Source organism: Bos taurus, chromosome 16 (genome assembly GCF_002263795.3).
Source record: "Bos taurus isolate L1 Dominette 01449 registration number 42190680 breed Hereford chromosome 16, ARS-UCD2.0, whole genome shotgun sequence".
In the NCBI taxonomy this organism is placed as follows: Eukaryota; Metazoa; Chordata; class Mammalia; order Artiodactyla; family Bovidae; genus Bos; species Bos taurus.
In genome coordinates this window covers 61,792,229-62,027,302 of record NC_037343.1, presented here as the reverse complement: position 1 = coordinate 62,027,302, position 235,074 = coordinate 61,792,229, and the positions used below count along the sequence as shown (strand labels likewise).

Here is a 235,074-nt window from a genome sequence, read left to right as displayed (position 1 = left end):
ATTTAGTAAAAGAGTTAAAAAATGTTCACCCGTGAAGTCTGTTTGCCCTAAACTCTTAACAAGTTAGTAGTCCTAAGAGGAATCATATTCAGGATCCAAGAAACCCAGAGAGAAAAACACACAGTCACACAAACCATTCACCAGTGACAAAGGAGGCAGTAAACTGTTGGAAAACAGTGAAGGCTTGTAATAATGAAAAAAGAACAGTTTTTTTTTAACCAATCACTTATTTTCTTTTAAAAACACATAACCACATTAACTTTTTGCTTTATACAACCATCAAGAAACTATAAAACAGTACCACATTGTGCATTAAACCTACTTTCAAGAAGGGAACGCCACACTTCATAAGAATTCTACCCATGTAAGAAGGAAGAAGGAGACAGTTAACAGCATAGTCACAGATACAACATGAGTCCAAGCAAGCATCAATTCTTCGACATCACCTTTTCCATTTACCAGAGTGGAGGGAGGAAGAAAGAAAGCAAGGGAGAAGAAGCAGGGGAAGAAGCACCCACAGAGGACTAATCACATTCCATGGTTACTTTCGACAACTATAGCTCAGTTTCATAGAATAGTATCACCTGACCAACACAGTGTGGTGGGGTGGGGTGGGGTGAAGGAAACATGAGTAAGAGGGAGAGGGTTCAAAGACAGGTACATTTTACACCCTATTGCCCTCCTAAATACTCTTCACTGATACAAGCTTCTGTGCTAATCTGGAAAACAGTAAGATATTAATCTTCACAATGTGATAAAGCTTAAGAGTTCTGCTCTTTCTGCAAGTGTGAGTGGCTCACAATTTTATAGTTCAAAAGAATAACAATGTCACAATCAGTTACTCCTTCGGGATTCCCCACAATCTTTCTCACTTCCACCATGCTGGTGTTGCAGCATGGACCATCAGGGAATTGTAGGGAGGGACTTCAGAGATAATGATAAAAGGAGAGTGAGATGAAATCCTTGCTCTTTCTTAGAAGTTCACATCTTTCTGGTAGTTAAGTCTTCCCTCTGTTTTGTGGTGGCACAGAGGAAAGGGCATAGGAAGAACTAAGGTGATATGGTGGACGTTTACTCAAGTAACGGGTCTGAAGGTATATAAGATGAGATGGTGTAATTAGCAGACACACTGAATCCAAGGCCAACAGTTGGTTATTTGATTGTCCTCCTTAGGTTGATGGCATAAAACAAAACAAACAAACAAACTGAAGGTGGCTTTGCTTTAGTAATAAAATAAAGGTCTGCTATAAGGAAGCATACTTTAGATGAAAAGCAGTATAATCATTTGCTTCTCTTCAGGGAAACTCATCTTGTCCCTCTGACTTCCTCTTCTGTAGTAAGTGTGTTCAAAGTGTTAGGCCAATGTGATAACCACTATACTCCATAGTAAGCAAGCAAATACATTCCGGAAGGTTGTTTTTAAAGGGGCAACTCAATATCACAGTTTTGCCAATTCATATTAGAAAGGCATGATGAACCATTCCAATCAGCAGGCTCCTCTCAATTCCCAGGCAAACTTCTCATATCATTTAAATTAAGCTCCGAACTTCTTTGAAGTCTTCATATTTGGTGAGTGGTGTGGCTTAACACTGGGTAATACTGGTTTATAGCGTTTATCAGCACAAATTTCTTACCATCTAATATAATAAACTCTAGACCACATTATGACTGTGCTGACATTGCATAGACTGAAAATATAATGCAGAAAGTTAGCTTTTAAGATTTGCTATCAAGATTGATACCTGAAATGCAGAAACATATGTGTGTTTAAGCAATTTGTAAAATCTCTTTAACCTTTCCTTGCTTCAGCTAATCATCAAAAGCAAGAAATAAGCCAGATGCATCATAAAAAGGAATGAATTAAGTTCAAAAATTTGATTTCTCTTAACTTTTCCTGAAGTTCTACTAGAACTTTTACTGTCTTAACTTAGTGACATAGATCATATCTATTATTGGCTTTTAAAATTAGATGTGTTAAAAGTTCGGTGATTTTGTAGTTGAGAAAGCCTTAGATTCAATGTAAGTTTTTTCAATCTGAGAAGCCACCTTAATTTTTAAAATTTCAATATGCTGTACAGCTCCTATTTCTTAATAACTAAAAGATTTCATGCAAACTATTACAGAAAATAATCTGAAATTCATTTACCAAATAAAGTGCAATCACATCAGAGAATCCTAAATATTTGAATAAAATAACACCATGGATAGTTATTTTCTAAATTACTTTCCTTAGACTAAAATTTTTTTTCTAGACATTGCTAATAAAATTGCTTTTGGGCATAAAGAACTATTTCCCGAGTAAAGGAAAGTAGTGGAGAAAGAGGGTAGCAAAACAGGCAGGTGTCTACCAGCAGTATAACCACCCAAAGGATGTGGTCAAGCTCACCTACTTTCCTCACTGCCCGGCTTCTGCTGCCAAGGTCCAACTTCCTCTTGCTCTTCTCTGCTACCTCCACAATTACCTTATTTCTCTTCAACTAAATGTCTGTTAATGCCTGTACACTCAATAGACTATTTTCTCCTATTCTTAACTTGCCTTAGTTAAGAAAGCATAAATTGCTTTCTCTAGTTATCATGAATATACTTTGGTCAAACCATGGTAGAAGGATATCATATACCAACAAGTTACTTCTAGCAAAATCTCAAGTTAAAATCTTCAAACTCTCCTGTTGGAATACTGGGATGTCACAGATCTGAGGGGCTGGGCTCTGTTTTCCTTCTCTAAGGGTTCACACATGCTACTGCTGGGGTGATTGGCATTCTCCTCCCACAGCACTGCTTCTGTATCTGAAATGAAGCAGCTTTTTTTAAGGAGAAAAAGGGCTGATGCTGAAAAAGAAAGTTGCACATAGGTTTCCGACCTCTTTCCAATCTTAAAAATAACTATTATAACCTAATTAATGACAATTTGTGATCATTTTAATGTCTCTCTGTATAGTATGAAATCCTTAATTAATCCATTTTAAAGGTATAGGCAGCCTTAATTAGAGGTGCACATTTGTGCATGGAAAATAAGCCGCTTTTGTCTTTTACTTTCTCTACACACATCAATGCTTTCCATATTATCACAAAATGAAAAAGAAATTTTATCCTTTTTAAAAAATACTTTTTTCTTTCATTTGGGGGTATTTTAACTGATACCATCAATTGAGTGATTCTCAAATAAAATAAAACTAGACTTCCTAAACCTAAAATCAGATGACGTTTTTCCTTTGGTTAGTGCTGCTCCTTTAAAATAACTCTGTGATATTCATTTCCTAGGAGTTCTATTGAGAGTTTCAGTGTACAAGACGCTCCAGTAAAATTTTAGGTAGGACACAGCATTCACAACTAGAGCATATAAAAGTTAGGTGAGAAAAATGCACATTGCCTTTTCTGGAGGAAAAAATTATATATTCTGTCTTCCAAACTGTTTCCTCTTGATGAGGAAAAGCCTTCTTTTCTCTTTAGAGCTTCAGGAGGAACATAAAGCTGTTGTGTTTAAAAACATGTTTAAGCATCTGTCAAAGTAAGCTGAAAGTTACCTAAGCCCTACCATTCCTGAACAAACTATTCTGATAGGACCAACAGCAGAAAAAGAATATATTCAAACAATGCATTATCTATGAAAAAGTAATACTGATCAGGGTCAAGAATCGTAATAGTTGAAAAACGACCAAACTGGTCATAGGATACACTAAAGTAAAAACACTGGGGAATTAAAATACCAGAAGTCAACTGTAAGATTTTAAGTGTGTCATTATATAGGTTTACTAACAGAGAATGAAGTTGACAAGTCAAATTGCTCTGGATACACATTAGTACCATCAGTTTTATTTGTACAAGAAATGACTGGTCCACTGGACTTTTCTATATAACTCAGTAATAATGACTGCTCCTTCTGGACAGACCAGTGATATTTCCCCCATAGTTTTAACGTACAAAACCAGAGTAGTTAGAAAAAAAATCCCAAGTATAAATAATGCAACCTTTAATCTATTAAGGGTCACTAAATTGTTACCACTGATTATTAGAAATTATCCATTTTATTTAAACAAACAAAAAAAAATTAAATTTCTCTTCTTCAGTTTTGGGCCAAGGAATATGCTTGGCAAAACAAAAAAAGCTGTAAAGGCCACAGAGCTTAGTGATTTTTCAGGGGAAAAAAGTCTCAATTCAGGAAGGGACCAAATTTTGGAAGCTTGACAGAACAAAGACGAAAAAAACTCCTTTAAAAAGAAAATGTTAGTTAATTGGTAGAATTTTGGTAGTAATAGGAATTTTAATTAATCTCCTGGAATTATGACAGGGATGAGTGAAGACTTGTGATGCATGGAATAAGAGCTAATAACAAAAGGATATACTAAGGGGCAGTAATCATATGCTTTTATTACTAAGTAAATGATAATGCTAAATTTAATGCCAATCACATTCAAGGGAGAAAAATCCTTTAGGGTTTTTGGGCTTATCTGATGACTTGGGAAATAGGAAAGGAATTAGACAAAAGTGAAAATGAGCATTGTGTACAGACCATTATAGTCTGAAATTTCTAAGAAATACGCTTTTTGTGTATAACCAAGTTTAGGCCCCCCCCGATTTTGGCAGTTTTTCTGTCATAGGAGGGCATGAAATCTAATGTTCATCCTTTAAAACTGCTGGGAGACATGGCTGCCAATCTGTTTCATCACTGTCAAGTGAGAGAGGAAGGGCAACTTGTTCTATGCTCTCAAAAGCATGGTTTCCCCAAGACAGACTTTTAATTTGATCGACTTCTGGCTAAAGTAAGTGGGCCCAGAAGAAAGACTATCCAATGAGGGTGTAGAGAGTCTATGAAATAGCTGTGCCTTCTAATCCCAAGTTGGTAAAGGCTGTACTTCAATTACCCTACATGTTGAAGCTTAATAAGGCGTAACTTCAGTTACGGCTGGAATATGGGCAAATGTATTCCACATCTGTTCCTTAAAAAAATGTATCAGGCCTCTTCAATAAATTTCAGCTGGTTGTATGGGCGTGTTGTGAAGGCTTTGTTGCAGGAGACACGCTCAGGATTCTGAAGCAGCAGCAACTCAAAACATCAGTAATAAAACTTTGGCTTAAAATTAAAAAGAAAGGAAGAAAAAGTCAAACAGGTGCAAGTCGTCTCATGAAAGAGGTATTGTGGACTAAACCCTCAAATGCTGTTCAACATTAGTTTCCCCTGTCTTCACTGTTACCACCTTCATTGTACAGGAGTTATATCATTCTTTTATGGTTAAGTTTCATAAATAATGAGAAAACCATATGTAACAAATACATCATATTTCCCACCCACCCAGCAACCCTCCCCAAAATAAGAAAAGTTACATCAAATTAAAAAGTAGCTTCGTGAATGAAGGTACTGCTCTAAGTTGCACTTTCCCTGCAAGTGCGGCCAGTGCTTTTGCGCTGGGTATGAAGGAAAGGAAAAAATTCTCCACATAAACTGACAAAAAATTTAAAAATCAATGTCCGGTTTCAACCAGTCAAAACCGGGCCAAGCGGAAGCCGAGGTATCTCGGTACCGTCCCATCAGAGGGTCCTTGCAATGCCTGTTCTTCATCCTGGTAGGTATCTGTGTCCTTGTGATTGTAAACAATCCAGAAGACACTGTGTTTTTGTTCCTTAAAATGTCCTCTGATTGGCAAAATGAAGTAAATATTTGTTTTAAAAATAGAAAATGAAAATTAAACGAGAAGAAAAGAAAAGAAACACAGTGAGCTTGTTTGGAGTCCATAGGATCCGATCTGGAAGAGCTCGGAAAACGTGTTATATGTCTTCTGTTTTCGGCTGGAAAGGTACTAGAGGTTGCGTTGGTCGAGGAAAGAATTGTAGAGTAGGAAAACCAAGGATGTTAATCTAGACTTCAGAGGATTCAAGTGTTAGCTTCATCATCTGTGTCTTCTATCAATACCTTAGTGTCACGAGCCTTGGATCTAGTGGTAATGAACGGAAGAAAAAATACTTAGTCCATTACTAAAATACAAACACATCCAAAGTATTAGGTACATTTTCAATCTTACTACCGTTAAAAATACATAATAACCAGTCATGGACACTATGTACTACACCAGATAGACTGCTCCTAGAGCTTTGTATTCAATTTCAGATATTACTGGAAAAACACTAAGAAACTAGGTTGTAACCAGAGGAAGGAAGCAACAATGGTAGGTCATGTGTAATGTGCAATGGAGGGGTTTGGATTTTATGATGTATTTTTTTAACCTCTCCAAGATACCAATTTTCATCTCTGTAAAGCAGGAATAATGATACCTTTTTACATAATACTGCTTTCACTTCATGGAGACAGTATGAATATCAAGTGAGAGAACAGATATAAAAAGCATCAGTAAAGCATTAAACATTAATGCTTTACTGTTAAACGAAGAATTAAGATGAGGATGACAGAAAAATCATTTGAGGAACACATGAAAAACTAGGAGAGTTGGCCAGCAGATTACGACTAAAGGAGAGACATGACAGTTGTCTTCAAACAGTTGATGAAGTATACACAGAAGAGGGGATTCCCTGGTGGCTCAGACGGTAAAGAATCTGCCTGCAATGCGGGAGACCTGGGTTCAATCCCTGGGTTGGGAAGATCCACTGGAAGAGGGCATGGCAACTCACTCTAGTATTCTTGCTTGGAGAATCCCCATGGACAGAGGAGCCTGGTGGGCTACAGTCTATGGGGTCACAAAGAGTCGGACATGACTGAGTGACTATGCACAGCACACATAAGAGAGAATACTAAGTCATGTTAGAAAGCCCAACCAGGATCAACTGGTTGAAGTTATACTGAAGCATATTTCAACAAAAGCTATCTACCACAGTAACTAGCCAACAATAAAACCAGGTGCCTTGTATGGTTATAAACTTCACTGTCACTGATGACTGTCAATCAAAATAAGATAATCAACTATTCAGGATTCCATAAAAGAGATTCTTGCACAGGATGAAAAATGGAGTATTAGATAACATCAAAATATTCTGCAACTCATGAGCTCCATGAGGTAAAGTAGGTATTATTATTACTCAACAGAGGTAGAAATAGACATTAAAAATGTTAAGGATGTGTTATATGGTTGCAAGAGTCTCAAAGTTAGCATTCAGTCTCAGATCTTATTTTAGATTCGCTGCTCTCTTCCTTTGCACAAAAGCTGCTCCATTGTTCTAAATGTCTTCCCCTGGAGGCAGTCTAATAAACTGGTGTTTTTCCACTGAACATCTGAAGCTGAACATAAAGATCTACTGCTTCCTTGTTTTTGAAGCAGAAAGAGTGTATGTCTGGATTGCCCTCTGCTGGTGACTGGCGAGGATTCGACTTTCAAATTTAGGAGCTCAGTGGGATGACCACCCATTGCACTGTCTTCCAGTCCTTTGTGGACCTCACCTTGCTAACTCTACCAGCCTCCACATGCCCTCCTCTTGCTTCTTCAAACTCTGCTTCCTGCTCTATGTAACAGCATCCTGCTTTGTTTTGACGTTCTTCCTACTGACCTCCCTGACCATTCCTTTCCTACCCCGTTTGTTTGTTCTTTTTTTTTTCTCTTGCTTGTGCTTGTTCTCCAAGACAGTTCCTTGCTCTGCTTTTCTCTACAATCTCTTCTTCAGAGAACTTACAAATTCTATCTGAAGCTCAGGCAATTTCTCCTCTGCTCCCTGTGGGTTATTACCATCTCTAATTTTTTTTTTTAAACTTCCTTTAAAATGTTTCCTTGTTTTCTTTTTTGGCCTACTGTAAGCGCCCTAGTCCAAGTCTTTAACATTCCATACTTAAGAATACTGCAATGGTCTTTCAGTTGATCCGGCCTTCAGTTTTCCCTTTCCCAATATATGTTGCACAGTGCCACTGAAAGTTATGAATGTATTACTTTCATAACATTCTATGAAAAAATTCTCTGTGACTTCCTCCTGCCTACAAGATAAAGCTTTCAGCCTTTTACAATCATACTTCATTCAGCTAAATTTTGTTACTATTTGTTACAAGCTCTAGTCACATGGCTTTTCTTTCCATTCCTCATTTCCACCTTTATGTCTTTACTATGCCTCTAGCTTATCCAAACACTCCCTTATCCTTCAGAAAACTGCCCTGTCCCCTCTTTTATTCCAATCCTTTGTGATATCTACTGTTTCTAAATTTCAAATGTGGCCACATAAACCCTACACTTAGAGGGTACAGCTATCCTCCAAACAACTTTTAGGAATATACAAAGTCAATGACCGATAAAAATATTGCTGTAGGTATTTACTAAGAAAGTAAAAATAATAATAGTTTATACTTATTGAGCTCTTTCTGTGAGGAAACTGGTGTAAATTCCAAGTCATAACAAACAATCTACCTAGCCACCCTCTGAACAGGGACCATACTAATCCCAATTTCGAGATGAGCAATAATATAGAGAAACTAAGTGATTTGGCCAAGATGACACAGATGTCAAGTGGCAGAACCAGGGTTCTTAAAATTTACAACTTGAAAATGATTTTTATACAAGATATACTTAAGAGTCAAATAAAATATTCTCCAATAAGTTTTTCCCAGTGTACTTTTAATGCCAAATCAGTAGGTATTAATTAATACATTAATTAACATACTAATAATATTTTACACTATGTGTCCATTAAGACATTCTATACATAGGTTGTGAAAAATGGCTGAACACCAGCAATTTCATCAGGTTCAACATGACTGTTTCTTAACTTAAATGTTGTTGTTTAGTCGCTAAGTCAGGTGCAGACTCTTTTGTGACCCCATGGACTGTAGCTTGCCAGGCTCCTCTGTCCATCAGATTTCTCAAGGCAACAATACTATTTTCTCCTCCAAACTTAGACCTGAAGGGAATTCATCTCACAGAAGTGGCAGCCATACGTACTGAGAAGCGAGGCGAGGCCGGCGCAGGGATATGCTCTGGCTGTACTTCCACGGCCGATTCTTCTGGCGGTTCCGTACCCCATCTTCCTGGTCCATCATCTGCTCTAGGAGCGTCTGATCATCGGCATTCAGAGGGGCCACAGAGATGTCCCGCACAGCACGGAATTCACCACAGTTATTCAGATGTTCGTTCTCCAGGCGGAAGAAGTTCCACACAAATCGCCTTAGCAAAACGGGGTAGGAGTAGGTGAGTTACTTATAAAAGGCGAATATACTACTGCTATCACCTGTAGACCTCCAAGTACATCAACTTTCCACTCATGGAAATAAACACACACACACAAAAGAATTAAGGACTAGAATATTAGAATAGAAAAAGGTGGTGTGTGTGTTGAGGGGAAGGGGACAAAAATGGAATAGGAAAAGGAAAGGGACTCATGGAACACAGGTTCAGAGTGCTCATTCTTTCACTTTATTGAACAAATATTTATTGAATACCTACAGTATGACAGGAAAAGCCACAGTATGACAGAGACAAAGCCTATGCCTGTATAATTTCTAATAACAGAGACAGATATTAAGCAAATAAACAATTAGTTAACAGTATGTGCTCTGAAGAAAATAAAGCAGGGCAAGGGTACAGAACATGCTTCTTTGAGGAGATGATATCTAGCAATCTGAGTGATGTAAGGAAGCAAGTCAGGTAAAATTCTAAAGAAAAGGGTCCAAGGCAGAGGAAACAGCAAGTACAAAAGGTCCCACGCTGGAGAGGACTTTGGTGTGTTAAAACAACAGCAATGTCAGTGGGGCTGGAATGGAACAGGAAGGTAAAAAGGGCAGGAGATGAAAATAGAGAGGTAGAAAAGGGCCTGATCCACAGCCTTAAAATCTACAGTATAGAGTTTAGACTTACAGTGTGTCAGAAAACAAGGAGTTCTGAGCTGGAGAATAATGTGATTTAAGATCAATCTGCTGCACTGTGAAGAGATCAAAGACAGCTGAAGGGAGATCAATTAGAGATGACAGAGACTTAGATTCAGGTGGGGATAACAGAGGTGATGAGAAGCAGACTGATAGGATTTATTTACGAAGATGAGGCTTATTGGACATGGGATGTGGGTGGTCTCAGGTTTTTGTTTTCAGTGAATGGTGAGACCATTTACTAGAGATCTGAGTTATTTCTATTGCCATTAGGTACCCAAGAGGAAAATTCAGTAGCTAGATGGATATGAGTTTGCAGTTCAAGGGAGAGACTAGGACTATAGACAGCATAAGAACAGAATTTCAAGTCATGGGCTTAGGAATAAGTGGAGGAGAAGAGTAAAGAGGATCAAACCCTAGAGCACACCAACATTTACAATTTGGGAAGAGGAAAAAGAACCAGTAAACAAATCGAGATGGAACAGACCGTGAGACAGAAGAGAGTAGTTTCTGAGAAATCAAATGAAAAGCTTTGCTGAGAGGTAAAGTCAGATAAAAGAACCACTGGATTTAGACAGAGGATAAAGAGGCAATATGATCTAAGAGCACAGATTCTGGGAGACTGTCTAGATTCAGATTAGGGATCTGCTACTTACTAAGTGTAACAGCCTTGGATGATTTACTTAACTTATGCTTCATCAGTAAATGAGATAGTAACAGTACTTACCTGACAAGATTGTTGTAAGGATTCACTAAGTTAGTACATGTAAAGTGCTTGGAACAGTGCCAGGTATGTACAGGATAACACATTAGTGTTTGCTGCTGTTATTAATTTTTAACAAAAGCAATTTAGTTTGAGTACTGGGGAAAAGGACGAGATGAATTAAAGGGAGAATGGGGAAGGAGTCAGAGAGCAGAGATAGCAAGTAAAGTTATCTCTTGAAGAGTTTTGCTGTAAAAGAGAGCACAAAAATGGGTAGTAGTTGCAGAAGAAAAAAGATTCAAAGGATATTTTTTGCTTCTGCTTTAAATGGGTGATATAACATCTGATTCTATTAACCAAATAATTTTTTAAAAAGAAAAACTCAAGAATAAAAAAGTAATTGAGCTACCTCTTTTTTTTTTTTTTTTACTAGAAAAAAAATTAAAGCAGCATACATGAAAGAGAAAAAAGAGAATGGGGGGAGGTGGTGGTGATGGAGAATTTCAATGACATTTCTATTCAGAATTATTTTAAAATCTCCATTGCAATTTCAACTTCAACCCATGGATTATTTATATATATGCTGCTAAATTTCTAAATGTTTGTGAATTTTCAGGTATCTTTTTGTGATTTTATTCTAACACTTGTTAAGACTTCCTTTATACAGCCCAACACATGGTTAATTTTGGTAAATGTTACATGTGCATTTAAAAGCATTTGTATTTAGTAGCTAGGTTGTACGCAATGCTCTACATAGGTCATTTAGGTAAAGTTGGTTAATTGATCACTTGTTTTCTTAAAATTTTATTTATTTTTGTCTGTGCTGGGTCTTCATGTCTGTGTGGGCTTTTCTCTAGTTGTGGTGAGCAGGGGCTACTCTCTAGTTTCGGCGTGCAGACTTCTTGTTGCTGTGGCTTTTCCTGTTGCAGAGCACGGGCTCTAAGGTTCAGAGGCTTCAGTAATTGTGGCATGTGGGCTCAGTAGTTGTGGTCTTCAGGCTCTAGAGCACAGGCTCAATAGTTGTAGGGCACAAGTTTAATTGCTTCGTGGCATATGGCATCTCCCTGGATCAGGGATCGAACTCGTGTCTCCTGCTGCTGCTAAGTCACTTCAATCGTGTCCGACTCTGTGCGACCTCATAGACGGCAGCCCACCAGGCTCCCCCGTCCCTGGGATTCTCCAGGCAAGAACACTGGAGTAGGTTGCCATTTCCGTCTCCAAAGCATCAAAGTGAAAAGTGAAAGTGAAGACGCTCGGTCATGTCTGACTCTTAGCAACCCCATGGATTGCAGCCCACCAGGCTCCTCCGTCCATGGGATTTTCCAGGCAAGAGTACTGGAGTGGGGTGCCATTGCCTTCTCCCCTGCATTGGCAGGTGGAGTCTATACCAACTGAGGCACCAGGGAAGTTGTTACTTGATTACTTGTTTACACTGAGAAAAGTATGCTAACATTTTCCTCTAAAATTATAAATTTATCTACTTTTACTTTCTAGCAATGTCAACTTTCATTTTACTATTTTCAAGCTATGTATTAGGTGCATACAAATTTGAATTGGCTATCACAGATGAATCTCAAAGTCTTTTGGTTTGGCAAATTTCTTAAGTGCAAAATCAGCTTTAGTGTTCTGCTTATCATGGGGTACCTATCTTCACTTAAGAGTTTGGGCTATCATGTCAGATCATTGATGCTTTTAGGAAGATTAAAAAAACATTTTATCTGGCATTTTTATTGTTTCCACTGAGAAGGTGGGCTAAATAACCCAGGTTGCTAAATTGCAAAATATGATTCTCAAAAGATTTTAATTCTAATCTCTGTTCTAAGACTTTTTACCTCCCTGTTTCTACTCACAACCTTTCCATTGGAGCTCAATTATTTTTTTTAATTTAAAAACTTATTAAGTGTAACACACGCTCAGAGAAGTGAACAAGTATGATGGACACAGCATAATGAATTTTAGCAAATTGAACCCCCATTGTGTAATCAGCACACATTTCAAGAAACAGAACATTATTGCACCTTACTCCCCACTCAGGAGAAGGCAATGGCACCCCACTCCAGTACTCTTGCCTGGAAAATCCCATGGACGGAGGAGCCTGATAGGCTGCAGTCCATGGGGTCTCGAAGAGTCCGACACGACTGAGCAACTTCACTTTCACTTTTTACTTTCCTGCACTGAGGAAGGAAATGGCAACCCACTCCAGTGTTCTTGCCTGGAGAATCCCAGGGATGGGGGAGCCTGGTGGGCTGCCGTCTATGGGGTCACACAGAGTCGGACACAACTGAAGCGATTTAGCACTCCCCACTCAAGGAGGTTCTCTTGGTGCCACTTCCACTCACTGTCCCACAAGGGCAAATACTATTTTGACTTCTAATACCATAGATAAATTTAGCCTGCTTTTGAACTTCATAAATTTGAACTCATACAGGGACATACTCTTTTGTGGCTAACTTCTTTTGCTCAATACTTTGCCTTGTGAGATTCATTCATGTTTTTGTATTTAGTCTTTTGCTCATTACTGAATAGATTTGCATGTGTGTAAATATCACAATTTATCTATATGCTCTAGTATTGCTAAGCCCTTGTGTAGTCTCCACTTTGGTCTGCTGCAAATACTATTATTGTGAACATTCTTGTATGTGGATCTTGGTGGCCTTAAGTCAGTATTTCTGTTTGCTATATACCCAAGAGTTCATGCACAGCTTTGGTAGATACTGACAAAGAGTTTTCCAGAGTGTCTATTATACTGGTTTCCTCCTACTTGCAGTGTTTGTAAATTCCAATTGTTCTATATCCTTATCAATACTTGGTGTGTCTGTAGTTTTCATTTTAGCATTTACAGGTGAGCAGCTGTATCTCAAAAGTAGGTTTAAGTTGCATTTCCCTGGTGACTAATCATGTAAAGAACATTTCCATATGTTCATTAGTCATTTGGATATTCAAATGGAGTCCAATTCTTAAAAAAAGCTTCTAAAAAAGTCATCATCAGCATAACTTTGTAAGAATTAATCTCTTAGTCCTTCAGTCAGAATTTTCCAACACTGAGGCAGATAAGAAGTCTGAGAAAAGTTGGAAATTTTAAGCTTTTCAGGTATAAGTTTTTAATAAAATCTAATTTATAAGTACTGAGTAACATTTTAGGTAAAAAAAAAATATCTGATAAACTTTACAGTAGTCTGCTTACCGGAAAACCTCAAGGGGAGCAAAGACAGTAGCAATGATGTCCCCAGAATGAGGCAATGAAGTCATGGAGGTAATTGAGATCTGGATAGTCCAAGCAAAGCGCAGGATCACATCCTCTATGATGGCACTGTAATAGTAGGCCTGAGGGATAATAAGCAATGTGTTTCTTACAAATAAGCATACCTAGCACAGTAAACAAGAGTCACATATCATACTGACAGGCGTGAGTAAAAGAAATAAAGAGTTCCATATTTTAAAAGACTTCACCAATTTAGTTTTTTTTCATATATAGGACAATATTCAAAATGAAGTTTTACTGAATTTCAGTGATCCTTTAACAAACATATTAATACTTCATTCCCATACTGTATACTAGGCTCTCTTCTAGACCCCAGAAATACAAACCAGATGAGATTCTCGAGCTGACTGAGATGACATTCTAAAATGTATGTGATATACCAATAGCTCAATAGTTCAAATTAGAAAATATGAGATTTACTAACTCTGTTATTTGCACTTTTATTCTCAAATTGCCTTACCCTACATTTGAAAAAAGTTTTTCCTTCTTTTTTGATGTCAGAAAATAACACGAAGCTTGGATTTCACTAACAATTAAATTTAAGGGATGTCCCATTTCCACATGGGGAAGACAAGCACTCAACTAATTCTTTCAGTTTTAGCTACACAGTCTTAAGCACACAAACTGCCAACTGACTGGAACTATAATTCACGGATTTTCTATTCATCTCAAGATATCCAGCTCTTTAAAATATGTATTTAAAGGCTACAACATCTTATGGGAACTAGAACTGCTATGTATTAAATCATAGCATTTATTTTATTAAAAGAATGTCAGCAAAGGAACATCAGTCATGTTAGAAGGCTACTAAACAAAAGAAACAGCAGTCCTCTTCTTGTCCTATTCTTTAGGGGCAAACATCTTCAAATCTTGAGCATTATCTTCCACATTTCTAAATAATGTGTGTATATTGCTATATCTTGATTAATCAATTTTAGACATTATTCATTGCTTACTATGATTAATTTTATGAAGATTTTTAAAAACACATTAACTATCTCTCTGTCCCTTCCCCCAGCCATTCAATACATCAATAATGTAATTTTTGGATAAATCCACATGCAGTGAAATCATTATTAGGTGTTTTGATGAAAAGCTGCAATTTTGTATGTCTTTAAGAGCCAATCAAGCCGATCCACAGTTGACTGATGTGGGAGCTGATGTTACCAAAAATTAAAAGTCTTTTGGGAGGAATACACTTAACTTGAGGTCAAGAGATACAAAAAAGTTAAATTTTAATATGGAGATAACATAAATGCTTCCTGGACCTGGGTATGGTGCTCAACAGTATGCACTGTTAATGCCAAGGAACTTAGTTTAAGGTTCATATAGCTGTGTTCTTAATTTTTAAATGAACACCCACTGAACTGCACATATAGCTTCTTCCCTTTTTTAGCACAACAAATTTAACTCCAGTATTTGCCCTTTTAAAGCTGAGAGGGGTATGGTGATCTTCTAGGACATTTTTCTTATATATTTGTAAAGCCTAATGTACAAAAGCATACTATGACCCTAAAAATGGGTCATAAAAATATGTAATAACAAAGCAAGTGGAAGATTCTATTAACTAATTTTATTACATAGAAATAAAAAAGTACTTAAAGGATGAACAGGTTAACATTTATGTAAAGATATAAATAGTTCATCAAAGCAATCATCATAATAAGATAGAAATGCATTACATCTCTCAGTAAGGCAAGAACAGTACAAGGAGCAAAATGCATTTGGTGAACAAAAGGCCATCTTTTCTTGAACACATGTCTGCTATCTGACTTGTGCTTAATATTACTTTTTAAAATTTTCTTTTCAAATGAGACTTAAAAATCACTGTCAATGAATATCTCCTTTTCTGCCTTCATTTGTTTATATGAAGTTACCCTAACATATCATTCATCATATTCAGTCTATCATTTATTTTCAATCCTCACACTTGAAAACAGCCTTCCCTAAGCACCAGTTACATATTACACAGTCACACACTTTTCGAAGTTCAGTTCTGAAGTATTGATGACATTTTGACATAGTATAAAATATCAGTGGCCCAATTTATACTCTCCTCTGCATACAGAATTTTAGGATTGGGAAAGGATCAAGAGATAATCTAGTGTAACATCCTACCTTACGGAATACACTGCAGTCTGGTTGTCTAAAGTTATGTAGCTCATTAGTGAGAGAGCTGGGGTTAGAATTCACTTATAAGGATTCCCAATTCATTGTTTAGTTTCTTTCAATATCTGAGTAAAGATACTTTTGGTCTACTGACTTTTTAATTCAGTCCTTCTCATCCTTTCATTCATAATTTAGATAAGGTGCTCAAATGATTCTCAAGTAATTATCCATGTATTTTTGGATCAAATCGAAACTTTAAGAAAACTGATTGAAACAAATGACAGGAAAAGCCTTCTTGATGTACCCAGCAAAGTCAGGCACACCTCTTTCCTTTGTGCTTTCACAGCACTGCTCATTCAGTCAAGTATTTACTTATTTATTTATTTATTCATTCATTCATTCCACAAACATTGTCTACTGTATGCCTGGGACTATGCTGGATAGTAAGGGATACAGATACCTAAACAGGTAATTAAAATGCAATGTGATAACTGCCATAATTGGAAGTTTGTATCGTGTAAAATGGGACTAGGACGATTGGCTAATTATGCTTGGAGAGAAAGGAACAAACTGACTTTTAAAAAGAAGGAACAAGGGATTTCCATGGCAGTCCAATGATTAAGACTTTGAGCTTCTACTACAGGGGACATGGGTTTGATCTCTGGCCGGAGAACTAAGATCCCACATGCTATGTAGTGTGACCAAAAATAAATAAACAAATTTTAAAAATAAATAAGCAGCTTGATGTAGAATGCTAAAAAAATAAAATAAAAATAAAAAGAAGGAACAAGAATTTGCAAGGTAAACTAAGAGGAAACGGCATGTGAGACCTAAGGTAGGGCATAGTCGCTGAGTCGTGCCTGACTCTTTCACAACCCCATGCACTGCAGCCAACTCCATGGACTGCAGCCCACCCGGCTTCTCCCTAAGTCTCATGAGACACAGGGAACTGCATGTTAAAAAACAAATCATAAAAGATATTTAATTATTTATTCCTCTATTCTAGTCTTTATTACATTGTATTGCAATCTGTTTACTTATCTGTTTAGAACATAGATTATAGCGTCCTTGAGAACCAGAATTTTACTTTGTTTTATTTCCTACAGCACCCAGAATATAGTTAACATCTGGTACATTTTTACTGACTGAATGGATTAGCATTTTTTGGTAATTATTTTAAGTGGGCTGGTGTTGGGTATATACTGTAATATACCTGAGTGTTCTGTTTTTGTGTTTTTTCTTTTTTAAAAATAAATACAAGCACTCTTTGTACATACTTTTTGGGGGTATACAATCTCTTCCCGGAGGAAGGTGTTTTCTCCTGCATTCTTATCAAAAAGACCCCAGTCCATCTTCAGATCCCAGATGAGGGTATAACAGGAACTGATGATACAAAAGACGATCCACAGATAAAAGAACACCATGGTGTCTGAGTGACGTTGTTCTGAAGAAAGAAAAGGGAAAGAGAAAATTACTACATTCGAGTAAAATTCTTCATTAAGTAAAACTAATTAAAAAACAGATTCTTCCTCCAGCTCCATAAATAGATTTTAAGTAAATCTCCTTAGTAGGATCCCCATCTAAAAAAAGTTAAGTAATAAATCTGATTTATCTGAAATTCAAAATAATTATCAAACATTCAACAAATATACAAAACTTATACAAAAGTGCATTTAGAATTTAGGGGCTCAATGCTGAAAACATAATATTTCAAGTAATTGTGATGGAGGTTTAGAATATTACAAAAGTTGTCATTTTAATTTTTGCCATCAGGTGGCAGCTTTGGGTCAAAGATTTTTAAAAAATGTATGAAACACCATTAACAAGGGATGTGCTGCATTCACTTTGAGAAATTCTTGGATCGTTTTTACTTTAGAACAACATTTCCTTCCCATACTTAGATCTTATCAATATTTATTGTGAAAACAGGTAATTTTAATTCTAGATAAAATGCTACAAAGCGACAACTGATAAGGAATGTATCCTTAAGAACATATATGAAAGCAAATTTCTCTCAAACCACAAAGCAAAGCATGGTATTTTTGCTCCTTTTGGATTTTATTTAATGATGAAGTAAAAGTCGCTCAGTCATGTCTGATTCGTCACAACTCCATGGACTATACAGTTCCGTGGAATTCTCCAGGCCAGAATACTGGAGTGGGTAGCCTTTCTCTTCTCCAGAGGATCTTCCCAAACCAGGGATTGAATCCAGATCTCCCACATTGCAGGCAGATTCTTTACCAGCTGAGCCAAGGAAGCCCAAGAATACTAAAGTGGGTAGCCTATCCCTTCTCCAGGGGATCTTCGAACCGGTGTCTCCTGCATTGCAGGTAGATTCTTTACCAACTGAGCTATGAGGGTTTTAAGCTGACAGACAACATTATAAAGTGCACTAAATCAGAATAATACACAACTTTTATCTTTTTCACTCTTAAGTGCTTTGTATATTCTCCAATGAAACTCTTCTTTGATAAGTCTGAAAGTTATCATGATGTTATATCTGTTTTCTGGCTATAAGGCATAGGTATATAATTACTACTAAATGGTCCTCAATCATCAGGAAAAAAAAAAAAAAGGTGTCATCTAATTCAAAAAAAGTTTAGATTTCAATCAGTTTCCCAAAGGATCAGAAAGTAAAGGCTGTATCATGCATTATCCATAATCCTTCCTAGTAAAATAAACAAGTGCTGGAAATTCCCTGGTGGTCTAGTGATTAGGACTTGGTGCTTTCATTGCCAGGGCCTGGGTTCAGTCTCTGGTTAGGGAACCAAGATCCCACAAGGATCACAGTACGGCCAAGCAAGCAAACAAATAAAAAGTTCTTATTAATCATTTTATACATTAAGGTGTTAAGTACAGTATTATTCAAAGGTGCCTTTTAAACATCTATAATCTATTTAGTTGAAACGGCCATTTGTTATTGATGATAATTGGAGCTCAAAATAAAATAAGCAAAGTACTATGAGAACATCAAGGAGAATGGGACTGTTTCCAAAAGTATGAAATAAGAGGAAGCAGCATTTGAGTTATTTCTAGAAGGATAAATAAATAGTGTTGCAAAAGTCAGGCAGATGAGGCAAGGCTATTCAAGGCTAAAAGAAACTAATGAAAAGGCATGAGGGTGGGAAAGTGCAAGGCATGTTTTGAGAAGCTTCAAGTAATCTAAGTCTAGTGTGGGTGAAACAGAAGATGTGGGGGAGTGGGTATGCTTTGAAATGAGGCTAGAAGACATTCTGGGTCTGACTGTGGAATGCTTTCTTGTGACTTAGGATCAGATCCATATTTCAGAAAAATACCTGATTGGCAGGTTGTTTTCGTCAGAACTATTTAGTTGGTTAAACAAAGATACAGATATCTCTGAGCTCCAGTGTGTTGTTAGCAACAGTTTGTACCAGCTTTATGAGCTGATTAATAAATTTTCAAAACTTTGCAAACTGGTTGTTAAACACAGTCATTTTAAGTTAAATTACATAAACTTTATAATCTGCTATATTAAAAACAAAGGCAATGAAAACTCAGATTCATCACTTCCTAATTATTTTACTAAAATTTGATATTATTTGTTCTTTTAGGTTATATATGTTTATTGTATCTATATAATGGAAATACTATACATCATCTCCCAACATTCCACATGAATCATCTTAGTAGCTTGAAATTGGCTACGGTGGCAGTCTGTATTTACACCATGGAAATCAGCAAACACTGCAAATCAGTGCCCCATCCCCATTCCCGGATGAGAGCTACTATTTAAACATGCCAGGACACCACATTCTTCTCCTGGAAAGTCAGTGGTAGGGAACAGAAATACAAATTTTTAAAATGGCCCATAGCTGATTCTAATGAACAGTTAAGCTTGGATATAAACACATTTTAAGATTTAAACTATTTCCACAAAACTTTCCTCCATCAAAAGCAAACTGAGTTAATATTTGTACTATAACACGGTGCTATACAAAATATCAATTTACAAGATTTAACATAATATTTACTTACTACATAGGTTTAGTCAGGTATGTTCTGACATACCTGTTCACTTCATTCTATATACAGACATAGAGTCTAGCTGAGTAATATTTTCAATAATTAGCATCATGGTTGCATTAAAAAAAAATCTGTAACTCATCTACTAAGGTTTGTAAAGAATAAAGCAAATTTAGCAATGTAATACAATTCATTCATCATACATTCAAAATAAGAACAACAGAGAAAAAGACAGAAAAATGAATTAATAATGAAACTAAAAATAATGTGCTAATTTTCTGTTATTTCTTCTAGCTTTTAAATACAAGTTCTGTCTTTAGAATATGGGCTTCACTGGTGGCTCAGACAGTAAACAATCTTCCTGCAACATGGGAGACCTGGGTTTGAGATCTGGGTTTGATCCCTGGGTCGGGAAGAACCCCTGAAGAAGGAAATGGCTACCCACTCCAGAATTCCTGCCTGGAAAATTAAATGGACAGTGGAACCTAGCAGGCTACAGTCCATGGGCTTGCAAAGAGTCAGACACGACTAAGTGACTAACATTTTCATTTTTCACTTTTCCATCTTTAGAATATAATTCTTAAAATGGGACAATGGGCTGAATTGCCTTCCTTTAATCCCATATTATTTCTATGAAGTTTCTATGAAACATACATAAGGACTCACTGACTTCAAAATATTTTAATACAGTATTTTAGAATAAGTAATTTGTATCTTATGAACTTCTTCAAACAATGATTAACAGGCACCTGGTCTACAAATGCTGTATTTTTGGTCTCTTTTTAATTATCACCCTTACTTGATCTTTCCCATCTCCTAAATGAGGAGTGCGTCTCCCTGAAATTATCTGCCTTCATTGGTATTCAGGGATTGTATCAGGAAGATATTATCACTTTAGGCAAGCAATTACATCTAATTCTCTGTTGGCTAACTCTGGTAGCCCACTTTAGTAATGTTCAGAATCACAGAAAATCAAGTCATTGGTATTCTACCCTAAGCTTCTATTACACACCTGCCATATTAGAAGCATAATTAATACCAGACATATGGATGGTAATGGTATCCACTGAATCTAAAACGAATAAGCTTCTTAGAGTTTTGTACCTATTAGGCTTCATAGGAAGAATTAAGCAAAAGAGTATGTTAGGAAAACTGCTAAGAGAGAAAACAGAAAAAATCACATATGGACATCATCCTGAGCAATATTTCATGAAGGATATATTAAATAAGGCTTCCCTCATGGCTCAGACGGTAAAGATCTGCAATAAGACATGGGTTCAATCCCTGGCTGGGAACATCCCCTGGAGAAGGGAATGGATACCCATTCCAGCATTCTTGCCTGGAGAATTCCGTGGACAGAGAGCCTGGCGGGCTACAGTCCATGAGGTCTAAAGAGTCAGGCAGCATGTTAAATATGAAAAAAGTGGCAATGTATGTAAAGTGAACAGTGTTCTTTCAACCAAAACCTTTCTACTCTGGTAATAGCTTACTAGTTTTTAATCTGAAATTAAACAAGGAAACAAAACAGACTGGGGACACTGTTTTCAAAGCCCAAGCCTATATAGGTAAGCTGAGTTATGAATGAGTTTGGCATCTAGCAAATTCCTAGTTCTATTCCTATAACCTAAAAGCATCAAAGCACTGAATTATGAGACTAACATGGTTCTCTGAAAATTAATGGATCAAAAACTTCTGTGATCTTTAAATACATTTCAGTTAATATCTGTGTTATTACACATCTGTGTCACATGTGTTATACCTCCTTAGGTGGTTATTAATTTATCCTAGAACAGGCAAGAGAGACATTATATTCCCATTTTAAAGTTAAGAAAGCTGAAGTTCAGCGAGACAGTCAGTAGGTGGAAAGATAGGTGGGTTTGATGTTAGAAGAAATGGGTTTGAATCTAGACTCTACCTCTTTTCAACTCTGTGATTATAGAAAATTCATAATCTTAAAATGACAGACAAAAATGATAATCACTAGGCCTAAGGATAAATAAGGAAGCTAGTAATAGGAATCCTAATCAAAGGAAGTTTTTTTACTAGACAGCACCATTTCTCTAAGACCATCTCAACTCAAAAAAATAGCTCCATAAACTATTAAGAAATATTAAAAATATTTCCAAGGTATCTGGAAAGCAGAATTTAAAAACTACACACATATTACCATTTCATACTGTATATAACATTATGTTAATAGAAAAAGACAGAGGTAGCTATCCCTGATGAAGAAAGTAAGATTATTAAGGGGACTCATTTTTAACTTTATTTATGTATTATTTGAATTTTGTTTTTTACAGTGATATATACATATCCATGTTTTACTTGTATAATTAAACTAAAAGAAAAAGGAAGAAAGTGGGCTAAAGTGTATACCTGTGGCAGATTCATGTTGATATATGGCAAAACCAATACAATAAAGTTAAAAAATAAATATAAAATAAAACAACAACAAGAAAACAGTTACTAATAGGGTGATGATATTTTATAAATGATTTAAAGAAGTGTTTAATGTTGTTATATTGTTTTTATAAAGGACACAGGAATTCATCTACTCATTCAACAAATGTTTACTGAGTGTCTACTACTATAAGCTGTGTTTTATATACATATGTTAGATCAGCTGCAAAGAAAAATCTGTTGTCTATTGGGTAACCAGGTGTATTTTAGAGAACAGAAGTACACTGAAGAATTATTAAGGGTTAAGTGTGAAAGAGGATGTAAAATGAACAAAGGCACAGTGTGTAAGTGTATCTGCAGAACTGTGTACAGAGAGGGAATCAACAGGTTAAGACTTTCAGAAGCCAGGAAAGGCTTCCTGGAGGAAGTGCTACTTGAGTTGAGTCTTGAAAGTCAAGTCTTGAGTTAATCAGGTTTGTGAGGCAGAGAGAGCCATATCAAAGAGTAGAGATCATTCAGTCAACAAATGAACACCTACTTACTAAATGCGAGATATTATTCTAGACACCATGTACACAGTTATGAATCTAATTCACCAGTGGACAAACTTCCTACCCTAATGAAGTTTACTACTTACTTGGGGTAGACAATTATCAGATACACAAATAAACAAGATGATTTCGGATAGTGAAAAGTGCCATGAACAGAACATGGTGACATGAGTGATTGTGGTGGAATTCCTTTAAATAGATAGTGTAAATGCAGAGAAGATCTCCAAGAATATCTGGGTAGTGAAAAGGAGCCAGCTACATGAAAAGCTGGAGGAAGAGTTACATACATAATATTACATCTTCTAGTAACCATATTTTAAAAGCTAAAAAGAAACAGGTAAAAATAATTTTAATAATATATTTAATATACCTAAAATGTTATTTTAATGTATGACCAATAATAATATAATGTATACAATTCTTAGGGAGACCTTTTACACTCTTTTCCATACCAAGTCTACAAAATTCAGGTTGTATTTCACATATAAAACATACACCAATTTTGACTAGGCACATCTCAAGTGTTCAATAGCTCCATGTAGCTAGTAGCTACATTAGTGAATAATGCAGTGCTAGATACTATAAAGGAGATGACTATGAGGAGTGAAGACTGGAAGTGGTGTATTAATGAAAAGGCTCTTGTGGTAGCTCAGTGAGAAAAGATAAGGACTAGAATTGAGAGCAAATAGAAGGTATAGAGAGGTCAGGCAAAAACTGAGAAATATTTAGGAACCAAAATTGTCAGAATTTGGTGAAGTGTGAAGATGAGAAGGGTAGAGTCAAGGATGACTCCTAGCTACTGCTGTTGTTTTTTCCCTCTTTTTTTGCCCATGCTGCAAGGCATGTGGGATCTTGGTTCCCCAATCAGGGATCAAATTTGTGGCCCCTGCAGTGGAAGAGCAGTGTCTTAACCACTGGACCACAAGGAAGACCCAAAGGAGGACTCCTAGTTTTTAACCTGGCTGACTGGGTGGGACAGTGCCAAGAACTGAGGTAAAAAACACTGGTGAGTGTGGTGCTAAAGAAACCTTAGGGAATAAAAATGGTTAGCTTTGGAATACTGACTTTGAGATACCTATGAGACATCAAGGTGGAAGATGGCCAGAAAACAACTGGAAATAAAAATAAACAAACTTGAGATACATACTGGGGAGTCATATACATGTAGCCAGTGATTGAAACCATTTCGGAAGCACCAAAATAATACAAGCCTCTTCTGTGAAAAGGGCAATGACATAATCAGAAATAGAAGTCTTCTATCTGTACTGCATTTGGCTAAACTTGGTTGAGTTTATTCTCCCTGTGTTTCTTTATACCAAAGATCTGAAGAGATGAGAGCTCTTTCAAATGTTACAGACCTTCTCCTAGCTCTTTCAAAATAAATTTTAATTCTGTATTTGTAAACATTTCAAGGTTCATAAATATGTTTAAGTTATTATATAAAGTCATTATGACTATCAGAATAGAGACAATAAGGAAAGGCAGAGTACTGTTTTCAGAGGTAGGAATGAGAAAAGGAAACAGACTAGACCAGATGGCTTACTGAGATAAGGAAAGTCTTTTTAGGGTGAGAGACTGTTGAGCATATATATAGGTTGAAGGAAAAGAGCCAATGATGATGAAAAGATTGAAGACTTAGGAAAGAAAACGGGTGAGTGCTGGAGCAAGATCCTGAAAGAGATATGAGGAAATAAGGTCAGAGCACTAAGGTGGGAAACCTTGTTCCCCAGTCTGGGAAAAATATGATGAGAATAGGTTTTGATTAAAAAATTATGTATATAGGTAGAAGACAGCTGAAGGAAAATGACCTGATAGGTTCAATTTTTTCAGGGTAGCAGGAGACAAAGGTAATCTGTGAAAGTAAACGGAAAGACTGGGTTGGAGGTTTTGAGAAAAGGAATGAGCTAAATACTTTGTGCTTACATTGTCTTCTATTACTACATAAACATATTTTGGGGGCTTTCCCGGTGGCTCAGCGGTGAAGAATCTGGCTGCAGTGCAGGAGCCGCAGGAGACACCGGTTTGATCCCTGGGTCGGGAAGATCTCTTGGAGGAGGGCCTGGCAACCCACTCCAGTCTTGCCTGGAGAATCCCATGGACAGAGGAACCTGGCAGGCTAGAGTCCATAGGGTTGCAAACAGCTGGACACAACTGAAGTGACTTAGCATGCACACACGCAAACGTAGTTTTTCTCTCTTTCCTACAAGACTATACCCTATCTACTATTTTTAAAAGAATTTAACTTTAAAATGCAGTGAATTGCATATGTATATTCCATTAAATTGTAATGTCTTTTAGGGAAAGATCTCATGTCAGCATTTTTTCAGGGCCTATGTACTCCACTTCACACAGCAGGAACTCAACATTTGCCAAGTTGAATTGAGGGCAAGCACTGTGTTTTAATTACTCATTTTTAAACTTTCTGCACAATGCCTTACATTCCAACAAATATTTGGGGAAGGCAAATGGTTCCTGGCAGCCTACACATACAATGTGTCTCTAAAAACTTGTATATGCTGAATATGAAAAAGTCAAGTAACAGATGTACATCTTGTATGAGGATTTAGTTTCCTAAGAACTAAAAATAAAAAATAAAACCCTTTATTGTATCTTGTCTTTTAGACATACTATTTTATGACATCATTTCCAGCATCTTTGGAAAAGGCAATGGCACCCCACTCCAGTACTCTTGCCTGGCAAATCCCATGGACAGAAGAGCTTGGAAGGCTGCAGTCCATGGGGTCGCTAAGAGTCGGACACGACTGAGAGACTTCACTTTCACTTTTCACTTTCATGCATTGGAGAAGGAAATGGCAACCCACTCCAGTGTTCTTGCCTGGAGAATCCCAGGGACGGTGGAGCCTGGTGGGCTGCCGTCTATGGGGTCGCACAGAGTCGGACACGACTGAAGCGACTTAGCAGCAGCAGCAGCCAGCATCTTACAGACATTTTTCATTTTTACGCTTTATTAGAGAACCCAGATAATCTCTTTAAAACCAACGTGTTAGCACTGACACTTAAAAGTTGCTGCTTTCAGCATGCCTAATGATTTCCATCTTTGCTTTAGTTATATTAAATGAGACATTTCCTTTTTAATAAGGAAGTATACCATCATATATAATTTCTATTCATTTTAATAAAAATACATAAAATATCCAGCTTTCAATTGAAAATCACTAGTCATACCAAGAACAAGGAAGATAACAAATTGAAGGAAAAAAGTGTATCAGTAGATGCCAAAAATGAGATGATATGCTGGAATTACTTAATGAAAATGCTTTAATGAACAATTAAATAAATATTTGAAACAATAAAAAAATTAAAAGCCTCACCAAGGAAATACCTAGTCTCAGAAAACAGAAGACATAACAGCAGAGTAGAGAAGACAGAGGAAAGAGTCTGCAAACTGGAAAACAGAAGAATAGAAACTACCCATCTTAAACACTGGAAAGAAAATAAGATTTAAAAAAAGAAGAAAAGAGAAGAGGTTCAGTGCCGGGGTCCAGCCCCGGCTGATCCAGGGTATTCGAAGGAGAGACGGTGTCGGCGATTTATTTAAATATTAATTAGAGATATAAAGAGTAATAGAATGAGGATAGCTCAGTAGGAAAATTCAGTGGAGAAAAGAGGCTGAGTAGCTTGGTTTACGCGGAAAATCAATATAACCTGTGACACCAGGTTAGCTCTGACCACAGAGGCCGCAGGCACCCTCTCGAATAGCGGAAGGTGCCCCACCTTAGACACCTTCTCGAGTGGGTCTTAGAAGCCCAGGCAAATAAATGGTCGCAGAGGACCTCCGCGCTCCAGATGGAGACTCAGCCGGAATGTGAAAAGGAAGAATGACATGGGGAGACCAAGCTTAGGTGAGCAAGGCCCGTAGCTTTATTTTCAACAGGGTCTTTTATACCCTAAGTTACACATAGAGGATAATAGGGGATGTGAAATCATGCAAAGTGAGCAGTCTTTGATCCTTATCATAAACTAGGGTTTCTTTCCTGCAAATTTATCGTATACAAATGGTTTAGGTGATTTACATCATCTTCTGGCCAGAAGGCCTATTAACATTTTATGACTCTTGACAAAGGTTTGTCAACCGTTAAGACTTATTTTCTCTAAGAGTAATTATTTTAAGGTTTGGCACCATCTTCCGAAGGTGTTAGATAAAGTTGCATTCCTATAGGGCAGAGGTGTATTGGGTTTACAACAAAGGAAAGAATTTATTACCTTAAGGATCTAAAGTGGCTAATACCAAGGCCACTACTTATTTTTTCTACATACCAGCTATATTAATGAATACATATTCAAGGATACAATACAGGGGATGTGGAAACTTGGCAGCAAGCATTGGCTCATCAATGAAATCTTTTACTAGTTTTATTCTGACAGTTTCTAACTCTCTGAGAGGCTCTAAGCTATTCGAATATCTTAAGCTTCCCATGCCTCTTGAGGCTGAGAGACTGTAAACAATCGTATGCATAGCTGTAGGAGTCCGGGTAAACTTGTCAGGCGAGTTAGAGAGCTATCTGAGGGGTTTAGATTCAAACACTCCTAATGCCCAGGAACTTTATTAATTGGAGCTGTAAGTTAACTCTTTGTCAGAGGGAGCGAGATGGTGGTGGGGGACAGCCCCCACTAAAGTCAGAGGTGAGAGCACAAAGCAATAAAGTAGGCAGACTCTGGTTTTTTGGGGGTAGATGTTCCAGAATATTCAGGGAGCCTCCTGAGGCTCGATCCCGCCTTTGCCTATGCCGAGCCTCCTTCCTCATGATCTTTGCCATGAGTGGAGTGTCTCTCGCCGGCTCCCGGCAGTTCAGGACCCATGGAAACGTAAAAAATGATCTAGCATTTGTGTCATCAGAGCCCAGAAGGAAAGAATAGAGAGGGGCTGAAGAAACACTTAAAGAAATAATGGCTGATAACTCCTCAAACTTTTGGTAAGAGACTCAAAGCTACAGATTCAAGAAGTTGAGCAAACCTCAAATAAAATAAACCTAAAGCCAAGATACATTATAATTAAACTTCTCAAAACTAAAAGCAAAGTAATGATGACCACAAGAAGGCTATCAAATAAAGCAGATTTCAGACCAAAGAAAATTAGTGGAAACAGACAGGGCCATTATATAAGCATAACAGAATAAAGGCACAAAGAAGATGCAGCAAGCCTCATTGATTATGTCTACACCAACCAACCAGAATAGCAAAATGTGTGAAGCAAAAATGGACAGAATTGAATGGGAAAAAAAAGATAAATCTACAATTAGTTAGAGATTTCAACTCTCCTCATCAACAACTAATGGAACAAGCAGACAGAAAGTAAGTAAGGATACAGAACTCAACAACATCATTTGTTAATAGGATCTAATAAACATTCCAACCTACAACAGCAGAACAGAGATTCTTTTCAAGTGCCCAATGAACATACAGCAAGACCTGCCACAAAAGTCAATAGTAAAAAAAAAAAAAAAGCAATTTAAATACTCGGAAACTAAACAACACACTACTAAATAATTCATGGATCAAAGACAAAGTCTCAATGGATATTTAAAGAATACACTGAACTAAATGAAAATATATCAAAATTTGGGAGATGTGGCTAAAGCAGTGCTGAGGGGAAAATGCATGGCATCATACATATAATTATACATACTACTACATACATTAGAAAACAGAAAAAAATAACAAATCAATAATCTAAGAACCCACCTCAAGAACCTAGAAAAAGAAAAGCAAAATAAATCCAAAGCAAGTAGAAGGAAGGAAATAATAAACACAGAAATCAATGAAATTGATGAGGAAAATAATCAATGAAAAAGGTGATTCCTTGAAAAGATCAATTAATAGCTGACAAAGTGAGTAGACACAAATTACCAACATCAGAAATAAAACAGGGGATTATCATTACCAACTCTGAAGACATCAAAAAGATAAGGGAATATTATATTTAACTCTACCCCCACAAATTTCAACAACTTAGATGACATAGACCAAATTCTTTAAAAGACAAAGAAACTGAATTTCTAATTTAAAAACTGCCCCAAAATACAACTCCAGGTCCAGACAGTTTCACTGGAGAATTCTACCAAACTATTAAAGAAGAAACCTTCCACAAATTAGAAGAAACAAAACCTCTCAATTTATGAAATTAGTTTTACACCTATGCCCAAATCAAAGACAGCACACAAAAAGAAAAATACAGACCAATATCCCTTGTGAACACAGATACAAAAATCTCTAACAAGATATTAGCAAACAGAATTTAGCAACATGTAAGAAAAATTATATACCATGACCAAGTAGGGTTTATCCCAGAGATGCTATGCTGTTTCAGTATTCAAAAATTAATATAATTCACCATTTTAATTGGTTAAAACTTAGAAGAAAAATGACAGGATCATATCAAAAGATCTAGGCAAAGCATTTGAAAAAAAATCCAACACCTATTCATGATTAAAAAAAATCTCACAGAAAAAGAGGAATAGAGAGGAACTTCCTCACCTTGATAAAGCTTCCTCAATAAAACCCTACAGCATTAGCTGAGGAAATTTTATTTATTGTATTTAATGGTAACAAACTAAATGCTTTCCCCTAAGATTAGAAACTCTGAGAAGGCAATGGCACCCCACTCCAGTACTCTCGTCTGGAAAATCCCATGGACGGAGGAGCCTGGAAGGCTGCAGTCCATGGGGTCGCTGAGGGTCGGACATGACTGAGCGACTTCACTTTCACTTTTCACTTTCATGCACTGGAGAAGGAAATGGCAACCCACTTCAGTGTTCTAGCCTGGAGAATCCCAGGGACAGAGGAGCCTGGTGGGCTGCCGTCTATATGGGGTCACACAGAGTCGGACACGACTGAAGTGACTTAGCAGCAGCAGCAGATTAGAAACATGGCAAGGATATCTGCTCTTACCATTCTTATTCAACAGTATTGGAAGTTCAAGTCTGTGCAATAAGGTGGGGGGGGGGTGGATAAAAAAGAAGCAAAAAGCATAGAGATTGGAAAGAAAGTAATAAAACTGTCCCTTATTGCAGCTGACATTATTGCCTATGTGGATAATCCCAAGGAATGTACACTGGGATTATCCAGTGCTGTATACCTGGAACACTGGAACACTGTACATCAACTATACTTCAATTTAAAAAAATTAGTAAAAAAAGATATGTTATGTTCATCTATGCATGCCAGGCATCCAGCACAGCCTGACATACAATAGGTATTTTATAAATGTTTGCTGAATAAAATAGATGTGACAGATGTAAGGAAAAAAAAATTCAATTATTAAATTGTACTTAATGCAATTTATCATCTGTATAGATCCTTATTTACTGACTCTTTCATAACAAAATGATCTCTTCAGTGATTTTATTAAAGATTGACTTCTACATTTTCTCATTCCTTTAGTAATATAACAAAATAATATTTCTAGAATGTATAAAATTGTGTTTTCATCTTCTCTCCTGCAGAGAGAAAACAGTTTCATTTCTTGAACTAAATGGAATGCTACTGACCATAATTACTCTACAATATAAGGATCCCATAAGTTTTTGATACTCTCTCAAATGCTTACTTTATAAAGCTGTAAAATACCTTCAGGTACTACACTCATATGGGTAGGAACTTTTTTCTTAGTTAAACTGAAAAATATTAAGCAACAAACACATGTTAAAATTATAGACAACTAAAACTGGAAACAAGATTGTATAAGATTTAAGTAGTCATAATATCAGTAGTATACAGTAATAAGACGAGTAAAAATATAAAAATAAAATATAGATGTTAGAAAAATGACAATACTATACATTATGATTAACAGATCTAAGAAGGAGGTGAAAGGATATATAACAGGAGGTATGCACAGAGAAAGATGGTATGCTAAAATCTCTCCCACCATTTTCCACACAACTTGCCAATCAATATTCTAAACTTGTATAACATATCAGATCTAAAAGAGCCATGTGAAATAACTCAATCTCAGAGTCTAAGACTGTGATGCCTTTTTATAAAAACCTTCATTTGATGCCTTTTCTTTCAAATTGGGTATTAGAAATAAGAGTACAACCTGCACTATCCCAAACTTTACCAGTACTTCTGAAACATCTATTCAAATATTTAATCCAGAATCATCTCATCAATTACAGTATCAATTCACTTTGAAAGTGAAAAGTGAAAGTGTTAGTCACTCAGTCGTGTCCAACTCTTTATGACCCCATGGACTATAGCCCACCAGGCTCTTCTGTCCATAGAATTCTCTAGGCAAGAATACTGGAGTGGGTTGCCATTTCCTTCTCCAGGGCATCCTCCCGACCCAGGGACTGAACCTGGGTCTGCATTGCAGGCAGACTCTACCGAATGAGCCACCAGGGAAGACACAACTCACTTTGAGATTTAATTAAAAATTAAAAGTTTAAGCAATCTCTATCTCTAATGACTTTAAGCAAAAAAAAAAAAAAGTTGATAGGGAAACAAAATCTTTTGGTCAGTAAAGAACCCTTGGTACTTTGGGTTTTTTTTTTTGTATTTGTGCTGCAGCTTCCATTAGAGTTAACACTTCTAGTCTGTCTCTGCCCTTGCTCTCTCATTCCTCACTAAGGAACTTATTAACACATACTCTCTTAAAGCTTTCTTATGAAGTGGGAACTTTGTTATCAGGTAACATGCCCAAGGTGTATTTGATCCAAAGCCTATACTCTCATTCAGTATATTCTACTGGTTCTCTACTATTCACTGCTTGACTACTATCTAAGACTTTACAAATAGTACAGTGAGAGGAAGCAGTATGCAAACCAAGTTGTTTTCATATTTGCTTACTACTTTTCAGACCACCTGACCTGCCTCTTGAGAAATCTATATGCAGATCAGGAAGCAACAGTTAGGACTGGACATGGAACAACAGACTGGTTCCAATTAGGAAAAGGAGTACGTCAAGGCTGTATATTGTCACCCTGCTTATTTAACTTATATGCAGAGTACATCATGAGAAATGCTGGGCTGGAAGAAGCACAGGCTGGAATCAAGATTGCTGGGAGAAATATCACTAACTTCAGACACGCAGATGACACCACCATTATGCAGAAAGTGAAGAGGAACTAAAAAGTCTCTTGATGAAAGTGAAAGAGGAGAGTGAAAAAGTTGGCTTAAAGCTCAACATTCAGAAAACGAAGATCATGGCATCTGGTCCCATCACTTCATAGGAAATAGATGGGGAAACAGTGGAAACAGTGTCAGACTTTATTTTTTTGGGCTCCAAAATCACTGCAGATGGTGACTGCAGCCATGAAATTAAAAGACACTTACTCCTTGGAAGGAAAGTTATGACCAACCTAGACAGCATATTGAAAAGCAGAGATATTACTTTGCCAACAAAGGTCCGGCTAGTCAAGGCTATGGTTTTTCCAATGGTCATGTATGGATGTGAGAGTTAGACTGTGAAGAAAGCTGAGTGCCGAAGAATTGATGCTTTTGAAGTGTGGTGTTGGAGAAGACTCTTAAGAGTCCCTTGGACTGCAAGGAGATCCAACCAGTCCATCCTAAAGGAGATCAGTCCTGGGTGTTCACTGGAGGGACTGATGCTGAAGCTGAAACTCCAATACTTTGGCCACCTCATGCGAAGAGTTGACTCACTGGAAAAGACCCTGATGCTGGGAGGGATTGGGGGCAGGAGGAGAAGGGGACAACAGAGGATGAGATGGCTGGATAGCATCACCGACTTGATGGACATGAGTCTGAGTGAACTCTGGGAGTTGGTGATGGACAGGGAGGCCTGGCGTGCTGTGATTCATGGGGTCGCAGAGAGTCGGACACGACTGAGCAACTGAACTGAACTGAATGTTTACTTAAGTGTGGTCAATGAATCACCTTTAACAGAATTACCATGAGGTACAGGTTAAAAATGTAAATTTCTGGATCATCACCCTAATCTTATGAATTAGACTACAGGTGGGCCCAACATTATGCATTTTTAAGTAATAATCCATGGTGAGTCACACATATACCAAAGTTTTAGAATCCCAGCATTACATCATGCTACCTTGTTGGAAATACTTTTTTAGAGTAGAAAAGGGAATGGATTCAGAGGCTGAGAATTATGGTTTTGCTACTTACTGCCATGTGACCCAGGGCAGGCCATTTAATCTTGCTGATATATGAAAACAATAACAACCACTACTTTCTCTCAGGGTTAATATCAGGTTCAAAATAAAATAATCTATGCCAAGATACTACATAATGGCAAATAGCTCTATGAGAATAATAGAATATAAAGAGCCAAAGGATCCTGTCTTAGATAGTCTAGGACAACTCTCTTAATTTTTTTAATGAAAATAACTACTTTCCTGTTTATAAAAGAATCATACACTTACAATAAAAAATTCATGAAAGGACAATGTGAGAGCACTGGACAGCCATATTACCCATAAATGTTATTTTATTCATCTGTTAAAAGTTTTAATATTCTTACTTTCTTTTCATTTTCTTATATAATAATTATAATCAGAAGAATGTTAAATAATAGTCATGACTGCAGATATCCTCATGTTAGTCGAGATTTTAGTGAGAAATGTCTTGAATACTTCACCTTTAAGTCATGATTCTAACTGTTGTCTGATTGACAGATTCTGTGTGTGCGCATGCGCGTGCATGCTGTATTTAAGACGGATCCTTATGTATATTTTTAATTAGTGAATGTCTCCGGCGTCTATCTAGATGATCAATCTCATGGCTTTTCTTCCTCAGTCTTCAGTAAAATATTCCTAAATTATCTTAGTCATGGTTACTCCAAAGCTCATGTTCTTTCTCTCAACATGAAATAGTGCTTTTCATTAAGATGATGCTTTTAAAATTCTTCCTGGCAGAGGATTTGATTAAATTGAGCAGAGAGAGGGATTTGGCTTTCTAAGGAGAGGACATTCCACTTTCTGCAACAGAAGGTTAAATGAAGGGTAAATTTTAAACACTGGTTTCAAATATCAAAGTTGTTTCAGTTGAGGAAAGAAATACAGTTGGTCATATATTCATAACTGAGAAGGAGGAAGAAGATTATACAACAGACCCTAGACTTTCAGCTTGTCCTTCTTCAGTGCCCTGGTCTTTTCTACGCCAGCTATGAAATGTTATTAAGCCTCAATATTCCATTTTGGTAGATGTTCATTTCTTTTGAGTAGACTTCCTGGTGAGATTAAAATAGTTGCAAGTAGTACAATTCTGCTTTTAAAAGAAATACACTCTTAAAAAAAATCAATTAAAAAAACAGAGATGCTCCAGGGTATTATTATTCATAGGCAAACAAAAGTATTTACAGAGAGCCCTGAGAATCCCACATGAGGAACAAAGAAACGCAACACATCAATGTGATATTTAAGCAGTAGGTAGATGCTTTATTTTCCCTCCTATTAAGCAGAAGCACTATTTTAATATGCGAAGAAAATACTACTTTTAACATAAGAAAAAATTCTTTTACTCTAAACATTTCAATTAAAACTCAATCTTGTACCTCATTCAAAATACCACCAAAGAGGGATCTCCCTGGTGGTGGTGAAGAGCCTGCACTTGCTAAGCAGAGGGCACAGGTTCAATCCCTGGTCAGGGAATTAAGATCCCACATGCTGCATAACATGGCCAAAAAAAAAAACTACCAATGAAACCGAGTATTAGTCACTGGTCTCTCTTTCCATATTTTGCTTGCTACATTCTAGGAAGCATCCTGGAATGTTTATTAACAATACGTATTAAGGATTTAGCCAGGCAGCTTTAACAAATACTTAATTATCTCTGGTATTTTTTTAAAGTGAATTTCAGGACCCTAACAAAAAATAAAACTCTAAGCAAATTGTTCATGTCAAACCATTCTCCCATCACTTGAAAGAACATTAATATGTTAGTTAGTTCTTCAATTCAAGAATGACTTTCAATTTTCTGGCAGAGAGAAATTATTTATATAGTTGGGCTGACTCCATAATGCTCTTATTAATAAAAGCATATGACTGTTAATGTGATATAGCCAGTTCCTGGTAATGTCTCTGGTTTTCCATGAATGTGGCCATTAGTACAAAAGGATCACAAAGAGGCCTTCTGACGTGGCCTATCCATGTAAAAGTACAGTTTAAATTACTCTCCCCCAATGTACCTCTGTTGGAGAAGGAAATGGCAGCCCACTCCAGTGTTCTTGCCTGGAGAATCCCAGGGACGGGGGAGCCTGGTGGGCTGCCGTCTATGGGGTCGCACAGAATTGGACACGACTGAAGCAACTTAGCAGCAGCAGCAATGTACCTCTGTGATTTCCCAAACACAAATTTATTTGGCACTGGCATAGGGACAGCACACTACCCTATCTGATCTTCCTATGTTTACCACAAGTTTAACATTTTACCTGTGAGATGAGCTCAGGTCATTCTGTAACATTAGAAGGGAGTTTAGAGTAGAGTATAAATAATCACAAGACCTGGGTGTGAATTCTAACTTTGTCACCTACTTGCTACTTGACTTTGGAGCTATATTGTTTGTATTCAGATTCATAACCTAGGTTCTTTCATTTCATAACTGTAGGACTTTGGCAAGTCCTTAACCTGTTTTCAATTTCTTCACCTAAAAATGACGATCAAGTGATTACTTCTATCAAAGACTCTTCTGTTTATTTCTTTGGTACACACAGAATTTATTCAGGCAAAGAGAAGCAGCCATATTCTCATGTTAGAGATACTTGAAGTTGCAGTTCTAGAGGTAACACAGGTGTCCAGCCAGGATCAGTAATGTTGCGCATATAAGCTGTGATATCTTCACTGTCTGTTGGGGATTCTGTAAGCTACCCAACATCCTCAAAATAAACCTTCCTTATTAAAATACGCAGAGGATTTCTGTTGGTTGTCATATGAATCTTGGGTATAGAGGGTTATTGGAAGGCAAAACCCCCAGAGTTTTGGAAATCTATCTTGAAGACTGAGGACTCAGAGTCTCTCTCTTTTCTGAAAGTGCCACTTGGTACATGTGTACTTCCAGAGCAAATGCATAATGGAGAGTGATAATGTCGAGACCCACAGTGTGGTGGCCATTCTCTAAAATGGCATCCGATGTTCCTTGCCCCTAGGTATTCACATCTGCAGGTAATTCCCTCCCACATTATTCCAGGGTTGGTCGGTAGCACATAGCGTAAGTGATAGAGGGACAAAAACTCTCCTTGATATAACTCTAGTCAGGCTCCTCTAAGTTCTCTACATCTAAAATTTGGTGTCCATCCTTGTCAAGCATGCATCTCCCAGTTGTAGCAAGAATCTTGCTAAGTCAGTTTAGAAAGAATCCTTTACCCTCAATATCTGATCACCCTCGAAATCTCATCAAATTCCTCATCCTCTACCCTTGGCATCTGATCACCCTGGTCTAATTTCAGCAAAAATCCTGTCAAGTCAGTTTAGCCAGAATTCTCCCTTACCATTGGTGTTTCCTTTTAGCAATTTCCACTCAGTGACCACCACCCTGCTCCTTGGCTATAAATCCCCACTTGTCCATTCTATATTCAGAATTGAGCCCAGTTCTATACTGAGATCTCTTTTCCTCTACTGTAACAGTTCCTGAATAAAATTTACTTTTGCCACGTTACCGTTCAGCTCTGATTCTAACGCCTCAAAATGTTAATGCTATGAAGATTAAATAAGTCAACACATGTTAAATGCTTAAAATTGCTTAAAAGGATGTTAGTGCATAGAAGTATTCAGTAATTATTATCTTTAAATAATATCATTATTCTTCATTTTCAAGAACTGTGGGTCACTTTTTACAAGTCACCATATATATAATAATAAATATATATAATTTAATCACTATAATTAAATTATTCTCCTACTGCTGGACATTTATTAGACTACTTTCATTTTTTACTATGAAAATGTTTACAATGCTGTGAACATACATTCATATTCACCCATTTCTATAATCACTTCCTTAGAAAAAAGTTATGGAAAGGAACTTACTAGGTCAAAAGGTATGAATGATTTTAATACTCTTGACAGAATTACCAAATTGCTTACCAATTTACATTCAATCAACAGAATGAGTGTCTATCTCTCTACATACCTGCCAGCAAAGGGCATCATCACTTCTTTGATTAAATATGATTTCAATTAGCATTTCTTCTGCTATAAGTGAAGTAGAACATTTTTCATATGTTTATTAGTCACATTTATTTATTCTGAAAAATTATGTTTATATCCTTTCCAATTAAAAAAAGTCAGTTAAAATTGATTTCTGTTTTGTGGTGATTAGATTACATATTAAAAATTTCCACTCCCTTCTTCTGTGACTCTTACTGATGTTGCATTTAATAATTTGCTTTGGCTGTTAAGGATGGGCAGACTCCTTTAAGCTCAGCTATACAACTTGCTTTGACCAATGGGAGGCTAGCAGATGAGAGGAAAGCAAAGACTTAAAATGTGTTTGTTTGTGCAACAGAACTGTTTCTGTTAGTACCACTTGAAGAGATTTTCCTTGGATAATTGCTGTCCCCTTGGCTGGGGCCCCAAAATGAACAAACATGTAGCCAACTCAAACCCAACTTTCAGGGAAGCACCAAAACGCCAATGAAAACAGTGGTATGAAGCCGTGCAATCCAGCTGAGTCCAATCTAGTTCCAATTCAGCTGACCCACAGATAAAAAGGAGAATAACTATCTACACATACATAAAGAATAAATTACTGTTGTTTTAAGTTGCTGAAGTTTGGGGTGGTTTAACACACAGCAATATCTGATTAGTACACTTACGGTATTATACTATGAAACTCTGAAAGAAAGAGATCATATATAATCTACTACTTATATATACTGAGCAGGAACTTCAAGCCTTGTAACTCATTTGGTTCCTCACTTTTTCCTTTTCTTTCTGCTGAAAATACCTAAGAACAGTAACTTTTCTCGATGTTCATACTTTTTACTAATAATAGTCTCATATAAAATTATATATAACATAAATAATCTATAAATTAAAGTTAAAAATTTTATTTGCAAGTAATTGTCTTTAAATTCCTTTTAATTAGACAAATTGCTCCAGAAACTGAATTCATAGATAATTTTGACTTCTCTTTTAAACATCACAGATCCTCCACTAGTATCTAAACAATAACAGATACTGTTTTTAAACTTTAAATTTTTGTGCATGAGTGTTTCAAAGCAACACAATTTACACAGAAGTGCTAACAAATTACATTTATCAGTTAAAAGAGCAATCAAGAAAACAAAAATTAGAGAAAAGACAACAAAATGGCATCAAGGTGTAAGTGTTTTTCTAAAAAGCTTTTTCTTTTAAATGACAAAGATGATACAAAAATATAATCTATTCAAATCTATAATATTTTAAAAATAATTTAAGGTAAAAAGAGATTGTTAGTATAATATTTATAAAACCATTTAAAATCAGCACAAAGCCAAGTAGATGAAAGTTACTCAAGAAACTTTAAAGTCAATTTAATATTCTTAAAGTCAATTTAATAATCAGAAACAAACAATATCTCATATTTGATTTTATAGCATCCAGCAAGATTTAAGCCAATGCTGACAAATGGTGAATTCTAAAATAATCTGTCTCTTGTCAGCATTATTAGTTAGGCTAGAAAAACTACAGCAAAATGTATCCAATTTCAAAAGGGTTAAAGATTTGAGATACTTTCAACATTAAGTCCAAAATGAAAGCATTTTATTCAAATGAGATTTTTTTTAAAGTTTGTTTATGTCTTTAAAAAGTTAATGAAACAAAAGTTTCCCCAGAGATTAAAAACAATAACAACACTAAACTGTGTTTCTATTATAATGTAACAAGACTAAAATTTGGAAATTCTGGCATAGAAGTCTATTATTCACGGTAGAAACAGGGTAACCAACAGGCCATCCCCGGACAGAGGAAGCACTTCAGGACTATGTGTGCTCACCCAAAACAATGAAATGACTATTTGCACTGAAGGCACTGAACTACTGCTGAGGAATCCTCATTAGGGGCCACAGCACGCCTTACAGAATGTTAAAGACGACGAGATCTAGAAGATATGAGAGATCTGGGCACTGGAAAACAACAGAGCAAACAAATACAAATGAACTCAGCTTTTAAGTGAGTAGAGAATCTCTCTTTTCCAAGTATTTTAAAATGTCTTATAGTAAATGCTAACAAATGCTAACAAAAATGTCTGAAGTAAAATATGAAATATTTTTAAAAGAACTTTTTTTTAATCCTTCTATGTATTCAGAGAACAGCAAAGAGTAAAATCTACTAAGAATTTATAAATATTTTAGAATGTTAGAAACTGTAAATGAAAAACAGAAAATCTAATGAAGTACTCTCGCTGCATCAATGGATTAGAAATAACAACATAATGGCTTTTTCTATTATTGTACCTCCCACTGGCTTTTCCTAGCTAAGGCCAAGAAACCTCAAGAATACACAAAAACCATTTACAACACTTTGCTGTCTCCTCTACTACCAATTCCAACAAAAAAACTTGTAGGAATGGCTTTTAATTTAGGCTTGTAATGAAAAGTGGATTCTTAAAATAAGATTGGCTTTGAGCGTTTCTAAAATCAGTGATGGAAAATAAAATATATTGAAATATTTAAAGTGTGTTTCCTTCTTACTACAAGGGAGGGCTAGCTGCAGTATTATCATACTTACTCCCCTCACTTGAAAAAAATGGCTTTAAGTATAGAGTTAATTCTTGTGCATCCATTTTTACAAACCATGCAGCATAGGCCATAACCTTTGGAACAATCTTGAAAATGCCCCCAATAATGCTGTTACTATGGTAACTCTTTTAGGCTAGTTCTCTGAAAGGACTCAGAATCCTGAGTCTGAACAAGGTTACCTCACCATTTTCTACACTTTCCCCTTCAAAAAATGCGTCCTTTGCAATAATACATACACATTCAATAGAAAAAGATCTACATCATTAACCATACAGAATCTGTTCTTTTAGATCAATCATCATTTCTAAAGTCTATGTTTTCTGATATCTTTTCTCTTGGAATACTGTCCAAGGAAACAAGAAAAATCAGATTCTACTTCTGATCATCATTAAATGTCAAATTTTCTGTCAAGGGTTACTTCCAATTGTCTGTTTGGTAAAAAGAAAAATTAGTGATAAAAACATTTAATATGTAGGAACTATAATGTTTTTTTTAATAGCAACTATAAAAAGTGTTCGGTACTGTTTTTTTAATTTAAGGGATATGGTTAGGCTATACAACCAATGTTCTCTCTAAAAAATGCTTGTGTGTTTAAAAATTTGTCTGTGGGCACATGAATCAAATTCAGTCAGTAAACAGCTGTTACTTGAACAAAAGACCAAACACATTCATAATTGATACCTGGTAAATACTCCCACCATACACATGCAAGGTGATCCTAAGTGTATCTTTTAAAAAATTTCCATAAAGGAAGACACATATAAACCAGCTCTAGGCAGTGAAAGTAAAAGTGTTATTCGCTCAGTTGCAACCCCATGAACTGCAGCCCGCCAGGCTCCTCTGTCCATGGAATTCTCCAGGCAAGAATACTGGAGTGAGTAGCCATTCCCTGTTTCAGGGGATCTTCCTGACCGAGGGATAGAACCCAGGTCTCCTGCATTGCAGGCAGATTCTTTACCATCTCAGCCACCAGGGAAGCCCCAATAAAACATACCTGCAAAGCACAATAAGTTGATGCACAACAACAACAAAAAGTTTTGACTGAAGTTAACATACTTATGTATACCCCTGTGTAAATACCTCACTTTTTAGTTTTAGTTCTGAATTAGGGCTTCCCTGGTAGCTCAGCTGGTAAAGAATCCGCCTGAAATGCAGAAGACCTGGGTTCGATACCTGGGTTGGGAAGATCCCCTGGAGGAGGCCATGGCAACCCACTCCAGTATTCTTGCCTGGAGAATCCCCATGGACAGAGGACTCTGGTGGGTTGCAAAGAGACAGACATGACTGAGCGACTAAGCACAGCACAGCACAGGTAAGAATTAGTAAATCCCTATTAACAGAGGAGCCTGGAGGGTTATAGTCTATGGGGTCGCAAAGAGTCAGACATGACTGAGAGACTAAGCATGCAAAATAAGGGTTAACATACAAAATACACAAATAACTCATACACCTCACCATCCAGAAAAACACACCTATTTAAAAAATGGGCAGAGGTCCTGAACAAATGTTTTTCCAAAGAAGACATCCAGGTGGATGTCAAGCACAAGAAAAGATGTTCAACATCACTAATCATCATGGAAATGCAATTCAAAAACCACAATGATTTATCACCTCACATTTTTCAGAATGACTATTACCCAAAAGACAACAAATAGCAAGTGCTGGAGAGGATGTGGAGAAAAGGGCATCCTTGAGCACTGTAAGTGGAACTTTAAATTGGTATAGCCACTATGGAAAACAGTATGGAGTTTCCTTAAAAAATTAAAAATAGGACTACCACACAACCCAGCAAGTTCATTTCTGGGAATTTTTCTGAGGAAAACAAAAGCACTAATTTGAAAAAACATATGCACCACTGTGTTCACTGCCTCAGTAGTAATAGCCAAGGTATGAAAGCAATCTAAGCATCCATCAATAGATGAATGGATAAAGATGTGGTATATGCGCAGAACGGAATATTATTCAGTCATAAAAAAGAATGAAATCTTGCCATTTCTCATGACACGAATGGTTGTAGAGGGTATTATGCTAAGTGAAATAAGTCAGATAGAGATAGGTAAATATTGTATGATTTCACTTATAAGTGGAACCTAAAAAAAAAAAAAAAAGAACAAATATAACAAAACAGAAGTAGACATATATACAGAGAACAAACTGGTGGTTGTTAAAGGGGAGGTAGGTTACGGGATGAATGAAATAGGTGTGGGAGACTAAGAGGTATAAACTTCCAGTTATAAAATAAGTCACAAGGATCTAATGTACAGCATAGGGAATACAGTCAGTAATATTATAACTTTATATGGTGATGGACAGTAACTGGACTTATTATGACCACTTTGTATAAAAATACTGAACCACTACAATATATACCTGAAACGAATATAATATTAAGTCAAGTAAAAAAAAAAGAATAACTATTAGAACATACTGGGAAGCCACCAAAAGCAGGCAAAAAGCCTGAGCTTACTTTGGAAAGACACTGGCAATAAAGAGTAAAACTTCTGAGTTTGTGGCTTTTTGCCTAAGGGTGCTCCCAATACCCCTTCTACTCCAATAACAGAAATATCAGTCTTACTGCCTACAGGACAGAGTCAGGGTTGATGGAATGGCTGGAAATTTACAAGAGTAATCCTTGAAGGAAGAGACCTTCACAAAGGCTAAAATACACAATTTGAATACACAATGTTAAGTATCCCAGGCCAACAAGTAAGCATGTACAATGGAGAGCCTGAGGAGCTAGCCAAACAGTAAGTACACATAAGAGAGGAGTTATAAAAGAAAAAAATTAAGGGAGCTTTAGGATGTGATTCCTTCACTAAGGTATTTAGTTAAATTATATCATTTAACAAGAGTGCTTCCTTAGTGGTAGAATTACTGGCTACATTATCAATGTTACTGCAATCGCAGAATCTACTGCAAAAAGTGGAAGTATCAATAAGGTGTTCTATTGGACCAAATCTCAAGCTTTTCAAAAGAAAAAAATCACCCTAATCTTTCAAGACCATCAGACACACAGCAGCACTAGGTAAGGCTCCTAAATACAGCATCTCAATTAAAAATCACCAGAAAAAATTTTATCAAGCTATCTAAAAATAACTGTAATAATTTCAACTGGTAACATTTCTTTAGATGAGAGTGCAGCTTCTAAGGTGTAGGCTGACACTGATTTAAACAAAGAAGGAAGGCATTTTAGTAAAAGCAAGTGAGATCTTTGATTGACAGTTCTTAGAAGAAGGTTAAAAATTCAAAAGGAGCGACTGCATGTGGCTCAGAACCTAAAAGCCTTTTTCTCCTCCCAACAGAAGAACAGTCTCAAGTAATAACTAGTTGCCATGGAGATAAGAAACTAGAGAGATCAGAGAACTCAATTTGCAGTTAAATAGGCTGGAAACAAACGTTACTACTTGGTGAAGGGAAACGATTAAAAATATACATGACTGCCAGAGGGAATCTTTTTCACCTAGCATTTCCCAACCTCATTAATGAACAAGAAGTCTAAAAAACCAAATGAAAACCCAAAGTGTCTTGGACTGAACCCCTTAAATAAACATAATTCAGGATTTCAAACATTATCACAAATCCTTCCTATTCTGTATGACTTTGATTCTTTTCAATGTGTTAGTAAATTCTGGAATGAGGCTAAAATTGTGTTCAAGGACAAACTACTTACTATAACTGAGGGGGCTGGAAATTCAATGGGGAAAAAAAGCACGACAAATGGATAGGTAACCAGATTAAGAAACAGATTCACGTGGTAAAAATCAGGATTTTGAAAAATCTTTTCACATCCATTGAATACCTTTGTGAGTGCTGTAAAGGGCTGCAAATGTCACCGTGAAGAAAGTCGTGGAGTATTTCCCAGCATTAATTAAATGAGGAAAGGCTCTTTTTGTGTCTCGGTATCGGCGCAGGCACTGGATAAAGCGAAGCCAAGCAGGAATGCACTGAACAACAGCCCGCACACCATATGAATATTTGTGGCAAATTTCTGGTTCTGTGAAGATTTCAAAGAAGAAAAGATTACAATTAAAAAAAAAAAAAAACACTTGTTCACATCATTTAGTCATATACTGTAACCATTAGGAAGTCTTTAAGAGCAACGAACCTGCTTTTCAGAATCATTTTTTTCTTTGCAACTATTATATTAAACTTTTTAGTGATCAGAAGGCCGAGAGAGAAGGTGAAATACACAGTGGGAACTTATAAAAACCTACCCACTCAGATTTACAGTTTTGTAATCTATGCCTTTGTGTGCGTGGTCAGTCGTGTCCGACTCTTTGTGACCACAGACTGTAGCCTGGCCAGCTCCTCTGTCCATGGGATTGTCCAGGCAAAAATACTGGAGTGGGTCGCCATTTCCTTCTCCAGAGGGTCTTCCCAGCCCACGGACTGAACCCAGGTCTCCTGCATTGGCAGGGGGATTCTTTACTGTTGGAGCCACTTGGGAAGGCCCCTTTGTAATCAGTTTTGTGTAGTTTTACTACACTCCTTCTCTGGAGGAGTGTAGTAAAACTATAAGACAATTAGAGGTTGAGTACATTAATCAAAGAGGAAAAAAATTAGTGAGCTCTGTAACCTGAAACATCTGGAAAACCTAAAAATATCACTGTTGATGACAGTTTTATGAACTCCAAACCCCTACAACATATCCATTATAGGTTGTTCACATTCTTGTTCTTTGAAACAAAAGAAACAAACAACAACAGCAACAATAACAAAAAAACAAAGGGCAGAGTTTACATTTTTAAAATAAGAAGAACAGAGTTGGTAAATCAATTTTCTTCAAACTCTGGAAATGTATCATGGTGGCTCAACATATAACAGAATTGTGATTTGCTGGAAGTTAATGAAAATCTGTGTTGGCGCTGGCATCATTAACTTTCGTTAGTCACATGTTACATAATCTGTCTAAATTTGGTCTTCATCATTAAGGCAAAATTCCCTAATAACTAGAATACCTGGCATAAGCTATAGTAAGAGTGACAAAAAGAGCCAAAAGAAAAACAAGGTCTCCAATAAGAACTAAAAAATCTCTAATGATTTGCTCAAAGCATGTGATCTAATTTCTAAATAATCAGTATTTTTGATCATCATAAAGCAATACTGTGATGGCAATTGTTGACAATAGAGCATCTGTGATATAATTACCAACCTACTAGAAGTTTTTTAGTTTTAGAATTCTTTAAATATAAGTTGTATATCTCCTGGCAAATGAGTGGCTAAAATTATAATATATAATTTAAGAGCCAAATTATATCAGATAAAGATATTGCTAAAACAGAGCCAAGTACATTTAATTAAGTTTGTAATATTATTGGATGAGCTTAAATTTCTCAGTTATCACTCCCAATATTTCTTGGTTTACACTGGCAGTTCAGTAGTGTGGATGCACATTCATACCCTACCTTGTGAATCTTTTGGCAACAGGCCCTCACTGTCCTCCCATTTGAGCTCAAAGCTGTAGAAGCAGATCATATATTCCAGGTCCATCAGTATCACTGACAGGCTGTTCAGCTGATCGGCCAGCCAGAAATCAGCAAAGCCTACCTTATGGAAGGGGGCTGTAAATACTCGAAACTAGGAGAAAGAAAAAAATCAGAAAACACAGAAACAAGAAAATTCATATTAAATTTATCTAATTTGTTTCTTACTCTACAGCATGATTTAGTTGATAAAATGGAAACCAATGAACCAATCACAAACACAGGGACTGGCAACAATAGTTAGGTTCAAAATTAATAATGAAAAGAATGAGTTGAATAGATCACTAAGAAAGAAATTAAAAGGGTGGGGCATGGGGAAGGCAGGAAGAGCAAGAGTTAAAAAACAGAAAGCAGAGAGGTGGGAAGAGCTGAAGTTGAAAGCAGAGAGAATGGCAGAAATGCACTGAGAGGACATTTACCATTAAGGTCTAAGATAAATTTACTGGAGACCCATGTGCTATGATTATTTCTGGAATATTCTCCCATCTTAGCTAAGTGAATACAAAGCTCTTCTTTGCCTACAAAAGGTAGGAAGGGAAGGATAGTACCTTGGCTGAAGTATGTCTCATTCCCTAACCAATGTCACTTTCATTTCGCTAGTGCCATGGCAATGATCATATCTGTGAAATTATGTCAAAAAAATCAGCCCACACCCCACTATTATGAAAACAATGATAAATAAAATTCAGGTTATATGTCTTGAACACTAATCCATGCTGCATATTTTTCTCATGATGCATTTCTTATAATCCATTAACTATAACAAATTCTATGTGCTAGGTGTTATCCATATCCCCATTTACAGAAGATAACGCCTTCTAACCTTATTTTGCGGAAGCCTGTTTACCACTGCAAAGGAAAATCCTGGCATTGCAGAGGGAGGAGTCAGATACTTATCACCAGAAAGAGGCTCAAACTGTACCAACTTGCCTTGAAAGGCCTTGAGTGAAGTGAAGATGGGATGAAGGCAGCTTTCCTTCTTACCCTGTTAGACCCTTTCTATCTCACATAGGTGAAAATGAACTCCTAAAACAAGGAATTCTAAGCAATTGTTTTGAGAAAATGAGTCTACAGCTCCCCTGCCATCAAGGTATTTACGGTTCTTTCTATCCTTTCTCTAAATAATTTCTTTGATTATTTCAGGGAAACAACAAACGGTTTTGTTACAACTCAATCCTGGGCGACAGCTATGCTGGAGCTTTAAAAATTAGAGCAGGGGTCTGCAGGACACAATATAGGCTTTAAAACGTAACTTTCCGAGCTGACATATTTTGAGTCCATGGTTCAATCTTTTGATCACTTGCTTACTTTTTCAGGAAGCCAGAAACTATATTATCATCTGCAACCACAAGCTCCAGATACAGCAAACTTTTTTTTTTTTTTGGAGGGAAGGGTCAGATAGGAGGTGTTAGGGATTGCGATGTTAATCATTTATGCACAAAGAGGCTCTGGCACCAGTTTGTATAATATTTTAAGAAACTCTAGGTATAGAATGGATTTAAAGGATTCCAAGAGAGAGAAACAAGAGAACAAGTTATGACATAACAGCAAAGGATCAGGAAGTCTAACTCAGTCTCTAGTCATGGACTTTTGTGAAACTTCGTAGACTTCTGTGAAACTGGTAGCCTAGAGCAAATTTCTCATTTCTCACTGACATGAGACTACCATTACTGTCACAACCTGCCAAACCAAGCCTTATAACCTGGCTATTAGAGAAAACCTCTGTAAGAGCAAAAGAGTAGGAGAGTGTATTAAATAAGAAACAAAGAAACAGAGGGATGGACTAGAAAAGGAAAGGAGTAACATAAAATAGAAACTGAGAGGAAGGGAAAATTTACAGAAGGGAGAAGACGAAAAAATAAAGGAGGGAGTGGTTAATGTTTGTATAAGAGAACCAATGAACTTAATCATAGTCATTCATGCATTTAACAAAGATTCATTAAGTATTTATTATGAATTATTTATTATTTATTTACTCATTAAGTATTTATTATGTCAGGCATTGTGAAGATACTGAATAAATAAAACATGGCCTGTACCACCCACAATCCCTTTGGGCAAATAAACACCAAAAGAAATATTGACAGCACCATGTAGTAACTGCTATTACAGACAAGCAAACGAAATATCCCGGAAATATTTAAAAAGAAGTGAGCAAGTAGTTTGGTCAGAGGTGTAGGAGGAGAGATGAAGATAAAAATAAATAGAACATACTTAATTCCCTGATAAGTCAGGCCTTAACACATGGTCAAATTCATCTTAGATTTACCCGAATTCTCCCTTTTAAGTGAGAATTCTCCTTCCTTTCTGGCTAAGGTCTTTCAACTTCTACTTTGCTTTGATTTTAATTAAAATAACTGAGAAACTGTATTAAGAAAGCTAGAAACAATCTGGATATCTGATGTTTTACCCACATACACAAAAAGGCCACTAATTAGTTACTATAAAGAATATATGTTAACATCATCTTCTAATTAATGTAGACAAACAGTTAAGGAGATAAAGTCTTAATTTCTACTTATTGATAACCACATTCTTTCAAATCTGATTTTAAGATTCCATTAGTTGATCCAATAATCAAAGTTAAACATCTTACATAAAATGACTACCTTTAAAGGTCTGTTAAATGGTAGTGTTTAAAAACACAGGTTATGGAGCCAGAATGCCTGAGCTTACATCCCATCTCCATTACATCCTGGCTGCATGACCTTATTTAAGTTCTTTGAACTTTAGGTTTCCTCATTATAAAATGTGGATTAATAGTAGTTCCAGTCTCATGGTTTATTAAAAGGAATAAAATAATTGATGAGGAGGGCATGGCAACCCACTCCAGTACTCCTGCCTGGAGAATCCCATGGACAGAGGAACCTGACGGGCTACAGTCCATGGGGTCGCAAAGAGTCAGACACTACTGAGCGACTAACACACACAAAATAATTGATACACATAAAAATGCCCAGACAATGCATTATTAAATGAGAACATTTCTGCACTTATACCAGAGATATGTGTAAAAATTTGATTATACAACTAAAGAAAATATTAGAAAAACCAATTCCAAAATAATATAGAAAAATACTCTAACTTAGGAATTTTATGCAGCCCTCTATAAGAATAAGTTGATATTTTTGTTTAGTAAATCTGAGGCATTTTTTTATGCTTCCTAATTGGATTACAATGAGGACAAATACAGATCTGGATAGAGGATAAATGAACTGATGAATGCAAAGAAACTGTATCAGTTTGACATAAATACTAATATCAAAACAAATCAATTTCTTAAAAACTTTCTTCTAGCATCTATTGGGGAGAGAAATAACATATCAATTCAAATTAAAATATGAATATAAATGGTGCCCAGTGCCTACCACTATGGCCAGGTGACATGTTCTTTTTCCATGAAAAATTGAAGAAAAAGAAAGGGAAATGTAGTTCACTTTAGGATGAAGCTTTCAAAAGAGCTGTATCAGGGAAATTTAACTACAGTAGAAACATTCTTGTTAATTCACTAGAAATAAATCTAAGGGCAAATTTTTTCAGTGAGATTTGAATTAAAAATAAGTCAATAGGTCAATTAATATTAAAATACTCTATAAATAATTTTTTTTACTATTTACAATTATTACAAATACAACAAACCATAATGCTTACTGTATGTCACTGCTTCTGACAGTATATTTTACCGTTCTCTTATTTCTTCTCTTAATATTACTGCCAACCTATTCCATCAACAAGTTCTCATTTATTAACACAACAGATGCACAGATAAATATCGACTCAATGGGGAATCATTCTGCTAATAAGAATAATTGGTCATGCATGAATCATAGCAGCTTTCTATTTAAACAAAGAAGGATGCACTTGGGAAATGCTCACTTAGCACATAATGTACACAACTGTACTATTTTGTTATTGTAATGATGCAATCATATTAACACCTGAATTTTCTAAGTCTTCCAAATCTCATCTGAAATAACTTTATAGAGGTTTCATAGTAATTTAGGGCGGAAAAATAGGTGTTTATAATTTTGAAGTTATTTCCTTGTAATCAGAAGAATATTACATTTTATGAAAATAACACAAAATCCAGAAATAAAATGACAACCTCAAAATAAGAAAGGTAATGTAATATTGTAGTAACTGGAAATGATTTATTTTTAGTACAAATTTCAAAAGAGAAAAAAAAAATGGCCCAAATTTTTATCTTAAAAAAAATTCTCTAAAAAGCATGTTTTTCTAGATGATGACAAAACACATTAAAGGTGATGATGATATGACTTCTTACACACCTCAGCAGCTAAGTCCCACACTCAGAATACAAACTTGAAATTAGGCCCAGTGGTATACTTACAGGGAATGATTTGCTATTTAGTTATTTATATTCAATAAAGTTTGCGGAAAAGAGGTAGACTCTTAATTTGTGATATACAAATAAATACAGATAAATGAACAATCAACTGGGGAGAAGGGAAATCAAGATCTGGGCCATTTTCTTTTCCATATTGCTATATATATTGGAACATAGGTTGCTTTTAATTTGTTTAGTGCTTACTATGTTTTTTTAAGAGAAAGGTCATATTTTGTATCTTTAGATTTTATTAAAACATTCTTAACTGATTTTCAAAACAGAGATGGTTAAATTTGAGAGTAAGCAGGAGTTCCTTCCCAGGGCAATCTTTACAATATCCCAAAATGTACAATATAGCTACCATTTTTGCAGGAAATTTCATGTCCTAATGCTAAGACTGCTTGATTTTGAGAGTAAGAAATAGGTAAAATGGAATTTAAAAAGTTAATTTCTCAAACTAAACTTGGAGATCTAACAAGATAATCCTACTGCTTTTAGAGACCCAGTACTTCACAAAATAAAAATATTTGACTATTTATGGTAACTTAACAGGTATATAATAGTTTAACCACCTTAAAAAAAGGAAACAAAGTTCTACATGTTATCACAGTTGATTAAATAATCTGTATAGTAATTAATTATGAATTATTATCATTTTCCAAAATCACTGTAATATCTCGACACTACTCCATTATGAAGGAAAAAAAAATGCATGAGTGCTTTTCTTGGGGCCAGTGTACTCCATAACATCAAGTGTACCAGTTACACTGTGTTCTTTGCTCCTGGAGCTGGGGTACCACTCATTTAAACTACAATGTGAACATGACTTCTGAAGTGGGGCAATACAGGAGTTTTGTTTTCATTCTAGAGAAAGCCAATGATCAATATATCACTCTACAAATGATACAAAATTTCTGGACTTACCAGCAGTTTAAGCAGCCAAAACCGGGATTTATAATAGAAAGTTTTGGTGGGGTTGATGAGAAAGAAAACCATAAATCCATAAAGGGCAAGTGGGTACACATATGTGGGGATGACACTAATTGGAGCAAAGAAGCATGCCAGAAGGCTCAGGCACCACAATATCCCAAGGAATCCAGCAATCTGATAAAGGATGGGAAAGACAAAAACAAAGAAAATTATTTTTATTTTTACCATTACATAGAAAATCTTTAATAAAACAAAGATAAGAAAAATGGTTTAATTATTATCAACAATCCCCTTCAAGTAGAAAATAGAGTCTAGTACCCACTAAACCAGCCACATAGCTAATGAAAACTGTATTCATAGGATATTATATCTGGTTTGATTACCTCAAAGAGATGCTGATGAGACAAATTGCTTCTTGGATTAAGTTCAAAGATGAGCACATGATTTACTCCAGCCTGTCTCCAACCATACGTGTTGATGCCCAGTAGAAAAAGGAATTCAATCAGAAGAAAGCCACCCCGATAGATTCTTATCAAGGGCCATATATTTCTACCTGCTTCAAGTTTAAATATAGCTGAAAGAATATCAATTAACTGGTTAGTCAGGAAATCTGCAACATGTCCTTTAACTGTCTTTTCTCTTCTCAATGATATAGCCCTGGCAGAGGAATTTTTAATATTCAAAATGCGATCCTAGGTTATTTCAAGAGCCTGATAAACTTGCTTCAAGGTTCTTCTCTTCATTTCACTCTGCAAAATTCTACCAGAATAATTTTCCGGAAAATTTGACTTTCAGCCTACTTGTCCATAGTGAAATAGCTTAGAACCATCAGCTCAGCTGAGAATTTCTGGCATGACAAAACTTCTTTGGCTTTGATTTGGCCGTCACTGAGCTGGATATAGTAATGTCTACCTCAGAATTACTATGGAAATTATAAGAAACACTATACAAGAAAGCAATGTGAAAGTTGAAATGTCACATAAATGACAACAATATTTATATAATGTTTATGTACTACATCCTAAGGATTGTATCTTTACATATAACAATTTATCTAATCTTCACAATGGCTCTGTGAGTTAAAAACTATTATCTCCATTTGACTGACAAGGAAACTACAGCACAGAGACGTTAAACACTTTGCTCAGGGTTACCAAGCTAGTATACGGCAGTGCCAGGATTTTAACTCAGTTTGCTTCAAAGCCCAAACTCTTAAATTACTACATTCAACTGCCCATATGCCCATACAAATGTTCAGTTATCACTACTATCCTATAGCTCTCCAATAATTATCATGTTCAAACATGTGAGCCTCACGATTCAAGTTCCTCACAATCTGATCTCCAACTCACTTCTCCCAAACTTATCCCATAATGCCCCTAAATTAATTCTTATCGCCTGATAAATTTTATTTTGTTTGAACAAATTCACTTTTCATATCTACTTAAGTTGCTCCCTGTACTTGAATGGCCTTGTTCCTTCTTTTGACCAATTCTATTTCTACATTATTTAAAAGTCAGATTCTCATCTGTTCATAAATTGACTGAATCAGTATGTTTCATTTTGAGCCTATGTGCCAAAAATTTCAGTTTGGCAACTAATTTCTCAATTTTCCAAATAACTATATAATTTAGGGTTAGTACTCACTTGAAATTTTATACTTGGAGTCAAATACTATAGACCAGATTTCAAGTCCTAAATTTACTAGGGCATATTTAATTTTTCTAACTCTTAGTTTCCTTGTTGGTCAATGGGGGAGAGTATCTATTCTCATCAGTTTAAGAAGATTAAATCTGAACAACAAAAATGGCTAAAACAATGTTTGGCCCATTATGAGTACTCAGTATGTATCAGTTTCTTTTTCTTTTTACTTGATGAAAATTCATGTTTTCATTAATTTGACAAATGTTTATGGGGTGCCATTATGTATGGCATAATTCTAAAACCTGGAGATTCAATAATGAGCAACAGACAAAATAACTGTCTTCAGGAAAGTTCTATTCTATATAGTATCAGATAAGAATTTTGAAGAAAAAAGTAAAGGCATAGAGACTGTTAGGTGTATTTCAGGTAGGGTAGTTAGAAGATGATATTTGCAGGAATCTTAAGGAAATAGAGACTGGCTTGTGTGAAGGAAATAGAGACTGACTCATGTGAAGGAAATAAAGACTAACTTGTATGAGTATTTGGAGGAACGGAGGCTCCAAGTAGAGGGAAGGACAAAGAACCCTAAGATATGTATAAGCCTCATTTAGTCCAGGAATAGGAAGAAGACCAGGGCCACTATGACTGGAATGAATGAGAGGTAAAGTGGCAAAAAGTTATCTAAAGGCATATGAGGAAGGATTTGCTGTACTTTGTCAAGATTTAAGCTTTTACTCAGATGTTATGAAGCCAATGAAAGGTTCTGCATATAAGTGATACAACCAGACTAATAATTTTAAAGGGCTACTCTGTCATGTGAAGAACAGACTGCAAAAGAATAAGTATGGTAACAAGATTAGTTAGGTGGTTAAAAAATTTTTTTTTAATGTGTATATAGTTTTATATACTGATTCCCAAGCTAAGAACACATATACATTACAATAGTCAGGAAACAAAAATAAGTACAAATCCCAAAGAATACACAGTTAAACTACTAGAATTAATAAATGCAGTAAAATTGCAGTCTACAAGATCAACACACAAAATTCAGTTGCCCTTACATATACCAGCAATGAACAATCAAATGAAATTAAGAAAATAATTTCAATTACAAGAGCAAACAAAAGAATAAAACATCAAGGAATAAATCGAACCAAGGAGGTGAAAGACTTGGACACTGAAAACTACAAAACACTACTGAAAGAAATCCCATATTCATGGATTGGAAGACACGAGACTGTTCAAATGGCAGTGTTACAGATTCCATACAATCTGTATCAAAATTCTAATGGCTCTTTTTTTCTTTTGGCAGAAATGAAAAATTGATACTCAAATTCATAAGGAATTATAAGAGGTCCCCAGATAACAGCCAAAACAATACTGAATAAAAAAGGTGGAGGACTCACAATTCACGATTTCAAATTTTCCTCCCAAATAGTACTGGTGTAAACACAGACATACAGACAAATGAAATACAGTGAGAGCTCAGAAAAAAAATTTATGCATCTATGGTTGATTGATTTTCAATAAGAGAGCCAAGACTGTTCAATGAAAAAGAATATTCTCTTCAACAAATAGTACAGAGACAATTGGTTATTCACCAACTGGTTATTCACATGCAAAAGAATGAAGCTGACCCCATTCTTCACAGCATGTACAAAAATTAGTTCAAAATGGATGAATGAGCTAAATATAAGAGCTAAAACTATAGAACTCTTAGAAGAAAATATATGGGTAAACTTGTAGAACTTTGGTTGGATTCAGCAATGGCTTCTTAGATATGACATCAAAAGCATGAGTAACACAACATCAAAAACAGATAAATTGGACTTCATCAAAATTAAAAAATTTGTATATCAAAGGACATTATCAAGAAAAGAAAAAGATAATCTAAAAAATGGGAGAAAATACTTGCAAATTATGTATCTGATAAGGGTCTAGTATCCAGAATATATAAAGAACTGTAGCAAATTAGCAATAAGAAGACAACTCAATTAAAAAATGGACAAAGGACTTGGACAGATTTTTTTTTCAAAGAAAATATACAAACAGCCAATAAGCACATGAAAAGATGTTCAATATCATTAGTCATTGAAAGTGAAAGAAACAGTCAGCTGCTCAGTTGTATCTGACTCTTTATGACCCCATGGACTGTAGCCTACCAGGCTCTTCTGTCCATGGAATCCTCCAGGCAAGAATACTGGAGTGGGTAGCCACTTCCTTCTCCAGGGGCTCTTTCTGACTCAGGGAATCAAACTTGGGTCTCCTGCATTGCAATCAGACTCTTTATTGTCTGAGCCACCAAAATGACTTGAACAGACATTTTTCCAAAGAAAATACATAAACAGTCAATAAACACATGAAAAGATGATTTATATCATTAGTCATTAGAAAAATGCAAATCAAAACCATGTAAGTATACTACTTCAAACCCACTAGGATGGCTATAATTAAAAAAAAACAAACAGGAAATTCCCAAGTATTGATGAGAATGTGTAGAAAACAGAATCCTCATAAATCGCTGGTGGAAACAGAAAATGGTGGAGCCTCTGTAGAAAATAATTTGGTGGCAACTAAGAAGGTTAAAAAGCATTATCATATAATTAAGCAATTCCACTCCTAGATATATATTGAAAAAATTGAAAACTGGTACCCAAACAAATCCATGTATACACATGTTCAAAGCAGCAAAATTCACATTAGCCAAAAGGGAGAAAGAACCCAGTATAGCATATATTCAGTTTTGGTAGATACTGCCAAGCAGTTCTCCAAAGTACTCTACCCATTTCCATTCATTCACTTTAATATCTTCATGGTATTCCACTGTATAGGAATAATGTCATATATTTTTTTTAAACAGTTCCTGATAGATATCTGAGACACTCTTAGAATTTTGCTGTTATAAACAAAACGGCAGTGAATACCCTCCTTTCATACATGTCTTTGCACTCAGGTACAAGTATGTTTATAAGATAAACTTATAGGAATAATATGTTTAATCAAACTGACTGTATTATAAATTTTTTTATACATACTGCCATATTTCTAAAGAGACGGCATCAATACTCTTACCACTAGTATGCAAGTGCTTGCTATTTCACACTCATATGCACTTAAAACATTTTTTTTATTGGAGCATAGTTGACACAAAATGTTGTGTTACTTTCTGCTATACAGCAAAGTGAATCAGTCATACGTATATTCATTCTTTTTTAGATTCTTTTCTCATATAGGTTACTAGACAGTATTGAAGAGTTCCTTGTGCTATACAGTACGTCTTTATCAGTTATCTATTTTATATATAGTAGTATATATATGTCAATCTCAATTTCCCAATTTATCCTTGTCTCCCATCCCCTCCAGTAACCATAAGATTGTTTACATGTATAACTTTTTGTTTCATAAATAACTTTGTTTATACAATTTTTTTAGATTCCACATATAAGTGGTATCATATGATATTTGTCCTTCTTTGTCTGACTTACTTCACTCAGTATGACAATTTCTAGGTCCTTCCCTGTTGCTGCAAATGGCATTACTTCATTCTTTTTATGGCTGAGTACTATTCCATTGTATATATGTACCACATCTTTTTACCCATTCCTCTGTCAATGAACATTTAGGTTGCTTCCACGTCTTGGCTATTGTAAACAGTGCTGCAACGAACACTGAGGTACATGTACCTTTTTGAATTATGGTTTTCTCCAGGTTTATGCCCAGGAGTGGGACTGCTAGGTCATATGGTAGCTCTGTTTTTAGTTTTTAACCAACTTCCATACTGTTCTCCATAGTGGCTATACCAATTTACATTCCCACCAACAGTGTAGAAGGTTTCCCTCACGCACTTTTAATGGTCAAACTTAATTCTGTTCAACCAAAAAGTGAAATGTGACATATTATTATTATATCAATTAAGTATAGGTTACTAGCAAACTATAAGGAAGTTTTAAAAAAATCTGAGCAGGTAACTTTTCATCTTCATAACACTAACTATCTGGAATATGTGAGTTTCAGATAAATTATTAAATATTAGGTCATGTCCCCTTGAGGAACAGCAGCAATTATGCACGCTATTTTTTTATGTCAATGTTTGAAAAAAGAATCATGCTTGTACATGCATTACTACTGCTGAGTTTCTCTCTCAATTCTCAACTCTGTTATCTTTCAAGCAACCGCTGGGAGATAAATAAGGACAGACAGCTGGCTTTAACTGTATATATCTCACAGACACACAAAGATTAAACAAAGAAGGGTTCTGAGGGGAGAGAACATAAATGTACAATACTAAATGCATAAAGCACACATTAGAAAACAAATCGGACTGTCTCACAAGAACACAGGCTACATATATGAAAGAAAACAAACCCCCAAAATGTCCCTGAATTTAAGAAAACAACATAAACACATAAAAAGAATGAAGTTTATTTATCTATTCTTATGTCTTATTTAATGATGATAATAATGGTAACACCATGCTCATCTTGGAAAGGAAAGAAAAAATTTCACACACAGATGAGTAAAGCTTTTTCCTATAGAAAGAACAACTTACATCTCATATGACATACTTCATGTTGATATAGTACTTCACACCTATAAATGCTTTCTTATACCTCTTAGCTGATGTCTATGAACTGGTTTCAAGGTATCTTTTCATTTGTATCATCTAATACTCTTCTTCACCTTAGGTGAATTTACCACTTCTCTCCTTCAAAACTTATTCCCTCCTCTTATGCTTCACCCTCTAGAATGGCCAACTAAATCTCTGCTCATCTGTCTCTTTCTCTTGGAATGCCTTTTATTCCATCAATGCCCAGGATAAATACCATTTCTTTCATAAAGTCTTCCCTGAAGCTCTCATTTGAAAGTAATCACTTGTTCCCTTGACCTGTTTACAAAATACTTTCTATTTTGTAGTGTATTATTATTGTTTTAATATGTCTCAAGCTCTCTTATGTAACAATAAGCTTCATGAGGAAAGTAATTCTCTTATTTAAGACTCAGGTAGCAAGCCTAATCATAGATACATAAAATTTATTTGTTGAATGAATTCTAATACAACGCTGTAAATTTAAGGTATTAAACTCATTTAACAAGTTAGGAAATTGCTTCAGAGAAAAGTGATGTCCTTAAAGCCAATTAACAAATTAATAATTAACAAATAGTTGAGCTGGGACTGCAATCCAGGCAAGGCCTTTTGAAAATAAGTCTGTGTGTTTCCCATAACAGTTAGCTTGATAATCAATCTAGGACTAAGTTCTTTTTTATTGTAGCATTTCCATACATTCTATGTAAGTAAACTGCTGCTGCTGCTGCTGCTGCTAAGTCGCTTCAGTCGTGTCCGACTCTGTGCGACCCCAGAGACGGAAGCCCACCAGGCTCCCCCGTCCCTGGGATTCTCCAGGCAAGAACACTGGAGTGGGTTGCCATCTCCTTCTCCATTCATCCCTAAAGACAGAGAACTAGATTTCACCTGCATTGAAAAAAAAAAAAAGCCACAAAAAGACACTGGTAACTATAAGGAGGCAAGAGTGGTTGCATAGAGACAAGTTCAGAAGGTTGCTGCAGTGTACTAAACAAATGGTTGTTTAGACAAGGATGGCACTGGTGGGGGTGGACAGATTCAGAACTTTTCTGAGGACAGGGCAACAGGATTTGGTGATGGATTGGAGATGAGTACGAAGGAAAAGGTTAAAGGTTTTTGGCTTGAGAAACTGGTGAGAGGTGATGCTATATGGAAGAGAAAGCATATTTAGTGATTAAAAAAATTTGTCCATCTAAGTTTAAGATGCTTATTAGACATCTAGGTAGCCAATGAGATATCATTTCAGAGGAAAAAGTATATAAACTTGGGAGTTACCAGCATACAGATGATATTTTAGCCATAGGCTTGAATAAGATCACCTAGCTAGAAAATGCATGTAGAAAGAGAAAGATTTAAACATTAAACCCAGAGGTACTCCCCAATATTTAGATGCCAAAAGTAAAGAATAACTAGCAAAACAGACTGGGAAAAAACTGCCAGCGAAGTTTAATAAGAAAACCAGCACAGTGTGGTTTCCCAACAAAATCAACTGAAGAAAAGGTTTCAAGGAGTGATCTACAATGTCAAATGCTGCTGAGAGGTAAGTCAAATTCTGCTGGGTGGTTTAGTAAGATTATGCCTTCCTTGCTGTATCATTAATGCACTTGTTTCCATCAATTCCTCCTACCTCTTTATAATTTTTAAATTCTATAGAATAGAATATTATATAACCAAGTTTCTTAAAATCGTATGCAAAGTAATTGTAAATAGGTTCTAGAAATGATGCGAGAGTCTCCAAAAAACAAAGTTAATGAGCTTATTTAGTGCATAAATTTTGTAATATTTATTTACTCTTATCTGTGATCAAAGGAGCTGAGGTTCCTGATAACTGAACCCTGAAAATGATGGAGAAGAAAGAGTCATAAACTAGCAATGTTTAAAGGGGTAACTATATCCAAAAGGAAAAACGAGCCAAAACAACCAACCAACACCCACTCTCCCATCATTTATACAAACAAATTAACCCTGACAGATTTCTCCTTCAGTAGCTTTGGCAGTTGGGTGGTAGCTTTGTTAGAGGGACAGAATATGACATAAACAGATCAGTAAGAATAATTTAATTCAAAATTTAAACTACTCACCGGCAAGCACAAGAGTAATATTCAATACAATGAATATTCCACAAAATAGGCCAACTCTAAAAGTAGTCCATGCTGGTGCAGGCTGTAGAGAGAGGGAAACGGCATTTTGAGTGCAGGGCAAAATACTGAATACATTAAGCATATAGTATAATAAAATCAGTACTACAAGCCTCAAAGTCCTACAGAGAAAACAGAAATATTTTATGATGGGAATTTTCATAAATTTGAGCTGGAGAATCATCATTATCCAATAATATTAGAAATGAATTGCCTGCTTAATTATTTTATAGAAATATGTGTCACTAAATAAAGAAAATTAAGATCTAAAACATCAAATTATATAAACACTGAGTTTCCTTATAAAAAAGATTTAAGTGTAATTTCATTTTTACAATGTGTACATCTTTAAATTTAGGAAGTCAGTATTACTCAATTAGAGTTCACATATTTCGTACTATATAATTAGAGACAATGGTAAAAATAAGAATACTCATTTCTGAGTATTTACAGTATTAAACCAGAGTAACTTCAAGTGAATTTGTAAATATATACCAGAGATTCTCAACTGAATGGCATTTCAGAATATCATTTCATAAGTGAAAGTGAAGTCACTCAGTTGTGTCAGACTCTTTGTGATCTCACAGACTGTAGCCTACCAGGTTCCACTGTCCATGGGATTTTCCCGGCAAGAATACTGGAGTGGGTTGCCATTTCCTTCTCCAGGAGATCTTCCCAACCCAGGGATTGAACCCTGTCTCCCACATTGTAGGCAGATGCTTTACCGTCTGAGCCACCAGGGAAGTCCCATTTTTTGGCATAAGAAAGCCAACTGCTCTAGCACCATTTGTTGAAAAGATGATCCTCTCTCCAGTGAAGTGCCTTTGCATCTTCATTGACAATTAATTGTTCATATATTTATTGGTCTATTTTTGGACTCTTTATTCTATTCCACTAATCTATTTGCCTATCCTGACACTAATAACACACTGTCCTGATTACTGTAGCTTTAGTGTTGATACCACATAGTGTTAATCCTTCAACTTAAGTTGTTCCAAAGTTGTTTTGGCTCTTCTTGGTCCTTTGTAATTTCACATAAATTTTTAAATTTGCTTAGTAGTTATTTTTAAAAAGGTCTATTGAGATTTTGAGTTTCTTTGTGATGTATCTATGAATCAACTTAGGAAGAAGTAATATTTTTAAAATACTTGGTTTTCTAATTTCTCTCACATCTGTCTTCTTTAATTTTTCTCCATCATGTTTTACAGTTTTCAATATAAAAGTCTTGCACATCTTCTGTCAGATTTATCCCTACATATCTATATATTGATCTTGTAATCATCAACCTTGCTAATAAACTAATTAGTGCATGTAGCTGTTCTATAGATCCACTGGATTTTCTATATAGGTCCTCATGTCATTGGCAAAAAACAAAAACAAAACAATCCACCAGTTTTACTTCTCTCTTTCTCATCTAATTGTCTTTAATTTCTTTTGCTTACCATACAGCCCTGGCCCTAACCTCCAGCACAATGCTAAATAGAACTGGTAAGAATGAATACACTTTTTTGTTCCCGGTTAGGGAGAAAGCATTCAATGTTTCACCATTAAGTATGATATCGGTTTTAGGTTCTCCATAAACACCTTTAACAGGGATGAAGAAGCTCTTTTTATTATTGATTTCCATCCTATTCTGGTCAGAAAACACACTATGATTTAAATCCTTTTAAATTTATTAGGATTTAGTTTATGACACAAAAGATATCACTTAAAGTGTTTTTTGGTATAACTGCTATGTAGATATCATTTAACAGATGCTTTTTTATGCATAACTATTGCATTTTGGATGAAAGTATGCAGTAGCCCAGAATATCTTGACCCCCCCACTTTTATATCATCGAATAAATATCTCATCTTAATTATTTGCTCAGATGAAGTTAGCATGTGAGAATAAACAAGAGCAGTAGTACAGGGTAAGAAGAGAAAGGTCAGAAGACATTGCAATTTATTATGAAGTGAGATCTGGCATCTGATTTTTTTAAATGAGAAAAACAGTAGTAATAAGTACTCACAAACTTTGGGTGAAACATTTTTTAAAGTAATGAAACCAGTATATTTTATCACCTAACAGACTGTGAGTGTGTGTGTGCGCACGCGCGCTTGCTCAGTCAGGTCCAACTCTTTGGAGCCCCATGGACCGTAGTCCACCAGGCTCATCTGTCCATGGCATTTTCCAGGCAAGAATACTGGAGTGGGTTGTCATCTCCTACTCCAGGGGATCTTCCTGACCCAAGGAGTGAACCCTGATCTCTTGCTTCTCCTGGATTGGTAAGTGGATTCTTTATCACTAGCGCCACCTGGGAAGCCCCCTAACAGACTATGTTGATTATTAAATAGGTCACATGAACCAACTGAACAACTGCAAACAAATACTCACCTGAGCAGCTCCCAAAGGGGGAACACGTAAACGCTTCATAGCTTTTTGTCTGTCACCATCTTCAAGTTCATTGGTCACTACAGCCTAAAAGACACATTGTTAATGTATTATTTATGTAGGTTATACTAAACTTGAGTAATGCATAAATAATTCTGAACCATTTATATTAATATATATGGTATTCTGATATATGCTTGGTGAATATATACTGAATAAAGTGAAAGGAAAAATAATGAGTAAGAATACATGTATTTAAAGCAACTAACAACAAAAGGAGAATAAAAATGAGGAATTACTTCATTTAAAATAAGACTTTAATGTTACTAAAAATATGGGTATATAAGTGAGATGACTGTACCTCAGTTTCAGAGATGAGTTGGTTGATTTTCTTGCATGTATAAAATGGGGCTACTTCTACATGAGCCACTCGCCAATCTGCTCCACGAGATGTTTCCAGGATCTTGTCATGCTTTTTAAGGATTTTTCGGAACCCTGTAAAATTCAGATTCTACAGAAAGAAAAAAGAAACACTACTATAATTTCTGCCACTATAAGAGAAAATGAAAAACAATAAGCACTTTGCACTGATTGAGATGAATGAAGACTGAGCACCAAGGGAAATGGCAGTGCTTTTATAAAAGCATTTATTATAAAAAGATAAGACTCTTCTTTCTCATTTCATTTATTCATTTCAAGGTAGTATGCTATTAGTAATACAAAGAAACTCCAGATTATGAATCCTATTATTTTTATTTCATGTAAATTAATGGAAGTCCTAAATTCAAAATATTTTCATCTCCATTTTCATATATACAACTCTTTTCAAAATAGCTAATTTATATTATTTTGCTTCGTTGATCAAAAGAATATATTCAGAAAATATTCTGGATATATCATGAACTGAATACATTTATTAGTTCTTTGCTTTTTAAAGGACTGGTATAGCTATTCATCTCCCCCCTACTCTGCAAACATGTACAAACAAGCATGGAAAATGGACTATCATCTACTTAACTGTTATTTTGTTGTCATACATTCTGTTTGGGGATGGGTGTGCAAAGAGCCAGTGGAAAAGAAGTGATCATATTTATAGGGTTTTGCTGATAATGGGTAGGAACTTGTACTTTTCCTCCATTTCAACAACATTAAAATACTATACTTTTCTATATTCTCAAATTCTATTGTTCTTTGATCAACAGACAAAAAAAGCACAAAATCATGGATTTGCAATTTCCTCATCATATATCCCCATCGGTAAAAAAAAAAAAAAACCAACAGAGCAGTCACTCTAAATTAGGTTTGGCATGCTTGCTGGTTTGTTAATACTTGTTTTTCATACTTTAGTAGATCATTTTAAACTCCCCTTGGGGAGGATACCCCATCATTTGAAGACTGATTACAATACATTTTCCTTTCTCCTCATTTGCAAAATAAATGTATTCTTACAGTATAGATAGTCTCAAAGGATAAAAGATAGATAAGAACTTTTATAAACAATTATTTTTCCAGAAGCTTTTTTTAATAACGGCCCAAAACAAAAACTTATGGCAAAATTAATAAAATAAAATTTAGTAAGAGTACTTCTCCATAACAGTAAGCATAATTAATAAAATATGAAATGTTAAAGAAAGTAGAATTATGAAAGGAAAAGATGGAAATAAATACATGCATTAAGGACTTAACATTACTGCAGACATGACATTATAATTACATTTTATTTTAAAATTCCAGTATTTATCCATGGTAATATTTTTATTATATAATCTCTAGTTTTTATATAGTGATGATCTTAACTAGATTAGAAGTAATAGTGACAAGAGTAAAATGGAAATACAACAGCACATAAGGTATCTTTAAAGATCTGGGAGATGCTTTTGCCTATTTAAATATTCATTATTGAAGAAATACTCTGTTTTTCAATATGTTCTTTACAGATTTAACTATATGAACAAATTTATAAAGAATTACAAATGAATAAATGCCATGCATTTCTATAAGTTAGTATACACAGTAGCTCAACTTTTCAGACTGGGTTTTAAAAATTTCTTTTGCAAGTTTTTAATAGTCATATTACAGATGATAAAACTGAAAAGGCTCTTAGTGGCAAGTTGAAAAGTCAGTATATATTACATTATTTGTGTTAGTTGTAGGAAAGTTAACTGTCCAGTTGCTTTTGTGGAAATTTTGCTATAGGCAGGGGTATAAATGTTCTTATGTAGCTAGCAGTGATTTGGTAGATATATGTTATTTCTTACTTCTACTCACTACTTAGAGATGCTTCTAAAAATAGGTAGCAGACTACTACTCTTTGAGTCAAGGGTTGCTCCTTCATACTGTATAAGAAGGTGTGGGAAAAATGATCTTCAAAAACCTAAGCCTTGTTAACATTATTTTATCATCTTTGATATCTGATTTTAAGAATAAATGAAATTCCAGTAAGAATGGAAAGAATAACATGCTAAGAATTTCCCTTTTTGGACTGACACATTAGTATAGCTCAAGGTAATTCTGTTCATTATAATTTCTCAATCATTTAAAGGTTCTATCCTCCATGGTAAGAACTGAAGTACCTGATAGTTCTGCAGCAGGATAAGACTGAGGTAGAACTCGCTGAAGGCCAGTTTAAGGTCTTTAATATTCCTATGTTGGACACGTTCCTCATGGGACAGGTGGAAGACTGGCTTTCTGCGTTGTCGCAGCGTGGTAACACCAGTGCTTTCTTTCTGCGCGTCCAGTGATGATTGAAGCTCATTCTGAAGGGTAGCAAACCTGCGCTGAGCCTCTGCGAGCTTTTCTATAAGGAATAAAACAGAACTGTCAGATCATCAAGATAAAAAAACTCATCAAAGTTCTCACTGACTTCTGAATTTTTACTAATTAGTTTCCCTAAAATTTCTAGAGAAAAAATACTGCATTGTAATATTTAGAAAGAGATAGGAAAAACATATTTTAGTGTAATAGCCTCCTTTCATTCTAGCCCACACTTCACCCCCTGCAAAACCTCAAGTGTACTCTTTCTTTATACAGATAAAGATTGATGACACAGATTTAAGAGCTGGTAAGAGTGAGACTACAAAATGGTACAAGCTGCTTTGTAATCTGGAAAACAGTTTCAGTTCAGTTCAGTTCAGTTCAGTCGCTCAGTCATGTCCAACTCTTTGCGACTCCATGAATCGCAGCACGCCAGACCTCCCTGTCCATCACCAACTCCCAGAGTTCACTCAAACTCATGTCCATCAAGTTGGTGATGCCATCCAGCCATCTCATCCTCTGTCGTCCCCTTCTCCTCCTGCCCCCAATCCCTCCCAGCATCAGGGTCTTTTCCAATGAGTCAATTCTTTGCATGAGGTGGCCAAAGTATTGGAGTTTCAGCTTTAGCATCAGTCCTTCCAATCAACACCCAGGATTGATCTCCTTTAGAATGGACTGGTTGGATATCCTTGCAGTCCAAGGGGGTCAAAAAGTTAAAACAGAGTTATCTTAAGATCCAGCAATTTCACTCCTAGTATATACCCAGGAAAACTGAAAATATACATGCACACAAAAACTTGTACGTATACACAAACTGGTATTCATAATAATCAAAAAGCAGAAACAACCCAAATGTCCTCTAACTGTTGAATGGTAAGAAAAACATGGTATATAGATTCAATGGAGTATTGTTCAGCCATAAAGAATGAATTATTGCCATATGCAACAACATGAATGAACTGAGAGATTATTATAGCAAGTGAAGTAAGTCAGAAAGAAAGGTAACCAAAACATAATCTAGGAATCAGCAGGTGGAAGTAGGAGTAGCTCCTTTCTCTATTACATGAAATATCAATAACCTCAGATACACAGATGATACCACCCTTACAGAAGAAAGCAAAAAAGAACTAAAGAGCCTCTTGATGAGGGACTGAACTGAACTGAATTTCTGCTTCCCAACCTGCAACTTGAGTTCTGCCTATTGCTTAGTTCTCAAAGGGAAAGTCTTCTTTCACAGGAGCACAATAATGGTTCTATTGAACTGGAAGGTGAGACTTCCATCTGGCCATTTTGGGATCATGATACCACCGAACCAGAAGGCAAAGGTGTTTACTGGTTAAAAAGTGTTTCTGACTACCAAGGGGAACAGGTAACACAACAGTAGCAAGGAGGATTGTGTCTGCAACCCAGGAGACTCTCTGGAACACATCCTAGGACTTCATGATCAATAATCAAAGTTACTGAAACTAAAGCAATCCAAAAAAGCCAGAATTACTGAGGATTCAGCCCCCTTAAGAATCAAAGTCTGGTTTATCCCACCCGGTAAAGAACCCTCACCAGCTAAGACACTGGCTGAGGGCAAAGGAAATATGGAATGGGTAGTGGAAAAAGAAAATCATCGATATCAACTACCACTTCTTGACCTTCTTGTTCTGCCTTTTACATGTCTTGAATAGTCCTCTCTATCTCTTTGTGTTGCATTCTGAGTAACTACTTCAGCTCTATCTTCCAGTTTATAAATTCTCTCTTAAAGTCTACCCAATTCATAGTGTAAGTAATTTTATTATCATTTAAAAATTTCTAATTGATCATTTTTAAAAGTCAATTTTGATAGTTCCTACTCTGCTCATGGTTTTGATACACTCTTTTATGGTCTATAGCCATATTAAGTATATGTTTTATTTTGCATCTGAAAATTTTCATATTCTATGTATCCTTTCATTGCTAAACTGTATTTCACTGTATGGATATACCACATTTTCTTTAAATATTCATCAGTTCATGGACATTTGGATTGTTTCTAAGTCTTTTTAGGTCTTCCCTGGTGGCTTAGATGGTAAAGCATCTGCCTACAATGCAGGAGACCCAGGTTCAATCCCTGGGTCGGGAAGATCTCCTGGAGAAGGAAATGGCAACCCACTCCAGTATTCTTGCCTGGAAAATCCCATGGACAGAGGAGCCTGGTAGGCTACAGTCCATGGAGTCGCAAAGAGTCGGACACGACTGAGTGACTTCACTTTAAGTCTTTTTACTACATAAATTATGCTGCTGTTAAGATTCACATACAAGTTTTGTGTGGACTATCATCTTCATCTTTGCAAACATGGGCTCAATCCATGTTTGTTGCATGAATGAATGGATATGTAGGAAAAAAGTTCTCTCTACTAATTCAAGTTCCTACACAAACATAAGGAAAAATAAAAACTTCAAGGGTTATTTTGTTACTTTCTTTAAACTAGTGATTCTCTTTCTCAAGGACAAGACTGTCTAGAAGAGTGTATGAGGGAGAATCCCTACGTGGGAGTGCGGAGGGTAAAGCATCTGGAATTTGAAGAAAAGTCAACATCACTACAGTTACGGTGTGAGAGCGCTAAACTTTTCCAAAGAAGCACAGGTTTCAAAAGGATGAGAAACACTGCTTTTTTGACACCAAGTGTCCAAGTCTATTTTGTAATGATATCACCGTTTTCTAGAGTCAGACCTTCAAAAAGCTTCAAAGTGTGAAAGTCGCTCAGTCATGGCCAACTCTCTGCTATCCAATGGACTGTAAGCCTGCCAAGCTCCTCTGTCCATGGAATTCTCCAGGCCAGAATTCCAGAGTGGGTAGCCGTTCCCTTCTCCAGGGGATCTTCCCAACCCAGGGATCGAACCTAGGTGGATTACAAGTGGATTCTTTACCATCTGAGCCACCAGGGAAGCCCAAGAACACTAGAGTAGGTAGCTTATTCCTTCTCCAGGAGATCTTCCCAACCCAGGAATTGAACCGGGGTCTCCTGCATTGTAGGTAGATTCTTTACAGCTGAGCTACCCCAATGGAATAGCACAGAATCTACAAAAAAGTATTACATATGCATATAAAATATATTTGGTTTATCAATAGTTATAAAAACTAAAAATGGATATTCCTAAGCAATTTTATAAATACTCATGAAAATTGTCTATTTTGGCAATAAATTCCACTTTCTATTCATGCCAGTGAACCAAGTCACACTCTGAATAAGAACAGATAACTATTATAATATGTTTATTCCATAACCTCTCATATAATAAAATATTTGATAAAAATTTCCAATAACCATTCAAGAACTTTCAAAGTGCCTGAATCCCCTCAAAGAACTAAAAAAAGGTTATCAAGATCTATTTTAGTTTTAATGAGATTTGTATACATATTTTTTACTTTTAGAAAAGTTGTTTTAGAAATATAAGGCATCTTCAAAATAGCAAAGCTATTATGTTGTTATGCAATTGAAGAATAATTCTTGATTAAATAAAATAAATGTCTTAGAACACTTTTATTATTTGTCTTTCAATATTATCATCTTGCAGATTCAATTCATGGATTTCACTGTTACCTGAGACAGAAAGTAAGTCTATGAGAATGTTGACCCATTACAGATGATTCAAGTAATCTTGTTACATTACATGCAGTTATTGCACTGCTTTTATGTGGAATTCTTACAACCTGAAATTCTTACAGCCTCATACACTAAAACCTCTATGTGTGAAAATAATATCCTATTCTTCCATTCTTTTCTCTCTAGTCAATAGCACTAATTTTCTTACAACTCCAGCCTCAGCTGACTATCTGTTACCCTCCTTACCCCCAAATATGTTATGGACTTTAATGCATTATGCATCTGGATAGGTTTTTCCCTTTTCTTGGAACACTGTACTCCAGTTCTTCTCACAAAGCCATTCCCAAACACACTTCGCCCAAAGGATTTGGCAAATGCCCACCCATTTTCAAAGACCAAATTTAAATGTTTCCATTTATGTATCTTCATGTTTGTTTCCATAGTACCTTGCTAAACTCTATAATAACAAGCATCAAAAAAGTTTAAAAGATAAAGTTAGGAAAGAAATGTATTAGATGTACTTTGATATTTTCTATTCTACTATATTCTCTTGCTGTTCTTCAGTCACTAAGTCATGTCCAACTCTTTGCAACCTCATCACCTGCAGCATGCCAGGCCTCCCTGTTGTTCACTATCTCCCAGAGTTTGCTTAAACTCATGTCCACTGAGTCAGTGATGTTATCTAGCCATCTCATCCTCTGCTGTCCCTTCTCCTCTTGCCCTCAATCTATAATCCTATTCATATTTTTTAAAAAATGCTTGTGATGACCCCACAGCGGTCACCAGTTATTGGGTTGCAAGCTACAATTGTTTAAAAGAACACTAATTTAGATGATAGTCTGCTTTTTTGTGAAGATTCAATCCTGAAACTATTTTACCCATGACTGGGCATTCCCCATGCTTTCAGTCTTAGGAAGAAACAAAAAGAAAAGCAAGGAGGGAAGGAAGAGGAAAGAAAAGAAGAAAAGAGAAGAAAAGGTTTGGGTTGTATCTCTGTCCTCACATGCATGAGCAGCCCTATATCCTTTTGATAATGTAAATCAATTACTTCCACAGCAGAGTAATTCCTGCCCTTGACTGATGATTTGTGGGCATATGTAATCGGAAATACTTGGACAGTTGATACTAATTGACTATCACTTAAATTAAAAAATAAACTCTTTTGAGGTCTAACTTAAATAGAATTAAATGCACATGTATTAAGTATAGGGCTTGATGAGTTCTGACTCATCACCACTATAGTCAAGAAATAGAATATTTCATGCCAGAAAGTTTTTTCATATGCATGTGGTTTCAATTACTGACCACCCCACCCCCATCCCAACTAGGAAACTCCTTATTTTCTGCCATTATATGCCTAAAGGTAAGCACTGTCTTTTCTAGAACTTAATGTAAGTGAAATTATATAACGTATAGTCTTTGGTGTTTGGCTTCTTTTGCTCCGCAGAACATTTATTTGGGGGCTTTTTGTTTTGTATTGAGGTATAGTCGATTAGCAAACAATGTTGTAGTAGTTGCAGGTGAATGGGGAAGGGACTCAAGTCATACATGTACATTATCCCAAGTTCCCCTCCCATCCAGACTGTCATACAGCGTTGAGCAGAGTTTCCTGTGCTATACAGAAGGTCCTTGTTGGTTACTGATTTTAAACAGAGCATTCTCTAAATCTGTGAACATTTTTAAGAGCCTCCATATTGTTGTACGTTCTAGTAACGTGTTGCTTTTTGCTGCTGAGAAGTATTCCATTGTAAGGATGAACTATATGTTCAACCATTTACCTGCTGATTAATATCTGATTGTTTCTAGTTTGACCTAAGATAAATAAAGCTGCTGTGAACACTTATAAAATAAAATAAATTATTCCAACCAATTAAAAGGACTTCCCTGTTTTAATTGTGGAATATTGAAAGCAACAGATACAGTCTAAGATTCTTTCAAATGTAGGCACACAAAAATACTCCTTAGAAGCCAAGTATTTTGAATGGAGGGAGAAAGCAAATTGGTTCAAGAAAAGAGAAATTTGTGACATGAAGTAACTTGTACTCCCAATGGAAAAGAACAGTACTGGCCGTCATAAAAAAAAAAAAGTTTCTAGCACTACAACCTTCAGTTTGTATTGACTGATACCATTTTCAGCAATAGAAAACAGCTGGAAGACTTCTAGGTCGGGGATAAGAAAAAATGTTACCATCAAAAGGACACCTTTAAAAAATTTCCCTCTCTTCCCATGGTCTTCAATTATTGAAGATTTAATCTGTAACTCTAAAAAACACTTCTATCTTATTGGCTAAAAATATGTAATAAATAAAAAACTTACATTAGGTTTTCTGAAATATTGAGAACAGTTTCTGACTGTTTACATGTGAAACCCTAGAGGGCTGAGAATCACTTTGCTCATTTTACAGGTATATATGTAGATGCGTAGGAAGGTTACATATATCTTTAAAAAAAATAATAAAGTTCAAAAATCCAAAAAACGATTTGTAGGTGATAGACTTGGTATGAAAATAAGCATCTATATTTTAGTAGTATTCGTACTGTTTTCATTGGTTTGACTTTTATAGCATTTTGGGGGTACTTCAAGGTTTCAGCTAATGCTGTGCTCAGTGGTGTCCAACTCTTTGTGACCCCATGTGACCCCACCAGGCTCCTCGGCCCATGGGATTATCCTGGCAAGAATACTGGAGTGGGTTGCCATTTCCTCCTCCAGGCATTACTCCCGACCCAGGGATCAAACCCGCATCTCCTGTGGTTCCTGCCTTGGCAGGCAGATTTCTACCACTGAACCACCTGGGAAGCCCTCAATCAATGCTATATATCACTTTAAAAATAACCATTTTTAACTGACCATTAAATAACTTGTGAGATGTGACTTGGTAGCGGTAGCGTTTAAAAGATGAACTCATCCCTGTTATCATTTACAGTTTTTCATGTGCCCTAATATCTGAGGTTTGTAGTCTACAAGACAATCTGCCACAAGGAAGGTGGCTAAATGAGGAGAAAAATGATACCATCTAGGATACGTGCCAAATTCTATTTCTGTCAGTCATGTCTTCATATTACCCATTACTTCTTGACCTGGCAAAAAGTCAGTCTGAAGACTATCAATTTGTACCTACTGCTTAATGACATCAAGAGACATGCTTCAATGGCTCTGCCAATACACAGAGATAGGAAGTTATTAAATCATAGCTCCCAAATTTTTAATAGTAGAAAGCCTAAAATTATCTTTGAAAAGTAACCAAGTCTAAGATATCATTTTTCAAACTGAGGGTTGTAACCCAATACACGATCATGAAAGCAATTTAGTGTATAATAAATCAGCATTTAAAAAATCAAATAGAGAATAAAGAACAAAGATTATATTCTTTATACTTTAAAGAGTATTGTTTCATGAGAATATTTTTAATCAAATATATTGCACATACACACACATACAGATGTTTGTAAACATACATAAAACACACACATCTGTTTGTATGATGAGGTCATAATTTATATGTATTAAAAAATAACTATGTATTAATTTATCTTTGGCTGTGTTGGGTCTTTGTTGCTGTGCAAGCTTCTCTCTAGTTGTGGCACGCGGGGGCTACTCTCAAGTTGTGGTGTGTGGGCTTCTCGTTGCAGTGGCTTCTCTTGTTGGGAAGCATGGCCTCTAGGGCACATGGGGTCAATAACTGTGGCTCCCAAACTCTAAAGCACAGGCTCAATAGTTGGGGTACATGGGCTTAGCTGCTCTGTGACATGTGGGATCTTCCCAGATCAAGGATCAAACTCATGTCTCCTGTATTGGCAGGTGGATTCTTTACTAGTGAGCAACCAGGGAAGCCTTGTATGCATTTTTTATTGTAACTCAAAATATATTAAGTATGTAACTATTGCTAACAGCAGATATTTAATTTTCTTTAGAAATAAAAAAACATTACCTATTTTTTGTAATCTAATTTATACTTAATTAGAGTTGGGTTCAGAGAGCCTGCCCAGAAAAATTATAGTAAAAGAAAAATGCTAATGAACTTAACTTTGTATGTTTCTCATTTACAACCTTAGATCATATCCAATGGACTTTTCTTAGTCTAAACATTCTTTTCTTTGTAAATACCTTTCTCTTTTAGTCTCCATTTTCCTCACTCTACTACATTATATGGCTGCCCTCTCATCTGTCTACATCCTGATTCCTCTTTATCCTCTTACTTCCTAATTGTAGAAATTAGGAAGTCTAATTTCTTTGAACACTGTAATTTCTGCTGTACATTTTTAACCCTTGTTGAAAAGCTATGCATTTGCATGGTGTCAAATAGTATTTCTGTTTTGTCTCTGCCTTCTACATACTTGTAACAAAGTGAAAAGCACATGTATATATGCTATGCCCTTTCACAGCCCCATGCCTTTGCATAAACTGCTCCCTCTGCCTAGGAAGAAATTTAGCCATAAGTGAAAAATGAGAAGGAAAACAGAGAGTTTAGATATTTGCTTCCTTTTTAAATTTATTTTCTGTTTAAAGGAGTGACTTGGTAAGGAGACTATTTATTCAATAAGTCTTAGAGGAAATAATTTCTGGAACAAGATCTCTAGGAGCTGAAACTCAGTCATTAGTTATAGAATTTGCCATGGACTGAGGAGATATATCTTTTCTACAAATATTAGAGGAAAATAAATAAGGGTAAATGGCATAAAGTGAAAAGGAACTAAAAAGCCTCTTGATGAAAGTGAAAGAGGAGAGTGAAAAAGTTGGCTTAAAGCTCAACATTCAGAAAACGAAGATCATGGCATCTGGTCCCATCACTTCATGGGAAATAGATGGGGAAACAGTGGAAACAGTGTCAGACTTTATTTTTTTGGGCTCCAAAATCACTGCAGATGGTGATTGCAGCCATGAAATTAAAAGACACTTACTCCTTGGAAGGGAAGTTATGACCAACCTAGATAGCATATTGAAAAGCAGAGACATTCCTTTGCCAACAAAGGTCTGTCTAGTCAAGGCTATGGTTTTTCCAGTGGTCATGTATGGATGTGAGAGTTGGACTGTGAAGAAAGCTGAGCAACAAAGAATTGATGCTTTTGAACTGTGGTGTTGGAGAAGACTCTTGAGAGTCCCTTGGACTGCAAGGAGATCCAACCAGTCCATTCTAAAGGAGATCAGCCCTGGGTGTTCTTTGGAAGGAATGATGCTAAAGCTGAAACTCCGGTACTTTGGCCACCTCACGCGAAGAGTTGACTCATTGGAAAAGACTCTGATGCTGGGAAGGACTGGAGGCAGGAGGAGAAGGGAATGACAGAGGATGAGATGGCTGGATGGCATCACCGACTCGATGGACGTGAGTTTGAGTGAACTCTGGGAGATGGTGATGGACAGGGAGGCCTGGCGTGCTGCGATTCATGGGGTCGCAGAGTCGGACACGACTGAGCGACTGAACTGAACTGAAGAATGTCTATAGGTATTTGGCGGGGGGGAGTGGCATAGATCTGCATAAGTATTACACACCAAAAGAAACTGAAAGTCTATTTTTATTTGTAAAGAAGGATGTATAATGAACATGATAGGAAGGATGGTTGGGTCAGATAATTCAAGAAAATGGTATGGGATTTAGAAAAGCACTCTGGAGTATGGAAAAGGGCAGAGTAGGACTCACAGGCAGCTTTGAGAACATAGTTAAGAATGCAATAATGAATTTACAGTGGTTCACATTTGTTTTGCTATATGTTTTTTTTTTTAATCCCCAACTGTCCTAAGGAGCCTGGGGGTAGGAATGAAGAAGGTAAAAGGCTGGTAAAACTCTATAGCTGGAGTTTTGCCAGACAAGCAATCAATATAAGGCAGCGAGGGTGAAGGGATTAAAAGCACAAGGACTGACAGAAATCAAAGTAATTTGGGGAGGATCCTGGTCAACTGGAACAGAATGAAGGAGTCAAGGATTTAGAGTTCTGTGAGATGGAAAAGCAGATAGATGTTAAAGGAGTAGGGGGTAAATGTTAAAGGGTCAGACACAAAGAAATAGAAGTTTTCATCTCAACTCCAATCACATCTGGTAGATGTCACTCTGGAGGCCATATCCTAGAGAGACACATATGAGTGTTTCATGTGATGGAAAGGCATTAAAAGTAACATAGTTAATAAGCTGCAGCTATGTCATTAAGCTCTGAGAGAAATGGTAAAACCATGTTTCTGACTCTTTAATACTTGGGAACGGGACATGCTGAAGCTCTATCAAAGTATCGATTCATAATGAGTTCCTGAAATCCTTACAACTGCAAGAGAATTGGGCAATGACCACACAAAGCTCAAAGAGTGAAGTACCATATGTATTCCTACCTCAGCTAAAGAAAATATCCCTTAATTGCAGTATAGTAGGAAAAGCCCCAATCTAAAAATGATCAGAAGTTTCAACAATGACATGGTAGAGTTTCTCCTTCCTTAGCAGCAGAAATTGTCTCCTGTATGTTGTACCAAAAAACTGCTTACCTGAATAAAATGTGTTGATTTTGGCAAGTTCTTTTTCACAGGTTTGGAAAAACTTTTCTTCAAACTTGGCAAAATATCTCTTTACTGTGTCCTCATCTGTAACTGAAAGCAAGGAAAACAATATTTAAATTTAATGTCCAAAGACCAACTAGGGAAACAAAAATGAAAGTTACTAATACTTCCTTAGTCTTCAAAATGACAACAAATAGGCATTTCTTTGAAAAAATGAACTTGTGAACTATACTAAGGAAAGGTTAATCAAAGGCTTCTTCATAGGCACACAATTTTTTAAACTGAATGAGGTTTTCTAAATCTCTACTATAATAAATTTATAGTGGTGGAGAAAATAAGTGTTCATAAGACTTCAGAAGACACTACTGCAGACAGGTGATCAAAGCAGTCTCAAGGTACTGGGAGGTGAAGTGAATAAGATTCAGCAGACAGTAGACTAATATTGCATTCAAAAATGTAGCAGAAAATGAAGACATGAATATGTAATGGTTTCTGGAAAAAAATGAGTTGATTGCTCTAACAACTACCTACTCATTTTTACCTTAGCTGCACCAGACACAGAGAAAGAGACATAGACTGACGGTTATAAATTAGATATTCCAAACGTTCAGTTGCTGGATAGGGACATAAATGAGCTAAGTAACTGGGTAATTGTGCCAGTGTGGTGATAAATGGCAACTGACACATTCAGGATAAGTAGTGATATGGATTCTAGTTAACGGCAGAGCACAAGTCCATCTAGCTAGCTGCTGCCTAGGTTGTCAGATCTTCCAATTTTTCAGGGAGAAGTCATAAATCTAGATATTTTAAAAACACTGTGTGGGCCAATCAATGTATGTCTTTGCAGGCAGGATCCACTTTGTGAGTTGTCATACAGCATATTGATTTACTCAATCTTGTAGTACAGATATATATATCTTCAGGAACCCCAAGTGAGCTCTGACTAGACTCCAGATGCTAACTGTAATTTAGAGCTATCTTATTTCTGGATCTCTAGGGCACACTAAGCTTGAAATGCCCAGAGAAAGTATAGGTTCTTTTACATTCCCTCAGATGCTTCAAATCTTAGGAGAATCCCAGAAATCCTTAAATAATTCACCTCTCCAGTAATAAGAGAAATAGTATTTCCTAAGTAGTATGTAACACATATGCACACACACACTAATTCCAGAGATATTTTAAAGAAAACAAAAGCTTAAAATGAAGTTTCTCCAGATTTTGTGGGCAAGGCAATGACTTTGGAAACAGATTTTTGAGCACAATATTAGAGATCGTTTATTGTCTTTTTTACCCTGGATGAGGTATTAATTCCTCTGAGCCTCTTTTTTCATTTGTAAAATGAGAATTAATAAAATCTTGGAGGATTTGTTAAAAAAAATAAAATAAAATAAAATGAAGTTTTAAAAAGCATGTTGAATCTATTCATTTAATTTGAAAACAAAAATGTAAAAAAAAAAATAGCACTACTACTTCTCTAGTCTTATGCTTTAGAACTGAACAATTTATGCAGGATTCTACTATTTTGCAATAAAGAAAGGATGGCTACTTTAAGTTCCTCATGTAAGCTTAGCAGCTGAGGTACAATAAAGGCTATAACTGCCCAAGGCCAGTGAGAATTATTTTTTCAAACCATAAAGCAGGTCAGAGCTTTTTGAAAAACTGACCTTGAGTTAAAAGATGCTCCATGGTAACATATGCTACTCTTTTTTTTCTTCTGGCCTCTCTAAATGGCTTTCAGGATCTTAGTTCCCATATCTGGGATTGAACTCGGGCCCCCATAGTGAAAGCATTGAGTCCTCACAACCAGATCGCCTGGGAATCCTCCAGATGCAGCTTTTATAATACCTCTGGCTATAGCTTATTTAGAATAATAGTCATATCTTACTCTACTTATCTACCCACTTTTTAAAAATTTTAATTTTATCCTCTATTGTATTGGGAAAAAAAACCCAACATGTCCTAATGTCAATCAGTCACAAAACTATTAATTCAATTAATCACAAAAGACTAAATTTAGTTCAAAGAAATCTAGTGTAAATAAGTCCATATATTAGCAAGATCTATCAACAAATATAAGATTAGCATCAAGAGGAAAAAAAGGAAGAAAAATGAAAGGGTGGGGGAAAAAAATCCAGAACCGGCAAAGAATGACTCAGAGAGTACTGCTGTAAAGATCCCTTTGTTCTTAGTTAAATAAATATTAATACAGTCAGTTATACTAAAGAGAGAGAGAGAAGAAGAGACAGAGAGAGAATAATGAGAGATCTGTCGATTCTGTTACGGTTTTATCTCTACCTTGCATTTGTGGATGACAGACAATTTCTTTCTCATCTACCACTCCCAAAATTACTAAGTTAATAGCAAATAACTCTAAGAGTACTAATCAAGGTAAAATATTCTTACTGCATAGCAACCACCATCAAGTGCTTTTTATAGCAATTTTCAGGAATACACACACACACACACACACACACACATATAACCATAAGTGTCATCTTACTTTCACATAAAATCTCTCAAAAACCAATTCTTTAAAACAATCAGTAACCTCAAATTTTTATGACTACTTTCAGTTTTGTTAATGTCCAGAGCTTTGAGAGACTGAAGGTAAGAACTATATCTTTTTTATCTTTATAGATCCTATGCCCAGCATAATGTCTGGTACACAGTATGCACTCCATATTTTATTTTTTAAATTGTAAATATGAAACATATTTGTTTCATAATAATTTTAAGAAAATTTTAACTCTCTATTAAAGTTTAAAAAGACTAAACTCCAACAATTAAATATTTGTGTACAAAGGAATGAAGCTGACCCCTCTCTCACATCATATACTAAAACTGTCTAAATGGATCAAAGATTTAAATATAAATTTGAAAGTATAAAACTCTTAAAGAAAAACAGGCATAAATCTTCATGATCTTAGATGAGGCAATGGTTCCTAAGATAAATTTCCAAAAGTATAAGTAATAAAAGAAAATACTGATAAAGTAGAATTCATCAAAATTAAAAACTTATGTGTTTAAAAGGGCACTATCAAGAAAGTGAAAAGACAGAGAATGGAAGAAAATATGTGCAAACCATACATCAGATAAGAATCTAATACCCAGAACTCCTAGAACTCAACAACTAAAAGACAAATAGCCCAATTAAACCCAATTTTTTAAATGGGCAAGGATCTGAACAGACATTTCTCACAAAAGAAAAAGAAAAAAGACAACAAGTGTTGGCAAGGGTGAAAACAAACTGAAACGCTTGTACTGCTGGTGAGAATACGAAATGATGAGGCCCTCGGGAAAAATGTTTAAGTTCCTCAAAATATTAAATACAGAGCTACCTACCATATAATCCGGCAATTCCACTTCTAGGTATATACCCAAGAGAAGTGAAAAAAAAAATTGTGCGTGAATGCCCATAGCAGCATTATTCATAATAGCCAAAAAGTGGAAATAATCGAAGAGTCTATAAACTGATGTAGGATAAACAAAACATGGCATGTCCATGTAATAAAATATACTCAGCCATAAGACGCAGTAGTAGTAGTATACATGCTACAACACATACAGCATGTAGTAGTAATATACATGCTACAGCACAGACCTTGAGAGTATTATGGAAAAGAAAAGAAGCTAAACACTAAATATCACATATTACAAAATCCCATTTTATATGATATGTCCAGAACAGGCAAATCCATAAAGACAGAAAGTAGACTAGTGGTTGGCAGGGCCTGTGGGGAGGGAGATTGGGAGGGATGAAAATGTCTTGGAATTAGACAGTAGTGATGGTTGTGCAACCTTGTGAATATATTAGAAACCACTAAATTTTATACTTTCAAAGGGTGAAATTTTACAGCATCTGAATTATATCTCAATAAAAAATATTTTAACTCCAAGTTTAACCCTATAACAGAAACAGATTGAAACACTAAAGCCTATTTATTTATCCAACAAATAATTATTGTCCCATTAGATGACAGGCTCTGTGCTAAATACAGAGATAGGAGATAGAAGAACAAGATAGATGTGGTTTCTGCTCTCAAAGTCTGTAGTCTAATGACGGAAGCAGAAAGGAAAAAAACCCACACAAATAAACAAAGAGTTACAAACTAGAAAGTATAATGAAAACAACAAACAGGGTATTGAGATAGACTGTAGAACCAGAATGGATGACTATCCTTTTTGGCAGGGTAAGAGATCATCAGAGAAGACCTCTCCATAGGAGATAACTTTTTATCTGAAACTTGAACCTAAAACATAAGGAAAAGAAAGGGGACCTGAAAGCAGATCACAATGGGACTGACAGTATGATGTGACAGGAGGTAAGGTCAGGGAAGTAAGCAAAGGCCTTTACATGCAGGAAGATCACGTTGAGTTTAAATTTCATTCAAAGTACAATGGAAAGTTTTGAAGGGTTTTAAGGAGGAGTCTAAAAAGTAGAAGAAAAAAGTAGAATTAGTTTAGTTTTACTAAAAAGATAATCTAAAATAGCATTTCCCAGGACATTATGTATAGAGATGACAGGAAAGGAGGAGGAGAAAAATTTCAAGGAATTCAAGTAAGTCTGGGAAATACAAGTATAAGCTGATCTCTTTAATGTAGTAGTTCTCAATGAGGGATGATTTTGTCTCCTGGGGGTCATTTGGAAATGTCTAGAGGCATTTCTGTTTCTCAAAACTAAGAAGGTGTTAACTGGAGTCCAGGGGATAGAGGCCAAGGATGCTGCTAAACACCCTGTAAGGCCCAGGACATCACCTTCTCTCTTTCCTCTTCCTCAACAGAGAATCCGAAATGTTACCACCACCAAGTTGAGAAACTTTGCTTCAAGGCAAAAGAAGCTTTACTATGCCAACACACGTTGTTATTATTTCATAAGGAGGAGAAGTAGTATACTGTGTTTCTTAAAGTTATTTATAAGAACACCGTCCTTCTTGGGGGTAGAGGGAGGGTAGCTGGGAAGGACAGGGGGAAGATGGGAAGGGGGTGAAGAGCACTTATTAAAATTTTCAAGAATGTGATTCTGTGCAAAAATGGTTTGAGAGGCATAAACTGTAATATTACCACCATCTCTTTGCATTTTTATTATGCTTTTAAGGCTTCTTAGCATCTCAAAAACTACTCATAAATGAAGATGGCTGATAAATAAAAATTAACATGTAACTAGGTTCCATCAAATACAGGAAGAATATTTAGCACTACTGGTTCCACGCTTTTAGAAAAAGAAAAAGTGTTCTGAGATTTTTTTAAAAGTGTGATTTACAAATAAGGAATAAATAACTTAAAATTCTATTTTTTCCCAAATGCTACTTCATCAACAGATGGGTGATTATATAAAGCATATGGCAAAGAAGGATTTCAAACATTAAAATGTTACTCTAAAATCACTGGTGTAGTAGAAATAGGACTAATTCAGTGTCATTCATTCGACAAGCAGTAAGTTCCTCTCATGAATCAGGCAATGAGCCAGGTGCTAGGAATATAATGATAAGCAAAATACATATAAACTCTGTCCTCAGAGATCACACCTAACCCAAAGAAGCAGACTTTAATCAAATACACAAATATACAAACTGTAATATGGATCTGAAGAAAAAAGTAAAGATGAAAAAAAAAAAATTAGTGGGCCCAATCTAGTCTGCAAGAATTGGGAGAGGGGCAGTGAGGGAGTCTCTCAAAGTGTCATCTGAGATGAAATCTGACAGGTAAGTAAGCATTCGCTAGAGCAGCAGAAGCACTCCAAGCAGCAGGAACAGCATATAACATGATATTGTAAAATGAAACGAGCAGGAGACATTTGAGAAACTGAAGAGGATGGTGTAACAGCAATCCAGGGAGCAAGGAGGACACTGGCGGCAGTTAAGCCTTGACAAGCAAGCAGGGGCCAGCTCAGTCAGGCCCTGTCGCACAAAGGACTAGCCTTTTCCTATGACCAACGAGACATCCTTGAAGGATTGTAAGCAGAGGAATGATTCTGATTAGATATGTTTTATAAATGAGGAGATGTGGGGAGACTAATCAGATTTAGTATCAGTTCAGTTCAGTTGCTCAGTCGTGTCCAACTCTTTGTGAATCCACGGGCTGCAAGGCTTCTCTGTCTAGGACCAGCTCCCGGAACTTGTTCAAACTCAGGTCCCTTGAGTCAGTGATGCCATCAAATCATCTCATCCTCTGTCATTCCCTTCTCCTCTTGCTCTCAATCTTTCCCAGCATCAGGGTCTTTATCAATGAGTCAGCTTTTCACATCAGGTGGCCAAAGTACTGGAGTTTCATTCAGCTTTAGCCCTTCCAATGCATATTCAAGGTTGATTTCCTTTACAATTGACTGGTTTGATCTTGCAGTCCAAGGGACTCTCAAGAGTCTTCTCCAACACCACATTTCAAAAACATCAATTCTCCAGTGCTCAGCCTTCTTTATGGTCCAATTCTCACATCTGTACATGACTACTGGAAAAACCATAGCTTTGATTATACAGACTTTTATCAGCAAAGTGGTATCTCTGCTTTTTAATATGTCCTCTAGGTTTGTCATAGCTTTTCTTCCAATTCAGTTGCTCAGTTGTGTCCGACTATTTGTGACCCCATGTACTGTAGCACGCCAGGCTTCCCTGTCCATCACCAACTCCCCAAGCTTGCTCAGACTCATCTCCATTGAGTCGGTGATGCCATCCAACCATCTCATCCTCTGTCGTTCCCTTCTCCTCCTGCCTTCAGTCTTTCCCAGCGTCAGGGTCTTTTCCAATGAGTCAGTTCTTGGCATCAAGTGACCAAAGTATTGGAGTTTCAGCTTCAGCACCAGTCCTTCCAATGAATATTCAGGACTGATTTCCTAGACTGATTGACTAGTTTGATCTTCCTACAGTCCAAGGGACTCTCAAGAGTCTTTCCAACATCAAAAGCATCAATTCTTTGGCACTCAGTTTTCTATATAGTCCAATTCTCATATTCATACATGACTACTGGAAAAACCATAGCTTTGACTAGATGGACCTTTGTCAGCAAAGTAATGTCTCTGCTTTTTAATATGCTGTCTAGTTCTGTCATAGCTTTTCTTCCAAGAAGCAAGCCTCTTTTAATTTCATGGCTACAGTCATCATCTGCAGTGATTTTGGAGCCCAAGAAAATAAAGTCTGACACTGTTTCCATTGTTTCCCTATCTATTTGCCATGAAGTGATGGAACCGGATGCCATGATTTTAGTTTTCTGAGTGCTGAGTTTTAAACCAACTTTTTCACTCTTCTCTTTCACTTTCATCAAGAGGCTCTTTAGTTCTTCTGCACTTTCTGCCATAAGGGTGGTGTCATCTCTGTATCTGAGGTTATTGATATTTCTCCCAGCAATCTTGATTCCAGCTTGTGCTTCACCTAGCCCAGCATTTCGCATGACACACTCTGCATATAAATTAAACAAGCAGGGTGACAATATACAGCCTTGATGTACTCCTTTCCTGATTTGGAACCAGTCTGTTGTTCCACGTCCAGTTCTAACTGTTGCTTCTTGACTTGCATACAGATTTCTCATTAGGCACTAAGGTCTCCTGAGATAGGTATTCCCATCTCTTTCAGAATTTTCCACAGTTCGTTGTGATCCACACCATCAAAGGCTTTAGTGTACTCAATGAAGCAGAAATAGATGTTTTTCTGGAATTCCTTTACTTTCTCTATGACCCAAGACATTGGCAATTTGATCTCTGGTTCCTCTAGTGACATATAATTGAGATGAAATTATCTCATTGGCACTAGCTTTGACATAATTGGAATTATTTATCACCCCAATGAATGCTTATCTAATATATGCTAGTCAAAAACCACCAACAGATGAAATTATTGTTGTTGCTCAGTTGTCCAGTCATGTCTGACTCTTTGCGACCCCATGGACTGCAGCATGCCAGGCCTCCCTGTCCCTCACCATCTCCCAGAGTCTGCCCAAGTTCATGTTCATTGCATCATTGATACCATCCAGCCATCTCATCCTCTGATACTCTCTTGTTCTGCCTTTGATCTTTCCTAGCATCAGGGACTTTTCCAATGAGTTTGGTCATCAGATGACCAAAATAAATGAAATAGCAATAAATAACTGCAAAGAGGGGATAATTCAATAGCAAAACAAATTGTGTATACCAGTGTTTTCAAGTATTTTTTGCTTTCATAACCTCAAAAAAATTTTGAAAAACTATCTTGAATAAAGTTATAACAAAATGTTTTGAGCACATTTAAATAGTTATAAGCAATGGAATTTCTGATGCATCATAATTATTTGCATTTTAAATTAATATGACATTGGTTTAAATGTAACTAATGGAATTTAAATGCCATAGCAATATGATAACCATCATCCATTCATTATCGAATACATAAATGAGCTCTTAACATTTGGAAATTTTATATAATTTCATTTTTTTCTTTAACTTACATTTCCATTCTACTTACATTACAAAATTTATTCTAATATAGTTTTGGATCTGGAAGCCATTTATGATTATCATATTGTACTTCCTAGACATTAAATGTAGATAAATGAAAATTTAAATACAACTTTTCAAACCATAAAACTCAAATATTAGAATTTCTTCTGGATTGAGCTATCATTACTATTATTAGAACATACTACATCATACTACATCAGTACAACAAATATGTAATAAGCTTTGATAAACATCAGATATAAAAAGTAAAATGTTATTGGTAATTTGAAAATAAATCTCATCTTTAAATGGATGATACTTTTTCTCCCAATTAGTTCACATATCCATTGATAAATGTTACTTTATTCCTAGAAAGATAAATAAGTCAACTGGAATGAAAGTATGTTGTAGCAACATCAATTCTTTGGACTCCTTCCAAATGTTTTCCAAAACCTGCATACAGATCTGTTGCTGGGGTTTCCCAGGTGGTGCTAGTGGTAAATAATCTGCCTGCCAATGCAGGAGATGGAGGAGAGGCAGGATCCCTGGGTGGGGAAGATCCCCTGGAGTAGGGAATGACAACCCACTCCAGTATTCTTCCTTAGAAAATGTCTTGGACAGAGGAGCCTGGCAGGCTACATACAGTCCATGGGGCAGCAAAGATCTGCATACAACCAAGTGAGCACACACACACAGTTTTAATAATGTATAGGGTGACAAAAAAGTCATTCTTCAATTTCACTGAGAACAATTTGACTTCAGAAAGATTTGTTTCCCTGTTAATCACTCACTTTCTCAACATCGACATCAAATATTTGAGTATTTCAGAGTATTTCTTTGTTTGGGAGCCAGAGAGTCAATCTAGATTTAATAAGAAACAAGCCTTTCTTTTATAAAATCAGAGAAAGGCCATTTCGAAAGGGGACTCTTGGACAACTGCCTGGCAATTACTGAGGCAAATCAATTTCAGGAATTAGTATATATGGAAGACTTGAAGATGGATTCCCCTAAATGACAGTAACAAAACTTTTTCCAGCACTGCTTCTTCATTTACCCAACATGACAAAACACTAATTTGTATACAGATGATATTTTTAAGTGAATTATCTATTCTTTACTGAAGGACTTCCATTTGTTAATTCTGTTAGCCTAATTATTTCACATTAACTAGAAAGTATATGCCATTATTTAAAGCTACTTTGTCAATCAAATCTATGTAGTTTAAAGCTACCTTGAGATAAATTATTAGTCATCACAGGTTTTTCACTTCTATAAAGCAATAGGTTATATACATTAAGATTGGATTTACTATAAACAAACCAAAATAAATCCCATACAAGTACTAACCAGGCCCAACCCCACTTGCTTCAGAGATCGTGAATGTTCAGGGTGCCATGGCCATAGACAAATACAAAATATCTGATGATTATTTGAGAGGTATTAGTTTAACTGAATTTTCGGGATTGTTTTTGCAAAAATGAAAACAAGAATGAACCATAAGTATTATAACCACTCTGGTTACTTATTCCAAGAACGACAGTTATTTCAAAGAATGACAGTCATTTCTCTCTGAAGCAGCAGGCAGGTAGCTAAAGATAGAATGCTTTTATAAGATCATAACATCAATATTCCAGTCAGATATGAAAAGTTAGGAAACATAGCTTTCTAACAAAAAAAAAAGTACTGAAAAATCAAGTATATTGTACTCTGTTACTTCTTTAAGATCCATAGATTACACCTTTGTTGAAAAACTTCCCCAATATTTCCAAATTTTATTGACTTCATAGCAACATGTCAACTAAAAAAAAAAATTAAGTTCTCAGCTCCAACTGCCTCAAAGCCAGAACGTTATACACGTCCCTCCTCCTCTATATTCTAAGACTGTTCAGTATTCTTCAAATTAGAACAGAAAATAGCCACTGATAGAGAGACTCTTCCAATGACTGACAGACAACTTTAAAAATGCATCCCTGAATCACATTGAGAAAGATGAGATAACAAAGGAAAAACACATGAAGCAATAAGGAAACAAACTGGCTACTAAAATCAGTTTTTAAAAAAAATCTTAGTGATTTTATGTTTAAATAGAAGATTTGGTAATAGAAAGTGGTCAAGTTTCTATTTCCTTGAGGAAAAACGAACATATTCAATTAAAAAACCTTAACTAATTTTTAATCTAAAAATCAGTTTGGGCTCTTAATTACATATAGACAAATGAACAACTAAAGCATACTTTATAGCTGCATCTCTCTTAAAACATGGATTGAGTGTTCTAGTTCAAGATGGCAACACAGACAACTCTTGAATTCATCTCTTCCCTCAGATACACTGAATCTGCTGCTGCTGCTGCTAAGTTGCTTCAGTCGTGTCCAATTCTGTGCGACCCCAGAGACGGCAGCCCACCAGGCTCCCCCGTCCCTGGGATTCTCCAGGCAAGAACACTGGAGTGGGTTGCCATTTCCTTCTCCAATGCATGAAAGTGAAAAGTGAAAGTGAAGTAGCTCAGTCATGTCTGACTCTTAGCGATCCCAAGGACTGCAGCCTACCAGGCTCCTCCGTCCATGGGATTTTCCAGGCAAGAGTACTGGAGTGGGTTGCCATTGCCTTCTCTGACACTGAATCTAGAACTACTCAGGAAGTAGTCCAGAAACGAGGTGAGTGACTCTTACATATCAGGTGAAGGAGAAAATGCCTACATCATCCACTTGAAATCACTAGGAAAGGATGAGACACATTCTGGCAATAAACCCCATCCCTGGCAAATCACCAGACAATCGGGAGGGAACTCCCAGCTTCACCAAGAGGGGAAAAAAGGACTGGACCCCACATCTAAGAGAGAAATAGAAAGCAATACAATAGTGGTAGGGTTCTTCAATAAATCACTTCAAACAATGCACAGATCATCCAGAGAGAACATCAATAAAGAAACACTGGATTTGAACAAGTTAAACCAGACTTACAGAACATGTCATCCAACAGCAGCAGAATGCAGGCATACCTCATTTTAGCTTTACTGCACTTTACAGATATTTCATTTTTACAAATTGAAAGTTTGTGGCAACTCTGAATCAACCAAGTCTATTTGCGCCACTTTCCCAACATCTGTTCACTGCATGTCTCTGTGTTACATCTTGGTAATTCTCACAATATTCCAAACTTTCTCATTATTATTATACTTTTTTATGATGATCTGGGATGTCCGGTATTACTATTGTAATTGTTTAGGGGCACCATGAACCACACCCGTATAAGATGGCAAATATCACCATAAACATTGAATGTGTTCTGACTGCTCAACCAACTGGCCATTCACCAGTCTCTTTCCTTCTCCTGATTCCCCAAGACACAATAACGTTGATGTTAGGACAATTAATAACTCTACAATGGCCTCTAAGTGTTCAGGTGAAAGAGTTACACATCTTATTTGAAACCAAAAGCTAGAAATATTTAAGCTTACTGAAGAAGGCATGTCAAAGCCAAGACAGGCCACAAGCTAGGCCTCCTATGCCAGTTTGCCAAACTGTAAATGCAAAGGAAAAATTCTTAAAGGAAATGAAAAGTGTTACTTCAGTTAACACATAAATGATAAAAAAAAGTAAAACAGCCTTAGTGCTGATACAGAGAAAGTTTAGCAGTTTGAACAGAAGATTAAACCAGCCACAGCCTTTCCTTAAGCCAAAGCCCAATCCAGAGAAGGCCCTAAATCTCCTCAACTCTATGAAGGCTGAGGGGTGAGGGAACTGCAGAAGTCTGAAGCTAGCAGGGAGTTGTTCATGAGGTTTAAGGAAAGAAGTCATCTCCATAACATTAAAGTACAAGGTAAAGCTGCAAGTGCTGATGTAGAAGTTGCAGCAAGTTATCCAGGAGATCCAGCTAAGATACTGCATGAAAGTAGCTACACTAAACCACAGATTTTCCATGTAGATAAAACAACCTTCTATTGGAAAAAGATGTTATCCAGGACTTTCACAGCTAGAGAGAAATCAATGCTTGGCTTAAAAGCTTAAGAATGGGGGGACTCTTTCATTAGGGGCAAATGCAGCAGGGTACCTGAAGTTGAAGCAATGACTATTAATCATTTCAAATATCCTAGAGCCCTTAAGAATTATGCTCAATCTACTCTGCCTCTGCTCTGTAAATGGAACAACAAATCCTGCATGACAGGACATCTGTTTACAACATAGTTTACTAAATATTTTAAGCCCACTGTTGAGATCTATTGCTTAGTAAAAAACTATTTCTCTCAAAATGTTAGTGCTGACAATGCACCTGGGCACCCAAGAGTTCTGATGGAGATGTGCAATGAGATCAGTGCTGTTTTCATGCCTGCTAACACAACATTCATTCTGCAGCCCACAGACCCAGAGAAATTTCAGCTTTCAGGTCTTATTATTTAAGAAATATATTTCATAAGGCTATAGTTGTTACAGATAGTGATTCATTTGATGGATATAGGCAACGTAAATAGAAAATCTTCTGGAACGGAGTCACTATTCTTGATGCCATTAAGAACATTCATGATTTTTTTTTTTTTTTTGACTCTGTGGATCACAATAAACTGTGGAAAATTTTCCACTTAAAAAAAAAAAAACATTCATGATTAATAGAAAGAGGTTAAAGTATCAACATTAACATGAGTTTGGAAGAAGCTGATTCCAACGCTGATAACTTGAAGGGATCAAGACTTCAGTGGAAGATGTAACTAAAAGCTTTGAAGGAAAGAGCAAGAGAATTAGAATGAAAAGTGAAGCCTAAGTAAATCTAAAAAAGCGGGAATATATGTATACATACAGCTGATTCACTTCACTGTACAGTAGAAACTACAACATTGCAAAGCAACTATACTCTAATACATTTTTTTTTTAAAAAGGGAAGAAAAAAAAGACTTAAGACTGTGCCAGTAAGGAAGTGGGTAACTTGGGGATTTGCATATAACTCATAGGTCACTGCATGAGTTAGATAAAACAGTAAATTCCCTCCCCTGCTCCAAAAAAAGTAGAGTTTAAAAGATGTGACTGAATTGCTGCAATCTCATGATAAAATTTAAACAAATTAGAAGTTGCTTTTTAATGGATGAGCAAAGAAAACAGTTTGTTGAGATGGAGTCGAGTCCTGGTGAAGATGTTGTGAAGATTGGTGAAGTGACAACAAAGGATTTAGAATATTACTTAGTTGATAAAGCAGTGGCATGATTTGAGAAGACTGACTCCAATTCTGAAAGAAGTTCTGAGGGTAAAACAGCCATGCATGTTACAGAAAAATCATTTGAGAAAGGAAGAGTCAACAGAGGAGGCAAACTTCATTGTTGTCTTACTTTAAGATATTGCCACAACCACAACTTTTAGCAACCACCACCCCAATCAGTCAGCAGCTTTCAACATCTAGGCAAGATCTTCCACCAGCAAAAAGATTACAACTTGTTGAAGGCACAGATGATGATTAACATGTATTTAGCAATAAAGCATTTTTTAATTGAGATATGTACATTTTTTAGACATAATGCTAGTACATACTTAATAGACTACAATACAGTGTAACATAATTTTTATGTGAACTAGGAGACCAAAAAACTTTGACACGCTTTGTTGCAATATTCACTTTATTGTGGTAGTCTGGAAGCAAACCTACAATATCTCTAAGGTATGTATGTACATATTCTTCCCAAGTATACATGGAATATTCTCTGGGATAGATCATATGGTAGGCAGTAAAAGAGATCAATAAATTTAAGAAGGTTGAAATCATAGCAAACATCTTTTCTAACTACTATGAAAGTAATTCTAGTATGAAATTAGAACCTTGAAGTCTCAACCTCTACGGCTCTTCTGAACTACATTCAGTTCCCTGAACCAGTCATACTTTTCTTACCTCTGGACCTCCACACAAGCTGTGCTTCTGGCTGAACATCTTCCTCCTGAGCACCCCAAACTGTCTCTCTCCCCAGCCTCAACTTTCATATTCACATTATTTCCCTTGTTCCCTGACACCCTAGTCAAAAGCCCTTCTCAAAATATTACTGATCAGAATAACCCTGAAGGTATTTAACACATTTAATTATTGACTGTAATTGACAGATGAGTGGATAAAGAAGATGTGGTACATATATACAATGGAATATCACTCAGCCATAAAAAGGAATAAAACTGGATTATCTGTAGTATGTCACACAGAGTGAAGTAAGTCAGAAAAACAAGTATTGTATATTAACACATGTATGTGGAATCTAGGAAAATGGTATAGATGAACCTATTTACAGGGCAGGAACAGAGATGTAGACATAGGGAACAGACATGTGGACAAGGGGCAGGGCGATGGTGACAGTGGGATTAATTGGGAGACTGGGATGGACACATGTGCACTGCCATGTGTAAACAGATAGCTGGTGGGGACCTACTGTACAGCACAGGGAGCTCAGCTTGGCGCTCTGTGGTGACCTAGACGGATGCAATGGGGCAGGAGGAAGATCCAAGAGGAAGGGCTCTATGTATGTATATAGCTGATTCATGTCATTGTACAGCAGAAGTTAACACAACATTATAAAGCGACTAGACCCAATAAAAAAAATAATAATTCTAGTAAGGAACACAAAACTACTGGGTTGGCTAAAAATTTCATTAGGGTTTTACTGTAAGATGTTATGGAAAAACCCAAATGAACTTTTTGGTAAACCCAATATAAGCAACTTTTCTATTTGCTTTGAGACTGGCTGACAAATATTACATCGAAATTCCTATGAATAAAAGAAAATATTGACTGTGAATAGTTTACATCTCTTGGGACAAAGAGTATCAGGTAATTTCAGGCACAGAATAGGAGAAAGCGTATTAGGGAACTAAGTCTTAGGGGGCCAGAAAAGGAAAAAAGCTACAGTGAACCTTATGTGTTAGAGTAGAATCAGAGATACCAGTGTGAATTCATGGTTGTTAACATATGCATATATAGACAAAACAATACAGATATGTATATATGCAATGTTTAACACACACACACACACACACACACACACACTCGCACATACATTCTTCCTGCTCTACCTGCTTTCAGAGTATAGGAAAATGATTCTCTGATTCTCTTAACAACAGTGAGGAAACCCAGCATTCACTTGACTTCTAAATACCTTTAGAAGGTCTTGACTTCTAAATACCATTCCCTAATTTACAGAAGTAAGGGCTCTTAGGAAATGACTGTAGGGCTGCAGCAGGGAAAAATACAAGATGCCCCTGGAATATCTTGTGATATAAGAAAATAAGAAATTCTCACACAAGGATTGGGAGATGTCAAAATGACACAGAAGCCAGCATGAAGAAGTTCCCAATGGCCAGAGCAATAAAATAAATGATAGAATAAATTATAAATCATAGAATAAAACAAATATCCACAGGTCCATATTAGTAAAAATAACTGAATAATAAGTGTGGGAGAAAGGACAACTCTCCATCATAGAGTTCTTACCAATAAAGACAGAAGAAATGTGAACACCACAAACTCACCATTAGGCAAATACCACAATATTAAACTGCTGCAGGTAAGATCCACCCACAGATGCTAAAACCAAAGAGCAAAAGTCTGAGGAGCAAGAAGATATTTATCAATACAAAGGGAAAAATAGGAGCTTTACAGTGCAGAAACTAGGTGATGCTTTAAGCAAGGAATCAGAGTGAATATCAGTAGTAAAATGGGACATGTCAACATCATGTACCCCTGAAACGATATACTGTGAAGGACGTATCACTTCTGTGGTATTTCTGACAAAAAGGCATAATCTGAATCTATTAATGAAAAAACATCTGACAAAAGTAAACCTAGAAATATTGTTTAAAAAAAAAAAACACCTCATCACAGTATATAGTATTCATCAAAGTGTCAAAGTCATGACTAAAGAAATGTTACAGATAGAAGGAAACTAAAGAGATAAACAACTCAGTGTAATGTGGGATCCTGAACTGGATTCTTGTACAGAAAAGAACACAAGGAAAAATCTGGTAGAATTCTACTAAAGTCTATAGTTTATTCAGTAGTATTGTACCAACATGTGAATTTTCTGGTTTTGATAATTGCACTATGATCACGTAAGATGTCAACATTACAGGACAACTAGATGAAGAGTCTACATGAACTCTCTGTACTCTTCCTGCAATGTTTCTATAAGTTTATTTCAAAATAAAAAATTCAAAATGTCTATGGTTTGAAGGCAAACCAATTAAAAAATAAAAAACTAAACCTAGTCAAGAGAACGACTGAATTGTAATACAATTCCCCACACTATTAATAAGACAGTCCAACAATAAATCGTAAATACAATGTTAAGTAGCAAATATTTTAAGCATATCCACTATGTGCCAGGCATTGTGCTACTGGCTAGGAATATCGTGATTAAAAAGGCTAACCCAGTCTCTATCCTTTGAGAGAAAACAGATACTAATTAAGTAATTAGAAGAGCAAAACATGTAGTAAAAAGGAAAGCACAGGATGCTAGGGGAACATGACAGTGAGCACCAAGGCAGTGCAAGTGATCAAGCGAGTCTTTCTGAGGAAATGACACTTCAGATGCGATACACAGAAGAAACTTACAGGATGTAGGGCAGGGAGAGGTAACTATATATGCAGGAGTTGAGAGTATGGCTGACTTGAGAAGAATATTCTGTACTGCTGGACCACACCAAGTGAAAGTAATCTAAAACAAACCTGAACATAGAGCAGGGAGCAGATAAGAGAAGGGCTAGGTAAGACTTGTAAAAGATACCAGGCAGGGGAGTAGTATGGTCTGATGCATTTTTAACAAGAAGGTGCAGGTGAAGAGACTGAGACATTTCTAGAAACAAAGCAGATTAGACATGCTGAGAACCTTTCACAGTACAGAACACCTAAAAATGCTGAATAAAATTTAAAGACCATCTCTTTATATGCGGAGTTGAAAGAAAGTAAGAGACACCTTCAGAGGTTAAAAATCTAAGAGAAAACACAAATCCATGAAGGAACTGAACACTGAAGCAAAAAGCTATCCCAAGGACATCCACAGAGATAAGCTGGTTAAGGAAGTAATACACTATCTAAATTAAATAGTACTTACATATAAACAGTAATATGCGCAAAACCAAAACAGTTATTTAAAAGAAAAAATAGTGAATTAAAAACCAACAGATACAGATGTCTCTCACCACAGATAATTTGATAAACAAGCTCTCAAAGTCCACAGTCTAGTGCTGCTGCTGCTGCGGCTGCTGCATCGCTTCAGTCGTGTCCGACTCTGTGCGACCCATAGACGGCAGCCCACCAGGCTCCCCCGTCCCTGGGATTCTCCAGGCAAGAACACTGGAGTGGGTTGCCATTTCCTTCTCCAATGCATGAAAGTGAACAGTGAAAGGGAAGTCGCTCAGTTGTGTCTGACTCTGAGCGACCCCATGGACTGAAGCCCACCAGGCTCCTCCACCCATGGGATTTTCCAGGCAAGAGTACTGCAGCGGGGTGCCATTGCCTTCTCCAATTCTAGTGCTAGAAGCACCGAAGTTGATCTGTTTTTCCTTTTCGGTTGATTCAGCTATCCTGTTCTTTCAATCCTATGTGCTACCCTTATGGCCTTCAACAAATCTCCATTTTATTCACTCTTCAAAACTGCTTGCAGTCAAAGAACTCAACTGATAATCATTTCAACACTTAAAGTACTAAACATATCATACATCCATGGAGATGAATAATTTCTACCTACATTTAGGATAACTGTTACCAACTGAGTCACAGCACACTGTGAGAGGAGTCAAGACAGTACAAGCTTAACTTCTACTACTACTACTATTAAAGTTCAGGCAACTTTATTACACAATTGAGATCTTAAGTGAACTCTTTGGTAACTGTCTTCAGGTGACTTGGATATTATAAACTCAATACATCTAAACATCTTTTAAACATCTGGACATCTTTTAACTTTCTAGTGTCTTATGCCTAGGCCACTTTTGTGTCTTAGCTGCCATATTTCTCACAGGGCTCTGATGTTAGCACATCCTGTTACACAGCAAGTACTAGAAGAGATCATAATTTTTCCAATAAAGATTACACTTGATTTGAGAGTAAGAGGTATTAATCCTACCTTTGCTTTGTTAACCTCAAAGCAATGTTTGTTCCTCTGCAGAACAGGAGGACATGCTTTGTGTATACAGTGTTACTGTACTCTATTACCTCCATGTTTAGCTTTGAACATGCATTAGTACTTCAATGACTCATAAGAAAATGGGACCTTGTGTTGGACATTTGGAAAACATCAAATTAAGGAAAACTGGTATTAAAACATAAATAATTGATATAATATTTCTAAGAAGCAACAGGGTGGGAATTTTCGTTTAGAAAAAGGACAAACACTATTCAAAATGAGTTCCCAAGACATAAAAATAAAGACAAAGAAAAATCAATGACACTCCTAAAATTGGCATCCTTAACCAGAAGCTCACAGATAAACTATACAGAATTTCTTCTAAAACTAGGAGTAAAATGTTTGTGATCCCAGGAGACATCTATATTTTTCTTAAACTATGTAAAGTGATTTATTTACCTTAAAGAAAGTTAAGATATACTGCTTCAGAATGCTAAAATCTCTGAAGTAAAGAGAAGAGAATACAGTACCAATTTTTCCCTGTTCCAGGATGCATGGAACAAATTATTTAAGTAGAACATATTAGTTAAGTAGACTGCAGCTGACTGAACTCACTGAAGAGTACTCAGTGAAAAGCACTGCTTTTTTCTGAACTTACTGAAATCTTTAGTCCCAGAATTTTTATTCACACAGAGGGAAATAAAGTTCTTTTATTGGGCAAGATTCTGAGAATCATTATGAAAAATAACATCTTAGAGCCTTAAGGACCCTAGGAAAATCTCTGATTACTAAAGGAAGGAATCTGAAATGTCTAATAGGCTGGAATATATTCAGTGGAATAAGAAGTCTTTAATTCTTACAGCTAACTTTATGTGCTCTTCAGACTTACATTTTATATTTTCTATTTAATTCTATTAAAGGCAATGTGCATAAATCCTACAGAGATTCCTGATTATGACTTTATTCTACAATATCCTTTTCATCTTTTGTCCTCAGAGTCACAAAGAATTGCATAAATATAATTTTAGTCATGTTTCCAATATAAACTCAGATGGCATTCCCCAAAGAAGGTTGTAACAGAATTACAGGGTTTGAGAGTTTCATAAAGAAACATCAATTCTGACCAGTTATTTTTGGCACATAGAGTCCAGAATTAGATCTATGAATCTTCTATGAATGAAACAGAGGATCTTGTTAAAGGCTTTAGGAAATAAAAGTAGCCAATAAACTTGCAGATTACTGCTCATTTCTTCATTTTTTCACCCCAAAATAAGAAATAAAAGGCACAAGATATAAACATGTTAATTTGGGGATACAAAATAAATGCTTATTGATGATTTTTATTTACATTTTCCCCCTGAAATCACTTTCTCTCCAGAAAAAAACTATGTTTTTAGTTTTTTAGCCACCAGCACTGTAAATCTATTTACCACAACTTATTTTCAAATTACAATTTCACCAAAAGACTTTTTTAACTGCTAGAAATACTTTATAACAATTCACTTCTGAGTGTAATTTCTTTTAAAAAAAAGTTTTTGAAAGCATATTCCATTTCCTTTAAGTTTACATGCCAAATGTGGGCCAGAAGCACAAGTTTATCTCCTAATTAGAATTACGTTTGACAACTAAACGCACCCAACAAATGTCTAGCGTCTGTTTATTACACATCTGGTTCAGTGGTCCTTTCCTTAATACACTGTATATATCAAAAAAGTAATATGATGGACCAAAACTATCTCATTCTTGCTAATTTTAATTTCAATCCTTCCCATTAGCACCAATCTGTACAGAAAATATCTGCTATGAACCTTATAGCATTTTTCTGGAAATTCAAATAATTTTTTGCCTTACTGATCTTATAGCTTAGAGTATGCCAACAGTACCAACAAATGCAATCTTCCCCAAAAATAAATAACAAAAACTGCAACCTACTGAATTGGGAGGCAGAAGGGTATGACAAAAAAGGACAGTGAACTAGGAGACAGAAAATCTAATTCCACTCTCAATTTCATTAATAATAAAGTTATACAACTGCAATAAGTTAAGCTCTATCTCTCCTAGGGGTCTCTTATTTGTTTTTCTTTTTTCTTCTAACTCTCTTTTAAATCTCAAGAGTTTATTACCTCCTTGAAGATTATAAATTAACACTATAAAGAAAATGAGAATGATGAAATGGTAAAACCGACAATACTATCAATACATTAAAAATGGGAATACGTTTGAAAGCAGTATCAGATGGGACTTGATCTGAATATCTGAGCGTAGGAAGGACTTAGAAGTCACTGAGAATAGAAGAGATATAGACAATTAAGGCAAACAGTGGGCGAAAGGACCTGAAACAGAATACTGTAAGAAGCACAGTATTTATGTAAAGAAATTAAATTGGTTGGAATAGATGCAAATATAAAGGTAATTTAGAACTCGATGGATTATACTGTGGGCTCTCCTGGTGGCTGACAGTAAAGAGTCTGACTGTAATGCAGGAGACCTGCGTTTGATCCCTGGGTCAGGAAGATCCCCTGGAAAGGGGAAAGGCAACTCACTCTAGTATTCTTGCCCAGAGGATTCCATGGACAGAGGAGCCTGGTGGGCTACTACAGTATATGGGGTCGCAAAGAGTCAGACACAACAGATGGCTGTGAAAACTGGCTCTGGACTGCCTAGGTTCAAATCCTAGCTCTGTCACTTACTAGCTGAATGCTTATATGAGATCTAATCATTTCCACTCTTCCTGCTGCTGCTAAGTCGCTTCAGTCATGTCTGACTCTCTGCGACCCCACAGATGGCAGCCCACCAGGCTCCCCCATCCCTGGGATTCTCCAGGCAAGAACACTGGAGTGGGTTGCCATTTCCTTCTCCAATGCATGAAAGTGAAGTCGCTCAGTCGTGTCCAACTCTTAGCGATCCCATGGACTGCAGCCAACCAGGCTCCTCCACCCATGGGATTTTCCAGGCAAGAGTACTGGAGTGGGTTGCCATTGCCTTCTCCTTCCACTCTTTCTAGACAGCAGTAATACAGGAGTAGTAGAAGAGAAAGTACTACTCCAGTGCAATGGATCTATGTATCTATTATCCTTCCAGTGGCTTCCAGACATACACACATAATCTTTCACCAGACTGCATGTTCTTTGGCTAGTTAAAACCTAGCCATCCTTGAATACGTTCTTTACAAACTATCTGATACCACTGAAATAATTTTATTTAGAGTTCAAAATACCTGAGACATTACCAGATATGAAACTTATTTCACAGATGAATATGTTAAAAACCTAAAAGGAACAAGAATGTGGCCAATGCCATGTTGATGCCATCTGATTCTTCTTACAACTTAATACTAAGCACTCAGTCATTCAGAAAGAAATATGCTAAACATCCCTCTTTGGAACTTAAAATAGTCATAGCCTAGATCAGTGGTCTCCAAAGAGGGGCGATTCAAATTGTGCAAGGTAATCACTTGGGGGAGGGCAAGAACATTAGAATATTTATTTATAGAATTTATTTTAAAAATTAAGCTTTACTAAAATGTAATGCTAAAAAAATGCATAGAAACACATTTATTTTTGAGCATATACTACTAAAAAACAACCAAAAAATACTGTTGAAGGCTTAAAGAAATAAAAAGAATAAACTCTGTATAACACTGGCTATTTAATAGGATAAAAGAACAGATTTTTTAATATGTCTCAGCTTATGAAATTGCCATATTTTATCTTAATTTGAAACAAAAGGACAATTTTTTTGTGATATATTAAAAAAAGATGTACTGGAAAAGACATATTCTTAACAGCAAATAACTTATTAATAAAACCAGTGTTTTGTGAGAAAAAAATTACATGTACATGAAAGAGGGCCTTTGGAATTAAAAAGAACTGTAAGATTAAGCTGAGCAAAAGAGGAAGAATAGAACTTGTGAAAGTATTTCATTGTATCACTCATGAGCAAACTACTGTACTAAAGAAACTGAAGCTAGCAGTGCCCAAACTGCTATACAAACTCCTCAAGGTCATTAATTATTTTAATAAAAAAAAATCTTTAAAATGTAGTAAGAAAAAATGTAATGAAATTCTTATAGTAGTTTGTAGTAAGCTATAGTAATAGTAAAAATCTTTCATTGAACACAAAAGTGTGCTGTTCATCTCATGTCAAAGTAATTTAAAAAGCTGTTAAGCCTAAAATCAGAAAACAAATGTTTTGTATTTGCTGAACTTTTCTGGAGTAAGTAGCTTTCAGCAGTGTGCTATGCAGTAGATATTAAAATTTAAAAAAACAAACAAAAAACATTCAATCTGTCCTTTCAAAGAAAAGGTAACATTTCAACAATAAGAATGCATGTGCTTTTCAAAAGTGATCTGCCCTAATGGAGACAGCTTTTTGAAAAGGGTATTTAGAAATGGGACTTTTAAATTGCTGTTGCCGAAAAATACATACAAATGCCTGCATACTAAAAAATTTGGAGACAATTAAAAAAAGAATCTCCCAAATGAGGAATACAAATCAGTTGTGATTCATCTGGAAAAACTAAAGATGAAACTTTGGTTTGTAACAATAATTAGAGGATACCAAAGAAGATAAAAATTTAATAGGCAAACATAAAGAAAATTTTTGGAATTAGTGAGTGAAATTTAAAAATAAATAATTTGAATTAGTTTGTAACTACAAACTTCTTCCATCTGCATCTACTCTTCTTCGTAAGAGAAGATGATGGCCAGGAACGCAAAGTATCAAAACAAATACAACTTACAAAAAGAACTTTCAATATCTATATTAAAAACCAATCATATTTCAAAAGAAATTAAGAAATCAATTCCATTTAGAAAAGTGTACAAAAGAATAAAAAGTTTAAGAATAAGTTTGACATAAGTGTGAAAGTTTTACTCTGAAAATTATAAAACACTGTTGAAAGAAATTAAAGATGATATAAAAAATGGGAGGACATCCCAAGTTCATGGATCAAAAGATTTAAGTGTCAGTATAGAAATACTTCCCAAATTGATCCACAGATTCAACACAATTTTTAACAAAACTCTACTGGTTTCTTTGCCAAAATAGACAAGCTGATTCTAAAATTCTTATGGAAATACAATGAACCCAGCATAGTCAAATCAATCTTGAAAAATAAGACCAAGGTTGGCAAACTCATACTTCCTGATTACAAAACTTTATAACCAATAAGGAATTTGTATTCAAAATAAAGAATTCTAATAACTCAATAATAAAAAGAGAATCAATTTAAAAAATAGGCAAAGGATCTGAACAGACATTACCCTGAAACAAATATACAACTGCTAATAAGCACATGAAAAACTGTTGAGTATCATTAGCCAGTTGGGAAATGCAAATCAAAACCACAATGATACGGGAATTTCCTGGCAGTGGAGCAGTTAGGACTCTGTGCTTTGACAGCTGAGGGCATGGGTTCAATCCTTTGTCAGGGAACTAAGATCCTACAAGCTGTACGCAGCACTACCAAAACAAACAAAAAGCCAAAACCCACAATGACATACTATCTCACATCCCTAGGATGGTGATAACCAAAAATTGGGAAAACTACAAGCAGCAAGAATAAAAGAAACTGGAACCCTCATTCACTGCTGATGGAAATATAAAACAGTACACCTGCTTAAACAGAGTTACTTTATGACCTAGAAATTCCACATCTAAGTATATATGCAAGAGAACTGAAAACTTAAAGGCAAAAAAAATTTTGTATGCAAATATTCATAGCAGCATTATTTATAATGGTCAAAAGGTGGAAGCAACCCAACATACATCAACTGATGGACTAACAGCTGAAAAAAATGTGGCCTTATCCATAAGATAGACTATTGTTTGCCAATTAAAAGAAATGAAGTACTGATACATGCTACAACATGGACGATCTAGGAAAACATTTTGTTAAATGAAAGAAGCTAGTCACAAAAGACCACGTAATGTTTGACTGCATTTATATTAAATGTTCAGAATAGGCAAATTCAAAGACAGAAAGCAGATCAGTGTTACCTAGGACTATGGGAGATGAAAAGGAGGGAAGAGTGACTGCTAACGGTACAGGGATTTGGGGGAGTGATGAAAAGGTTTCAAAAGCGACTATGGTGCTGGCTGTACACCTCTGTGAATATACTAAAACTCACTAAACTCTACACTTTAAGTGGATGAATTCCATGATCTGTGAATTAAGTCTCAACTGAAAAATTAAGCATATTTCATCACACTGCTGACTTCTCAAAAAATGGTTTTGTGTTGATAAAGGAAATTCATATATCAGGACCCACAAAATGGAGGCTGCCCCAGTGACTCAGCCCACATCACAAATCTAAACCTAAGTCACCCTATAACTATACAACTCGATCCTGCCTGCCCAAAATCCTTCAGAGAGTACCCCTGTTTGTGAGGCACTATACTTCCCAATCCACGAACTGTCTACCCCTGAATAAAGGATATCAAACTTGTTTACTAAATTGCATTATTTTTGTCATCTGACAGCACTGTTAATGAATATAAATTATTTTAAAGTACATTGCTAATTATATTCCTTTATGAATAGGAAATCTGGAATTCCTCTTTTGTCTAGAATTTGCTGATTTAATTTTTAAATTTAGGGAAACAGAAAAAATCATTTAGGAAAAAAAAGACCTTTTTATTTGGAAACAATCTCAAACTTACAGAAAAGTTGTAGGTACAGTATCATAGTGTGGTATAATAACAACATATGTATACAAGTGGTCTTTGATCCTGATTCCTGGAAAGAGCTCATAAAACTCTGCAATTTCATGAGTGACAGGAATGTCTTTTGTTGTTCAAAAAGAGTTTATGCTAATGAGGTGCCTTTTGCTAGTCCCTTCATCCCCTGCAGATTGCTTCAAGATGAAGGCTGGTCACCAGAAAGACCAAGACTGTGATTGGGTGTTAGACCTTTAAGCCTCACTCCCTAACCTCCAGTGAGGGGAGAGGGGCTAGAGATTAAGTTCAAGTGACCAAAGATTTAATCAATTATATGTGTGTGTTAGTCGCTTAGTCATGTCTGACTCTTTTCGACCCCTGGACTTTAGCCCGCCAGGCTCCTCTGTCCGTGGGGATTTTCCAGGCAAGAATACTAGAGTGGGTTGCTATTTCCTTCTCCAGGGGATCTTCCCAACCCAGGATCAAACCCAGGTCTCCTGCATTGCAGGCAGATTCTTAACTGTCTGAGCCACCCCGTGAACAGCTGGGCTCAGAGAGCTTCTAAGTTGGTTAATATATCAATGTGCATGCCTACAGAGGGCATGGGAACTCTGAGATAATCACCCCAACCCTCAATACCTTGCCCTGTGCATCTCCTTCCATTTGTCTGTTGCATAAGTAGAGCACTTTCCTGAGTTCTGTGAGTCATTCTAGCAAATTACCAAATGTGAGGCAGGGATGGGTCATGTAGCCCCCAATATTGTAGTTGACCAAGCAGAAGTATGGGTGCTCAGGACTCCACTTGCAGCTGGTGTATGGACTGCCCTGTCAGACTACCCTTAAACTTGTGGCATCTGACACTAAATCCCAGGTAGATAATGTTAGAACTGAACTGAATTGCCAGATATCCAGTTGGAGTCTGAGAACTGGGTGTTGGTGTGGAAAAACAACACATCAAAAAAAAAAAAAAAACAACAACCCAAATAGAAAAATGATTCATTTCCCTGAACCATCTGAGAGTTTCAAAACGATGGCATCACCCTCAAATAATTTAGAATATATTTCTACAAACCATACCATTTCCTGCATAACCATAATATAAACAATAAATCAGAAATTTAATATTGATATGATAGGGACAGAAAGAAGGGACAAAATAGGTCACTAAATAGTTAATCTCACCAGGGGACTGTAAGTAAAAATATACAGGATACCCCTATAAGTTAATGATTACTCAAGAAAGCAGGCTTGCTTAACCACAAAACCAAGCAGGCTTGCCTAGCAGCAAAACCATGCAACAGAAGCACAGAACACGCCCCCGAACAGTAAAACAATGGTGGCAAGAGACCCATATCCTGCCCAGTGAGCTCAGTAAGTTAATGATCCCTAGGACATGCTCTCTGCACATACAAAAAACAATAATTTGTAGACCTAGCTTGACCAACAGAGACAATAAAACTTTCCTGCTTAACCTGGAGGAGGAGCTAATGATGAAAATATGACGTCTATTCAAGAAAGACAAAGAAGGTCTTCTCCCCCTCCCCACTTTCCCTTTGATTATAAAACTGTAGCCCAGTAAGTTCTCAGGGCACGGCATTTCTTGCCCACTTTCTTGTAAGCCTCACAAGCATCCTAGTCTTATAAATCACTTCTTGTCTATCACTTTGCTCTTGCTGAATTCTTCCCTGCAGTAAGATATAAAGGACTATGGTACTGGAGGTCTTTGGAGCACCCCTGAAGTGACACCAATCAGTTTTAGATGGCGACTGCAGCAGGACTGTGGTAAGATCAGGTCTGAGGTAGGGTCCTAGCAAGGCCGTGGGGTGCCACAGGCTAGCAATTCTGGGGAGGATACTCCATTGATGACAGCCCATTTCAGGTGGGCTGATCAACTCTGAACACTTTGGTGCTCTGATCAGGTACCTAAGTACAGCCCAGGGAAATGATGATATGAACGTTTAAAGACAGGGAACTGGAAGAATGATGGAAAACAGCACGGGTTGCTATAGGGTGGTATGGAGATGTGGAAGGGATCTTATTACTGGTGCAGAAGACAAGGGAAATGGTATATGAAAAGGAAGGATTTCACTGTCCGGGTTGCCTTGGTTAGGTTCCAGTCCTGACTGTACAGAAACATAAAAAGACAACAGAATGTCTATGCTTGTGCACACTCAACAGCAAGCTTGGGATACAGTACCATATATGGCACTGTATGATGTCACAGGATTTAGCAACCTATACACTTCTCTTTCATTCTGAGGTTTTCCTTCTCTGCTCTACATCTGTTTTTGTTCCATTTCTTTCCTTTTTAACTCCAGAAGACTTTTTACTACACTCACTAGAACAATGCATTCTTCTCTCAGTTTGTCTGGCAAGAAACCAGCTTAATTCTGAGACTTTTCTTTTATCCATGATTAAAACTGAAGACTATGTATTTCTCACAAGGCCTCCTGACTTTTGAGATGGCCCACATTCTGACTGTGAAATGTTTCTAAGTAAATATCCATCATTTTGTCTCTTGCTGAATTCTTTCTGTGATGAGATATCAAAAACTTCATCAAGTCTTGAAATCAAGTGTGTAATCTCAATTAAATGACCCTTGGTTCAAGTCCCAACCTGGGTTTTGACTGGGTTAGAATCCCAGCTACCTGGGTTTGCATCCTAATCTGGGTTACATGGGTTCAGTCCTAAACTTAAAAAAAAAAAAAAAAGCTGTAAATTAAACAGTCAGGATTATGGGAAATCCAACACAGCCACCTGGTTCTTTCTGGCTCCTTGACAACCCTGTTTTTATTTAATGGGTTAAAGCTTTTCTTAACTAAGAAGCTAAGCTCGCTCTCTCTCACACACACACACACAAAATGGTTAAAAATGTGTTTTTCACCTGGGGCATACTTTTTCTTTACTGGACAAAATGTACAAGCCTATGTGATCAATCAGCCAGATTTATTTTACAAACCAATCAATCTTAATGTGGCTATATTTGGTAAAAGTAAGGGTAATTTGGGGGAAAAATTATATTTTAATAAATATTAAATTTTAGTTTTGCTACTTGAGGTCCATATCTACTGCTTAAAATTAACTTTTCAAATAGCTCTTTGGTCCTATGTTATATTATTGTAAAACATAACTGAGTTATTAAGAAGGTATTCTAAGCTTGTTTCTCAAACTGATCACTGTAATCTATCTTTGGATAAAGACCAAATGCTTATAATCTATAATCAGGGGATATATAGTAAAAAAAAAAAAAAAAAAAAGGTTTTAAAGGACTATGTCCCACCTAGATAAAAGACCTCTTATCAAGTATTCTTAAGTTCACCATGCCACCCCACCCCCCACCCCTGAAAAACCAAAGGGAATCAACTTCCAAGACTTAAGATCAGTTCAGTCACTCAGTTGTGTCCGACTCTTTGTGACCCCATGGACCACAGCACACCAGGCCTCTCTGTCCATCACCAACTCCCGGAGTTTACCCAAATTCATGTCCACTGAGTCAGTGATGCCATCCAACCATCTCATCCTCTGTCATCTCCTTCTCCTCCTGTCTTCAATCTTTCCCAGCATCAGGGTCTTTTCAAATGAGTCAGTTCTTCCTATCAGGTGGCCAAAGTATTGGAGTTTCAGCTTCAACATCAGTTCTTCCAATGAACACCCAAGACTGGTCTCCTTTAGGATGGACTGGTTGGATCTCCTTGCAGTTCAAGGGACTCTCAAAAGTCTTCTCTAACACCACAGTTCAAAAGCATCAATTCTTCGCCTCTCAGCTTTCTTTGTAGTCCAACTCTCACATCCATACATGGCTATTGGAAAAACCATAGCCTTGACTAGATGGACCTTTTTTGGCAAAGGAATGTCTCTGCTTTTCAATATGCTATCTAGGTTAGTCATAACTTTCCTTCCAAGGAGTAAGCGTCTTTTAATTTCATGGCTGCAATCACCATCTGCAGTGATTTTGGAGCCCAAAAAATAAAGTCTGACACTGTTTCCCCATCTATTTGCCAAATGCCATGATCTTAGTTTTCTGAATGTTGCGCTTTAAGCCAACTTTTTCACTCTCCTCTTTCACTTTCATCAAGAAGGTCTTTAGTTCTTTTTCACTTTCTGCTATACGGTAGTATCATCTGCATATCTGAGGTTATTGATATTTCTCCCGGAAATCCTGATTGCAGCTTGTGCTTCTTCCAGCCCAGCGTTTCTCATGATGTACTCTGCATATAAGTTAAATAAGCAGGGTGACAATATACAGCCTTGACGTACTCCTTTCCCAATTTGGAACCACTCTGTTGTTCCATGTTTGGTTCTAACTCTTGCTTCCTGACCTGCAATACAGATTTCTCAAGAGGCAGGTCAGGTGGCCTGGTATTCCCATCTCTTTCAGAATTTTCCACAATTTATTGTGATCCACACAGTAAAAGGCTTTGGCATAGTCAATAAAGCAGAAGTAGATGTTTTTCTGGAACTCTCTTGCTTTTTCGATGATCTAGCAGATGTTGGCAATTTGATCTCTGGTTCCTCTGCCTTTTCTAAATCCAGCTTGAACATCTGGAAGTTCACGGTTCACGTAATGTTGAAGCCTGGCTTGGAGAATTTTGAGCATTACTTTACTACTTTTCCTTAAGTAATAAAAGTGCCCCACAGACGACTTCCTGAGCCTTGATGTCAGTCTTTCCCTCTCTCCAACTCTAAAAATGCTGATTTTTTATTTCCAATTTATAGCCAGACCACTTCTTACTCACTGTCAAGAGTGCTAGGGACTCCTTCTATACTAATTGTTTGCGGCAGTTTCTTGGACATTAACACCTGGTTGGGAGACTACTTTAGAAGCGATAACATCTAAAGCTGTGAGCACAAATCTTAATTAAATTACATGGTGGATTTTAACACGGGAAGGAAACTCTTGGATAGCCAACTATTGCCCTAGTGAAAGCTATTATATCTACAGAAATGACTGTTCCAACAAGGGCTATCTCAAAGGCGGCAGCCAAAACACCAGTTGAGGTTATTACAGCCAGAGCCCACACAGACCAATTGGCAGCCCAAGCCCAAGAAGGCCATATAGTACACTAGGTGGGGAACAACACTGTCCCTGCGGCAGATCCACAATGGAATCGCCAAATAAATTTTATTGACAGAGATAGATGGGACTATATGATTGTTAAACAGAGGGAATAAAAAAGTTTACAGTGAAGCCTGTTAATTAAGGGAAAAAAAAAAAAAAGTCCAACAGAGGCAAGATGAAAATCCTGCAGTTTTTCAAGGGAGATTATTGAAAGCTTTTAAAAAGTATACGTATGTGGATCCTTCCTCCCTCAAGGGACAAGCCCTTTAAGCCATGCATTGCATAGCCAAGTCTGCCCAATATATCAGGCACAACATTTAAAAACTGCTAGCTCTCACATCTCTACGAACAAGTTACTCCAATTGGCTTACTCATTTTTCAATAATAGGGCTATGGCTAAAAAGGCTGAAATGCACCCAGAAAGATAAACAAAAGGCTCAAATGATTACATGGCTTTGTCCATTCAGGACAACCAAAGAAGAGGCCAGGCTTTCTGGGCCAATCAGACCATGGTGGACCACAAGTCCCACAGGTACCCAGACAAAATCAGTGTGCCTGCCCTGTGTGGACAGATGGGACACCGGAAGAAAGATTGTGATCTATGTGCCAAACAACCAAGGCATTGGAAAAGAGAATGCCCCAGATGCCAGCGAGTAACAGGGGCCCCTTGGCCATTGAACGTCTCATAATCAGAAGACTAACAGGGCCCGAGGCCAAAATGGCTCTGCCTAAAGATGAGATCTTTATAACTAATACCAAGACTTCAGTGGTCATTGAAATGGCAGGCCACCTGATAGAATTTCTCACATACAGTGGTGCAACCTTCTTGGTTTTAACCCAAAGAATTGAAAACCTTAACAACTGTAGAAAATATGTAATGGGAGTGTCAGGAGACAGGGCCACACTTTACTGGGACCCCTTTTCTGTAACATCAGTAGTCGGTTTTTTTCTACATTGCTTTCTATTTGTGTCTGATTATCCTATTTCTTTAATGTAAGGGACTTACTAACTGAATTAGGGGCCACTCTCTCTCTCTCGGGGCAAGAGAGGCACTTTCATCACCAAATGATATCAAGAACAGAAAAAAAGGAACAGATTAAATTGATAACTGAGATAACTTCTCAGTGCAGAGAAGAATTCAGCAAGAGCAAAGTGGAAGATAAAAAGTGATCAGAATAGGATGCATGTGAGGCTTACAAGCGGGCAGGTGAGAAATGTCACGCCCTGAGAACTTACTGGGCTACAGTTTTATAATCAAAGGAAAAGTGGGGAGGGAGAGAAGAGTTTGTCTTTTTAAAATAGATGTTATGTTTTCATTAGTTCCTCCCTAAAATACAAAACACTGAGATTCTAGGCCTAACTAAGAACAAACAGATTGAGGTCTTAAATGACCCTATTACAGATTTGGAAACTGGGAAAAAAAATGGTTTGGATCTTCAAAATCATGGTTATAACCTTTTAATGACCTTTTTAATGCTTATTGTTGTATTTCTTTTAATTTATATCTTTTTGTAGACTCACCCTTCAAGGCTTAACATCTGAGCTAAAAAGATGATGCTAACCAGAATGACACTAACTTACAGTTGTCATAATACAGAAGGGACAGTAAGTCATGTGTTCACTCCTTCCCAAGGCAGGCCTATGCCCTATCTCGGCTCAAAATAGCTAATGAATGAACGAACTTCTCCTATTACCATTTTTTAAGCATAAAAAGGTAAACACCTGGAGGGTGGAATGATGGGGACAGAATGAAGGGACAAAACAGGTGATTAAACAGTTAAGCCCACCAGGGGATTCTAAGTAGAAAAATACGGGAGACACTGTAAGTCAATGATTAATGGTGAAAGCAGGTTTGCTTAACCACAACCCATGCAACAGAACCACGGGACATGCACCAATACAGTGAACAATGGTGCCATGAGACTCACATCCTGCCCAGTGAGCTCAGTAAGTTAATGCTCCCTAGCACATGCTCTCAATACACATAAACAACTAACTTGTGGATCTGGCTTGACCATTCAGGGACAAGAAAACTTCCCAGCTTAATCTGGAGGAGGAACTAATGATGAAAACATGACATCTAGTCAAGAAAGACAAAGGTCTTCTCCCCCTTTCTACTTTTCTTTTGATTATAAAACTGTAGCCCAGTAAGTTCTCAGAGCATGGCATTTCTCGAGCACCCGCTTATAAGCATCACAAGTGTCCTATTCTAATAAATCATTTATCTTCCACTTTGCTCTTGCTGAACGAATTCTTCTCTGCACTGAGACATAAAAGACTATGGTACTGGAGCTCTTTGGAGCCCCGCTGAAATGACACCAATGGGTTTCAGATACATACTACCATTTAACCCTCAGATCCTATTCACGTTTCTCCAAAGATCCAATCCAGAATTACATTTAGTTGTCATGTCTCTTAAGTTTCCTTTGATCTGAAAAAATTCTTCAGTCTTTTCTGGACTTTAATGACCTTTACACTTTAGAAGATTATATGCAGGCAGTTATTTTATAAAATGTCCCTCAATTTGGGTTTCTCTGGTAATTTCTCAAGATTACACTCAAGTTATACATCTTTGGCAGAAACCTCACAGAAGTGATGCTGTGTTTTTCTTATTGCATTTGATCAGATGGCAGACAACTTAGATTTGTCCAATTGCAGGTGCTGCTGCTGCTACTGCTACAGCTAAGTCGCTTCAGTTGTGTCCAACTCTGCACGACCCCACAGACGGCAGCCCACCAGGCTCCCCCGTCCCTGGGATTCTCCAGGCAAGAACACTGGAGTGGGTTGCCATTTCCTTCTCCAATGCATGAAAGTGAAAAGTGAAAGTAAAGTCGCTCAGTCGTGTCTGACTCTTAGCGACCCCATGGACTGCAGCCTACCAGGCTCCTCTATCCATGGGATTTTCCAGGCAAGAGTACTGCAGTGGGGTGCCATTGCCTTCCCCATTATGGGTAATGCTACTAATTACTTGACTAAGGCGCTGCCTTAAGTGGTAGGCGTCTCCATTGTAAATGAATTATTTTTCCTCTTTGTAATTAATAAGCATTTTGTGAAGCATGTGCTAGTAGCCTGTTCCTAATCAAAATTTATTGTCATTTTCCCTCTCTGTAATCAATAGGGAATTAAAAGAGTGGTAGTTTGAGGCCATATACATATCCTAATCTTCATCAGAATTAAATGTATTTATTTTAAAATTTCTATCAGTATGCACTTATGGATCTCTATTTATTCATTACTATCATTATTCACTTTGATACCTAAAATGTCCTAGATTTGGCCAGCAGAGGCCTGATTAGGTTTATCTATCACTTTGACATGTCCCCATCATTCTTCAAGTAAGTCCTTATTTTTCGGAACAAGGTACTCTAGTTTCATCTTGTACGTGCCCTCCCCCAGCCCTGGAATCAACCACTTCTCTAAGGAATTCTGGTTTGTTTTAGTGAGGAAAGGTTCAGTCACTTCTGCAGGATGATATACAAGTTCCCCCAAATCACTGTGCTATGCAAAGTTGTTCAGTAACAACTGCACGGCTTATGGATAAAGTGGGATTAGGAACACAAAACTCAAAATCTTCATTCGGGCATGTTAAAAAAACAGGAACCTAATAAAAATAGTATCACAGTTCTATACATGTTAAATGGCTACAGAATACATAAATGCCACAATAAATGTAGCATTTTACCCCCCCCCACCAAAAAAAAAAAAAGACCTCAAATTTGCTTCTGAAAAGTGATAGTCTGAAGGGCTATAATTTTTGGATTATTGTGAAGTGGTGAAGAGGGTGAGTTATACGAAATGAGAAAAAGTTTGGAATGGATGTGAATGGATGTAGTAGATGACGCCAGTGGTAAAATAAGACAGCTGGTAAATTGTGATGTGCATACGTGTGCATTGTGTGTTACACAGTTTAGTTCAGCTCTGCATAGTAGTCTGAGTACATCGAGGGCACTATTATACATAAACAAACACCAAATTCACTTTGCTTTCCACCTGTTTCCTAATATATTAACTGCACTGGAACAAACTCATGTTTTCAAAATAAGTGCTAGAATAGAACTAACTATACTTAGAAACTAACATCTGGATGCTCAGTGAGCTCATTTTTCACGGGGTGTTGATTTCCAGGCCCTCTCAGTAGACAGAACTAAGGCATATATGTATACACATCCACACAACATGTCTACCTATATACGCTGAAAAACATCAGTTCATCATAGTATCTCCAATGCTAATCCCAACCGTAAAGTTCATTCTAGTTTTATTCCTCTCCATATCTGAAATTTCCTTCCCTAAAAGTTAGAAAACTGGCTCCTACTACTTTCAACATATGTACTTATTTGATCAATCCCCTGTGTGTAACCAGTATCCCATGGCAACAGATATCTACTCCTGCCCATGCAGGTGTCCTCCTCATCCCCTTCAGATTCCAGTACCATGCACTGGGCTTTTGGAGTAAATTATTAGGGGGGTTTATTGACTTTATTGACTATGCCAAAGCCTTTGACTGTGTGGATCACAATAAATTGTGTAAAATTCTGAAGGAGATGGGAATACCAGACCATCTGACCTGCCTCTTGAGAAACCTGTATGCAGGTCAGGAGGCAACAGGTAGAACTGGACATGGAACAACAGACTGGTTCCAAATTGGGAAAGGAGTACGTCAAGCTGTATATTGTCACCCTGCTTATTTAACTTATATGCAGAGTACATCATGAGAAACGCTGGGCTGGAAGAAGCACAAGCTGCAGTCAAGATTTCCGGGAGAAATATCAACAACCTCAGATATGCAGATGACACCACCCTTATGGCAGAAAGTGAAGAGGAACCAAAAAGCCTCTTGATGAAAGTGAAAGAGGAGAGTGAAAAAGTTGGCTTAAAGCGCAACATTCAGAAAACTAAGATCATGGCATCTGGTCCCCTCACTTCATGGGAAATAGATGGGGAAACAGTGGAAACAGTGTCAGACTTTATTTTCTTGGGCTCCAAAATCACTGCAGATGGTGACTGCAGCCATGAAATTAAAAGACGCTTACTCCTTGGAAGGAAAGTTACGACCAACCTAGATACCATATTGAAAAGCAGAGACATTCCTTTCCCAAAAAAGGTCCGTCTAGTCAAGGCTATGGTTTTTCCAATAGTCATGTATGGATGTGAGAGTTGGACTACAAAGAAAGCTGAGAGGCAAAGAATTGATGCCTTTGTACTGTGGTGTTGGAGAAGACTTTTGAGAGTCCCTTGGACTGCAAGGAGATCCAACCAGTCCATCCTAAAGGAGATCAGTCCTAGGTATTCATTGGAAGGACTGATGCTCACACTGACTCCAGTACTTTGGCCATCTGATGCGAAGAGTTGACTCATCTGAAAAGACCCTAATGCTGGGAAAGATTGAAGGTGGGAGGAGAAGGGACCAACAGGATGAGATGGTTGGATGGCATCACCGGCTCAATGGACATGACTTTGGGTAAGCTCTGGGAGTTGGTGATGGACAGGGAGGGCTTGCATGTTGTGGTCCATGGGATCACAAAAAGTCAGACACAACTGAGCATCTGAACTCTTTAGCTCTTCTTTTTTTTTCTGCCATAAGGGTGGTGTCATCTGCATATCTGAGGTTATTGATATTTCTCCCGGCAATCTTGATTCTAGCTTGTGCTTCTTCCAGCCCAGGTTTCTCATGATGTACTCTGCATTTAAGTTAAATAAGCAGGGTGACAATATACAGCCTTGATGTACTCCTTTCCCAATTTGGAACCAGTCTGTTGTTCCACGTCCAGTTCTAACTGTTGCTTCTTGACCTGCATAGAGATTTCTCAGGAGGCAGGAAAGGTGGCCTGGTATTCCCATCTCTTGAAGAACTTATGAATATATGCTTAGGACTGTGCTAGCTAGAACTACGCTAGAAGTAGAAGATATTTCCTTCTCTCAGCCAAAATACAGGATGCTGATTTTATAGACATGTATCAAATTGATAAGAATACAAGATAAAATATAACAGTGATGAAAGGAATACTATACTACCACAAAACTAAAAAGAAAATTATTTTTCCTCTCAGCTTATTTATTAGTAGTACAACTGAAGTGACAGTTCTAACATTTTCAATACTGCCTCTTTAAAGACAATTACCCTGACATGTAATACTTTCTAGTTGTTTTACTTTTTTTCAGAAGAGATTCAACTATGATTTGTTGAGTGTCTACAATTTGCTAGGTCCTGTGCACAGAGCCATCTTCAACTGTCAAAACTCCAATTACTATTTTATATAGAGCAAACTTAGGCTCAAAGAGATCTGCCAAAAGTCAACTAAAGAGCAGAGTTCATTGGGATTCAAATTCAGATTCTGCTGCTAACACAGTATTGTTTCTACACAATACACAGCTCAACTATTCTACTTTTGTTTTTTAAAGCATTAAAAGCAACTTTTAGGTATCTGTTACTTTTTTATCATGTGGTATTCCTATCAAATTCTGAAACAATGTTGCAGTATCAAATTGGAGAATTATTTTTTAGTTCTATGATTCATTGTGACTATTTAAGATCATTATCAGTAACTATACATTCTGCTGCTGCTGCTAAGTTGCTTCACTGTGTCCGACTCTGTGCAACCCCATAGATGGCAGCCCACCAGGCTCCCCCGTCCCTGGGATTCTCCAGGCAAGAACACTGGAGTGGGTTGCCATTTCCTTCTCCAATGCGTGAAAGTGAAGTCGCTCAGTCGTGTCGGACTCTTCGCAACCCCATGGACTGCAGCCTACCAGGCTCTTCCCGTCCATGGGATTTCCCAGGCAAGAACATTCCCTTCTAGTACTCTTTAAAAGCACATTGATATTGTCTATGATGATTCAATGACAAGCCAGAAGATCTGTAATCTGGAAACCATTATATTTCTAAAAAAAAAAAAAAAATTACTGAATGTTCAATTTTCCTACACAATCAGACATTTCAGAGGCAGTCTATGGAAGAGCATTATTCCTCTGGGATCTGTTAAATCAAAATTAGTTAATCTTCAGTTAAAAGTACAGTCAATCAAAACTCTTCACCACAATCAAGTTGTTTAACCAAGGTGTACGGCTGAGCAATGTGGAAATTCCTGTCTTCAAAGAAAAATGACAGTAATAGTTACATACAGAAGATGAAAATAAGGCAAGTTTCAAATGCCAAAAATCAAGCATACAGGACTTTGGTGAAAGTTGCTATTTCTAAAACCCTCCAAAAAGATTAAGATAGGAACAGGGAAATACCGGTATCATCCAATGTTTTAAGGTAACGTGTCAATATCCAAATAACTTTAGCATCAGTAATGGAAGTATACCAAAGAGAAAAACACATTTAGCCATACAATTCCAAAAAGAGAAAAGAATAATCCTTTAAAAAATTTAGTCATCTTAGCTAACTACTACCCTTTATTCTGTTACAATTTTTCTGTCTTGTTTATAAGCCAAGTTCAATTTCCAGTCCATTTTATCCTCTGTTATCCATGGTTAGTATGTGAGTCTGTAAGCAAATGTTAATTAATGCCATAAACATTCAACTTTTACTTGAATTTCAATCTTATTTTCATCCTACTCATACTATCTTCTTCCTCTTTTTCCATTACTAAGTGTCACAGATGATGCTATCATTATATTGCTTTCTGTATTTATAAGGGTCCAAGCTCATATCCCCAGACTTATGGGCGACATATTTATTCCCTTTAGACATTAACTCCTCCTTTCTCCTTCCTCTTGATGGAAACAATTTTCAACAGTCTATGTGAAAGATGAGCTCACCATGCCTTACACACTTAAAATTATAGACATAGTGGTGAGATTTATTTCAATGATTATTGCCATCTGCTCTTTCTATTCCACAGGAAAGAGGGTCTGCCACTGCAAATTGAACTATTGGCTCATTTAAATTATTCTACCTCTGAAAGTGACCTACATTTAATTTTCCAGGAAATGGATAAAACAATTATGCATTATGACAACTATACTAGAACACACAAATAGAAGAACATGCAAAATTTGTAAATGCTATCAGCAAATTTGGCTTCCCTTTTACTCCTATTTTATAAATAAAACTAATGTTAATGCTCACAAAGTAAATCTAATATAAAATTTCTGTAAATTTTTGAACAGTAGCAGGTAAGAGATACAGCTTTAAAGAATCTCGATTTATTGTAAAGATCAGAAACTTCCATTTTCTAGTAAATTCATTCCAAGTATTATTTACTAGGAACTGATCTAAAAGGTATGCTTTGAATGGCCTTATTAGAAAAGCTATACCAAGGAGTACAGGAGAATTTAACTGGGTTAACAACAACAAGAAACAATAAAATAAACCATATGGATCAGGAATAAAAAAAAAAATCAAAACTGTTCTTATTCACAGACAATACAAAGTGTATGCACCACTTTCTAAGAAATCTACAAAAGCACTACTAGAACGAATAAGTGAACTTAACTACATTTCAGACTGTAAGGACAATACACAAAATTTAACTATATTTCTATATACTAACATGGCTTCCCAGGTGGTGCTAGTGGTGAAGAACTCTCCTGCCAATGCAGGAGACCTAAGAGACCTGGGTTCGATCCCTGGGTTGGGAAGACCCCCCTGGAAGAGGTCATGGCAATCTACTCCAATATTCTTGCCTGGAGAATCCTGATGGACAGAGGAGCCTGGTGGGCTACAGTCCATGGAGTTGCAAAGAGTCGGACACGACTGAAGAGCTAGCAACAAATGACTAGAAAATAAAAATTTAAAATACTATTATCTATGATAGTGTCAAAAATATTTAATTCTTAGGGATAAATTTAGAAAAATATAGGCAAGATCTGTACACAAAAATGTGGAAAACTAAACTACAAGAAAACTAAAAACACTACAAAGACAAAGAAGACCTAAGTAAGTGGAGAAATATATCATGTTCATTGATTAAAATATTCACATTGTTATATACTAACATTGTTAATATGTGAATTCTCACCAAAATGATTTACAGATTCAGTGCAATTCCAGACTAAATCCCAGCAGGCTTTTTTGCAAAACTTGACAAGTATAGATTTTAGACTTTATTTGGGAATGTCAAAAAACCTAGAATAGCCAAACAATTCTGAAGATGAAGAAAAAAGCTGGAACATTTACATTGTCCAATTTTAGGACTTAACTATGAAGCTACAGTAATGAAGACAAGTGTTACACTGGCATAAGGATAAACCCTACGGAATACAATAGAGAGCCCAGAAATATACCCACATATGTATAGTTAATTGCTTTCCCACAAAGACATAAATATAATTTAACCGTTCCTATACATATTTTCAAACGTACGTGAGGAGGAAACACTATTACTCCATGTTATTTGTTTGGAAATAACAAAATTAAAACGTGCAAAGGCTTACTTTTCCCTGATTAGTAACATATTAAATCCACACAGAAAAGTATCTCAATGTTTTCTCTTCTGTATGTTCAGCAATTAGTTCCTCTCCTTTGGGAAATGGAATGCAATGAGCTATGTACTGCAGAAATACAGCTGCTTTTCTCTTACTTAAACTAGATGAAGTGAGGGAAGAGAGAACACTGACTACATGACCCTTCAGGATATATTCTGAATGCATTTAAAAAAAAAAAAAAACTCTGTCAAACAGGAGCCTTAAAAATGCTTTATTCCAGATTGAAAATGGGAAGAAAAGCCATCATAATGATAGAAAATGTAATACTGTCAAAGAATCCACTATACATATACATCTCTCTCTCTCTCTCTCTCTCTCTCTCTCTCTCTCTGGAGTGACTGAAAAAAGAGAATCAGCCTGTGTTGTACCTAAAGCTGAAATGCTTTTTATAAAATCATTTCCTTATTAATACTGGAAGGGGGACAAAGGATAAAAAAGGATGAAAAGTTTCAAAATTTAAATCACTCCCATTTCTTGGGAAAACATTTTCAAGAATATGTTCGTAAGTGCTGATTCATAGTTGTTTTTCAATATTCAGTAAACATTATGTTCTTGAAGTTTCTAATATTCCTCTTTGAAATTTGGTATTTTCAGACCTGAAAGCTCCTAGCACAGAAATACAAAAGAAAACCATACTCCCTAATTCCTACAAATTGTCCTTTAAACTAAGGTATGTTTTTAATAATGATGAAAGTGATAATACTGGATGATATACTAATCTTAAATTAAAGCCAGTGTTAAGATTTTCTTTCACCAACTCTGATTACTCTAATCATGGCAGGTATTTTGATTCTGTTTGAAAAGGCCAAAGGGGAGCAAAGGAAAGGGGAAAGTAGTATTTAATAAATGCTGTTCTGTGCCAGACACAGTCTTGTGCTAGTAAATAATCAGTTCTCAATGTGTGCATGTGTGTGTATGAAACGTATGTGTTTATTACAAATTTTAAAACATAAAGGATACACAAGGCACAATTTATAATTATAATAAAATATACAATAATGTTTACTGTAAATTCCATGGAGCAAAATAATTCTCACACACAAAAATAAACTCAAAATGGATTAAAGATCTAAACGTAAGACCAGAAACTATAAAACTCCTAGAGGAGAACATAGGCAAAACACTCTCTGATATACATCACAGCAGGATCCTCTATGACCCAACTCCCAGAATATTGGAAATAAAAGCAAAAATAAACAAATGGGACCTAATTAACCTTAAAAGCTTCTGCACATCAAAGGAAACTATTAGCAAGGTGAAAAGACAGCCTTCAGAATGGGAGAAAATAATAGCAAATGAAGCAACTGACAAACAACTAATCTCAAAAATATACAAGCAACTCCTACAGCTCAACTCCAGAAAAATAAACGACCCGATCAAAAAATGGGCCAAAGAACTAAATAGACATTTCTCCAAAGAAGACATACAGATGGCTAACAAACACATGAAAAGATGCTCAACATCACTCATTATCAGAGAAATGCAAATCAAAACCACTATGAGGTACCATTTCACACCAGTCAGAATGGCTGCGATCCAAAAGTCTACAAATAATAAACGCTGGAGAGGGTGTGGAGAAAAGGGAACCCTCTTACACTGTTGGTGGGAATGCAAACTAGTACAGCCACTATGGAGAACAGTGTGGAGATTCCTTAAAAAACTGGAAATAGAACTGCCTTATGATCCAGCAATCCCACTGCTGGGCATACACACTGAGGAAACCAGAAGGGAAAGAGACACGTGTACCCCAATGTTCATCGCAGCACTGTTTATAATAGCCAGGACATGGAAGCAACCTAGATGTCCATCAGCAGATGAATGGATAAGAAAGCTGTGGTACATATACACAATGGAGTATTACTCAGCCATTAAAAAGAATACATTTGAATCAGTTCTAATGAGGTGGATGAAACTGGAGCCTATTATACAGAGTGAAGTAAGCCAGAAGGAAAAACATAAATACAGTATACTAACACATATATATGGAATTTAGAAAGATGTTAACAATAACCCGGTGTACGAGACAGCAAAAGAGACACTGATGTATAGAACAGTCTTATGGACTCTGTGGGAGAGGGAGAGGGTGGGAAGATTTGGGAGAATGACATTGAAACATGTAAAATATCATGTAAGAAACGAGATGCCAGTCCAGGTTCGATGCACGACACTGGATGCTTGGGGCTAGTGCACTGGGACGACCCAGAGGGATGGTAGGGGAGGGAGGAGGGAGGAGGGTTCAGGATGGGAAATACATGTATACCTGTGGCGGATTCATTTTGATATTTGGCAAAACTAATACAATTATGTAAAGTTTAAAAATAAAATTAAATTAAATTTAAAAAAAAGAAATCTTGAAAAAAAATACAATTTGACTAAATCTTGGGGAAAAAAAATAAAATAAAATAAATTCTAAATTCATGAAAAAAAAAAAAAGTGATGAGAAACCAACCTAGGGTTGCAATTGATGAATGAGTGTAGTTCCAACCTTAATGTTGTTTGATAATTTCATTTATGTGAAAGAAAAAGAGAAAAGTAAAATGACAAACATGTATGGCATAACCTCACACTTGTACATCAATAAAATGAGCAATTTCTTTGCTGAATTAGATAACAGTTTAGACACAACAACAGAAAACAGACTGTTTAATCTGCTTTACTGGAGTTTTCTCTGTCATTTTCTTAAATCCAGACAATCAACAACATAATAAATCAAGCTCTGGTTTACAGTATTTACCAGTTTCCACGGTGTAAATGCTAACATGACAGATTTCTGTCACGCTACCAATACTTTCCCAAACAAAGACTTGGGAAGAGATATACAATAGCACATCATTATGTAAATCATACGGATATAACAGACATACATTAGTACAGTATAGCAAAATAATTAGAAAGTGAAAGAGTTTTGAACATTTATATGCCATTACTTTTAACATTGAGTTAGACAAGGCTGTGGTCTGTGTGATCAGATTGGCTAGTTTTCTGTTCTTATGGTTTCACAGTGTGTCTGTTCTCTGATGCCCTCTCATAACACCTACCGTCTTACTTGGGTTTCTCTAACAGAAAACTAGCCAATCTGATCACACGGACCACAGCCTTGTCTAACTCAATGAAACTAAGGCATGCCGTGTGGGGCCACCCAAGACGGATGGGTTATGGTGGAGAGGTCGGACAGAATGTGGTCCACTGGAGAAGGGAATAGCAAACCACTTCAGTATTCTTGCCTTGAGAACCCCATGAACAGTATGAAAAGGCAAAATGATAGGATACTCAAAGAAGAACTCCCCAGGTCAGTAGGTGCCCAGTATGCTACTGGAGATCAGTGGAGAAATAACTGCAGAAAGTATGAATGGATGGAGCCAAAACAAAAACAATACCCACTTGTGGATGTGACTGGTGATAGAAGCAAGGTCCGATGCTGTAAAGAGCAATATTGCATAGGAACCTGCAATGTTAGGTCCATGAATCAAGGTAAATTAGAAGTGGTCAAACAGGAGATGGCAAGCGTGAATGTCAACATTCTAGCAATCAGCGAACTAAAATGGACTGGAATGGGTGAATTTAACTCAGATGACCATTATATCTACTACTGTGGGCAGGAATCGACCATTATATCTACTATTGTGGGCAGGAATCACTTAGAAGAAATGGAGTAGCCATCATGGTCAACAAAAGAGTCCGAAATGCAGTACTTGGATGCAATCTCAAGAACAACAGAATGATCTCTGTTCGTTTCCAAGGCAAACCATTCAATATCACGGTAATCCAAGTCTATGCCCCAACCAGTAATGCTGAAGAAGCTGAAGTTGAATGGTTCTATGAAGACCTACAAGACCTCTTAGAACTAACATGCAAAAAAGATGTCCTTTTCATTATAGGGGACTGAAATGCAAAAGTAGGAAGTCAAGAAACACCTGGAGTAACAGGCAAATTTGGCCTTGGAATACAGAATGAAGCAGGGCAAAGGATAATAGAGTTTTGCTAACAGAACACACTGGTCATAGCAAACACCCTCTTCCAACAACACAAAAGAAGACTCTACATATGGACATCACCAGATGGTCAACATCAAAATCAGACTGATTATATTCTTTGCAGCCAAAGATGGAGAAGCTTTTTCTATACAGTCAGCAAAAACAAGACCGGGAGCTGTGGCTCAGATCATGAACTCCTTATTGCCAAATTCAGACTTAAATTGAACAAAGTAGGGAAAACCACTAGACCATTCAGGTATGACCTAAATCAAATCCATTATGATTATACAGTGGAAGTAAGAAATAGACTTTAAGGGCCTAGATCTGATAGACAGAGGGCCTGATGAACTATGGATGGAAGTTCGTGCCATTTTACAGGAGACAGGGATCAAGACCATCCCCATGGAAAAGAAATGCAAAAAAGCAAAATGGCTGTCTGAGGAGGCCTTACAAATAGCTGTGAAAAGGAGAGAAGTGAAAAGCAAAGGAGAAAAGGAAAGATATAGCATCTGAATGCAGAGTTCCAAAGAACAGCAAGAAGAGATGAGAAAGCCTTCCTCAGCGATCAATGCAAAGAAATAGAGGAAAAGAACAGAATGGGAAAGACTAGAGATCTCTTCAAGAAAATCAGAGATACCAAGGGAACATTTCATGCAAAGATGGGCTCAATAAAGGACAGAAATTGTATGCACCTAACAGAAGCAGAAGATATTAAGAAGAGGTGGCAAGAATACATAGAAGAACTGTACAAAAAAGATCTTCACGACCCAGATAATCACGATGGTGTGATCACTGACCTAGAGCCAGATATCCTGGAATGTGAAATCAAGTGGGCCTTAGAAAGCATCACTATGAACAAAGCTAGTGGAGGTGATAGAATTCCAGTTGAGCTACTCCAAATCCTGAAAGATGATGCTGTGAAAGTGCTGCACTCAATATGCCAGCAAATGTGGAAAACTCAGCAGTGGCCACAGGACTGGAAACGGTCAGTTCTCATTCCAATCCCAAAGAAAGGCAATGCCAAAGAATGCTCAAACTACCCCACAATTGCACTCATCTCATACGCTAGTAAAATAATGCTCAAAATTCTCCAAGCCAGGCTTCAGCAATACATGAAGCTGTTCAATACATTCAGCAATACATGAATACCAGATGTTCAAGCTGGTTTTAGAAAAGGCAAAGGAACCAGAGATCAAATAGCCAACATCTGCTGGATCATGGAAAAAGGAAGAGAGTTCCAGAAAAACATCTATTTCTGCTTTACTGACTATGCCAAAGCCTTTGACTGTGTGGATCACAATAAACTGTGGAAAATTCTGAAAGTGATGGGAATACCAGACCTCCTGACTTGCCTCTTGAGAAACCTCTATGCAGGTCAGGAAGCAACAGTTAGAACTGGACATGGAACAACAGACTGGTTCCAAATAGGAAAAGGAGTATGTCAAGGCTGTATATTGTCACCCTGCTTATTTAACTTATATGCAGGGTACATCATGAGAAAGTCTGGGCTGGAAGAAGCACAAGCTGGAATCAAGATTGCCAGGAAAAATATTAATAACCTCAGATATGCAGATGGCACCACCCTTATGGCAGAAAGTGAAGAGGAACTAAAAAAACCTCTTGAAGAAAGTCAAAGAGGAGAGTGAAAAAGTTGGCTTAAAGCTCAACATTCAGAAAATGAAGATCATGGCATCTGATCCCATCACTTCATGGGAAATAGATGGGGAAACAGTGGAAACAGAAAACACATATAAGGAACTCTCAAAATTCAACAGTAAGAATATACACAATTCAAATAAAAAGTGAGCGGAAGAACAGGAAAAAGATGACAAGCAACACAAGAAAGATATTCAACACTATTAGCCATTAGAGAAATGCAAAATAAAACCACAGTGATGAAAATGTTCTAAAGTTAATATTATGGTAATGGTTATACAAGTCTGTGAGTATACTAAAAACCAATAAATTATAGTTTACATGAGTTAACTTTTATGTTATGTAAATTATAACAAAGACACTAAAAAATAAAACTACAATAAGATACCATTTACACATGTATTAGAATGTGTAAAAATAAAAAATACTAACAATGTCAAGTGTTGGTGAGGATGCAGAGCAATTCGAACTCATGTGTTGCTGGAAATCAAAAACTGGAAATAACCCTAACTTCCATCAGCGGATGAAAGGAAATATGAAAGGAAATAAACTGTCATATATCCATTACAGTGGAATACTATTCAGCAATAAAAAGGAATGAATTATTGATACAAGCAATAATGAATGAAACATGAATCTCAAAGGAACTATGCCGTATGAAAGGAGCCAGTATCAAAAATTATATACTGTATTATTCTATTTGCATGACATTCTCAAAAAGATACAATCATAGTGACGGAAACGGATCAATGGTTGATGAGAGTAATGTGTAGGAGGAGAGAGTGACTACAAAGGGATAACTGAAGGAGTTCTGGGGATGATAGAGCTATTCTGTACCCTGATTGTAGTGGTACTTAAATGTATTTATACATGTGTTAAAATTCATAGAACTGTACACCTCCAAAGAGTCAACCTTATGTATGTTAACTTGAAAAATAAAACATAAAATGTTAAGTAGTCAAATAACAATATCAATTTATATTATCACTATCACAAGGGCCCATTTCCCATTAAAGACGGAAATGAAATAAAGAAAAAAATAGTTTAAGTCAAACCATGTGTTTTCAGTTCAGTTCAGTTCAGTCGCTCAGTCGTGTCCGACTCTTTGCGACCCCATGAATCGCAGCACGCCAGGCCTCCCTGTCCATCACCAACTCCCGGAGTTCACCCAGACTCACGTCCATCGAGTCAGTGATGCCATCCAGCCATCTCATCCTCTGTCGTCCCCTTCTCCTCCTGCCCCCAATCCCTCCCAGCATCAGAGTTTTTTCCAATGAGTCAACTCTTCCCATGAGGTGGCCAAAGTATTGGAGTTTCAGCTTTAGCATCATTCCTTCCAAAGAAATCCCAGGGCTGATCTCCTTCAGAATGGACTGGTTGGATCTCCTTGCAGTCCAAGGGACTCTCAAGAGTCTTCTCCAACACCACAGTTCAAAAGCATCAATTCTTCTGCGCTCAGCCTTCTTCACAGTCCAACTCTCACATCCATACATGACCACAGGAAAAACCATTTGTTTTAGAAAATGCTATATTAGGTAACATATAACCTGAGTTTTCTCCAGTCTTACCAGCCTGAAGTTATCAGTGGTAAACTGTTTACTGCTTGCTGCCCTTACTTACATAATGTCTCATATTTCCTTTTGGCCTCCACTCTCTACCCAATCCCCAACCCCAGTTATTTATGGGAGGCCACAGATGTCTCACAGGTGTTCTTATGGTCTCCACATCCTGTCCCTATTTTGTTGATGTCTGACTCTTCATTTCACGGAAGTGCTTCACTATTGTTCCTGCTGACCTTCCAAAGTTGCAAATCCTTAAAGAATTCCTTTAGTCCTCAATACATAAGAGACATGCTAGGTTCTTGCAGAGACCAGGAGAATGCCCTCTTGTAAGAATTTCAAGTTCCTTGACTGTGCCAAGTTCTCAACTCAAGATCTTGCTGCTTTTTCAACTTGAAAAACTTCCCCATCTTTTTCCTAGTTAATTCATCCTACAAGTGTCAGTTAAAACAGTAATACCTTAAGGTAACCGTCTCTGACCCTACCAGATTATGTTAAATTGTTTTGTCATATTCTTTGATAGCACGCTATATTTCTTCTTTGCAGTGCTTACATACCTCTAATTACTTATCCAAAATCACTGCTAGGTTACAGACTCCATGAAGACAGGGCAAGTGTCTCTTTTGTTCACTGCTCTATAATATCTCTGGTGTGTAGTATATGGTAGACAAACATGACTGGTTGCTATATGCCTCTCAGAGGTAACCGTCTCCGTGTCCCTGGAGGTGTAGAAAGAATGTTACAGGACAACCTCAGTAATAATGTAAAAGGGATTCAGACAAAGATTGGGAGTTAAAGCTAGAGGATCTTCAAAATCCTCTGAATTATATTATAATGTGAATTACAAAATTTCAAATAATTAGAACACAATTGAACATACAATAAAACTATTCTGAGCACAATCTATACTATTCAAATTCTGGTGTGACATAGTATTAGTCATGAAATGTCCTTAAAAGATGCTTGAAATAAAAATTCTGAACGATATTTAACTTAAATATTAAAGGATCAAACTCAATCCTGTGCTCCCAACTGAATTAACAGATGTTGCCTGTTTTTGTTTGGAATACATGTCATTTCATGGAATTAATTATTTAGCTAATATTTTCTTTCTTATAAAATCTGGTCTTAATTGGAAATCAATTTTTCTTAAGTTTCAACAAGTTAAGTGTCTAGAGAGAGACATAACGTCAAACCCAAATCTGTTTAAAAGCATTTAAAAAGAAATATTTGATCAGTTTTCAAATAGACTTGGACTATTAAAAACAGAACAGACACATTCTGTATGACAATATGTATTTTCAAATCTAAGTGTGTTTCTGTACTTCAACAGGCATTATTCAATGAAGACACAACAAAAACACATTAAAGATCAACTTTCCCTTATGAGTAGTCAAGGGAACTAAGCTGCATCTCTGTCATTCCTCACTGGCTTACTATAGATAGGATTCTCAAGATTCTTAACTAATTACATCTGCAAAGACCCTAGTTTCAAACAAGGTCACATTCTGAAGTTAACCTTTTTGTACTTCAACTTCCTCTCTAACATGAAAGAGGTAGTGTTGATGAAATAAAACTGTTAACTTTTTCCACAGACACCAGTATCTTTGTTGCTACTAAGGCAATAGACCTTTTGCAGTCCTTACCTTCTGAGACTCTTTCACTGCATTTCATAATTCTGATCATTCACAGTTCTTGACACCCTATCCCTCCATCTTGATTTCCACTAATCTTCACGGTTAGTTCTTCCTACTAAAGTCTACAATCTATGTGATTCAGACACCAAAATGTTTATCTCTGGTTCATTTCATTTCTTCAACCTGTCTCTTGTTTGTAGAAAAGCTGTAGCCTCCCAGGCCATTCCTGAGTCACAAAAGCCGGGCTCAAGAATTCATGATTGACATGACATGAACATGTAGTGACAAAAAAAGTAGCAGTTGGGACAGGAGAACTGTTGCCTTACAGACGCTAACACCTCCATCAAATGGAAGATATTAAGTACTTGATGATCATGAGCACACAGACCTACTGGAACGTGAGGATTAGTAGTGTTGACCCCTGTGACGCCGGCATGTTGCCTCACCATCAATCAGTCAGAGAACTGTACACTGGTAGATCCTACTCCGGTGATTCCCCTCCCTCACTTTCCCCTTGAAACGTTCCCTGAGGCCCTTTAAGGAGGTCAGGTCTTTTGCGCATGAGCTGCCCTGTTCTCCTTGTATGGCCCTTGCAATGGGCCCTTCTCCCTCCCACTCCAGGTTTTGGTTTGGCCTCCCTGTGGGTTGGACACACGAACTTGGGTTCAACAAAAATTTCACTACTTACTGAGCCCCAAACTTGCACACCATACTGAACATCTGTCACTGGCTCTCCCACAAACACATTGAACTCAACACGTCCAAAACTGAATTTAGTAACTGGGCAGTATAATGGTTAGGAGGCAAAGGCTCTGGAATGAAGACTGCCTGGGTTGAAATATTGGCCCTGCCTCTTATTAAATGTCCGACCCTGAAAAAGTTACTCTGATCTTTCTTTGTTTCTCTCATCTATAAAACAGAAATAATAATACAATTGTTCCACACTTACAGGTTATAGTTTATGACACTGAACAGAATCAAGTTGTGAACTGGTCAATTCCTGTTTCATCATGGAGGTTCACACTATATTGAGATGCAAGTTTCATGACAATGAGCTTGTGAAACCAGAAAACTATAGTGCTTCTTACAATCAGAGATGTATTTTTCCATACCACATTTTAACCACGTTTCTGTTATCAATGATGTGTACATTTTAAAATATTTTTTCTGAAAAACTGGTATTAAATTGATGATAACTAGCAAATAGTAAAGCAGATACTCCTTTTCAATATAATGATTACTTTACTAATTACTGGCATCTTTATTTTCAGTTTAGCATATCCAGTGGTGTTTATTCTAGTTAAGTACTGTTTCTTTCTCTATTCATCTCTGCACTTCAGCTAGTACCAGCATGTGAAAGAGAAATCATATTTATTAAAGTTCCTAAAAGTGAATCTGTCATTTAATTATCAACTGCTTACTCGGGATTTTGCTAATCTCAGCCTCTAGCACCCACAAGCCATTACTTACCCTTCGAGGCAGGCCACATTTTAACTTTTCCAAGCCCCACCCAGGCACTTCTGCCTTGATAAGGCACTACCTCTACTTTTAAAAATACCTGAAAGTTGTATTTTATCATTATATTAGTGTAAAGAAGAATATAATCCCTGTGGGACTTATTATTATACATTCATTATTCATATATTCCTTTTTCCTCTGATTTTAAAGTAAATAAAAATGGAAACATCTTTGAGAAACCTATAAACAGGTCAGGAAGCAACAGTCAGAACTGGACATGGAACAACAGACTGGTTCCAAATAGGAAAAGGAGTACGTCAAGGCTGTATATTGTCACCCTGTTTATTTAACTTATATGCAGAGTACATCATGAGAAACACTGGGCTGGAAGAAGCACAAGCTGGAATCAAGACTGCCAGGAGAAATATCAATAACCTCAGATATGCAGATGACACCACCCTCATGGCAGAAAATGAAGAAGAACTAAAAAGCCTCTTGATGAAAGTGAAAGAGGAGAGTGAAAAGGTTGCTTAAAACTCAACATTCAGAGAACGAAGATCATGGCATCTGGTCCCATCACTTCATGGCAAATAGATGGGGAACAGTGGAAGCAGTGTCAGACTTTATTTTCTTGGGCTCCAAAATCACTGCAGACGGGGACTGCAGCCATGAAATTAAAAGACGCTTACTCCTTGCAAGGAAAGTTATGACCAACCTAGACAGCATATTGAAAAGCAGAGACCTTCCTTTGTCAACAAACGTCTGTCTAGTTAAGGCTATGGTTTTTCCAGTGGTCATGTATGGATGTGAGAGTTGGACTGTGAAGAAAGCTGAGTGCCAAAGAATTGATGCTTTTGAACTGTGGTGTTGGAGAAGACTCTTGAGAGTCTTCTCAATTGCAAGGAGATCCAACCAGTCCATTCTAAAGGACATCAGTCCTGGGTGTTCGTTGGAAGGACTGATGCTGAAGCTGAAACTCCAGTACTTTGGCCACGTCATGTGAAGAGTTGACTCATTGGAAAAGACTCTGATGCTGGGAGGGATTGGGGACAGGAGGAGAAGGGGACAAAAGAGGATGAGATGGCTGGATGGCATCACTGACTCAATGGACATGAGTTTGAGTGAACTCTGGGAGTTGGTGATGGACAGGGAGGCCTGGCGTGCTGCGATTCATGGGGTCGCAAAGAGTCGGACATGACTGAGCGACTGAACTGAAATGAACTGAAGAAAATTGTGAGCCCTAGGCCCTGTACTTATAGTACCTAATGGATAAATCAGCCGTTTCAAGGCTCTGCTTCAATGTCACCTCTTCGAGATATTCTTTAATCTCCTCCAAACTTGGTTCAAGGCAGAATGTCACGTTCTTACTCTCACAGCACTTGATTCTCTTTTTCCTTATAATATTTATCTTATTAAATTAGACACTAAAGAATCTTCTCACCCATCATGGCTTATTCTTTTTTTTTTTTCACCACTACTCCTCACCACCAAATTTAGCAGACAATTCTGGCTTTTTATTAAACTAAGTATTAATATACTCAAGATAGAATCCACTCTTCTCTCCATTTTTGTTTGTAGAAAAAAAGAGTAAAATAGGAATTGAAAGAACAAAAAAGACTGTTAAGCACTTGGTCACGCACAATATCCAGATAGAGGTTTTTAAAGCATGTGATGCAACTCATGAAATAGCCAAATGTCTCAAGTTGTTTGTTGTTGTTTAGTCGTTAAATTGTGGCCCCATGGACTGCAGTCCACTAAGCTCCTCTATCCATGGGATTTCCCAGGCAAGAACACTGAGTGGGTTGCCATTTCCTTTGCTGGGGGACCTTCCCAACAGAGGTATTGAACCTGTGTCTCCTGCACCGCAGGCAGATTCTTTACCACTGAGCCACCAGGGAAGCTCAAATGTCTCAGGAGGCATGCTAAATACTTCACGTCAAAGTATCTGGATGAGTTTTTAATTCAGTGTAATGAAGAACACATAAAACTGAAGATGGTTTTGAATGACCAGGGCTTAAAGGATATAGAACAAAGATATTCCAGAAAGGAATTGAAGACAGGCAAGGGGAAGAAAAGAGGAGGAGACTATTTTACAATCAGTGTTTTTCTGAATGGGACTATATCATATTATCTAGTCCCTAAGCAGATAGAGTAAGTTCTCAAGAGGCAGGGGCTTTCAAAAAGGAATAAAATGAAAATAGGCTTCCCAGGAGGTGCAATAATAAAGAATCTGTCTGCCAGTGCTGGAGATGCCAGTTCAATCCCTGGTTCAGGAAGACCCCCTGGAGCAGGAAATGGAAACCCACTCCAGTATCCTTGCCTTGAAGAGTCTATGGACAGAGGAGCCTGGCAGGCTACAGTCCATAGGGTTACAAAGAGTTGGACATGACTGCGTGCGCGCACGCACACACACACACACACACACACAGTCCCTGCCATCTATAAGAAGGAAGTGAAAGCAGTTCCTTACGTGTACTCTTCCTGGGAAGACAGCTAGCACACATTTTAGCTTGGCCAAAAAGTTTGTTCTGGTTTTTCTGTAAGCTGTTCCAGAAGACCCTGCACAACTTTTCTGGCCAACGCAACATACTGACTGAAAGAACTGTCTTTGGTGCCTTTTATGGCAAAATGGCCCTTGTACAATAATTGGAATAATGACTCTAAAGTTCTTTATATAACTGATATAACGTTCAATTGTGGATGTGACTGGTGATGAAAGTAAAGTCCAATGCTGTGAAGAACAATATTGCACAGGAACCTGGAATGTTAGATCCATTATCAACATAAAATGGAAGTGGTCAAACGGGAGATGGCAAGAGTGAACATCGACATTTTAGGAATCAGTGAATTAAAATGGACTGGAATGGGTGAATTTAACTCAGATGACCGATATATCTACTACTGTGGTTAAGAAGCCCTTAGAAGAAATGAAGTAGTTCTCATAGTCAACAAAAGAGTCCAAAATGCAGTACTTGGGTGTAATCTCACAAATGACAGAATGATCCCTGTTTCCAAGGTAAACCATTCAACATCACAGTAATCCAAGTCTATGCTCCAACCACTAATGCCAAAGAAGGTGAAGCTGAATGGTTCTATGATGACCTATAAGACCTTATACAACTAACACCAAAAAAAGATGTCCTTTTTATCATAGGGGACTGGAATGCAAAAGTAGGAAGTCAAGAGATACCTGGAGTAACAAGCTAATTTGGCCTTGGAGTACAAAAGAAGCACAGCAAAGGCTAACAGAGTTTTGCCAGAGGAATGCACTGGTCATAGCAAACACCCTCTTCCAACAACACGAGAGGACTCTACATAAGGACATCTCCAGATGGTCAACAGAGAAATCAGATTGATTATATTCTTTGCAGCTGAAGATGGAAAAGTTCTATACAGCCAGCAAAAACAAGACCAGGAGCTGACTGTGGCTCAGATCATGAGCTCCTTATTGCCAAAATCAGACTTAAATTGAAGAAAGTGGTCTAGGGAAATGAAATGGTCTAGGGAAAATCACTAGACCATTTAGGTTTGACCTAAACCAAATCCCTTACATTATACACTGGAAGTGACAAATAGATTCAAGGGATTAGATCCCACTGACAGACTGTCTGAAGAACTATTGAAAGAGGTTTGTGACATTCTACAGAAGACAGTGATCAAGAACTTCGCCAAGAAAAAGAACTGCAAAAAGGAAAATGGTTGTCTGACGAGGCCGTACAAATAGTGGAGAAAAGAAGCAAAGCTAACAGCAAAGGAGAAAAGGAAAGAGGTACCTGTCTGAATGCAGAGTTCCAAAGAATATCAAGGAGAGATAAGAAAGCATTCCTCAGTGATCAATGCAAAGAAATAGAGGAAAATAATAGAATGGGAAAGAATACACAGTAGAACTATACAAAAAAAAATCTTAATAACCTAGACAACCACAAACAGTATGATCACTCACCTAGAGCCAGACATCCTGGAGTGTGAAGACAAGTGGGCCTTAGGAAGCATCACTACGCACAAAGTTACTGGAGGTGACCGAATTCCAGCTGAGCTATTTCAAGTCCTAAAAGATGATGCTGTTAAAGTGTTGCACTCAATACGCCAGCAAATTTGGAAAACTCAACAGTGGCCACAGGACTGGAAAAGGTCAGTTTTCATTCCAATCCAAAGAAAAGCAATGCCAAAGAATGTTCAAACTACCATACAACTGCACATCCCACATGCTAGCAAAGTAATGCTCAAAATTTTCCAAGCAAGCCTTCAACAATATGTGAATCGAGAACTTCTAGATGTTCAAGCTGGATTTAGAAAAGGCAGAGGAACCAGAGATCAAATTGCCAACATCCACTGGATCATAGAAAAAGCAAGAGAGTTCAGAAAAACATCTACTTCTGCTTTATTAACTATGCCAAAGCCTTTGACTGTGTGGATGACAACAAATTCTGGAAGATTCTTAAAGAGATGGGAATACCAGACCACCTTACCTGCCTCCTGAGAAATCTGTATGCAGGTCAAGATGCAACAATTAGAACTGAACATGAAAAAACAGAGTGGTTCCAAATTGGGAAAGGAGTACGTCAGGGCTGTATACTGTCACCCTGCTTATTTAATTTATATGCAGAGTACATCATGCAAAATGCAGGCTGGATGAAGCACAAGCTGGAATCAAGACTGCCAGGAGAAGTATTAGTTACCTCAGATATAGAGATGACACAACCCTTATGGCAGAAAGCAAAGAGGAACTAAAGAGCTTCTTGATGAAAGTGAAAGAGAAGAGTGAAAAAGCTGGCTTAAAACTCAACATTCAGAAAACGAAGATCATGGCATCCAGTCCCATCACTTCATGGTAAATAGATGGAGAAACAATGGAAACAGTGACAGACTTTATTTTCTTGGGCTCCAAAATCGCTGCAGATGGTGACTGCAGCCATGAAATTAAAAGATGCTTGCTCCTTGGAAGAAAAGCTATGACCAACCTAGACAGCATATTAAAAAGCAGAGGTATTACTTTGCCAACAAATGGCCATCTAGTCAAAGCTATGGTTTTTCCAGAGGTCATGTATGGATGTGAGTGTTGGACCAAAAGGAAAGCTCACTGCCAGAGAACTGATGGTTTTGAAGTGTGGCGTTGGAGAAGGCTCTGGAGAGTCCCTTGGACTGCAAGGAGATCCAACCAGTCCATCCTAAAGGAAATCGTCCTAAATATTCATTGGAAGGACTGATGCTGAAGCTGAAGCTCCAATACTTTGGCCACGTGACACAAAGAATTGACTTATCAGAAAAGACCTGGACGCTGGCAAAGATTGAAGGCAGAAGAAGACGTGGGCGACAGAGATGAGATGGTTGGATGGCATCACCGACTCAATGGACACGAGTCTGAGCAAGCTCCAGGAGTTGGTAATGGACAGAGAAGCCTGATGTGCTGCAGTGCATGGGGTTGCAAAGAGTCAGAGACGACTGAGCGACTGAACTGAACTGATGTAACAATGAATTTAGAGCTGAAAAATACGTACACATGCTAAACTTCAGGGGTTAAGATGTAACATTTTTGTTATGTAGTATTGCCAACCATCACTTTATGACTTTATTATTATTTTGGAATTATATGGAAAGCTTCAATAATTTATTAATGCTTTTAGGTTACTACAAAGTTTGATTCCCTAAAAATACTCCTGTGAAATAGCATAAATTGGAAAAGGAGAGATGTTTTAAATTGTATGTTCTTCAAGAAAATACAGAACAGCCTTTAAATTTTTTCAATGACAGAGCTTTATGGTTTATCAGAAACTTTATCATTCCAAATCTGAAAAACTGCTAGTATATAGAGGTCAATTGCTATGTTAAAACTGTATTCTTTGAAATACATATGTATATAAAATTAAGAAAATATTCTCCATCCACCCAACATAATTACTGTGTTCTTAAAAATACAAAGGTTTGATAAAATAAAATATATTCATATTAAAGGCCCTGGGGGACACTTGATAATTCCACTGATCTGTGTAAACACACCACCTGTCCATAACACACTAGTCTATAAATAATCATAGCTCTTCCCATCCCCAAAATGGAAACATCATTTCAGAAGGAAAGCAAAGCAAGAGACACAACTATGTCAAGTTGAAAAACAGTCTGAACTCTATTGTGGGACCAGTGTTCTGATGGTCAAACATTTTGCTTTCTTAGGCAGGATTTAAAAAAATAAAAAATCAAATCACAGATTAATAAGCATAAATGAATTTATCACTTTAAAGCAATAAATTTACATTTTTGTTCAATTAAGTTACATTATATATCAGATCATTTTCACCACAGGCCAATTTCTCAACTGACTTTTACAATTTCATTTAGTCCTTTCTTAAAATGAGAGCTCTAAATTAATTTAAAACATAGAACTGAATGTATAAATTTAAAGCAACATTTTAAATGTTTCTAGTTTAAGGTTTTAAATCTCTCCTCTAAACGTTTCTATTCAAATGTCCATTGTACATTAAAAAAAAAAAACAACTAAGCTCTAATAACGTACCCCAGAAAAGACATGTTTTGCTATATACTATATTCAACCTATGACACCATGTGTATTAAGTTGCTCAATCATGCCCGACTCTTTGTGGCGCTATGGACTGTAGCCCGCCAGGCTCCTCTGTCCATGGGTTTCTCCAGGCAAGAACACTGGAGTGGATTGCCATGCCCTCCTCCAGGGGATCGTCCTGAACCAGGGATGGAACCACATCTCTTATGTCTCCTACATTGGTAGTCGGGTTCTTTACCACTAGCGCCACCTGGGAAGCCCATATGACACCGTAACTAAAGGCAAAATGACTGTTTCAATCCCTGTTCATATCCAAGACAGGCACAATTTATTTCCTCAACTCTCTCAAAAAAAAGACCCTCTTTTATAAGCAGAGTACAACATGCAAAATGCAGGCTGGATGAAGCACAAGTTGGAATCAAGATTGCCGGGAGAAATATCAATAACCTCAGTTATGTAGATGACACTACTCTTATGGCAGAAAGCGAAGAAGAACTAAAGAGCCTCTTGATGAAAGTAAAAGAGGAGAGTGAAAAAGTTGGCTTAAAACTCAACATTCAGAAAACTAAGATCACGGCATCTAGTCCCATCACTTCATGGCAAAAAGATGGGGAAACAGTGGAAACAGTGTCAGACTTTATTTTGTTGGGCTCCAAAATCACTGCAGATGGTGACTGCAGCCATGAAATTAAAAGACACTTGCTCCTTGGAAGAAAAGCTATGACCAATCTAGACAGCATATTAAAAAGCAGAGACATTACTTTGCTGACAAATGGCCATCTAGTCAAAGCTATGGTTTTTCCAGGAGTCATGTATGGATGTGAGAGTTGGACTGTAAGGAAAGCTCACTGCCAAAGAACTGATGCTTTTGAACTGTGGTGTTGGAGAAGACTCTTGAGAGTTTGTTGGACTGCAAGATCAAACCAGTCAATCCTAAAGGAAATCAGTCCTGAATATTCATTGGAAGGACTGATGCTGAAGCTGAAGCTCCAATACTTTGGCCACCTGATGCAAAGGACTGACTCACTGGAAAAGACCCTGATAATAGGGAAGAATGAAGGCAGGAGGAGAAGGGGACGACAGAGGATGAGACGGCTGGATGGCATCACCAACTCAATGGACATGAGTCTGAGTAAGCTCCAGGAGTTGGGGATGGACAGGGAGGCCTGGTGTGCTGCATTCCATGGGGTCGCAAAGAGTCGGACACAACTGAGCGACTGAACTGAACTGAACTGAAATGTGAATAAACAGTACTGAAAAGAAAAATCAAAAACAAAGAAATCTTACAACCTAGATTTCTCCCATGTCAGTACTTAAAGGAGCAATTTCCTTCTAAATTCTAATGACATCTAACCACCACATGCTCTGATTTTAGTCTCTGATCGATTCCACTTTTTATTTTATTTCTTTTTAATTTAATTTTTTAACTTTACAATATTGTATTGGTTTTGCCATATATCAAAATGAATCCGCCACAGGTATACATGTGTTCCCCATCCTGAACCCTCCTCCCTCCTCCCTCCCCATACCATCCCTCTGGGTCATCCCAGTGCACCAGCCCCAAGCATCCAGTATCGTGCATCAAACCTGGACTGGTGACTCGTTTCATATATGATATTATACATGTTTCAATGCCATTCTCTCAAATCATCCCACCCTCTCCCTCTCCCACAGAGTCCAAAAGACTGTTCTATACATCAGTGTCTCTTTTGCCGTCTCGTATACAGGGTTATCGTTACCATCTTTCTAAATTCCATATATATGCGTTAGTATACTGTATTGGTGTTTTTCTTTCTGGATTACTTCACTCTGTATAATAGGCTCCAGTTTCATCCACCTCATTAGAACTGATTCAAATGTATTCTTTTTAATGGCTGAGTAATACTCCATTGTGTATATGTACCACAGCTTTCTTATCCATTCATCTGCTGATGGACATCTAGGTTGCTTCCATGTCCTGGCTATTATAAACAGTGCTGCGATGAACATTGGGGTACACGTGTCTCTTTCCCTTCTGGTTTCCTCAGTGTGTATGCCCAGCAGTGGGATTGCTGGATCATAAGGCAGTTCTATTTCCAGTTTTCTAAGGCAACTCCACACTGTTCTCCATAGTGGCTGTACTAGTTTGCATTCCCACCAACAGTGTAAGAGGGTTTCCTTTTCTCCACACCCTCTCCAGCATTTATTGCTTGTAGACTTTTGGATCACAGCCATTCTGACTGGCGTGAAATGGTACCTCATAGTGGTTTTGATTTGCATTTCTCTGATAATGAGTGATGTTGAGCATCTTTTCATGTGTTTGTTAGCCATCTGTATGTCTTCTTTGGAGAAATGTCTATTTAGTTCTTTGGCCCATTTTTTGATTGGGTCATTTATTTTTCTGGAATTGAGCTGTAGAAGTTGCTTGTACATTTTTGAGATTAGTTGTTTGTCAGTTGCTTCATTTGCTATTATTGTCTCCCATTCTGAAGGCTGTCTTTTTACCTTGCTTATAATTTCCTTTGTTGTGCAGAAGCTTTTAAGTTTAATTAGGTCCCATTTGTTTATTTTTGCTTTTATTTCCAATATTCTGGGAGGTGGGTCATAGAGGATCCTGCTGTGATGTATGTCGGAGAGTGTTTTGCCTATGTTCTTCTCTAGGAGTTTTATAGTTTCTGGTCTTACATTTAGATCTTTAAGCCACTTTGAGTTTATTTTTGTGTATGGTGTTAGAAAGTGCTCTAATTTCATTCTTTTACAAGTGGTTGACCAGTTTTCCCAGCACCACTTGTTAAAGAGATTGTCTTTAATCCATTGTATATTCTTGCCTCCTTTGTCAAAGATAAGGTGTCCATATGTGCGTGCATTTATCTCTGGGCTTTCTATTTTGTTCCATTGATCTATATTTCTGTCTTTGTGCCAGTACCATACTGTCTTGATGACTGTGGCTCTGTAGTAAAGCCTGAAGTCAGGCAGGTTGTTTTCTCCAGTTCCATTCTTCTTTCTCAAGATTGCTTTGGCTATTCGAGGTTTTTTTGTATTTCTATACAAATTGTGAAATTATTTGTTCTAGTTCTGTGAAGAATACCATTGGTAGCTTGATAGGGATTGCATTGAATCTATAGATTGCTTTGGGTAGTATACTCATTTTCATTGTATTGATTCTTCCAATCCATGAACATGGTATACTTCTCCATCTATTAGTGTCCTCTTTGATTTCTACTTTTTAAATATTCTGAAATGGACAGTATAACGGATTAAGGTACTCTATAAGGGAACAACTCTTGAACAGAGTAACACATACAGAATCTCACTGACTGGCCAGTACAAGAAACAATAACATTCTATTTTTGCCTTTAAATCCCATGAAGAGCTCATTAAAACGCAGATGAGCAGGCCCCATCTCCTGATTCAGTATGTCTAAGGTGAGGTCCCAGAGAAGGCAATGGTACCCCACTCCAGAATTCTTGCTTGGAAAATCCCATGGATGGAGGAGCCTGGTAGGCTGCAGTCCATGGGGTCACTAAGAGGCGGACACAACTGAGTGACTTCACTTTCAGTTTTCACTTTCATGCATTGGAGAAGGAAATGGCAACCCACTCCAGTGTTCTTGCCTCAAAAATCCCAGGGATGGGGGAGCCTGGTGGGCTGCTGTCTATGGGGTTGCACAGAGTCAGACACGACTGAAGCGACTTAGCAGCAGCAGCAGCAGCAAGGTGAGGTCCAAGAATACACATTTCTAACATGTGCTTAGGTCATTCTGATATCATTTGTCCAGGGACCACACTTTGAAAATCACTGATCTAATAATATTAAATTATAATATGCACTATCATATCCTATACACAAAAGCATACCTCAAATTGCTCTAATTTCAATAATTTTTAAAATTTATGCCAACAGTTTTCAAATTTCTTTTATTAGGTGGCCTATTTCCTCGAGTCTTTTTTATGTTTTACATCTACTGAAAAAAGAAAAGCTTCCCAAAAGGCTAAAGGGCTGTCACACTACCTACTGCTTTAAGACAATGGAACTTGAAAGGCTTCAGAAATTCTACCCTATGTCACTACATAATTACATTCACCATTCCTCATTAATCAGGTTTACTCTCAAAGACAAGATACTATGCTTTGGCTTGGTTTAGATAACTAAATTTGTTTCCCTTTTAATATTTCTTAAAAGATAATCTAATAAACTTTATTACAATATAAAAAACAGCTCTTCTCCTATATCCTAATACTCTCTCCTCCATGTTGGAACCACTTATCATTTCATAAGCCATTTCATAAATAGTTGGTGCTATTGATTTCTACAAAATAAAATTGGTAGAAGTATGCTAAAACATGTCAATATTTATTAAATATCAAAATCAAACATTTTGATCCACTAGACAAGACCCTAACAAACCTCTCCAATTTATCTTTCAGATTTTCTTACACAATCCCTGATCTTACAAGTCTACCTGCTAACTTTCCACCAGATTTCATCCTTCTCAACTATAAAGCTCTATGTTCTCCTCTTTCAATTAATATCACCTTTAAAAGCAGTTTGAACTGGGTATTAATTCATTTTTCCCTGACTGCATTCAATTCACTATGATAATTTTTGATTTGCAAACACATCGTGTTTGAACTATACTGCTTTATACTTTTCAAAAAACTACTTTTTCCAGTTATTCAGTATGTATTTTCTTGTTTCCAAAAAACTGTGAAGTTCTTTGATTTCTTTTGATTCCTTAATTTAAAGAAAACTATATTCCATATAAGATGGCATGCAATGAACGCTTATTAATTACCACAACTCTGACAAATAAATAAGTTTACTAAATAGAAATGGGGAAGAGAATGTTAGTGCTTTCCAATAAACTGCATCTTTTCTTCTGCCTAGCACACAAATAAACAATATTTTTTACTTCCTCTACAATTAGGTATGCCCACATAACACAGCTCTGTACAACAGAATGCAGGTGAGAATGATATATTCTACCTCTAGGCCAGGGCAATTAAAATCTTCCAAAGAATATCCTACACACTCTGTTTCTGTAGTGACCTTTGAAGTCATAGGCTGAAATGGTAGAAATACATATGAAAAGGCCTGGATCTTTAAGTCAATTTTTGGAAAAAACTTGTCTATAGAATGTCCCGATCAGGCATAACCACATTAGATTTTGTGTGAATGAGAATTAACCTCCATTATGTTAAGCCACTGAAATCTGGATTAATTTGATACAAAACTAGCACTACTGATATTACTATGGCCAACAATGTTTACTAAATTAAAGAAATTTGTTTTTACAATTTTCCAGCAATTTAACCTAACTGTACATTGTCCTAAGTAACCTGAAAGTATTAACAGCCTTTATTCACTCATCAATCTTCCTTCATGATGTTACATGATATTACAGTAGATTATGTACAGTATAACAAAGTAGATGATATACTGTGACATTTCAAATTTATTTGAAAAAAATTTCTTACACAGTATTTATTATTAGAGAGAGCACTTATAAAATTTCATTCATGTTAGAAACAGAACTATACCTGAACCCCTCACAAGGGCTTTACTTTAAGACCTATGAATACAAAGTAAATTTTTCAATAATAAAAAGTAATTAAAACAACAGTGACCAAAATAGGATGATTCCTATTAGCAGAGAACAAGTCTTAACTTTTAAGCCACATTTACCTACATCACCGTGTTCTATCATACCATCCTGATCCAAAATACAATGTCAAAGTATTTTAATACTCAGTCACCTGAGTACCACTGTCTTGAAAATTATATTATATATATACACACCATTTGTTACAGATAACATATAAAAGGAACTAGGAACAATTCTAACTGAATTCTGATTCAAACCATCAAAATTATTTAATCTCTTGGTTTAAAAAGAAAACTTCCCTCAAAAGGAAAATAAGTTCAAATATACAAACCACCTGGTGTAAAAACAAATTAGTATACTATTTAAGATGTGTAAGTATCAGGAAGGACACCAGGAAGATATCCTAACATAGCATCTTATGTAAAGACTAAATTTTTACCAGTGTTACTTTCTGCTCAGTCAGTGTACCAAATTTTTAATTAAAAACTTTTTTTCCTGATTTTACGTTTTTCTTTGTTTGTTACAGCCCTCAGTTTTATCAGTTTCCTGGCCTTATAAATGTTATCACCAAGACAAAATGTGACTTTCTAAACATAAAGAAATTAAAAACAGGTCACTTCCTTCTGCAAAGAAAACTCTGAAGCTCTATTAAACAGATAGAACATGTCTCAGAATGACTGTTACCTTCCCCAGACTTTTACCCCCACAGTCTATTATGTAACTGTCAGTTAATACTAATAGTGAAAATTATGGTTAAAGATCTTAATGAAAACCGTTACATTAATCTTGGTGAAAAAACCCAGAATGTATTCAGGAAACTTGTTAAGTACTACCATCCACTAACTAAAACCTAAGAAGAGGACTTAGTGCAAAAGTTTGTGATACTGCAGTTCTGTTAGTTTTGGATGACTGATTTAAGGCTGTACATGGCAGATAAGTCATCTAAGGGCTAAGAGAAAACTATTTAAAAATAAATTTAGGAAAAGAATTATGGGAGGGGGGATAAAAAGCAGTAACTTTAACAAATCTTTACAGACCTGTCAGGCTTTTATTGGAGAAGGCGATGGCACCCCACTCCAGTACTCTTGCCTGGAAAATCCCATGGATGGAGGAGCCTGGTGGGCTGCAGTCCATGGGGTCGAGAAGAGTCGGACACGACTTAGCGACTTCCCTTTCACTTTTCACCTTCATGCATTGGAGAAGGAAATGGCAACCCACTCCAGTGTTCTTGCCTCGAGAATCCCAGGGATGGGGGAGCCTGGTTGGGCTGCCGTCTATGGGGTTGCACAGAGTCGGACATGACTGAGGTGACTAGCAGCAGCAGCAGGCTTTTATAAATCTCCTATTTTATCTTATCAAGGGAAAATATTTATAATAACTCAAAGTGAGATGGAATGACTAAATATATAATCTAGGATTATTACTATTATCATCTTATCAATTTCTCTAAATTATGGTTAATTTATACAGCTCATTAGACAATGTTACCAAGTCAGTCATGCCCACATGTGTATTTGCCAGTGTACTTACTAGCAGACAGCTGATCAATCTTAATAAGGGTTCTCATTATAATTATTATGGATTGAGAGTTTCATGGCTTATATCTATAACTACACATCTACAACTCTCAATTCGTCTGGTGGAACAGTCAAAACACAAGATTTTGTATCTGGAAGGGACCTTATCAATCATCAAATCCATTACTCTTATTTTACAGATGAAGCAACTGAGGCCCACAGATAATTACTGAACAGCTAGTTCAATGCAAAGCTGACATTAAACTGAGAGTTCTTTTTTACTATCATGTAGTTCTTGATTTACGACTTCAAACTAGCTAAACCTAACTAAGCTCAAATTTATTACAAAATAAAAGAATGATAGCATCTCCAACAAAAAAAGCTAGTAAGAGTAATGGCTGACAAAAACTTAAGTTTCTATGACATTTAAGAGGTGATAGTAAAACTCCAGCTCACCTATTAAGACCAGAGGATGAACATGGGAATGCATGGTTACAAAATGGAGCTAATACACTTATTTCTGATACAAGTTTAACCTGTTCCCTGTAGTCCATATATGAACACTGTGTGTAAATCATGGAGCAAAAAGTAATAATTAAATCACATTAATAAAGAGTTAAAAGAAACAAAAGAAACAACTTCTGGCATGTTACTGAATGCATTACACAGCATAAAGAAAGTGTTGCAGTCATTGAGTTAAAAAAAAAAAGTATGTCTGTCCTATTTGATTCCTTAGTGATAAAAGCTGCAAGAGTTTTATAGATGGACTTGATACAGGTAAGATAGAGTAAAACTCTGTGAGAGTTTTTCCCCTCCAATTTCCCTGCTCTATAAGAGAGATAATTATGATGATGATGATGACAATAAGCAAGGATTTGAAAACAAAGGGGAATATTTCTTTCTTGTTTGCATTATTTCATAATGCCTTATGCTTTTTAATGTGTCTGGTATGCAAAGGAAATATGTTAGTCATAAAATACTTATTTCTTTGCCATAATTTCTTTAGCCTCATTATGCAAAAAAAAAGGGGGGGACAAGACAGATTAAAACTTCTAACAATTTCTGGGACATATTTATAAACAAATACACAACTCTGGATGAATTCACAACTCTGGATGTGATGGTTTTATTTTTTCTGTTGCATGTTAAGGTCACCTATATGTACTATAACAGAAAATGTTTATGAAGTGTACTACTTAAAATGATCCCAGCTGTCATGTATCTACAGCATTTCAGGAGACACTGCTCTAAAATATAAGTGAGGTTATGTAACAGGACAAAGCTCAAAGCCAAGACACATAATGTTAAACTCATGATTTAAGAGGTTACAAAAAGAATTTAAAAAGCAATGCCTGGCTTAGCCTAAGACAGCTATGTGCTTCTACCTGCTTCCGCATGTAGTCTGTTGCAATATGTTATGATTAAAGAAAACTAAGTCTCTCATATATGTAGTTGGAAAGTACCTTAATATCCTTTTCAGATAATTTTGCACATTCTGTTTTGACACTACACCAAAGCTCAACAAGTAGTAACTTATCCTAAAGGTTAGTTGCAATGTGTAAGAATCTTTTTTCATACTGTTTAACATTAAAATCCATTTGTCTAGTCTATACTTTGAACGGATCTTGTATCCAATCATAATTGTCTAATAACATGCACTGGTCATTTGGAAAAGGTCTTCCAAAGTTGACACATTTCATTTTAAAGTGACACCAGAAGGCAATGGCACCCCACTCCAACACTCTTGCCTGGAAAATCCCATGGACAGAGGAGCCTGGTGGGCTGCAGTCCATGGGGTAGCTAGGAGTCAGACACGACTAAGCGACTTCACTTTCACTTTTCACTTTCATGCATTGGAGAAGGAAATGGCAACCCACTCCAGTGTTCTTGCCTGGAGAATCCCAGGGACGGGGGAGCCTGGTGGGCTGCCGTCTATGGGGTCACACAGAGTCGGACACGACTGAAGTGACTTAGCAGCAGCAGCAGTTAGTATTACCTCTGGTCTCAAAAGAAAACTGTTAAATAGTGGGAAGCTGAAAAGCTTACAGTGGCAGATAAAAGTTTTGCCAAATTCTAATTTCCACTTAAAAGCTCATAATTTTTAATTGGAAACTAATGTCAGTTGCTTAAGTGATACTCTGTTAATTTTTGAGAATATGTCTACTGAAGTACAGTGGATATCCACCATATTTTATAGACATTATACATCTAACACACAGGCCATAGTCTGTCTGTCAGCTCTTGTGAGTAAAAAAACACACAAAACTATTTATATATAGGCCTATCACTGAGAAACTCTGGCAACTATCAGTATACTTTAAGTACGATGGAAGAACATCAAAGAAGTATTTGTACTTCTTTGGCAATTCAAGGCTATACCTTTTATAGAAAACATAAAATACTTTTCAAGAAAGGTATTTTCAACTTTCCAAACTTGTATTATGGTCACTTTAAGTCATTTTCTCCTTGTGAGGTGGGGAGTGGGGAAGCTGATAGTGATGATTTCAACAGTCAAGACCTTAGTCAATTTGATTCTGCCAACAGGGTTAACCTGAAGGCAGGCTTCCTTCTGCTCCACTACTAACTTCAAGTAATTTGACCTTCCTGAAACATATGACTACTGTCACCCATGGGCAACTGAGTGTAACTGAGGACTTGATCCTTGCAGAGATCACTGGCGTGGTCTTCTCCTTCATGGGCTGGATATACAACTGTTGAAGAGCACTGGAGTTTAGGAAAAGGAAGAAAACTAGGCCGTTCTGGGAGGCCCTCAGCATTTCCAACACTGTGGAATCCTAAAAGAAGATTAACATCAGCCTAGTATTACTGATCCATACTTCCCTAGCCTCTCAAAATAAATGGGTGAATTGAGTCTCCCTACAAAGAATACAGAGAGTACAACAAATAAAACAAAACATAAATAAATTTAACAGTCTAAACATATTAGGGAAAGTTTCTACAAGGTAGAGCTAAAACCAAAAAAATTTCCAAAACTCCAATGGAATCTATGCTGATTCTGATGACTAATTAACTGATGGCCAATATTAAGGTCTATCTGTGTAGATTCTAATAAATTTTAACTTTTACCATGGTGGTGGTGGTTTAGTCACTATGTCCAACTCTTGCGACCACATGGACTGTATGTTGCCAGGCTCCTCTGTCCATGGGATTCTCCAGGCAAGAATACTGGAGTGGGTTGCCATTTCCTTCTCCAAACTTTTGCCATAGATGGTATCAAATTTATAATATGCATTATGTATTTGATAAACAAAAAATTTTTAAAGTCAAATTTTCACCTTGTTTTTCCAGTTACTAAGAAATTTGTTGAGCACCTGAAGTAATTTGTATACACCACAAGACTGCCCACTGCAATGATAATTATGTGAGATACTCAAGAAATGTACACATTTTTGTAGTATGCAAGAATAATGAAAATTAATTATTTGATAAAATTTTACAGCAGAGACTTTTGTAAGAGATGTCTAGGTGGCATTTCTAGGTATTCTCCCATTTCTAGGTATTCTCTGAATTCCATCCTACAATATATTAAAACTCCTTAATTATACCCCTTGCCAGTTAATTCCTATGCATCCCTGAATTCAAAGGTCACCTCCTCAAACTATCCACCCTCAATTTATCAAATTCCCAACCATTCCCACAAAGAACTCTACTTTTTCAGATTCAAGCAAGCAAAGTTGCATACCTGCTCTGATGCTTCTCTATTAGACTATAAGCTCTGTGATTACAGGGACTGTATCTTTCTTGCTTATAATTTTATCTCCTCACATAGAACAAGTACTCAATAAATACTGCTAAAAGAATGAAAGACTAATAAAATGATTTAACTATTTATAACTAGAATAAGAAAAATATTATTTTTTGACCTTTCAGCCAGATCAATTATATATACTGTTTCTCCTTGTCATCTTTTCATCAATAAACTTACCTGTTGCATGTCCTTTTCTCAAATGGAACTTAAAATATACTCAGTCCTAAATTCAAATCTCCCAATTAGAATAAAGCACCTGCAGGACAGAAACTATGTCTTACTGGAACTTCTGATTCTTAGAATATTCTGACTTCAAAAACCTTAAAAAACAATGTTTACTTACTGTGACCACATTCTTTAATTCCGTATTACTTGCCTTTTCTCATCATATCTGTCCAACAAATAGGATGGACATATCTTCTTTGCAAAATTTATGTTACTTCTGCTGCTACATCTCCCTACCAAAGTCACCTCTGCCATAATTAATATGTTCTATATCTTGAGGAATAAAAATGACTGATTTTTACCAGAGTAAAGGTCAAAAATTCATGTGAGGACAGATAAATGACTCATCTAAATCATATTATATGTGGGAAATAACCTTTTTTTTTTTAAACAAATGACTCTTATCACAGCATGCTTTTAATTTAAAAAATACTTAACAGATTCCTACTTTCGATAAGAATACAGTAAGTCAAAGCAAACACAAGGCAACAACCAGAAAAGGCTGGCTAAGTTTTTTTGTTTGTTTTTTAGTTTTTGGCTGTGTCGTGGGGCATGTGAGATCTTAGTTCCCTGACCAGAGATCAAACCCATGACCCCTGCATTGGAAGCATGGAGACTTAACCACTGGACTACAAGGGAATCCCCTGGATAAGTTTTAAAATCTTATTTGCAGAAGTATCAGAGAGCTGTGGGAACCAAAAAGACTTATAAAGCAAGGAGAAGAGTCCAGAGTAGAGCTGATGATCTCCAATTGCTTTTTTGTTTCCAAACTCACCAATTTCTGACCTAGGGCATGGGCTATGGATTGGGATTGGCCCAGGCAGGGAATATCTGATGGGGGAAAAAGAAACTCACCAAGATCATAAACTTGAGAAAATTGTAGTTTAGGACATGAAAGCCTAACAGAGCGCGGGAACTTGCCTCAAGTACGTAACTGATCAGTACACTTGCTCCCCAAGACATCTACCAGGTTTTAAAGGTACATGGGTGGCAGGAGGCTACAGAGTGGCCTGAGAACCTCTGAAAAGCAGAGCTGATTTCCAGCAGCATTTCAATGCTAAGGAAACAGATCAGCCAGGTTCTCAATCAAAATCACCAGGACTTAGTAACAAGACCAACTACAGCTTTAGAGAAACTACTGAAAGTGTACCCAAGCCCAAATGAAATGTGAAAGTTAAAAGTGTTAGTCCTTCAGTGTGTCTGACTCTTTGCGCCCCATGGACTATAGCCCGCCAGGCTCCACTGTCCGTGGAATTTCCCAGGCAAGAATACTGGAACAGGTTGCCATTTCCTTCTCCAAAGGATCTTCCTGACCCAGTGATCAAACCCAGGTCTCCTGAATTGCAAGCAGATTATTTACCGTCTGAGCTATCAGGGAAGCCCACCCAAGCCCAAATTCGGATCACTTCGTGACTAGACTAAGGTTCTCAGCCACTAACCTATCTGCCTAATGGAGAAAAGGAAGAATCCTCTCCAGTCAAAGATGACATCATGTGAAATCTTTAAGCTTCTTTTATACAAACAATATAATGAAAATAGGCAAGAAAACATGATAACCATGAGAAAAAAGCCAAACAACAGAACACACTCACAGATCATTCACATACTGGATTTATAAATCAAGGACTTTATAAATAATCTGTTTTAAACAGTTCATTTCTGAATTTAAAATTAAACAATAGGTATTAAAAACGATTATTTTGACTTTTAAACACCTTTCTAAGAATATCAAGGCAATGTGTCATTTCAGAGTACATAAAAACCTATATGGATTACAGTGATGTTTGCTGTTTAGAAGACAGTAGCATTTTATTTATTTTCTCATATCATAATCTTACTGGTTGAGGGGAGTATTACTTTGTTTTGAACAAGCTATTATTGCTTCTTTGCACTGTGCTTGTGCTCCATACAATTATTATTTTGGGAAATGATTGTAAACTAATAAAAGTTTTACATTTCCTGAAAGAAATAATAAAGAAATAAGTCAAGAACTCTAAAACAGCTATGATTAATATCTCAAGAAAATACTGGGTAGAAATGGGCATAATAGCTGAAACAATAAAAAATTTTTTAAACCCCCAAAATTTACGAAAACAAATGAAACAGATATTATACGACTTAAGAATTTAATATATGAAATTAAGAGTTCAAGGAATGAATTTACTAGCAGACTGGACATGAAAAAGGCTAGGACTGGTATTCTGAAAGACTGTTGGTGTTCTCTATAGAAAACACCAAAGCATGTTAAGAAGAGAAAATGGAAAAGAGTGTTAACATGTGTGAGGGATGCAGAACATATATAAGGTTACAAGTCTCAGAAGAAGATGAACAGAATGGGATGAAGCAATACCTGAACAGATAATAGCTGAGAAACTCTCCCAAACTAATAAAACAAAAACAATCCACAGATGCAATAAGTTCAGCAAACTCCAAGCTGAATAAACACAAAGAAAACCATATCTAGGCTCATTATAGAAAAACTAATGGAAATCAAAGACTTAGGGGAAAAAAACTTTAAAGATATCAATAGGAAAAGAGGCAAATTACTTAAAAAAAAAAAGCAACAAAAGCAGTTGATTTTCCATCTGAAAAGACTGAATCCAGAATACATAAAGCACAATCTCAAAGCCAAACAAATGACTGTTGATGTGAACTTGCAAAAAGTAACAAAATTTGATGAAGTGAAAGTCCAGGAAATCTTTTATCCTGAAAGACTTCAAATATAAAACTAAAGAAGCTGCTATGAATACAACACAGATGTACTTGGCCATAAAAAGAAATAAGTTGGCAGGCTCACCTGAACAAAGATAGTCTAATACTATAATCAAGAGGAAAGGATGGTGGTAAGACACATTTATTCCACAGTCACATAGGCACTGGAACATCCCTAACTTTGGTTTCTGATTAGAGATTATTTGAGGAGATCTACAGTTAATGGTTAGTATACTAAGACAATTACTGGAGAAAAGTTGCTGTAAGCATGAAAGTGAAAGTCGTTCAATTGTATTTGACTCTTTGCAACCCCATGGACTATATAATCCATGGAATTCTCCAGGCCAGAATACTGGAGTGGGTAGCCTTTCCCTTATCCAGGCAATCTTCCCAACCCAGGAATTGAACCGGGATCTCCTGCATTGCAGGCGGACTCTTTACCAACTGAGCTATCAGGGAAGCTGTAGGCATACAGGTTAGTAAATCACACACACAAGCAAAAATGAGATGTACTCATTTGGGGAACTGTGAAATAACAAAACACACACACACACACATATATATATATGTACACACACACACATACACACACAGAGATCTCTGTCTCTAGTTCTAGTACAGAGCTCCTAAAACTCTTGGAACCAACTAAGTGATAAGAGCATTGGGAGCATCTTCTTTGCTTCAAGCATCTTGTTTAGTCTTTGACCCTAGTTCTTTGACACAGAGCTCCTGAATCCCTCGGGCTTTCCTGGGTGATGGGAGTATCTTTTCTTCCCATGAAGCAATGTTTGGCAGGCTCCTGGATGGCAGCTAATCACAGAAAGACCAAGCTGTGACTAGAAGTTTGGAGTTTTCAGCCCCATCCCCTCCCTTTCAGGAAAGAGAGAAGGGCTGGAAATTGAGTCAATGATATCTACAATGATATCTACAATGTATCAATGATCAATCATGCCTACATGATATGAAGTTTCTACAAACATCCCAAAGGTACAAGGTTCAGAAAGCTTCCAGGTTCCTAGGAGAGTGGTGTGCCTGGAGAGGGATGGATGGTCTACTCCTCATATACCTTTGCCTTATGTATCTCTTCCATCCAAATGTTCATCTGTGTACCGTATCCTTCTATAACAAAGCAGTAAACATTAAGTGTTCCCCTGAGTTCTCTGAGCTACTCTAGCAAATTACAAAACCCAAGGAGGGGATCATGGGAACTCTGATTTAGAGCCATTAAGTCAAAAGCACAGATGATAACCGGGGATTGAATTCCGAAGTGGGGGGACTGTTGGGCCAGTCTCATGGGAATAAATCCTTAACTTGCAGTATCTGACCTAACTCCAAATAGGCAGTACCAGAACTGAGTGGAATTATAGGACATTTTAGCTGGTATCACAGAGAATTACTTGGGGGCCGGGTGTGGAAGGCCTATACATTTGGTGATCAGAAGTGTCAGAAATGAAGTGTTCTGGGTGAGTAGTAAGGGAGAGAAACACAGAAGAAATGGATTTTTCCTACTCAGGAACTGAAGGAATTTGTGCTTTTATCAAATCCCTCCATTATAATTACGGATCACATAATATACTTCAGTTTGTATCCACTTTTGAAACACAGCTTTGGAATCTACCTGAATTACACCACAATCTGTCCCAGTTAATTTTTCATGGTGACCTCAGACCCAGGAAAATACCTAATATCTTCTATTTACTAAATAGTTAGGTTAAAATAAGTTAATAATTATCTGTGTCATACTGGGCACTACCAAACTTCTTAGACACATTGGACAACACCACCTTCATTCCCTGTTCTCAGTGGTTTTCATACAGTATCTGCATTTTATCTCAAAACCACTGAAAATTCATCTTCACAAATATATAACATCAAAAGGAAGGCAGTGAGCTCTAACACTGTAATTGTGAACTACTTAGCCCTGGTAGTTTGAACAGTTTCCAAGAGATGTCAAGTAATGCTGTATTTCCTTCAGAAATGTAAAATACCTCTGTGCACAGTTTGGGCACCTCAGATACATAAGATATTAACAATGACTATCCTATAAAACAATGAATAAAAAGAGATTAACAGAGATTGAACAAGTAATAGATAATGAGCAAAGGTGAGAAAGAGAGTGAGGGACAGACAGGAGGTTTGTGACACCAAGTGTGAGCAACAAGGAGAGCTTAGAACAGAACACAGCAGAAAGAACAACAACCAAAAAAAACCACAAAGGCAAAAAGAGACAGAGACAGACAGTGAGATGGTGAGAGGGAGACAGATGCACAAAGACAGAAAATCAGATAAGGAAAGGCAAAATGATCAATAAGAGACAAACTGTCGCATGAAGAGGAAAAAGCAGACAGAGGGACAGACAGACAGTCAAGGACAGGGAGATACTGATGGGGGGGAGAGAAGACAGAAGAGATGACAGAAAAGGCAGACAAAGAAGACAGAAAAAGATCGATGGGGTAAACACAGAAAAGAGGATCAGAAAGGTCGAGATAGCATTTAGAAAGACAGGGAGAGAGAAAGGGGTAAAGAGTGAGTCAGAGAGACAAGGAGAAACTATCAGGAAGAAAGAGAAAGACTGGCAAGGACAGACCCAGTTACTAGGACAAAGGGGTAGATGAAGGGAAAAGGACGAAGAAAGAGACACAGAGAGGCAGTGAGCACACAAGAAGAAAAAGCAAAGCATACAGGAAGAAAGGAAATCAGGGAGGGTAGGAGGAGAAGGAAAAACAGGCTGCCCCTCACACCACCTCCACCCAGGGGAACAGGGATTTTATTCATCAGTTCATTCATTACTTAAAGCATGATCCCTACTGTCTACTAGTGCATAAAAAAGAACCAGGAATTAGCATAACCATTCATAATGCAGAGCAGTGCACTCCAGGGTTTTCTCTGGCCACAGGGGAAACATTCGCTCTGCATATTATTAGCAAATACAATCTACACTCTTACTTCAGATATAAATATTCTCATTGACATAATTTCATAGTTCTGTGAGCTTCCAAGGGTCTCTGCCCCAAGCAACCAATCTAATGCACCAATGATTCACTTTTCCTAGAAAGACTCTACCACTATAAAATTACACAGAAAGCAATTTTAAAAGAGGAAATTATTAAATTCTAATGTGTTGAGTTTTCAGGACAAACCAGCTATGTATATTCTCACAATGTATTATAAAATTAGCATTAGTTTGAATTTTTTAACTATTTATTGAAATTTTAAAATTAATAAAGCAGAAAATAGAGAATAATATAAGCCCCAATGTGCCCAATGCCCAGTTTCAACAATGATTAACATTCTGCCAATATCATCATCAGGGCTTTGCTGGTGGCACAGTGGTAAAAGAATCTGTCTGCCATGCAGGAGATCTGGGTTCAATCCCTGGGTCAGAAATATCCCCTGGAGAAGGAAATGGCAACCCTCCAGTATTCTTGCCTGGGAAATCCCATGGACACAGAAGCCTGGTGGGCTACCATCCATGGGGTCACAAAAGAGTTGCACACAACTCTGAGACTAACAACAACGTTAACATCATCATTGTATTTAAAAATGTGAAATAAGAAATAAAATTCAATATATGCATAACTTTTTTATTGTTCCATAATTTTTAAATGCACTTTGACTTAAACATACTGGACTTTAAATTATTTTACTGCTGCTGCTGCTACTGCTGCTAAGTCGCTTCAGTCGTGTCCAACTCTGTGCGACCCCATAGACAGCAGCCTACCAGGCTCTCCCGTCCCTGGGATTCTATAGGCAAGAACACTGGAGTGGGTTGCCATTTCCTTCTCCAATGCATGAAAGTGAAAAGTGAAAGTGAAGTCGCTCAGTCGTGTCTGACTCTGTGTGACTCCATGGACTGCAGCCCACCAGGTTCCTCCATCCATGGGATTTTCCAGGCAAGAGTACTAGAGTGGGATGCCATTGCCTTCTCCGATTTTACTGCTAATCATTATGAAATTATCATATATTTAGTTTTTCCAGAATTAGAACCTCTGTTCTTAGATTCACTAAGTCTATGTCTACCCATTTCCTGGGTATCTATATACCCCCGGTATTCTAAGTATTTTATAAATGCAGATTATTCAAAATCTATTCCAGAAAAACAAGGTGTTACTATCCAATGGCCAAAATTACATTGAAAAATTAAGTTGGAAAATACATGATAGTTTGTCTAATCCAGTGATTCTCACACTTGGCTTCACATTATAATGAGTTGAAGAGTTTTAAAATATACAGATGCCCAAGTCCCAAGATTCTGATTCAGTTAACTTGGGTTACAGCCTATATACTGAGGGAGTTTTCTGTTTTTAATGTTCCCCAGGTGACTCTAATGTGAAACCACGGTTAAAAATCACTAATCTAGTCCAGATTCTCACCATTTACAAAAATTTCCTCAAATGTCTGTGTGAGGTAACCACCTGATAACCAATTTGCAAACTCACTATATATCAATCAGTTTAACTTTAGGGCAATATTTAACTATTTGAAAGTTTTAACAAGCAAAATCTGCCACTCCATACCCATCAATCCAAGTTCCACCTTATCCAGTCATATAAAATTATTCTTATTCTTATTCATCATCAGAGCTACTCTAAGTATTCTATGCCAAACTGTTCTTCATTCATTTACCCTTACAACAGTTTTCAAACTCATTCCCATACACTAGTGGTTCATTTCTAGAAAAGTTCAATATCCTTTTAAAAAAAACTGCACCTATAACCATTCATAATACTCCAGGAAAAAGATGGTCTGGTTAGGGCTCTGCACAGTAGTATTATCACTTTTTTTGTTCTATACAATTTAATACAGAACTTTAACAGTCTTAGAAACTTTTATCTTACTACTGGCTCATATCAAAGAGGAAAGGAAATCCCTAGATATTTTTATATTAACTGTAATTATGTTCCCATTCTTCCACCCTACAGATTTCTTGAATTTTACATCTAGTCCCTCCCACTGCATTTCACAGTAGTGTACTGGTAAATGTTCTCCAATGTGGTGGGACTAATCAGCATTTGCCAGTTTCTGTAATGTAAATACTCCCATCATGGCCAATTTTAAGCTACCAACACTGAACACAGATTGGGAAGAGATGAAGAAAATCATCACAAGCCTGTGTGAGACAATTTCAGCATACCACTAAATGCAACTCATAATTCTTAACTGGAAGTTTCCATCACAATCTTTAGAATCCTGTTTTGAAAAAAATTTTCCCAACCTAGTTCATCCTGAAGATTTTGATACAGTATATATACAGACTGGAATCCAGGATTTTTTATATTTTGAACAATCTCCAGGTGGTTCTGAGGCACATAGTCAGGTAAAATCCATCAAGATCTTTTGAACGCATCAAGATTTTTTTAGGTCTCTTCCAGCAAGAAAAACAATTTTTAAAATTGCTTCATGAAACAAAAGTTTTAACTCATGACTTATTTTCATTAAAATAATTACTGAAAACATTAATCTAAAACTTTCCCTTACAGCTGGACAAACCTGTCAATACTTTATTATATGTATTTCAATCAGCTACAAATCCCCCTAAATATCGTATTATTCATTGTATATCTTTCCTTCCAGTCCACAGGCATAGCATAATAGGTTTAAAAACTGTCTTTCTGAGATTGTATGCCTATGGCATTCTCCTATTCAATTATGAGAACTAACTCCAAAAGAAAATTAGGTGCGTTTTATGAACCAATATGCACTCCTAGAAGATGAGAAAATTACTGAACATGCAAAAATAATCCACTTAAGGAAGGTCCACTTCTGGGCAGGAAGAGTAACTGGAGGCCAATCAGCACCCCCATATTAAGCTACTAAACTGAATAATATATATAATAATCACTATTACGAAGCGAACAGTTGCTGAAAGAGCAAAAACTAAAGGTAAAGGACCTAATTTCAGAGAGGGAAGAACCGTAGAGAGATAAGTTTACCTTCTGTAGCCACTAAGCCTTGCACATTTGTTATATGATGCTCCTGCAATGAAGCCAAGAACCTAGACCTCATACATGCAGAGGACTGCTTCTGGGAGCCAGATAAAGCAACGAAGTTTTTAGCAGACAAAAGGTTACACTTCAAGAAACTAAGAAAATCAAATTAAACCCCAACAGGGAAGAAAGAATAAAATAAAGAGCACAAATCAATAAAATACAATCAGGCAAACAATAAAGACAATCAATGAAACCAAAATGTGGTAGTTTGAAGAGATCAATAAATTGATAAGCCTCTATTGATACTGACCAGGAAAAAAGAATATATAAATTTTCAATACCAAAATTAAAGAGGCTATAACTAGAGATCCTGGAAACACTAAAAAGTTACTAAGGGAATATAATGAACACATTTTGTAAATAAATCTGACAACTTAGAGGCAAGGATCAAATTCCTTGAAAGATTAAAAACTACCAAAGCTCACACAGCAAGAAATATATCTATACTACCTATGCAAAAAACTGAACTTATAACAAAGAGACAAAAATTTTCACATACAGAAAACTATATGGCTAGATAATTTCACTGGTAAATATTATGAAATAGTAAAGAAAAAAATACTATTTCTATATAAACTATTCTACAACATAAAAGAGGGAGGGGTGTGTTAGTCACTCAGTCATGTCAGACTCTTTGCGACCCCACGGACTGTAGTCCACCAGGCTCCTCTCTGTCCGTGGAATTCTCCAAGCAAGAATACTGGAGTGGCTAGCCATTCTCTTCTCCAGGGGAGATTCCTAACCCAGGAATCAAATCCAGGTCTACTGCACTGCAGGCGAATTCTTTATTGTCTGAGCCACCAGGGCGGCCGCCTCCCCCTCCACCTTTTTGGGACAAGTCTCAATTGATTCTATAAGACCAACTGTATCCAATCCTCAAACCAAAGATAATATAAAAAAGAAACTACAGACCAATATACCTCATGAACAAAGACACGAAAATCTTTCACTCAATTTTAGCAAATCTACTTCATCAATATATTAAAAAATAATGCCAACACCAAGTAGGATTCATCCCAGGAACGCAAGGTTGCATTTAACATTTAAAAATAAATCAATGTAATTCACCCATATTAACAAAATAAAGAAGAAAAAAAGTACAATTAACTGGTGCAGGAAAAAAAATGTGACAAACTCCAACACTTGTTGCTGATTAAAAATCACTAAGTAAATTAGGAACAGAAGGCAACTTTCTCAATACGCTAGAACATCAACAAACACCTACATCAACCCATTCCACCACTGTCTCCATACTTCTAAGATTTACTGAAAATGAAAGAATTGCTTCTTCAGACTGATATTTAGGAGGTATATGAGAGACCTAAAAAAGGGATGCAATAGTAAGAACTACAACAATGGCTTTGGCATAGTCAATGAAGCAGAAATAGATGTTTTTCTGGAACTCTCTTGTTTTTTCGGTAATCCAACAGATGATGGCAATTTGATCTCTGGTTTCTCTGCCTTTTCTAAAACCAGCTTGAACATCTGGAAGTTCACGGTTCACGTACTGTTGAAGTCTGAATTGGAGAATTTTGAGCTTTACTAGCGTGTGAGATGAGTGCAATTGTGTGGTAGTTTGAGCATTCTTTGGCATTGCCTTTCTTAGGGCTTGGGATGAAAACTGACCTTTTCCAGTCCTGTGGCCACTTGCTGAGTTTTCCAAATTTGCTGGCATATTGAGAAGCACTTTCATAGCATCATCTATTAGGAAACAGCTCAACTGGAATTCCATCACCCCCAATAGCTTTGTTTCTAAGTGATGCTTCCTAATGCCCACTTGACTTTGCACTTCAGGATGTCTGGCTCTAAGTGAGTGATCATACCATCGTGGTTATCTGGATTATGAAGATCTTTTTTGTATAGTTCTTCTGTGTATTCTTGCCACCTCTTCTTAATATCTTCTGCTTCCATTAGGTCCATACCATTTCCGTCCTTTATTGAGCCCATCTTTGCATGAAATGTTCCCTTGGTATCTCTAATTTTCTTGACGAGATCGCTAGTCTTTACTCTGTTGTTTTCCTCTATTTCTTTGCACTGATCACTGAGGAAGGCTTTCTTTATCTCTCCTTGCTATTCTTTGGAACTCTGCATTCAAATGGGTATATCTTTCGTTTTCTCCTTTGCTTTTCGCTTCTCTTCTTTTCACAGTTATTTGGCCTCCTCAGACAGTCATTTTGCATTTGCATTTATAATTTATAACAATAAATTAGAATTACACCGTTTTACTTTGCGAACTGCATCATTACCTGTTTGTGGAACAAGCTCATTATAAGGGTTTAATAACAGGTAAGCCTCGTGATAAATTTCTTTTCCTCTGTACTGACTCACATCTCATTTTAAAAACATTCTGAGATTCTAAAACTAAACTGACTCTAATTTCACTCTTAACAAAATGTCTGGAAAACCAAGGGTACTTATTAGCCTCTGAGTGAAAGGTCTTGTAAATTTATCATGTGCTTTGCTGATCAATAAAATTAATCAGTTGGCATTCACTAAATCCTCAAAGCAAAGCAAAGGACACATAACGAAGTTAAAGTTGCACTGCTGCCAGTCTCTGGAGAGACAAATAAATATTTACATAAACATGAGGTTTTAAACTTTAACAACAAATAAAGAACTATCAAAAGTTCATCCTAATAAGTTATATACATGCTAAACAAAGCCAAATACATTATTTGATCTCAATACTGGCTCACTTTCTTTAGTCCTATTTCTTAGACAAAATTGTTTATACCAAACTGCTTATATCACGAGATCCCACTTACTAACTCTCTCATCTACCAGTCTACAAATTTTCTCTATATTATTTTACACTTTTGCATAATGCTAAGTTTATAAATTATGTATACTCACATCTGCTCAAATCTCTCTACACCTTCCTCTATAATGTTTGTTCTCCCTTTGGCTGACCACTCACATCTTCTTCTATGTGTTTAAGGACATACATGTGAGGATTTTTTTGAGACAATCCAATACAAAACTTCAGGCAATAGTCTCAAACTCTCTGGCCTTTGTCACTGTATTTAAGGATTAATCTAATTGGATCACTGAGATGTGGCCAAGTTAGCTGCGTAACAGTACCCCACAATTTTACTAAGACATTTTTATAATGGCCTAACTACTATGTATCAGAAACCACATTACAAAGCAAGATGAAGCTGAATAAAATAAAGCCCTACCTTTAACATATTCTTGAATTATTAGAAGAAAACTTCAAGCACAAAAATAATTGTAATATTGTTAGTACTATAAGAAAATTATGCATAAAACTTTCATAACACAAATGAAGAAAGATCAGAAAAAGACATGTCATTTGGCTAGGAATAGGAAGTTTTTGGTTACATTTCAAGAGAAAGGGCATTCTAAAATCACAGAACCAGGATGCACAAAATCAAAAAGGCGAAAGTAATTGGTTTGTCACAGTTAGAACTGGACATGGAACAACAGACTGGTTCCAAATACTAAAAGGAGTACGTCAAGGCTGTATATTGTCACCCTGCTTATTTAACTTATATGCAGAGTACATCATGAGAAACGCTGGACTGGAAGAAGCACAAGCTGGAATCAAGATTGCCGGGAGAAATATCAATAACCTCAGATATGCAGATGACACCACCCTTATGGCAGAAAGTGAAGAGGAACTCAAAAGCCTCTTGATGAAAGTGAAAGAGGAGAGTGAAAAAGTTGGCTTAAAGCTCAACATTCAGAAAACGAAGATCATGGCATCCAGTCCCATCACTTCATGGGAAATAGATGGGGAAACACTGGAAGCAGTGTCAGACTTTATTTTGTTGGGCTCCAAAACCACTGCAGATGGTGACTGCAGCTATGAAATTAAAAGACACTCGCTCCTTGGAAGGAAAGTTATGACCAACCTAGATAGCATATTGAAAAGCAGAGACATTCCTTTGCCAACAAAAGTCCGTCTTGTCAAAGCTATGGTTTTTCCAGGAGTCATGTATGGATGTGAGAGTTGGACAGTAAAAAAAGCTGAGTGCCGAAGAATTGATGCTTTTTGAACTGTGGTGTTGTAGAACTCTTGAGAGTCCCTTGGACTGCAGGGAGATCCAACTAGTCCATCCTAAAGGAGATCAGTCCTGAGCGTTCACTGGAAGGACTGATGTTGAAGCTGAAGCTCTGGTACTTTGGCCACCTGATGTGAAGAGCTGACTCATTTGAAAGACCCTGATGCTGGGAAAGATTGAAGGCAGGAGGAGAAGGGGACGACAGAGGATAAGATGGTTGGATGGCATCACCAACTCGATGGAGATGAGTTTGAGTAAACTCCGGGAGTTGGTGATAGACTGGGAGGCTTGGCGTGCTGTGGTCCATGGGGTTGCAAACAGTCGGACACGACTGAGCAACTGAACTAAATTGAACTGAACTGGTTTGTCCAGACATCCCTATTCCTGTCTCTGAAAATAAAGTTTCTGACACAGAAATATGTCTCAGGTAAAAAACAACACTATAAATAGAAATACTAGTGAATTTGTTGGGTCAGGATGAAGCTGTTTCAGATAAAATGCTTTTAGCTGCCAAGAACATAAGACTTAAAGAAAAAATGGCTTAAACAAGAAAGAAATATATTATCTCAGATAAGACATCTGGAAGTAGGGTAATTCCAGGATTAGTTTCAGGTCAATATCTTCACATCATCAAGGATTCAGATTTTTTCCATCTCTGCTCAGCCACCCTCAGCACGTCAGCTGTTCCCCTCATAGTCAGAAGATGGCTGCAGCAGTTTCAGGCATAATACCACACAACAAAAACCTAGGGGAAAGAATTTATTTCTTCTCTATCACTTTTTATAAAAGCCAGAGAACTTAAATCCTTGCTGAAATCCATATTGTAGAAATCCTCACCTCAGGTTTTATTTGGCAAAATCATCACAAACTCATTCCTAAATCAAACAGTGGCTTAGAACAATTAATTTAAAAATTGTTTTAGTCTCATGACTTCTCATACACCCTTAAAAATTATTAAAGACTCACAAAAGCTCAGTTTTTATGAATAACATCTATATAACTATTTACCATAACAGAAATAAAGTTTGAGAAATAGTAATGATAAGTACATCATTTACTTAAAATAACAACAAATAACATATTGGTAAAAAGTAACTATTTTCCAAAATTAAAGTTAATATAAAGAATTTTTTTTTTAATCTATCTTATATCTGGATTTTCCTGTCTGTTGAGTACCACACATCATGTAGACTCTGGGAAACTCCAGAGTACATGAAATACATGAAACTATGTATTCATGACAGAATAAGATTTTTTTAAAAATTCAGTAACATCTTAGCACATATCAGGAAAATAGTTTATACCTCACATACTCCCTGAAAAAAATCTCAAAGACCGTCTATGGTCCACATTTTAAGAATCTCTCACTTAGACCAAATAAGATTCATCCCCTGAGACTGAGAAGAGCTCAACCTCTCCTGAATTGAATAAAGTAGCACAAAAACCTAAAGAAAACTAGAATTCAATTAGCAGGTGACAAGAAAGGTAGAAGAAAGGGAATGGCTGTTTAAAAAACAAACAAGAGCAATCAACAGCAGAGATAATAAATCTGAGAAGGCAAAATCATAAGAAGTCTTAGATACTAAAATCTGTCATAAAGCCAACACTAAATAACAAAATGAGGTTTAATCTGAAAAACTATTTTTAAAAAAACACTCATAACAAAAAATTTGTGCTATATAGAATATTTACCCAACTCTTATAACCACTATGAAACATTTCTGTATACAAGTAAACAATCTGCATTCCTACTCTGTAATCCCTCAGGTGCTGATTACATTCACAGTCTGCATGACAGTAGGACAGAAGTCAAGCATTGGAGTAACTATGCTAAAGGCACAATATTTTTTTAAATTTATTTAGTTTTTAACTGAAGGATAATTACTTTACAGAATTTTGTCATTTTCTGTCAAACCTCAACATGAATCAGCCATAGGTATACATATATCCCCTCCCTTTTGAACCTCCCTCCCATTCCCCCTCCATCCCACTCCTCTAGGCTGATACAGAGCCCCTGTTTGAGTTTCCTGAGCCATACAGCAAATTCCCATTGGTAATGTATTTTACATATGGTAATGGAAGTTTCCATGTTACTCTTTCCATACATCTCACCCTCCTCCCCTCTCCCCATGTCTGTACGTTTATTCTCTATGTCTGTTTCTCCATTACTGCCCTGTAAATAATTCTTCAGTACCATTTTTCTAGGTTTCGTATATATGCATTAGAATACAGTATTTATCTTTCTTTCTGACTTACTTCACCCTGCATAATAGGTTCTACATCCATCTACCTCATTAGAACTGACACAAATGTGTTCCTTTACATGGCTGAGTAATATTTCACTATGTATATGTACCACAACTTCTTTATCCATTCATCTGTCAATGGACATCTAGGCTGCTTCCATGTTATTTTTTAAATAAACACAAACATGCTTTCAGTCAGTTCAGTCGCTCAGTCGTGTCCAACTCTTTGTGACCCCATGAATCACAGCACACCAGACCTCCCTGTCCATCACCAACTCCCGGAGTTTACTCAAACTCATGTCCATCGAGTCGGGGATGCCATCCAGCCATCTCATCCTGTCGTCCCCTTCTCCTCCTGCCCCCAATCCCAACCAGCATCAGGGTCTTTTCCAATGAGTCAGCTCTTCGCATGAGGTGGCCAAAGTACTGGAGTTTCAGCTTCAGCATCAGTCCTTCCAATGAACACCCAGGACTGATCTCCTTGCAGTCCAAGGGACTCTCAAGAGTATTCTCCAACACCATAGTTCAAAAGCATCAATTCTTCGGCACTCAGCTTTCTTCACAGTCCAACTCTCACATCCATACATGACCACTGGAAAAACCATAGCCTTGACTAGACGGACCTTTGTTGGCAAAGGAATGTCTCTGCTTTTCAATATGCTATCTAGGTTGGTCATAACTTTCCTTTCAAGGGGTAAGTGTCTTTTAATTTCATAGCTGCAATCACCATCTGCAGTGATTTTGGAGCCCCAAAAAATAAAGTTTGACACTGTTTCCACTGTTTCCCCATCTATTTCCCATGAAGTGATGGGACCAGATGCCATGATCTTAGTTTTCTGAATGTTGAGCTTTAAGCCAACGTTTTCACTCTCCTCTTTCATTTTCATCAAGAGGCTTTTGAGTTCCTCTTCACTTTCTGCCATAAGGGTGGTGTCATCTGCATATCTGAGGTTATTGATATTTCTCCCGGCAATCTTGATTCCAGCTTGTGCTTCTTCCAGCCCAGACTTCCTCATGATGTACTCGGCATATAAGTTAAATAAGCAGGGTGACATACAGCCTCGACGTACTCCTTTTCGTATTTGGAACCAGTCTGTTGTTCCATGTCCAGTTCTAACTGTTCCTTCCTGACCTGCATATAGGTTTCTCAAGAGGCAGCTCAGGTGGTCTGCTATTCCCATCTCTTTCAGAATTTTCCACAGTTTATTGTGATCCACAGAGTCAAAGGCTTTGGCATAGACAGTAAAGCAGAAATAGATGTTTTTCTGGAATTCTCTTGCTTTTCTCATGATCAGTGGATGTTGGCAATTTGATCTCTGGTTCCTCTGCCTTTTTTAAAACCAGCTTGAACACCTGGAAGTTCGTGGTTCACATATTGCTGAAGCCTGGCTTGGAGAATTTTGAATATTACTTTACTAGCATGTGAGATGAGTGCAATTCTGTGGTAGTTTGAACATTCTTAATAAGGTTTAAAAAAGAACAACTGACAAAAGTTAATTTGTAAGGTAACAAAATAAGTTAACAAATTCTGCAAAAAGTTGAAAATTCACTTCATTACATTTATCAATAGAAAGCTATTTATATAATAAGCACTAGTAAAATGAATAAACACTTTATTCTTTTTTTTTAACACTTTATTCTTTAATGGTTGTTATTAAAGAATAATAACCATTACTCTTTAATGGTTGTTAATCCATTAATGGCACTAATAACTGTGCCTCTGAATTTAATCTCAACTCATTTTTTTCCAAACCCTGGCTCACTATTCACCAATATTCTATGCATTTGTCTCCATTCACTAAATTACCTAACTAATGTTTACAGTAACTTACAAGTCAGACAGTATCTACAGGCCAAAGGTACCAAGAAACAACTTTTAGCAAGCAACACCCAGTGCACTCCAAATTTTAATTACTTGTTAAAGACTTCAGTTAATTAAAAAGTAACCACAATAAACACTTGAGCCTACTCAGTGTTCCACAGTTATAAAGTTGGAATTGTCTTGAGGAGGTATAGATACTTGTATTCCAAACTAAATAAGTGTAATTATAAAACCCAGACCATAAAAATGGTCTGGGTTTTATAATTATTTTCAATTATTCATATTGAAAAGATTTAATTACTTTCAATTATTCATACTGAAAAGATTTTTACATATATCTGTATCACTGGGGGCTTCCCTGATAGTTCAGTTGGTAATCCACCTGCAGGGCAGGAGACCCCGGTTCAATTCCTGGGTCGGGAAGATCTGCTGGAGAAGGGACAGGCTACCCACTCCAGTATCCTTAGGCTTCCCTTGTGGCTCAGCTGGTAAAGAATTCGCCTGTAAGGCGGGAGACCTGGGTTCAATTCCTGGGTTGGGAAGATCCCCTGGAGGAGGAAAGGCTACCCACTGCAGTATTCTGGCCTAGAGAATTTAATGGACAATATAGGCCATGGGGTCGCAGAGAGTCACACACGACTGAGAGACTTTCACTTTCAGTATTATTTTAGCAAAATAAAGTACATTTTCTTTTTCTCATTGTAAATGGCAAGGAGAAAGGACAGATTCCCAAGTTAACTAACTTTAAATGTCAATAAGATCGATCCCCCTTCATTCAGACTGAAACTCCTCAAAGAAACTCATGTTTCCAAATGACTTCATATATCTACTTACCTTAGTAACCAACCCAAACTTCTATATTTAGCCCCTGCATTAAATGCCAGAATGAAAATAAGCTTAGAGTCACACCGTACACTGAAGTTAAAAACTGAATAATTAAAATTATTCATATACATTTGAAGATTTCTACAACTCGGTGGATACTTTTCAGAAATTGCACAATGGAGACTGTTTTTGAAAAACAATATATTCAGGTTTCAACCAATAAAATGAAGGCCTAAGTATAAAAGAAAAAAATGATTTGAGAAGTCATATAAAACAACAATTTCAAATTCCTTAACCATGTACGAGCATGAGAAGAGGACTGATGAGGGAGTAAAAAAGTAAGGATGAAGGAAAAAGAATGAGTAAGAGGTAGAAGGACAGAATAACGATGAGAAAGACATCAAATATAAAAAGAAGGTACATTATATTTTAGTTGCAAGAGGCCTGAAGCTGATCAGAAGAACTGTGATTTCCTAATCACTAACTAGTGACCCTGGAAATTTGAACTTTGGTTCACCTCTCTAGGTCCTAGTAACCTCTAAATTAAGAGGAACAGACAAGGTCAATTTTTCCTAAAGTGCCTCACAGAATTTTTAGTCCTTAAAAAGAAAAATGGGTTTCATGGTCAGATAAATTTTGGAAACATGAAATAGTGTATCTCTTCCTCTTTGATGGTCACAATGTAAACTAAATAGTGAAGTGAAAGTCGCTCAGTTGTGTCCTACTCTTAGGGACGCCATGGCCTATACAGTCCATGGAATTCTCCAGGCCAGAATACTGGAGTGGGTAGCTGTTCCCTTCTCCAGGGCATCTTCCCAACTCAGGAATCGAACCCAGGTCTCCTGCATTGCAGGCGGATTCTTTAACAGTTGAGCCACCAGGGAAGTCGCTATTTAGTAAACTAAATAGTAAGTAAGAAAAGTCCTAAAATGCCCTAGAATTAAAAATAGTAACAATAATATTAATAAACAATAAGAAAAATTCTTTTTGTCATTAACTGTTTTACAATCTTATTTGGCCACAAAACACCTTCTGCTCATAAATCACAAAATAATCCAACAGATCAGAGAACACTCTTCACAAAACATGGACCGAATTATCTCTAAAATCTTTTTACTACTTACATTTACAGCCTTTATCATACTATGCCACTAAGTTTCAACATTACAAAGTACTGCTTTTAGCATTCAAATACACATAAAGAGCAATGAAATTGAGACTCCAACTTGAGAAACAGGGTTAATTAGCATTAGAAGCACAAACACTCTAGAAAAAAGAGAAGCAGTCTTCTAAAGAAAGCAGAGAGAAAAACCTGTTTCTTCTTATAAAGCAGAAGTAAATAAAACTTCCCAAAGATTATGCTTGACATCCAGAGAAAAGGAAAAGAAAAACGGCCCTAAGATAGACAGGAAGAGGTAAACCTGTCTTTCGCAAGTCACCCCTGGGAATTCCAAGCTAGTGGCAGTACTACATTAGTACTGGGGGAAACGGCAGCAGTATGAGAACGCATAAAGTAACCATGGCAGCTACCAGAAGAAGGCATGGATTCAGAAAGAATTCTACAGATGATATGGCCCACAGTTTATCTGATACATGAGTCCATCTACAGTATTTCACACAGGGGACTGACCAGTCCAGTCTTCCACTGACTACCTACAGGAGCTGGGAACCACACAGATGACTTAATCTTTTTTGTTAAGATTAAAACAATTTTATTACAGCACTTTACTGTTGATCACTGGTCTTTTTCTCATCTCAAGAACTCTCACACACCTCTTATGACCATATTTTGATAACAAGATGAGTCAGTGGAAAGAATGCTACAATGATGTCTGAAAACTGAAAATCCAATCTTCAACACTTGTCACTGATTATTTGTGTAACAGTGAGTTAACTGACAGCTCCTAGCTTTGATTTCTTAAACTGAAAAATAAAGCAATCTCTGAGATTTATAAGGATTCTAACATCTTATGATTCCAAGTCTCATTATGGCATGGTCTGTCTACCTACAAATCTGCTTTCTCTGGCCAAGAATTCTAACATGTCTGAATCCTTTAGTGTAGTGTTCAGAATTAAACACGAGATTCCAGAAACGATTTATTCAGTAAAGAAGAGTGGGTTAATTATCTTCCTTTTTCTAAACACTATATTTACATTAATAAAGACTTTGATCAAATTAGATTTTGTGTAGCCACATTACATTCAGATAACCGTACCTTGTTATCCAGCACTGTGGATCCTACTGACTACTCTTAACCAATAATGAACTAAAGTTGATCTCCCTTATCCCATACTTTGCAAATTGATTTTCTGGTACTGAATGTAGGATTTGAGATTTTTCTTAATTAGCCTGCATCTTGATTTGCTTAGGCCATCATCTTAGCCTTTTGGATTCAAATTGATAATTCAGAACATTAGCTATTCCTTCCATCTCATGAAGTGGTTGAAATACTATTATTAGCAATCTCAACCAAGAAAATGATTAAAATGCTGATTACAAGAGCTGATCAACAGAAAAGGGTAACACTGGAAATAAAGCTTCTACCTTAAAAGTCTAGAAAAAGAAAAGCAAATTAAACTCAAAGCAAGCCAAAAAAAAAATAAAACAAACAAACAAAAGAAAGAAAGAAAGAATAATGATAATGAGGAAAGCAATGAAATAGAAAACAGAAGAAAAAAGAGAGAAAAATCAATGAAAGTGAAGGCTGATTCTTTGAGAAGATTAACAAAACTGATAAACCTCCAGCCAGACTGTAAGTAAACAAAAAAGAAGACACAAATTGCCAATATCAGGAATGAACAAGGTAACAGAGCTACAGATTCTACAGCTAGTAAAATAATAAGGGAATGTAATAAGCAACTTTATATCAATAAGTTCAGCAATTTAAATATATTATTAATAATTCCTTAAAAGGCATCAACTACCAAAGCTTACTCGAGAAAAAATGGATAATCTGAATACCTTATTTAAACCTTCCCAACAGAGAAAGCTGCAGGCCCAAATGACTTTATAGACATATATCCTATATGAATACAGATGTAAAAATTCTAATGAAATTTTAATGACTTTAATTCAGCAATATATAAAAAAGGTATGCAATGACAAAGTGGGGTACTACAGACTGAATATTTGTGGTCCCCCTCAAATTCATATGAACCCTAATGCCCAATGTAATAAAGCACCACTTTGGGAGGTGCTTAGGTCTGAGCACTCATGAATGAAATTTCTGCTTTTATAAAATATATAAATATCCTTATAAATATGAATGCAAGGAAGAATTTTAAAAGTATATTCTACAAGTAACACTGACTAAAAAACTAGCAAGCAAAAACATCACCAAAAATTACTTTATCGTAAACTTTGTTTTCACTTTAAGTGCTCTGTGTCTTGATAAAAGTGATGGTTGAACAACACTGTGACTGTATTAAACGCCACTGACTGCTAGTACACTTACAATGGTTAATTTTATCTTATATCAATTTATCTCCAAAAAAAAGAAAAAAGGAAAGAATATTTCTGTGAATATTCTGGGTCATGTAGCTAATTAAAAATTACAAATCTTCTATACAAAACAAACTTCTAGTTACAAAATGGGAAAGGAAAGGTGAGGAAGGAAAAATTAGGTATGAAATTAAAGATACAAGCTATTATAAATAAAGTATACAAGCAACAAGGGTATACTATATAGCATGGAGAAGTATACCCAATATCGTGTAATACTCTATAACACAACATAATCTGCAAAAATACTGAAACACTATGCTGCACACCTGAAACGAACAATAATGTAAATCACCATATTTCAATAATAAGTTTTCAAAATTGTGAATCTGGTTTTTCCTGTATCTTGAAGGCAGCATTTGACCCTAATTATTGATGGCAGACAGTTGGAAGACTCTCAACATGGATGAGGACACAACTATAGGAATCATAAAAACAGCAGAGCTGAAGACTAGATGGTACCGTACCTAAAAGTCCACATTCCTCTGGACTTCTATCTATCTATATGTGGATACTGCTGAACTAGTACAAAGAACTCACAATGATCTCTAAATTTTCATCTGCGTTAGACTAACAGCCCCAAATGTTAACATATACTGGTCTCCCAAATAAAATCCACCTTTTAAAAACAATTTAAGACTCTTGGAAATTTGGCCTCATCCTTAGAGTTCACTGCTGCTGCTGCTAAGTTGCTTCAGTCGTGTCCAACTCTGTGCGACCCCAGAGACAGCAGCCCACCAGGCTCCCCCGTCCCTGGGAGTCTCCAGGCAAGAACACTGGAGTGGGATGCCATTTCCTTCTCCAATGCATGAAAGTGAAAAGTGAAAATGAAGTCACTCAGTCATGTCCGACTCTTCACGATCCCATGGACTGCAGCCTACCAGGCTCCTCCATCCATGGGATTCTCCAGGCAAGAGTACTGGAGTGGGGTGCCATTGCCTTCTCCCAGTTCACTATTCTCCTGTAATACCCCTCCGCTTCATTTAAAGTATTTCACTGAATCGCCCCTCAGTGTCTCATGTACTTACACACTCTTTGGTTTTGTCCTGCTGCTTCTTTGTGCCTAGAAAGCCTTCTCCTACAGTTATAACTATGTTTCAAGGCCTAATTCAAATCTCAACTCCTTCATTAATCATTCTCTTACTACTTCATTTATGAAAATTCTTTTGTGGACATTGTAGATAAACTGTTCCTGAAGGTATGTACCTAATATACTGCACTATTATTGTATTGTTAAAAATTCCTCTCTGCTGTAAACACCCCAACTCATTTACCATGTCATGAGTGAACCATCATACCATATTTTTCCTTAAGTAGAAAGACAAGTCATAATCTTCCAGAAAAATAACAAACTTGTTATACGCTAAGATAACAGAGGTCTCATATAGAAAAAAAAAAGAGTATAAAAACAATAAATCTTACAATATAAGTTACCTTTTTCGGCTCCATCCTTTATAAGAGGAATGCCCAAATTTGCTATTTCATTTTCTCATTTCAATGACCAAAAGATTCCATTTTGAATAGCCTAATAAGAACATATTTTAGAACTGCACAGCAATTGTGAAACAACAGAAACTCTTAAATACATTTAATCACACTAAATTTGCAATGCCCTGACTCAAAGTATAGATATTTCAACCTCAAATAAGATTCATGTGCCTCAGGAGTATATGCAAAATTAACTGCATGTGATAACACACCAATAAAAATTCAATTTCCTTTTCCAATCTCAACTGATTGCATCTTTTGTAACAAGAGCATAGCTGATCGATTTCTGGCACTCAATCTTGTAGGGCTAAACTATGTTCTCCTCTCAACCTTCAATAAAGAAAATGAAAATTTAATCAGTATAGGCAGATTCCCTACCCCTCAACACTATAATCCCAAAGAGCTGTACTTATGGTTAGCAGGCAAGGGTATTTATTATTCAATCCTAAAAGTCATCACAGTTCACCTTTTCAAAGCTGGAGCAGACACTTTCAAGTCTAAAGTATACTAAGAATCTAAGCTTTAATGAATGAAGTACTTTCTCTTATAATATAATTATATACACATTTACGTATTTATGCATCTATGGGTATGTATGTATGCATTTCTTCCCACTGAAAAAGAAAGTTTAAAACAATGAATAACTCAGTAGCAATGATACTCTGAAAGAAATGCTGTTATTTGGCTTTTAAAGGACTTAAGACTCCCTGGTTATCACAGAAAGAATCAAGACTCCTTGGCAAAATGATTCCAGGTCCCAGACTGGAAATATGTCAGATGAGTCTGGAAAGTTTTGTCATACCAGATAGAAAGGAAGCAATCAAAGATTATAAGGGTCATATCAAAAGGAATAAGAAAATCATTTGAAAAGGCTCCTACTGGGTCAAAGCTAAAAATCTGATCAAGAGAGATAGAAACTACACTGGAACAAAACATAACTAAGTAAACAGATTCAAACATCAGTCAGTTCAGTCGCTCAGTCGTGTCCAACTCTTTGCAACCCCATGAATCTCAGCACACCAGGCCTCCCTGTCCATCACCAACTCCCACAGTTCACCCAAACCCATGTCCATTGAGTCGGTGATGCCATCCAACCATCTCATCCTCTGTCATCCCCTTCTCCTCCTGCCCTCATATTAATTCACTAAAACACTTAGAAGAAACATTTCATTAATCATCTTTGTAAAATGTTAAAGCACCAATACTGCTTTGAAAACTATAGAAGAATTAGGCAATCATCCTACTTTTCCTATACAGTCTGTAGCTAAGGGCAACCAAAGAGTTAGAAAAGGGAAGTTTCTCTTTAGAGAATGCTGGCTAATAAACACAAGAGCATTAAAATATCACCATTTTGTACACCTTAACAAATTCATGGATCTAAGGCTAGGCAATGATCAGTAGTTAGTAACATAACAAAGAGAAACAATCTGATATTATATATCCCTCCTAAAATAGGTACACACAAGCATGTATATAGTGTTCTTAGGAGAAAGTATATATACATAATACTTACAACTCTCTAGACTTAACTACAAATTTACAAGAAATACAGAGAACAAACAACATGTTAAGGCACACCACAGGAATACAATCAGTAAAATCCAGACTCTGGGAGACCAAAAAAACAAACAAATCAGTTTGCTCCACCAAATAATAATAATAATTAACATTTTAAAAAGAAAAATGCAAGAAAAATAAGAGAGTCAGAAACCTACATACCAGTTTGAACCAATAAAGCATTCTCCAATGAGTGAAATGTTCTGTGGTGTCCAATATGGTATTCCCTAACCTCACGTGGCTCCTGAGCACTTGATATGTAAGTAGTGTGACTGAAGATCAGAGTATTTCATTTTAATTGTAATTAATTTAAACTTTACTAGCTACTTGTGGCTAGTGGCTACTGTTTTGGATGGTGCCACTGTTGATGGATGGAGAATTAACAGACTTGATAATCAAACACAATAAATCATATGATAGATCTTATTTGTGTCTCTGGTCAGATTAAAATATCTTTTAAAATATATTAATAGTAAGTTCTTAATAGTATCAAATATCTTATATTCTTAATAATATTAAGAAACTACTAATAATATTTTTATGTGTGATAACTGTATTTTGGTAAATAGGACAGGAACTATCCTTTATAAATATTTACACTAGAGAAAATCATAATTCAAAAAGACATATGTACCCCAATGTTCATAGCAGCATTATTTATAATAGCCAAGATGTGGAAGCAACCTAAATGTCCATCAACAGATGAACAGATAAAGATGTGATATGTGATTCCACACAATGGAGTATTTCTGAGCCATAAAAAAGAATGAAAACAACGCCATCTGAAGCAACATGGATGGACCAAGACGTCACATACTAAGTGAAATTAGTTAGAGGAAGACAAACATGATATTACTTATATGTGGAATCTAAAAAATGATTCAACTGAACTTATATACAAAATAGAAACAGATCTACAGACTTACAAACCAAACAAATGATTACCAACAGTGAAAGGGGGGCTAAAATTAGGAGTTTGGGATTAACATTTACACATTACTATACAAAAAATAGGTAACTAAGAGGGACCCACTGTAGAACACAGGACTTACTATAGCTGAATCACTTTGCTGTACACCTGAAACTAACACAACATTGTAAATCAACTATACTTTTCTAAATGTATGCTTAAAACAAAAGAAATATTTATGGAAAAATGATATAATTTCTGGAATCTGCTTCAAAATAATCAAGGAGGACAAAACAAGATTAGGCAATTGATAAGAAGTGAAGCTGGGTGATGGATACATGGGATTCTGTACACATTCTACTTCTGTGTATCTTCAAATTTTTCATAATAAAAATGTTGGAGGGAAGAGAGGACATGAACCCTGCATGCTAGGACAAGGTCTGCCTTTTTGTTTCCCTCAGGAAGGCTACTAGAAATATAAAAGAAATCCTAAAGAGGGATAGTTTGGTTAGAAGCAGGTAAACTGTCCTATATTATATTTTATACAGTCAAGCCTATATACTGGACAGCTTTTTACTTTCTGTGTATCTACTTAATTTTTTTTTTAACATCATTTGACTGTCCCTTCAATGTGGGTAGATTAGACTGTGAAAACAAATGCCTCAGTTGTACCTCTAGCTCTAGCACCAAGTTTGAAGATACAACATGAACTACAATGCATTTTTTTCAATTCAGATTTAGGGATATGGTGGGCCAAAACTGACCACAACTGTTCTCACTAACGGGCAAAAGATATCTATGTCAAATCACTTGAATCTGTGATGAAATTAAATCATGAGATGAAATCATCCTGAATTACCCAGGAAGCCTTAAATCCAATGAAAAATGTTCTTAGATACACAGAGAATAGATGGAGAAGGCGGCAAAGTGAAGAGGCACAGATTGGGGTGAAGTGGCCACGAGCCAAAGAAGTCAGCAACTACCAGAGGTTGGAAGACATAGATCATCCCCCCCCCAAATTCCAGGAGTGAAGCCCTGCCAACATCTTGATTTCCCACTGTGGCCTCCAGTACTGAGAGAGAACAAGTGTCTCTTACTTTAAGCCACCAAGTTTGTGATAAACTGTTAGAGCAGACACAGAAAACTAACAGATGATTATCTACTCTTTCAACCACTGAATGCCTTATTCCTTCTTCTTATTACTGCAATAATTAAACATTATTGCGAATCTAAACGATTTTCAGAGCATCTTTTCTACCTTGAGGTCAGGCATTTTAGTTTCTTTTATTCAATGATATAACCCAGTGCTGGAAAACTACTCTCTAATCAAAACTTTCTATTCTTTCTACCTTTCTCATTGGCATTCTTTCACTAAAGACGTAAGGTGGTCCTACCTAATGAAAAAAGAGCATAAAGAAAAACTTTCCTTAACTGAAAGTTCTGCCAACTTAAAGCTTTAACAATTGTTCCAGTTTTCTAATACTAGTTTAGAAAATTCTATCTGAAATCATATTCATTCATGTGTTACAGTATTCTTTTGTACACAATGCAGAGTAGATACCAATAATTTCCAGAATTTTTGTTTTGTGACTTACTGTTTTGTAATTATTCCTTCTCTACTTTATGACCTTCCCTCAAACTTACCAATAAATAAAGAAATAGCACTGTGTGACAAATGACACAGTACCCTTGTGTGCTATTGACCTTTATATGCAAAGGAAAACTTTAAATACTGAAAATATTTTAAATATTCTGTAGTATCACAAAGAAAAGATTAAAAGCATTTTTCAAAGGTCCATTTAGTCAAGGCTATGGTTTTTCCAGTAGTCATGTATGGATGTGAGAGTTGGACTATAAAGAAAGCTGAGTGCCAAAGAATTGACACCTTTGAACTGTGGTGTTGGTGAAGACTCTTGAGAGTGCCTTGGACTGCAAGGAGATCCAACCAGTCCATTCTGAAGGAGATCAGCCCTGGGTCTTCAATGGAAAGACTGATGTTGAAGCTGAAACTCCAATACTTTGGCCACCTGATGTGAAGGGCTGACTCATGTGAAAAGACCCTGATGTTGGCAAAGACTGAAGGCAGGAGGAGAGGGGACAACAGAGGATGAGATGGTTGGATGTCATCACCGACACAATGGACATGAGTTTGTGTAAAATCCGGAAGTTGGTGATGGACAGGGAGGCCTGGCGTGCTGTGATTCATGGGGTCGCAAACAGTCAGACACGACTGAGCAACTTAACTGAACTGAACTATGTTGTTGTTTCCAATTACACATATGATGCCTACAGAGGTAATATTCCAGAGAAGTTAAGGACATGGACTTTGCAATTAGAGAGACTTGCATTTAATTCTGACTCTATTCTCAAAAATAGAATGACTTTGAACTAGTTAACTTAGAAGTTTCTGACTTTGGAATACAATGCTGTGGGCGGAGAGGGAGAGTGGAGCCCCAAGAACATCACTAGTTTTAAGGCAATGTTAGATGTTTTTTTTAATTAAAGAAATAGTCTATCTAATAAAAAAAATAGTAAAGCATTTTTCATTTCTTCTAGCTTCCTACTTGTATGCTATTCAAAGTTGATACGTATTTTCATCGCATAATTTTACTACCTATTTATAGCATCATCTTGTGTCCTAACAGTGAGCTTTAAATTATGCTTAATTCTCTGTGAAAGAGAAGTATTTTTGTCAACTCAAATAGCAATGTTATTTATCATTCAGAAGCATATCTTTCCTATTAGCGAACTAGTTCAAGATCAGCGGCATCTTTAAAGAATACACAAGTATATTTTTGAGGGTAATAATATTTTTTATCTAGAACTTGTCATTTCCATAATACAAGGGAATATGCAATCCTTTTCCAATGTAAACATGAACTAGGCACATCCTTCAGAAGAAAAAACTCCATTACATGTCTCTGAATATCAGTCAGGTCTTTTGATCCTTTCTACAAGAAGTTCATGGGGAACAGAAAATACATTATTCTTAAAGAGATGACAATTATCTTTTTGGCTTGCCTCACGTCTCAACTTCTGCTTTTAGCAATCTGTATTTATTTCAAAAGAAGGTTGTAGTGGTCACAAACAAATCTAGAATTTTGGGGATTAAACTCTCTACTTGTCCCTGGTATATAGTCTTCTCATACAATATGAACCCACTACTAGCAGAAGGACTTCTAAACATCGACAATAAATGACTGAACAAAACAACACTAGCAGGAAAGTGGAACTTATAAAAGATACTCTCATGCTACTACCAAGCCAAAAATGTAACAAATTAGATATAGTTCTCCCTATCATAAATATCAGATGGCTTTATTTCTAGGTCAGAAAAAAAAATTTTAAACAGACAGTGATATAGGAAAACAAAATGAAAAACTGGGGGAAGGGAGACACAAGATTATAAACAACGTAAGTAATGTACTGTGAATGCATAGATCTGACAGCAATCCTATACATGCAAAACTACTTCATGAATTTTAGAAATGCAATTCAGTCTTCCGTCCTCTTGAATTTAAAAAGCAACCTCACATCTGTTAAAACAACAAAGACTTGGGGAAAGAGGTGAGGTGGAAGAAGACGCCTGAAGTGGACTCTGTCCATTTAAGCGTATAATCAGAATGAATTATTTACAAGCATACTTTCATCTTCAATGCCACTAAGAGCTGAATTCTAAGGAGCTTAGGGAGACTGTAACACATCTGCTAATCAAGTTGAATAAGCAGAGGAGACCTAAGCAAAAAATGATCCAACAAAATCTGTTTGTAGTAAGATTGGGAAAGGGGGTGGGCAACTAAAAAGAAATGCTAGAAAAGCAGAGGCTAGTACAGCAGTGGTCAGTGACTTACATCCTTAACTATATCTTGTTCATCCCATTTTAGAAAGTCAGAGAGCTGTATTAAGCTAACTGAATCAGAGTTATACTAGGCTAACATCAGCCATATATTCTCCATCAAAAGGAATACTTTGTAACAGAAGAGACAAAATGCAAAAGGAAAAAAAGCACTTTGAGGTCTTTCCATTTCAATTCAAATTCTCTAAAACACATATTCCATTAAAGTAGACATACATGGAAAATATTCAACAATTCATACATGGTTTTTCAAATTTATGCCTATTTCATATATCTTTGAAAAGAAGCATATAAAAACAAAAAGTGGTTTAGTGTCTTACAAAAAATATACAACCACCCAATGGCTTATACAAACCTCAGCAATCAAAGCAAACTGTGCTTGGTATCAAGACAACACAACGCCAAAAAATCTTTATAAACTAAGATGTAACATCATCTGCTTCTATTCTAGTTTTAAAGAAAGGCTATGTGTGTCACCTCAGCCTACAGTTTATGAAATGACAATCAGCATTATAAAAAAATAACAAACTATGCTTAGCCTTCTAACCAGCAGGCAAAATTCTGCATCTAAAGATCAAAAGAAGTTAAAAATTAAAAAACAAAACTAAAAACAAAGAAGCAAGCTAGGTGAATTTTTAAATAAATGGTACTTTGGCTTTAAGGAATATTGAGGGAAAGGATTCATATTTATTCCTACTCATTAATGTGCTCAGTAAATATGTAAGGTATGTGCCTATTTTAGATACTAAATATAAAACATAAAAAAAAAAAAAGGTAAAAATCTCTGGTTTCAAGGGACTTCTATTGCCTCAGTTCAGTTCAGTCACTCAGTCGTGTCCAACTCTCTGCAACCCCACGGACCGCAGCACACCAGGCTTCCCTATCCATCACCAACTCCCAAAGCTTACTCAAACTTATGTCCATTAAGTCGGTGATGCCATCCAACCATCTCATCCTCTGTCATCCCCTTCTCCTCCTGCCTTCAATCTTTACCCAGCACAGGGTCTTTTCCAATGAGTCAGTTCTTCCCATCAGGTGGCCAAAGTATTGGAGTTTCAGCTTCAGCATCAGTCCTTCCAATGAATATTCAGGACTGATGTGCTTTAGGATTGACTGGTTGGATCTCCTTTCAGTCCAAGAGAGTCTCAAGAGTCTTCTTCAACACCACAGTTCAAAAGCATCAATTCTTATGTGCTCAGCTTTTTTTATAGTCCAACTCTCACATCCGTACATGACTACTGGAAAAACCATAGCTTTGACTAGACAAACCTTTGTTGGCAAAATAATGTCTCTGCTTTTTAATATGCTGTCTAGGCTGGTCATAGCTTTTCTTCCAAGGAGAAAGTGTCTTTTAATATACTATCTCAAGAAAACTAATAAATCAATGAAAAAAACACAAGATATCAAAGAACTGAATGCAAAAATAAATAAAATAGGGTGATGTAAAAAAGTGACTGAGGGGCTAATAAGACTGACTATTCAGAAGGTCTCTTGAAGGACACAGCTATGAAATGATCTAGTCATTCTCAACACAGAGCAAGAGCTAAGGCCCTATTGTAAGAACAAGCTTGGGCTGATTTAGGTATAGAAAAGGCAATAGGACTGGAACCTAGTAAAGAAGGGGGAAAATGGTGTGGTTACAGACACAGGATCAGATTATTTAGGGCCTTGTAGGTCAGAGTAATAAATGTTTACATCATACCCTTGGATTCTAAGAGGCTGTCTCATGAAACTTACTGCCATGCTTTCTGTAAAATAGCTGTTGGGGATACAATCTAGCACACCAAAGAAAATACTCTTCCTGAAGATCCGAAGGAAGGACTTCTCTTTAATCTCATGTTTAGTAAAAACCGATCTTTTTCTGAGGAACTGGTATAAATTTACCTTATGAATTAATTCTGAAATTAATCATGCTCACCTCTACCTTCTGAACTCCAGCAAAGTCAGGGTTGAACTTACAATTAGCTTCTGGAAAACTGTATAAATCTTATAGCATCTTTTTATTTTTTTAAATAAACTCTTCATTTTAGAATAGGTTTATATTTACAGAAAAGTTGTACAAAAGTTACAAAACTTGTACATTTACTGCCCCCCACTCTCCAGTTTTCCTGTTATTAACATCTTACATGATGAGTATGGTACATTTGTCAGAATTAATGAGCCAATAATGATACATTATTAACTAAAGTCCATAGTTTACTCAGATTTCCTTAATTTTATTTGATGTTCTTTTCCTTCCAGGATCTTTATGGTATCTATTGTATATATTAAATTTACTGGAGGACTTCCCTTGTGGTTCAGGGAGATACGGGTGGTTAAGAAACTACCTGCCAATGCAGGGGGCATGGGTTCAATCCCTGGTCCAGGAAGCTTCCACATGCCGCAGGGCAATTAAGCCTGTGAACCACAACTACTGAGCCAGGACTCTAGAGACGATAAGCCCCAACCACTGAAGCCCTTGGCTCTAGAGTCTGTGCTCTACAACAAGAGAAGCCAACATAATGAGAAGCACATTTTCCAAAACTAGAGAGTAGCCTCCACTTGCCAATCGAGAAAGCCTGAGTGCAGCAACGAAGACCAGCTCAGCCATAAATAAATAAATAAATAAAAATTTACTGGAGTTTTCTCTTACAATTCTATCTTTATTTCCCCCTTATTCTAACCTTTATAACTACTGCTATCTAATGATTTTATCTAATTTTATACACCTTTCCCAATACTTCTAGGAATTATTTGGAGTAATAAAAAACTTTGTACAGATTTCTGGAAAGACAATTAGTTTCTGCCCAATAAGTCTAATAGTTCAGTACTATTCAAACTAGATAATGCTTCTTTTAAAAATACAAAGACTCAAGGAAATGCCTGATTAAAAATGTTTGAATTCAAAGACACCATTTGGATAAAAATATAAAGTAAATATAAAAAACTATTTTTATGTTTCAATACTAGTTTAATCTCTTGAATTCTCCTTTGGTTGTCACCTATAGCATCAGTAATCCTGATTGTTCTTCCTGAGTCATGCAAACTTAACATGGTCTCAGATCGCATAAATCTAAAATGATGATGAAGCAAAATGATCTTTTAAAAGTTCCTTTCAATTAGAAATGTCGATTTTTAATTCTGTGACATAGCCTGACTGTCAGATTCTCATATTTTTCCATCACAAGAATAGAAAACATTAATGCTTCTTAACAAAGATACTATATTTTAAAAAGATGATGGCAAAATAAAGTTTGAAGCTTTACGTGAAAATAACTCAGTATAAACCAAAACAAATTTAGTATACAAATTATATGAAGTGTGTAAGTCATAAGTATCAAAATTATCCTGAAGGAGGAAATTTTCCCGATACAGGTGTGACTATTTACCCAAGAACAGGGTGACCAAAAATTTGTGGCCAAACCAAAAAATTTGACAAAATTTGATTATGTTAAATGGGTACCACAATTAGAAGTTCTGTTGTCATATCCATAATAAACTGTCTTGCCTCAAAACAATCCTGATTATTAAGATACTACTGATTCACTGACGTTGGGACTTTCCGTTTGCAGCTTAATTTAATCTGTCCCAAATACCTCACTGACAGCAGGAATTATAAAAAGCACAATATAGTTTAAAGGGTTTTAGCATCTATTTCTGAAAGTTCCTCAAAACATTACTTCATTAAAGGTTGAATTTAAAGGTTCTAAGTGCGTGTCTGCCCCTCCACATAAAATAAATCCTCATTTTACTGTCACATATGTTCTACAATTCTTCCTGCAGAAAAAAGATAAAATAAACAGTAAAATTCTTAATTATGTCCTTATTTTAAAATCATTACACTGTGTCAGATCAGATCAGTTGCTCAGTCGTGTCCGACTCTTTGCGACCCCATGAATCGCAGCACGCCAGGCCTCCCTGTCCATCACCAACTCCTGGAGTTCACTCAGACTCATGTCCATCGAGTCAGTGATGCCATCCAGCCATCTCATCCTCTGTCGTCCCCTTCTCCTCCTGCCCCCAATCCCTCCCAGCATCAGAGTCTTTTCCAATGAGTCAACTCTTCGCATGAGGTGGCCAAAGTATTGGAGTTTCAGCTTTAGCATCTTTCCTTCCAAAGAAATCCCAGGGCTGATCTCCTTCAGAATGGACTGGATGGATCTCCTTGCAGTCCAAGGGACTCTCAAGAGTCTTCTCCAACACCACAGTTCAAATGCATCGATTCTTCGGCGCTCAGCCTTCTTCACAGTCCAACTCTCACATCCATACATGACCACAGGAAAAACCATAGCCTTGACTAGACAAACCTTTGTTGGCAAAGTAATGTGTAAGTTTTAACAAAGAATTTTAAGCCATCTTCTTGGTCACATATTTCCAAATGTGAATGCCTACCAAAACTAACAAATTACACGGAAGAGCAGGCAATGATATTAACACATATCAAAAGAGATTAGATATGAATTGATAAGGAATACCTGAGAATAAGTCTTTTAGCATTTTAAATATTTTCCTTCAGAATATGAGAATCTCCTAGTTACAACCACAAAATATTTATTTGTTGTTTTTTTGTAACACATTTGTTTTAAATAAAAGTAGAGACACTTTATTTTTCACGAATCAACGTATAATGATTCATGAAATTAACTCTCAAAGGATGAATAAAGCAAAATAACCAAGAAAAATAATCTAAATGTTTATTTATTTGAATAATAAAAGCAACTTTAAAGTAAACATGCTTTGATTTCTTAATACATTGAAATTAATTTTGTTTGGTTGATTTACTTTTATATGGGAAAAAAGCCACCTTATCTGTGATATTAGAATAAAAGCACTATCTAAAAATTAGAAGAAAATGATCCACTAGTGTAAAAAATAGTGAACAAATTCTTATCAAACAAAAGCTTTCATATACTGTGCCTTTTATCTAATATACTTCTATCAGATAAACCACTTCACTCTTTAAGAATCCATTTCAAGTTATTTTTCTTTCACTATAATTAGAAACCCATTCCATCTTAAACAAAAGTACTGTGAAAATATGAATATGCCACTTATTGCACTGACTCATCTTAAGTAGTAAAAATAATTCTTTAATTCTAATAACAATATTAAGTTATAACTATTTAATATATGTAAATAATCAGTACAGCTATTACTTATACTCAACTCAATGCAATAAACATTTAAAAAATAAACATCCTATTGATGCTAATAGAATAATCAAACTACCAATGAACTTAAGAAATCGATTAACCTACTGACTAGTTATTATCTAAAAAAACTTAGCATTAACAATACTGACCTAAAATTCTTTAAGATTATTTATGGCAAGGGTTCTTGACTTTGGCTATATATTAGAATTACCTAGAGAGACAGTAAAACTATCAGTGCCTGAGTTACACTCCCCATATCCTATTTTATTTGGCCTGAGAAAAATGTTAAAAGTTGAAAGCCCTATCTTGGACTCTGTGATAAATCTGTTGATGATGCATTACTTTACAGATAACTGCTAAATAAAAATCTAGAAATATGATCTCAGTAGCAAGAATAAAGGAATAACAGAAATGATTATAATTTAAACACTGTATAAAAGAGAATAAATTAATACAGTATCACAATGCAAATGAGAGACAAAATTGAGTCCCTTTAATAACATTTTCTAACCTCAATACTATATAAGATAATGTTTCCTTAAACTACTTTCAATTCTTCAGTGTGTCTAAAAAGAAAAATTCCTGTTAAGAAAATAAAAACTACATGACTTTAGTGTTTATCTGAGAATTGAAAGAATGAATAAGTTCAAAATATTTCCCCTATGAAGACAGCACATACATGTGCATAATCAGCCTACAATACTCCCTTTATAACAGGGTCCAATGAAGTTCATGTCTCTGGACAATGAGATAAAAAGCTATTAACTGTAAATATTTGTCAATTTTAGCATACTTTGACAGAATTTAGTTTTTCCTCCAAAAACAGCTGACAGTGTATGAGATTTACTAGCAACATGACCTAGCATGGAAGGATGAATAAAGAACATTATAACGTTCAACACACTTCAGAATATCTTTGTTACAAACCAGATGGTAAAACTTAAAAAAAAAAAAAAAATTAAGGAGAAGTAGCCCAATTAGAATAAAGTTAAAAGAACCACTACTAAAGCAAGTTACACAGGGTGAGGAAATCACCTTAACTTCCACATAATTTCATTTTTCTCATATTCTTAAACTCTTTTGAGGTGGTACTCTTCAAGACACATAAGAGATAATAACCCAATAAAGAACTAAATATTTGTCTTCAGTTAAATAGTAGAGAACACATTAATTATATTAAATGTATTAAATATAATCCAAAATTTAGTGACATATTATAAAACTAATACCCAGGTGTCAGTATCCTGGTAAAGATTTTGAGATTCTGAAGGAAGCACACTTTGAATTCAGAATGGTTAGAAAGATATACATGTCTATGTCATTAAAGACAATCAGATTTTTAATTACAGATCTATAGTTTTAATAAACTTCATATTCATCTCTCATGGAAATATGATACAAAATTTTAAAAGAATATCCGGCCTCAGAAGGAACACTCCCTCAAATAGTTGTTGAATTAGCTCCTATTTACTGACATAAGAACTACAACTTTAACTTACAACTCCTCAAACCTATCAATGGTTAAACCCATAAAGAGTGAACTGGTGAGCAGAAGCTGAGGTAACAGAAAAGGAAGGATCAATAAAGATAATTAGAAAGATAACCACTATGCTTAGGTCAGTCACTTTACGACTGCCAAGCTGTGCACATGCATACATATACATGCTTATATCTATGTACACACACACAGAGTAGATACGTCTTGTTTCACTAGTCTCAGTCTAAAGACATGACATAAATAGAAACAAAAGGCTTTGGTACCCAGACTAGTTATGAACTAAGGATTCACTGAATGATGGATGGATGGATGAACAGATACGAAAAACAGACATAAGAACACATTGCTGGGGGGAGGCAGCATGGCACTTAAGAACTTTAAACCAGTATCTGTGATTCACAATGCTAAGGTGATGTAAGGACATAAGAGATCCATCATAAAGTAAATGTGAGCTAAACAATAAAAATTTCACTGAAACATAAAGTAATCATAATATATATTACAAAAGCCAAAAAAGATCTGTATAGTAGGGTAAGTTATATTAGTTTTATACTATTTGGTTTAAAATATCTCTTCTTAAAAAGAAGTTGTATGTGGTTAAATGTAGGGATTAATGCATCTTACCTTCCACAGAAGGTGCCTGGTCCTGAGCTGAATACAGCATATCCTTAAAAGCCTATTAGAAAGTAAGAAAAGAAATACATCAAATCATGAATAATCTTCACAGTAAAAGCATTTTCAGCTGAATTATTACTTTTTTTTCAATATCCAGACAATGACTACACAGGGTCCCCCAAATTGAGAATTTAGTAAAATACTTTGATTAACTTTAATAAGCTAAAACCCAAATACTATCCTTTCATATTCAGTACTGTCCCATCTTTAAGATGAGGGCTAATATATATATACTTTAAAAATTAAAGGGAATTTGGAAAAGAATGAAAAATCATGAACACTCTAGACCAAAAAAAAAAAAAAAAAAACCACCACTGGTGAGTCACAAATTGGCCTCCAGCATCCCTCAACCTCAGTAAAATTGACATTTGGGGCTAGATAATTCTTTATTTGTTTTTTGTATCTAGAGTGTTTTTTTTTTCCCCCTTTTGTATCTAGAGATTCACTAGATACCAGCAACAACCAACCAAAAATGTCTCCAGACAGTACCAAACGCCCCAGAGGACAAAAATCACCCCTCCCCAGAATCACTGGCCTACAGCATTCAAGCATATAAAAACCAAAAAAGAAGAAATAAACCTCCAAGGTAGTCTACTCCAGTTAAATCACATTCTTCCCAAAAGGATTTACCCTTATTTTAAGTTAGTGACCAATATATCAGTTCCATGACTAACCCCTAAGCAAGTCTGACAATACACAAAAGCCCTAAGTGAATATAACAAAGATCTAGAACTTCTTTTAAGAAAAAGATATATATAATCACTTTTTTAAAAAATAATTTCAGATGTCCCAGGAACTACTAATTTCCAGTCTAAAAAAGAAATTAGAAGATTTTATCAAACATCAGAAAGTATTTCAGGTCACAGACTGGAATTATATATTAAAAGTCCTATACAACTTTACAGTGGTAGTTATGCTATAGTTCTTCCATGGAATATTTTAAGAGTGTAAATGTGTACATTGCTTAGAGTAGAATAAATTTCCAGAAGTAGAAAATTTCAAGAGGAAAGAAACAAAAAAATCCAGCCAGAGAAACTTCAGAGAATAAAACTACCCTCAGTTCTGTTCAGTAGCTCATTCGTGTCCAACTCTGTGACCCCATGGCCTGCAGCACACCAGGCTTCCCTGTCCATCACCAACTCCCGGAGCTTGCTCAAACTCATGTACTACCATGGAACCAGATAATATCAGAGACTCAAACACCTAACTGAAGTTTTTCTACTTCTTAAGTATGATAGGCATATGTACCTAAATCAGATGATGTTATCAGTAAGTAAATAAACCACCAATGACTAGCAGAAAAGCTTGTATGCAGTAGGAACTCAATACATAGCTCTTGAATTCAAAAGGGTTTCTTATTAGCACACTGAAAAAGCACAGTAAGTAAAATCTCTGATATGTAATGCAAATGAATTAAATTTGCAAAAGGAAAATTTACCAAATTAAGGTTTAAAAAGATTAAATTTTATAAAGACAAAGATTAAGATAGTCTTCATTTTGATTATAAACTAAATCATAGTTTCATTTAAATCAAGACAACTCTCAGTAAAATCAAGGATAATTCTTTTTGCTTCTTACTACTTCAGTTTTCTTCTGAATAAGAGACCTTCTATGTTTTTGACAGTAATAGACTTTAGAGGACTCTATAAATAGGACACCATCCCCTGACTGTGACTAGAGAAGAGCCCCCATTTGGGAAACCACCTGGGGAAAATCCTACAGTGTATTGTCTATATTAGTTCCCATGACTGTCTATTACATGACTCAGCTGAGTTAGGAGAAGTGCATCCAAATACACAAAACAACAAAATTGAGTTTCCTCATTCATGCTGTTTTAGTTTAAGGAAATCCAATACATTATATAAAATTCTGAATCTGTATAATAACTAAAATCAATATGTATTCATTTGCATCACAAAAGACTTCTCTGATCACTGAGAAGGGCACGGATGTGATTCCTGGTCGGGGAACTAAGATCCCACAAGCTGTGTGGTACAGCCAAAAGAAAAAGATCCAAAGCAATCCTTACATAGCATCTCTACTGTAATCTCTGAGTATGAAGTTATTTTTGTTATGTTGTTCAGCCATTCAGTCATGTGTGACTCTTTGCGACCCCAAGGACTGCAGCACACCAGGTTTTCCCTGTCCTTCACTGCCTCCCAGAGCTTGCTCAAATTCATGTCCATTGAGTCATTGATGCCATCCAACCATCTCATCCTCTGCCGTCCCCTTCTCCCCTTGCCTTCAATCTTTCTCAGCATCAAGGTCTTTTCCAGTGAGTCGGATCTTTCCATCAGGTGGCTAAAGTCTTGGCGCTTCAGCATCAGTCTTTCTTTGTAATTAATATCCAGGATTGATTTCCTTTAGGATTGACTGGTTGGATCTCCTTGCAGTCCAAGGGACTCTCAAGAGTCTTCTCCAACACCATGGCTCAAAAGCATCAATTCTGCAGTGTTCAGCCTTCTCTTTATGTCATAATGTTATTGCAATTTTTGTTATAGTGTTATTATCTTCGTTATAATATTATTGAAATATATACAAACTAGGATAAAACTCTTAGTGTTTATAACAATACATATGACAGTAAAATCTTACAAATTAAATCCAAACACAATCACAAAACCAGTATTATTAAATCAACATTAACATGACAGGAAACAAGATGTTTGCTGAATTAAAATCTGAATTGGTAACATGAATACAATGCCATTTTGCCTATTCTGAGTTTGGAATGCCCAGATGACTATGTCAGATGGGATCTACTATGAGGCAGTACAGTCAGCTATCTATCAGGAGGCAGTATAGTCAGTGGCTAGAGGCTATGGAGTCAGGTAATATGTATGAAAACCAACTCTACCACTTATTAGCTATGTAAAAAATTAACTTCTCTATACTCCAGTACCCTCATCTGTAAAACAGGACTAGTAATTACACATACCTCACAGGTCTACTGTACAAATTAAAAACTTAAAACACAAATCCTTACATTAATTATGATTCATTATTATTGAATAATATCATATATATTATTATACATGAGGAGTATTTTGATAAGTGCCTGGAACCCAGAAGATGCTCAAAGAATGTTAGCTAACAGAATGTGAACTACCACAAAACTTATGTTATACAGTGGGCTATCGCATCATTTGGCCATCCACCTGCTAGACATGACTACATCATTTACGCATTAGAAATGCCTCAGTTCTTAATTAACTCTTCACAAAGTAGTATAACACTACTTGGAGCCAACATGACCAAACAAGCATAAACAGAGACACTGCAATCTCCTGGCATCTAGGTTATAAGATGGTCAAGTAGATGATTTAGAATATCCTCCTATTATATTTTCTGATGATTGCTGACATGAATACACAGAGTTTTTAATTCTTATAAGAAACCTACAGTTTCCTAAGAGGACATATGCAGTCTCAATCTATATACACTGTATTTTTTCCTGCACATATTTTACTTTTATTTTGTTTTACTGGAGTATAATTATTTTACAATGTTGTGTTAGTTTCTGCTGTACAATGAAGTGAATCAGCTATATGTACACTTATATCCCCTCCCTCAAGGACCTCCCTCCCGCCCCACCATCCCATCCCACAGAACACCAAGCTGAGCTTCCTGTACCATACAGCAGGTTCTCACTAGCTACCCATCTTACACACGGTAGTATATATGAGAACAGACATATGGACACAGGGTGGGGGGCGCGGGAGAAGGAGAGAGCGGGACAAATTGGGAGATTAGGATTGACCTATGTACACTATAAACAACAAGGACTCCTAATTTTATTGCTTAAACTTTCCACAATATATCTATTGTACAAAATAGGGTATAGTTCAATAATACTGCCAATACAAGCTTCTTATGTTGTTAATTTTTAATAACCCACAGTAGATCATCACTGGACTTCCCTGGTGGCTTAGTGGTAAAGAATCTACTTGCCAATGCAGGATACATGGGTTCAATCCCTGAGTTGGGAATATGCCCTGGAGAAGGAAATGGCAACCCACTCCAGTATTATCTGGGAAATCCCATGGAAAGAGAAGCCTGGTGGGCTACAGTCCATGGGGTCGCAAAAGAGTTGGACATGACTTAGCAACTAAACAACAAAGATCATCTCTGATCTCCTTTCCCAACCCATGGGTTTCACAGACCATTTCATAGAACAAGGATCAGAAGCTAGAAAGATTCCTTGTTGTTCTTCAGTCTCCAGTCGTGTCCGACTCTTTCCAACACCATGGACTGCAGCACGCCAGGTTTCCCTGTTCATCACCATCTCCTGGAGTTTGCCCAAGTTCAGGTCCACTGAGTCGGTGATGCCATCCAACCATCTCATCCTCTGTCGTCCCCTTCTCCTCCTGCCCCCAATCCTTCCCAGCATAGGGTCTTTTCTAATGAGCCAGCTCTTCACATTAGGTGGCCAAAGTATTGGAGCATCAGCTTCAGCATCAGTCCTTTCAATGAGTATTGAGGGTTGAAAGACTCCTACTGAGTCAACTTGCTATTAGCCTCGCACATGACATACCATAAATATTATCATCTTCATTAACAAAATATCTAATTTATATTTTTCACATATGCTTCAACATCCAAAGCAAGCACACTGGAATCCAATTACTGGATTAATGAACAATAAAATAAACACAGGCATTTGAAGAGAAAGGGCAAGGAATATTTGTTATAAACCTTTAAAGGAAGCATTATCCCTGTTAACAGAGCTTAATAATTCAATAAAATTTACATAAGATTTTTTCAAATGGCACTGACTATAATTTTGATATATACTTAAAAATATGTACACTATGCCTGACCTACACACCCCAGAAACACTCTCCAATTATCTCTTATCTTCTTTTTGTATTCCCTTTCTTTTTATCACTTATTTATGGCCACAGGAGCTCTTCATTGCAGCATGTGGGCTTAGTTGCCCCGTGGCATATGAGATTTTAGTTGCCCGACCAGGGATTGAATCCACGTCCCCTGCATTGGAAGGTGGATTCTTAACCACTCAACTACCAGGAAATCCCCCATCAGTTCAGTTCAGTTCAGTTGATCAGTCGTGGCCGACTCTTTGTGACCCCATGAATCGCAGCACGCCAGGCCTCCCTGTCCATCACCAACTCCCGGAGTTCACCCAGACTCACATCCATCGAGTCAGTGATGCCATCCAGCCATCTCATCCTCTGTCGTCCCCTTCTCCTCCTGCCCCCAATCCCTCCCAGCATCAGAGACTTTTCCAATGAGTCAATTCTTCGCATGAGGTGCCCAAAGTACTGGAGTTTCAGCTTTAGCATCTTTCCTTCCAAAGAAATCCCAGGGCTGATCTCCTTCAGAATGGACTGGTTGGATCTCCTTGCAGTCCAAGGGACTCTCAAGAGTCTTCTCCAACACCACAGTTCAAAAGCATCTATTCTTCTGCGCTCAGCCTTCTTCACAGTCCAACTCTCACATCCATACATGACCACAGGAAAAACCATAGCCTTGACTAGACAAACCTTTGTTGGCAAAGGAATGTCTCTGCTTTTGAATATGCAATCTAGGTTGGTCATAACTTTCCTTCCAAGGAGTAAGCGTCTTTTAATTTCATGGCTGCAGTCACCATCTGCAGTGATTTTGGAGCCCAGAAAAATAAAGTCTGACACTGTTTCCAATGTTTCCCCATCTATTTCCCATGAAGTGATGGGACTGGATGCCATGATCTTCGTTTTCTGAATGTTGAGCTTTAAGCCAACTTTTTCACTCTCCTCTTTCACTTTTATCAAGAGGCTTTTTGGTTCCTCTTCACTTTTTGCCGTAAGGGTGGTGTCATCTGCATATCTGAGGTTATTGATATTTCTCCCGGCAATCTTGATTCCAGCTTGTGTTTCTTCCAGCCCAGCGTTTCTCAAGATGTACTCTGCATATAAGTTAAATGTGTGTGACAATATACAGCCTTGACGTACTCCTTTTCCTATTTGGAACCAGTCCGTTGTTCCATGTCCAGTTCTAACTGTTGCATCCTGACCTGCATACAAATTTCTCTAGAGGTGGATCAGGTGGTCTGGTATTCCCATCTCTTTCAGAATTTTCCACAGTTTATTGTGATCCACACAGTCAAAGGCTTTGGCATAGTCAATAAAGCAGAAATAGATGTTTTTCTGGAACTCTCTTGCCTTTTTCATGATCCAGCCGGGAGGACCAACCCCACGTCCAAGGAGCCGTGGCTGCGCAGGCGCAGGAGGGCCTAGAGGAGCTATCCCACGTTGAAGGTCAGGAAGGGCGGCAGTGAGGAGATACCCCTCGTCCAAGGTAAGGAGCAGCGGCTGCGCTTTGCTGGAGCAGCCGTGAAGAGATACCCCATGCCCAAGGTAAGAGAAACCCAAGTAAGATGGTAGGTGTTGCAAGAGGGCATCAAAGGGCAGACACACTGAAACCATACTCACAGAAAACTAGTCAATCTTATTACACTAGGACCACAGCCTTGTCTAACTCAATTAAACTAAGCCATGCCCGTGGGGCAACCCAAGATGGGCGGGTCATGGTGGAGAGATCTGACAGAATGAAATTCCCTATATTCCCCTTTTAATCTCTTCACCAGAAATACTGAGTAGTCTGTGAATAATGTGCAAGTCAGTTACATTTGACCTGGTTTGTCTCACTATCCAGAAATCAGTCATATTTTCCTGATACTAAAGTGCTAGGAACAGTTCTATAAATCAAATTATAAAACTCAGAAGAGGGCACTGGGCATTCTCAAGAGTCCTGTACAAAGAATGACTATCTAATTTACCTTTATTTCTATCCCCAAATACAAATAAACTAACTGAACTCTGTTTTTGATGATAGAAATAATCTGTAAAGTTAAAAAAAAATAGAAATCTTTATAATCTAATATAATAAAATTTAAAATTAATGTATTCTCATATATGCTTAACAATCCTATAGTTTATTAGGCACCTATAGTATATTAGAAGCATTACCCATGGCTCAATTTTCATGGAATTTAAATGTATCCCATCAGCAAACTGGAGAAGAAAACGGCAACCATTTCAGTATTGCCTGGAAAATCCCATCTATGGGGTTGCAAAGAGACATGACTTAACTGAGCACCATCGGTAAAAGGCAATTCAATATACAAAAGTTGTCACAACATTAAAGTATTAATGAATTTGTTAAATGTATAAAATATATGTAATTTATAATAGGAAGAACCAATTTGGAGTAGGTCCTGCTATATCTGTATTTATACATTTCCTCCCTAACATACTGTAATATCCACTGACATGGTTTTTACTATTTCTATGTAGGTATCTCCCTAATCTAAATCCTCAGCCACATGTCTGCTAACACATATACAAAATGTCTAAAATTCATTTTCTTCCCAAAGCCTACACTTTTCATGTCTTTATTTCTGTTAATGTCACTGCCAGTAACCACATCACACAGATTAACAATCTTAATTATTGTCTCACTCCTTCAGTAAATACTTGTGTATCTGCTACATGCCAGGCCTGTTTTAGGCACCTGGGATATACTATGAGGAAAAGAAAAATCCTTGTCCTAGGGGGTTAACATTTTTTTATGCTCTTCCTTTGCACTCCTAAGTTTAGTAATCTTATTCAGTCAATGCCACCACCCCCTCTTTTACTTCATTCTCTCCCATCCTCTCACCTAAACTATTTCAATGGACTCTTACTGCTCATTCTTTAATCCATGTTTCTTTGAGAAAAAGACATGTTACCCATTATTTGGAGTGAAATGTTATTTTCTAAAATTTACCTCTAATTTTGGCCTCTCAATTTTCTGATACTCTCCTTTTTATTTCCAACACTTTTCTACATCATTAGATTTTTATGTCAGATGTAGTAACTAGCCTCTGAAATAGCCTCCAATGATTCCTAACTCCTGGTAGTAACACTCTTGTGCAATCCCCTTCCATACTAAATAGGACTGACCTGTATAGCCAACGGGGCTTCTCCATTGGCTCAGCGGTAAAGAATCTGCCTGCAATGCAGGAGCCATGGGAGCTGCAGATTTGATCCCTGGGTCAGGAAGATCCTCTGGAAAAGGGAATGGCTACCCACTCCAGTATTCTTGCCTGGAGAATCCCCTTGGACAGAGGAGCCTGGTGGGCTACAGTCCATGGGGTTGCAAAGAGTTGGACACGACTGACACAACTGAGCATGCATGCACGAGCGTGCAGCCAATGGAATACTGCATACATGACAGAATACTACTCCCACGGTTAGGTCATAAAAGGCACTGCAGCATTCACCTTGCTCTTTCTTCGATTCCCCACTCTAGAAAAAGCCAGTCATGAAGAAACTGAAGCACCCCTATGGAGAGATCCAAGCGGTAAGGAACTGAGACCTCCTAAAAAAAGTCAGCACAAATTTGTGAACCACGTGAGTGAGCTATTCTAGAATCGGATCCAGTCCCCGGCAAGCCTTGAGATGGCTGCAGCCCTGACTGACATCTTGACCACAACCTCACAAAATATCCTGAGCCAGAATCACCCAGTTAAGCTGCTTCCAAACTCTTTACACACAGAAAGATAATAAATGTTTCTTATTGTTTCAGTAGTTTTAGGTAGTTTGTTACAGAGTAACAGATATTTAATACATGAGGCTATATTTGAAAAATATTTTTATATCACAGAATGTAATGTTATTAGATCATAACCAACATCTTTGGCTTGTCTTGATCAAAGTACCTAAAATTTATAATTACATAAAGACACAAAAACTATGGAAAGGAAGACTATGACAATTTCAAGAAGTGATTTATTTAGCAATAACAAGCAAAACTGCATTCCCGTAAGTCACAGCCACCAATACTGTAATTTAACTTACACTGAATGCCCTTGAGAAATCATATAGCTGCATTTCTGGGCTGGGACAGAATAAATCTGACAGATTAAATCAGCGTCTTCCTTACCTAAGGATCCTGTTCTGACAGTAACATGCAGCTGATAACAAATGTTCTTTTATAACTAATTAAACCTATATGGCTCATTCTTACATTTACAGTGGTAACAGTTGTAAATTCTCTAAGGGCAGAGAGTAATCTCACTTCAGTTCTTACGGGGCATAGCATCTAGCACAGTAAAAGTCAAAATATGTTTGTAAACTGCACAGACTTTGTAACATAAAGCCTAAATATCCAAAATCAGCACATCAGTTAATTTTTAAAGTGTTAACTATGTTATTTATATTTAATTATTTTATAGCATTTCTAGTTTCATGAAACACCAAAATGCAAAGTCATTTCTTTTGTCCGAATTTTCATTATTTTTGTTAATTGCCACACAAAATTCAAACCTCTTTCATTTACTAGCCACAAGAAAAGTTCCTAGTGTGTTTGACTTCCAGTCCTCTTTAATATATAAGGTTTACACAGGTTGATAAAACATTGTTTTGTCCAAATATAACAGTATGGCAACATAAAATTCCCACTCTGTTCTTACCAACAGTTTGCTAGTTTATCTGAAAGAAAACAAAAAAGGAACCCAAAGGTTCTGCAATACACCTATACACTTCATAAAAACGGTTTCTAATCCATGAGTCCAAGACCAGTTCACAGCTCCAATTTCAATACTACCAGCTATCATCATTTAGTTTCCAAGGAATTTCATGACATTGAAAGAGGGTATTGGTATACTAAAAGACTGAGTACCAACACCCTAAAATAAATATCTACTGAATAAATTAATAAAAAGAAGGCGATGGCACCGCACTCCAGTACTCTTGCCTGGAAGATCCCATGGACGGAGGAGCCTGGTAGGCTGAAGTCCATGGGGTTGCTGGGAGTCAGACACGACTGAATGACTTCACTTTCACTTTTCACTTTCATGCATTGGAGAAGGAAATGGCAACCCACTCCAGTGTCTTGCCTGGAGAATCCCAGGGACGGGGGAGCCTGGTGGGCTGCTGTCTCTGGGGTCGCACAGAGTCAGACACGACTGAAGCTACTTAGCAGCAGCAGCAGCAGCAGCATGGCTTATTTTTAATGATAGAAATTAACAGCTATACATTATTGAAAAGTATCTTCTATAGATCAGGTCCTTGCTGGCAATTTCATATACTGTTGCTCTTTAGTCACTAAGTCATGTCTGACTCTTTGCGATCCCATGGACTGTAGCCTACAAGGCTCTTCTGTCTATGGGATCACCCTGCCAAGGATACCTCAGTGGGCTGCCATTTTCTTCTCCAGGGGATCCTCCCAACCCAAGGATCAAACCCACATCTCCTGCTTGGCAGGCAGATTCTTTACCACCATGCCACCTGGGAAGCCCTTTCATGTATTATTATATCTAATTCTCATAATAATCTTGAAAGGTAAATATTATCCTCATTTTGCACCAAGAAAACTGAGGTCCAGAGAAATAAAATAACTGTTTAAAAGGCCACAGCCAATAAATGAGGGAAATGCAATTAAAGCAAAAAATTTAGATAAAATTAAAGCTATCTTCTCTATTGCCTTCAAGATGAATGGACCCCACATATCTTTCAAAGAATTTTTTACTTTATCCTACTCATTCCTAAAGGTTCCATCCCATTTTCATCACTCTTGTTAATAGACAAATTTCTCAAACGAAAAGTACAGATATGTTGTCTAAATGACTTTTAACCTCTTCAAACTTGGAATAAAGTTAGCAGAAGAAAATCTGTGTTCAGAATTTTGTCATATCCAAAGGCCTACCTTAATCCTCATTCTCATTAACCTGTCTACAAAAAGCATGTCACTGCTGATAGTCCATTTACCCTTTACTCCCTTAACTCCTATGACAACTTATTTTCCAAGATTTCCTGTCTCTATTTTTCTGTGTTACATACTTTCCACTAGTGACTTAATTTTTAACTACTATCTCAATTATAATGTCTTATCTTTTGATATAATTTTTCAAATTCCAGCTAGTAGTTATCTCTACATATAGATATTTCACAAATGAAATCAGCATGAATTTACCACCTCCTGAAGTAGCTAGCTGGATCATGGAAAAAGCAAGAGAGTTCCAGAAAAACATCTATTTCTGCTTTATTGACTATGCCAAAGCCTTTGACTGTGTGGATCACAATAAACTGTGGAAAATTCTGAAAGAGATGGGAATACCAGACCACCTGATCTGCCTCTTGAGAAATTTGTATGCAGGTCAGGAAGCAACAGTTAGAACTGGACATGGAACAACGGACTGGTTCCAAATAGGAAAAGGAGTACGTCAAGGCTGTATATTGTCACCCTGTTTATTTAACTTATATGCAGAGTACATCATGAGAAACGCTGGGCTGGAAGAAACACAAGCTGGAATCAAGATTGCCGGGAGAAATATCAATAACCTCAGATATGCAGATGACGCCACTCTTATGGCAGAAAGTGAAGAGGAACTAAAAAGCCTCTTGATGAAAGTGAAAGTGGAGAGTGAAAAAGTTGGCTTAAAGCTCAACATTCAGAAAACGAAGATCATGGCATCCGGTCCCACCACTTCATGGGAAATAGATGGGGAAATAGATGTCAGACTTTATTTTTCTGGGCTCCAAAATCACTGCAGATGGTGACTGCAGCCATGAAATTAAAAGACGCTTACTCCTTGGAAGGAAAGTTATGACCAACCTAGATAGCATATTCAAAAGCAGAGACATTCCTTTGCCAACAAAGGTTTGTCTAGTCAAGGCTATGGTTTTTCCTGTGGTCATGTATGGATGTGAGAGTTGGACTGTGAAGAAGGCTGAACGCAGAAGAATCGATGCTTTCGAACTGTGGTGTTGGAGAAGACTCTTGAGAGTCCCTTGGACTGCAAGGAGATCCAACCAGTCCATTCTGAAGGAGATCAGTCCTGGGTGTTCACTGGAAGGACTGATGCTGAAGCTGAAACTCCAGTACTTTGGGCACCTCATGCGAAGAATTGACTCATTGGAAAAGACTCTGATGCTGGGAGGGATTGGGGGCAGGAGGAGAAGGGGACGACAGAGGATGAGATGGCTGGATGGCATCACTGACTCGATGGACGTGAGTCTGAGTGAACTCTGGGAGTTGGTGATGGACAGGGAGGCCTGGCGTGCTGCGATTCATGGGGTCGCAAAGAGTCGGACACGACTGAGCGACTGATCTGATCTGATCTGAAAGTAGCTAGTCTCTACCACTTTCCTTACGTTTAAACCATTGTATTAAATTCTTCCCTCCTTCAACCTCTATATCTGGCTAGCCACCCAACCTCTGTTATTTAAAGCATAAATATTAAACCACCTACATAAATCACTGTGCTAAGCAAAAGGAAAGTGATACGTTTAAAAATGTCTAATAGGAACTTCCCTAGCAGTCCAATGGTTAAGACTCTGTATTCCCAATGCAGGCGGCACGGGTTTGATCCCTGAATGGGGAACTAAGGTCCCGCATGCCGCATGGCACGGCCAAAACAAAAGTTTAAAAGTATTATTTTATCTTAACCAATAATATTTTTATTTAATTTCAAATACTAATGAGAAAAAAAGATCTAATTACTAAAATATTGTGTATGTTTGCAATTAAGTAACTTGGAAGGGGGATGATACTTTAGTAGGATATTCTGTGTTTAACAAGGCAAGTTCACAATATATGCACTTAATTATTATTGTTGATTATTGATATCATGTTGTTTAAATTTTTTAAACATAAAGTTGGTTAAACAATGGTCTCATAAATTTTCCTAACATAAAACCTATCATATTAAATAACACTGTCTCTAAAATAGAAGAAAGGTCAAGAAGGAATGCCAAAATTCTGCACTTGATAGTAATTTCCTTCCCTAAAACACTTTCTTCTCTAATACATTACACTTACCAATCAAGTCGGAAATTTTAATAAGGCTTACAACAAAAATGCAAAAGAAAAAGGAAAAAGTGACCAATTTTCTTCCCAGTTTTTCACCTCTACCAAAAGCCAAAAAATTTTCAAAAATGTACAATCTTTTTTTGTTTCATCAATAACCATCAGCAAGTGTAACAAACTTTATGTTCTATGAAATACTCAGTTCAGTTCAATTCCGTCACTCCGTCATGTCCAACTCTTTGCAACCCCATGAACTGCAGCACACCAGGCTCCCTGTCCATCACCAACTCCCGGAGTCCACCCAAACTCATGTCCATTGAGTCGGTGATGCCATCTAGCCATCTCATCCTCTGTCATCCCCTTCTCCTCCTGCCTTCAATCTTACTCAGCATCAGGGTCTTTTCAAATGAGTCAGCTCTTGGTAGCAGGTAACCAAAGTATTGGGAGTTTCAGCTTCAGCATCAGTTCTTCCAATGAATGTTCAGGACTGATTTCTTTTAGGATGGACTGGTTGGATCTCCTTGCAGCCCAAGGGACTCTCAAGAGTCTTCTCCAATGCCACCATTCAAAGGTATCAATTCTTCGGTGCTCAGCTTTCTTTATAGTCCAACATCCATGTAAGACTACTGGAAAAACCATAGCCTTGACTAGATGGACTTTTGTTGACGAAGTAATGTCTCTGCTTTTTAATATGCTGTCTAGGTTGGTCATAACTTTCCTTCCAAGGAGTAAGTGTCTTTTAATTTCATGGCTGCAATCACCATCTGCAGTGATTTTGGAGCCCAGAAAAATAAAATCAGCCACTGTTTCCCCATCTATTTGCCATGAAGTGATGGGACCAGATGCCATGATCTTAGTTTTCTGAATGTTGAGCTTTAAGCCAACTTTTTCACTCTCCTCTTTCACTTTTATCAAGAGGCTTTTTAGTTCTTCTTCACTTTCTGCCATAAGGGTGGTGTCATCTGCATATCTGAGGTTATTGATATTTCTCCCAGCTAGAATCTTGATTCTATCCAGTCCAGTGTTTCTCATGATGTACTCTGCATATAAGTTAAATAAGCAGGGTGACAATATACAGCCTTCACATACTCCTTTTCCTATTTGGAACCAGTCTGTTGTTCCATGTCCAGTTCTAACTGTTGCTTCCTGACCTGCATAGAGGTTTCTCAAGAGGCAGGTCAGGTGGTCTGATACTCCCATAGCCTTTTTTAAAAAGGTAAAATTCTTTCAACTTCCATTTGTTCAATAATTGAATAAACAGTCTAAGTTGTCCTTTCCTAGTTACAGTTTCACTGACCCCTTCCCCCAATTGTGTCAACAGTAAACAAATCAAGATGCTGCTCAACTGTTAGACTCAAACCACTAAGGATAGATATGTAATAATGGCTAATACTTACTGTGTGTAGTAACTATTAAACCTCCTGTCCTGTTTTCCAATTATTGATTCATTTCATTTCACATGATCCTCCAAAAGTAAAACGTATTATTATTTCCAGTTTAAGGATAAGAGAATTGTGGCACAGAAAGGCTACATGACTTGCCCAACAGGGTTATTACAATTACAATTAAATTACAATTACAACAACAGGGTTATCACAATTTCAATTTCAGTGGTCTCTAAATCAATTCACTTTCTAATTTCTGAATCTATCAAGAACTGAATTTTTGAAAGTCCATGATACTAAGCAAACGAATCCTAGAAAAAAAAAAAATCTTGCAATCCTCTTTAGCAAATAACTAATGGCAGCATAATTTGAAATACCAATATTTCAAATAAGCTTATTCTACTCAAAAAGGAAGATTTAATCAAAAGATGTTTGAACTACATGATTAGAGGTGGTGACTCACCTGCTTATCAATACTTTTGTTACCTGCTATGATACAAATATTTAAAAAACAGGAGAAAGACTATCATCTCAATTTTGTCATCAATGATCCCATTTCACTGAATAAACAAAACTAAAAGAATAAGACCAACTTCTCCTAATTGATACCAAAGTAACTCATTTCCAGAGCTCTAGTCACGCTCTATAGGGGATAAACATGAGCTTTTCCTGTTTTCTCCACTGACTGCCTTCAATGATGCTCTCCTAAATCTCTTTCTTATCCCTTAATGACATCTCAGGCAGATCCCATAGTCTTTCAGTTACATTCTATTTTGCTGTTGTTTTTAAGTTTCTAAATATGCCAGACACTACCAGATGCTGGATGCTAACATGTACGTACGACTCTGCCTGACACACAGCCAGCTTTCAGTAAATATTATATATTATTACTATCATTATTTCATCAAATCTAAGATCCCTTTAGTAGTAATATACACCATTACTTTATGTGCTTCTAAGAATGAAAAAGTCTGCCAATTAATCTATGATAATTAATTACGAGATGTATCTTGATTTTAGATGCTAAAGTGTGGGAAAACTGATTAAATGAGGTAGTAAATTCAAGCTCTCACTATTTTTGGCTATACTATTTGGTTTTCATTTTTTGGTCTTGGTCTCCCCACTGCATCTCCAGGATCTAAACTACATTCTCACTTTGCATTGATCCCTATCCCCAAGTCTCTTTAAAATCCTTAGTGGTTCACAACCAGGAAACATTTAAAGTCCTCGACATGGTATTCAAAGCTCAGTATGAATCACACTATCAGCCCTCCAACGTACCTACTAAACCAGATTTCACTAATATGCTTGCATACTTGCACCTATCTGTGCCTTCGTTCAGTATTACTCTATCTGCCTAGAACGCCCTCAGTGTCCTGTCCCTCTTCACCATGGCAACAAACCCTACTGAACCTCTAGTACTTCTGTGAAAGCTTTCAAGATAAATACCTTTGATTCTCCATAGCAAATCAATCGGCCATTCCTCTGTAACATAATCACAATATACTACGATTAGAAGACCAACCAAGTTACAAGCTCCTTTAGGACAGGCGCGTACCTATTTTTACACCACCAGCCCCTTGCGAGATCCTGACCATGTAGCCTCATGTTAAGAATCCAGGCTGTACTGAATTCTACCAAAAATTTAGAGAAGAGCTAACACCTCTCCTGCTCAAACTCTTCCAGAAGATTGCAGAGGAAGGTAAACTTCCAAACTCATTCTATGAGGCCACCATCACCCTAATACCAAAACCTGACAAAGATCCCACAAAAAAAGAAAACTACAGGCCAATATCACTGATGAACATAGATGCAAAAATCCTTAACAAAATTCTAGCAATCAGAATCCAACAACACATTAAAAAGATCATACACCATGATCAAGTGGGCTTTATTCCAGGGATGCAAGGATTCTTCAATATCCGCAAATCAATCAATGTAATACACCACATTAACAAATTGAAAAATAAAAACCATATGATTATCTCAATAGATGCAGAGAAAGCCTTTGACAAAATTCAACATCCATTTATGATAAAAACTCTCCAGAAAGCAGGAATAGAAGGAACATACCTCAACATAATAAAAGCTATATATGACAAACCCACTGCAAACATTATCCTCAATGGTGAAAAATTGAAAGCATTTCCTCTAAAGTCAGGAACAAGACAAGGGTGCCCACTTTCACCATTACTATTCAACATAGTTTTGGAAGTTTTGGCCACAGCAATCAGAGCAGAAAAAGAAATAAAAGGAATCCAAATTGGAAAAGAAGAAGTAAAACTCTCACTATTTGCAGATGACATGATCCTCTACATAGAAAACCCTAAAGACTCCACCAGAAAATTACTAGAAATAATCAATGACTACAGTAAAGTTGCAGGATATAAAATCAACACACAGAAATCCCTTGCATTCCTATACACTAATAATGAGAAAACAGAGAGAGAAATTAAGGAAACAATTCCATTCACCATTGCAACAGAAAGAATAAAATACTTAGGAATATATCTACCTAAAGAAACTAAAGACCTATATATAGAAAACTATAAAACACTGGTGAAAGAAATCAAAGAGGACACTAATAGATGGAGAAATATACCATGTTCATGGATTGGAAGAATCAATATAGTGAAAATGAGTATACTACCCAAAGCAATTTATAGATTCAATGCAATCCCTATCAAGCTACCAACAGTATTCTTCACAGAGCTAGAAAAAATAATTTCACAATTTGTATGGAAATACAAAAAACCTCGAATAGCCAAAGCGATCTTGAGAAAGAAGAATGGAACTGGAGGAATCAACCTACCTGACTTCAGGCTCTACTACAAAGCCACAGTTATCAAGACAGTATGGTACTGGCACAAAGACAGAAATATTGATCAATGGAATAAAATAGAAAGCCCAGAGATAAATCCACGCACATATGGACACCTTATCTTCGACAAAGGAGGCAAGAATATACAATGGATTAAAGACAATCTCTTTAACAAGTGGTGCTGGGAAATCTGGTCAACCACTTGTAAAAGAATGAAACTGGACCACTTTCTAACACCATACACAAAAATAAACTCAAACTGGATTAAAGATCTAAACGTAAGACCAGAAACTATAAAACTCCTAGAGGAGAACATAGGCAAAACACTCTCCGACATACATCACAGCAGGATCCTCTATGACCCACCTCCCAGAATATTGGAAATAAAAGCAAAAATAAACAAATGGGACCTAATTAACCTTAAAAGCTTCTGCACATCAAAGGAAACTATTAGCAAGGTGAAAAGACAGCCTTCAGAATGGGAGAAAATAATAGCAAATGAAGCAACCGACAAACAACTAATCTCAAAAATATACAAGCAACTCCTACAGCTCAACTCCAGAAAAATAAACGACCCAATCAAAAAATGGGCCAAAGAACTAAATAGACATTTCTCCAAAAAAGACATACAGATGGCTAACAAACACATGAAAAGATGCTCAACATCACTCATTATCAGAGAAATGCAAATCAAAACCACTATGAGGTACCATTTCACACCAGTCAGAATGGCTGTGATCCAAAAGTCTACAAATAATAAATGCTGGAGAGGGTGTGGAGAAAAGGGAACCCTCTTACACTGTTGGTGGGAATGCAAACTAGTACAGCCACTATGGAGAACAGTGTGGAGATTCCTTAAAAAACTGGAAATAGAACTGCCTTATGATCCAGCAACCCCACTGCTGGGCATACACACTGAGGAAACCAGAAGGGAAAGAGACACGTGTACCCCAATGTTCATCGCAGCACTGTTTATAATAGCCAAGACATGGAAGCAACCTAGATGTCCATCAGCAGATGAATGGATAAGAAAGCTGTGGTACATATACACAATGGAGTATTACTCAGCCATTAAAAAGAATACATTTGAATCAGTTCTAATGAGGTGGATGAAACTGGAGCCTATTATACAGAGTGAAGTAAGCCAGAAGGAAAAACATAAATACAGTATTCTAACGCATATATATGGAATTTAGAAAGATGGTAACAATAACCCTGTGTATGAGACAGCAAAAGAGACACTGATGTATAGAACAGTCTTATGAACTCTGTGGGAGAGGGAGAGGGTGGGAAGATTTGGGAGAATGACATTGTAACATGTAAAATATCATGTAAGAAACGAGTTGCCAGTCCAGGTTCGATGCACGATACTGGATGCTTGGGGCTGGTGCACTGGGACGACCCAGAGGGATGGTATGGGGAGGGAGGAGGGAGGAGGGTTCAGGATGGGGAACACATGTATACCTGTGGTGGATTCATTTTGATGTTTGGCAAAACTAATACAATTATGTAAAGTTTAAAATTAAAATAAAATTAAAACCAAAAAAAAAAAAAAGAATCCAGGCTGTAAAATAAGACATACCTGTGTTTGAACTCTGGTTTTACCATTCACCAGCTATGTGACCTTGGGCAATCTACTCAATCTAAGATTCAGTGACTTCTTAAAACAGGATAACAAAACCTACCTTAGAGGGTGCGGATAAACATAAAACACCTGATACAACAGACACTCAGTGAACATCAGCTGTTGTTATTATCATCGTTGTCACTTTATTATTTTTTCAAAAGAGGAAGGGGACATCATGAATAGTTAGTAGATTAATATTATATATTCTAATCTTCTCTAGTCAGATATGCCCTGACTTCAGCTTGGCAGTATGTTATAAGAGACAGGGGGTAGAGAGGGAGGTGCTGTTCATGTGGAGGTAACATGTAACCTGTGTTAACATTCAGGTATGCTACAGAGAAATGCCCAAAAGATTCTTCAACTTTCCTGAGTCCTCCTCTCATCTCTACCTAACTCCTCAAGCCTTAACCGTAATTTCTCAGTCCTATCTCCTCACCTAAAATAGTTTTCTACCTAAATGGGGCAATGGTTGTAATTGAGTAAACAATATTTTTAAATTTGAGCCTCTTATTTATCTAGTCTTTTAACTGACACACACAAGAACGATTTGAGGTTGTTACTGTGAACTAAAGGATCAGATTCACATAAATGTATTAATGCTGAGTAAGTAATAATTAACAAGAACATTTAAATTCATATGGTCTCTTACAAAGAAAATGAATTTTTAAAATTAAAAGTAAAGAAATGTTTATATAGCAGTGATAAGCCTCAGTAAGGTATACCAGTGAGCAAGAGGTCAGTATTTTAATTCCAGGCTCTGCTATCAGCTAGTTGTGAGGCTGACCAAACATATATTTTGGCCTTCCTGCCCTCAATTTATTCATCTGTGAAACAGAGGACTTGAGAAGGTCTTTTTCAACTCTAAAACCAATTCTAGTATTAAAAAATTAAATTTTCATTAGAAAACTGAAACAAACTACAATTAGATAGCCACTAAAAATTCAAAGGATTTTGAATTTAAGCTATACACTTAAGTTGTTCAGACATACTTAAGAGCGCACATGTAAATGTCACCCCAATTGAAAAAACAAAAATATGCAGGCACAGTCTATAACCGAAATGAATACAAGTTACAAGTAACCAAGGAGAACAAATTTCTTTCAAAACCATATGATTGCTCCCACCTGAATTTCTTACTATATATAAAAAGGACAATTTATTAATATAAATTCACAGGTAAAAGGAATAATATCTAAAATCAATAGAGACATTTTCCAAAAACCTGAACTGAACAAGCCCAGAGGGACAAAATTTGAGGCTCAGTTTTCCTCACAAAGATACTGCTAACCTAGCCTTAACTAATACCACTGAACTCTGTAGTAGAAATAATTTTAATAGCAAATATAGGCATTATATTAGCACTTTTCATATTTTAACTCATAAATTCCTCACAGAAGTCCTGTAACTACTATTACTGTCCCCATTTTACAAATGAGGAAACTGAACAACAGAGAGGAATTAATAGAATGCCTTGCCTGAGGTCACTCAGTTAGTAAATTGTGCAGCTGGAATATGAACCTAGGCAGTATGGCTTCAGAGTTTGTTCTCTCCATGCATTATTGACATACAAGTACATGATGCAAAATAGTTAAACAATAAAATGAATCAGAGTGATTGAGTTAACTCTGCCACTAACCAAGCTACGTGTCCTTGAATCACAATCTCTCTGGACTTCATTTCCCACTCAAGTAAAAAAGGGAATTGGACTAAATAATCTCTGAAATTCCTTACAGGTCTGACGTTCCATGATCTATGCTGCTGCTGCTGCTGCTGCTAAGTCACTTCAGTCGTGTCCGACTCTGTGCAATCCCACAGACAGCAGCCCACCAGGCTCCCCCGTCCCTGGGATTCTCCAGGCAAGAACACTGGAGTGGGTTGCCATTTCCTCCTCCAATGCATGAAAATGAAAAGTGAAAGTGAAGTCGCTCAGTCATGTCTGACTCTTGGTGACCCCGTGGACTGCAACCTACCAGGCTCCTCCGTCCATGGGATTTTCCAGGCAAGAGTACTGGAGTGGGGTGCCATTGCCTTCTCCTTCCATGATCTATGAAATGCTTTAAAAGCAAAAAGCCACAACTGTGGCATAGCAACAGCTATGCTCACTCTTCTTTATCTTCCTCCTTTTACACTTATCACTATATCTCATTATCTTTTTCCTATGGCTCATCTTTATAAGTTCCTCTGTTTAACAGCGCCTACCTCATAAGAGTTACACTGATAATCTTGAGAAAAAAATAAATTAATAGAGGTGAACTCTAACCTCCAGACCACATTCTACTACCTCCAAACCATGCAGAACTAAGACCTAGGACTAAAAGTAGACCAGCCATTACTTCAGCAGGTGCTGGAGACTGTGCCTAAACATATATATGCATAAATGGATGGAGTTATTTATTTTTCATAAACCAGCAGGATGTAGGAATTAAGAGCAGGGGCTCTTTCAATCTCATATCTGCTAACCACAATTAGCAGTTTCAACATAATCAGTTACTGAATGGCTCTAAGACTCAGGTTCCCAGTCTACAAACAGAGCGAACATAAAAACCTACCTACACAGCTTGCTATAAAGAGATATTTTTAAAGTAATGCCATAGTGACTGACAAAGTAAGCACTCAAAAAATAACAGCTGTTGTTACCGCCCCTGTTAGCACCACTGCTATTTACAATTCCCATATAAAGGCAAGAGCTCCCAAGTATGACAGATTTTATTTCAAATTCTGTCTCTACTACTTAGTAAGTGTATGGCCATGAACAAGTTGGTTAGTCTCTCTAAGCCTGAGTTTCCTCATCAGTAAAATGAAGATAATAAATCATCTATCTCCAGTTCAGTTCAGTCGCTCAGTCGCGTCCGACTCCTTGCAACCCCATGAACCGCAGCACACCAGGCCTCCCTGTCCATCACCAACTCCTGGAGTTTACTCAAACTCGTTTCCATTGAGTCGGTGATGCCATCCAACCATCTCATCCTCTGTCGTCCCCTTCTCCTCCTGCCTTCAATCTTTCCCAGCATCAGGGTCTTTTCAAATGAGTCAGCTCTTGGCAGCAGGTGGCCAAAGTATTGGAGTTTCAGCTTCAGTGTCAGTCCTTCCAGTGAATATTCAGGATTGATTTCCTTTAGGATGGACTGGTTGGATCTCCTTGCAGTCCAAGGGACTCTCAAGAATCTTCTCCAACATCACAGTTCAAAAGCATCAATTCTTTGGTGCTCAGCTTTCTTCATAGTCCAACTCTCACATCTATACATGACTACTGGAAAAACCATAGCCTTGACTAGATGGACCTTTGTTGGCAAAGCAATGTCTCTGCTTTTTAATACGCTGTCTAGGTTGATCACAACATTTCTTCCAAGGAGTAAGAGTCTTTTAATTTCATGGCCGCAGTCACCATCTGCAGTGATTCTGGAGCCCAAAAAAATATCTTATCTTAGCCAACAGGAATTTGTTGTATGGCTCAGGAAACTCAAATAGGGGCTCTGTATCGACCTAGACGGGTGGGATGGGGAGGGAGATGGGAGAGAGGTTCAACAGGAAGAGATATATATATACCTATAGCTGATTCATGTTGAGGTCTGACAGAAAACAACAAAACTCTCTGTAATTTACAAAACTCTCTGTAAATTACAAAACTTTCTGTAAAGCAATTATCCTTCAGTAAAAAAATAAGTTAAAAAGAAAAAAAAATCTATCTCACAAAACTGTTGTGAAGATTAGATGAGGTAACAAAGCTGCTGACACCTGGTTCCTAACTGGTCAATAAATGCTAATTCCTTTCTCCTTAATGACAAAAAGAGCACATTTCCACTAATTCAATTCAAGGAATAGAGATTGGAAGTGGGAATCCCAGAGAAGACAACTTTCTTTTCTCTATCATTCTGTGCATGGGGATATACCAGAGAATTCTCATTCATGGGATTCTCTTTATCTTCTTATGTGCTTCCTAAGACTAGAGAGCTTTTTCTCAGGTAATCTCCAAATGTTCTGAAAGGAGTTGTGTGTTCAAAGGCAGCAACTCTTAGAAACTCTCTCAGGGAACCCAGAAGATCAAAACTATTTTCATAATAATACTGAAATGGAGCAGTACCCTACTATCTTTTGCCCCACCCCCCACCCCCCCTCCTCCCCCCGTGCCGTCCTCAACCTGCCTTTTACCTGTGGAAAAACTTTAGTCAAAGATTAAGTTTGATCAGAGAAGTGAGAAAATGCTGGGAAAGAATCTGCCTGCAATGCGGGAGACCTGGGTTCAATCTCTGTGTTGGGGAAGATCCCCTGGACAGGGAATGGCTACCCACTCCAGTATTCTGGCCTGGAGAATTTCATGGACTATATAGTCCATGGGGGTCACAAAGAGTCAGACGCGACTGAGCCACTTTCACTTTCATTGAATCCATGTTAAATTTTGAAGTTTCCTAAGTGGAGCTAGTGGTAAAGAACCTGCCTGCCAATGTGGGAGGCATAAGAAGACACAAGTTTGACCCCTGTGTCGGGATGATCCCTTGGAGGACGGCACGGCAACCCATTCCAGTACACTTGCCTGGAGAATCCCCATGGACATAGGAGCCTGGTAGGCTACAGTCCACAGAGTTGCAAAGAGTTGGACAAGACTGAAGCAATTTAGCATGCAGCTTTATTTTAGATAAGGAAACAGCAACCCACTCCAGTATTCATGCCTGGAGAATCCCATGGACAGAGGACCCCTACAGTCCATGGGGTCGCAAGAGTCAGACGTGACTGAGCGACTAAACCATCACCACCAGTCATTATAAAGTATAGTCAAAGACCTTTAGTCCCTTCTCAAGGGATATGGAATAGTCTGAGCCATATCCTGTGAGCTGTCTTACAGATACTAAGACCCCTACCACGTAGGAAAAGTTAACTACATGATGACCAGACTGTAGCCATGACATAAGCTGCCAAAATTCTGAGAACTGGCCTCAAGGAAATGGGAACAAACCGACCATGGGACTGCAGACTATCTGTACTTAAAATATATGAAATGACGCTGGTCAGACCACCGATAATCAATTTCAAGACGACGGTCAGAGCTGACTGCGCTGTTTCTGCCTGTAGCTCCCTCCCTAAGCCTACAAAAACTCTCGTCCATTGATTCTAGAAGAAGTGGGGCAGGTATTGGTCTTTGGATAAGTGTGTCATCTCCCCACTCCTCCCACTCCACCCCACCCCCACCGCTGTTGCTGACATCCAAAATAAAGCAAACTTTTCTTTCCACCAACCTGGCCTCTTTATTGGTTTTTGAGCAGCGAGCAGCAGGACCCCATTATCCACTGCAATACCACAACTTCATGTGCTTTTTTCACTCATTCTTTCACGAGTACACGGTGGAAGTTCCCAAAGGCCACATGAAATGTGACGTCACGTCCCTGAAGCCTAGTTGAAGGTGTGCTTGTATACTCTGTGTTTCACACATCTCTGAGTTTTAATTTCAAATATAGAGTATTATCAATAGATATTGGAATCTTTTTAACAATTTTTAAGAGTTTCAAATGGTACCAAGACCAAAAAGTTAAAGAATTACTTCTCTAAGGTATAGAAAAAGCTCACAAAGCACATGGGTTACTCCATGAATTACAACTTTACCAATTTAGTCTAAATAAGTAATTCACACAATAATCTAAAAGCCTCTCATTTTCCTGTATGATTATATTTCAGGCCTTCAATCTTCAAGTAAATGACTTGTTCACTAATTATCTGTGAATATTCAGTGACAGAACTAGTTCTAAGGACTTACATCTCCTTATTTATGGTCTACAGTCTTTCTAAATTCTGCAGGTCATCTTCAATAAGAGATGACTATGTTTTCTTAATCATCACACTGTCCCTCTCATTACACATAATATGAAAATTGCAAGTTATGCTTACAGCAAGTTAATTAAACTTTCCCGTGATCTATAATAAATAACTTTTTAAGACTTTTCTGATACCACAGATACCACACCTGCGTAGTGATAGGAAGAAACAGGTAAGCAAATTTCCTTCTATAAACAATTAAATTTAAAGGTGTATAACATATAAAAAGTTTGAAAAGCCAGGGAGAATTCTTCTATATTATTTACATAGTGATCCAAATTTACAACCATGTTCCAAGTCTTCAATCTACAATCTTCCTTTTCTACACCATTTTAAGTTTTGAAAGCACTATGTTGAAATATGTGCTGGAAATATGACTGAAATATAAAATCAAACACATACACACAAAAAATTGGTTTTTGGTTTTTTCTAAGATAAAAGAGAATTTAATGACAAAGCTATCAGCATTATAGCTCATAATAGAGCCCTTATAAATATGTGTTGAATGAATAAATAATTTTTTTAGGCATTTGTTCATGAGCATTGTCTACTTGACTTCTTTTAGCATTTACTAGGTAAGGGGAAGACCTGAAAACAAAAATACAACCAGGCAAGACCCCTAGTGAATTCTGACAATCTCCCAAAGGCCAATTAAATAAATACCAAGCAACCCACAAACTACCTCCAGTTAAGCTGTACAACTTGAGCAAAATCTTCCAAACTTTTTTTGTTACGTTACTATTTTTAAAAAGTTTACCATGCACCTCCAATATATGTACATTTATTTATAAATTATCTCCTTATACAACTGTGTACCTTATAAAACACAGAATTTTTAAATGGAAGTTTTAAAAGATGAGACAATAATAAACTAATTTAAACTTTCACTTGTGAATAATACAAAAATATTTTTAATCTCTCTTAAGAAATTATCAGTAACAATACTTTTAAAGAACAATCTAACAGAAAAGTTTCATTGCTTTTTAAAATCCTAGTTTTTAGTATTTCAAAGGCCTAATTCAAACTTCAAGATTCAGTTAATGATAATGGCTACAAGCTGGAAAACTGACCTTCCAATGCAGAATACTCTAATACATAACATATATTTAGGGTGAAGTTCACTATGGATGACAAAGGATGTTAAAATCTTATTTTGAAGAATTATTTTAATTATTTTGAAACTTTTTGGCAAGCTTGTTAGGTCTATTAAAGTAGCGTTGTTTTTTCTGTAATTTGGCTGACAAAAAGCTAGTACTAGAAGTAGAACTGTCAGCTCTGCCATTTTCTTGTTGTTCACGTGTACTCGCATTACTGGCTTCTTTACAGGAGTCTTTTTAATTCACATCCATTTTATATGGGTTAGTTTAGTCAAAATTAGGTAATATCCATAAATTCATCTAACTATAAGCAACCATAAACTGAACTGCTATTTGCTGAAAGTGAACAAACAAGTGAGAAAACTATTAGCAATTCTTGACTCTCGTTCAGACTACCTCCTCAAATGAGGTCATCTCATCAACGTATTTATTCAATGTTAGTAAAATTTCATTTCTTCCTGTCTTACACATAAAAATGAACATAAGTAACACTTCTAAAACTACCTTCTCTGTCTTCATGGGAGCGTTGAATACACTCCTTTGGGGCTATGATGCAAATATACTTGAAACCCCTAGCCAGCACAACTTAATCAGTCTCTCAAATGCTTTTCAGGTTAGGACTGAATTTGAAGCCAGGAATGATTTTCCATGATCACCCCAGGTCAAGTAAGATTCTATGTTCTTATGGTATGGGCCTTCACCCAAAAACTGATCCAAAATCAACCTTCAGGGATGGATAGACAAGTATAATCTTTCCAGGACACTCACCCTAACATACTTTATTAAACAATGAAAATAACAGTAATAGGTTCCTATCTTATACAACAATTCACTCACTTAAGAAACATTTGTAAGTACCAGGCATCTTTTTGCTATACTCATTTACAAATGTTATTTTAAATATACTATACTGTACTTTCATTTGCAGAAGTGCCTGAAAGGAAAAGTGTGGTTTGTGCCCCATCGGGTGGCCAAACTGGAAATTTCAAACAAGTTCCAGCAAGGCAAGTTAACCCTAACTAATCAACATAATTCCTTTGGGAAATTGAAGCCTGCAACACAAGTGTTCTCATGGGAGAGTTCTATAAATGAAAATCACAATAATGTTATGGTGTTTCCTTACACTTGAAAAAAGGGATATGCAGATTATGTAGAATCCTTTCCAAATCTTGCAACAAAAAAAATTAAAACTACTACCATCACTTTTTATTTGAGTTCAATAAAAGTTTCATTGGGTCAGTCTTCCATTCACAGATTAAGATAATCATCAAATTTTTTTGAAAAGAGATTATTAATTTAAAAGAATGCTTTTAATAGTAATACTTTAAGTTCTATCATCTTCATATATCAAGCATAATGAAACCATAAAAATGTACAGAAATTTGGAGCTATATGGGTCCTTAGAGGGTTGTAAGCCTAGAAATCAAGTCCAGTTCTCTCACTTTACAGATGAAGAACCTAAAGCCCAGAAGAGGAAGTGATTTCATCAGGGTCACACAGTCAGGGTGATCTGACTCTCAATGCTTACACCTCTGTGCTCAAGAGACTATATACGATACTGGACATGTAATTTAACCTTTTTGGACCTTAATTTCTTCGTCTGAAAAAACCAAGGAGACAGATAATCCGTCAATCCCCTTTTAACTCTAAAATGCTGAAATTTAGATTCTTCATTATTTTAGTACATTACAAAATTACAGTGTACACGGACAAAACCATTCCTGGTTCCTGAGAAACCAAAGCAGCACAGGACCCTAGGGAAGAAAACACAAGTCAGCAGCCAAAGGCACCAAATATATTTGCTTCTTTTGCTAATATTCTGTAAAATATTAACATAGTCATACTAGTCTGGCGGAAACTGGTCTAAATTAATTTTGATTAATCAATTACAGAGCTCTAAAGTATGCAATCACTGATTCTAAATTTTAAAAAGTGCTCTTGAAAATTTTTTATTGATGTTCTGCATTACATGCCAAGATTTATACTCAAATAGATTACTGGAAACAGGGATAGCCTCTTTCCATTTGTGTTTTATTCTTTGTAAAAACTATTCACAAATGAATCAAACCAATTTTCTTTGTATGACTTCTCCATGTTGCTCTATTCTTTTATGCTTTATTATTCCATCTATGAAGATTGAGTCTATGAACTCCACAATTCATTTTTAAATTAGAAACTGATCATTTTCAGGATATTGATGGATCACTAACACTAATTTTAACAGTCCAAAAAATGAAACCCATTAAAAGTTAAATCAAAAACCTATGAACTACAATGGACCTTAAAAAGCTCTAACCCTATATTCTTACTTTATGAAAGAGGACAGAAGCCTGGAAAGGCAAAAAGCCTATCCCCATGGCTTCATGACAAACATATACAAGAATTAGCACTTACTGTATGACTGTGTGTACACAATAATACATACAATCACAGAGGTAAAATAACATTTTCAGCTTCTAATGGTCTGATGTTTCAAGTAAAATTTAATGCAGCAAAATGACATGAAAACCAAAATAGCTGAACAGTTCATAACAGTTCACAGCAGTAGAAAGCAGCCTACACTAGAAATCATGGGTAATATACCAAAATTTCATCACCAGTACTTGAAAAACAAATCCAAGTGTCTGTTCTGCTAACAGTATTTCAAGAGCATCATCTTCACATGTGAGAAACTACATTTTACTGCCATATGAAAAGGTTCTTCTCTCAAGCAAATGCTCACATCTTTCACGATATTCTTTTTTCCCCGAAGTTTCTAAGCTGCCAAATTCCTCTAAAGATTCTTATTTATGCCTCTTTATTTTTAAAGGAACAACACTAGCTCTTGAGCAACAATATACAACACACAGATCCCAACCATATAAAAAATGGCTCCAATTCAAAAAGAAAAGTACTCCTTATTAATTTTGCCTACCAAATAAAGAGCTTACGCAAGATCCAAGTCACAAAGTAAGGACTCTGTAGAATAAAATTTTAATAATCTACAATTAATGAATTTTTTAAAAAATAATTTTTAATTGGCCTAGGAAAAAATAACACAGTCATACATATGAAATGTGTTCCTCTCTGACCAACTTAAAGTAAACCATCTAGGACTAGTTAGTGTCCAAATGCAGTATGTGAATTGAGTACCAGAATGACTCCAGCCACAAAGCTGATATTATAAATCAAGAGGTAATTGCATCTTTAAGTCTTACGCTTCTCTTTCCAGCCCTAAAAATTGTATTCCAAATTAATACAATTCTATGAAACAGTTAAGAGCTGTAATACTTAAAATGAATCACAGCATACAACCAATCACTATTACTTCTCCCCAAATGAAGCATTCCATACTATATAGGATGTTGCTTCAGGATGCCCTGTTCTATGAAGAACTGGCAGTGGTGCTGAAAATTACTACTAGAAAGATGAAAGACCAATACCCTCCTTTCAATAAAAACCATCATCTGGACTCTAGCCAAGGTTTTAAAACTGACCAAATGTTATTAGAAACAATAAATCAAGAGCTCTACGGGCTGAAAAGCTTGTCCCTTATTTCATTCTTACAAAACGTAGTCACAAAACACTATAAGAAAATTAAGTGAAAGAAAGCATTAACAACTCTAGGCCTTTCATTTCTGGCAATAATGAAATACTGTATGTTACCAGGTGAATTTATTTTACAATCTTCAAGGTTCTGTTTAACCTACTTATATGTCTCTTTCCTTTCCTTCTTCAATTGTTACAACTGTTACATGAATAAATAAACTTAAACATCCTTTCAATGAACTTAAAATAGAAATGAAAAAGAGACCAAAATATCTTAATTCATAAAATCTAGCTAGCATATTTGTGTTCATATTGATTTTATACTCTTTGTTCCTGCACACAACACAGATGTGAATTACTGGAGGTTACAGATTAAGTCTCTCTATCCAGGAGCTGAACTGCCAGCCACTGAGAATAACCTATTGCAAAGCTTAAAACCCTTCAGGTATCTTGGCTTCTGAATACATAAATGGGCTCATTATCTCTACTTTTCCTTTCATTAACGTATGGTTCCTTATCACTATCTCTATTAAATACCGTCCAGGAGCTGTTATCACAGAAATTAAGGGTGAGGAGGGCCATGATTTCTGTAATACACAGGAATGTTTTAAAAGTACATTGTTTACAAGATAGTACTTTTCTCCCTAGCTAACAAAAATTTTAGGAAAGAAAACCTGAAAATGTTAATAATTCCCTTCTCTTTCTTTCTTCCTCTTCCCCTTCACTCCATTCCAAAACCGAAGAGCCAAAACCAAAGATATGATTACTTTATATACTTCATGAAATCAGTGAAAACACGAGTCACCGTCTTATTATCAAAACAAAACAGTTGATTACGATGTTTGCCTACTGTAACCACCGCACGTGTGATACACATTTAAATCAAGTTTCGACCCTGTTACAAAGCCTTTGTCAACAGTGGGCAAGTGGGGGAAAGCTGAAGAAGGGCTCTGTGAATTGAAGGAAATCACCGGAGGGGCTAATCTAGGAAGAAGATTCCTCGGGGAGAGGTGAGCCGAAAGAAACAAGACCTAACCTTGGAGAGGGGGCGCTCGCCCAGGGTGGGGACCAGAGGTCAGGGTGAGCGGGAAGAGGAAGGGATTAGCGCGGAACCGCTGTACCCCGGGCTACCCTCACACCCCGACTCCGCTACCTGCGGCTCGCCCTCCCACCACCATTCCTCAGCCCCGGCCGGCTGTGCAGTCCCTCCCGGCCCGCAGCCCGCAGCCTGCATATCCGTTACCCCGGCTGCAACGGGGCTGCGGGGGAGGGGAAGGTCAGCGGGGCCCGGAGGGGGCCGGCCGCGGCTAGGATGCCGCAGTGGCTCCCCGTCGCACCGGGTCAAAGTCCGCTCGGGCACGGGGGAAGCAGCAAGAGCGGAAGGCGGCGGTGGAGGTCGGGACTTGCGAGATGGTGGCCCCTCCAAGTCCTCCCACTCCTCGGCCGCCGCCGGTACCTCATACTGGATATATTGCTTCCTCCACTCGGGAGTGATGTGCGCGGAGAGGTGCTCGGCGAACTTCATCCTGCCGTCTCCCCTTCACTCCTACTCGGGTCCAGCAGTTACAGGCGGCGGCGGCGGCGGCAACAGCGACTCCGACTCCTCCCCACATGGGCCCCGGCGCGGCGCGGCACTGCGCTTCTCTCCTCCTCCGCCGCCGCCGAGGTCTCCTCAGAGCCGCCCTCCCGCCATCTTCCTCCTCCTCTCCATAGCCCCGCCCCGCCCCGCCCTCTATACGTCATCGCCATGGTAACCGCCTACGCGCCCAGACGAAAAGGGCGGAGTAAGGGGCAGGATTTGGGTATGTTCCTTAAGGCTCCGCCCCTTCTGGGCCGGACGTGCTGAAGGCACCTCCCCTGACCTCTTCCGTCTGGCTTCTGTTGGCCTTACAGCTGCTCGCTACCGCCTGCCTGGGAAGCAACAGTGTTGTTATTGCAATTAGTATTAATACTGTAGCACCAATAATCCACACAATACGTTTATATTTGCAAAGATTTGTGCAAATGTTTTTCCATTTTAATATTTATTCTTCATAAAGCCCTGAAAGATGGATCGACATTAATCCAAATTGAGTAACTAGAACAGACTAAATACTTCAGGGCCAAATGTATTTCAAGGAACCCTATTTTACACTCTCTAGGTGCTCAATAAATGCTTATTGAATTTAATTAAAGACATCAGTGCCAAAAATTACATGCTGCTTCTGAATTTCAATGTAATTATCTAGTCCGGGGGATACCAGAAAGGCCAACAACAACACATGGACCCAAACTAGAACTGGGATTACCACCTGGGTTCGTGACTAAGCTTAGAAGTGGTGTTGAGAGGGAAGCCCATGTTGGAAGCAAAGAGAATCCTCTAGAGATAAGGTTGGAACCCCACCCTCAGGGAGACCAGACATGAGTACAGTACTCCGGCTGACTGTCCTCAGGGAGCAGCACTCACACAGCTTGGCACCACTTTGAGTGTGGGAGTAACTGATCTGGAGGACCTGATTTTGGAGAGTAACCAAGGTCCTTCCATGAGTGGAGGAGCCCTGTATGATATTAATAATAACTAACATTTGTTAGGTTCTCACTGTCTACGTAAAAAATACTAAACACCTTACATGTACAGAACTTTGTTCTGTAATTTTCACAATTTTTATGAGACTCAGAGACTAAGGGATTACAATGGTTAGGACAGTGTTCTAAGATATCAGCATCTACTATTGGCATATTTTGTTTTTTCCTCCATGTATTTTTCCCCTTTCCCCTTCCTCTTAATTCATGCCAGTGCGGATTCTGCAGTTATTTCCTCAGGACAGGGATGATACATGATGGAAAACAGTCATGGACTATGAGTCTTTCTGACTTTTATTGTACAGAAAGCCTCAACCTCTGGTAAAAGGTTAGATCACTCACACAGCTTGGCACTACTTTGAGCGTGGGAGTGATTGACTTGGAGGACGTGATTTTGAACTATAACCAAGGTACTTCTGGTGAAAGGGTAATCGGGGTCAAAAAAAGGAGAATAGGAGAAGGAGTGAGGACTCCTTTCAACTTAGCACCATACCCCTCTGCTCACCATGACATTTACCTCTACTGGAGGTAAATGTTGCCAGGAGAAGAAGACAGACTAGAGAGGTCCATGCTCCCAGGAAGGAGAAACAACCACAGAGAAGAAGTGGCTACATGGTGTGCCTAGGAGGCCAAAACCAGGAGCAGCTGCAAAAGAAATTGCTGAGCCTTTACCAGATATGGATTAGAATGGCTGACTCTTTGTTTAATTGAAGTATAGTTGATTTACAATATTTCAGGTACATAGCTAAGTGATTCAGAGATATATATATATATATATATATTCTTCTTTTTCAGATTCTTTTACTTTAGAGGTTATTTAGTTCAGTTCAGTTCAGTTCAGTTGCTCAGTTATGTCCAACTCTTTGTGACCCCATGGGCCTCAGCACACTAGGCCCTCCTGTCCATCACCAACACCCAGAGGTTTACCCAAACTCATGTCCATTGAGTCAGTGATGCCATCCAACCGTCTCATCCTCTGTCGTCCTCTTCTCCTCCTGCCTTCAATATTTCCCAGCATCAGGGTCTTTTCAAATAAGTCAGCTCTTCGCATCAGGTGGCCAAAGTATTGGAATTTCAGATTCAACATTAATCCTTCCAATGAATACTCAGGACTGATTTCCTCTAGGATGGACTGGTTGGATCTCCTTGCAGTCTGAGGGACTCTCAAGAGTCTTCTCCAACACCACAGTTCAAAAGCATCAATACTTTGGTGCTCAGCTTTCTTTATAGTCCAACTCTCACATCAATATTAAATATAGTTCCCTGTGTAATACAGTAGGTCCTTTTTTATCTATTTTATGCATAGCAGTGTATATCTTTTAACCCCAAATCCCTAATTTTTCCCTCCCCCCCCTTTCTCCTTTGGTAATATAAGTTTACCATCAATGTCTGTAAGTCTCTTTCTGTTTTGTAAATAAGATCATTTGAATCATTTTTTTAAGATTCCTCATGTAAGTGATATCATATAATATTTGTCTCTGCTTGATTTACTTCACTTAGTATGATAATCTCTAGGTCCATTCATGTTGCTGCAACTGGTATTATTTCATTCATTTTATGCTTGAGTAATATTCTTTACCTCATCTTTACCTCTTCATCTTTTGATGGACATTTAGGCTGCTTCCATGTCTTGGCTATTGTAAATAATGCTGCTATTGAACATTGGGGTGCATCTTTTCAGTTAAAGTTTTCTTTGGAGATACGCCCAGGAGTGGGATTGCTGAATCATATGGTAGCTCTATTTTTAGTTTTTTAAGGAACTCACATATTGGTCTTCATAGTGACTATACCAATTTGCAATCCCATCGACAGTGTAGGAGGGTTCCCTTTTCTCCAAGCCCTCTCTAACATTTATTGTTTGTAGACATTTTGATGATGGAAGACTATAGACTCCTGGCAGTAACTCCTACAGTTTGTGACAGTAACTCCAATAGCAGTAACTCCTATAACCTTCTCCCAACAGCACCATACCTTGGTGCCTCAACTGTGCACAAAATTCTGGAACCATGACCCAACCGAGGGAAGAAAGAAAATCCTCAGTACTAGCTCTATAACCAACAATTTTTAATTTTTTTTCATGACATTCAGTTGGACATGAGCCCCAACACTTAGAGCCCTAACACTCAGTTGGACATGAAAATCTTAATTTATCTACAGAAGTAGATTTAATGATAAGTATCCTATTCCTAACATTACTTCAGATAGTTCACTGACAAAACCATCAAATACTTAGTATTTATTGAACACCTACTTTCTACAGAGCACTGTGCTAAGATACTAAGAATGATAATCTGAATAGTTTTAGTCTGAATCAGAAGTGTTAATTATTTTCTTTTGTAGATAGACAACTCTTCTACTATGATATGTCAGCCATGCCACTTTGAGAACGAAGGACAGTTCAAAAATAAACATGATTCTGTCTTTTCTTCAAAGGACATCAAAATCCAGTCAGAGAGAGAGAGAGGCCAATAACTAGACTACCATGTGATATGCACTGTAGTTGAGGTATCTACAAGAGACATTCAGCTAACTAGGAAGGAAAGGTTGGCATCCCAAAGAATGTGACTCAGATACAGTCTTAAACAACAATCTGACAGGGAGAAAGACACCCCCAAAGATTCCAAAGGCAAAAAGCAAAAAGAATTCAGGACTTAGAGAATGGCAGGCTTCCCTGGTGGCATAGTGGTAAAGAATCCATCTGCCATTGCAGGAGAGGCGGGTTTGATCCCCGGGTCAAGAAGATCCCTTAGAGAAGGAAATGGCAATGCACTCTAGTATTCTTAGGTGGGAAATCCCATGGACAGAGGAGATGGGTGGGATCCATGGGATCACAGTAGTCCATGGGTCACGACTTATTGACTAAACAACAGCAACAGAGAACAGCACCAAGCTGTCTGACCCAAAGACCCTTTAAGGCAGCTAAATGTCCCTGCCTCAAAGAAACTCTTCCCCATTCCTTTACCTCCCTTACCCACTCTGCCTCCCACATCCACCCGGTGCAGTCCCCTCACTGTATCATCAACAGTGTCAGACTATGAACTCCTTGAAGACAAAACACACTTTTCTCTCATTTTCTCCAGTTTAGCATGGCACCTGGCATTGAAGCAGTCAATAAAATATTGATGTAACAAAGGAAAGAAAGAAGAAAGGAAAGAAGGGCAGGAGAGAGGAAGAGAGGAAGGAAAGGGCATCCACATGGAGGGAAGTTGCAGGAAATCAAGTTCAATCAGTTTGGTTCAGTCACTCAGTCATATCCTACTCTTTTCGACCCCGTGAATCACACGCAGCACGGGTTGACAACTTAGTAACTGGCAGTCTCTCAAAAACCTGTTAACGGGCATGAAGGATGAACTAACAAACCAGCGACCAATTCACTAACAAGCACCTATGTAGCATTTAAAGGCTTCCCAGGTGGTGCTAGTCGTAAAGAATCCACCTGCCAATGCAGGAAACGTAAGAGACATGGGTTCAACGCCTGGGTTGGGAAGATTCCCTGGAGAAGGGAATGGCAACCCCACTACAGTATTCTTGCCTGGAAAATTCCATGGACAGAGGAGCCTGGGAGGCTACAGTCCATGGGGTCGCAGAGTCAGACATGACTGAAGCGACTTAGCACACTTGCATGTACCATTTACTCTATGCCGGACACTGTTCTAACTGCTTAGCAAATACAAACTTACATAATCTTCACAAGGACCCCATGACATAGCTACTATCATTATCCTCATTTTAGAGATGAGTAAAGGACTTTGCTCAAGGTTATCCACCTAGTAAGTGGTACAGCTGGATTTGAACCCTGGCAATCCAGCTCCAGAGTCTTACTCTTGACCATCACATTACACTGACTATTGATGCAACAACCCAAGCCAGTCATAGTGATAGACAGAAGGAGGTGGGGCAAGTGACTCTAACCCTAGTGACTAGCTAGACGCTGCTGCCATGAACTGAGAAAGGAAGTGAAGAGCAGATTTGAGGCATTGTTGGATGTGTTAAATGGTTAGAATCTATGAGACACACAGTACTCCAATTGAAAACACAGATCTAAAAAAAAAAAAAAAAACAACACAGATCTAGAGCTCTGGAAAAAGAAGATCGGGCTGAAGACTGGGGAGCCATTCACATTTAGGTGATGATTAAGTCCTGGTAAGTCTGCCCAGGGAGAGAGCATACACCAAAATGGAAAGGGGCCCAAGGGATTACCCTGGTGTGAGCCTGATAAAGAACCTGGGACAAAGAAAGAGGCTGGGGTGTGGCCCGAGTGGGTAACAAGACAATAAGGAGACAGCAGTGTCCAGGAAGCCATAAAACAATAAGTTTCATAAAGGAAGTAGTGACCAACACTGTCAGATGTTACAGAGGGGTTAAGGAAGATAACTTCTAGGCTGTTGTGTTAGCAATTGAAGACTCACTAGTGACCTCAGAGAAAGTGACTTCCATAGCGTGAAGGGCTGCAGGAGACCTAGCAGTGAACAGCATTCCTAAATTGTCTTTATTCTGTGTGCGTGGTGTAGGATCAGGGGTGAGAATTTACCAGCATACTCAGCAGTTTATCTAGAAATTCATAAGTGCTGAGTCTGAACACTTTATATTTATCACACATAATTCTAAGTTTGGGAACAGTTATACTTACCACAAAGTAACTCTTCTAAAACTTAGAATTATGTGTGATAAATATAAAGTCAAACTGTTGCTTGAGCAAATGAGACTGGTGATCATGCTGAAAGGTGAAGAACTGACCTGCAGAGAGATCAAATCTTATACAACACTTTCCACTGAAGCTGAATAAGCTAGGATGTCCTGGCAGTGAAGATGAGTCAACCCACAGCATAGGAACACTGGTAAAGATGGTATTGTAATACCTCAAGGCAGGTATGATGGTGGTTTGTGTCAGGAGGTTAGCAGTGGAGGTGATGAGAAGTGGTTGGAAATTGAATGTATTTTGAAGATAGAGTCAACAGGATTTACTGGTGGATTAGGTTGTGAGCAAAAAAAAGAAGTATCAAGGATGACTCCACGGTTTTTTGCCTGAGTAATTAGAATGAGACTGGGGGACATTGCAGAAGGAGCGGGTTTGGGGCGGAAAGTAAAACTCAAGAATTCAGTTTGGGGTGTGTTATGCCTGTCAGACATGCAGATGGAAATGTGCAATGGGAAATTTATGGTTTGGAGGTCACCCAAGAGGCCCTGGGTCAAGATATAAGTTTGTGAGTCAACAGAATATAATAATATGTAAAGCGATTTGTGAGCCTGCCCAGGAAATGAGTATAGATAGAAAAGAGAAGAGCTCTAAAGACAGATCCCTGGAGTACTCCAATGTTTAAAGGTTGGGAGGACAAAGATTAAAAGTATAAAATAAAGCAAAGTGTTAAATAAAGCAAAGGATAACAATTTTAAAAGGATATTTTTCATTTTTCCCCCATCCCTTAGGTCTTGATAGGAGGCAAGATCCCAGTGCCCACTAGGTATAAAGTGAGCAGATATCTCTACCCCAGCTCTGTGGGGTATGAGGCCCAGATTTGGCCAGTCAGATGTTCCTGCCAGAAATTTTGTCTCACGTGAAAGTACCAAAAGATGAAATGATAGACAGAGCTTATTCTCAGAGGCTAAAGCAGATTTCAAACTACAGCAATGAAAATGGCAGTAAGCGTCCAGAGCTGGACTGTCAAAGGCAGGGTCCTGATTGTTTCACTGGCATGATCTCTGTTCTGTTCTTGGCTATAAGCTTTTCTTGGCTTCTGCCTTTTTCTTAGACTTGTTTACAAGACTTCACATTGATCCTGTGAGCAACCCAATACCATCCAATAAAATCTATTTCTGTTTAAGTTAAATGGAGTCAGATTTCCCTGTTTATGACTGAGCACCCTAGATGAGTCATAGGGATTAAGAACTTTGCCTATAGCTATTGCCGAGGAGGTACTCAATAATCAGATACACATGAGTTTTATGGACAGGGCTTGGCTAATGGGCTCATGGATCAAATGGTCATAGTAGCAGGGATGGAGGATACGCAAGAGTTCAAACGTATTGCCTTTCCCTTACCAAGGCTGACCAACTGCTTAGAGGGACCAGTGCTGAGTCCCTAATATAATTTGGAATAAGTCCCATATTTGGGGTGGGGATAAACCAGTCAAATACCTGGTTCAAGATTGACTACATTGACCTCTTTCCATCATGGGATTTGGGGAGAGAGGAAGTAATATATCCACACCAGAGTAAGTAATTACTCTAGATATGGATTTGTCTTCTCTGCCAGCTTGTTTTTCCTAGCAATATCATCTGTGAACATCTTTATTTACCATCACAGTGTCCCATTTAATATTGCTTCTATGAAAGAAGTGAGAGAAAGGAAAGATGTCTATAGATTTCACTGGTCTCTCCATGTACCCTATCACCTATAAGCACATACCCTTACAGAACTGTATTATAATCTATTAAAGACTTCGTTATGGTACCAGCTAGGAGACACCACTCTGAGTAGTTGGAGTCCTGTGCTGTCAAATGAGGTAATGCTCTAACCAGTAACCAATATATGTTGTTGCTTCTCTCAAGCAGACCTAAGTCCAGAAACCAAGAAATGGAATGGTAATATCACTTCTCTTTATTACATTTAAGGACCCTAATCACAAAGTTTTTATATAAGTTTTACATAATGCTTGGCTTTCTTTCGAGCTTCTCTGGTGGCTCAGACGGTAAATAATGGGCCTACAACGCAGGAGACCCAGGTTTGATCCTTGGGTCGGTGAGATCCCCTGAAGAAGGGAATGGCAACCCACTCCAGTATTCTTGCCTGGAGAATTCCATGGACAGAGAAGCCTGGCAGGGTACAGTCCGTGGGGTCGCAAAGAGTCAGACATGACTGAGCAACTAACCCTTTGGCTTTCTTTTGGTTTAGAAAGCTTAAAGCCCTGAGAAAAATTGCTTTAACCCAAAGACTCAACAATGATTCCATTAAAGGGGAAGCTAGGGCAGCCATTTGACCCCTGTGGGCTCTTCATGATGTTCAAAGATCAGGGCTTCCTATATCACTGGGATGATTTTCAAGGAAACAAAAGTGTCCACTACAAGTGAAATCAAGTGGATGGATAAGAGTGGGCCTAAAACCAAGGGTAACCTTCAGGGTAACCCCTTGTGCTGCTCTGTCCAATGATAAAAATTAATTGAAGATGTACCATCCCATTACTGGCAAAACTACATATGGTTCTAACTGAGTAGAATGAAAATTTAAGTGACCCCCATCAGATAAAGTAGCATGACTAGTTGAGGTATTGGCTGAAGATTTTTTTAAAAGAAGAATATGAAAGGGAGTGGAAGAAAATTATAAATACCAGCTACAGGCTTGGGGCCAGATGGAGAAATAAGGTCTGTTCTAGCTCCCCTGTTTTCTTCCTGGCTTTTTAATGCATACAGTAACCAGTTTGCTTTGCTTACTCTTTTCTTTTTCTCTAGTATTTCATGTGACTGTGTTGCTGCTGCTGCTAAGTCGCTTCAGTCGTGTCCAACTCTGTGCGACCCCATAGACGGCAGCCCACCAGGCTCCCCCGTCCCTGGGATTCTCCAGGCAAGAACACTGGAGTGGGTTGCCATTTCCTTCTCCAGTGCATGAAAGTGAAAAGTGAAAGTGAAGTCGCTCAGTCGTATCTGACTCCTAGCAACCCCATGGACTGCAGCCTACCAGGCTCCTCCGTCCATGGGATTTTCTAGGCAAGAGTACTGGAGTGGGCTGCCATCGCCTTCTCCGGACTGTGTTAGAGGTGGTAAACTTTAAAAGTGGGTTAGAGGATATGAAAGTGTTATTGTGACCAAACTAGAAGAGGAATGAACATCCCCTTGGAGCCAGGAGTTCTTCCAGGACCTTCTCGATTTCTCAGACAGTAGCCCCCTCCTCCAGGCCTTTCAATGACACTATCCCTATACTCAGTCCATCCTGGCTAAAACGGCACCTGTGGTTTTCTGTTATCTGTACTTAAGCCCTAACTGAAAAGCAAGACAAGCAAGACAACACTGCAAAGAACGAAAAAAAAAAAAAAGATAAATAAGCGATGTTTATTTTCTTATTGAATCAAAATGATTATGGAATAGTGCTTTAGATTATTTGTTTTGGTTACTTAACAGAGCTTTTTCTATGCAGGCTATAAAAATTGCTTTAGGCCACAGTGTAGCTCACTTTGAGATGGCTTTGTCTTTTTATGAGTCTCACAGATGTCTTGATCAAAGTGGAAGAATTGCTGTTTTCAGCCAACACTTAACATCTTTAAAGTTGGAGAAATAACCTTTCCCAAAGTGCAACTAGTTCCCGAGGGACAGGAATCACTCCTATCTTATTCACTTGTAACAGCACTTAACGCAGTAGACTCCATATATTAATATAAATTGATTCTTTAATATATCCTTCCCCCCTCCCAGCCAGGAGTGATAAGCATGACAATTTGGGGATCCATGCAGAGACATTCTTGTTATAAAAACATGTCCTTAGAATCTAGGCTCTTTCTCCAACACTTGGGATGACTGAAAACTTAAGCTTAGAGTAAGAGATGTGTAAGCAAGGGGTGATATATTCAAAAAATTGAGAAGCCTGAAGCATTCCGGGATTGGGGGTCTTGTTATCATATATACCAAAAGAGCTACTGGAGTACCTAAGAGCCTTTTGCTATTCTGTTCAGTTGCCAGTACCTGCAGTCAAAAAATTTCCAGCCTCAAGGAAATTTGATTTTAATTGTAAGTTTTTTTCTTAATTACCAAATTAATACACACTAATCATAGAGAATTTAGAAAGCACAGGAAGGTATTAAGAAGCAGAAAAAAAGACACACACACACCCACCTCCAACTTTATCATGCAGGGGAAACTACTATCAGCATTTATACTACTTTTTTTCTTTTGAAGTTAGCACACTTGAAGCTTAGAGAAGGTGCAAGGAAGAGCAGAAACATATCTCTCTTGTAATTCTCGAATGCTCCCAACATCAGGGTTCCCATCCCTGAGACATGATCCCCCGCTTCACCAAGACACCTCCACTAGCTACGCAAAATCTCTGACTTGGCCATTAAAATAAGGAGATGTTTTGTTTTGACTCTGATGGAAGGAGTTACACCGCGTGACAGAATGATACTAAGAAAAACCAGTTAGGGAAGCCCAGCATGTTCTTCCCACCAGTCGACAGTACATTCCATTTCATGTTTTTCCAGTTGTCTTCTGAGAGCCAGGATCTGGGTGGAAAGAAGGCAAGGATGGCCATGAGAAGCATCAGTTAGATGTGAGGAAACACGATGTATCTCTAGAAAGCTATGTGTCAATATGGTTGGGAGTGGGCAAGGACTACAGATTTGGAGGTCTGTTGGACAGGTGTATTTTGAAGATAACGCCCATGGGCTCTTGCTAGTCAAGGAAAAAGCAAAATGAGGGTGGAGACACCAAGCAGGAGACTGCCTACTGCATTAAGAAAAACATTCACCACTTCCTACTTCTGCTCCCTGTGTGTCTTTGAAAGCTGGTTTCTGATGACAGCTAAAAAAAAAAAAAAAAAAAGAAAGAAAACACTTTCATTTGTTCACTTCCTGAAATCCTGAAATGAACCATACAGCCCCAAGCAAAGCATGCACTAAAATGAAAGTCAATTTTTTATCTCCTTGTGAATTGGAGGTTTGGGTCTTGTTCAAATGATATATTCCCTGAAACACACTGGCACAGATTCTCAGTGGTAACTCCAGTGCTGAGAAGGTGATTAAGTTTCTGATTGTTTGGATTAGCACCTAAATGTAATTTCATGATCTGTATTGATTAATGTGGTTTTATCATACTGCCCTCGGAGAAGGCAATAGCACCCTACTCCAGTACTCTTGCCTGGAAAATCCCATGGATGGAGGAGCCTGGTAGGCTGTAGTCCATGGGGTCGCTAAGAGTCAGACACGACTGAGCAACTTCCCTTTCACTTTTCGCTTTCATGCATTGGAGAAGGAAATGGCAACCCACTCCTGTGTTCTTGCCTGGAGAATCCCAAGGACGGGGGGAGCCTGGTAGGCTTCCATCTATGGGTCGCACAGAGTCGGACACGACTGAGGTGACTTAGGAGCAGCAGCAGCGTCATACTCCCCTAAAAAGAGATTTGTTAGTTCTATCTCCAAAATATCTTCTGATTTAGTTCACTTCTTCCTGTCTCCATAGCACTAGTCACTATCTTTTCTCACCTTAACTGTAATAATAGCTTCCTAGGTGATCTCCCCTTCTGGCCCTACTCCATCATCCACAGTCAGTTCAGTTCAGTCGCTCAGTCATGTCTAACTCCTTGCGACCCCATAGACTGCAGCACACCAGGCCTCCCTGTCCATCACCAACTCCTGGAGTTTACTCAAACTCATGTCCATCGAGTTGGTGATGCCATCCAACCATCTCATCCTCTGTCATCCCTTCTCTGACCTTCAATCTTTCCCAGTATCAGGGTCTTTTCAAATGGGTCAGCTCTTTATACCAGTCCATCGTCCACACAACAGAGCAATCTTTTAAAACATAATCCCATCATGCCTTTTTCTTGCCTGCTGTTGTTTAGTCACTAGATCATGTCCAACTCTTTGCGACCCTATGGACTGCAGCACTCAAGGTTCCTCTGTCTCCGCTATCTCCCAAAGTTGGCTCAAATTCATGTCCATTGAGTCGATGATGCTATCTAACCATTCCATTCTCTGCCGCTCCCTTTTCCTTTACTTGCTTAAAACCCTTCAATGTTTCCCATCCCATGGCATGTATGATAAAATTCAGAATCCTTACCATTGCCGTGCAGGCTCTGTCTTGCCCTTCCTCTCCTTCAGCTGGGCTCACTTTCCTCCTAATTCACTGTGCTGCAGCTTGACTAGTCTTTTTTTCCAGTTTCTTTGAGGCACCAAGCTCTTTTCTACCTCAGAGCCTTTCTATGTGCTCTTCTGCACGAGATATTGTCTTCCCTTCTCACCCATCCTTTGAACTTTAGCTTAAAGACTGAAATAAGCTTCAGTTTCATTGAAATCCATGCCCAATCTAATTGGGGCTATTCCTCTATATATAGTACCCTATACATTTTCTTTACAGTTCTTATTAAGATTTGTGAATATATCTATCTATATATATATACATATGTATGTGTGTATATATATTTAGTTGTAAGATTGTTAAAATCCAGTCCCCCGACAGATGGTGGATTCTAAGAAGATGGAGATTATGTGAATTTTGCTTCTGCTGTATCCCGGAGTGCCTGGCACAGTACCTGACATGTAGTAGATGCTCAGAACTTCTGGAATGAATGATTCTACATCATTTGGATTTGAAGAGTTTAAAATATTAATTACCAAAAAGCTAATTTCCTTGTGTCTGTTTTCTACTAACACAAGACACATAGGAAAAACCTAACTAATATTTGTTGATTAACTAATTTTAAACTGATGTTTTGTTAGGGAAGAAAAGTATCTCATATGAAGACGGGTTAAGATCAAAGACACCAAAATATAATAACAGTCAACCCTTTTCTTACTGTGGTGAAAGTGAAAACTGTTATAGTGAAGTACAAACATTTATAATTACTTTAATGATAGGGATAGGGTCTCCAAAAAAAAATCAAGATGTACTATAGCTGAATATTACTGGCTTGGTTGTGTTATCTGTTGGGAGAGCCTATGATTGGTTACAAGGGGCTGAGGACTGAAATCAAACATCTCACTGGATTCAGTAAGCTTAGAAAGACGAGTACAAACTAAATGTGAAGTGCATGGAGAAAACCCTCTCTCATAGGGCAGAAGATGTATTTCAGATCTTGAGTAGCAGACCCAGTAGACAGCCCAAAATAACAGTTATCGATGACAAGCATCATGCTGTGCATAAATTTTTGTATAAAATTAGTTTAAATATATATCAGAGGGAGCCACAGTCTTGGCTTGAGAAGCTAAGCTGAATTCACTCAAGATTCCTGTTGATATTTCTAGGCATGTCTGGGTTAGAAGAAGTTTTATTTTACCAAAGGGCATCATAACAGCCATCAGACCAGTGGAAGAGAGAGGTGAGGCTCACAAGTTTGGTTCAAGGACTCTAGTTCAAGGTCAGTGTCAATGAGAGGGATGTTTTAATCCCAAATAGCAGCTGTCACTGTGATTGTCCTCCAGCCCAGCTGAGCTTAGGGAGTAGGATTGAAGAAATGGACAAAGCAAAGTGTAAGGTACTATAGGTCAGGTCACAATGAGGGACATGTGAGGACTCAGACTGGACACAGCAGACCAACCTATGGCTGGATCAGAGAGGGCACAGGCCAGAACATCAGGCTGCAGTGGCACCAAGGAGATGCTGGCGCCTTCTGTGGGCACTGTCCCCCTGGTGCTTCTTCGCAGGTTTGGAAGTATTTTGCAGAAGCATATTGACCTTGGTGGCAGCATGAGAGACATCACCAAAACAGAAGAGGAGGAAAATGTATGGAAACAAAGAATACAAAGTCATGACCACCCAGGGGCGCCCATGGGCACTTTCAGAGCTACTTGAAAGGAATTTATTATGGGTTGAATTGTGTCCCCTAGAAAACCATGTTAGAGTCCTGCCCCCTAGTACCTCAGAATGGGAGCTTATTGGAAATAGGGTCCCTGCAGGTATACTCAGGCTATGGACCTTTGGAGGGGCTGTAATCCAATATGACTGGTTACCCTGTAAGAAAAGGAAAATGCTACATGAAGACACAGATATCCCAGGAGAGCACCAAGGGACGATAGAACAGAAACTGGAGGGATGCAGCTGCAAACCAAAGCGATGCTGCCATCAGAAGCTAGGAAGAGGCAAGGAAGGATTCTCCCCTATAGGTTTCAGAGGGAGCATGGCCCTGCCAAAACCTTGATTTTGGACTTCTAATCTCCAGAACAATGAGACAAAAAAATTTCTGTTGTTTTAAATTGCTCAGGGGTGGTACTTAGTTACAGCAGCCCGAGGAAATTAACACAGAATTTGAGGAAAGGAGTTTCTCAGAGTGAAAGAGCCAAAGAGACATTGTTTTATTGTTCTCATTTTGACCCTAATTTTCCCCATAGTTTTGTGAGGCCAGAGAAACACACTTTATACATGACAATTATATAAATAGCATGCCAAACAGCTAAGCTTTTATTTGCTGACTTGAATTTAGTCAGTTAATGTGCTACAATTTAGTACAGTTCACGCAACTCCAAGACATGCCTGCACCTAATTAAATGAAATAATGTATGTAAAGCTTTTAAAACAGCACCTGGCACCTTGTAAACCTTCATAAATGTTAGATAGGATTATTATCATCTGATTATCCTGATCCTAGAACTTTCAACTGCTTGTGAATCCTCTGCATCTAAGATCTGCCAAAATCTGCTGAGAAAGCCTCACACCTACGCAATCGGGCGGCTCTGAAAAGTAAACATCACCAAACTCACCGGAGCCCCTTACCCGGCCTTGGTTTTCCTAGTTAAGGCTCTCTCTCATTCTCTGCAACCCGGATTTCAAATCACACATCCTCAGACCTCTGCCACCCTCCATTTTTCCTCAGTTCTCACCACCAAACCTATGAACCCACATGTATCCACAGCTATTCTGGACTTGCCCTGTTATTTGGACGTTAAGAGGTACCTTGGGACTTCTTTGGTGGTCTAGTGGTTAAGACTCTGGGCTTCTACTGCAGGGAGCATGGATTCGATCCCTGGTTGGTATACTAAAATCTCACATGCAGTGCAGCACAGCCCGTCTTCATTTCTCATGGCAAACATCCCTTCCTGAGGGTCAGACCTCCTTGCTCTGCCTTCATGTTTTCCAGTCCTTTACTTCTCGTTATTATTGAACACTTATCTCATCTACTGGACTATAAGCTCTACAGCAACAGGGAACATGTCTGCTTTGTTCACAGGCAAACCCTCACCACTTAGCATATGCCTGACATATAGCAGGTACTCATTAAGTATTTCTTGACTGAATAAAAGAATAAACAGTTACTAGTCATCGTGAAGAACTTCTATGTATATGGAACACGTAACACAGTGCCTGGCACATAGCATAGACTTGATAAATACTTGCTATTGTGTTCAGGAAATCATAAGGAGCCTGGTTTGACTTGTGTCAAGGGTGTGAACAGAGGTTTTGGCAAATGGTTTAAGTCTGTTTAGGGAGCCAAAGGAGGAGAGAACTGCATGATGGAAGGGGTTATCAGCCGCATGTAATCTAGCAAAGGCAAATATTAGCATTTCAAAATCCCTCCTTCCCAGCCCAAGATGGCTTTAGATTTTTCTTTTAAGCACATCACCCAGACTCCTTATAGCAGACTTCAGCAAGTAATTGGTGTGCTCAGGGGACCTGGGCAGGATCAGAAGGGTGCACTAATGACCCTGGTAAAAACAAAGATCCACTGTGCATGTGTTCTGTGTAAGGCAAACAGCTACCTCCTCCCTACTAGAAAAAGGTCTATCTCACATTCTAATCTCTGTGAGCACAATTGAAGATTTCCTATTCCTATCTCCTTTGGAAAAAGTAAATAATTTATTAACCTCAAAAGGCTTCCTGGAACACTGGGTTAATCCCTTTAAAGGGATACATCTGGACACCCTAACTTCATTACAATTGTAGACGTGAATGCTACCAGGTATATTTTTTTTTCTTCCCCAAACTGAGTGGTGCCAGGGAGTCTAGAGACAAGCAGCCAGCCAGCCAGGTTCAAATCATCGTCTCTTTGAGGCTGTGTTTTGGCAGCCACAGCAGGGTCAGCCTTCAAGGAGCAATAGACTCCAAGTCACCCTTGAGTGACCCTCAATGGGAGAACTGGAACCAGAAGGGGATGACTTCCAGGGAAAACAGCTGATCCACCACCTGTACAAACTTGCACCTAACTGGCCTGACATGAGAGTCCTTGGGGAAAGGCTTTGGTAAACCAGAGGCGTTGCCAACGTGTGAAATCAAGCCCCTGAGCTCTGCACATGCCAGCCCCACGGAAGAGTGCACTGTCAGAAACCACCTGCATTACAGGGCTGCTGTATTCCAGAGCGTTTTGTTAATTCAGACCCCCACCAACTACAGGGTAGCGATGACAGGACTCTCGTCATGGGATCAGCATCTTTGGCCCTGTTTTCACACCACAGGAGACACCTTTCGTTTTACAACATTCGGGTCTATGGCAAGCTCTTAATTATATTTGCCGCCAAGAACCAGTTAATGAAGGGATATTTCGTGGCCTTTGGCAGAAACCTCAGACTCAGCAACCAAGGAACTGAAAGCCCTGACCTCAAGGCAATCTCCACAACGGCCTCCTGCCTGATGCATATTTCAAAGATTTCCAGGTTTTAAAGCATGGATTACCTTTGCAAATGAAAAATTGAACAAGCAAAAGCATTTAGTGGCATGTTATTACAGTTCCAATGATTTTGAAGAGGCTGCTTGGTTTAGCCCAAGGCAGAATTTCAAATGAACAAAGAAGTAAATATCTGTGTTTTTCATTATTTCCTATTTATTCTACCAGGATTAAAAATATGGTAGATATTGATCCCACCTCAGGTTTCTAGCCATTATAAAATGCATATATCAACCTACTGAAAAAATTATGCATATTGATAAAATGCTTAATAGTTTCAGGGGCATTCAATATCCAGCCACCCCCAAAAATAGGTTGTTTATTTGTTTATAGGATTTTGCATGGTAGTGAAATGTTAAACTTCATTCAAAAGATAAGTCTTATTTTTTCAAGTATTTCAAACTTTCCATTTATAAGAAAAATGATTAAAGCAAAGTAAAAGAAATCAGTGTTGTGTTTACCATGATAGCATTTAATCACTATGTGTGTGGCATTTTACCAGATACTATTCATCTAAATAAACTCATCGTATACCTATTATGTACCAAGTAACTCCCAAAATGAAACGATTACAAACACAGTCGTTGCCTTCAGACAGTTCACATCTAGAAGGAGAAACAGGTAAGCACAACATAACATGGTAAATATTGTGGGAGTACAATACATGGCAGCTGTACCTGATGTATAAATGAAGAAATTAATGAAGGAATGAATTGTCAAGGATATTTAGGGAGTATAATAAATTCAGCATGGAAAGAGGCAATAAATATATATTATTCAGCAAAAATGGAGCATGGAATATTTTCAAATGAAGAAAGTTTCAAGAGGATTCAAACGATTGAAGACTTCAGCTGTAGGGTAACAAGAGAAATGAGAAGTCCTACATTCAACTTATTTATGTGTTGGTAAACCAAGACCTAAACATGAAACACATGATAATAAAGAGCTAAACTATGAAATATAAGAAAAGAAAAAGAGATAGGAATCAGATTGTTATATAATGGTATGATTAATCACTCTTATTTTGAATTTATGAGTATCTATATCCAATTATCATGACATACCTATGTTAATTTCTCCAATGTTGCTGCAATTAACCAGAGTATAAGTTACAGGTAAAGTTAAAAGGTAAAATTTGGCCAATTCTCCTTTAAGCCTTAAAAGTGCAACATAATATCATTTTCACTACAAAGGGAACAAAACCCTCATTTGTCACCCCCTCAGAAGAAAGATAAAAAATTGTGTGTATCAAACAGAACTTTTCAAGGACTCTGTGCTCAGGAGAAAGAAAGAAAAGGACAGAAAGTGTGTAGCCCCAAATACAGTAAGTTTTGGTCTAAAGAGGCAGTATGTTGTAACGGATTTGTTATTGAGGAGGTGTATTCCAACTTTATTATGTTGCTATATGACCTTGGTTGTCATTGCCTCATCAGTAAAACAGCAATAATAATGTATGTCCTACCTGAGAATGCATGCTTCTTAAATAAAGTGAAGTGAAAGTCATTCAGTTGTGTCCGACTCTTTGCGGCCCCATGGACTGTAGCCTACCAGGCTCCTCTATCTGTGGAATTCTCCAGGCAAGAAAACTGGAGTGGGTTGCCATTCCCTTCTCCAGGGGATCTTCCCGACGCAGTGATCAAACTCTCGTCTCCTGCATTGGCAGGAAGATTCTTTACCATCTGATCCACCAGGGAAGTGGTGGCTTAAATGAAGCATATGAAATGTTTGAAAACATTATGAAAATATAAAAATCCTATTTTAGGTTTGTTACCACTGGGATGAGTTCCAACAGGATAGTATTTTTCATCTATAAAAGATGAAATACCTTTATTATAGGGAAATAAAAGCATATTATAATGTATGAGATCTCGTCTCATAATCTATGCAATAATAAGAATGAAGTAATGGAAATATTCCAATTTCTCTATTTCAAGCACATCTATTTCTAGTTCCAGGGCACAGTTGCTTCTTCTTCCTTCCCTTTTTCCTCCCTTCCTTTCTCTCTCTCTCTTTCTTTCTTTCACTCTTGTTTACCTTTTATCATATCTTCATAAGCATTTCTAAGGCTATTTCTTGGCTTCTCTTTTAAAGTATTATTTTGATTATCAAGGTTTAATTGAAGACCTGAAGGAAAAAGATCATAAACCTGTTTCTTTCCCCTGACAAAGTCTAGCCTACCTTCTGCCAAGAACATCTAGAATTTGTTAAAAATAGCACATTTCTTTATTTGGACTCAATTGACTTGTACTTCTGTAGACCTGTCGAAATGTTAAATAATAAATTGTTATCTCTGAATAGATTCTTCCTTGGCCAAGATACAGTCAAAAAACGTGTTTTAGATGAGTCATTCAACCAGAATAATTTCCCTTTGGATTACTAGAGTCGTCAGGGGGGGAAAAATAAAACCATGTGAGTAATTTTCCATGTACCTCGGGTTCGATATCGAAAATGTTTCATAGGCCTTCTGCATCACAAGGCAGTTTATTTAAAAATGCAGGCACATCCTCTTCGCTGCCTCTGCGTGTCCCTTCCTCTTTAGCAGCTGAAGGCAGGTACATCCACGATGAAGAGTCAGCAGCCAATACCCCTCGTGCTTGCGTGTCATCACGGCGAGCCTGAAAAAGCCGGCAGAGAGACCATCCTCCTGTTTCCTAGCACCACTGTGACCTGTAAGCAACAACAGTAATCACAAAAGTTATTAACAACAATCAAAACAACATGTGCACAACGCAAAGGTCCAACTTCTGTAGCTGAACAGAGCTTTAACCAAATAGCCACCCACACACTTGCTGCTGTTACTGGGTCGGGGAGCAGGGAATGACTGCTGGTTTGGCTCAAAGAAAGGAGAGGGAGCGGTGGAAGCAGACAGGAGTGCTCCAACCGAGAAAATCATTTCTCACCCTCAGTGAGGAGCCCGTGAGTCACAGAAACAGGAGAGTGTGCTGTTCGTGACCCCTGCCAGAAAATTCAAAGATTAGGACACTCATCAGGAGAGACAGTGCCCTGCATGAATATCTCCAGCTTTGATTTTTCAGTTAAAGGCGACATTTCAGAAAAATGTATAGCCAACATTTCTACCATTAGCCTGTCTTGCTCTTCTATATTGCACGGATGCTCGACTGGGCAAATTTGATCAACATATTAGACTCCTGGCAGAAAGATGCTATCAGACCACGCATGTGTGCCTTGATATAGCTCAATTTCCATCTATCCAAGAAGGTATTGATTTTCTGCTCACGGAAGTGCACACACACATACTAAGAGCGCTTACAGAGGATGGGGGTTGGGCAGGCATTTATTGAAGAACAGACAGCCCTGCCATTCCCCAAATGCATTCCAAATACCCTCTGGCTTGGTGACTTAATGTTTGGATGATCTACATAAACTCCTCACATCAGGATTAAATCAATGACTGATGAGCAAAAACAGTATTCCTCTGCTCACTCTCTGAATGCTAAGAACTCAGCTTTTTCAGAAAATGTGGCCCTCTTGGAATCCTATTTCAGGCTTCATATGAAACAACTTCCTGAAGCCACATCTTCCTAATGCAACTGGAATTAATTCTGCTTTACTTGATCACAGTCTTCTCTCCTAAGACTCAGAGGCATGTTAACACTTCCCTCACTGCTCTACTGTCCTTCCCTCCTTTCTATCAGTCTTTTTCTGACTTAGAACACTGTAGTAGTTATTTACGCTGCTCATCGAATATTTCCAGCTCTTCATCTTCTGGGCTTAGGGTTGGGCTTGAGCTTGGTCCCTCTGGAGGTTTAGGTGAGGCTGTCTGACCAGTTCTGATCAATGAGTAGAAATAATTTGTATTATTTCCAGGTTGAGCTTTTAATTGTCTATGGTAGAGCTTCCACAGGAAAATATTGATATAATAGACTTCATAAAAATTAAGACTTAAATATGACAAAAGATATCATTAACAAAGTTAGATGATAAGAGCCTGCGAAAATATTTTCAAAATACATAACAAAAGGCAAGTAACCATATACAGAGAGAGTCTATGAATCAAAATAAACAGGCAGATATAAACAGGCATTTCACAGTAGGAGAGATATGAGTAGCCAATCCATATACTCAGTTCAGTTCAGTTGCTCAGTCGTGTCCGACTCTGCGACCCCATGAATCGCAGCAAACCAGGCCTCCCTGTCCATCACCAACGCCAAGAGTTTACTCAAACTCACATCCATCGAGTTGGTGATGCCATCCAGCCATCTCATCCTCTGTCGTCCCCTTCTCCTCCTGCCCCTAATCCCTCCCAGCATCAGGGTCTTTTCCAATGAGTCAACTCTTCACATAAGGTGGCCAAAGTACTGGAGTTTCAGCTTTAGCATCAGTCCTTCCAATGAAGGACATTTATTTAATATAAATTATGTGCCAAGCCCTGTATAGCTGCTTTATTCGTATCAGTCACTTAGAATCTGAGAGGAAGTTCTATTTTTACCCCATTTTGCAGATGAGGAAACAGAAAAATTTAACAATTAAGGAGTGGCAGTGCAAGGATCCAGACACAGTGGTCACTTCTGTGTGACACTGCAGATACTATGCTATCTCTCTCAAAGAAATATGCATAGAGATGTATATTGCACCATTGCTTGTATTTTTCTGGAGTTGAATAAAAGGTGAATGTTCAAGGATAGGAGAGATGGTTACATGGCAAATTCAAATGATAGGATATTATGCAGTAATTCAGAAGAACGAATCCAAGAAAATTAAAAACATTTAGTCATGTAAAACATGAATATTTATAGAATATTTATAGTAACATTATCCATGGTAATCAAAAAGCAGGAATAACCCAAATGGCCATTCATCACCAACTGATGGATAGATAAAACATGGTCTATCCATAAGATGGAAGATTATTCAGCCCTGAAAAGAATGAAGCTCTGACACATCTGCAACATGGATGAAACTTGAAAACATGTTAAATAATAAAAGACACAAATGGCCATATTTTGCATGACTCTATTTATATGAAATGTCCAGAATAAGCAAATCTAAAGACAGAAGATAGATTATGGTTGCCAGGGGAATGAGGGGACAGGGAAATTGAGACTAATGGCTAACTGATACAGGGATTCTTTTTTGGGTGATGGAAACATTCTGGAATTAAATAGTGGTGAAGGTTGCACAGCATAGTGACTATAATAAACACCATTGAGTTACATACTTTAAAATGATGGGATTTTATATTATGTGAATTACATCTCAATTTCAAAAAGAGAATAAGTATCTTTGTGCAGAAAGATGTTAAATAAAAAACAGCAAACCTCAAAACAATATGAATAGCGTGTTTCCATTTATGAAAAAGGAAACATATGTGTTTGTAAATGCATAGCAAAAAGTCGACAAGAATATAGACTAGTCTGTTAACAGAGTCTTCCTCTGGAGTGAAAACACAATTGGGAGAGAGAAGTGAAAGGCAGACGCTTTCTGGTCTGCCAGAAAACTTTTTACTGTATGTACTTTTCACTGAATATACTTATGTTTTGAATTTCTTTACAATAATCATATATTACCTTTATAATTTTTGAAATAAAAAATTAAAATAAAAGCTTTTAAAAATTAGTTTTTCTGGGTTAGTCACTAAGTCATGTCTGACTCTTTGTGACCCCATGGACTGTAGCCCACCAGGCTTCTCTGTCCATGGGATTTCCCAGACAAGAATACTGGAGTGCATTGCCATTTCCTTCTTCAGGAGATCTTTCCAAACCAGTGATCAAACCTGCTTCTCCTGAATTGGCAGGTGGATTCTTTACCACTGAGCCACCAGGGAAGCCCTAAGCTGGTAAATAAAAATAATCTCCAGAAATAAACCATGGACAAAATAATAGGATACAATGGTAAAGCCCAGGACTGGTAGTCAGAAGACCTGAATTCCTGATTCAACTCTGCCTTAATGACTTTTGGGTCATTAAAAAGTTTATCTAGCATCTCTGAGTCTCAGTTTCCTCATTTCTCAAACAGACAGCTGGACTAGATGATCACCATGAAACTTTCAGCTCTAGAATCTGGATTCCACAGTAAGCCATCTTCCTTTCTTGCTCCGTTGCCAAGGTTACTCACAGCTCCAGTCTTTCAGACCATGTTTTAGACAAGGCATGAAAAACAGTCATGAATTGACACATATTCCAAGATCATAACCTTCCAGGAAAAGGATCATCAAACCCATTGCCCAGCTTCTGCTTAATTATGACCCTTTTTGTTTTATCTGATAGCAGTTAATTTCATGGACTTATGGTTGAGTCAAGTAATAGAATAGTTCTTGGACAAACAAGATAATTTGCCAGACAGGTCATTTTTTTGTTGTTGTTTAATACATGGAAATCTCATTTCAGAAAGCATGCAACTCTGAAATAAGTTATTTTCCTTTCATCATGTACGTAACCTCTCAGTTGTCTTTTCATTAACTTTTGCTGGTCCTAGATAGAGAGAAAAGAGGAGGTCAAAGGGAAAAGAGAGAGGCATAAGGGCCCTGAGAATTCAGGGGTGCAAAAGAGGATGGCTCAATGAAACATTATGCATGAGTGGACAAATGAGTGCCTATGAGAAATTTGTTTCCTTCTCTATCAGTGTTTCAGCTCCTCTGCCTGGTGGCTAAACTGCTGGAGCAAATGGTGGGGATGATGTGCCTATCTGAAGGGCCTGGAAGAGGACTCTCCAGAAGCTTATCCTCAAAAAGCTGAACCAAGCACAGTGCCGGCTCAGTAGATGCCCCCCAATTACCAGCATTCTCCCATTTCCCATCTTCCATGGGGGACCTTGAAGGAGAATAGAAAGAACCCAGATTTGCAGACTTTGGAGCTTGTAAGACCTGGACCCACATCCTGTCTCTGCCACAGACTGTCTGTGTAGCCTGGGACAACTGTGAAAACCACAGGATTGTCATGAAGTTTATGCAAGATGACAGGTATAAAAGGCCTACCATGGTGACTGGCACACAATAGGCAATTAATGAACCTTAATTGTTTTTCATCTCTTCATTCTTAAAGAACCCAGGTCTTAAGTTTTGTCCAAAGCAGATCTCGAGAACTGCTTCAATAGGATGGCTTCTGAGAGCAAAGATACAATCCACCCTTTTATTTTTTTAATTTAGTACTTTTCATGTCATTGTACCCTGCTTTCTGAAGAAGGGTCTCCCCTTTATTTTGCACTGTGTGGGCTCCACAGATTAGTTAGCTATCTCTGAGTATGTATCAAAAACTGTGTTCCCTTGAGTCCCCTCCCCTTGGCCTGAGGAGAGGAGGAAACCTTAACTCCCCACTCCTCATGGATGAAAGATCACATCACCATCTCTGAACCAATCCTCCACCAGCCTCTTCCCCTTCCCTCTTTTATAGAGATGGGTGATGGGAAGGCCAGCAGCTTCTGTATAGGGGGTTTAGCACTTGGTTTGGGAATGTATAGATCCTTGGCACTTAATTTTTTGTCCTTTGCATTTGAAATCTTGACACTGGGACTATAAGGGCCTGGACTGCAAGGGAACTTTGGCTCCTTGTAACCACAAGGGTGAGGCTTCCCAGGTGGCTCAGTGGTAAAGAATCTGTCTGCAATGCAGGAGATGCTGGTTCAATCCACTGGAGATGGAAATGGCAACCTGCTTTGGTATTCTTGCCTGGAAAACCCCATGAACAGAAGTCAGTCCATGGGGTCTCAAAAAAGTCAGACATGACTTAGCAACTAAACAACAGCAATAACAAACCACTAGGGTGCCAGAACATTTGTGGGAAGGTAGGTGAACCATCAAGGAAAGGAGAGGAGATCCTTTCAGTCTTGGCTGGCTTCCTTCCCAGCTGAGGGAACATGTAAGATTTCCCAGTGATGGAGGTGGAGTTCTCCTGGCAGAGCACCCTTGTACAGAGTGGTTCTTCATTCCAGAGAACAACCACAGCTGTGTCTTTAGCCCTTGAGCATTCTTAGACAGTTCATCATGGTGGGGCTAGCCAGGATGTTGGAAAGGACATCCAGAGGAGTCCTGTTCCAGGAAGGTCATGGGTCAGGCCCCAGAGCCCTGCTACAATGTGCTGACAAGATGGTACTCCTGCTGGAGCCTGTGAGTGGCCCAGCAGACACCCTTCCTTTAATCAGACTTCATACATGAAATATGCTAGCTTCAGATTTTCTCAGTTTTTAACCCAGGATACTCCCTTATTCTTTGTGGCAAAGAGACCAGGAAAGCCATGTGCTCATTCTCTACAGGAAAATGGGCAGTGAGGGTCATGAGAATTTCCAGGTGTAGCAGGAAACTTGGAAGGCCGGCTGGGTCTCCATCAAGGCTTAGTCAGGGCAGGGCCAGTGTACAGCAAGTGGGGAACTGGCCTTGATCCTGCAAAATACTAATTTTGCTGTAGAGTCTACCATTTCTTTGTCAGATTTGTATATGTTGCCTGTAGGTCACTCACTTCCTTTCTAGAGGCAAGAGGTCAGTTGAAAGGACGTTCAGTTTCTTTCATTCTGAGTGCTCCAGTGTCCCAAAGCCAATGCATCTGACCCTGGGGCTGGAACTACATCAGTCCTGGGAATGCTGGCCTTAATCACCAGAACTGATGGTCGGCCCGGCTCACAAGAGATGGTCTTCACGGGCTAAAAGGCTTCTGGAGAAATGCACACAATAGTGCAGCAGGCACAGCTACCAGTGCTGGGTCTCCAGCATCGACTGGTCTCCCAGTTACTTAAAATCCCCTTCCTTGCTTAGTTCACTTTCCTTTCCCCTGAGTGACCATCCAAACTCACAAGTTCAAACCTGCTGCCCAACCGCCATACCCTTCACTCTGAGCAGAATCCTCACTGCCTAGGAATTGTAACCACACCCATCCTTCAAGTCAGCTTCTCCACCTTATCTCTGAGGCTGGCTGAAGTTTCCCGTCCCCTGTCAAGGCCTCCACCCAAGTCCTTAACCCCCTCCCACTCACTCAGGTGACTTGCCACCTCTCCTCCTCACCTTTCTCCTCTTTCCTACCTTTGCCCTCTGCTTCGGGCTCTTTTTCTCCTTCCCCAGTCTCTCTGAGAGTGAAACCAACTGACACTGCTTTCCTTGACTTTATCCTCTTCAATTTCATGCCTTTCATTCTCCTTCTGAACCAGTTCTTCTCCAAACTAGGCCAACTGAGAGGCTCAGGGAGGCCAGGTGTCAGGGTCTGGGAACACAGATAGGGAGGGGCTCGAGTCAAGCCCCAGGGAACAGAGCAAAAAGAGAGCAGAGGGCAGCATCAGGTGAAACAGGGTGAGAACAAAAGAAATGGTCAAACGCTGTATCGATCCAAAATATCCTGGGTGGAGACGGGGAAAAAATGGATGGGGGTTAAAGGATATGCGGTTACTTCTCCTATCCATATGATTTAAACTTCAGTAATTATATTGTTCATTCAAAAATGCTTTTGTTTCTTTTTTTAATATTCCTGGCAAAAAAAAAAAAAAAAAGGAATAGGAAGATAGAGCCCAAAGTTTCAGGAAATTGGAAGGGAGCCAGTGAGATTTCTTAAGGTGCAGGTACCTAGTCCAGCCTCCATTAATAGGGAACCTGTGGCCTTGCTCTTGGGTGGAGAGGGAACAATTAAGGATGTCAAGCCTGTTTGGACAATTTTATTCCCCTGCCAGTCTCCTTAGAAGGATTATCAATGAGCACTACTCTACTTCTTTAGTCCAACATCACTTTAAAGCTCACTGCAGGGACTTTCCTGGTATCCCAGTGGTTAAGAATCTATCTGCCATTGCATGGGACATGGGTTCAATCCCTAGTCCAGGAGGATCCCACATGCTGCAGAGCAACTAAGCCCGTGAGCTGCGGCTACTGAGCCCACACGCCCATGCTTCTCAACAAAAGAAGCCACTGCAATGAGAGCCACACACTGCGACTGGAGAGTAGCCCCTACTCGCCACAACTAGAGAAAGCCTGTGCGCAACAATGACTACCCAACACAGCCAGAACAAACTAACAAAAAGTCACTACAATCTGAATTCAATCTTTACCTTCCCATCAAAACCTCCTGGGGAGTGACCACCAGTGGTGTCTGTGTTGTCTCTTCTCTGAGCGCTCCTTCATGAGATTTTCCTCCTCCTGTTCCTCGGCTTGCCCAGTATCAAGTTTGTTTTAGGTTCTTTTAGCCACACTCACAATCATTACACATTTTCTTCTACTCCTGAAAATTTTTAAGTAACAGTTTTATGTTATTTTCCAAATCTAGATATTTGGTCCTTAGTTCTCTTCTGGTCACCAGACTCACATCTGAACTGTCTTGCTCTGAGATTCCCCAAATATTGCTTGTGTCGACATTGCTGGTCAGAAGCATCATGTGGCAAATGGAAAAGCAGAAAATGCTGCAGGATAAGGAAAGAAAACATGATGAGTGGCTACAAACAATCTGTCAGGTCAAGATATTTCTAAAAGAATGGGGATTTTAAACTTCTCTCTGAGGTGCTTACACACTCCCAAAATTTCCATATAGGATAACTGAATTAAAATATCCTGACTTTAAAAAAAAAAAAAATATCCTGACTTTACCTCTTCGCTCACTGGGGGACCAAGAGTAGACTTGAGTCATAGAACTGTCACTCTGGGGCAGGATCATTAACAGAACTCCTACTGAAAGTGGGCTTCTCTGTCCAACTCCTTTAGATTCTATTAGCTTTAATT

At 37.4% G+C, this 235,074-nt stretch overlaps 1 protein-coding gene, 1 long non-coding RNA gene and 1 other non-coding gene across 3 annotated transcripts; 2 read left to right on the top strand and 1 right to left on the bottom strand.

The window, feature by feature from the left end:
• Nucleotides 1-5,643: 5,643 nt before the first annotated feature.
• Nucleotides 5,644-208,100, bottom strand: XPR1 (xenotropic and polytropic retrovirus receptor 1). The gene is made up of 15 exons (NM_001192883.1): nucleotides 208,032-208,100; nucleotides 177,470-177,521; nucleotides 73,739-73,840; nucleotides 63,517-63,740; nucleotides 61,305-61,454; nucleotides 60,947-61,030; nucleotides 58,513-58,594; nucleotides 50,589-50,779; nucleotides 50,200-50,379; nucleotides 44,850-45,021; nucleotides 43,244-43,438; nucleotides 17,136-17,302; nucleotides 13,672-13,811; nucleotides 8,865-9,086; nucleotides 5,644-5,930 (listed from the first exon to the last, which is right to left on the bottom strand). The coding sequence occupies exons 1-15, from the start codon at nucleotides 208,098-208,100 to the stop codon at nucleotides 5,870-5,872; spliced, it is 2,091 nt and encodes a 696-aa protein (NP_001179812.1). The 3' UTR covers nucleotides 5,644-5,869.
• LOC132342487 (uncharacterized) lies at nucleotides 59,706-67,019 on the top strand. The gene is made up of 3 exons (XR_009490896.1): nucleotides 59,706-60,057; nucleotides 60,747-60,837; nucleotides 66,174-67,019. It is a non-coding gene; the product is annotated as an uncharacterized lncRNA (long non-coding RNA).
• TRNAC-ACA (transfer RNA cysteine (anticodon ACA)) lies at nucleotides 65,736-65,807 on the top strand. The gene has a single exon. It is a non-coding gene; the product is annotated as a tRNA-Cys (tRNA).
• Nucleotides 208,101-235,074: the final 26,974 nt, after the last annotated feature.

Coding starts and splice junctions, on each gene's coding strand:
- XPR1 (NM_001192883.1), bottom strand. CDS start 208,100: ATGAAGTTCGCCGAGCACCTCTCCGCGCACATCACTCCCGAGTGGAGG. Junction 73,841..177,469: donor CCAGGCACCTTCTGTGGAAG/GTAAGATGCATT, acceptor CCTTGCTTTCAG/TTACAGATGAGGACACAGTA. Junction 13,812..17,135: donor AGATTGTATACCCCCAAAAA/GTATGTACAAAG, acceptor ATTATCCCTCAG/GCCTACTATTACAGTGCCAT.